The sequence below is a fragment of the Macrotis lagotis genome, chromosome 3 (genome assembly GCF_037893015.1).
Source record: "Macrotis lagotis isolate mMagLag1 chromosome 3, bilby.v1.9.chrom.fasta, whole genome shotgun sequence".
Taxonomy (NCBI): domain Eukaryota; kingdom Metazoa; phylum Chordata; class Mammalia; order Peramelemorphia; family Peramelidae; genus Macrotis; species Macrotis lagotis.
In genome coordinates, this window is record NC_133660.1 from 228,665,141 (window position 1) to 228,908,933 (window position 243,793).

Consider the following 243,793-nt stretch of genomic DNA (forward strand, 5'->3'; position numbering starts at 1 on the left):
ATATGCATGTACATATGGATGAAAATAAATTAATAAAAAAAAGAGTATGTAGGACTGGAGGGAACAAAAGAATAGGATTGGATATTAGGACTTGAGAGTCATCTGACTAGAGATGATCACTGAACATTCAGGAACTGAGGAGATTAGAGAGTAAAAAGGACAGGGCCTAAGAAAGAACCCTGAGAAACACCCACACATAAGAGGCAGTACAAAGATAGTGATCATGGGGAGTCTGAAAAGAATCAGGTCAGATAAGAAGAAAACTACGACAAAGTAGTGTCCTGTCAAAGGATATGAATAGGCAGTTTTCAGATGAAGAAATCATATAAAAATGCTATAAATCACACACCTATGAGATTGGCTAATATAACAAAAAAGGAAAATGATAAATGTTGGAGGGGATGGAGGAAAACCGGGGCATTAATACACTGCTGGTGGAGTTGTAAACTGATCCAATGGTTCTATATTGGAATGAAGCTGAAAGAGATGTAAAACTATGTATACCCTTTAACCTCAGTTATGTACTCTGATTGATCATTTGGTAATAAATTTTAAGTTCATCTGTTTATAGAGGGGTTTACCTCTTGTCCAGATGTCTGCTTGAGTATTTACAGACATTTAGTTATAATTTATACTATCATTTATTTTAAAAGCATTAAATGTAAATATTATTTATATTTAACTATGTGTTACTATTATTATTTTATAATTCAATATATCTGTTTTGTGTTGCACAGAAGTACTAAAATGTGTTCATCTAGCTGACAATCTTAGGCTATTTTTTTTTTAGGTTTTTGCAAGGCAAATGGGGTTAAGTGGCTTGCCCAAGGCCACACAGCTAGGTAATTATTAAGTGTCTGAGACCGAATTTGAACCCAGGTTCAGGAGTGCTTTATCCACTGCACCACCTAGCCGTCCCTCTAGCTGACAATCTTACCTGGGGCTTTTGGGGTAAGGGTTTATATTAGGTGCAACCTGAAAAAAATCATGCTAGGGCTCATTTTCCTATTAGATCTTATTTTGAGAGGAAATACAGTGATCTGAGAATGTTTGTAGATAAGTTTCAAATTTATCTAATTGTCCACAAAGTTATCATGAAAAACTGTACTTTAGGTCTCCAGCATTCCTCTGATCTACCTGTCTAGTAACCCTATCCAAAAAAGCTCCAGGGTAAATCAGCCATGATTTGTTTCTGAGGGACCCCTGCTGCCTTAGAGTGATCACATCCTTTAGTAAAGCATTCTATAATTTTACAAGGAATCCAAGTCAAACTCACTGACTCAGAAGCAAAAGTGGGCACTCATCTTTTCATCAGAATTTCTTCGGGATTACCAATCAAGCCCATTCTATTGTATTCAATTCGCCTAACATTTACTTAGGTGACTATGATACAGCAGGATAGTGTGAGGGATGCCCAGGATGCAATCCTTCTCTTTAAAAAGCTTACAATTTATAGGGGGATTAGAGATAGCACAATTACAAGTCATAGGAGAGGTCACAAAACACTCTAAAGATTCACTGAAGAAAAAAGCTCACTACCAGCTGGGAGATCTAGGACATCTTCGAGGAAGTAGTAGCATCTGACATATGACATGAAAAAGGGGAAAGATATCTAAAGAGAGAAAGAGGGGCTCAAAGATTCTCATTTAAATATGGAGGACAATATGGGCAAAATCATAAGGAAAGTAAAGAACTGTAAATAAATCACACATTTGGCCAAGACTAGAATTAATGAAGAACCTTAAAATAAGGCAGCCAAGATAAACTGAAGACAGCCTGTAGAAGCTTTTGAAAGCCTGTCTTAAGCAAAGCTGTAATGACATTATGTTCACAATGTCTTAAAAATATGAATTTAAGGGGGCAGCTAGGTGGAGCAGTGGATATAACACTGACCCTGGAGTCAGGAGGACCCAAGTTCAAATCTGGCCTCAGACACTTAGTAATTGCCTAGCTGTGTGACTGTGGGCAAGTCACTCTTAACCCCATTGCCTTAAATAAATAAAATTTTTAAAAATATTAATTTGAGAGTTGCATGGAACATACGTTAGAGATGTGAGAGACTGAAGTCAGGGAGGTCTATGAAGAGGCAATTACAATAGTATAGACAGGAGAAAATACTGAACCCTTTGTAAGGTTGTAAGTAACCTTTTCAGTAAAGAGCAGGAGACAGGCTAGGGATGAGGAAGTCAAAAAGACAATAAGTTGAATATGGGGAGGGAGGGAAGATGGAAGAATTAGTTTGATTCTGAGGTTGTAAACCTAGGTGATTGGAACACTAGTTTAATCCTGACAGGAATAGGGAAATTTGAAGGAGAAGTAGGTTCAGGGAATGGTGAAGGTGGAGGAATGCTAATTTCTGCTCAGGACATGTTGGATCTGGCATACCATTGTTGAGTCATTTCAAGTTGTGTCTCTCTATGACCCCATTTATGGTTTTCTTGAGAAGGATACTGGAATGGTTTGAAATTTCCTTCTCTAGCTTACTTTACGGATGAGGAACTGAGGCAAATAAGGTTAAATGACTTGACCAGGTTCATACAACTTGTAAGCATCTTAAGTAGTATTTGAATTCCGGCCCTCCTGACTCCATATCAGATATTCTATCCACTGTGCCCTCCAGCTGCTCCTTGGGATGTGCCTATGGAATGCTCAGGTGGAGATGTATCCAGTAGGCAATTGGTATATGGTGATGGAGTTAAAGATAGAGATTATTAACTAGATATATAGACTTGGGAATCATTTGCATGAGATCTTATGAGATAACCAAGAGGGAATATAGAAGGAGGAGATGAGCTGGTTTAGGATGGAGCTTTAGGGGGGGACCCCCACTGGAGATGTACAATGTTCTACTGAAGGCATGGCAAAACAGACAGGAAGAGAACCTGCAGAAAAAAACAATGTCTGGGAAGTCGGGGAGGAAAGAGGATCCAAGAGGAAAAGGCTGGGTTGACATTGTCAAAGATCATTAGAATGAGGGTCTAGAAAGGCTATGATCTTCAGTAGCTATGCATCAGCATCCTTGTAGAGAGCAGTTCATCAGAGCAGAGGGGCAAAGAAAGAAGACTCGAGTAAGCAGGAGAGTTGATGATAAACTACAGTGTTCAAATTCTTTCATAATTTCAACTCACCAGGCCAAGATGAATTATATCCCAGATACTAAAGAAATTGTGGCTCACCTCAGAACATTTGTCACTTTTTCTTTTTTCCCCTCACTTCTCATATACAAGTTGCCACATCCTGTGGATTCTACTCATACTAATCCTACTAAATCCCTTTTCTCCTTCCATAGCTCCTATTACTTTTATTTGTGCCTGTTAGACATATAAGTATTAGATGCAAGAGCAGGACAGAATTTGGGTGTGACCTGTTATTCCCAAAACAATCAGTCATCAAGCAAGTGGCAGGCTTTGAATGAAGCCTGGGGTTATAGAGACTAAAATGAAACCATCTCTGCCTTCAAGGAGTTTACATTCTATAAGGGTCTATAAAATAAATCCAGAGAAACTGAGGAGGGGAGGCACTAACAGGTAGAGGGAGTAAATTGGGAAATCCATCATGAAGGAGGAAAAATGTGAGTTAAATTTTGAAGAAAACTTGGAATTCTGAGAGGGAAAGGTGAGGAAAAGAGGGTATTCTAGACATGAGATCTGAGAAAGGGAACAGGTCAAATGAACAAAGGCCCAAGAACAGGAGACAACATCACAGGTGACAAGAAGTAAGAAGGCCAGTTCAGCTAGACCTCAAGATTGCAGGAAAGGGAAAGATTTAAAGGCAGAGACATGGAAAGGGAGGTGGAGTCTGGTTGTCAAATGGAGTTTATATTTGCCCCAGGAGGTAATAGGAAACCACCAGAACATACTGAGTTGGGAGTGAAATAGATTTATGTTTTTGAAATATTGTTTTGGAAGCTGCTTGGAGGACAGAGTCCCAAAACAGGATGATGGCCCCCAAATCCCCTGGTAAAGTTATGGTCTTGCTTCTTCCCTTTTCCTCCTAGCATGATCCAAATGGCTGTGACATACAAAGGTATCCCAAGAAACCTCTTCTCAATCACAAATCTTATTTTCTAGAGGCAAGAATACACGGTCCTGTTAGGCAGAAATCATATCTTTCCCATGTCATTTTAAACAGCACATACTATAGCACGTCCAACAAAAGAGCTCAAAAATATTTGGCTGATATTTATATACTTGCCAAACAAGACATAAATGAAATACCTTCAACTTATGAGAAGGACTTTCTGTCTCTGGGATCTCCTGGACACTCTGGACAAACACCTGGAGAACTCCAAGGTGGTGCCATCATTTGATCAGAGTCTCCCAGTGAGACTCTCTTAAATTCCATTCTATTTAGGCAAGACACAGTAGTTTGGCTCTAGGGGCTGGGGAGCTTCTCTAACAATCCATAAAACCTACTTCTGGGGAACAAACAGGACTTGTTATCATCTTGGGCAAGTATCAAGGATTTCATGTTTTGGAATTAAAAAATGAGAATTTAAGTCAAAGTCAATAGCCTGGAAACAGGCAGAATCAGATGAACTTGGTGCCATCTCTAAGGTCCTTATCAAGGCTGCCACTGTATTCTCCCAGATCTTTTTTCTTTTTTTTTTTCATTCTCCCAGATCTTAATGATGCAGAGAATCATGGGCTTAGGGAATATTGAAATTAATTGGAAACAAATTTTGTAAATCTTTTGTTTGCGCTGTTAAAAAAAATCTTCACTCTTTCTCTATCACTCTCTTAAAACACTCCATCTTGACTTCCAGTCTGACCTTGGCCACATTCTCATTGGTTAAGGCAAGCTAGACTACACAGGCACTGAAACATCATCCTGAAACCACCCAGGCCAGAATCCCAGACCCTTGACCCCTCCCCAAAAAGGCAAACTCTCCAATGTGGGAGTTGGGCAACTCTTCCCTTGAATCTTGAGGGGGGATTGAGGAGATTCTGGCAGAGGCTCTGCCTCTTTTTACTTTCAGATTTTTGCTCGATCTTGCAGCTGCACTGTCAAGATTAAATTAGCAATCCACATGGTTTTCTTTAATCTCTCTTTAACTTCTCTATCACTTTGTGTTGTAACTACTTCTCAATAAATATTTTCCTGGGTCAAGTAGTGATTCTTCACAGGAAAACACTGAATCCCATTGCTACATTTAGGACACTCAAAAAAGGCAGAAGACCTTATAATGGTTGGAAAGTGTCCACAGTTGGTCCTGAATATAAAGCATAGAGGACAAGATAGACCCCAAACCAAAACCTTAAGCTTTAACTCACAGTCAGAGAACAAACAAACAACACCAAAATTACCAAGAAGAAAAGAATCTCCAATTTTTCAGAGCCTCAAGATGGGAAAAGCAGAGAAGAAATAGAGAATCGACCCAAGAGTAGGTAAGATGTGAAGAGCATAAAATGGAGGGCTTAGCAACTAGTAGGGGACAATATAAAAACTCTAATTAAGATGAGTGTTATGCAGGCATAAAAATGCAAGAGAGTATCTGAAACTGAAAGCAGGAACTGAGACCAAAGGAAGGGGGTTCTAAGGAAGAAAAAAGTATTTTGAACCAGGCAAGTAGCCTTTGGACAGATTTCCCTTTTTACACTTACAAAGAAGCTTCTAAGTCTGAGCAGTCAGTCACTTTAGTTTATTCACACCTTCTGTGAAGCTAGCCATCAACACAAACAGCAGAACCACACAACTGCAATTTAGAATGGGTCTTCAGGAATGCTACTTCACCAGTTAATCCTACCCCTTCCAGTGGATTGGTGAGTAAAAAGACTGTGTAAACCAAATGTGAGCCACATTAGGAAAGAGCAGAACTCAACCCAGCTGGTTATGTTCCACACAGTCAAAAGCAGGGGGAAAGGTTGAAAAGAAAGAGGTAGAAAATGTCTTTTCCACTATGAAAAGGGGACAGACTGGATATGGAAGGTGAAGGACATTCCTCTTGCTTATGGTACAGTTGTTAGCATTGCCCCTTGATCAAGCCTTGTTCAAGGAGGATACCTATTGGAGGATTCAGAATTTGCTTGATTATCTGGATTATAAAACAAACCTCTGATTAAAAAAGAAAGAAAGAAAGAAAGAAAGAAAGAAAGAAAGAAAGAAAGAAAGAAAAAGGTGTGATCTTCTCTTAACACCGCCCTGCTAAGAGCAACAGGGAAGGTATCAGCTTTCTCGGAGACATGTTTATTAGAAAGTTGACCTCCCCAAAGGTACAAAGATTCAAGATACTGAAGAAGGAAAAAAACACCTTAGCTTAGCGTCAGAGCCATGGGCTGACCCCGGTCCCTGGAATGCAAAAGCTTAAGAAGATGAGCCCACCCAAGCCCCCTGACCTCTAGCCTTCAAGAAAGTCTAGAGCTCATGATGAAAGATATCCTGGGAAATTCATGTACAAAACTGAAACGATCTTGCTTTGGGTCATTCTGGTTTGGCTCGGAGCTTGGTGATGGTTGCCATAAACAGCTATTCTCCTGAGACTGCAAAGTCCCAGGACACTCCGTGAAGGTCAGAGCAGCTAGAGCCAAATAGTTCAGCAAAGGCTACTTGACCCATTTAGACAGGGGGCCTGTAGACTCCATTATGGGATCCCAGATAGCTTCGTGTCTATGGAATGAAAAGGGCATCTATCTCTACTCCCCTCTACCTCCTTCTCTGTTAACATTTTTTGGGGTAAAATCCCTTAAACATGCCCTTTTCTTAGCAGATACCAATTCATTTCAAATTTAAAAATAAGTTGCCAATCACCTTTTGAGAATGTATTCATTGGCAATGGAGAAGAACAAAGGAAAAGAAGTGCCCCTTCCTCCAGCAGCAGAATTTAGCAGCAGACCACCTCCGTACCCCTCCTCCACCCCAACCAGACCCAGGGCTGCAGGCAGAGGAGCATTCTGCAGATGGCCTTCTCCCTCCTCCCTCCCTTTCCCAACTCCCCAGCCTTCCCCCCACTGCTTTGTAACCAAAATGTCATTTACCCCTACAGGGATGCCTAAAGACAAGAGGACCCCCTATGCCAGTCACTGGGCATCTAGCCTACTCCCAGGCTGCTAGTACAGTGCCAGCAGCAGGGCACTGCGCCCCGAGTCAGTCCTTCCTTTGTCTGCTTTAAAGACCCTTGGAATGGAGAGAAGAAGGGTCTGACTGTACAGCCCCTCCCCCCTTGCCTGAGCAGACACGGAGCACGGTCACCGAGGGTGCTCTGGAATATAGGGCATCGACTTGTTTTGGGGGACCCTCACAACCCTTTCATTTGTCCCTCGACACCTCTTCGGGTCCCTTCCCTTCTCGGCAGAATTAAGGAGTTGGGATCTGTGCTCCAGGAAAGATGGTGGGGAGGAAAAAGGGATGCCTTAAAGAAAGGTGAACTTGGAGGGCAGGGAGGATGTGTTGTTAAAGGGAATGGTTCTCGGGGAGCATAAGAGGGGGCACTTGGAGGGTGGAAGCCTTCTCTGGGGAAGGCGTGCCATGGGCTTTTGGGGGGATGAATGCCTAAGGGGCAGCCTTGCCAGAGGGAAGCCTGTTATCTGCACCTTGGTGGAAGTGCCGGCAGGGACATGCCTTTGTGTCGGGCTGTTGTCAGGGGGCCTCTACCCGAGGAAGGGGGTGGGGAGGTCTGGAAATCATTTTCAAGGAGGCTTTTGGCAGGGAACACACTGTAAGGGGGTGGGGGTGGGGGGTCCCTAGTTAGCTGGAAGAATCCACTGCTGCCCTTGTTTGCAGGAGAAGAGGGCCGGTTTGGGGGGGAGTCTGGTGGGTGAAGGTTTGTGGGTGACCCATGTTGGAAGGCAGAAGGCACTGGTGGGGAGGCAGGAAGGTGGAGGGCAGGACTGGCAGTCAAGAGCTAAGGGTGGAGAGCTTGGAGGGCTCTGGCGGGGCACGGTCCGGGAGGCGCTGGTTTGGGGGCATTCTCACGATGGGCTCTCAGGGAGAATTTGGGGGGAAGGGGGGTGTCCTGGGGAGTACAGAGTGGCTCTTCTCCGGGGGAGAGGGGGGCAGAAGCGGCATTCCGGGGAGGTGATGGAGGGGGCAAGGGGGGCGCTGCCCGGGAAAGGGAGCAGTCTGCGGGCACAACCCTTGGAGCCTTGTCTGGGGAGGGGGCGCCGCCCGGGAGGGGGCACAATAGGGGTACTCTGCGGGAAGACGGCAGTTCGGGGTCACAACGGTGGGGCGCTCTGGGGGAGGGGTGGCCTGAAGGTGGTGTCAGAGGGAGGCGGGGGGGCGCTGCCCGGGGAGGGGGCGCCGCCGGGGAGGGGGCGCTGCCCGGGGAGGGGGCGCCGCCGGGGAGGGGGCACTGCCCGGGGAGGGGGCGCTGGCCGGGGAGGGGGCGCTGCCCGGGGAGGGGGCGCCGCCGGGGAGGGGGCGCCGCCGGGGAGGGGGCGCCTCCCGGGACTGGGGGTTTCGGGGTCGGGGGCGCCGCCCGGGACGGGGGGTTCGGGGTCGGGGGCGCCGCCCGGGACGGGGGGTTTCGGGGTCGGGGGCGCCGCCCGGGACGGGGGTTTCGGGGTCGGGGGCGCCCTCGGGGGCCGGGCGGTACCTGACGAAGGACGATCCTCCGCTCGGGGCCCGGGCCCGCGGGCGGCCCAGCGAGCGCGACAGAGACGGGTCCATGCCGCGGGGCCTGGCCGGAGCCGCGGAGCGCGGCCGCTGCAGGGCGCTCAGGCCGGGGCCGGGGCCGGGGCGGGGGCCGGGGCGGGGGCCGGAGCCGGGTCCATCCTGGCGGCGGGGGAGGGGAGGGAGGCGGGGCCGCGCGGAGGCCGCGCCGCCCCTAGGGCGGGGCCCCTTGTGGCTGCGGGGGCGGGGCCGGGCGGGCCATACCACTCGGAGGAGGGCGAGGGGGAGCGTCGCGAGAACCGCCCGGTCCGCGGGGGCGCGGGCCTGGCCGCGGGGCCCCGGCCGCGGAAGAAGGAGAAGGGCTACGTGGCCTTGAGATGGGGCCGGGGGCTCCGAGTGGAGAAGAAGCCGGGCACGGAGAAGACGGGGTCAGTGGCCGCCGGCCCCCCCTCCCGGGCACATGCGTGCTCCCTAGAGAACAGCTGTGGGCGCCGCCACGCCTCTCCGGACCGGCCCTCCCCGCCCCAGCAGTTCCTGGGAGAGTCTTGCGGGCTCCCCTCCCCCGCACGCACACCCCCTCCCTGCCTTGGGCCGGTCGCCCACTCCGGGCTCTGCCTGGAGACAAACCCCTGGGACGCCCCCTTGCATCCCGCCGGGATTGGTGCGATCCCCCCTCCCGCCCTCCCTCCGCACTCCCCCATTGGCGTGGGCTTGCGGCTCCGATCAATCAATCACCAATACTCGGACGAATCTGTGACAGCTGGGATGCGGCTCTTGCCTTCCGCAGGCCGGTCCAGGCCTCCCCGGGCCGCCGCCGCCGCTCGGGTCCGGCTCCCCCCACCCCCCCGGGGCAGGCAGCGCCTGGAAGACCCTCCTGGAGCCTTTCCCAGGACTGCGGCTGAGGCCCGGGGCAGAGAAGGCCCCGGGCTCTAAGGGGAGTCCCTTAGGGAGAGCTTACAGGGCAGGGGCCAACTGCACAGATTTGCCATTTGCACCCCCTAAACCGTCCTGCCAGGAATGGGGGGGTGACAGTGTCAGGGCGGGCCATCTCGCTCCTTCATTCATTCATTCATGCATTCATTCATGCCTTCAGTCAACACTCAAGTGCCCATCATGTCAGAGAACTCCTAGGGAGTAGAGAGTCCCTGAGCTCAAGAACTTTGTCTACAAGATTGACCATTCTGGGGTCCTAGAGGCCCGCATGGCTTTGATTGCCCTTGTAAGCAAGTCATCGCTGGCAACATGCTACAGCCTATTGAGATTTTTGATACATATATACATCTATCTATCTATCTATCTATCTATCTATCTATCTATCTACAAATTTTCTCTACATCTTAGGCCAAGGGCAATCACTCTTTTCAATTTTGTTAAGTGTCATTTCTACTACTTCCCAAAACAGAGTAGAAACAATCAAGAGTTCCTATAGTTATTTAGTGCTTTTAAGATTTGCAGGGGCGGCTAGGTGGCATAGTGGATAAAGTGGAGTCAGGAGTACTTGGGTTCAAATCAGATCTCAGACATTTAATAATTTACCCCATTTGCCTTGCAAAAAACAAAAAACAAAAAAAAGATCATCTAGCCCAAACCCCTTATCTGAACAGGAATCCACTCTACAACACTCTGGATAAGTGTTCATTCAGTCCTTGCTTAAATTCTTAAATGAGAGGAAACATTGGAAGGCAGGCTATTACATTCTGGAATAACTCTTAGATTCTGGAATAACTCTTAATTGTTTGGATTTTTTTTTTTTGCTTCACATGGAACCTAAATTTTCAACTGATAAAGAAGTCTATTAGTCTTTACCAGACTCCCAGAGAGGAGCAAGATTAAAAAACCCCTGATTTTTGTTTATTCCTAATAATCCCTTATGTTTATTTACTCTAATTCAAAATGGCCTATTCAAGTCCTTCAAGATAGTTTTGGATTTTGATTCTGTCATTCAGTAATGTGAGTTATCTCTCAGCTTTCTGTCATTTGTAAATTTGATAAACATTTTTATCAGTGACTTGGATAAATTCCTTCTCAATCTCTTACTAGTTCATTATTCACATCATACTTCTCTGTGGATCATTCAGAAAGCTTTTTCCTGGGTCCTCTTCAATATATATTGCCTGACTTAGTCACCTCATCAGTTCTAATGAATTTAATATCTTTGTGCAGATAATTTCTAAATCTGTATGTCCAACCCTAGTCTTTCTCTTGAGCATGAGTCATATAATGAAAAACAACATGGTGTGTAGTGGATAGAACACTAGAGTTGGAGCCAGAAATGCCTGTTTTCAAATCATGCCTCAGATACTAGAAATGTTGATTCTTGGCAAGCTATTTTATCTTTGTAGGGTGTCAGTGACCTTCCAGGGGCCCTTCCAGATTTAAATCTATATTCCTAGGATACTCAAATTCCTATCAGGCAGTTTCTAAGTATCTTCCATTCAACATGCCCAAAGTCATCTTTCCCTCCAAAACCCACTTCACTTACAAACTTCCCTACTTTTGTGAAGAATACTACCATCCCTGGGGTGGCTAAGTGGCACTGTGGATAAAGCACCGGCCCTGGAGTCAGGAGTACCTGGGTTCAAATCCGGTCTCAAACACTTAATAATTACCTACCTGTGTGGCCTTGGGCAAGTCACTTAAGCCCATTTTTGCCTTGCAAAAACCTAAAAAAAAAAAAAAAAAAAAAGAATACTACCATCCCTTCAGTCACTCAGGCTTGCAATCAATCTTGACATTTTCCTCAATTTCTCACTTTGCCTGCAGTCTGATGAGGCCCTATTGCCTTCAGGGTCAACCATAATAAACTCCTATATATCTTTTTTTTTAAATTTAATTATTTTGAATTTTACAATTTTTCCCCTAACCTCACTTCCCTCCTCCCCCCCACACACAGAAGGCAGTCTGTTAGTCTTTACGTTGTTTCCATGGTATACATTGATCTAAGTTGAATGTGATGAGAGAGAAATCATATCCTTAAGGAAAAAAAAGCATAAAAAAATAGCAAAATTACATAATAAGATAACAGGTTTTTTAAAAATTAAAAGTAATATGGGGGCAGCTAGGTGGCGTAATGGATAAAGCAATGGCCCTGGAGTCAGGAGTACCTGGGTTCAAATCCGGTCTCAGACACTTAATAATTACCTAGCTGTGTGGCCTTGGGCAAGCCACTTAAGCCTGTTTGTCTTGCAAAAACCTAAAAAAAAAAAATTAATAAAAATTAAAAGTAATCTTTTGAATTTGATCTTGGTTCAAACTCCACAATTCTTTCTCTGGATACAGATGGTATTCTCCATTGCAGACAGCCCCAAATTGTCCCTGATTATTGCACTGATGGAATGAGCAAGTCCATCAAGGTTGATCATTACCCCCATGTTGCTGTTAGGGTGTACAATGTTTTTCTGGTTCTGCTCATCTCACTCAGCATCAGTTCATGCAAATCCTTCCAGGCTTCCCTGAATTCCCACAGAACAACAGTTTGCATTACATACAAATACCAGTTTACTAAGCCATTCCCCAACTGATGGACATTCACTCAATTTCCAATTCTTTGCCACCACAAACAGGGCTGCTATGGATATTTTTATACAAGTGTTGTTTTTATCCTTTTTCATAATCTCTTCAGGGTATAGACCCAGTAGTACTATTGCTGGATCAAAGGATATGCATATTTTTGTTGCTCTCCAGAAAGGTTCCACCAAAAATGTAATAGTGGACCAGATTTCCCATATCCCTTCCAACATTGATCATTGTCCTTTCTGGTCATATTGGCCAGTCTGAGAGGTGTGAGGTGGTACCTTAATTTGCATTTTTCCAATAAGTAGTGATTTAGAGTAATTTTTCATATGACTATGGATCACTTTGATTTCCTTATCTGTAAATTGCCTTTGCTTATCCTTTGACCTTTTGTCAGTTGGGGAATGGCTTGGGTTTTTTGTTTGTTTGTTTGTTTTGTTTTAGATTTTTGCAAAGCAATGGGGTTAAGTGGCTTGCCCAAGGCCACACAGCTAGGTAATTATTAAGTGTCTGAGGCTGGATTTGAATTTAGGTACTCTTGATTCCAAGGCCAGTGCTCTATCCACTGCACCACCTAGCCACCAATTTGATACAGTCTGAATTCAGCTAATTGTGCTATTATTTAGGCCAGAATTGTCACACTCTTAGACCTGCAGATCACTCAGTGAAACTAGAAGGGCAGCTTCAACTAAATTAAAATGTAGTTGGAAAACATTTTAACAAAATAAAACAATTTATGGTTTTATTGGTCAATATGTAGTCCACAGTGATATCACTGAATTTTAATCCTATTTCATCTTTTCCGGAAGAGAAATATGAGACTTTGTTAAATGTTCTAAGAAAATCTAGGTAGCCTATCCACAGCATACCATGTTTCTATTCTAGTAGGAAACTGTTTAAAAAAAGAAAATGAGGTTAGTTTGATAGAATCCATTCTTGATGGCTGTACCCTGACTCTAGATGTTCAACAACCATCCCTTTAACAATATATTCTAGAATTTTGTCAACAATTGAAGTCACACTCTCTCCCCCTCATCAGAATTTTTTTTATGTCTTCATTCTTGAGAGTTTTTCATGCTTCCTGGGCTGGCATCATCATTTCTTTGAATCATTTGAGATCTGCTACTCCCAAAATCTAGGTTGTATCTTCAATTGACTTTCCTCTCATCTATCATAGATTCAAAGATAGAGTGTTCTCTTAAGGTCACCATCATTTCCACTTCAGCAGTTTCTTCTTGGTGAGAACTAGATCCTTAATCTAAGTCATTGATAAATATATTGGTATAGGACTGATATCAGAATGGAATTTCTCATTAATTCAATTGCCTTTTGAAGGATAAAAAGTATGAAGGTAAGTCAAGAAATTATTAGCTTCTCTCCCTTGAGCACAGTTATCAAATAATTGAAAGCACCATTATGAACATAACTGCCTCCATGAATAAAACAAAAAACAGACCTAAGAGAAGCAAGCAAGTTGGGGGCTACAGATAGTCTTGGCAATGGAATTATGGTAGTGGTATGTAAATCTGCTTCTCTGACCCAGGGAATATCTCAAGAACTCTGGAGATGGAAGCAGTGGAAGTGACAGAGTAGAGAAGCTCTACAGGGGGAACCAGGTGACCATGCAGAAGAGGGAACAATTGCAGAAGTCAGAGGAAGGAGTAAGAAATCCTAGTGCATCCTGGATAGAAGTGAGAGAGTTCCTGGATAACATCATTCTTGAACCAAGCAGTGGAGTTCTCTCAGACTTAACATGACCTCCAAATGAGTGACATAATGTGGGGAAGCAAACTCTGACCTTGTCCTCCGTTACTATTGTGAATTAAGGGACTTTGCAGGTTGGGGTGAGAAATAAATTGACTTTCTAACCACCCCAATTCCTTGCTTTGGGAAATGGGTTCAATTACATTTACTCCCAATAAAATTCAATTCAATAAGGCGGTTATGTGCTGAAAGACAATAATTGAAAAAAATCAAAAGTTTTACATTATATGTATATATAATTAAATATACAAATTAATTTCTAGGAGGAAGACACAAGTCTACCAGGAAGGACTCTTATTTCATAATATAATAGGGACCCCAAAGGAAACAATGGAAGAATAGGGTAGAGCTAGAGGCATAGCGCCAGATGGCCATATATCATGAACCTTAAGTCAAATCAAGTTAACAATTTAAGAGCTTCCAAGGTACTGAGTACTATGCTAAGGGGAAGGAAAACAAAAACAGCCCTAATCCTCAAGGAGTATACATTCTAATGAAAACAGCATGTAAATAACTAGGTAGATACAGGGATATACAAAGGAGGATATAAGGCAATGTGACAAGGCTGTCACTAGGGAAATATCATTTATCTCTCTCTTTGCAAGGGTCTGCCCTCAAAAAACACAGTAATACTATTTGTGAAATAATACAACAAAAATAAGATTAAATGTATTATACCAAAATAAGGTCAAAATGGATACAGGATTTAGACAAAAAGGGTGATGATATGGACCAATTAAGAGATCAAGAAATACTCTCTATTGGATCTATGGAAAGGGGAGAAATTTATTATCTACAAGAAACAGAACATTATAAACTTCAAAATAGATGATTTTGACTATATTAAAAAGTTGCACTAATAAACCCAATGTAGCCAAGATTAGAAGGAAAACAAAGCTAGGAAACAATTTTCATAGCTAGATAAAGGACTCATTTCTAAATTTCTAAAATATATAGAGAACTGAATCAAATTTATAAGATTACAAGCCATTCTCCATTTGATAAATGGTCAACGGTTATGAACAGGCAGTTTTCAGATGAAGAAATTAAAGCTATATATAGTCATATGAAAAATGCTCCTTATCATTGATTAGAGAAATGCAAGTTAAAACAACTATGAGGTATCCTGTCACATTTATCAGATTGGCTAAGATGACAAAAAGGAAAAATGATCAATGCTGGAGAGGATGTGGGAAAATTGGAACATAAATGCACTGCTGGTGGTGAGAAATCTGGAACCATGCCCAAAGAGTAATAAACCTGATCATACCCTGTGATCTGGCTACACCAATACTAGGCCTATATTTCTAAGAAATCATAAGCAGGAAAAGTCTCACATGTTCAGAAAAATAAGATTAAAAGATTTTAAGATCTTCTGAAAGAAAAGGTAATGGGGACTCCAGAGAATCTATTTTGATGATCTCAAGGAAAGTTCCTCAAGACCCTCTGTCTTCTAGGAATGAAATCATTTTGTTTAATTAAAGTTAGTATTCTCTTGGCCACAGCAGAAATACATATATCAAATTAATTCATTTCAACACCAAATCTTCAATCCTTTGTTATTCTTAACTGCCTTGGAGAGTAGTTCTTATGGAGAGCACTTTTCATTCCTAACATCTTGTAGAAAGTTTTTCAACAAGCAAGTAGCCAAAAAGTATTAAGATCTTACTATGTGCCAGACTGCCAAGTTGAGGGAACTGTATCATCAATTCTCAGGGAATCCAAATGCAAAAAGATAGGCCCCTGAGGAGCTTACATTCTAATGAGAGAAGACAACACATAAAAAAAGAACAGGGGGCTGTTAGGTGGTGTAGTGGATAGAGCACCAGTCCTGGAGTGAGGAGGACCTGAGTTCAAATCCAACCTCAGACACTTAATAATTGCTTAGCTGTGTGACCTTGGGCAAGTCACTTAACCCTATTACCTTAAATTTAAAAAAAAGAATTAAATTCTCACAAAAACCCAGACAACAGAAAATGGAGCACAAGGAGGAGAAAGAGGCAAGAAGGTAAAGTCTGGAGAGTCAGAAGCACAAGGAGGGAGATAAAGTGTGACTGACCTGGGTCTATTCTCAAAATGGTGACTCCTGGAAATTCATAAATGAGAAAAGGGGATCAGCATAGTGGGGGGAAGTTTCAGGGTGAGAAAACAGTTGAGTTACAGTGAAGTCCAAAGAAGCATAATTGGTCAGTTGAATCTAAGAAACATTTGTTAAATACCTAATGTGTCTAAGATTGTGCTAAGTAATGAGGCAGATATACAGTGTAGATAAAAAATAAACTTCTTGATGCTCACAGTCTAATAAGGAAATACGGCATATAAAACTATGATACTCAGCTTATATTAGTGACTGCTATCCTGACCATCAGACAGGATCAGGAATCTGCCATATCATAAATGTATGCCCCTTCCACCCTGGGCTTCTACCTCTTGATCAGGTACAGAAAATTCAATCTATAGTATCATGACTATTTTGGTCAGATATATATCACCTCCTGCCCTCACAATGTCCTTCAACATATAAAAGATCTTTCAAATGCCTCAAAATTCCAATTCCTCAACCTGCCCCATTCTCATGACCTACTCCTCTACTCCACCTCAACTATTCACAAATATGGTCACACCCTTTATCTTTTCATCATTCACAAGTGTTCCACTTTCAAGATCAAGAAGTCAGAAGTTCTTTAACCAATCACAAATTCCTATCATTCCATCTCTCCTTATGCATCAACTCTTCCCAGAGCTGTTTTTGGGTGCTAACCAGGACCTACAGTCATTCCACACCTTAGTGTTTTAACTCCATAACTTAGGAGTTACACTCCACAACTAATTTGTCTCTCCCATCTCAATCTTAGTGAACCAATTTAATTCAACACTCTACTCTGCTCTTAAATCCCTCGTTCCCTAATCTTATTGCCTCTCATAATGAACCAAACCCCTATAATGACTGCTTCTGCTATTTTTCTCTATTCCTGCTTATATTCTGCTAAATGAAGTTGGATAAAGTCCCACAGACATATTAACTGCATTCATTTCAAATGTATAGTCTCTCATCTCAAGTGGGTTTTTACTGCAGCAAAACAATTCTTTACTCCTCTATAATTGATTCTGTATCTCACCCTCTTCAATGGCTGATCCAAATCTCTTCTAACTTCAAGCCTACAGCAATATCCCTTTACTCCTCAGCTAAGGACCTTACCTCATATTTTACTGAAAAAAAAGAAAGTTTTTCTGTTGAAAACTCTCTGATCTCCATTCTACTTCACCTCACAATCTTCTAATATTATCCCCCACTATTTCCTCCTTTATTCTAGTCTCTGGTGAAAAGGTGGCTTTTCTCACCAAGACCAACCCTTTTATATGTGAACTCTTCATATGCCCATCCAACTTCTCGATCAGATTTCTCTTATTATCATTCTTTCCATTCTTCAGTCTCTATCGACTGATTTCTTCCTTATTGCCTACAATTATCTTACCAGCCCCAAGCTTCTCCCAGACACAAAAATAAACTTCTCTAGATTTACCATCTCTACTATGGTCCTATGGTTCCCTTTTGCAACCAAAATCCTTGAAAAAGACATTGGCTGGCAGTGTTTCTACATCCTCTCCTCTCTTTCATCTCACAGGCCAGTTTCCCATCTTATCCCTCAATTGAAACTGTTCTCTGTAAAGTTATCCAGTTATTTCTACACCCAAAGGGCAACAAAACTGTGCATACCCTTTGATCCAGCAATACCACTACTGGGTCTATACACTCAAGAGATGAGGAAAAAGGGTAAAAACATCACTTGTATAAAAATATTCATAGCATCCCTGTTTGTGGTGGCAAAGAATTGGAAATCAAGTAAATGTCCTTCAGTAGGGGAATGGCTTAGCAAACTGGTCTATGTATGTCATGGAACACTATTGTTCTATTAGAAACTAGGAAGGATGGGAATTCAGGGAAGCCTGGAGGGATTTGCATGAACTGATGCTGAGTGAGATGAGCAGAACCAGAAAAACACTGTACCCTAACAACAACATGGGAGTGACGATCAACCTTGATGGACTCACTCATTCCATCAGTGCAACAATCAGAGAAAATGTGAGGCTCTCTGCAATGGAGAATACCATCTGTATCCAGAGAAATGACCGTGGAGTATGAACAAAGACCAAGGACTATTACCTTTAATTTAGGAAAAAGAAAACTGATATCTTATTGTCTGATCTTGTTATCTCTTATACTTTATGTTTCTTCCTTAAGGATATGATTTCTCTCTCATCACATTCAATTTGGATCAATGTATACCATGGAAACAATGTAAAGACTGGCAGATTGCCTTCTGTGGGGGGGGGGGGAGTAAGATTGGGGGAAAACTTGTAAAACTCAAAATAAATAAAATCTTTAAAAAATAAAATAAAATAAAGTTATCCAGTCATTTCTTAGCACCCCAAATCCAATGGTCATTCTTCAATCTTCATTCTCCTAGACTTTTCTGATGAACTTGACACTTGACCACTTACTCTTCCCGAATATGCTCTTTATTTTCAAGACACTGCTCTCTCCTCATTTTCTTCCTTCCTATCTCATCCTCCTTTTCAGTTTGTTTTGCTGACTTAGGTACATTCACTAATTAAGTATACCCCCAGTTCTCTGTTATGGGTCTTTATTTTTTCTCTATACTCTTTTTTTTAGGTTTTTTTTTTTTTGCAAGGCAAATGGGGTTAAGTGGCTTGCCCAAGGCCACACAGCTAGGTAATTATTAAGTGTCTGAGACCGGATTTGAACCCAGGTACTCCTGACTCCAGGACCGGTGCTTTATCCACTGCGCCACCTAGCCGCCCTTCTCTCTATACTCTTACAGAAATTTATACTGCGGGGTGGGGGTGGGGGAGTCAATATGCATTGTATGAATTTATACAAAGGTAATACAAAGTAGTTTGGGGAGGGAATGGAGCTATGGTTCCAAGAATGGCTTCATGAAGTTTTGAGCTGAGCCTTGAATGAAACCAGAGAATTCAAAGGAGTGGAGAAGTACATTTCAGGCATGGTGAACTGCCAGATCAAGGGCACAAAGATGAGATGGAGCATAATAGGCATGGAACAGTGAAGAATAGGCCAATATGGTTGCATTGCAGAGTGTGGGGAAGGGAATGCGGTATAAGAAGATTGGGAAGCTAAAAAGAGTCAAGTTGTCAAGAACTTTTCATTTCAGGAGAATTTATGTTTGATCCTCAAAGCAATAGGGAGTCACTGGAGTTTGTTGAGCTGGGGAGTGACATGATCAGACTCATACACAGGGAAAAGTCAATTTGATTGCTCTGCAGAAGAGAGACTTAAAGCACTTAAGGCAGGGAGATGAAAGGGGAGACTCTTGTAATAGTCTAAGCAAGAGAGGGGGCAGTTGGGTGGCACAGAAGATAGAGCACTGGCCTGGAATCAGGAGGACCTGAATTCAACTCTAGCTTCAAATAATTACTTAGTTGTGTGACCTTGGGCAAGTCACATTGCCTTGCAAAAAAAAATTAGAATAAGCAAGAGGTAACTGGCAGCTTGAGTTAGTGTTGTGACTATGAGTAGAAATCAAGGGACATGTGTGAGATATGTTATGGAGATAAAAATGACAAAACAGAGTATCTGACTAGATAAGGGGTAAGGGTTATCAACCTGGGTAACTACAAGAATGGTGGGGCCCTAGATGATAATAGGGAAGTTTGGAAAAGGAATGAATATGAAAAGGAAGATGATAAATTCTGTTTTAGACATATAGTTTGAAAAGCCTCCAATTTGGAATTATTTTTTTCAGTTTGAAATTTTAGTAGGCAGTTGATGATTTATGACTAGAATAGAGAAGAGATATTAGGAATAGACATATAAATCTGAGAGTCTCCTACATAGAAATAAACCTTGTGAGATATTTATTTTTCTATTCTCAAAATGCCAGCTGTAAGGGCTTAACAAATGTTTTTTGATTTGACCAATTAACTTGTAGTCCTGTCTTCACTGAACCATCATTTTAATCTCTCTTTGCCCATTTGATGGATGTTAAGGTAGTATCTTAACCTTGGAAGCTTTAACTTTTTCTTACAGATGTATCTTCTACTGAGAATAATCTTTTCATTGTCTTTGACCACTTATCTATTATGGAACAAATCTTAACATTATATATATGTAAGAGATCTGTATATACTGGAAGTCAGTCATTTTTCAGAAATATCAATTGCAAAGATTATCTACAAATCTGTTTCCTTATTATTCTAAATGTACTATTTCCATTTGGCCCAAAAAAATTATTTTGTCTCATAATTTCTTTTACTTAATGAATACCTTAAGAATTTTCCACCAACGTTCCACTTTAATATATATATATATATATCTGTGTGACCTTGGGCAAGTCACTTGATCCCCATTGCCTTAAATAAATAAAATTTATTTAAAAAGAGAAAAAAATTTATAAACATTAAGAAGACACTACTATTATTTGAAGGGTTGCCCATGGAAAAGATTTGTCCATAAAGGGACTAACTTGTAGCAATTATTGGGATCAGGGAGAAATTGGAAGGTGCAAAGAAGCAAATAAAGATTTGATACAAAGAAAAATTTTTTCTAACAGCTAAAGCTATCCCAAAGTGCCTCTAGAGATAATTAGCTCCCTATCAATGGAGGAGTCTAAATAGAAATAGCATAACCAATTATCAGAAATATCATAGAAGATATTTTTCCTTAGCTTGGGATTGGGGTAGAAATGCTTTGCAAATTCCTTCTGCTCTGTGATTTGGGAATTCTATGATTCTAATCTCTTTGTTGCTAATTATCATCTGTGTCATCTTAGGGAAATTAATTTCTCTAAATTTTAGTTTTCTCATTTGTCTTTCTTCAGAAGATTTTTTGAAAATTCAGTGAATGGATAAAACATTAATTTAGAGCTAGAAGGGACCCTAAAGACTATTGAACCCTACCCCTTTATTTTACAGATGAGGTGGATATGAAAATTCAGAAAGGGGAAATAATGATGCTCAAGGTCCCATGAGTAGTGTGAGTGACAGGTATAGGATTTGAACTCAGGTTCTCTGTTTGCAGAGGCAGCACCATTTCTCTAATATTAAGGGAGATAACTGTAATTATACACTGATTTATTAACGCTGCTATTAATTTCAGAAGAAGAAAGGAATTAGGAAGATGGAGGTGGGAATTAATTGGACTGGATTGGACTGGGCTAAGTTGAGAACTCTGATAGAAATGGCTTAGGAAGACATAAAGAGCCCAGTACCTGGATTATTGTAATAACCTCCTCATTGGTCTCTCTGCCTCCATCCAGTCTTTTCCTTCTATTCATCCTTTGCACTGCTGCCAAACTGGATCCCAAAAGAAGTCCTTAGTGTTCTAGGATCAAATGCAAACTTTTGTCTCTTATAATCCCTCTACAGTTTTATTTCCTATTATTCTCTTTGGGGCATTTTATCATCCAACCAAACTCGTCTCCTTGCTGTTCTGCTACAAAACATTCCATCTGCCATTTCTATACTTTCGTACAAGTTGTTCTCATGCTCAGATTATTCTCTTTTCTTATTTTTTCCACTTAAAGTCCCTAGTTTCCTTCAAAGTTCTGTACAAGTCTTGTCTCCTATAGGAAGGTGATCCTGTTACTCTCCGATGTAATTCCCATTCCTGCTTCCTTTACCTTCAAATTATTTGGAATATATTTGTATGATTTTCAACATACATATTGTTTTAAATAAAGGCAAATTTCTTGAGCACAGGGATTGTTTCATTTTTTTTCTTTTATTTCTGGCATCCCATAGTATCTGGTTATCCAAATGTTTAACACATCTGCTTGTACTGAATTACTGAATTTAATGTTCAGGTTCCTGATATTTATTAGACATCGAAAGGAGCCAGAGCTAATTGAAGCTCAGTTCATGCCCCTCAGGGAGAGATGGATAGAAAAGAAGAGATGGGGGCGGCTAGGTGGCATAGTGGATAAAGCACTGGCCCTGGAGTCAGGAGTACCTGGGTTCAAATCCGGACTCAGACACCTAATAATTACCAGCTGTGTGGCCTTGGGCAAGCCACTTAACCCCGGTTGCCTTGCAAAAACCTACAAAAAGAAAAAAAAGAGAGAGATGGAAAGACTGGTTAGGAGGCTGTTGCAAAAGTCTACCTAAGGGGTAATGAATACCTGACCTAGGGTGATAACTGTGGGAATGCAGAGAAGACTTTTGTAATTAACCCAAAGCAAATTCAATTATCTCAATCATCTTGCCCCTCAATATATTAGAAAATTCTGTCTCTTTGCTGGTGGAACTGTGAACTGATCCAACTATTCTGGAGAGAAATTTGGAACTATGTCTAGAGGGCTATATACAACTGTCATAGTCTTTTTTCCAATAATAATACTACTACTAGGTCTGTATCCCAAAGAGATCATAAAAAAGCGGAAAAGGAACCACATGTACAAAAATATTTATAGCAGCTCTTTTTGTGGTGGCAAAAAATTAGAAATCAAGGGATGCTCATCAGTTGGGGAATGGCTGAATAAGTTGTGGGTATATGAATGTAATGGAATAATATTATTCTGAGTGGGCAGATTTCAGATCATTCTGAAAAGACTTACTTGGACTGATACTGTGAGTGTAGTGAGTAGAACCCGAGAACATTGTATATAGTTAACAGTAACTTTGTGTTATGATCAGAGACAACTCTAAAAGACTTGTGATGGAAAATGCCATCCACATTCAGAGAGAGAAACTTGGAGTCTGAATGTAGATCGAAACATACCACTTTTACTTTTTAAAAATTTTTTTGTTTTTTCTTTTGTATGGTTTTTTTTCCCTTTTGCTCTGATTCTTCTTTCACAATATGATTAATATGGAAACATGTTTAACATAACCATAAATTTCACTTAAAATCATGGTAGACAATCATTTAACAAATCATAAACTTAAAAAAAATTCTGCTTCTTAGAAACAGATAGCTAGGGGCAGCTTGGTGGTGTAGTGGATAGAGCACCGGCCCTGGAGTCAGGAGAACCTGGGTTCAAATCCGATCTCAGACACTTAATAATTACCTAGCTGTGTGACCTTTGACAAGTCACTGAACCCCATTGTCTTTTTTTTTTATTTTTAGGTTTTTGCAAGGCAAACTGGGTTCAATGGCTTGCCCAAGGCCACACAGCTAGGTAATTATTAAGTGTCTGAGACCGGATTTGAACCCAGGTACTCCTGACTCCAAAGCCGGTGCTCTATCCACTACACCACCTAGCCGCCTCTTAACCCCATTGTCTTGCAAAAACTTAAAAAAAAAAATGAGGCAGAAACAAATAGCTAGAGAAAAAAACTTTTACATTATTTCTCTAATAAAGGTATATCCAAGATATATAAGGAACAAATTCAAATATACAATAATAAGAATTGTCCGCCAAGAGATAAATAATCAAAGAAATTGAACATTTTTCAAAGTAAAATATTTCAATATTATATATTTAAATATTTACATATTTTTAAATAGTTAATATTTAATTTAATATCTAATAATAAATAAATATATTTAAATATTTAAATAAATATAAACTATTCAAAGGAAAATAAATAAAACAATTATATGGAAAAATTCTCTAAATCAATAATAATCATAGAAATACTGATTAAAACAACTCTGAGGTTCTACTTCACATATATCAAATTAGCAAAGGTGATGAAGAAGGAAAATGATAAACACTGGTCTGTGGGAAAACAGGCACCCTCAAGCATTATTGGTAATGAATCAGTGGTCCAGCCATTCTGGAAAGCAATTTGGAACTATGTAACAAAAAGAGAAAAAGATTCTATATGTACAAAAATATGCTTAGCAATTCTTTTTGTAGTAACAAAAAAACAAGAAATTAAGAGGGGGCCCACCTACTAGAGAATGATTAAACAAATTATAAAATATAAATGCGATGAAATATCATTAGAGAGTAAGAAATTATATGGACAGATTCAGAGAAGCCTGGCAAAACATATTTGAATAGGATCTATAGCAAAGTGAACAGAACTAGAAGATACATTTATACAAAAATCACCAACATTATTAAAAAAAACAACTTTGAAAGACTAGAACTCTGATCAATACCATGACTAGTTATGACTCCAGAAAACTGGATATCACACATGCTACCCACCTTTAGATAGAGATGTAATGAATGATTCAAGGTGTAAAATAAGATTTACCATTTTAGACATGACCAGTTAGGGAATTTTCTTTACCTAACTAGGCATATTTTTATTAGGATTTTCTGCCTTTTTACTCTTTCCTGTTTCTGTTTTATTTACCTTTTGTGTTCTATATGCTCCTAGAGAACAGACATTCCCTGAGTGTGAATTTGTCTCTTCTTTAGACACTCCCCTTTTCTTTCTCCTACTAGTCAGTCTCTGATTACATGATATTCATGTCTCAAAAGGAATAATCCCTTCACAAGACTGGAACTTGGACAAAGCACAAGCACAGTCAAACTTCATTCCAATTTAATAAAAAAATACTCCCTGAAATGGAGAATGAACATCTAGAAGCCTAGACTTATCTTTGAAGAAATATATTATGTTAGAAATAAAAATAAAATACTCATATCTTTTGACAAAGTAAATTCATTGTTATACATATGAGCCAAGATTATTTAAGATTAAAAAAAAAGTCCTGTATACATGAAAATATTTCTGGTACTACTTTTGGTAGTAATAGGAACTGGAAACAGTGTAGACATCATGGAGAACAACCAAACAAATTATAGAATATGGAATATTTTATGGAATATTAATGCCCTGTAGGAAACAACTATGAAGAGTATAGTGAAACTTCATACTACAAAACAACCATGGAGGGTGGCTAGGTGATGCAGTGGATAAAGCACTGGCCCTGGAGTCAGGAGTACCTGGGTTCAAATCTGGTCTCAAACACTTAATAATTACCTAGCTGTGTGGCCTTGGGCAAGCCACTTAACCCCATTTGCCTTGCAAAAAAAACCTAAAAACAAACAAACAAAAAAACCCACCAAACAACCATGGAAAGAGGAAAGGGCCTTACTTGTATAAAAATCCAGCAACTCTTTTTTGTAGTAGCAAAGAACTAGATACTAAGAGGGTTACCATCAGTTGGGGGATGGTTGAACACATTACAACATATGAATATACTGGAATACTATTGGACCATAAAATATTATGAAAGAGATGATTTCAATGAAACTTGGGAAGACTTGGATTGATGCAGCATGAAATGAGCAGAAAAAAATTCTAAAATAACTACCCTATATAACCAGGAAAGGTAAGAGGGTGAGATGAGAAAGGAAAGCATTTCAGGCTTAGGGAATAATCAGTTAAAAGATAAAGAATACAGTGTAAGGAAAAGCAAGTAGACCACTGAATCTTCTTCTTGTTGTTTGTCCATTTTTGAAGGGAGAGATGCCATGATATGCAAATAAATTGGATTTAAGTGAGCGAGAACTGTGCAAAGTTCCCAGCCTCACTTTTTCCTGAGCCATCTGGGCCCAGTCACCAGATATGAATCAGGATGACTAGAGATGGCCCTCAGACCACTGGATCTTAGAGTGCATGGAAAGGAATAAAATATAAGATTAGAGAGATAGTAAAGATCAGGTTGTGAAGGGATTTAAATCCTAGACACAGAACTTTATATTTAATTGTGGAGGTAATATGGAACCAATGTAGTTTATTGATAGTTTATTTATAGGGAGGTGATGTGGTTAGATTTTAGGAAAATCATTTTGGCAGGTGAGTTGAGAATAGATTGGAGGAGAGACTTGAGACAAGTAGAATAATTAGAAAACTAATTTAATTGTCTAGGAGAGAGATGATGAGGATTTGTAGTAGAGTGGTGACTGTGTGAATGGAAAAAATGGGACTTTTAAGACAAATGGTGAAGGTAGAAACAATATTTGACAATTGATTGGATTGGTAGGATGAATGTAAGTAAGCAGATAAGAATGACAATGAAGTTGAGAGCCTGGATAGATCATTGAATAATTAGAGCAGAGGTTAAAATCAAGGTCTAACAATTCATTCAAAAGAAAATGCCTATTATATAGATTATAATATGAAATTGTATGGGCTAGCCATTTAGCTACCTCATCTGCATTAAAAATATACATATACATATATACAGACCATTCATTCATATATAAACTCTACAACCAATATATCCACACTACACATATAGACATGCAACACTCATATACACATATGACATGTGTACTATACACATTATACATTTATATACACTAAACTCATGTTTAGTTTATGTACATGTATGATGTCTATATATTTTATGTTATTATGTTTAAGTGTAGCATGTGCACATATTTATGCATATTAACTCTCTATGTATATGTCTATATATGTATGTGAATATTTCTATATATGTGCGTGAATATCTCCTCCAAAAAGATAAATAACATGTAAGCAATTATTTGAAGTACATGTATGTATGTATGTATGAAGATTGTATAAATATATTCACTTGTATTCATGTATGTTTGTGTTCATGTAGATACATATTTGTACATAATTATTTACATGTTGTTTCCTTCCTTGAGAGCAGAACTATCTTTTGCATTCCCTGTGTCCTCAATGCTTAGCATAGGGCCTGGCATGTATTAGGTGGTTAATAAGGGCTGATTGTCGGGCTGACTAGCAGCGCAGACATACAATTATCTGAACTCAGAACCCAAAAGGAAGAAAGGGAGCAGGCACCACTGAATGTAGGAAACTGTCCAATATTTTCAATAATTATAAGTTGTTCTCTGTTACCCAAAATCCATCTTTTTTAGAGTTGAATATTCTTACAGCCATGCTTATGAAGCTGCCAACCATGGTACGCCATTATCTCAAAAGAATCAAGACTGGAGGCAATCCAAAGCATAGAGAGTTCTGTGATGGGGCTAAATGGATCCCAACATAGTTTAACAGTGATGACTCTGGTCAAAAAGTGCCATAAGGGATAACATCCAAGATGTCTATGATCAGCCAAGGATAAGAGGTAGGGAAAACAAACAGCATGCAGCCTTAGACTAGCACCTGTAATGTTATTTAAAAAAAAAAGCAAACAAACGCCAAACCTTAGAGAAAGTCTTCCTTCTCTGGAGGATTTATGAGAGATCACAAAAAAGAGGAGTCTGAGATAGATGGTCCATTCTGAGCCTCCGGGGCAAGTAAATCAATGAGAGCACAGATGTATATGAAAGAGAACTTTTCCAGGAGGCCTTAAGACTTGACTTCCCAGTTCCCAGTTAGATGTTCCTTATTACCTCCTCAATGATCTAAGTTATTTTTTTGAATAAAAAATGCATTAGAGGAGGCTAGGTGGCATAGTGGATAAAGCCCTGGCCTTGGAGTCAGGAGTACCTAGGTTCAAATCTGGTCTCAGACACTTAATAATTACCTAGCTGTGTGGCCTTGGGCAAGCCATTTAACCCCATTTGCCTTCCAAAAACCTTAAAAAAATGCATTCACAAAACAACCAACAAAGTCCCAAATTATGCAGTAAATTAGCATATCAAAGTCCAAGTCTGGAGTAATTCTTACTGGATTTTCTCTACAATCCATGGTGTAATTTAGCTTCCAGTCAATCTTTAAGCATTTATTATGTACCAGTTACTAAACCCAGAACTTGGGATCTAAGAAAGGCAAAAGACAGTCCCTTTTCTTTAGGTGGAAGAGTGGACGAGTGATGATGGTCCTGGAGTCAGGAAGACTTCCCTTCCCAAGTTCAAAATTAATCTCAGACTCTTACTAGCTGTATGACCTGGGCAAGTCACTTAACCCTATTAGCTTCAGGTTCCTCCTCTGTACAATGTTCTGGTATCTCTGCTAAGAAAACACCATTGGGGTCATGAAGAGTTGTACAGGACTGAGATAACTCAAAAACAACAAATTATTTAGAGGTAGCAGTATGGCACGGTGAATGATGTAGAGGATCTAGAGTCAATTAGACCTGAATTCAAATTTTGCCTCAGACACTTTTATAGATATGTGACCCTGGAGAAGCCGTTAACCTACCTCAGTTTCTTTACCTGTAAAATGGAGTTAACAGTATCACTTATTTCTCAGGATTGTGAAGGTAAAACAATATTTGTTAAAATGCCATATAAATGTTAATTATTATTTTTAAGGAGCACAAAGCCAAAAAGGGGAGACAACATTAAATAACCTTTAGCCAAGTCTTGACTCCTAGTATTCTCCCCCAGTTACTATTGTATTTATTTTATATATGGGGACCCACTGCAACCTTAGGCCCCAGAACTCTATGTATACTAGCTTTTGCATGAGGTGTGGTACTCTTCTTCAGATTTAGACTCAAGAATAATAAGTAGCATTTATATAGCACCTTAAGGTTTGACAAAGCCTTCTTTGGAGGATAGAGGATCAGTCCTTTCTGCATTCCTGAAGTCCCAGCACAAGGATTTATCATAATTTTAGGGACCCTTCTCATTTTAATCCTGAGTCACACTTTTTCTCTTCCAGAGCACAAATCTAATTAGTTGCCAAACCTTGACTCTTAGCTATTGGATTGAGCTATTGCCCAATATTTCTCCTATATAAAAGCCATTTATTTTTCATGCTTCTTGAAAGGATTTGGTTCTTTATCACTGTCTTCTAAACCCTCCCTAATCTCATTATTCCATTGAAACTGCTCTCTCCAAAGTTATCAATAATCTTTAATTGCTACATTCTCAATGGCCTTTTCTTCAGTCTTCATCCTTCTTGGTCTCTCTATCTGACATTTGATTATCCTGGTTCTGACCTTCATGAGTTTGGCTCTTCCCACAAAGGATCTTTGTATTTATCAGTTATGCCAAGACCTCTAAAAAGCATGAGAATCTTCCCCCTCTAGGATGTGGATGCCACCCAGTGACCATTGATTTGTTATTAGAAGTAGCAATTCCAGCTAGGTTTTTCTGACAATCCATTCTCCTGGTACTCCTTCAACCTGATGGTTTCTTCTCAATCTACTTTGCTCTAGCTTCAGCCAGGCCATAGGGGTGGTTAGGTGATACAGTGCATAAGATAGTGGACCTAGATACAAGAAAACCTTGGTTCAAGTCTTAACCTCAAGTACTATGTGATGGCAAGTCACTTAACCCTGTTTGCCTCAGTTTCCTCAGTTGTAAAATAAGCTGGAGAAGGAAATGGTAAATTGTTCCTGCATCTTTGCCCAGAAAACCTAAGTCACAAAAAATGTTCATTTACTATGGGTATCCTCCAAAGCTCTGCCCTGGGTCCTCTTTTCTTTCCATATTATCTCCTTTGGTAATGTCTTTAGTTCCCTCAGATTCAGTATCATTGAGATTTCCAGATATGTATATTTATTCCTAATCTTTTTTTAAATTTTATTTTAAGGCAATGGGGTTAAGTGACTTGCCCAAGGTCATACAGCTAGGCAATTATTAAGTGTCTGAGGCTGGATCTGAACTCAGATCCTCCTGACTCCAGGGCTGGTGCTCTATCCATTGCGTCTGCCTTACTCCTAATCTTTCAAAGTCCAGTCTCACATCACTACCTGGGCTATTGGTCATTTCAAACTGGATGTCCTATAGATATTTCAAATGCATATCACCAAAAACAGACATTCTTATCTTTGTATCCCCAAATTCACTCCTAATCTGAACATTCATTCCTATTACTGTTGATGAAGTAGGGCACAGGAAATGACCATGTTGACCCTGAAGGAAAGACTAGTGTGTGGAACACCACCCATGTACAATGGGTACTGTCTTAGCCACTCTTTGGAGGGCCATCCCTATGGCATGCATATTGGAGAATACCTGGAGGCAGGTGCTAAACCACAAGGTCTTCCTCCTTCTTTCCTCTCTTCTTCTTTGCAGGATGGCCACTTTCTCTCTCTAAGCTAGAACCACATCTCCACTATGCATCTGGAGAGGGCCAGACTCACTTGGCCCCAGGCAGCCTGCTCTCTGTTTTTCCTTTCTCTCTCTCCCTCAGGTCCTCCTACCTTGATCTTCATTATTTGACTTGTCTTCAAGCAGTTCACTGTCTCTCCAGGAAAAAAATTTAATCTGAGAATTTAGCAGGCTTGTAAAATAAAAAATTTTGAGCTTTTCTACCTTTAGAGCTAGTCGTGAATTTTTCACTTTCTTTTGATCTCTCATCTTTAAGCACCATTGAGGGCACCTCTACTTGATCACCCAAGTTCACATCCTGGCTTTCATTCTTCCCTCTCCACTCTCATTCTTCCCAAATAGCTAATCCATTGGCAAAACATGTTCCTGCCTCTAAAAGACTGCTTCCATACATCCCTACTCACACAACTGCCACATGGTGCTGTCTCTTATCCCTCACACTTGGACTGCTTAAAATAGTTTTCTTTTTAACATAGATGCCCCAAGTTTCTTCACACAAAACTTAGTCTGACCATTTTAATCCCCACCCCCTTCCTAGAGCAAAACACAACTCTGAAGGTAGATTTGCAGCAGTTTCACTGGTTAAAAGCTGTTTTCTTTTTTCTGCTCTTCTATTCTTTCCTAGTATGTTCTAGAGAATATGCCTAGTGTATTTGATAAACAAGTCTAGATTGGTTTATTCAGGCCTGGGCAGGAAAAACCAGGAGATTGGAGATCACTTGGAGAGGGGTGGCCTAGCACAAAAACCCCCTGGAGGAAGGGATGGGGGAAAAGACACATTCCTTGGTGGAGGGAAGAGGAGGAAAAAGGGGAGGGCAGGTCCTGCAGGCCCAACTGGAAGCAGTTTCTCTTCTTCCAGGTCTACTTTATATGGGGCCTTTGATTTCTTCCCTCAGGCTTGGAAGTCAAGTTTATTTTTTTGGGGGAGTTTTTGAGTCAGAGTGATATTTTGAGTCTGATATTACTGCCTTCTTTCCCGAGGGAGTGGAAGGGTTTTACTCCAGGACAGCCACTCTTCTTCCCACCCTTCTCTTCTTGGCCTTACCTCCACCACCTGGGTTCAGTAGAGGATAAGGGCTAGAAGCAACCTCATTCTTGTGGATTCATATAATTACCCCCAACATACTAGGTTTATTCCCCCTTCTCCTGCCCTGTCTTAATTTCCACTTCCTTTCTGGAATATCCCTAACCCAAATCTCCATGAAGTCCTCCTACCACATCTTCATAGTCACAAAATCTTCTCCCCAGGGGGGCTGCTAAGGTAAAATTCCACAGTTCAAGACCCATTCTCAAATAATCTGTGACTCTTTTTAAAGTATTTCTAGGTGATGTGGAGTATAGAGTGCTGGACCTGGAGTCAAGAAGACTCATGTTCTTGAGTTCAAATCTGACCTTAGACACGTACTAGTTGTCTAACTGTAGAAGGAGAACTATCCGTCTAGTTTTTAATATTAAGGAAATGTTATTTGAGCTTGTCTGAGGTTTTCTGAGGGCTCCCTGGACTGGGGGGGGGGGGACGACAGGCTAATCAGATGTAAATTACTTCCTATTGTTCAATGTAACTCCATAATAAAATGTAAATTGACCAAGGGCAATCTCAGCTCATCCCTCTATCCCTCCTCCAGTTTCCAGTCTACCTCAGGCACATAGAAAGGATAGGATCCCCTTTTTTACCCTGACTCTTCTCTGCCCAGGAAGTGGACAAGATTTATAAAAGTCTGGCCTGGATTCACCTTCTAAGTCCAGCCAGTTCTTTTAGATGCTTTCCTCAGATACTTCCCCCCCTAGACCTTTGTTATTCACCCAGTTTATTGTCTCTCCATGAAAAAGTTTAATCCATGAACTTTGCAGGTTTGTAAAATAAAATGCTGAGCTTTTCCAGCTCCAGGGCTGCTTATGAGTTTTTTTTGCTTCAAAAGAACGCTCATCTTTATAACAGCACTTCCGATTTCTCCAGCATCATGAACTTGAGCAAGTCACAGTACCCTATTTATCTCAGTTTCCTCATCTGGTAAAATGAGTTAGAGAAGGAAACAGTAAAACCTTCCATTCTCTTGGCCAAGAAAACCCCAAATGGAGTCATGAAGAATCAGTCAGGAATGAAAAACTGAACAAAAAGAATTCCTTCCAACACATTCTGAGAAATCATCCTCTTAAAATACTAGGAAGCCCTTATTGGTGCCTTCATTTCTTGTATTTATCTTTCCAACCACATGCAAAGATAGTTTTTAACCATTATTTTTTGGTAAGATTTTGAATTTCACAGTTTTCTCCTTTCCTCCCGTCCCTCCTGCCTCCCCCTGACAGAGCAATCTAATATAGGTTATAACATGCATATCTATGTTAAACATATTGTCATATTAATCATGTAGTAAAAGAAATAAAGAACAAAAAAAAAACCATGAGAGGAAAAAATACCATAAAAAATAAAAAAAATATTTAAAATTGAAAATAGTAAGTAAACTTTGGTCTGCATTCAGACCCCATAATTTCTTCTCTGGATGTGGATGGTATTTTCCATCACAAGTCCTATAAAATTGTCTTTGATTATTTTATTGTTGAGATGAGCAATCCATCAGAGTTGTTCTTCACACAATATTGCTGTTAATGTGTATAATGTTATTCTGGTTCTACTCACTTCATTCAGTATCAATTCATGCAAGCCTTCCCAGACTTTTCGGGAGTCCCACACCTCATGCTTTCTTACAGATCAATAGCACTCCAAATGTATTCATATACCACAATTTCTTCAGCCATTTCTCAATTGATGGGCATAATGATGCTGATCAAGAATTTCCATTTCTGGGGGTGGCTAGGTGGCACAGTAGATAAAGCACCGGCCCTGGAGTCAGGAGTTACCTGGGTTCAAATCCAGTCTCAGACACTTAATAATTACTTAGCTGTGTGGCCTTGGGCAAGCCACTTAACTCCATTTGCCTTGCAAAAACATAAAAAAAAAGAATTTCCATTTCTTTGCCTCTATGAAAAGTGCCGCTATAAATATTTTGCACATTTGGGATTTTTAAAAAATCTTTTCTTGTGTTCTCTTTAGGATACAGACCTAGTGGAATTGTTGGATCAGAGGGTATTGCCCTTTGGGCACAGTTTTACTGCCCTTTGGGAGTATTTTCAATTTGCTCTCCAGAATGCTTGGATCAATTCACTTTATCTACCAAGGATGTATTAGTGTCCCAGTTTTCCCACATCCCCTCCAATTTTATTTCTTTAAATCTTGGTTTCATTCTACCTCTCCAAGTATATTACACATTACTCCTCTTCATTCATTCTACCATCAAACCAAACTGGCCTTCTTGCAGACTCCTATCTTCATGCCTTTGTCACCTATCTTCTACCTTTCAAGTTTCCTAAGCTTCCTTCCAAGTTCAGCTTACATGCCATTTCCTATAAGAATTCTCCTACATCTCCCAGAAATTATCTTGTATTTATCTTATATATGGATAATCTATTTCCCTTAAAAAACTAAAAATTCTTTGAGGCAACTGATGGTCTAGTAGACATAGCTCTGGGCTTAGAGTCAACAAGTGTTGGGTTCAAACCTAGCCTCAGATACTACTACCTGGGCAAGTTAATTAACTTTTTTGACTCCAGTTTCCTCAATTATAAAATGAAGATAATGATAGCATGCACCTTGAAGGGTTTTTGTGAGGATCAAATGAAATATTTGTAAAAGTGCTTAGCACAGGGTCTAGCAACTATCCAGCCCCCCATACAAAGACGGTTTCGTTTTTGTCTTTGTATTTTTTGTGGCAGTGGCTGACACATGGAAGCTGCTGAACAAATGCTCCTTGGTTTGTTGATCTAATTCTAGTAAAATGAACAAGTAGCCCAGTGAAGTCACTTAATTGGCTGCTGAGCCTGAAGGGTCATCGCACCCTTTGGCTCATTCTCTTCTTTTTCTTTGGAAGCTTTAGTGTTCTTGAGGTGTGGGAAGGGTTACTGTCCTTCCTTTGACCTGGTCCACCAAGAAAGAGGATCTCAGTAAGCAGTAGTAATGGGATAATCAGAAGGAAGTGAGTCAATACTGGAGAGAATGTATGTACTAATGATGATATGCTACTAAATTCTGTTGTCATCATTTGTAATGCCCACCACACTTTTTTGTGTTTAGCATTTCCTTTTCTGCATAGGAATTCAAGATGCTTCATATCCAATTCTTTTCTGTACCTTGGAATCATTTTTAACTTCCTTTAAAAAAACAATCCCTAGGATAGGCCAAAATCAGAATTGTTTCCAGAATAGCCAAAATAAAGGTGACAAGTCAATGACTAAGAATAGATGAATTTTCCTGCTTTGTTGAGAAGTCAGGCATCCCTAGAAATGAATGAAGCCAGGGGCGGCTAGGTGGCGTAGGGGATAAAGCACCCACCTTGGAGTCAGGAGTAACTGGGTTCAAATCTGGTCTGAGACGCTTAATAATTACCTAGCTGTGTGGCCTTGGACAAGCCACTAAACTCCATTTGCCTTGCAAAAAAAAAAAACCTTAAAAAAAAGAAATGAATGAAGCCTGGTTGTAGTTGCCTTGAACCACCCATGTTAGAAAAAGGGAAGAGACTCAACTTTCTTTGTTTAATCTCAGAGATAGTTTACTGCCTTGAATGTAGTATTGATGACAAAGTGTGGTCTGGTTTCAGTTTTGAGAATGTGTGATGGAATTCACAAAGGACTGACTCTTGATTCAGAAGTATTTAGGGACAAAAAAAAGTTTATCACATATTACTGTGGTTGGCAGAAGCTAAATGAGAGTTATTTTCACTCTGAGAGTAAAGGCAGTTGGAAGGAACTGATCCCCTGAGGGTGATGTGGGGAGTTATGAGAATATGATGCAGGCAGTTATGGATATGAGATTTGTAATTGGAAACAGATTTTCTAATCCTTTAATAGTATTAAATTTTATAAAGATGTTATTCACTCCTGTAATGTAAATTGAATCCTATTGTTCCGTTGTTTTTTTGTAAAATTTGTAAGGTCTCCTTATTCCCAACCTCCAGTTTCCAACTTTTTACCTGGTTTTCAGTCAAATAAAGGGGGAGGGATTTGCCTTTTGCCCACAGTCTCCTGACTCTTCTATACCCAGAGAATGGGCAAGACTAAAAAATCTGCCTTAAACTCCCCTCAATCGAGTCTATTTCTCACTGTTTCTGTTTCTCTCTCTCTGTCTCTCTCTGTCTCTCTCTCTTTCTCTCTCTCTCTCTCTCTCTCTCTCTCTCTCTCTCTCTCTCTCTCTCTCTCTCTCCCCCAACAAATCTTGCCTACTCTTTTATTATTCTGAGTAGCTTACTAGGTGCTTGCTGCTTCTCCAGGAGGAGAAAGGTAGCTTAAATTTGGGACTAGACCAATTAGAGGAACCATCAGGAAATAAGATCAGGTTTAAAGAGGGGTAAAGAGGGGGAGCAGGGCAGGTATAAGTGCTGGGAAAGCTAAGGGAGGAGTTAGGAGAAGGGGCTGAGGTAATTCCCACTATCTCAGTATTTCTTGTGGGAGAGACCTAAGGATGTTTGGGAAAGGAGCTAATTACCTCTCAGTATCTCTTCCTGTAGGAGAGCCCTTACTATATAGTTTCCAGGTAGCACACAATTTAATTATCTAGAAAACAATGGGATGGGAATTAGATGCCCATAGGATATGCAAGACTAATGCAAATAGAAATAATATTTGGCCTAACATTTCTCTCTAATATTTTCTCTACTTCAGTATGACTTTATGAAATACTTGTTGAATTGAATTCCTCCAACCTCCAGTAAGAATTCCCTTTATTGTCTCTCCCCCTTTTTTTTTTGCAAGGCAAATGGCGTTAAGTGGCTTGCCCAAGGCCACACAGCTAGGTAATTATTAAGTGTCTGAGGTTGGATTTGAACCCAGGTACTCCTGACTCCAGAGCCAGTGCTTTATCCATTGTGCCACCTAGCTGCCCCTGAGTTTTTTTTTCTCTTTAGACCAGAATCCTCTGGATTTTTGTTATGGTATTCTTTTGGGAATGCCTTTCAGGAGGTGACTGACTGGTGAATTGTCCCTATTTTTACTTCTCCTTTTGCCCTTAAAAGATCTGAGCAGTTTTCATTTCTTGAAATGATTTCTTGAAATATGATATTCTGGGTTTTTTTGAGGTAGGCTGCCAAGGCAATCTAGCTGGTTAGTAGGTTGGTTGATTGATTGACTCTTGTTCTTCATTATCAAAGAAGACCAAAATGATATCACTATGTTAGAGATAAATTACTGTGTACAACTGTGGCTGATCAGATCAATGTGAACTCAGAATGCTCTACCACAGGCTGGACACAAATAGTCCATGTGAACACCTGAGGTATTTTCTCTAAACATATGCATCTTACGTTTCCTCTGAGCTGCTTCAATTCTGCATTATTCATAGGGCATAGAACTCTCTTTGATGGAGGCATGCCATGCTGGACAATCCTGTGCCAGTATCTCCCTGCTGAACAATCAGTTCTAAAGTTAAGAGAGAAAATTACTGTATTGCTTCTTCTGAACCCTTTGTGAGCACTTGGCCTGTATGCATTTTCCATAGTTTTGGGGGGAGAAGTATACATTGACATTCTAACAACATGGTCAGCCCATCATAGTTGTGCTCTCTGTAGTAATGTTGAAATGCTAAGCAGTTTAACTTGAGAAAGGACCTCAGTGAATGGTATCTTCTCCTGCCAGGTGATCTTCAGAATCATCCTAAAACAGTTTAAATAGAAGCAATTCAGTTTCCTGGCATGGTTCTAGTAGACTTTACAGGTTTCATAGGCATAGAACAATAAGGTCAACACAACGGCTCTGTAGACCCTCAGTTTAGTAGTCAGTTTAATACCTATTCTCTCCCATACTTTCTTTCAGAGCCTCCCAAATAGTGAGCTAGCTCTGGCAATGTGTGTCAATCTTATTATCACTGTGTACCTTACTGGAAAGGACACTGCCAAAGTAAATGAACGTATCCATAGTATTCAAAATTTCTCCATTTGCTGTAACTGATGGTTCCACATATGGATGGGGTGGTGCTGGCTGATGGAGCACCTGGGTTTTCTTGGTGTTAATTGTTATACCAAAATTAGCACAATCAACAGAGAACTGATCCATACTTTGTTGCATCTCAGCTTCAGAAGAGGCATTGAGTGCACAATCATCTGCAAACAGAAGATCCTACACCAACACTCCCTCCACTTTGGTCTAGGCTTGGAGCCTTTTCAAGTTGAAGAATTTATCATCAGGGCAGTAGCTGACCTTGATGCCATGTTCATCCTTGGTGAAGATATTTGATAACATGGCTGAAAACATCAGGCTAAAAAGCATGGGAACAAGGACACAGTCTTGTTTCACTCCATCAGTGACTGGGAAATCTCAAGAGCATCGTCCACCATCCAGAACCTCAGGCATGCACATCATCATGGAACTGATGTATAATACTGATGAACTTTTCTGGGCAACCACATTATTTATTTATTTATTTATTTTAGGTTTTTGCAAGGCAAATGGGGTTAAGTGACTTACCAAAGGTCAAACAGCTAGGTAATTATGGTGTCTGAGGTCAAATTTGAACTCAGGTCCTCCTGACTCCATGGCCAGTGCTCTATCCAATGCGTCACCTAGCCACCCCTCCTTTATCATATTCTTAAGTCAGAACACATAATCAACAAAAACAAAAAAATATAAAATCAAGCCCTGATTCTGAGTGTTTGCTGATTTCTGAGGTATAAATACTCACAATGAAAATTTAACAATCAGTTCTTTCTTGGTCCTAGCATATCCTTGCTTATAGCATATGCATACATTTCAAATGCTTAATATAGATTTTATTTTTATAGGGAAATTGTCTGTCACCTCTTTGTTTAAAAGCCCTGTCAGATGTACTTAAAATATTAAGTTCTATAATAATACAAAATCGAATCCATTGTGATTGTAATGAACACAGTTGGTACCCCCACAGAGAAAAAATTAGAAAAATATTTCCTGCTCTTCATTAAAGAAGTGGAGAACTAAAGATGTGTAATGCTACATATATAATGTCTGACACAGCTGTTAATGAGTTGGTTGGTGTTTGCAGAATTCTTTTTTAAAATCTTTATTACAATGATAGTTTCACTAGATTGGGAAAAGCCTAGGTATTTTTGGAAATTAATATGATGCAAAAACAAAAAATATAGATATAACTCCTTAAAATTTCCCTTACAGTTTTTATTCTTTTCTTTCCACCTTCCCGTCCTTGATCCCCACTTCAACAAGCTTTAGTCTAGAATCTGCTTCTCACCGTGGAGGGATGGGATTTTGTATAGACCTAGTCTGAGAGATCACAGCAATTATAGGATTTTGAGGCAGAAGGGAACTAAGAGATCATCATAGTTTTAACCTTCATTTTACAATTGAGGAAACTAAGATTCAAGACATACTATAAGAAAACTATATAATAAACCTGGTCCTCTGATTCTCAAACCAGAGCTCTTTATACTTTGCCTTAAAAGAGGACAATAAACCCTGGACAGGATTGACTCTCTGGAGACTAGAACAGGAAAAGAAAGGGAGTCAGATGAAAGGGAGGTGTAGGAAGCTAGTGATAATATCTCATGTTTATATATAGTGCTTTAAGGATTACAGACTGCTCCACATACATGATCTCATTTGATCTAAGAAAAGAAAGGCTAATTCTCAGTGTGTTTACAAATAAGACAAGGACTAACAGAATTTGTCAAGGATGCATATATTGAGCATCCAATTATGTATCGGGTCTGGTTCTATAGACAGAAATGGAATGGTTTTTGTCCTCAGAATAGCAATATTCTAAACAGGGAGACAATGGGAGAGTATTCAAGGGTAGTGTTGTGTTTGAGTTGCCAAGGACACATAAACACTGGAAAGAAATGCCTGCTGGTTCAGGTGGATGGCCAGGCCAGAGTTTTCTCCCTCCTTGATCCTCAGGGAGCTACACAGAACTGAGGGGTTCAGACTTTAAATAACAAGCTAATCTTTTTGTTCTAAGGGAAAAACCATGTAGCATCCCTGATGAGGGGCATGGCATGAGAGGATTGCAGGACTCTTGAGGGTCACTTAGGAACATCTGGGGAGATTTGCTGAACTCACCCAGATGGAGCATATCAAAGAATGGTGATTCTTTTTCACTCCTGTCTCTCCTTTCTGGAGAATGTATCTGTTTCTGAAATTTACTCCTCTCTCTTTTTAAAATTTATATCCAGCATAAAATTAAGCAAATGATGCAAATTTGTGAAACCAGGATATGATTCTGCTATTTGGTAAATATCATAACTGTCTCAGTTCTGTGTTAAAGAAAGAAATATCAGTACTGTTAGTTATCCTAGAAGAAGAATGACTTGTAATCTATCTTGTAAAGCCATAAAGAGACATATATTTGTTGGGGGTTATTCATTTGAACATGGCTGGACATTGAAATAATTTACTTGATATGTTACAATTGAAGTTAATTTGGCAACTTTAAAATGAATTCATTTTGTTGTACCAGAGTCCATCTTCTTATAAAAAGTATTCTGCTATATTAATTCCTTAGCCGAACCTCTTCCTCCTAATGGAGGAATGAATAATGTCAAGTATAAAAATTTGGGTCTAATTTTCTCTTTGTATCTGAGTTTCCCATATATGTATGTATATATATATATATATATATATATATATATATATATATATATATATATATATAGTGTGAAAAAACATCAACTTTTTTCTTCAAGAAACAAAAGGCTTGTCTATTTGTCCTCTTGTTGCCACAAGATAGTACTGCCATGCTCAGAAGTCCTGAGTTAGGAGGGAGCATTCCTCCTAACCTAATGGAATTGCTGATAGCTCCTTCCTTTTCCTAAAAGAGATGACATGAAGTAAACATCCTGAGTTGAGGGACACTCCCCTGACAGAACTATAAGTGCTAGAGCAGTTTTATCAGTTCTGATTGGTTCATGTTCTCTGATTTTATGGTCCTTTGTTTCAATCCTATAAATATGTTTCTCCAAAATTCCACCTTGCATCCAGCTTCTATTCTAACTGGGTCCCCATGCATGTATATTCATAAGCCTAGAGAACAAATAAACACAAGCCTAGAGAGCAAATGAACATAAGCCTAGAGAATTTAAGACCAAACTCGTTAAGGAAGGCAATATCAACATGACAACTGGCCAGTTGTAAATTCTTGGGCTAAAGGTCCCAAATTACATTTTTTAATAATAGAGACATAAAGTTTGAGCTAACTTTCATTTAAATTTGTGAGAGATTAAGCTTTTAGGACATTTTTAGTGGAAAAGAGAGTTTCTACAAGTGACCTGAGCTGGAGAAGAACTGCTCTGAGATCACACTTGAACCCCAGGACTCAGATATTTCCAGAAGAACAGATCTAGAAGAACAAATCTAGGAATTTTTAGTTTGTTGCTTACTTTTTCCCTTTGTACTGTTTATCTGTAAGGTCTTCTTATTAAAGGGGTTATTTTCAAAGTCCATCTTTCCCTTCCCCCCTCATATTGTCTAACCTTGTAAGTTCCATAATTGCAAATCCTTAATGAAATGTTGTTTGTCATCTAATTAGTGATTCATTGAAGAGGCCACACCTCTCAAGAATCAAATAGAAGAATGTGAGAAATGATTATCAATAACCAATATCTTGGAGCGATGTGGAATTCCCTCCATACTTATAAAGCCCTACTTTGTAGCTGGATCCTGGGATTGAACTGGCGGTCAGCGACAAGGTGAGCCAGCACCTGTCCCAGTCCCTACCTCTCCGTGCCCCTTCAATTCTCTTAGCTGAGTGTCCTACCTGCCTGAAGCATTTACTTTGAAAAAAATTAGAGCCTTCAAAGCAGACCTGAATCACCTGGGTACCCCAGGTAGGGATAATGGAATAGGACCCTCGTTCTACTTTTCTTGGTTTTTGGAAATGGGGCCATGATTAAGAGGGTCAGCAAGGAGCATTCTTATTTTGCTGCTAGAGGTGAAATTCTTGGACCAGCACAAAACAGACCAGAGTGAAAGCATTTGACAAGAATATTTTCATTAATCAAGAACAAAAATAAGAGGTTGAAAGGCAGTAAGATACCATTGTAATTCTGATCATAAATGCTGCCTACTAGTGATCCAGTGTTATTTTCATGATCCTTTGAGCAGCTTTCAGGAAATCAGTCTTTGGGTTCTGGGGGAGGATGGTTGAAGGTCTGAGAGGAAAGGTCATACTGATGATTAGTCTATTGAAAGACAGTTTTGGATATGTCATATGTCACTTTGTCATCAAATATCACATACTAGTACTTTGCCCCAGTTGCCCAAGATGCCTCACTGACAGGGGAGGGGAAGTCATACTCAAAGGCCAATGACTCATGCAACATCCAGACTACTACTAAAAAGTCCTGTTTCCTTACCAAATCAGGCCACAGGGTGAAATGGTTCTGGAAAAGCAGTGAAAAGGAAGTCTTTGTACATTATACTCCTCAGTATAATAAACATAATGTGCAAGTCATGCCATCATTAACTTGGTTGGAAAGGTCCTCTTTGAATATAAATATATAAATATAAATATAAAGATAAAGATAAAGATAACTATTATTCTTCAGAAGGACATACTCATAATGAGATTGCCTTGACTTTTCTTATTTTGATCAGACCTGCAAATTGATATACTAACACAGAGTCTGACAGTGAAAAGGATCTCTAGAAACTAAATTATTATTAAATTTATTATACATATCATTGGTTCTTGTCCATTATCAAAGAAGACTAAAATGACATCACTATGTTTGTGATAATTTGCAGTGTGTCCCACTGTGGTTGATCAGACCAATATGAGCTAGGAATGCTCTACCACAGGTAGAGCACAAATAGTCCACGTGAACACTTGGCATGGGTACTCTAAACTTATGTGTGTCACATTACCTTTGAGCTGCATCAATTCTGCCTTCCTCAGAGAGTGCAACCCCCTCACTGATGAGGGTATGCCATGCTGGGTGGTCCTGTGCCAGTGTCCCATGCTGTATAATCAATTCTAAAGTTCTTCAGTGAAACCTTCAGGGTGTCTTGGTATCGCTTCTTCTGACCCCTTTGTGAGCACTTGCCCTGTGTGAGTTCTCCATAGAATAGTTTTTTTGGCAAGTGTACGTCTGGCATTCTAACTGAGTCCAACCCATCATAGTTGCATTCTCTGTAGTAATGTTGGAATATTTGAGAAAGGACCCCTCAGTGTCTGAAATCTTCTCCTGCTAGGTGATCTTCAGAATCTTCCTAAGACAATTTAAATGGAAGTGATTTAGTTTTTCTGTATAGTGCTGGTAGGTCAGCACAATGGCTCTATAGATCTTCAGTTTGGTAGTTAGTCTAATACATCTTTTCTCCCATACTTTCTTTTGGAGCCTCCCAAATAATGAGCTAGCTTATTGTCAATATGTACTTCCATGGAAAGGACACTGCCAAAGTAAGTGAACTTGTCATCAGTACTCAAAACTTCTCCATTTGCTATAATTGCTGGCTGATGGAGCACTTGTGTTTTCTTGGTGCTAATTGTTAGACCATTAATCAATTGTTAAATTGTTAGTTTTTAGTGATTGCAGGTAAGATTCTTTTTTTTTTTTTTTTTTAGGTTTTTGTAAGGCAAATGGGGTTAAGTGGCTTGCCCAAGGCCACACAGCTAGGTAATTATTAAGTGTCTGAAACTGGATTTGAACCCAGGTACTCCTGACTCCAGGGCTGATGCTTTATCCACTACGACACCTAGCCACCCCTTGCAGGTAAGATTCTTGCCAGAGTCCTCAATAGGCTGATTCTTCACCTGATAGAGATGGTCAACTCCTTGAGGGCCAGTGTGGCTTCAGAAAGGTACAGGAAGAGTTGATATAATATTTCCTGCCCGACAACTCCAGAAATAGAACAGAGGTCTGCTTACAACATTTATAGATCTGACTAAGGCCTTTGATACCATCAGTCATAAGGGTTTATGGAAAGTTATGTCAAAATTTGTTTGCCTGGAGTTCATCAGTACTATATGTCATTTTCATGATGGCGTGCTTGCCTGGGTTCTAGATAGTGGCCAATGCTTTTGAAATTTCCTAGTCACCAATGGAGTGAAAAAGGATGTGTCCTTGCTTCCATACTTTTTTAGCATGATATTTTCAGCCATCACTGAGGATGAACATGGCCTCGAGGTCAGCTTTAGTACTGATGACAAATTTTTTTCTTTTTTTAGGGATTTTGCAAGGCAATGGGGTTAAGTGGCTTGCCCAAGGCCACACAGCTAGGTAATTAAGTGTCTCAGGTCAGAATTGAACTCAGGTACTTCTGACTCCAGGGCCGGTGCTCTATCCACTGTGCCACCTAGCTGCCCTGGCAAATTCTCAACTTGAAAAGTCTACAAGCCAAGATGGAAGGAGTGTTACTGCAGGGGTCTTCTGTTTGCAGATGATTGTGTACTCAATGCAGCCACTGAAGCTAAGATGCAACAGAGTATGGATCGATTCTTTGCTGCTTGTGCTAATTTTGGTCTAACAATTAATATATATATATATATATATATATATATATATAATTAATCAATATAAAAATCATCACTCTTGACAGACCCTACTTAACCTTGCAAGGAATTTAATCTAGTGTGGGGGTTCATTGCTCAGGAAATGATAGTCTAAAGCTATTGGTGCTCTATGGTATAGAAATATTTTTCCTATCCAAAATTTAATTAGCCCTTCATTTTAATAAAGCCCATCTTCAAAATTTTATAGAGCACATGTGAGTATTCAGCCCAAAGGAATATAAATTTTGATCACTGAAATCATAAAAGATATCTTGGGATTTACAGGCTAGATTTCTTTCTTAAGAATCAAGCTAGGGGCGGCTAGGTGGTTCAGTGGATAGAGCACCGGCCCTGGAGTCAGGAGTACCTGGGTTCAAATCCGACCTCAGACACTTATATCTAATTCCCTTATATATCATAGCATCATCTCCCTGATGTCATGGTCTTCTTTGAGAATAGGGAACAAATAATTACAACAGTCTCATATCTCCAGCACCTAACTTAATTCTGGAAACATAGTAAATGCTTAAGAAATGGCTGTTAAGTCTTTAAAGTTATCTTTTCCTTTATCTATCTATCTATCTATCTATCTATCTATCTATCTATCTATCTATTTACTTATCTATCTATCTATCTATCTATCTATCTATCTATCTATCTATCATCTATTTATTTATGGCAATGGGGTTAAGAGTGACTTGCCCAAGTTCAAGCTAGGCAGTTAAGTGTCTGAAGTTTGATTTGAACACAGGACCTCCTGACTCCAGGGCCGGTGCTCTATCCACTGCACCACCTAACTGCCCCCTAAAGCTGTTTTTCTAAGAGAAATGTAGTTAATAATTGAATTATTACCCTCTACTAATATAAAGTTGAAATGGGTACGGGATTTAGACATAAAAAGGTGATAGTATAAGCCAATTAAGAGAAGAAGGAATAGTTTGATCTGTCAATTCTATGGAAAAGGGAGCAGTTTATGACCAAAGAAGAGATAAAGAACATTTTGACAGAATTGATCATTTCAATTACATTAAATTGAAAAGTTATTGCATAAACAAAACCAATGAAGCCAAGATTAAAAGGAAAGCATTGGGGCGGGTAGGAGTAGCTGAGTTCAGATCCTACCTCAGACACTTAATAATTACCTAGCTATGTGGCCTTGGGCAAGCCACTTAATCCCATTGCCTTGTAAAAACTAAAAAAAAAAAAAAAAAAAAAAGGAAAGCATTAAATTGGGAAACAGTTTTTATAACTAGTGTTTCTGATAAAGGCCTCACTTCTAAATATATAGAGAATTGAGTCAAATTTATAAGAAAATAGTCATTCCCTAATTGATAAATGGTCAAAGGATATGGAAAGGCAATTCTCAGATGAAGAAATTAAAACTATATAGTCATATGAAAAATTGTTCTAAATCATTATTGAATAGGGGAATGCAAATTAAAACAACTCACTTATCAGATTGGTCAATATGACCAAAATGGAAAATCATCATTGTTGTAGGGGATGTAGAAAAACTTGAACATTAATGCATTGTTGATAGAATTGTGAACTGATCCAAACTTTCTGGAGAGTGACTTAGAATTATGTCCAAACTGTGCATATCCTTTGATCCAGCAATACCATTACTGGGTCTGTATCTCAAAGAGATCACAAAAAAAAGGGTAATGAATCCACATATACAAAAATACTCATGGCAGTTCTTTTCATGGTGGCAAAAAATTAGAAATTGAGGGGATGGCCATCAATTGGGGAATGGCTGAGCAAGTTGTGGTATATATATGTGATGGAACATTATTGTTCTTTCAGGAATCATGAGGGAAGGGATTTCAGAAAAGACTGGAAGGATTTACAAGAACTAATGCTGAGTGAAATGAGCAGAACCAGAGGAACATTATACACATTAACAAAAACATGATCAATTATGATGGACTTGTTCATTCCAGTAGTACAATAATCAAAGACAATTCTAAAAGGCTTGTGATGGAGAATGCTATCCATATCCAGAGAGGGAATTGTGGAGTTTAAATGCAGATCAAAGCTTACTATTTTCAATTTTAAAAAGTTGTTTTATATATCTTTTTTCTCTATATTTTTTTCCTCTTCTGTTTGGATTTGATTCTTCTTTCACAAGTATGAATCTATGTTTAGCTTAATTATACTTGTTGAGTCTATCTTAGATTGCTTTCTTTCAGGAGGAGAGAAGGGAGGGGAGGGAGACAAATGTAAAACTCAAAACCTTGCAAAAAAAATTAATGGTGAAAACTAGTGTTGTGTGTTGTTGAAAAAACAAGTAAATAAAAAAAATACAAGCAGAGGAAAAGTATTGCATTATTGACCTCTGTCTAATTATATAAATACAGCAGAGAAAAAGACAGTGAGGGAGAATGAGGCAGAGATAAAGAGAGAAACTGAGACAGAGGTACAGAGAGATACAGAGTGACAGAGATTTCAAAACTGCAATATATATTTGCCAAGGCAATTTTAATGGCAAGGTTCAAGGTCTTTTTTTCCTTCAAAAATACAATAGGCACTTTTGAAATATAAAATCTAATTGAAGTTACTTTAGCAATTGAAGTTTAAAAATAATTAAATAGGATACAAAAAACAATTCCCCTTCTGTTATTGAATAGGAACTGAAATTACTTGTAAGCTGTTGAAATTCAGTTAAAGATTTCAGACAACTTTCTCTGCTGCCAGATTATCTTTTTGCAGTTGAAACCACCAAGTGCATAAAGCATCAGGTCTGAACAGACACAGGGACCTGCCTGAATTCTCATTACAGAGAGAATTATGGATCCAGATCTTTCTAGGCAATACAAGTCAGTAATTTTGGTGAGGGGAGACTGTCGCTATGTAGCATTTTGTCCATTTTCCCTTTTCATTGTCTTGCCTTGACTGGTTCGAAAAGAAAACAAATTCTTAACCTGGGGTCTCTAAACTTTAAAAAAATTATAGCTATATTTCAATAAAATTGATTTAATTTGTAGTCCTATGTATTTTATGAAATAATGAAAAAAGTAAATAATGAAAACATTCTGATAAAGGGTCTGTAGTCTTCACTAGGGGTTCATGATATCAAAAAACTCCTTGAATTAGATGTTTAGATATGAGGGAAGGGCCAGAGAATAGGCCTGAAGCTGAACTTTAAGGGAGTGACTAATATTAACTACATAAGGGTGAGGACCAGGAAGAGGGAGTGACCAACTCCTAATCCACCCAGCAACTACACATAACATAATCATAATACTGCTGGAGAAGTGTAAAGAAAAATATGTACAAAATTAATACAATGTTATTTGGAGGGAAGGGAGCAGACGTCACTCCTCTCCCCCTAAGTGGTGAAGAGTATGAGGTGGGTTTATTGTAGAAGGTAGTCCTTGAGTTTTGTATGTATATATATATATCCATATACACACATGGGTATATCTATTTATCTATATAGATATGTGTATATATACACATATTATATATATCTCTCTATATATCTATCTATACAGACCCACACAAATAAAAATAGGAGATATATAGGCATAGGTTGAGGGAGATAGAGTACCACATGCAAGGAACAGTCAGTCTGGCTAGACCACAGAGTATGGGAAAGGAATAGTGGATAACAAATTTGGAAAGGTTACCAAGTTGTGAGGGCTTAAAAAGTCCTACTGGGGGGTTATATTTAATCCTAAAGGTCATAGGGAGCCAATGGTATTTACTGAGTGGGACAATGACATGTTCAGTCTTATGTTTTAGGAAAAATCATTTTAGCAGTTGGGTGAGGGATGGATTAGAGTGGGGAGAGACTGGAGGCAAAATAGACTTTCTAATTAGAAGGTAATAGTCCAGATAAGAAGTAATAGAGGGTTGCATTGGCAGGATGGCAGCTGTCTGAAAAGAGAGAGACAAGGGGACAAATAAGAGAAATATTGAGGAAATAAAAATAAGATTTGGCAAAGGATTAGGTATGTTGGATGAGTAAGAGTGAGAAGTCAAGAATGACACATCTTCTTTGTACTGTACTTTCTCAGGTAGTATCTGTTTAAATTTGGGGTGACTATGTAGTCTTTTAAGAATAGAAAACTCTGGTGCAACTAGGTGGTCCTATGGATAGAACTCCGGCCCTGAATTCACCTGAGTTCACCACTGGTCCCAGTCATTTACTAGTTATGTAACTCTGAACAAGTCACTTAACCTTGACTGACTCCCCCCCAAAAATAAATAGGTAGCTGATGATGCTATCAATACACATAGGAAAATTGGGAAGAGGAAAGGTTTTGGGGAAAAGAAAATGAGCTCTATTTTGGACATGCTGAGTTTGAAATATCTACAGAATATCCAGCTTGAAATAGAGTTATGAGCTTGGGAGAGAGAGGACTATAGAAACAAATGAGGATTTACCTGCTTAGAGATGAAAACTGAACCCACCCACAGGAGCTCATGAAGCCACCAAATGAGAGTATATATAGAGAAAGAGGACTAAATACAGAACTTCGGATAGGAAATTGATGATGATCCAACAAAGAAGACTGAGGAGTGGTCAAACAGCTAAGAGGAGAATCAAGACAAGAGAAGGGTCTTGGGTATCTCAATTGACCTAGTTTGTTGTAATGGTCATTCCATTGTGCCTTCTCAGCATTGGCACTCCTGGTTTTGTGCCAACTTCCAGCTATGTGGGGCTCAAGGTTAAAGTGCCTGATATTGATTAAAAGATAATGAAGAATCTCCTTATTGGCTATAGAGCTAGAAGAACTGATAGCACCTGTTCCTCCATTTCTCTTCCTTCCCAACTGGGAATCATGTTAGGCCTGTTTTAAGCTGGTTTCCAAGAGCAGGAGCCAGGTAAAGAGGAGTGTGTCTTGATGCAGAAAGATTGATGGACTAGTTCAGCATCACATAGCTAGTAATTTGTGCTGGGGATCACAACCAGGTCCCTTAATCTAAAATCTCATCTACTTTCTATTGTACTTTCACAGGTAGTATCTGCTTTAACTTTGGGGCCACTATGTAGTCTTTCAAAAATAGAAAAAACTGGTGCAGCTAGGTGGGACAATGGATAGCACACTGGCCCTGCAATGATGACACCTGAATTTATCTCTGGACTCACTCACTTACTAGCTGTGTGACTCTGAGCAAGTCACTTAACCCTAACTCCAAAAAACCAAACAACTATTCTTTGGTTTGGTCCACCCATGCCCCTCTGCAAGTTTTAGTGTCAGGAGTCCCATAGTTTGTAAAGCAATTTAAGGAACTAGAAGTATAGGAGTCCTTGACTGCTTCACTTCCTGTATCTTCAGGGATAGAACTTAGGAACCATCACACTGACTATTGAAGTACTTTTTCCTTTCTCAATATAGTTCCTTCCATGGGAACTTCATTTCCTGTTTTTAGGGATGCTCTGAAAGAAGGATTGGACTCAAAAAGGTTGGGCTTGGATCAGTCTTTCATTATTGGTAAATAACAAATTACATTCTCTTATGGGGGAATAACTTCTAAAGTAGATTTCCTAATATTGTTAAGATCTTTACTTAGTTATGGAATGTAGCATATGTGGTGAATGTACCCTAAAAATATGCAAGAAGGGGGTTAATTGGTGATCTCAGCCTCCCTGGACCTGGTAGGCAGGCTTTTGAGGGTGCCTGGTATAGTAGTTCTGGTGACTATTCTATCCTGATTTCCTAACCAGGTACCACTTTTGCAGAAATGAGGATTAGAAGTTAGTTTAGTTGACAGCACAGATAGTCCTGGATTGGGTATTAAATTGACATCATTTATTTTTTAAATTAATTTTGGTGGAAGTTGGATGTGGACTGAGGAAAAATGTGAATCTCAACCTTGGATCAACAGAGACACCCCAGAACACTGACTTATAAGATATATGTGAAGAAGACAAGGGCTTTGATGGAATAGCCATCTTTGTGGCTTATTAAAACTGTAAGAAAATTATTTGTATAACAAAACATGGGAATTGAAAGGACAATGAAAGTCGCATTAGGAAAAAATACAACTGGAGATTAAAATAATGTGGGAAAGCAGGAAGAAGTAAAAGGAAATTACTCACACTAACCCAGATAGGACTCAGGGCTGGAAACATGCTGTGGAAAGGAGTAAGAAGAATCTCACAGTAATTTCCTGAGAGGTTCTTTTGAGCATTACCAAAATGGTGAGGTAGTGAGGTAAGTTAAGACTTAAAAGAGAGTCCATTGCTAAACAAATACTCAACAAAGTAAGAAGACAGAGAGAAAATTCCCTTGTATACCAAAATATTCAGAGAAGCACTTTTTTTGTGGTAGTAAAAAACTGAAATTAAGGTAGGAAGAATGACTGAATAAAATGTAGTATAAAATGAATGCAATGGAATGTTGTTCTTCCCCAAAACCCTTTCTGGATTCTACCAGAAAATATGAAGAATATAAATTCAGGGAATCATGAAGACATTAATTGATGCAAAATGAAGTAAGCACAACCATGAAGAAATACATGAGTACAACAAAGTAAATGGAAAGAATAATATGATATGGAATGACACATAATTATGATGATCAGTCTCGATCTTGTAGAACAGCTAAAATAATGCACCCTCCTTTCTTCTTTGGGAAAGTAGGAGACTATTGTATTTCTGTCAAACATAGGTTCTTTTTTCCCTTTCTTTTAGACATCTGTTTCAAAGAATGGTTTACTGGATAGGAGAGCAGGGAAGGATAATTTAACATGAATGTAAAGTTACAACAAAGAAGTATATTAAAAATAAATACAGATTAATGAAATGTGTTGAATAAATTTCTACCTCTGGATAGTCTCTGAAAAAATAACAAATGGCTTTTAAAGGAGCATTAATACTAGTTCCCAGGCATATAGCCTGCAAAATTTAGATTTAAAAAGAATGTTTATCTGAAGAAACAAAGAATAATGAGGTTTGAAGAGGAGCTGTAGGCAACTTTGGGATGGAGTGAGTTTATGGAGAATTAGATGCAGAATGGTGTTGTGCATTTATGAAGGTGAAATGTTAGTGACTGAGATGATGAATGGCAGAGGGAAACTACAGCTATGCAGATAGAGGTGGAATTAAAACAACTGAAGATGGGAACAGCTGGCTTTCATGAATTGTGGCAAAAGCAGACCCTCTCTCAGTGACAACTGAAGAGTCAAGATGCAGCCTGGAGTTATTCTAGGAGAAACTCAAGAAAATCTTTCCTGAGGGAACAGATCTGAAGGAACAGATCAAGCAGCAGCTTGAGGTGGTCTTCCCTCTGATGTCTTTGGAGCACAAGTTTTCTTTCCTTTCCCCCCTGGTTATTTGTCACCATTTCTTCACTGATACAGAAGACTGAGGGAGGCTGAGATCACCAATTAACCCCCTTCTTACCTATTTTTAGGGTACATTCACCACATACTACATTCCATTATTAGAGTAAAGATCTTAACAATGTTAGGAAATCCCCTCTTTTTGTTTTATAAAGGGTTAGGCATGATTTTATTGCATGAATTTTTCTATTGGTTATATTTTGTTGACATGATTCAGTCAAATAATTCATTAGTGATTTGTGATTGAATCTGCTGTGGATGAGGGCTGAGACTATATTTCCTTTACCTTACAATATACAGGAATAAAAGGAATTACAGTTCCCTTAAAATGAAGCTGAGCATAGTATGGGTGTATGAAAAGCTAACACTATGAGTACCACAGGGAACACTCCTGATGTTCTTCCCAGTTTTACTGTCTCAGATACACTTAATACCTTGGGTTTCATACTTTCTCAGAGACTAGTCTGATCAATGAAGTATTAGCACCATTCCTCTGATCCCAAACTATTGCATTTATCTGTTCCCTATACCCTGTGCAATGGGACTGTCCCAGAGGGATCATCTCCTCTTGTCTTTTTTAAAAATTTATTTAAGGAGCAATGGGGTTGAGTGACTTGCCTGAGGTCACACAGCTAGGCAATTATTAAGTGTATGAGGGCAAATTTGAACTCAGATGCTCCCGACTCCAGGGCTGGTGCTCTATCCACTGTGCCACCTAGCTGCTCCAGGGATCATCTCCTGAACATGCTGATAGGTAGCACCAGCAATCTCTTCAACTACTATCCCCTTTTCTCTCTACTATATTGTCAGCCATCTGGCTTTTTGTTTCAAGCCACTGTGTCCAAAGTTCTAGCTTCAAATTTCACTGTAGGAGCTGATACTCCAATTTAAGGTCACATGAGGGAAAGATATCAAAACCTATATGAAGTCTGGAACGAACATTCTCCCTTCACAGGGATGAAGAGTGAGAGATGGAGAGAAGGCTCCTCAGTCTCTGGGTTCCTTTGGCTTCCAGCTCTGGGAGAAAAGATGCGTGGTGTGACATTCTCTCTTCAGGCCATAAAGGGAGAAAATAACTCTGGGAAGAAGCCAACATGAGAGGAGTTGGCATTCTTCCTAAAGTCCATTTTCCCAGTTTGCTAAGCTAGAGAACTTGGGGAATTTCCCCCCAGGAGAGACTTTAGATTCTCTTTTGATTGAGCTGAGATACCACCTTCTGAATGAGAATTCCTTTAATCTGTATTGTTCCATATATGTTTTCCTATGTATACTTTTTCTGATTCCATTTTTTATAAGAAAGATTTTATTTATTTTGAGTTTTACAATTTTCCCCCCATTCTATTTTCCCTCCCCCCACCCCCCACAGAAGGCATTCTGTATTTACATTGGTTCCATTGTTATACTTTGATCTCAGTTGAATGTGATGACAGAGAAATCATCTCCTTAAGGAAGAAAAATAAAGTATGAGATAGTAAAATTACATAATAATATATATTTTTTTCTAATTTGACAGTAATAGTCTTTGCTCTTTGTTCAAAGTACATAATTTTTTCTCTGGATACAGACAGTATCCTCCATTGCAGATAGCCCCAAATTATCCCAGGTTGTTGCACTTAAGGAATGAACAAGTCCATCAAGGTTGATCTGATTCTGTTTTGCTATTGACTGGATATTTTTTTTTCCCATTTGTTCATTATGAAACTGGTATTTGGTGGGGAGTCAAGCCTTAAGATAAAGCTCAGGATCCTCCTTTCACCATGAATGGTGACCAGAGTTTAATCTGAATCTGAAAATACATCTCTTAAGCTAATAATATTTAAGGGAGCAGATAAATATAATCCTAGTCTGGAATCCCTCCCTCTGAGGAGAGCAGAGTTAGGACCTATGGTAGGAATTAAAATTTCCCTTGGAGGGACAGTTTTTGCTACTGGAGCACTGAGACCTGTCATCAAGGGTTTTCAGTTGGTCAGAACCACTATTTTTATGGTGAAGATAAAATCTTGGACTATGTGGCTTTAGAAATGATATGGCATTGTGCCTTTGTGCTAATAGGTTTCCTTCTTATAGGGCAAAAGGGATCATTTCCCCTCTTTCAACTTTTCACCTTGGAGGAAGGGAGCTCTATTGGTTTACAGGAAAATAAGGCTATGGGTCGATGGTGGTGAAGGGGAAACAAACATGCATTTATTGATCTTCTACTATGTATAAGTCAAAGTGATAATTAAGCATGTTACATGTATCTCATTGATTCTCAAAATAACCCTGGAAGATGATCTCTATTTTGTAGTTAAGGACATTGAGGCAGACAGAAGAGGTTAAGTGACTTGCTTAGGGTCACACAGCTAGTAATTGTCTAAGAACTTTTGAACTAAGATCTTCCTGATTCCAGGTCCAGTGCTCTCTCTACTCTGCTGCCTAAATCAAGGAGGGCAGCAATTATTTTAGGAGGCTTTCACTGAAGGAGTCAATGAATAAAACAGAGAGACAGGGTTTTACATTCTTATAGTTTTGAAGACTAGTCCTCCATAAGCTGTATAATATTGAAGGAGAGAGAGTGAAGACAATATATAGAAGGGCTGTGTGGGTCCATATTGAATGTCTTTTTCCCTTTTCTTAATGGATATAACTTTTAAAAAAATTTTTGCAAGGCAATAGGGTTAACAAACTTCCTCAGGCCACACAGTTAGGCAATTATTAAGTGTCTGAGATCACATTTGAACTCAAGACCTTCTAACTCCAGGGCTGGTACTCTATCCACTGTACCCCACTTAGTGGATATGTTGACCTTCTTTTGAACATTTTCTACAAGGATTCTTTGTCAGAACTTATAGTTTAGCAGTCCAAGATTTTGGTCACAAAGAACCCCAGATGAAAATAACTATGTCATACCTACAGGGCCTTCCTCCCTCAGTTAATAAAATCACAGAAAATAAGGAGCAGTTAAGAAATAAGGTGCAAGTTTGATAATGAAACACAAACATGTCTACCCAGACCCCCCACTGTAAAAACGACAACAAAAATTAAAGTCTGATTAAATTGGTGTGGGAGTGGGGAAGGGACTTGATGTCAGACTACCTAACTCCTGACTCCCTGGATGATGCCTCTTAGTCCAATCTGCCTTATCATGGCAGTTATGCATGCCTTCTGGGGCCTCCTCTCTAGAATTTTCTTTGAAGAATTAGATAGATGAGCCCATGATAAACCAGGGTTAGCTCAGAACTCCCTGGTCTAGTTCTCCTTCACTTCCATCTTTAGCTGTCTTTTTTATGTTCCTTTCCCCCAGTAGAACATAAACTATTCAAAGGCACGGATTGTTTGTCTTTTTGCTTGTATTTGTAGTCATAGTGCTTGGCAGTCCCAAGTACACAGTGAGCATTTTAATAATTGCTCTATTATCTCTCTCTCTTTATTTGGGCATTGGTTGGCTGAAGACTGACCAGGCCATTACAAAACTAGCCCTGCCACTCCTGGAGGAAGTAGGCAGTTCTAGGGAGTAGACTTTAGAGTTAGGGGGCACTTCTGTGCCTCTACTAGAGGTCAGCAGGGCAGGTTAATCATTTGCCAAGAATGCAATTCAGAGGGTTCAGAAAATCTCTCTGAACCTTCTAGAGTTCTAGGCCAGTTTTGTGAGCGATCCTGAGCTGTTCAATGCCCTACTCCCCATTGTCCACTAATATCCTCAACTGCACTGTCCATATGTCAGTGGACAGCATCTTCCTCCTTGTCCTGGTTATTTCCCTTATCAAGCATGATCTCTCCCTACATTGTACTACACTAGCTCCTAATATCCACACATTACCAATGTAAGACTTCCAACTCTGAATTGTATGTGAGCAAAGTAAAATTTAATGTCTTTTGGGCTAAGTAGTCATTAAAATGTTTGGTCTGAGAATTCTGGAAATGAATTAGTTCAAGTTAAGCAAAGGTAATATGAAAAAATCAGAGTTGGTCAAGTTGTAAGTTCTTGGAAGAAAAGTTGCTATCTTGGTATCAAGAAATAGTAAGTAGGGGCAGCCAGGTGACACAGTGGATAGAGCTCCAGTCCTGGAGTCAGGAAGACCTGAGTTTAAATCCAGCCTCAGACACTTAATAATTGCCTAGTTGTGTGACCTTGGGCAAGTCACTTAACCCCATTGCCCTAAACAATTTTTTTAAAAAAAGAAGTAGTAAATAATAAAGCTCAAGGATATGTTACCATTGAACTGAGTTTTATTTATCAACAAAGTCTGATGTGACACAAAGAACAAAGAGAATTTTTAATTAATTTTCTGAATTATGATATGAAATTACAGTCTTCTTTACAGGAACTTTTATAAAACCTAAGGATTATAAAAGCACAGCTAAGGGTTTTCATTACAGAATCTTCACAGTTGCTTATGATATGGAAAGATAGACACTTTGCACAATGTGAACTATTACATGTCAGGACATTTCTTTCCCAACTGTTGAATATAGGAATGTGTGAACCTAAACTAGCAGGTCCTGCAAGCTTCATATTAAGAGTGATGCTGCTGGGTGCTGTTGCCCCAGAGAGCAGGAGGTGGACTTTGGGGTACTTCTGCAGATGATGGGAAGCACTGGGGGGAGGTACTTGACATGCTGCTTGAACGTAGGTCTGAAGCTGTGCTGTGTCCTTCATCTAGCAGAAGGCGGCTGAGTTAGAAAGGGCTGATCCCTTTCTCCTCCTGCAACTGCTCCCAGAGGGGATACCTGGCCTGCCAATCCATTTCATCTGCTGGGAGAAGCACTAGCTTATATAATTACAAGGAAAACTTGGGCTCTTCTCCACAAATGCCAATCTCTGAGTCTCACAAAGAGCAAAAACATGGCTTGGGGTTACACCCCACAGAAACAAGACCATAGAGAGCAAATGACTAACTTTTGAGCACAGATGGTGTTCCTCAAATTACCAAGGCTCTCAGAAGGCCCCATGTGGCCAGCTCTCAGTGAGGGCTGGGTTAGGACAGGATTTCAGCAGCACACAGTCTTGTCTCTTCATCTTGTAACAGGGTCTCCTCAGGTCTGATCAGAGTGATCACTGACCTTAGGATGGCTAGGGCAATTCGGACAAAAATGCGCAGAAGGAGGAAAGCAAAAGGAACGATGATCTGCATGAGGTGGAAGATGGTAGTACTGAATTCACTCAGGAAGCACGTAGAAGAGAAGGCCACAAGGCTAACGCAGGGGTAGAGGGCGAGTTTGGCAAACATGAAAGCATGTTCCTTCCCCCCATACCTGGCAAATGGGTGCAGAGTCTCCTGTTCATTCAATAAGGCTGTGCTCCAAATAGCAAACTGGAAGATGCCAGCAAAAAATGTGATGACACAGCTGACCCGGATGCTCTCAATTTCATTGTGGGACTGCTGGGCAAACTCTGTGGTCTGTTGATAAGCAAGAGGGAGCCCACCAATGAAGGCCAAGGAAAATGTGTTCAGCAGGCCCATAAACTGGGTTGTCTTTCTCACATGAAGAAAGAGGGAGTGGTGGACAAACCACAGGAGACCAATTGTTACAAAAGAGCCAAAATAGGCCAGGAAGTTTGGTCCATATTCTCTCAGTGCTTCAACAAGGCTACCATGAAATTTTTCTTTAACTTCTTTGGCGTCAGGAACATTGTCCTCACTGTGGACATTTAAAAATAAAATGGTCATTTTCTATAAAATAGTCCCATCACATCAGCTTAGAGGCAGCCTGGGCTTCCAGAGTGGACTGATACTGATCCAGGATCCTATGGCACAGATGAGTTCAGCCTCTTTCCTCTCTCTTGTTCTGATCACAGACATCACTGACCTATGGCCCTGTCTGTATCTAGGTGTTCCTCCAGCCTTGCTGTTGCTAGGTAGTTTAGCTCTTTGTTTGATGGTCATCAGTAACCTTCTTTCTACCTCCACAGTCCTATGATACACTCAGTTTGAAATTGGCTACATGATTCTTATTAATGATCCTAAATGAGATTTTAAGTCAAATGTCTTCCCATGTGCTGGCCCAAAACTCCACAGCCCATTTGACTAACTGCAAGCCCTCTGCTTCAAAATCTCCTTTTCCATTCCAGAAAACTCAGTAACATTTTGTCATTTATATTAGGAAAATGTCCAAAAGACTAGCGGGAGAAGACTGTCAATCTAGGAGAGGGCTGGACTACAAAAGCTCTGAAGTTTTTGAGATTCTCTAAGTCTGCTTTTATACAACAATGCTGACTTTCCCAAGGGCGTAACAAATTAAAGATGAACAGATTCATTAGTGATGTTTGTTTAGCTAAGGTTTAATGATAGGCTATCAGTAATTACTGATCTATGCAGTTTGTCTGGGTTTCACAAGAATGTGTATTGCTTTACCAGTTTTGCTTTTTATATGTGGATACCAAGATTACTGATATCATCCTCTAAGTATAACTAAAGTATAGGGTTAAGTCCAAACCATGTGACCAGGGTAACCAAGACCCCCCATATTATCTTTGCTTAGGAACCAGCTATCATGTATAAGAATATAAACATCACTCTATATTTACACACACTTGAGAGTTATGTCAGATAGGAGAAAACCTTACCAAATGTCCAGGATGAGGAGGGTTGCTACAATAGCATACACACCATCAGTGAAAGCCTCCACTCGCTCCTTACTTAAGGGTTCATGGATGTTAAAAGTAAAAAACTCTAAGCTCTGAGGTTGCTCCTCTAGTTTAGTACCTGTCAATGCACAAAGCAGAGATCAGTCCAAGCTGTGGGACTATGAGCCCCCACCTCCACCTCACAACAAAGTAGAGTCCTATCTCACCCCACTGAGACTTTGTATACAAAGTTTATCACCTCTCTGCCTTCCAATGTCCAGATGTGAAATAAATAAATCCTAGGACTTGGGTTACCCTTAACTCATGGACAAAAATCACTTACATTAATACAATGTTTTGAGATGGACAATGTGAGTTTTTTTTAACAACAATCCTGTGGCATAGGTAGTAAAATATTATTTCTATTTTACAAATGAAGAAATTTAGGTCCATCATTACTAACTGATGGTTGGGCTGTTGGAGTTAGGATTTGAAACAAGACCTGTCTTTGTCCAGTCTTTTTCTTCTTTGCTAGACTATCTTTGCCCTCCATTGGCAAGGAATTATTCTCTGATTTGAGGAGCAGAAAAATTGAATATGTGTGGTAGCAGTTAAATGAGCTAGATTTTGGCCCAGGGCTATATGCAACAGTATGCTGGAAAAAAGCTGAACAAACCAGCTCTCAGGATGGGGATGGGGATGGGGGAGATGCTACATTTTTGACACACTTTTCAAACTTATATGCATTGTTAATGTTTTCTCCAAGACTTTAAGTCTAGACTATCAAGGAACAAGAAAACAACTCCTGATTTTGAGTGTAATTTCCAAAGTGTAAAACCAGCACAACCCTGGCTGTCCTTAGCATGCCCTTGCTAAGTGATTGACAGCACTTTTTCATAAAAGTGATGTCAAAAAGGTGCCCTGCTCCTCTCAGTGTATGTATCTGCTTGGGATATATCTCAATGAACAACATTTCACAGAGATCTGACATGTAAAGTATTTTGTAACATCAAATTATTAAATAAATGTGAATTATTATATAAAGAAAGGACAATTGAGCCCCAGAGAGTCCTAGGGTTCACACCCAAGAACTCAGGTCTCAGTATAGGGTTCTTCTGGAGCCAATAAAATGTGGGGTGTATAACATTGCACTGTGGGAGAAAAGGCCTGGACTTTGAACTTCTGCTCACAAAGTAGTTGTAAGAATCAAGTTAGATGAGAGATGCAAGTGCTAGCAAAGTATGTCACAAACGTAAAAGTGGGGCAATTGAGGTATAGGGAGAAGAGCAAAGGATATATAGTAAAAAGACCTGGGTTTGAGTCCCTGCTCCACCACAGCCTGAATCAGTTTCCTGATCTGCAAAATGGGGATGATAATCCCTATCTTCCTTCTTTTCAGTGCTGCTCAGATAGTCCAATGAAATAACTTGAAGAAAGCACTTTATAAACTTAACAGTGCTACAGAAACATTCATTGTTAATATTAATATTATCATCGTTTCCACAGGAGCACCTTGCCACAATCAAAAACAAGGGCTTGGTTGCAAAGAACATACATTTCAAATAGTGTCTATTACATTGAAACATAGGTTACTTACCAACAAGTTTGTCTCTGCACCACATGATGAATTTATTGATGTAAGGGAGGAAGATGACAAGGCCAAGAAGAAGGTAAGACTGGAAGAGTAAATAAAAACATTAGCTTCATGTTTTCATTTCTGACAATGTTTTAACATAGTATTTGTGCCTTAATTCAACCCTGTTACACAATCCCGTTGTTAGCCAAACACAGATGATATTTAAAGCACAGAATTTAAAGCTCCCAATGAATCAGTGTGAAGTACAAATATGTATTGCCTAGGGACTGTTTGGGTAGGATTCAGCTGAGTATAGATTTGAGAGGAATCATGCTATTCAGATTCATTCCTCAGTTACTCTGATGGTTAAAAAAAGTAAGATGAGGGGTGGCTAGGTGGCGCAGTGGATAAAGCACTGGCCCTGGAGTCAGGAGTACCTGGGTTCAAATCCTGTCTCAGACACTTAATAATTACCTAGCTGTGTGGCCTTGGGCAAGCCACTTAACCCCAGTGCCTAAAAAAACCTAAAAAAAAAAAGTGAGACGAGCTTGAGGGGATCCTCCATGTTTTTCATAGTATAGGGTTTCCTACAATAATGGAATGACTGGGTTGAAGGGGGTCTTAGAGACCATCAAGTCCAAATTGTTTTTTGGGGAAAGTGCTCCTTTAAGTTATGTGCTATCTACTAATACTGATCTTTGAAGAATTGTGGAGGCCTGTAGGATCATATTCTCCTTCTTATTGTTGGGTAAGGCATCATTGAGTGGTAGAAATAGTGTCAGCCAAACTGACTCATGATCTCCCTGAATTAAAAAAATTAGATAAGTATTTGTACCTTCTTAATGTAATACAAACAAAAACCAAGATGATCTTTGGGGTGGAATATCTTGGAGAAGTTTCAAACATATCACTGAAAAAAATATTTTTGCTTTTCTGAAAAAGAGAAGGAAGATGTCCTTTATAAGTTGTAGATTTCAATAAATTGATTTGCCATTAATTTACTGAGTGACATGGGAGTAAGTCACTTTCCCTTTCTAGATATATTTTCTCCTCTATCAAAAGCAAGTTGGTCTCTAAGATCTCCCTCTTCAATTTCTGACACATTATGATTCTATTTAATAAATGTTTGCTATATATCTATGTGCAAAACATCACTGGGCAGGTGGGATACAGACACAAATTAAACAGTTGCTGCCTTCAAAGAGCTTATATTTTATTGGGGGAAAAGGTTACTAATAATTTCTGAAACTGTGAGGGAGATTAAAAATGCTTTGTCTGAGAACTGGGGTTTGAATTGAATCTTGAAAGACGCTAGAGATTTAAGAAGTGGAGATGAGAAAGCAGGCCATTTCAGGAATGGGGGAAAGCCTATTTTTTGCAAAGGTAACAGAAAACAGCTGAAAGACATCTGTCTAGACTGATAAATGTACTTCAAAATGGAAAAGTAGAGAAAAGATAGAATGAACAAAACTTGGTAAAGGACTAGTTGAAAGAAGGGAAAATGAAAAGTCAAAAAAGACTCAGGTGGTGAACCTATGTAAATAAAAAGATAATAGTGCTCTTAAGAGAAATAGGTAAGTATGGAGAATGGGCTGAGTGTAAGGTCTAGCTAGATAGAGAAATCCAGGAGGGAGTTAATTTGCAAGGTGGGAAGGAGTTTGGAGGAGAGATTATGATTGGATATGTAGATTATAAAACTTCAGCCCTAGAAGAGACCTCAGAGGTCATTTAGTTCAAAGTAAACTTGAAAAACAATTTCTTCTACAACATATTCAACGAGATCAGGCAGTATCTGCTTGAAGACATATCATGAAGTTTAAGCTATTAACTTTTGGGAAAACTCATTCAACTTCTGGACAATCCTCATTGTTAGTAAGTCTTTCTTTACACCGAATTAATTTTGCTTCTTTGTCACTTCTCTCTACTTACTTGATCCTAATTCTAAGCAGAATAATTCTATTCTCTTTTCCAAATGATTAGATATCTTCACATAATTAAAGATGGCCATTCCCAAGTCTGATCTTCTCTAGGTTTTTCATCCAATCTTCATATATTGTGAACTAAGAGTACTTCACCTTGGCATTTCTTTGGACAGAATGTCTATACCTTATCTGTTGTATAGATCTATGTGGAAGGTCTCATATGTTTTTTTTTTTTAGGTTTTTGCAAGGCAAATGGGGTTAAGTGGCTTGCCCAAGGCCACACAGCTAGGTAATTATTAAGTGTCTGAGACCGGATTTGAACCCAGGTACTCCTGACTCCAGGGCCAGCGCTTTATCCACTATGCCACCTAGTCACCCCTGGAAGGTCTCATATGAAAACCACCATATAATTATGGTCTTCATTATTTCTTGCCTGGTCTACTGCAATATTTCTTGATTTGTCTTCCTGTCTCAAATCATTCTCTTATTCAAGTTGCAAAGTGATATTTCTAAAGAATATGTTTGATTACATCATTTGTTTGCCCAATAAACTCAAGTGGTTTTCTAAGACTCCTTACTTTGCATCAAAACTAAATTCAAATGCTACCTCTTATTGTGAAGCCTTTTTTAGTCCCCTCAATTTTGCCTTTCAAGGCAAAAATGTTGCCCAATATTACATTAGTGTTCTTGGCTGCCTTCTGATACTTCTAAAAGCCCCCAAATCTTTCTAGATGAATTACCTAGTCATCATTTTTAAATTTTTTTTTGTTTTTTTTCTAGTCATCATTTTATATTTAAGAAGTTGATTTTTGGGGGCAGCTAGGTGGCGCTGCGGATAGAGCACTGGCCCTGGAGTCAGGAGTACCTGAGTTCAAATCTGACCTCAGACACTTAAAAAAAATTACCTAGCTGTGTGGCCTTGGGCCCCATTGCCTTGCAAAAAACATAAAAAAAAAAATACAAAAAAAAAAGAAGTTGATTTTTAAAACTCAACCATAAGATATTGTATCTATTCCTAGAGAGGTAGAAAAATGCTAAATTCAGATTTTCTTTCTGGATGGGAATGCAAGTCATACTGGATGTTTTGGGGAAAGTTTTCAAAGTCCTATGTTATGTCATAGTGAACCCCCAAATAATATATGATTAAACGTTTTGGGGGCTCACCTTGGGTCTTTCATATTTTTGTGCTGAGGTTTTCTGCACTAGTGCTGGTTGAGCAATTATAGAGTCCAGTAGGCTTAGTCACCCATATTTTATATTTGAAAATTAATAGCCATACTGTATTTTGCTTGATTTCACAGCTATAATTGTTATCACATTTCATTTTTTTTAAATTTTATTTATTTAAGGCAATGAGGTTAAGTGACTTGCCCAAGGTCACACAGCTAGGCATTTATTAAGTGTCTGAGGCCATATTTGAACTCAGGTCCTCCTGACTCCAGGGCCAGTGCTCTATTCACTGTGTCACCTAGCTGTCCTGGTTATCACATTTCTTGCTTTCTCAGTGGGGGGAGGGAGAAAATTTGGAATTTAAAATGTTAAAAAAAAGTGCCAAAGTAAATATATAATAAATTTTTTTAGTTTTTTTTTTTTTTGCAAGGCAAATGGGGTTAAGTGGCTTGCCCAAGGCCACACAGCTAGGTAATTATTAAGTGTCTGAGCCCGGATTTGAACCCAGGTACTCCTGACTCCAAGGCCAGTGCTTTATCCACTGCGCTATCTAGCCACCCCTATAATAAATTTTTAAAAAGAAATTGTTAAAAAAAGGAAAACTAATAGCCATTATCACTGCTTAGTGATTATATTATTACTGAATAGAAATAATATAACATAAATTTGACTATGGTCTTGTATTTATTATAATCTTCATGTAACTCTGCTATAATGTATAGTAAATGAACTTACAGACATATGTTTCCACCAACTGTTGAGTTCAATTCTTCTGTTGTGGTACATTGAAGTGGCCCTGGGTTCTCAAAGGCCACACAGGAGAACACATGATCTAGAAAACCTTCTACCAAGCTTTCTCAGGATCAGCCCAGCTAACTGAAGAGAAGCTCATCCTCAACAGATTAGCCTGTTGAAATGGTTACCATGCCAACTCATAAAATAAAGAAAAATGTCCTGTGTGGTCCCCTTTGGCTTCTGAAGGGATGGTAGATGGAAAAGAAAGCACAGTGCACTAAGAATCACAGTCATTTTGATCTTTAAACACTAACTTCACTGTTGGTTCTCTCTATGTGGAGTCCTTGTCCAGGGACCTATGAGTAGACATACTACTAAAAGAACTGAATTGTATTAATCTTGATATTCTTGCTATTGATAAAATCAGATCACAAAAAGAAGTTGCAGCTAAATGGGTAAAGGGGTCCTAGCTTCTCTTTGGAGACATGAATAAAGGATCGTCAGAGTGAATATAATCATGTGCCCAGAGGAGGCAGGAAACATCATCAATGGAGATATTGCATCTTGTATTGCAGCTCATGAAAAGCATGCATAAGAATATAGTGGGCATAATTGTAGCTTATTAACCAACATCTGTTTCAGAAGATAAGGAGGTAGAGAAATTCTATGAAGAATTCAAATTAAATCAATGTATACTTTGGTGACTTCATGCAAAGGTGGGTAAAGAGAAGAACAATAAGAAATATGTTGGGAAAATAAGGTTCAGGAGTATTACTGAAACCCTATGCCTATATATCATGAAAACTTTTCTAAAAAAAGGGTAGGGAAATATTTTTTTTATAGTGGGCACTAAATGATAAAACAAAAACTGAAATTTTTTACATTTTAGAAGAAAATGCCTGATAGGGGAATCATTCCCAATTCAACTATTTGTGTTTGAACAGATTATCAACTTCTTAGTGCAAAGATAAAAATTAATACAAAGGTAGAAGAATAAAAAATGAGGAAATAATATGGCATTACAATTAACACTGATTTATGAAAATGAAAAATAGGTGGATAGGATTGACACAAATTATAACCATTTTCTCAAAAAAGTTTAACATAAATCTATTTCAATAACAAAAAAGTCTGGAAATGCTTAGCACTGAAATATTTCATATTGCTAAGAAGAGATACATGGTAGCTAAGGGTAATACTGGTTTGTTAAATCAGAGAAGATGATAGAAGATTATGAGTGATATCTCACTAAACTAATGAGAAGTAGAAAACAAATTTAAAGGAAGCTTGGAGAAAGACTCAAGTGTCAGAGGATACTGAAGAGGGAAACTATAATGATAATGTCAAACATGAAAAATGGAAAATATCTGTAAAGGCTTTCACAGGATTTTTTTCCCCCATTATCAAGGACTACATTTGGCCTCTGGCATTACAAGTCTAGATGCACTGCATGTGGAAGTTGAAAGAGCACTGGAAAAAACTAAGGAAGAGTAGATGACTATTTGAAGACTATTTCTTTGTGCAGAAGGCAACATGGTTTTAAGGATGCTCAATGATTAATGATTTAATGATTCTCAAGAAAAGTGAAAGAAAGAAATCCAGAGACATGGAAAAATTATTTTTACCCCAACAAAAACTACTTATTCATATTCCTAATTTCTCATCTCTCTAAACTTTTATAAAAATACTTTACAAATCTATCATGCACATTATTGATGAAGACATGCAAAAAAGGTTTTCACAAGACAGTTTACAGTAGATTCTACTCCACAGGACAAAATATCACTTTTAAAGGCCTTCTACCAAGATGTCTCCCAAATGTGTCAAAACTATACAAAATTACTTGAAAAACATAAAAGAAAAACCTTTTGATACCCTTATTATTAATATGAAATAAAATTTAAAACAGAGATGTTTGCTCACCAAATATATTTGGTACTGTCATGAAAGAGTTCAGGAGATAGTCCAAATTGAAGAGAGATTTCTTAAGGATGTTGAGGTCTTCCAGATATTCTATTTGTGGATAACACTATGCATTAAGCCTCAGAACACTGCAGAGTCTCTTAAATAGGATCCATAATCATTCAAAAGAGTTCAAGTGGATGAAAAAACTGCTACTGTCCAGACTATAATCTATAGTTGGATGGGTAACAACACATATAGACTACCCATCAATTGATATATGAATGAAACATTTCAAATAGTCAATGAATGAGACTCAGAAATGAAAAGGAAGAGAATATGATGGATTATTTTTAGTAAATTGTGTAGCTCTCTTTTAATGACTCCAAACTTCTTTTTGAAATAAAGGCCTATCTTTTTTCCAACACCAATATCATTCCAGTGATAATCTATGGCTGCAAGTTATGGGAAGACTGTCTTTAAAGAAATGAAACTGAGGGTTGCTCACCTGAAGAGCAATGGAGAGATGCATTGTGCATCTAACTGGGTTACAACCCAGTATAAATGAGTAATTGAATAGGTGTATCAGTAAAAATGATGCCATCAGAGAAATGTATGAATGGAAGAAAGATGGGTTGGATAAAGAATGATACTAAGGAATTGTGGATGTGCTCCTTTGGTGTACATGCAGTATTAAAAGAAATATGAGGTTTTAGCATATCAGATCTTTTTCTCTCTTCACATAACAATAGCAAACCATTGGGAAGATAGAATGAGCAGGTATTAATCAAAGGAATAGCCACATGAACGAAATTACAGATCCAATTAAGTATTAAAGTAAGTAATTTGCCCAGATGAGAATAACAAGACTATGGGTTGTGGTCATTGCAGCAGGATTGTTGGCAGTCAGTTCTGCCTGTCTTCCTCTGCGTTTTCTAGTGTTTTTAAAATTTGTTTGTTTTTTGTTTGCTGCAGATTTCTCTGAGTCTCAGGATAATTGCCTGCCTGGCTGCAAGTCAATGGGGAGAATAATGAGTTAGAAAGGGGAATGGGAAAATGTGACTTTCTTCTTCAGTCTCTAAAATATTTAGAGGGATCTGCTGACCATAGGGGTGGTGCTATGTTGCAATCTGATGCAAGGAAAAGGAGAATAGAATTCAGCTGTTCTAATTCATTTAGGAATAGGATATCATAGGTTGAGACCTCAAGTCTAGAATCTTCATAGGAAGGCATTTGTATATAGGTTGGGGATATGGATCTGATTGAGAAAAGTACTAATTAGTTTTTAGTATTGATTAGCACAGAGGCCTCTAAGAGTTCAGAGTAGGAAAAAAAAGTAAAAAATAAAACATACTCTGATATATAGACTGTAGGTTCTGGAAGGACATATTTCAAAGAATCCAAAGAATGGACTGATAGGATTGAATAGGCCCCAAGAAGGATGGGAAGTTTTTGAGAAAAAAATTAGTCAATAAACTAGGATGGAAGTAGTAGGAGCTAATATTTATAATGAACCTTAAGATTTTCAAAGCACTTACATATATTGTTTGTTTGATCTTCACAAAATCTCTGTGAGGTAGGTTCTATCATTACCTCCATTTTGCATGAGGAAACTAAGGCATAGATCGATTAAGTAACTTGTCTTGATTGAGGCAGGATTTGGACTCAAATCTTTGTTGAGAACATTACCTAGTCTGCTTTAGGGCAAAATTCTAGAAGAAAGGGAAAATTTCTGAGTACTAAGAAGCAATCAATGATTACTAAAACTAGCACATAAAGGGAGGTATATCTTAGCAAATTACATTGATATAAAAATAAAAGATCTCAATTATTTTTAGTAGTCTAGCATGGTTTCTTCAAGAACAAGTCAGGCTGGGCTAACCTAATTATTTTTTGACAAAGAATGCAGTAGATGTGAAAATCATTTGACAAGATCATGTTATACTGTGAACAAGATGGAGAGATATGGACTACATAATGATATGGGTAAGTGAGTTTGGAGCTAGTGGAATTATTGGAGGCAAAGAGCAATCATTAAGGGGTCAAGTTCTCTAGTTTAATGACTAAGGGATCTATCTGTGTCCTGAGTTAGTCAACACATTTACCGGTATCTGAAGAAATACCACATACAGCTTTAGAGCTGAAAGGGTCCCTAAAGCTCATTTAGTTTAACTCCCTTATTTTACCAAGAGAGAAATTAACTTGCCCAAGGTCATACCAGTAAAAAGTGGCAGAGCTGCGATCAAAGAAATAGGAGGTTTTAGCATATCAGATCTTTTTCTCCCTTCACATAACAATAGCAGACCATTGGGAAGATAGAATGAGCAGATATTAATCAAAAGAATAGCTACATGAACAAAATTACAGATCCAATTAAGTATTAATTTGATTCCCTTTGATCCCTAATTAAGGTTTTTTCCACTGTACCAGCAATAGAAACATTTCCAAGTTTACAGATGACATAATCTGGGAGAAACAGCTAATATAACAGTTTATATGAAAAAGGCTTTTAATGGATTGTTAGCTTAATATCAAATGAAATAACATATACAAAGCACTTTGTTGATCATAAAGTACTCTATGAAAGCTAACTCAGTATTATTATTGATATGTTGACAGTGTGATTTGGTAGTTCAAAATAGGCTGCATTGGGGTGAAGGATTTCTTTCTTTCTTTCTTTCTTTTTTTAGGTTTTTGCAAGGCAAATGGGGTTAAGTGGCTTGCCCAAGGCCACACAGCTAGGTAATTATTAAGTATCTGAGACCAGATTTGAACTCAGGTACTCCTGACTCCAGGGCTAGTGCTCTATCCACTGGGCCACCTAGCCACCTGGGGGTGAAGGATTTCAATTCCTGTATACCCTGCCCTCATCAGATTACACATGGAGCACTGTGTTCTGATCTGGGCTTTGGGTTCAAGAAAGGAATTATGGAATCATGAGATCCTTAGGCTGGAACAGATCTTGGGGTCATCTAGTTCAACCTGTGCATGAAAAAGCAATTCCTCTATCATCAGTCTGCTGGTGAATGAATGGTCATTGAGTCTCTGCTTAAAGATGTCAGATGAGGGTGAACCTACTACCTCCCAGAAGTCCACTCTACTTAAAAAAACTCTCCTAGATAGCAAATTTTTCCTGACTTCAAGCCCATTTGTCTCCACAATTTCCACTTTTGGGGCATCCAGGAAAAAGGTGAATAGATTGGAGAGAACTAGAGTATTAGAATTAGAGAGTACTAGATCCATGTCAGGATCAGTTAGAACAATGAGGATGTTTAGCCTAGAAAACCAGACTTGGGAGTGACAGAATAGGAATCTTGATATATTATAAAGGCTAGTTTGTTCTATTTGAACCCAGAAGGCAGTAATCAAAGCAATGGGGGAAATTGTAAAGTGGTAGATTTAGGCTTGATAACAATCAATAGAATGTAAGCTCCTGGAAGGTAAGGGATTTTTTGTTTTTAATCTCTGTATCCCCAGTGATCAGAATATTGTCTTTCTCAAAGTAGGTATTTAATAGATATCTGTGGAACTGAAATTAATTAGACCCTAAAGGGTAATGGGCAGTGAACTCCCTTTAACAAGTGGTCTTTAGAGTGTGGATTCTTGGTCAGGTAAAGGTAGGACTAGAAGTTACTGAGCTCTTTTGCAACTCTGAGTCAGTGATTCTGTGAAAGAATAACTTTATCTAATTTTATAAATAACATATTCAAGAAAAATCCAACTGAGAAGTTCAAATCATTCACTATGGGGTTTAGACTTTATATCAAACCTGCTTACCTTTAAATTTTTTTTTTAAGTTTTTAAGTGTAATTAAATACCTCTTCTTTTAAAAGACATACTTCTAAATCCCATCTGATATAAAACCATTGCTAGGGGAATGGTATCATTAGGATTTTATGTTAATGACTTGTGTTTTCATGGTGTGGTTAGTCTCACTGAAGCAGTCTGCAACCCTGCTGTCTTAAGAGACAATCTTTGGGAGTTTCTGTGGTTTACAAATTCATCTCTTTGTAGCCAACCTAATGATAAGTTTCCTTAAACTTAACTAGGCACTTTTTAAGATATAGTCTGTTGGTAGGCCCATATTTGAAAACATTCCATATTGGTAGGTCCTGCCTGAGCTTGTGCTCTATTAGCATAAGCCTTTAAGAACCCAGGGGCACCTTCACACAGTGATTTTGGTGGAGGGTGAGGAACTTACCACAGGGAAAAAGAAAAGGGAGAAGATGGCTGCAAAAAAGCACAGAGCTGGTCCTCTGAGTATAATATTTAAGATATGCTGCTTGTAGAAGGCCTTGTTCTCTGACTGCTGGATCTGGTGATTCAGTAAGTATGGGTAGTGGAACCCATAGATCACAATTGCTGCCTGGGAGGAAGGAGCAGAAATCAATGTCAGACAATGTGATTGGCATGCACCAGAAGCAGTATTACACACGAAGTGAGAAAAGGAAAGATGGTAGGTGTTGCTCTGGTTCCTTGGACATGAAGCTGTAAAGAAAAATATTGTCTTCTGAGAGATCAACAGTAATTTTTTCCTTCTTTTTAGTTTTTGCAAGGCAATGAGTTAAGTGATTTGCCCAAGATCACCCCAGCTAGGTAATTATTAAGTGTCTGAAGTCAAATTTGAACTCAGGTCCTCCTGACTTCAGGGCCGGTGCTCTATCCACTGCACCACCTAGCTGCCCCCAATGAACAGTATTGTTGAAGCGATTGATGAGAAGGTGGCCTGGATGGGGTTTTTGATATTCTAGCTCTGCAATGACTACTAAGTTAGTAAAACTTTGAATTCAGGCTATCCAGCAACAGGATTTTTTTTTTTTGTCTAAGGACCAGTATAGCCAAGTCTGGGAAGATTCATCACCAGAATACTGGTGGATGGAATTTTTTTGGCCAAATCAAGTCATAAAGTCATGAGCTAAACTACAGAGGGGTTGCAATCTATGGTAATGGAAGGAATGCTCACTCATACTGCTAAGTTTTTGAAATATTGAAGAAAATGGGAATGTTATCTTTTAAAAACAAACCATGGGGGTGGCTAGGTGGCGCAGTGGATAAAGCACCAGCCCTGGAGTCAGGAGTACCTGGGTTTAAATCCAGTCTCAGACACTTAATAATTGCCTAGCTGTGTGGCCTTGGGCAAGCCACTTAACCCCATTTGCCTTGCAAAAAAAAAGTATAAAAAAAGTATAAAAAACCATGATTTTATTTTTTAAATGATTTATTAAAAGCTTAATTTTTAAAAATTTTTAATATTTTATTTTCCCCAGATACATGTAAAAACAGTTTTAATATTGATTTTCAAAAAATTGAGTTCCAAATTCTCTTCCTTCCTTCCTCCCCCGACCCCCACTGAGAGAAAAACAATTCTAGAGCCTATAACATGCAAAATATTTCCATAACAGTTATGTTGTAAAAGAAAATATAGACCAAAAAAATCCCACCAAAACCCTTAAGAAATACAAAGTCAAAAAGTATACATCATTCTGTGTTCAGACAGAACACATCAGTTCTTTCTCTGGGGATGGATAACATTTTTCAACGTATGTCCTTCTGAATTATCTTGGATCATTGTATTGGTGTTCATTTTACAATATTCTTTTTTTTAATTTAAGGCAATGGGATTAAGTGACTTGACCAAGGTCACACAGCTTAATTATTAAGTGTCTGAGGCTGTATTTGAACTCAGGTTCTCCTGACTCCAGGGCTGGTGCTCTATCCACTGTGCCACCTAGCTGCCCCCATTTTACAATATTCTTACTACTGCATACATAGTACATTTTACAGCAGAATTGTATTCCATCATAATCATATACCACAATTTCAGCCTTTCCCCAATTGATATGGATCCCCTCAATTTCCAATTCTTTGTCACTAGAAGAGTGTTATAAATATTTTTGTAAAAATAGATTCTTTTTTTGTTTTCTCCATCTCTTTTGCAATATAGATCTAGTGATGGTATTGCTAAGTCAAAGGGAAGGCATGGTTTTATAGCCCTTTGGGCTTAGTTCCAAATTGCTCTACAGAATGACTGAAGTTCAAAACTCTACTAACAAAGCACTTTCCTATCTCCCCTCCAATATTTGTCATTTTTCTTTTCAGTTCTATCTATTAGCACATCTACTAGGTATAAAGTAGTACCTGATTATTCTTTAATTTTACATTTCTCTAATCAATGTGAGTTGGAGCATTTTTTCATATGGCTACTGACAGCTTTGATTTCTTCATCTGAAAATTGTTCATATTTTTTGACCACTTCTCAATTGGGCTCTTATTTTTACAAACTTTATTCGGTTCTCTATATGTCGGAGAAATGAGACCTTTATAAGTGAAACTACGTCCAAAATTATGTAAGCTTAATATTAAACATTCCAGGACTTCTAAGCTCTGGGGAAATAAAAAAAAAGGCAGAAGACAACTCCTGCCCTCAAGGAGCTCAGTTTGCTTAGGAGATATAGGCAAACAAATGCATACAAATAAATTATATACCACAATAGAACTCATTAAATTTAACTTGTAACTTATATTTAAATTAATTTCAATAAACTATTAAGTTTTAGATACTAATTTAAGTCTCAATCAGGTTTTTGTCTATTCATTCCCATTCATTTTTTCTTCTTATATGGTTATATAGTATTCTGTAATATTTTGGTTCTTTGGGGTCCTTTTTTTTTTGGCTTAGCATTAATTTTAAAGGTCTTCCCTTAGGTTTTTGCAAGGCAATGGGGTCAAGTGGCTTGCAAGGTGATTTTGGGACAAAATTATTTGGTCAAAGAGCATGATGATTTTTCAACTTTTTATTGAAATGGGATGCAGTAAACATTCCACAAGTTTGCAATGCTACCAGAAATGAATGACTTAACCTGTCTTTCCCAAATTTCACTAGCACTCACAGTCTAACTGATTTTTTTTTTAGGTTTTTTTTGCAAGGCAAATGGGGTTAAGTGGCTTGTCCAAGGCCACACAGCTAGGTAATTATTAAGTGTCTGAGATCGGATTTGAACCCAGGTACTCCTGACTCCAAGGCCGGTGCTTTATCCACTACACCACCTAGCTGCCCCGGCAATGAAATTTAAAAGCTGCTTTTAGTACTTCTATTCCTTCAGCCAGCACTCATATTATGCTCTGTTATCTCCCTGAAATCATAATTTGCCCTGGAGCCTGGGGTGATGTGAAGAAAATGAGAAAAAAATACAGAGCTTCTAATGATCACTATACTCTTTCCCTTTTCTCATTAGGAAAACACTGGGCTTGACCAGGATGAACTCAGCTCAGGACAAAATCATACCGGATGCACAGGGGCTCCTTTTACACTTAGCCATTGCCTTTGAGGCCGAGAACTTGGGAGGGCATTATTGGCAGCTGAGTGGTCTGACCTCAGAACACTAGCATGAGAGCTGAGGTCAGAATGGCAGCAAGGAGGGCCCTGGGGCAAGGACAGTTGATTGGGAATTCTCCTTGTTCTTCCCCAAAGTTCTGTGGTTATGGGGGGGAGGGGCTTCTGGTTACAGAGGCTGGAATAGTAGCAATGAAATACTTTGCCTTGCATTTCTGCTATGTTAAATATACTATTTAGATAGAGAAAGTTTATTGACTGCTTACAGGGTTACTGACTGAGAAGGTAAAATTCTAGATGTAGATACACTTAGATAATTTTTTTTCATACAAGTCACATTTCATCATGTCCTAATCAGATTCAGAATCTGGCAAGTGTGGTTTGGTTACCATACCAGCCAGACCATATGATGGTGGAAGCTTCCACCTTTGTATCGTAGGCTATGTGAAATCACTTTGCTGGTGGCTTTGGTGCCCCTTGGTGGACCAATTAAATATTACACTCTCTAGTTTCATACACCCAAGTCAATGTAGGTTGTCATTGCCCACAGTAGGTAGCATCTCAAGAGACATACATGCATTCCACCCTAACATTACAAAAAACCAACTGAATTAGCATCTACTTAACAAAAATCATTAGTTAAAATAGGAAATAACCAGATGTCTTGGGAGTTTTTTGCCTCACTAACTATAGAAAATAATTTCAGTAACTGTCATTTTCACTAAATCCAACTTATTCTTATATAAATACTAACAATCTCTGCAACTATTTGGGTCATCTTTTATTTCAATCATTATGATTTAATAATTGTGTTTAGACATATGGATTTATGGTTTTATTTCTTGTGGGCAAATGTCCCAATATTTAATGTTTTTATTATTGTAAATGGGTTTTTATGATTTCTTTATCTTTATTACTAGTAGATAAGAAGCTAAAATTTTTTCTATGTTGATTTTTTTTCCTTGCAAACTTGCTGAATTCTTTTATTGACTCCATTAATTTATGGGTTGAGATAGTTGGAGTTAGATAAACCATCAGATCATCTGTAAATAATATTTTGATCCCTTCATTGATAATGTCATTAATATTCCCTTTCCCTACTCCATCTTATTACAATTTCTAGTAATAAATGAAGTGAAGGTGGGCATCATTGGACTGTACCTGTATTAAATTGTGAATGCCTGTTTCTCCATTACATTTGACACTGAGTATTGGCTTGAAATAGATACTTTTGATTGTGTTGAAGAAACATATCTCTATACCTACTCTTTTAAATTTTATTTTTAAAATCATGAACGACTGACTGTTGGCTTTCATTACGAATTTTTCCTTTATCTGTCATTTTATGAACTATAATTTTTGTCTGTACATTGTATTATATTGTTAATTTTTCAGATGTTAAAGAAATCTTTTATACACCCATCATAAATCCTGTTTGGTTATGATGAATAACTTTTAAAATTAGATAATGAGATGCTACTATGACAACTACTACTATAATATATAAAAATAAATGATATAATACCAATAAAATTAGTATTTCTCTAATGTTAATTGATATATTTTTTCTATTTCTTCATTTATATTCTTAAGTCATGCCATTTAAAAATTTAAAATAAATAACATATTTGTTTCATAAAGGTATTAGATAGTTTTCCCAAATTTTTCTATGGATTATATTCCATATTTTTCTATGTCTATGAATAATCTCTGCAATGTAGGAATAGATATTTGTTTTGTTTTTTTTTTACATATGAATCTGTCTAGGACACATTTTTTGGTTGAGGAACTGTTTAATGACCAGTCTTATTTTGTTCTCTGAAACTGATCTATTTAAATTTATACCTTCTAATCATATCAGTTTGGGAAATTTATATTTTTCAAAAATCATATTTTTCCTTTAAATTCTCTAGTTTATTATATATCAACTCAAATATTCTTTCATTTTCTATTTTGTTTATTTCTGTTCCCGTTTTGGTTAATGTTTTCCTATAAACAACATATTTACTGATTTTGTTTATGTCTTCTCTAATTGTTTTAATAGTAAACTTAAAGCTATTGATATTCATATTTTTGCTAAAAATAATAACTTGTGTTTTCTACAATTTTCTTCTTCTTGGTGTTGTCCTGTGGGAGTGAAATCTAGCTTAGCCTTCTATAACTATTTCAACTATTTTTTTAACTAAATCATTTTACTAAATACAAGACATAGTTCTGTTATTTAATTTTAATTCATATTTCCCTGAAGTTTAACCTCCTTTCAAATATACAGAGAGAAATATTATTCTTGGAATTGTCAGTTACTTTCACTTTCGTTAATGTTTTTCTTGTTTGTAAAACACATTTTTATAAGTAAATATGAATATAAAGGGGATTCCTTACCTTTTTTGTATTAAAAAATAAATCAAATTTTTAGCTGAGCTCTAATTTATTTTTGATTTTCCCCTCCTTACTAAATGAAGTTTTGGGAGTCATTGCTACTATACCAGGTATACCTTTATTGGGAATGGGCCCTAATCCCAGAGACCCTTTCTTGGTCCCAGTCAGAATATATTTCAATGAAGTTAAGGGCCCTGAGGATGAATCATTAGGTATTCTTTACTACAATAACTACATTATATAGGAATTGTCATATATTAATAGACTGAATAATAATGCATATAAGCTAATGTGGTGGCAGTAGTAATATATTTCATCATCCTCTTTGCTAAGCATAAAATTCTACAATCTCAGAGCTTAAAATAATTTTTGGACAGAACCTTGCCCAACCTAGTCTTAAAGCATGAATCTCCTCTACAGTATCACTGACACATGGTTTATCTGGTCTCTACTAAAGCTTAGAATCAAGGAACTTACTACATACTGAGGCAGTTGGTTCAACATAGAGCCAGTTCTGATTATTATAAAGTTAGAACAAAAAGGGAGGCAAGGTGAAGAAGTCTGAGCTCAAGGAAACAATCTAGATAAGCAAGACCGAGTAGCAAACAAATGAATTCAGAATTCTAAGTCTTGACAAACCTAAGAATACTGACTACTAGATAGATTTATTATTTGACAAACTAGTAAGAAAACTGGAAAGCAGTTTGGCAGAAATTAGGTTTAATCTAGCACATTACACTATGTACCTATTCTCTGCTTGCTTCTTTTTGGTCCCTTTAAATCAACACTCAGTCTTTAGCACCTGACTTTTACCAGAAAGGGGTCTATATTGATGGTGGTAGTGGGGTTATTAAAAGAAAAGAGTAAAGTAAAAAAAAATCATTGATAAAACTTATTTTTTTTAAAAGAAATTATTTGAATGAACTATACCTGACTGAGGCCAATGGCGATAACACAAATGCAAAACAGAAAAATACCCAGAGGTACATCTGGAAAGGAGGCCATTAAAGAAAACTGCAAAGGAAAGTTCAAAAGTTAAGCATATCACTGAGGCACCAAAATGTTATAAAATTAGAAGCTAACACCACTATTTCACTTTGAACTTCAAATACCTCTGTAACAAAATGCAAAAACAGAAGGAAACACCAAAGAATATCTAATTCCAGTCAATAGTCTTTGCACCTGAGCATCAGAGGAAAATTAAAGCTATAGGTCTAAGGTACATATATCTGAGAAGTATAGGCCTAAGTCACATATATCTGAGAAGGAAGAAAGGTCAGAAAGATGGGGAAAAAAATTAGGAGAGGGAGAGAGAGAAGGGGAGAGAATGGGAACTAAGAAAATGGGGAAGAGGGGGAAGTAAGAAGAGAAGAAAAGAAGAGCAAGTGAGAAATAAGAAGGAAAAAGATAGGTGAGAAATGACTGTAGTAGAGTTAACAGAAGACCTGTAATTAGCCCTAAGGACTAAAACAGGGCCCTAATGGCATGATTGCTTTTCTACAATGGATTTAGCTCACCCCTTTATTCTAGGAAGGCTTATTTCAAATTGATAAGTATCCATCTTTAAAAAGTTTTGGAAGATTTAGAAACCCAAGGATGTTTTAGACCATGGATATTTTACAGGTTAGATATTTATCCATGAATGTGGGTTATCTATTAAAAAATAACACTTGTTTATTCTTTTTTCTTTACAACCAAGCTTTTTTTTAGCAAGGCAAACGGGGTTAAGTGGCTTGCCCAAGGCCACACGGCTAGGTAATTATTAAGTGTCTGAGACTGGGTTTGAACCCAGGTACTCCTGACTCCAGGGCCGGTGCTTTATCCACTTTGCCACCTAGCCGTCCCCCCAACCAAGCTTTTAATGAAAAGATCATTAAATAGCAGTTTCTCATCACTGTACATTAAGATTGCACAATTTTGAATGGAGATCATAATTTCTTAATTTCTCTTATATTTGGGAAGCACAAATTCTAATGGCTTTGATCTGAATTCCAAAATCTGGAGGGAAATGGGTCAAGTGTGTGGCCCAGGACAGTGGCTGGTTCAGGAGTACAGTCCTGGAGCCCTCTCTTTTCCCCTCTGGGTTGTTTCTGTATTCTTTGCTAATAAAGTAATTTAAACTAAATTATTAAAAAATTTAAAAAAACAGAACCGTTCTTCTATTTGAATATTTTCTTATATGTTAAAATAATTCAAAACATTTAAAAATCCACTGAATTATTCTTGCATATTTATATAAATGATACATGGTACCACAGTAACGTTTTAAAAATATTTTTTATTTAAGGCATTGGGGTTAAATGACTTGCCCAAGGTCATGTAGCATCTGAGGCTGCATTTGAATTCAGGTCCTCCTGACTCCAGGGTTGGTGCTCTATCCACTGTGCCACCTAGTTGCCCCCAGTACCACAATAACTTAAAGTTCATTGAAGATCTTTATTTAATAATTCAATATTCCAATGAAGCAGGTAATAGGTATCGCTGTTGATTTGCAGATCATAGATTTTCAGAATTGGAAGAGACTTTAGAAGTCACTTAATCTAACTATCAATGCAGCACAATCTATAACATCCTTGTCAAGTATTTATCTAACTTCTGTACAATTTCAATCACAGTGAGCTCAGTACCTTTTGAGGCAGCACAAACCATTGTAGGATGTCTTTAAATGTGAGGAAGTTCTTTCTAATACTGACCTATAAGCTGCCTCCTGGTAATATAAACCTAGCCCTAGTTCTCCTCTCTGGGGTCAAAGGAAACAAATTTAATCCCTCTTTCAGATAAATGCCTTTCCAATATACATTTTCTTGACCTCTTCCCCCTTTCTCCCCTCAATCTTCTTTTTTCTTTATGCTGAACTCCAGAGTATGTTGTGTTTCACAGTTTGGCACATGTCTCAGGTGTGAGAGATTTGTTTCAGATTTCCTGAAGGCAGGACTTGGGTCTACTTTTCTTTCTCCTCCAGAGCAGAGAAAAAAGGCAAAATTAAGCGATTGATGATTTGTGGTTGACACCAAGGAGGATATGAAATTAACTCACCGTGTATGGCAAGAAAGTAATAATCATCATACAGGCCTGTAAAAGAAAAAATGTCATTAACCTGCATAATCAAAGTAATATTCTGGTCATCCCCATCAGTATTTCTCTTTCCAGCTATAATGTATTTAAAAATAATGATAATAATGATAATGATAATGATAATAATAATAATAATAATAATACTAATGATGATGATGATGATGATGATGATGATGATATTTGTCCTTCATTCTTGAAGAAGCCCATAATGGGAGATCAATGATCTCAGAAAAGTCCATTTTGAGGTGAGGGTAGGGCAGAGGAAACCAAGCTGGATCCTTTTTCTTTTTCTTTTTCTTTTATTTCTTTTAGGTTTTTGCAAGGCAAATGGGGTTAAGTGCCTTGCCCAAGGCCACACAGCTAGGTAATTATTAAGTGTCTGAGACCGGATTTGAACCTAGGTACTCCTGACTCCAGGGCAGGTGCTTTATCCACTGTGCCACCTAGCTGCCCCTAGATCCTTTTTTTTCAAGTACCCAAGGATCTCTCCTCCTTCCTTCTCAGTGTTCTAGAGATCTTATCCTCAATAATTTTATCAATGACCTGGATAAAGATATAGATGGTCTGTTTAATACATTTTTAGATGTATCAAAGCAAATATATTTCACATGATAAATTCAAGAATAAAAACCCTAAAATATCTGGACAGGTTAATATAATGGGCTAACAAGATGCAATTTAGTAAAAATGAATGTTGTCTTACACTTGAGATAAAATAAACTTCAAAAGTATAAGATGGGAGAAGTATTGCTAAATAAAAGAATTGGAATAACACAATAGTATGGAAAATTTGATTTAGGGTTTTACTGGACTGTAAATTCAATAGCAATCAATCAATCATATCATTCCCCAAAAAAGTGAATATAATCTTAGATTGCAATCAGAGAGGCATATTTTCTAGAACTAGAGATGTGATAATTCCACTGACCTCTGACTTTTGACTCAGGTCTAGACATCATAATTTAGGAAGTACAAGAATAATCAAAGAAGGGCAGTGAGGAAGAAGGCAAATTATGGAATGGTAATAAATAGTAGTTGAAAAAAAACAGGGAAAGGATTTGATTTGGTGGGGATTACTCTAATCCCTCTCTATTTCAAGTTTGATTTAAAAAGAAATAATAGGAGTTTGGCATGCTATAGACGATTGTAACAGTTACAGTTGACTTATCTCAATTGCAACTACAGAATTTTGTCTTCTTAGCTATCTTACATCAAACTGTCCAGCTTTATTATTTGATTGTTTTCTCAACATGCTTTGACATGTCTGGAGCTAATTGGTCAAATAATACCAAAAAAGTAGAAATAAAGAATTCTCCAAGACAAAACAAATTTTAATCTATTTTAGATCAGGGTCAAAACTAAGTTAATTATCCTGGGACATGAGGAGAGGAATTATACATCTCAACTTCACCTCTGTGAGAATCAAATTTTAAGTTCAAGTTATTTCTAAAAAGGACAAGAAAACTCACCAGGTTTAGCAAGGCCAAAGTATCATCTATCATTCCAATTACCTGGAATAGTCTAGGAAAAATGAAATAAAAAAGAGGAAACCAAAGAAATATAGTTAATAATAAATGCAATCTCATATTTAATTTTATAATTTGCTAACAACTGTTAATGAGCACCAGAGAATATTTGGATAGCTCTAAAAAAACAAACTCCCTTATGACCATACAACTCTTCAACAAATTAAGGTACTTTTTACTATCATGTCCTTTTCAGAGAATTGGTGTGATATTTACCTGCTGCTAGTAATTAAACCTAACAATAATCCTATGAGGTGGTGTAGGTATCAGTTTGATCACTTTACAGATGAGGAAAAAGAAGCCCAGAGAGTAAGTGCCTTGTCACAGAGTCAGTAGCAGCCACACCTAAAACCTCAGTCACCTGATTGTAGAGGCCAAAGAATCTAGGTGGTGACTGGGATTCCTAGAGGTCAGATAGCTATTGTTGATAGTGAGAATTAGTCAGAAGGGGCTACCACACCAACATTTCTGAAGTTTGTTGTTGTAGTAACTAAATAAAAATAAAACTAAATGTTATTTCTTGCCCAAGACTCCTCACTTCAGATTTCTAGGGCACTGAAGTACTGCTTTAGGATTCTCTTTGGGGCAGACAACACAACACCACTATAATGGGCTCTTCTCATTTGACAGATGCTCAAGTCAGGAAGCTCCAGTGTAAGTTTGCTATATATTGTAGAGCTTGGTGGCTAGTTCATAGTACCATTATTCTAAGTTGGAAGGGACCTCAGATGTAGTAAAATTTCTGATGTTACAGATGAAGAAACTGAGGCACAGAAAAATTACTTACCCTTGGTAGCAAGTTGAAGAACTATGATTTGAACCCATATACTTTGACTCTAAATCTAGCATTCTACACAGTCTAAGAGAGAAAATATAGAAATGAAAAATCCAGGGGTTGTAGACCAAACTGGAGAGGTTGGTGGAGTAAGGAGGTGCCTCTCCTTAGAGAGACTGCTGGGGTGGGGAAAATCAAGAATAACTGGGTTCTCAGAGGCTAGAGGCAAATTATGGAAAATAACAGTGATGATGGAGCAGCAAGAAGTATGTGAGAGAGACAACTTGCAGTAGGGGATTAAGGCAATTAAAGAGATATCAGGCATCTGGGTTCTTATCTAGAATTATGGGTCCTGGTCAAGGAACATTTATGTAGGAAAGTTAGATCTAGGGCTCCCAGGTTCATCCTATTAGGTTTGTGTAAAAGGTATTATTGTCTCCCAGGATTGTCTAAAATTCAACATCATAACCCAATTGACTCTGGTTCCTAAAATTAGCATAGTCTAGTCAGCATTCCCTCACATGATCTGGCCTTTTGTTCCTAAAACTGGGTTGTAACTAAACTGGCACCTATGATTGATTGGCGAAGAAGATATATGGCACAAAATGAATTTGCATGAGACATCTTTCCATACAAAAGTATTCTACTACTGACGCCCATTTGGCCTGAGTGGCTAAATTTCATCCCTGAGGTTCTCATCTTTTGTCTTGTGAATTGATTTCCTAAGGCTGACTATTTATACATCTGAGGAATTCAGTTTTGCAGAGGAAAACTTTGATTTGTAAATATTTTTAGAACATGATAGAAATCTTAGAAAATGCATGTAGATTCCTATTTTCATTTTGAAATTTCATTATACTTCCAGAGGTGTCTTTATTAAAACAAACAGATCCTACGCAGCCTTTAAAAAGACTTAAGAAGGCATATTTATAAACTTGTATAAATTTGTACTATATATATATATATATATATATACATACACACAATTATTTATAACTGAAACATTAATATTTCATAAATCAAGTGCCAAATTGAAACTACTATCCTACGAACTGATGATAATAACAGTCTTCAAAAATAAAGTCTTTTGGGAGTAGGGGTGAGGGAACTGAGCAATCTAGGCTAGAACTAATGCAATAGATGACAAAATCTGGACAAAAAAAAGATCCTGACAGGTGATCTGGTCTGAATCTAAGATGAAATTTAATGTATATACTTAAGTTTAAAAAAATGAACTTCAAAAGTAAAGAATGAAAGTGATAGGGGTGTGGTGCAGTGGATAAAGCACCGGCCCTGGAGTCAGGAGTACCTGGGCTCAAATCCGGTCTCAGACACTTAATAATTACCTAGCTGTGTGGCCTTGGGCAAGCCACTTAACCCCGTTTGCCTTGCAAAAATCTTAAAAAAGGATGAAAGTGATAAGTTAGATATTAGTTTGTCTAAAAAGGTTTCATGAACTGCAAACTTATTATGAGATGATAGTATGATATGCAAACCAAAGAGCAAATGTGAACTTGAACATCATTGAGAGACACAGTTTAACAAATAAAGTGTTGATGGTCCCCACCAAGTCTGCTGTGGTTAGATCACAAATGCAGTACCGAGTTCAGTTTGTGGACACTCTGATTTAGGAAGGGCATTCCCAAGTTGGAAGGCATTCAGAAGCCAACTAGGATGGTGATGGTCTTTAAGTCTATGCCATATGAGAATTAGAAGCAAGAAATGAAAATACTTAGCATAGAGAAAGACTTCTTTTGAAGCATTCGAAAGACTGCCATCAGGAAGCAGGAATTACATTTAGTGTATTTGGTTCCAGTGGGTAGGTAGAATCAGGAATAATCAATAGAAATTGTAATTAGGTAAATTTGGGTTTGAGGTCAGAAAAAAAACTTATTAGGATGGAATGAGATTTTAAAATAAAATTTATTTAAGGCAATGGGGTTAAGTGATTTGCCCAAGGTCATACAGGCAATTATTAAATGTCTGAGGCCAAATCTGAACTCAGGTCCTACTGACTCTTGGGCAGGTGCTCTATCCACTGTGCCATTTAGCTATTGCCTGACCTTTTTTGAATGAGATTTTTTTTTTTAGGTTTTTGCAAGGCAAACGGGGTTAAGTGGCTTGCCCAAGGCCACACAGCTAGGTAATTATTAAGTGTCTGAGACCGGCTTTGAGCCCAGGTACTCCTGACTCCAGGGCTGGTGCTTTATCCACTATGCCACCTAGCCGCCCCTTGAATGAGATTTCTTGATAGATAGTGGGGTTCCATTCTCCTTGGGAGGTTTTCAAGCAGAGATTGGAAAACTACTTGTTGGCTATTTGGTAGAAGGGATTAGTTTTGGGGTCTGGCTTGGCCTAAATACTTCTTAAATGCAATGGTTCTGTGAAGTTCTTCAGAATTTAAGGAAACTGCTAGGGGAAAAAAAAGGTAAAGGAAAATCACTGCTACCCATTCATCAAGAAGTTAGAAGGAAAATAATTTAGTATGAACAACTAAAATGATTTTAAAATATCCCAAGTTTAGTAAGGGGGCAGAAAAAAAGGAAAAAACTATTTTGGTCTGAATGTAAAAAAAGTCTACTGCCAATACATAGATTTTCCTGGGTGTTGAGAATTTCCCTTGTGAGGGATGTTTCCTTGTTACTTATGAAAATAACTTACCTTTGATAATCTATTAAACAAGGCAAAAATCCTGGGTTTTACTTTTCCCATATAAATAGGAAATATGGAAGTGGCTTCCATGTTTCATTATATCCTGCTCCTTATCTGGAATGATGCCAGACCATTGTGGGATTGCAATGGTTAAAGAAAATGACAGTTCTTAGCACAGTGCCTGCCATATAATAAGTGTTTAATAAATGCTTAATGACCAACAGTACTGTGAAGGATTGGGATAAGTTATTCTTACTCTTGGGAGCTGTGTGATGAAGGCAGACATCTCTTTATTAGTAAACCATAATAAGTTTACTGTTACATTCTCTCCGTGATGCAGAAAAAAGGTATATAGTAATTTATATTCAAGTAAACTTGAATTATTAGTCATAAAGGTTCTAGGGTATATTTACTGACTTAATTTCCATGGTAGCTGCAAAGAAATGACTTAATGTAGCAAGTTAGCAAAATGTGCTTGGCCTTTTAGATTTGGGACATTTTAAAAACACTTCCCATTTTGCATACCTTATATGTGCTGCCCAAGCCACAGTTACTATTAAAAATGTCATCAGGTAAACTGCAATTTTAGTTGCTAGAAGTTTTTGTATACTTTTGTCAAACCGCTGAAATGAAAGACAGTATTATCAGTAGAAGAATCTGGCATGCATCTGGTACTTACTAATCTATAAATGACATAATTCTTCAATCATCCATTGTGTGGCAACACAATCCATTTTCTAAGAATGAGAGTAGCAGGACAACTGACTGAAGATGCATTTTATTCCATCTCCACATTAACCTGAACCCTTTGGTTTCCTTTCAATCCCTATTACTCCAGATTCTATGGCCCATGTCCCAGCTCATCTGCACCTTTTTCAAGAAGTGTTTTTAGTTCATTTTCTAGCATTCTAAAGTATACCATCATATCATCTGCAAAGAGTGGGTTTTGCTTCCTCATTATCTCTTCTAATTCCTTCAACTGCTTTTTCTTTTCCTATTGCTAAAGCTAACATTTATTTTCCTCTCTTTTTATATTTAATTATTCATTCATTCACTTATTTTTCCAATTACCCATGTAATGGTAGTTTTCAACAATCTTTTTTTACATTTTTCTCCCTCCTCCCCCTGATAGAAAGCAATGGCTCTTTATCTATAGCCATGCTAAACGCAGATTCATATTATTCATATTGTGAAAGAAGAATCACATCCAAATAGAAGAGAAAAAAATTAGAGAGAAAAAATGACATAATTCATAAGACAACTTTTCTTTTAAAAATTAAAGATAGCAAACTCTGGTCTGTATTTAAACTCCACAGTTCTTTCTTTCTCTGTATATAGATGGCATTCTCCCATTACAAGTAAAGCTAAGATTTCTAATACAATATTGAATAACAGTGGCATTAATGGACATCCTTTTATTGGAAATGCTGCTAGTGTATCCCCATTACATAAATTGCTTGTTGATGGTTTTAGATAAATGCCACTTACCATTTTAAGGAAAACTCTTTATTCCTATGCTCTCTAGTGTTTTTTCAACAGGTGCTATAATTTGTCAAAGGTTTTTTTCAGCATCTACTGAAATAATCATATGATTTCTCTTAAATTTTATTATTGATATGGACAAATATACTGTTTTCCTAAAACTGAACCATCTCTGCATACCTGATATAAATCCAATTTAATTAGGGCATATTATCCTAATGATAATTTCTGGTAATCTCTGCTTAAAATTTAAAATTTTTGTATCAATATTCATTAGGGAGATTTTTCTTTGTTTTGGCTGTTCCTGATTTAGGTATGAGCACCATGTTGGTGTCATAAAAGAAATTTGACAGGATGACTACTTCACCTATTTTTTCAAATAGTTTATATAGAATTAGAGTTAATTGTTCTTTGAATGTTTGGTAGAATTCACTCATAAATCCATTTGATCCTGGAGATTTTTACTTAGGGAATTTATTGATAGCTTCTTCAATTTCTTTTTCTGAACTGGGGTAATTTAATTATTTATTTTCTTCTTCTATTGATCTGGGCAATATATTCATCCATTTCACTTACATTGTCAGATTTGTTGACATGCAGTTGGGCAAAGTAGTTCTGAATTATTACTTTAATTTTCTTCTCATTGGTGGTGAATTCACCCTTTTCATCTTTGATACTGTATTTGGTTTTCTTCTTTCTTTTTTTTTTAACTCAGATTAACCAAAGTTTATATATTTTAATTTTTTTCATAAAACAATAATTTATTAATTCAAAAATTTTCTTTAAATTTTATTAATTTCTCCTTTGATTTTAAGAATTTCCAATTTGGTTTTAATTGGTATTTTTTAATTTGCTCTTTTACTAGCTTTTTTAGTTGAATGTCCAATCATTGATCTCTTTCTCTATTTTATTCATATAAGCGCTTAGGGGATATAAAATTTCTCCTAATAACTGCTTTGGCTGCATTCCACAAGTTTTGGTATGATGTCTCATCATTGTTGTTTTCTTGGATAAAATTTCTGATTATTTCTATAATTTGTTGCTTCATACTCATTGTTTAAAAATTAGATTATTTAGTTTCCAATAATTTTTAGTTGATCTTTCCATGAAATTTTTATTGCATCATCATCTAATATTTCTGCTTTTCTGCATTTGAGTGTAAGATTTTTATGCTCTAATACATGGTCAATTTTTATGTAGGCCAATTGCAACTTTTTTTTTTTTTGCAAGGCAAATGGGGTTAAGTGGCTTGCCCAAGGCCACACAGCTAGGTAATTATTAAGTGTCTGAGACTGTATTTGAACCCAGGTACTCCTGACTGGCCGGTGCTTTATCCACTACGCCACCTAGCTGCCCCAAACTGCATCTTTTTCAAAGGACAGGAAGATAAATAATAGAAAAAAATCACCCAAATCTTTCTTCTTCAAAATTATGTAATTTATGATTAAAAAACCAAACCCATACACTAAACACTATGTTTATGGTTTTTCATTGCTTTTCCTGATCCTGGTTCTAGGCCTTAGAGAGTAGATTCTCAGGAAAGGAGAAATGAATTAAATTGAATTTGCAAGCTTGATGCTTTGTCTTTAAAGAACAGATAGCTAGATACTCAGCTATATGAAATAAGTTGGAAAGAGGAAAGGGGTAAACTTTATTCTTAAATGGGTTCTTTGGAATCCATAGTTAAACTCTAAATTTAATTTCATCCAATAGTTGCCTCTTCCTCTGGCAGCAAACTTGCTAAGAGCCATGCCAAGTAGTCAAATTGGTGGATTCAGTTCATTTCTCCTGCCTTTTTTCTAAAATAAGTGAGATTAAGGGGTGAAATAACCTCAAACTGAGTTAAAGGAGGAAAAAAAATCTTGTTTGTTCAGAACAATAAATGATCATCAGGCCCTGGGAAACTGAGAGATGACTGTATAACAGAAACAAACTTTCCTTAAAATAAGATGTAAGATACTGGGGTCACCACCATTACATTATTAGGCAATCCTGTGTATTAAACCAGATTAGCCTAATTCAGTTAAATAATGACTCAGTTCTGCTCACTGCTTGAGAAAATAAATTATATTCCATAGAACCTGTCCTGAGTAAAATGAACCAAACTTTAGTAGCTTTATGTATGTAGAGAGAAATAAAAAGCATTTTCCCTTCCTATGTCTTACCCCTCCCAGAGAGTCACTTTAGGCAACAATTCTTTTTAAAAAGAAAATAAAAAGAGGAAGATGAGAAATGCAAGACTGGTCAATTAGTTAAAAAAAAAAGTCTTGAAATTCCACACCCATGGACCTCTCAGTTCTGCAAAGAAGGGTGGGGATATTTCCTTACATTTCTTCTTTGAGGCCTTGCTTGTTCTTTGTAATTTTGCCACATTCACTTTGATTATTTTGTGGTTTTTTTCCATTAGCATTGTTGAAGTCATTGTGTATACTATTTTCTTGTCTGTGCTTAATTCATTCTCTATCAGTTCAAGTCTTTTCATGCTTCTCTGTATTCATCACCTTTGTCACTTCTTTTCGGACAGTAATATTCCATTACATTTATGTGTTACTATTTCTTTAGCTATTTCTCAATAATGGGCATCTACTTTGTTTCCAATTCTTTGCTACCACAAAAAGATATTTCTATGCTATATAAAAATATCATTATGTATAGTTATAATCTAAAATACATTTTTAAAAATAAAAATGCTGATTAGGTTAACAGAAAGTGTTTGAAATCTTATCACCCAAGTTTCAAAAAATAGAAGAAAGTAGTTGCATTTCTATGAATGTTTTTCTAAACTCTAACTTCCAACTACAAATGGAGATACTACCTAGATAATTTCTAATTATGGATATTTCTTTTATTCAACTAGTTTAAAACAATGAAGCTATAGTCTTTGTAAAGAGTTGCGAAGATGGTCTGAATCACTTTTCACATTACCTTCCAATTTTATGATTTTTTAACTCAATTAAAAAAATATCAATCTTTGGTGTTAGAATCAGGCAGAATCTGCATGCTAATGCCTATGACTAGGTTAAGTGGAATTAACTTTTATCTCCTTATTATAAATCTATAAAGGTCCATTTTATCATTTCAGTAACATATACTCTATGTATTTTTAATATTTCAGTTATTGTAATTTGTCCCTGTGGGTGGACAGTTCCTCCATGGCACAGTTTATAATCCTTCTATATGCCTTAGTAGTTGGTCTTTTAGAGTAGTTGAGGTCTAAAAATTCATTATTTTGAACCTACTCTTGTGATGAACTTTGCAGTGCTCAGACAATGGGCACATAGTCCATTATCTGAAGCATCTTTAGCCAAAGTTGGCTGTCTGCTGGCATTCTCCTGAGAATACAAGGTCACCTTCCCATCATGATGAGGCACTGAAGTATAATTTTTAAAAAATTTGTGAGTAGGCTTTTAGTAGAGAATTGCCATGTTATTCCCACAAAGGTTCAGGGAACATCATCTGGATAGAAGGAATGTCTTATAATATTTTCTGTAATATAATTTCAAGAGAAGAATTGAGTGTCTTATTGCTGTGAAATATAGACTCCAAAAGGATTCCCACCTCACTTCAGAAATGCCTGAAAAAAAATGAGTCTTGCAAAGAGCTATTCTTTTAAAATCAAATTTAAACAAATGTTTACACAGGAATTCCTCATACTTGAGACCTTTATCAGAACAGTAATCCCTAGGATTGACCAGGATTGTACCCCCTTAAGATATAGGCACCAAGTAGCATGACTTTTATTCTATCCAATTTGTTCCACTGCATTCCTGTGAGTGACAGTCAGTGGCCCTAGATAGATTAGTAAATGTTAGTGGAAGCCGAGTTATTGTGTACTTAGACTTTGTTAATATTAAATCAAATAGATCATCTGAGGATCATCTAGAATAGTGGTCTGGGACTAGATTCTGAATACATCCAGTCTAAATGGGTCAGTAATTTCAGCTTTATTGATTGCTCAGGGACACAATCATGTACAGAGATACTGCTATCTCAGATACCATATGTGAAAGGCATTAAATACAAAAATCATATGGAAAAAGAAATCAGTATTAAAATCTTACTATGGTTTTGAATCTTGGGTGTTAAGGCATCAAATGCTTTCTGGTGATTCAAAGCAGCACTTTTGTAGCAAATGAAATGAAACTTTAAATTTTTCAGTTTTCTACTTACAATAGGCACTTAATATTTTCTCCAATGAACTCTATAAATGGGACTTTTACTAACCATAAAATGAGTTGTAGCTGCAAAGCAATAAACAGACTAGAGCATAAACATTCAAATGAGCTTCTGTCTTCCAAGCTTAGGAGGCAATAAGCTTTTCCCATGGATGCTGCTACAGTTCCCAGTGTCTGGAACTCTTCTTTTGAACTTCTTTCAGAGCCAAAAGCACAAGATGACATTTTATTTTATGCTCACTTTAAAAAACACCCAAGCTGGTATCACCTACTTTAGCCAATGATCTTAGCTCTGAATGACATTTTTAGTGGTTTGTAAAAATTAAATTCACCCTTGGGGACCAATCAGATTCTAAAGAAAATTCTCAAAGTGGAGTTTAAAAATGTTCTGAGCACTAGCAGCAGCAACACAACCGGCCCCCCTGGCCCCCCCCACCAGGATCACTTTCTTTGTGAATGTTTGGTGTTCTGTTAAAAATTAATTCTAAGACTCTGTTATAACTTCTATATGCTTCCTAAATTCCAGTGCTTGCTGAACTTGTTCTTCCCTGCTAAAGCTGGCCTTCTTACTATCCTCACAGCACACCTGGCATGCACCATTCCTGCCTTGGGTCTTTTGTATCATCACCTCACCCTCTCTCTCTCTCCTTGCTGACTTAAGGGTCTTTTTCATATTTCTTTATAGAACCTTTCCATGGCCTCTCCAGGTCATACTTGATATTTCTCTCCTTTAAATCTCTACTGCCCTTCAGATGCCACAAGTTTGGCATTTGTTTTTTATGTGTGTCAAGCTTTACTCCTTAACTGAACTGTAAATTCTTTGGAAGTCAATGATAATGTCTTGTTCATCTCTAGCCACCAAGAGACTGAATTTTCAGCTGTGGATGTGGTGAGTTAATAGATCTGATTAACTAGAATATTCACTGACTAAATATGATTCTACCAGAACAGTATTTACCAAATCCAAAGGACAACAATATGTTTTCTAATTAAGCCCTAAAAAAGAATTGACTGCTTTCTTAATATAGCTCAGTGGGGAATGAAACATTTCTTAAGGCTAGTGGTTGTAACAGCAGCAAAGGAATAAATAATTCCTGTGTCTCTAGTTCTGTATGGATTGTGTAGAATACCTGGTCCGGGTAGATTTTCGTGTGGGCCACAGGCAGGATCTGCAATAGGAAAGAAACAACATAAGATGAGTAACAGAATATTTGTGCTGAGAACCAAAGGTTTCTCCTCTCTTAAATTGCATATAGTCAGTCTAGACAAGCATGGGAAAGAAGGCATTTGGTTGGGGTATGGGGACAGGGAGGGGGATGGGGCTAAGGGAAGGTGTGTACCGGGAGGGGGCAGGGAGGGGTTGGGGCTAAGGGAAGGTGCTTACTGGGGGGGGGAGGGGTACCGGGATGCGGGGGGGATAGGGGCTAAAGAAAGGTAGACCAAGAGCACATACATACCATAACAGTGGCGATGATAGAAAGCAGGGCATCACTGAAGCTGAGCATTCGGTGGGAAGACTGGGTGTTTTCACAGGCATTCCCCTCTCCCGGGTCTGTTGAAAGCTCCATCTGTACATCTGCATCTTCCTCTGGGGTCCCTATTCCAGCCATGGGGCCAGTAGCTCCCTAGTTAGCTGGAAACCACCCTAGTCTGGCAGCTGTTGAGCATGCCCAGAGAACAAGGAACTTCAGAGTCCAGATTCCACTTCTCCAGGTTTTAGCAGTCTCTGAGAAGGAAAAACAAGAGAGGCGGGGTGGAGGAAGAAGGGTTAGGGGTCAGGCCAGGGAGGTGGGCTGATCACCCTCAGCTCTAGCCCCACCTGGGGAGGTATCCCTCAGCAGCATGAAAACAAAGGGCCTTTCCTTGACTGCCCCAATCTCATTTGATATTTAATAAATGGGTAATATGTGCTAAGGACTGCTTTCAAACCACTTTATAATCGAATAAAAGTAAAAGATATCTAAATAAGGAACTGATAAATAAAAGCAATAAGAAATTTTCAGATTGATTTTAATGGGGGGGGGGGGGTTGGTCAGAAAAGCTTTTGAGGAGGAATGGCACCTGAGTTGGGTCTGGAAGAGAGGTCAAGACATCAGCTGAGACCGGGGGTGGGGGGGTGGGGATGTGGCTGGAAAGGTAGGCTGGAGTCAGAAGGTAGGGAGTGTTTTACTGCCAGAATAAAGGGTTTATGCTTGATTTGGTAGGCAAGGGGGAGCAACTTAGGTTAAGTAGAAAAGTGTTTACACAGCAGTGTAAAGACAGATCTGAGGAGAGGAGACTGGAGACAGACAAGTTAAGGTGTAGAATAATACAGGTAGGTTGTAATGAGGACTCCCTTAGGGTGTCAGTGAAGACAATGGATGTGATATGATGTGTATGTGTGATTCCAATCTTCCCTTGTCACAAAGTAAAAATAGGTGAGTAAAACTGATCCTGCAACCATGCCTGCAATTTATACCACACTCTCAATTTGTAGTTTTCTACCTCTGGTTGAGAAAAAAGTTGCTTCATCACTTCTCCCTTTGGGGCCAGACTTGTCATTATGTATATTGTTCATATGGTGCAGATTATTTTGCTATCTCAGTTCTAAAGTCTTTTCTCTAAACTCCTATTTATCATCTTATAACACATTATATTCTATTACACTGATATATGTGCATTTTGTTCACCCATTCCCCAGTGATGGGTACTCAATTGTCTCTAGAATTTTGTTGCCCACCAAAATGCTGCTATGAATATTTTGGCATATGTGGAGAATTTCTATCTTTGAAATCTTTTAATGGGATTGTTGAGTCAAAGGGTATGAACAGTTCAGAGAATTTTCTTAAGTCATTGCAAATTATTTTCTAGAGCAGCTAGATTAGGTCAGAAGTAAGAGATAATGCAGAAGTCAAAATAATCCACTGTAGATGGGGGATAAAATAAAATGAAATATCAGAGTGGACTCCCACTCTGATGAGCCTGTGAGACTTGAAGTTGGTGTTATCACCAAAATCAGCAGGGAAGTTAAGCAGAGGGGATTTTTGGGTACAATTAGTTCAGTTTTCAGTATGTCTAGCAATAAGTCCAGAATTTAGATCTGGAACTCAGGAAAGGTTAGACTGGGAGTTAGGAGACCTGGGTTCTAGGTCTAGCTTTGTGACTGGCCCTGCATGTCTTTGGATGTCATTTCCTGTGTCTTATCCTGTTTCAAAATAAGAAGGTATGATTGGCTAAGATTATTTCTATTTCTAATATTATATGAAACTATAAATCAGGCTAACTTTTGTCCTTCAAATGATTAACTTTAGCTTTCTTAGCAGATAATATTCTGAAGATGTACTATAAAACTAGTTTCTGCATTCTTTTGGCATAGGATGGGGGAAAAATCAGCAATGTAATCAAAGAGAATTGTGATATATATAGGTGCATTTTGAATTCCTAATCATACAAGCTTTAGGAGTTGGAGAGCTTCCCAGACACTGTCAGCAAAATATTAGGTGTTAAGGGCAGAGCTTTGCTATGGATTCCACAGTATGACCTAAGGTGATTCTGATTCCATTCCTCAATCTCAGGCTACAATCAGGTTGCAAATCAAGTCTACTGAACTGGTAAATGGCTGGACCAAGATTACCTTTTTCATTTCTTCTACAGAATGCTATCTTATCAAGAAGGGGAAGGAAAAATATGGTGTAACAGGCACCAAGGGTAATGCAAATACAAATCTAGACTCAGAGAAGCCAAGTCAAAAAAATTCCATCAGAAATAGATGAAGTCTTTCCAAATGTCACACCATTCACTCACCTGGACACACTAGCTCATTTTAAGGGTGTTGGATAGCAGCTCTGCTTCACCTTCTGCTATAGATCAGTTTTTCTTCCTTATGAGTTGGTAACGAGTCTGTTGGAGGCTGACATTTGGGTAGGGCTAACTAGCACAAGTTTAAAAACATTTTGGGCATAACAAACCATGTGAAACTACATACTAGGATATCTTTTGGCTTGCAGTAAGATAATGATCAGGATTAATGAAAACCCTACTTTTCTGCATGGCAAAGTTTAAGAAAAGCAGCTAGCTTTCTTACCTCGATAGGGACTAGTTTAGAGATTGAGAATCTTACTGCCTATTATTTTCTGAACAGTAGGAGATGATAGATTTCCTGCTATCAGTGAACTGGTAATTCATTTTCAGCCTTTTAAACTATAACCTTTCAAGTTTCCTGGAAAAGTGTGCTGGTCTACCCTGGGAGACAAACAATGGGATCAAGGTGTGAATCAGAATTTCTGGTACTGTTTCCCTTCTAGAGAATCAGTCAGGTCTTTGGGCTAGGTCTGTAACATACCACTAGACCACCCAAATGGGTATTTCAATGTTTTTTTTTTTTTGCAAGGCAAATGGGATTAAGTGGCTTGCCCAAGGCCACACAGCTAGGTAATTATTAAGTGTCTGAGGGCATTACTCCTGACTCCAGGACCGGTACTCTATCCACTGGGCCACCTAGCCACCCCTCAATGTTTTTTTAATTATAAAAATATTTTGTTTGCTTTCCAATTATATGCAATAGTATTTCTACCAATAATTTTTTTGGTAAGGTTTTGAATTTTACAATTTCCCCCCCATCCTCCCTTCCCTCTCCCCCAAAGAAGGAAATCTGGTAATCTTTACATTGTTTCCATGATATACACTGATCAAAATTGAATGTGTTCAGAAAGAAAAAAAACATATCTTTGAGTAAGAAATAAAATATTAGAGATAGTAAAATTACGTAGTGCATAGGAAAATTTTTTAAAAAATTGAAGGTAATAATCTTTGTTCTTTGTTTAAACCCCTATAATTCCTTCTCTGGATATAGATGGTATTTTCTATCACAGATCCTCCCAAATTATCCCTGATTATTGCATTGATGGAGTGAGCATGTCCATCAAGGTTGATTATCACCCCCTTGTTGCTGTTAGGGTGTACAAGTTCTTCTGGCTGTACTCACTTCACTCAGCATCAATTCATGCAAATCCTTCCAGGCTTCTCTGAAATCCCATCTCTCCTTAATTCTAATAGAATAATAGTGTTCCATAACATACATATACCACAATTTGTTCAGCCATGCTCCAATTGATGTACATTTCCTTGATATCCAATTCTTTGCCAATACAAACAGAGCTGCTATATTTTTGTACAAGTGATGTTTTTACCCCTTTTCATCATCTCTTCAGGGTACAGACCTAGTCCTGGTATTGCTGGATCGAAGGGTATACACATTTTATTGCCCTTTGGGAATAATTCCAAACTGCTCTCCAGGGGTAGTTCAAAGCTGGTGACTGGATGCCACTTCAAATTTCAAGTCCATACTTATATCCATGAAGAAAGAACAAGAAACTGTTAAAAATTTTCTTTGTTTTGACACAACCTTACTTTCTATTGTCTCTTACATCTTTTCTTTCTCTCTCTCCAATAGGAGTTAAATGACTTGCCCAGAATTACAATTACAGTAAGCATTAAGTGTTTGAGATGGATCTGAATTCAGGTCCTCCTGAATCATCTAGCTGCTCCCTTTCATCCATCTTTTCCATGAAAACCAGAGTTACTCCTTGAGTAACACTGAATAAAATGAGTAACTGATCCTCAGTCTCTTAATATATTCTCCAAGTAGAAGATGGATACTTTAATTTTGGGAGGTTTATTTGTCAGGGATGTTTCGGGGAGGGAAGAGTAGGGCAGGAATGCAACCTCATGCCCAGATTACTGGTACAGTGCAGTTTCTGGAGAGAGTCAACAGGTGGCACTGTGACCTTGCAGCTGGTTCCATATACATTCTGCTCCCTTGTCCATCCTCCAGCAACATCCCTGGCAACCCAGTGAGTAGTATCAAAAAAAGAGGGAATAGAGGTTTGGAGAGGTATTCCATGTAATCCAGAATTCATGTTGAACATTCTAGAATCTGGAGATTTCTGGGCAGAGGAGTGAGCATGCTTAGGTCTGTGTTCTTTTGGTAGCTGTGAGAGGAAAAAGACTAGAGAAAGGTTCACACAGGTAGGAGAATCAGAAGAAGCAGTCACAAAAGCCACGGGTTGGAAGACCATTAGAAGAGAAGGGGTTCTTTTATAGTGTACAAAACTGCAGATGTCAAGAAGTGTAAGAACTGAGAAAAGACTATCAGATTTAGCAGTTAAGGAGCTCCAGACTACAAAACAAGATATGGAGGCAGAAACAGACCTCAAAGAGAAAAAGCTTTCTACCAAGTTCTGTTCCAGAGACTCACAAAATTGCAAGTTGGCCAAAAAACCAAGTCATAAAATGTTTAGTTTTAATTTAGTAGGAATCCCCCAGTTTTAAGCATTGGGCACCTTTTGAAGAACAGGTCAAAACTTCGACAATAAAATAACTCTATTAATGAATCCTCTGATGTACTTCAATGGTTGTGATATAAAAAAAGCAAAGGCTTTTCAACTTAATGGTAAAGGATTTTGGTAAAAGGATCTTTTGTTGTTGTTTTGCAATTTTTGGCTTTTGTTTAAAATTTTTGTTTTGAACTTGACAAAAATCAACAAAAATTTCCTCAGAAAAAGAACAGAATATTGTTTTTGAAACCATGAATTTCATTATGTACAATTTAAAAAATACATATTATGTATAGAACTTGATTTAGCACATTATTTCTTTTTTTTTAAGATTTTTTTTGCAAGGCAATGGGGTCAAGTGACTTGCCCAAGGCCACATGGCTAGGTAATTATTAAGTGTCTGTGGTCGGATTTAGACTCAGGTACTCCTGACTCCAGGGCTGTACTCTATCCACTGCGCCACCTAGCTGCCCCTAGCACATTATTACCAAAGCTATATCCTGTTTGTGTCCTAGGAATCTCCTTTAGATCTCTTTTTCCACTGATGATCCCTCCCCTTTTTCACCCTCTTCCATGACCCATCCCTTCTTGTAATAAGCTGAAGCAAACTGTATCCATACATTAACCATTTCTGAAAATGTATCTCAGTCGGCATCTCTCATCTAACACCTCAGAAGCAATATTTCTGAAGGTCTTCTGCCATTCTTTATATACAAAAGACATGATCTTACCACTGCCTCCATAGCTAAGCAGAGAACAATGACCAGGGAACCATATTTTTGAGACACTGAACTCATCCAGTAAAAAAAGGCAATGGAAGCCATGCAATATGATTGTGAATTGAAGCAACTCATTATTTTGAATCAAACCCCCCCCCCCCATTAATTTAATATTTACTAGGGATATAATACAAAACCTAGCAGATTCCTGTACTCAAGTTATTTACATTCTAATATTGAGACAAAACTTAGAGGAGGGTACAACTACAAGGTCTGCTAATCTAAAGGGCAAAATGGCAGGATGGATGGCAAGAAGAAGGCTTAACTGTTGTCTTAAGAAGTCAAAACTGGTCATATGGAAGAGGGAAAAGGTTTATTTTATATAGCAGCAAGAAACAGCTGAAATCAACGAGGGCAAGGAATTGGGTAATCACTTTCCAGCAGACTTTTCTCAACAAAAGTAAATGACTGTTCCAGTAATAAAAACATGGCTGGGGGCATTTTCTACAGCTGTCTCCACTACTGACCACCTGGCTTCCTTTAAGTCCCAAATAAAATCCCACCTCCTAGAGGAAGCCTTCCCTAACCCTTCCTAATTCCAGTAGCTTCACTCAGTTAATTATTATCTACTTTTCCTGCCTACATACAGGTTTGCTTTGGGATGTATTTTTTTTTTTTTTGCATGAAGTCTTCCCCTTTAGATTTTAAGTTCTTTGAGGGCAGGGCTTGTCTTCAGGCATAGTGCCTGGCAAGCAATAGATAGGACTTAATAAAGGGGACTAGAGCATCTGCTGCTGTTGTTGATGGTTTTCCTTGTTCTTGAAGAAGACCAGGACATCAGGGAGGAGATGCCATGACAAGCACACAAAGTGGATTTGAGTGAGAGGGCTCTGTGCTCAGTCACCAGCCTCATTTTTCCTGCTCCAGAGCCATCTGAGCCCAGTGGCCAAGATATGGATCAGGACCACTGGAGATGGCCCTGGATGCCAGACTTTGTCTGAGGTCGAATTTGAACTCAGGTTCTCCTGACTCCAGGGCTGATGCTCTACACCCCTGTGCCACCTTAGCTGCCGGAGAGCAGCAGCAAATGGTAAAGTGGACAGACCACTAGACCTGGAGTCAGGAGTTCAAATTTGGCCTCAGACACATCCCCCGTTTGCTTCAGTTTCCTCATCTGTGAAAATCAAATAGAGGCGGAAATGGCAAACCGCTGCAAAGAAAACCTCAAAGGGGGGTCAGGAAGCCTCGGACACGGATAAACAACAAATGCTTTAATTACCAACTCATTTAAATATATAAATAAATATACAAATAATATATAAATATAAACATATATACAAATATATAAATATATAAACACAAATGTATATAAATATGTAAATGTACACATATATAAATATACATAAACATAAATATATGTAAACACATAAATATACACACATAAATATATAAACATATAAATATATTTATAAATGCATACATATATGTATAAATATATAAATGCAAATAAATATGACTATATACAACTATATAAATATATCTATACAAGTGTATAAATACATACACATACATGTGTATCTATATATTACACACACACACACACACGAGATCTGTGCGGCTTTTGCAAGGCACTTGACACTTTATCCTCGCGAGGACCCTTTCTGTGGGACTTTGCTTTCCCCGTGACGTGCACAGACCGTTGTCATTAGTGACTGTGGGGGAGGCTCCCCAAGAGGCGGAGCCCCGACAGCGGGCCAGGCAAGCCAAGGAGGCCCGCGGGTCCCGCGCGACGCTCCGCGGGCCTCGGGCCGCCGGCCGGAGGTTCCCCGCGCGCTCCGCGGGCCTTCGCGGCGCCCTCTGACACACGGCCCGCCCGCTCCCCGCCCACTTCAGGGCTGAAGCCCGGGGCAGCTTCCTCTCTCCGGGCCCGGCCCACCCGCCCCGAAAGTTAAAGCGTCTTTACCTCAGAGAGGCCCCGGAGCCCGCAGCCAGACGCCGTCGTCCCGAACGCCGCGCTCCAGGAGCCACGGCGCATGCGCCTCCTTCCGGGGGCCGAGGGGGGACGCCGTGACGCAGAGGGCAAGGGGCGGCGTGGGCGGGGCCGGGGCGCGCGGCGTGACTCGTCCCTGACGCGCTACGTTCGCGCCGACGTCGGCGCGCTGGGCGGAAGATGGCGGTCCGGTGGGCGGTTGGCTGTTGAGCCGCGGCGGAGGTGCCGCGGAGCGGGTCGCGCGGGCCGGGCGGGGACGCCTCTGGCTCGCGGCCGGCCTCCCGGCCGCCTCCTCGCACTTCCCCGTCGGCCGGCGGAGCCCCCGGCCGGGGCCGGTCCGGCCGCCGGGCGCCGCCGCCATGTCCCTGCTGCAGTCGGCGCTGGACTTCCTGGCCGGTCCGGGGTCCCTGGGTGGGGCCGCCAGCCGCGACCACACCGACTTCGTGGGGCAGACGGTGGAGCTGGGCGACCTGAGGCTGCGGATCAAGCGGGTCATCGCGGAGGGTGAGGCGGGCCGGGCGGCAGGGCTGGGCCGCTGGGGGGGTGGGGGGGTGCCGGGTGCTCGCCCGCCTCCGCGAGGAAGACCTCGGCCTCGGGGGGTGCCGGGGGAGGAGGGGACATCCGGAGCCTGGGGGGCGCTGGCGTTGGGGGCAAAGGGGGCGAGGAGCGGCAGCACCCCTGCGGCAGGCCCTTGGACTCCCGATCTCCCTTTGCCCCCGTTCTTCATCTCTGACATGGGCTGGACCTCAGGCTCTGTCCTGGGCCCCCCAGCGTCCGGCTCACGCCGAGAACGAGGAAGTCTGGACTTGAAGTTTGACTGGGAGCTTCTTTGGTTATTGATCTGAGGATTCCAGGAAGATGACACTTGCTCCGGCCCGCCGAGTGTGTGTGTCTGTGATCTAAACTGCGAGTGCTCCATTTCTAGGCGCTCTTGAGATGCATTTTGTGACATTGGGGCACGCCGACTTGTGATTCCAAGGGAGCAAGAGGAACAGAACGGACGGAGCTAGATTGTTGTAGCCGGACTAAAGGTTCTCCAATCTAGTCAGACAGATCTGTAAACCTGTATTCCGAAAAGCACCCCTGACATCATCTGGTCATCTATTCAGCTGTCTTTTTTTTTCTCTTTAATTTAAATTTATTTTTATTAAGGATATTATTTGAGTTTTACATTTTCCCCCCAATCTTGCTTCCCCCCCCACAGAAAGCACTCTGTCAGTCTTTACTTTGTCTTTTTTTTCTTTTTAAGATTTTATTTATTTTGAGTTTTACAATTTTCCCCTAATCTTACTCCCCCCCCACAGAAGGCAATTTGCCAGTCTTTACATTGTTTCCATGGTATACACTGATCCAAATTGAATGTGACGAGAGAGAAATTATATCCTTTTCTTTTTTAGATTTTTCAAGGCAATGGGGTTAAGTGGCTTGCCCAAGGCCACACAGCTAGGTCATTATTAAGTGTCTGAGGTCAGATTTGAACTTAGGTACTCCTGACTCCAAGGCTGGTGCTCTATCCACTATGCCACCTAGCCACCCCAAGAAATTATATCCTCAAGGAAAAAAACATAAAGTTTAAGAGATAGCAAGATCAGACAATAAGATATCATTTTATTTTTCTAAATTTAGGGTAATAGTCCTTGGTCTTTGTTCAAACTCCACAGTTCTTTCTCTGGATACAGATGGTATTCTCCATTGCAGATACCCTGAGTGCTGCACTGATAGAATGAACGAGGCCATCAAAGTTTATCATCGCTCCCATGTTGCTGTTAGGGTGTACAGTGTTTTTCTGGTTCTGCTCACCTCACTCAGCATCATATTCAACTGTCTTTTGTGCTCATTCTATTACAGACTACAAATCATCCTCCTTTTAAGAATAATATGGTTTCATATATTTTGGACATTGTTTTATGTTTTCTTCAGACCTTGTAAGGGCTGTGTTGGTATCATTTTCACCAGCTGAGGAATTTCTGTGACATTGAACTCCTGGGAGTGAATGCATTTGGACCTGGAGCACCCAGCACTAGCATGGGGAATTAATAGCGCTGGAAAAAAGATAAAGGGACTGTAGCAAACCTAGAATGTAATTAGGTAGAATAGTAGACTCTGGCCTTTGTTTTACCTATAATATCAAAGCAAGTATAAGAAATAGGTAAACAGAGAGTCCCCATTTGCTCCTCTTTTGTTTGATTGGGGGGTGGGGGATAGGGAAGGATATGGTTGTCTGCTCAATCTGTTCTAGGCATTGTAATAGGCATTTTTAGAGGAATGAATGGGGTGAGGTTCTGGCCAGAAAGTAGCTACATTAATTCCTTCCGGTAAAACTGCTAGAAGAAAGAAATTTTATTCGATAGAAAGTAATTTAATGATTTAGTATTTTTAAGATTGCTTTGATCTCAGAGTTACCTTAGCTCTTAGGAGATATTTAGAGGTCTTCAGTTATTATAGTTTTAGATATTCATCAGGAACTTTCCTATTCTATATAAGACTCGGTTCAAGTTGTGAGAAATTCATTCATTACACCTTAAGTGCAGTAGGGCACAAAGGCAAAAGAGAAATAGTTCCTATCTCCAGGGAGCTTACATTCTATGGTTGTGGGGAGACAATATGTATTTATATATGTAAGTATATATAAAATATGTAGTTATATATAAAATAAGATAAACAAAATTTTTGGGAAGAATTGTAATTATGAGCAACCAGAGTTGGGAGGGGAAGAGAAGTACCAGGTTGGAGTCCGATTGTGGGTGATACTAGGTCATTTATTCATTTGATAAGTCTTACTAAGGGTCTTCTCTGGGCCTGGCATTCTGTCTCCCACTGGCTGTCCTCCATGCCTGGAATTCACTCCTTCTTTCAGAAACTTTTCTCCATTTTCTCAATGCTCGTGCCCTCTCTAAGATCACTTTAAATTTGTTTTTTCCATTAGATTGTAAGATCCTTAGGGCACAGATTATTTTTGCCTTTCTTTGTATCCTCAGTTCTTACCACTATGCATGTTGTGTTGTTATTGTTGTTGAATCATTCAGGCATGTCTGGCTCTTTGTGCCAGCCTTGGCCATGGGGTTTCCCTTGGCAAAGATCCTGCAGTGGTATGCCCTCTCTTTCTCCAGTGGATTAAGGCGAACAGAGGCTAATGACTTAACTAGGGTCACATAGCTAGTGAGTATGTGAGGCTGGATTTCTATTCAAGTCTTTCCTGACTTCAGACCCCGAGCTTTGTCCACTGAGCCACTTAATTAGTTGCCTCCAACTCTGCATTATACAAAGGAGGGGCTTAATAAATGCTTTTGACTTAACTGGACTAGTGACTAGATCAAGGTAACTTTTGGAAGATTAATTTGTTGACATTGTATAGGATTGTTAGGAGAGGGGAGGATCTGGTTGTAGGGCAATTAGTTAGAATGTTATTGTAGGCCACTTTTTAGAATGTTTTTATTTATTTGTTTTCTTATTTATTTATGTTTTTTCCATCCACATGCCCATGTATTTTTTAAGTTACAAAATTTCCTCCTACCCTCCTTTTCCACCTCCCTCTCCTTAGCAGTGAAGAGTCAGGTTGTACATACATATATAGTAAGGCACTTTTAAGGATTTTGAACTACAATGATAGCAATGAGAAGGAAAGGAAGGGATAAAATGGGAGATTTTTCCAAGGAAGAAATTGCAGGATTTAGAAATGATGCACTATTAACAGAAATAGGGAAGTCAGGAGGGAGAGTTTGTTTGAGAAAGATAATAAATTTAGTTTTCAGATGGAAATAGCTGTTTAGTTTTGTAAATAAAGAATTGGAATTTGGGGAAGAGGCCATCATTGTTGGAGCCAGAGATTTGGCATTTTCATTCTTGTGTTGTTCTCTGGGCCTTACCCCAAAGTAATTGCTAATTATTTGTTTACTGAAATGAATTTACCTAGCTGCAGTGGATAAAGCCATGAGAGTGATTGAGGTCTATGTTCCTCTCAAGTCCCTCTCCAAAGGTACCCTTTATTGGACATTCCCTCCTTAGCAACCCAAATAGAATAACTCTAGTTCTTAGGAATTACAGGTCCTAGTTTAAGTCCCAGAGCCTCTTCTAACTATCAATATGGTGGAGGGAGGGCAAGTCATTTCACCTCCTCTGGGCTTCAGTTTACTTATCTGTAAAATAATGTTGGACCTGATAGATTATAAGGTCTTTTTCAGCTCTAAATCTGGTTTTATGGTAATTATTCAAAATGGGGATGAGCTCCAAACACAAAGAGCTATAATATACAGTATTTTATGATAAATGTAGAGACTTGTGAATTTGAGTTGTTATTGAGATCTGAAAGGCAAGTTTGTTATTGATAGAGGAGGAATGGTGAGGAATAGGTAGGGAAGGCTTCATGTGAGAAATTGTTTAAAAACTAGATACGAAATTAATTTGAGAAGAGAAAGGACATTCTAGCCATAAATGAATAAAGTGTGAGCAAAAGCAATGAGGTTGAAAAATGCAAGGAATGTTCAGGAGACTGAAGAATTAGTTTTGCTAAAATAAAGAAGAGAATGTAGAAAGGAGTAGTTGTGTATAAGGAAGGTTAGTCGTGGTGTATAATTTTCCCTTAAATAAAAGGTAAAAGACTTGGGAGGGAGGGTGAGGGGGGGTGGAGGGAGAAAGAGAGAGAGAGTTTGTGTGTGTATGTGTGTATGTGTATAAATGAAAATTAAAAACATTGATGGGGTGTAGTTGGGTAGTAAATAAGGCCTGGACGACAGTGTTGGTAATGGGAATAGATTGGAAAGAACAGATATAGGAGATGATTTAAAGGATAAATAGATAGGATATGGTAACTAGAATAGGGATGATAAGATTTATCATAATGGGGAGATTGTATCAGAGGTCTTGATATATAAAAAATAATAAAGTTAGAAGTAGAAAAAGTTTAGAGTAAAGATAAAAAAACTGTTCTTGGTCATGAAGTTCATAGAATAGAGATGATGATTTAGTCCAATATCTTCATTCTAAAATGAGGAATTTGGGGATGAGAGATATGAAGCTATTTGCCCAAAGTTCTTATACCTAATATATACATATATGTGTAAGTGGATCTCAGATTATTTGACTGGGACATCATGTGAAAATAGCTTATAGACAGTTTGGAGATAAAGGTCTGGAACTCAAATAAGAGATAAGATAGATTTGAGTCAGCTACATGGAGGGAGAACTTTAAGCCCTGAAAATGCCTTTGCTTGTAGGGGAGGAAAGTATGGAGAGAAAAAAAAAAGAAGAAAGAAGAGGCCTAAGGGAGGAGGGTGCGATCAGCCTGACCACAAGCAGTGGAAGTCAGGGAGCTGCCATGACCTTCATGTGACAGCTTTTGCTTTAGGATCCTCAAGAGGGGATATATGTTTGGAGAGATGCTGTTTTGTATTACTAATATTTTCGTTCTTCACCTACATTTGGTGTGATGACAAAATTTTATGATCAGATATCATCAAGTAATTAATTCTGAATGAATCTTTGTAAAAGCAGCTCTGAAGATCTACAACCTAAATATGGGCAGCCATGTAACAAGGACATGTGCTTCCTTGTACTCTAGACAAACCAGGACCCAAAAGGTCCACCCAGTTTCCTCAGATACATTTTTAAGCCTTCTTTGGACCTCCTGTTAACAGTCTGCAAATTGTGATCTCTGCTTGAATGGTCACATTCAGCTTTGAGGAACGTAATTGTGCAGAAAACATGGATAGCTAATGTCCCAACTTCTATGGACAAAGTACTGAACTGGGTGTTAGGGAATAAAACTTGAGGGAGGGGGTGTGGGGGCATGTTTTACAGCTGTATACCTAGATTACTGACTGGGGAAAAAGGGGAAAAGAAACAATGAGAGAATATTAAAGTGTTAAAAAGAAATGGAGAGAGATCATTGGACTGTGGAGATCAGGGGAGACTTCACAGAGGGACTGGAATCTGGGCTGAGCCTTGAAGGAACCTAAGAAGTCTCAGAGACTGAGGCCTAGAAGAAAGTGTATTCTCAAGGAGAGGGATGACTTCTGAATACAAATGTAAGTGAGAGATGGAATATTCAAACAATAATGCTAATAATGTTGATTTGTTTGGAAAGTAGGTGAAAGGGGGAAAAAAGTGAGATAAAACTGGAAAGGTAGATGTGCAAACTAAAGAGTTTGTATTTTCCATAAAATTGTAGGGTTTCAGTAAGGCTTTTTGAGTAGGGAATATAATTATTAGACTTTTACCTTAGGAAAATTGAAGAGGAAAAAACTGCAAGAGAGAAATAATGAGCACCTGAATTAGAGGAGGACAAGGAAAACTTTGGCCTTTAATAGTTTGTTCATTTTGCTTAGCTGAAATATTTCTTAAACATCTCTCATGTCTAGTCAGTTATGCCAGACTTTATTTAATTTATTTATTTACTTATTTATTCACTCATTCATTCATTCATTTTTAGGTCTTTTTCAAGACAAATAGGTTTAAGTGGCTTGCCCAAGGCCACACAGCTAGGTAATTATTAAGTGTCTGAGACCGTATCTGAACTCAGGTACTCCTGACTCCAGGGTTGGTGCTTTATCCACTGTGCCACCTAGCCGCCTCTGTGCTAGACTTTAGATAAAGCACAGATTCTGCTCTCATTTACAGTTTATAGTACTACATGGACACAAATAACAAATTTAAAATACCACCTAAGGAGTGTGTGGAAAAAAAAGTATAAATACAGATTGCTGTTGAGACTGCTCCCTTTATAATTTTGGTCTGGTGATGCTGATGTTTGTCCTTCATTCTTGAAGAAGACCATGACATCAGGGGAGTGATAGATAACCTGACACCTTAAAAAAAAAGCTTATTGATACATTTTTTTCACATCATAAGATTTCTGAATATATTCTCATCTGCCAACCTGGATTTGAATGAGGGGATACATGAGTAATCAGTATCTAGGAGCGATCTCTGATAGACAGATATTCTGAATCCTTGTGTATGGTAATGGTTTGGACTATGATACTGCTTCTCCTATGTGTGGCTGATTCCAAGTTATTTATTAAAAGCAAGTAAATAACATACATACACAAAATAATAACATTTTTTTGCTTGAGGCAGGCTGGACAGGTTCTTAGTATCCTTTTGCCTCCTTTCTCTCAGTAGCCATTTATGACAGGAGTCAGTATGCATTATCCATTAGTCAAAGAGTATGCCCCCAGGAGCTTATGTGCTAGTTGGTTAGAGGCCTAGCCTATGGAATGATTAGGGTACAAGTGTCAAGTTTATCAGCCTTTTTTCAGGCCTGTCTTACCCTATCAAGCAATATCTGACCCATTAAAACTACTCTTACTTTTTTTGAAACTTAGGATCCTGAAAACCTTGATAATAATGTCATCTCCTTTGCTAGCTCTTCCTCTTCCATCCACTCCCTAAATGCAGACACTTCTCATTTCTTATCACTGAACACTGTCATCTTGTAACTCTCACCCACTCTCATAGTTTTAGTTATTAGCTTTTCTTTGATTTCCAAGGCTATATTTTTACCCTTGATTGTTTTTCTAAATTCCAGTTAACATTTTCATCCTCATAGATATTTCCCACTTAGCTGACTCCATGTTCATGTCATCAGTCTTAATAATTTTTTTCCCTTGCAATGATTTCTTTTAAATATTATTGTTATCCCTCTAGTTTAGGGTCCTTCCCCTCTCATACTTTGACAACTTCATTATTCTTGTAACTGACCTTCCTGCCTCACATCTTTTCCTTCAGTTTATCCACCAATCAGTAAGTACTAATTGTGTACTCCAGACTCTGGAAACACATATACTAAGAAAGAAACACTCTGCACTCAAGTATGTTATCCTAGCTCCCCACTCCTAATCCTTCTCAGGGGCTAATTTAAGACCTACCTTCTACATACGATCTTCCCAGACCAGTCTCACATGTGTATAAATTCATGGCATTATTGTTAATTTAGTTGACTGTTACCTTGTGACATTTCATTAATACTTCATTTAATTCTCCATTTATTATTAAATTTTTCATGTATTTGTCTGGTCTCCCTAAGAAGAGCTGCAGGTTCATTTAATTCCCTGAAGGAACACTGGAGCTGGAGTCAGGAGGACCTGAGCTCAAAGCTTTATTTGGTTAATGTCTAGTTGCCTAACCTTGGTTAAGGTCTCTCATCTGTGTGTACCTCTATTTCCTTATTTGTAAAATGAGGTTATACTAAATCAGAGGTATTTTAATTTTCTGTATGTCATGGGATCCCTTTGGCAGTTTGGTGACATCTGTGGACCTCTTTCTTAGAATGATGTTTTTTTTCCACACTCATAAATTTCAGTTAGAGCCATTTTGTTCATGTCCAGTGAAATTCCTGGACCCTTTCTCAGTATATTTTTAAATGCATAAAATAAAATGCATAGGAACACAGAGTAATCTAAATTTTAATGTAAATAAAGGTGTTCCCCCCCCCCCAAGTTCTTAGACCCTCTGAAATCTGTCCATGGATGGGGGTGGGGGGTGGGGTGTCCAAAGACCTCAAGTTAAAGGGACTGGATGATCTCTAAAGTCTCTTCTAGCTCACTGGAATTAACTAGCTGAAATTTTTGGTACTGTCCAAAATCACCAGGTTGTCTTAAATTTCTTTGTATCTCTTATATATAATAGATATTAATAAATATTAGTTGATCAGTTGACACTAATGTGTGTGATTTAGTTAATATACTCTTTATTGTTCAAAGTTCAGCGAGGGCAAGATCAATATGGACCACAGTGGTTAGAAATATTTCCTGAATGGGATAAGGTATGATTTGAGAATAACTCTCAAATAATGTAACTGAACAGTGTGTATACGAGATTCGCTATAGTTCAGGAGAGAGCATCTGACTCATTTCTTCTAACAGGAGACAATTTTATTTGAATAAAACAACTATTGTCACTAAAAAAAAAGCTTATTGGGGCGGTTAGGTGGTGCAGTGGATAGAGCACCGGCCCTGGAGTCAGGAGTACCTGAGTTCAAATCTGGCCTCCAACACTTAATTACCTTGTGTGGCCTTGGGCAAGCCACTTAACCCCATTGCCTTGCAAAAAAAAAAAACTTTAAAAAAAAGCTTATTGATACATTTTTTCACATCATAAGATTTCTGAATATATCCTCATCTGCCAAGCAAGCCTTCCCTTATTACAAAGAACTTTTTGGTTTAAATTTTGTTTTTTTAGTTATTCCCCAACCACCCTCTTCTCCCAGTAGAAACTAAAAACCTTTTGAACAAATATGCATTGTTTAGCAAACCAATTACCACATTGGCCATATTTGAGAATATGTTTCATTCTGCATATTGAGTCCTCATTCATCAGTAAGTGGGTACTATTTGCTATAAATGGTCCTGTAGAATAGAATCATGGCTGAAGTTAATCAGAGTTCAGAAATCTTTAGAAATTGTTTTTAGATTGTTTCTTTTACAACAAAGATTTTTAAAAATTTTTATCAGAATCAAACCCCCCACATGTTGAAAATGAATAACTATTCTGTATCCATAGGCCTCCTTCTTTCCAGAGTAAGAAGGAAGTGGCATTTTCTCAATCTCTTGTTCTCTTGTTCATTATAATTACACACTATTCAGTTTTTCTTTTTATTCTTTCCACTTTTATTATAAACTCTTTTCTTGGTTCTACTTGCTTTTACTTTCAGTTCTTCATATGTCTTCTCTATGCTGTCAGTGTGAATACAAGTAATGGGATAATAGATTTAAAACTGTAATCAGCAACAATCATGTATTAAGCTCCTTCTCTGGTACCTTGTTGACTTCTGGGACTACAAAGGCCAAAACTAAGGCAGTCTTTGCCCTCAAGGAATTGATATTATACTTGAGGGGGTGGGAGAAGGAGAGTAAGACTTTCTCATAGATAAGTAAATACTGGATATGTTCAAAATAAATACATGATGATTTTGGAGGGACTAATAACAAGGTTAGGCAGGATAGACCATTTTCTTTTTCAGTTCCTTTGTTTTTTTTTTTTAATTTATTTATTTATTTTCGAATTTTGCAATTTCCCCCCCCTAATCCCCCCCCCCCCCACAGAAGTCAGTCTGATAGTCTTTACATTGTTTCCATGCTGTACAGTGATCTAAGTTGAATGTGTTGAGAGAAAAATCATATCCTTAAGGAAAAAAAAATAGCAAGACAACAGGTTTTTTTTAAAAGATTAAAAGTAATAGTCTTTAGTCTTTGTTCAGAAAAGATCATTTTGAAGGAGAAGGTACTTGAGCTGAACTTTGAAGAATAGGGAAGCATTTGAGTTCCAGGGGGCAACTTGTGCAAAAGCAGAAACCAGGGAATGAGATGGGCAGGGCAGGTAGCTGACTTCTGTAGCTGGTGGGGGGAGTAGTGTCTAGGGTGTAAGTCAACTTGGAAGGCTAGACTGGAGCAAGGCTGTAAAATGTGAAGACAGGACTAGCCATTGAACCATAAATGAGGAGTGTTATGCCTTGCTTTAAGCACAGTGTAATAAATGCCTATTGAATGATTTGGAATCAGAAGACCTTGGTTCAAATCCCAACATTGCTCTTATGACCTGTGTAAACTTGGACTAGTTAATTAAGGTCCAAATTTAGGAGCTGACCTGAAGAAAAGAATTACCTCTTCTGGTTCTACTTTAGAAGTTATCCTAACAAATCTCAAAATATATTCAGGTACTGGTTTCCACAGTCAAATCCTATATAGACTTGAAAGTCTCTTCAGCCTTAAATCTCTGATCCTAAGAGACATTGTATTGGGGGTCTTGAGGTTTGAAATGGGGGTGTGAAGAGAATTTTAATTATTAAAGCCTCCCTGGATGGCAGGAACTGAACTATTCCTATTACTTGATGATAGGACAAGATTTATTATCTCTTATCTATTGGAATGTTAAGGAACATTTATTTTGCTTTCAGTATTTAATCCATGGATTTAATTGACCTTATTTAAATACCAGTTATGATTTGACTAGGGAAGGAGGCAGGAAGTCCCAAAGTACTGAAGGTCATTAGTTATTTTCTTGGAGTTTTACATTCTTTTCCTTTCCATACTATGGGATTGATATTAAAGGGTGTCTCAAAGGTTGCTGAGTATGGTTGGACATGATCTCAAATTCCTGGCCATAATCCATTTCCCTGCTTCCCTTTCATATTTGTATTAAATGTTACATTTTTTGGTGGGGGGTAAGGCAGTGGGGTTTAGTGACTTGCCCAAGGGTACACAGCTAGGTAATTATTTTTTTTAAATTTATTTTTATTAAAGATGTTATTTGAGTTTTACAATTTTCTCCCCAATCTTACTTCCCTCTCCCAACCCCCCCATGGAAAGCAATCTGTCAGTCTTTACTTTGTTTCCATGTTGTACCTTGATCCAAATTGAGTGTGATGAGAGAGAAATCATATCCTTAAAGAAGAGACAAGAAGTCTTAAGAGGTAACAAGATCAGACAATAAGATATCTGTTTTTTTTTCTAAATTAAAGGGAATAGTCCTTGAACTTTGTTCAAACTCCACATCTCCTTATCTGGATACAGATGGCACTCTCCTTTGCAGACAGCCCCAAATTGTTCCCTATTGTTTCACTGATGGAACGAGCGAGTCCTTCAAGGTCCGTCATCACTCCCATGTTGTTGGGGTATGCAGTGTTTTACTGGTTCTGCTCATCTCACTCAGCATCAGTTCATGCAAATCCCTCTAGGCTTCCCTGAAATCCCATCCCTCCTGGTTTCTAATAGAACAATAGTGTTCCATGACATACATATACCACAGTTTGCTAAACCATTCCCCAGTTGAAGGACATTTACTTGATTTCCAATTCTTTGCCACCACAAACAGGGCTGCTATAAATATTTTTGTACAAGTGATGTTTTTACCCTTTTTTATCATCTTTTCAGGATATAGACCCAGTAGTGGTATTTCTGGGTCAAAGGGTATGCACATTTTTGTTGCCCTTTGGGCGTAGTTCCAAATAGCTCTCCAGAAAGGTCGGATGAGTTCACAGCTCCACCAACAGTGTAATAGTGTCCCAGATTTCCCCACAACCCTTCCAACAATGATCATTATACTTTCTGGTCATATTGGCCAATCTGAGAGGTGTGAGGTGGTACCTCAGAGAAGCTTTAATTTGCATTTCTCTAATAGTTAATGATTTAGAGCAATTTTTCATATGACTATGGATTGCTTTGATCTCCTCATCTGTAAATTGCCTTTGCATATCCTTTGACCATTTGTCAATTGAGGAATGGCTTTTTGTTTTAAAAATATGACTCAGTTCTCTGTATATTTTAAAAATGAGTCCTTTGTCAGAATCATTAGTTGTAAAGATTGTTTGCCAATTTACTATATTTCTTTTATCTTGGTTACAGTGGTTTTATCTGTACAAAAGCTTTTTAATTTAATGTAATCGAAATCATCTAATTGGTTTTTGGTGATGTTCTCCAACTCTTCCTTAGTCATAAACTGCTCCCCTTTCCATAGATATGACAGGTAAACTAGTCCTTGATCTTCTAATTTGCTTATACTATTGTTTTTTATGTCTAAGTCCTGTAACCATTTGGATCTTATCTTGGTAAAGGGTGTTAGGTGTTGGTCTAAGTTTCTTCCATACTAACTTCCAATCATCCCAGCACTTTTTATCAAAGAGGGAGTTTTTATCCCAATAGCTGGACTCTTTGGATTTATCAAACAGCAGCTTACTATAATCATCTCCTGCTTTTATACCTAGTCTGGTCCACCACTCTGTTTCTTAGCCAATACCAACAGTTTTGATGACTGATGCTTTATAATATAATTTTAGATCAGGTAGGGCTAAGCCACCTTCTTTTGCACTTTTTTCATTAAGCTTCTGGCAGTTTTGACTTTTTATTTCTCCATATGAATATACTTACAATTTTTTTCTAACTCATTAAAGTAATTTTTTTGGAATTTTGATTGGTAGGGCACTAAACAGATAGTTTAGTTTGGTAGAATTGTCATTTTTATTATATTAGCTCTACCTATCCATGAGCAGTTGATATTTGCCCAGTTATTTAAATCTGATTTAATTTGTGTGAGAAGTGTTTTATAATTGTTTTCAAAAAGATTCTGAGTCTGTCTTGGCAAATAGACTCCCAAGTATTTTATATTGTCTGAGGTTACTTTCAGTGGGATTTCTCTTTCTAGCTCTTCCTGCTGTATCTTGCTAGACATAAATAGAAAAGTTGAGGATTTATGAGGGTTTATTTTATAACCTGCAACTTTGCTAAAATTGCTAATTGTTTCCAGTAGTTTTTTGGATGATTTCTTGGGATTCTCTAGGTAGACCATCATGTCGTTTGCAAAGAGTGAGAGTTCTTTCTCTTCCTTCCCAATTGCATATGACTTTTATTGCATTGTGATCTGAGAAAGATGTATTCACTATTTCTGCCTTTCTGCAGTTGATTATTAGGTTTTTATGTCCTAGTACATGGTCAATTTTTGTATAAGGTCCATGTACTGCAGAGAAAAAGGTATATTCTTTTCTTTTTGGGTTTTTTTTTAGGTTTTTGTAAGGCAAATGGGGTTAAAGTGACTTGCCCAAGGCCACACGGCTAGGTAATTACTAAGTGTCTGAGACAGGATTTGAACCCAGGTACTCCTGACTCCACATCCAGTGCTTTATCCATTGCACCACCTAGCTGCCCCCTGGTATATTCCTTTCTATCCCCATTCAGTTTCCTCCATTAGTCTACCATGTCTAATTTTTTTTAACCATCTATTTACCTCTTTAACTTCTTTCTTGTTTATTTTATGATTCGATTTATCTAGATCTGAGAGTGGGAGGTTGAGGTCTCCCACTAGTATAGTTTTGCTGTCTTCCTGCAGTTCTTTCAGCTTCTCCTCTAAGAATTTGGATGCTATCCCACTGGTTGCATATATATTCAGTATTGAAATAACTTTATTGTCTATGGTACCTTTTAGGAGGATAAAGTTTCCTTCCTTATCTCTTTTAATGCTATCTATTTTTGCTGCTGCTTTGTCTGAGATAAGGATTGCTACCCCTGCTTTTTTTTTACTTCAGCTGAAACAAAATATATTTTGCTCCAACCGTTTACCTTTACTCTATCTGTATCTCTCTGCTTTAAATGAGTTTCTTGTAAGCAGCATATTGTAGGATTCTGGTTTTTAATCCACTCTGCTATTCGCTTACTTTTTTTTTTAAGGTTTTTGCAAGGCAAATGGGGTTAAGTGGCTTGCCCAAGGCCACACGGCTAGGTAATTATTAAGTGTCTGAGACCGGATTTGAACCCAGGTACTCCTGACTCCAGGGCCGGTGCTTTATCCACTACGCCACCTAGCCGCCCCTTATTCGCTTACTTTTTAAGGGAAAGTTCATCCCATTTATGTTCAAAGTTATGATTACTAATTTTTTATTGCCCTCCGTGCTATCTTCCCTCTGTTTGTGTTTTTCTCCCTTCCCCCCTTATCCATATTCCCCCGTATTTTGTTTCTGAATACCACCCCCTTCAGTGTGTTTGTCCTCCTATATGACCCCCTCCCCTTTCTTTCCCTTTTCCCTTCCCTTCCTTTTGTTGGTTCCCCTTTTTTTCCCCACTCCCCTTCCCTTTCTCCATCCACCCTCCCCTTTCCCCCTTTTAATACTTGAAAGGTTAGATGTTTTATAAGTTAACTGAGTATGTGTAGGTTGACTTTAAGCCAAGTCTGATGAGAAGAAGATTCAGGTGTTTCTCATCTGCTCCCTTCTTCCCCTCTATTACCATAGGTATTTTGTACCTCTTAGTGTATCGAGATTTACCCCATTCATTTCTCCTCCCTCCTCCCCAGCTAGGTAATTATTAAGAGTCTGAAGTCAGATTTGAACTCAAGTTCTCCTGATTCCAGGGCCGGTGCTCTCTTCACTGTGCCACCTAGCTGCCCCTAAATGGTACATTTTAATAAATCCTAGTCAAACAATATTTAGCTGGTTAAGTTGATTAAAAGAAACAGTAAGCATCTGGAACCAGTCAATGATTTTAGATTATCTGTAACATTTCCATTTAAGTGAATCTATCCCTTTTTGGTATATCCCAATTCAGCTTCTTTCTCAGAGGCCCAGAGATGAAACATTATCTCGTACAGAAAACAACAGATAGACTAATTTGTCTTTAAAAAAAAAATCAAACATTTTTTAAGATCTGAAGACAACCCCGTTTGCCTTGGAAAAAAAAAGTAAAGAAAACAAAGCAGGGGCGGCTAGGTGGCGTAGTGGATAAAGCACCGGCCCTGGAGTCAGGAGTACCTGGGTTCAAATCCGGTCTCAGACACTTAATAATTACATAGCTGTGTGGCCTTGGGCAAGCCACTTAACCCCGTTTGCCTTGCAAAAAAAAAGTAAAGAAGGATCTGAAGACAAAAGTAAAATAATTTTTTGCCTCTTAGGGATATACATTTTATAGTTGTGACAGCATGTACATATATAGTAACTGAAACTTAAATACAAAATATATACTATTGTCTCAAATAATTGGAGCACCAATTTCATTTCTATATATGTGCAGACTTACAAATAATTATATATAAATAAAATTGGTTCTCCAGTTATTTATTATCTATATATTTTTACATATTTCTCAAATTACATTTTATGGACTGCTTGTTTTATACTTCTGGTTCAAAGCATTACTAAACAGTGAGGTGGTTTGAGTCAAGGAAGTTACTGTGTGGAATATTGACTGGAAAGGGAGCTTACAAGAAGAGCAATTATGAGTAAAGTTCCCTTTCAAAGTCTGTTTGAAGGTTACTGGTAATGTTTTCTGTATCTTTTTATGGACTAATGTGAGTTTTTCCTTCTGCATTTTCTGTGGATTGAAATAAAAATAATCTTCTCCCTCATATTTATAAGAGTTAGAAAATCTTGTTGCCCATATTTGTGGAAACCAGTGCCTGAATATGTTTTGAGATTTCTTAATATAACTTCTAGAGAATAACCAGAAGAGTTAATTCTTTTATTCAGGTCAGCTCCTAAATTCCAATCTGGTCCATGTGAACACAGGGTTCATTGTGAATCCCAGAGAATATTAGTGTTCTCCACACTGAAATTATATTGTACTTATGTCACATGTATTTTACATTTACTCATTTATATACATGTTATTTATTCTCAGTAGAAAATAAGCTGCTTGAGGGCAGGAATTGTTTCATTTTTGTCTTAAGTATTCCTAGCGCTTAGCACAATCACTAGGATATATCAGGTGATTCATAAATTATTTTTGTTTTATCAGTGTTTGGCAGTGTTATCCTTAGTAAACACTTAAAAAAATTGAACATTTATGAATCTATTTTTTTGAATTCTTGGTTCATAATTTTATCAGGTCAGAATTTTGCCTGGTTGGTATGAGGGTGCAGAATTGTTCATCATGCAACAATAGTAGTCTTGCTGGCTCCCTGCTTTATTTTGTTTGTGAAATGATGACCCTGTAGTTAACTGCAAAGAAAATTTCCCTGAGATTGCATTGTTGGTGGAAGTAGACTGTAAATTTTTGTCTTGAAAAGATTAATGCATTGCATGATACTTCTTTTCATTGATTCCCCCCCCTTCCAGAGCAATTACGTTTTTATTTTCTTAAAATTTTTTAATTAGACTTGTCAGTATAACAACTTGATCATTGAATTGTAGAATTTAATCCAAATGAGACCTTAGAAATTCTCTAATCCAACTCTTTCATTTTACAGAGAAGAAGTCTGAGGCTAGAGAGGAAAAGGGGTAGGATCACACAGCTAATCTGTGTCAGAACTGAGACTAGAACCCAATGAGCCATGAGCCATCTTTTTTTTTTTTTAATGGAGTTTTAAAAGGTGTTTTAAATTTCTTTTTTGGTTTTGCTGTTTTAATGAGAATTAGGCTGTGTGATTTATGGAAGTTGTATATAAGTAATTGAGGAGTCTTCAAATAAATTTTTTTTGAGAATAATCTATTTTTCATTTTCTTTAGACCTTACAATTGCTAGAGGGGAATAGGATGGAGGTGTCCCCCCTATGTAAATCAGAAACCAGATTATAAGAGGCGATAATAACTTCCTAAGTAAGAATCTTGACAAACCAGAAAAAGAGGGTAGAATCATGGGGCAGGGATTTAGAATTGATAATGTAGAGATCAAGTAAGCCCATTTTATAAGTGGTAAAAATGAAGCCTGAGAAATTAAAAACTTGTATAAGGTTACATAGATAGCAACAGAGTCAGAATTTGATCCCAGATCCTTTGATTTCAAATCCATTGCTCTCTCCATTAAATAACAGATGGCCATGGCCAGTCTGGGGCACTGTTAATTTTTTTTCCAAGATTTGCTAGTATGTTTTATAAAACCAGGGTTTGAGAATTCCTTTGCTGTATCCAAGGGAACAAGAGTTTACTGACTGAACTGTGAGTTGTGAACATTAGTAACTACTGTAAAAGTGATATTTGAACTAGAAAAGAAAGAAAAATGACTAATAGATAATTAGTTAATTGAGCCAGATCAACTACATCTTTGAGTCGTGAAAGAACTGGCAGATGTGATTGCTAAGGTACAATCTGTGGGTGAGGACTGAAAGACTCTAGAGAATAGAAGTACCATGAAATTGGAGAAAGGCCAGTTTTCTCCTGCTGATTTTCAAAGAAAGGAAGAGGGTAGTGTTTGCCAATTACAAGTCAGTGAGCTGGGTTTTGATTCCTGGTAAGAGTCTTAGTATTTACTTAAGAGGTTGTTAGTCAACTTCTAGAAAAGGAAGTGATAATCACAAAGAACCACCATTGTTTGAGCAAGAACTGGCTCTGCCAGCCTAGCTTTATTTCCCCTTTTCACAAGAATAGTAAGTTATTAAATTAAAGCTCTAGATATAATTACCTTTATTTTTGAAAAGTATTTTTCAGTTTTTCATGCTACTTTTTGATAATGGTGAAAAATAAGCTACATAATAATGCAGTTAAGTAGATTGGAAAATTGTTGAATAAACTCAGAGTACTCATTAATGCACTAGTAGTCACCTTGGAAGGAGGCATCTTGTGGAGGCTTCAGGGATCAGTTTTTAGTCTTTTGTTATTTGATCATTTTTATCAATAATTTGAAGAAGTCATAAGTGGTATCCTAATCAGATTTACGGACTTGAAACTTTGAGGGATTGCTAATGTGTATTGGATGACAACAATTCAGAAAGGTCTTGTTGAATTAGCACCATGTACTAATAAATCCAATAGGGTGCAATCTATAGGAATAAAGTCATATTTGAGTTTAAAAAGTTGATTAAAGACATATACAGTGGAGAACTATGGTTAGCAGAATATTTAAAAAGAATTTGGAGTTTTAGTGGGCAGCAGGTTCCATATGAATCAGGAGTATTATATGATGGACAATTATTGACAACTTGGGTAACATTGAGAGCTTATTTTTCAGGTGTAAGGAGCTAATAATTTTCCCTGTAGTCAGAGCACATCTGCAATACTGTGTTCTTTTTTGAATACCACCATTTAAGAGGATTTAAGAGTATTTAAAATTATTAAGAGTATTTAGAGGACAATCATAATACCATCTGAGAATGATTTACATAAATTTGAGATGTTTAACCTTGCGAAAAGAAGTCTTAAATGGGGAAGGACATGATAAGTGGTTAAATGTCTCTTTCATCTAGAAGGGGATAGAGACATGTTGTTTAAGGTGTCTTAAAAAGCAGAACGAGGAGCAGTAGGTGAAAGGTTCAGAGAGGTAGATTTAGACTTGATGTCAAGAAAAACAACCTAAAAATAAGTTGTCCTAAAGCATTCTCTTCTGTAGTAATGAGTTCTTCCTCATTGTGGTTCTCACAGATATTGAATAGGTCACTTTTTGGATATGTTGTAGTGTGTTTTTTATTTTTTGCTTGGTGTGATGGTGGTACGGGTTGGAGTAGAGGCCTGCTGAGTTCCATTCCAACTCAGAAATTCTGTAATTCTGTGACATCCTTCCAATTAGGATGTTGAAAATCTCTTATTAATTTTTGATATAAGTAAAACTGAGAAAATTTGAATAATCTGTATGTAATCTTTTGTATTTTAGAACCAATACTTATTCTGCTTTTCATTTTTGTTTTTTGAATACTTATTTTAGAATTTTGGACTTAAAATTCTAGGTGACAAATTCTGATATCTCTATAGCTCAAAATGTCTGCATTCTTGTTTATTGCAATCAATAAGTATTTATTAATTGCTTATGTGAAGTGCTGTGTACAGGGGATGAAGATTAAAAGATTAAAAAAAATGAAAGAACACCCTTCACCCCCAAAGAGCTTAAGTTTTGTAGAAGCAGAGCAGATATAATATTCATACCACAGTATAGTGTTTTCCCTTCAAACAGACCATGACATCAGAGAAGTGATGCCATGACAAGCACATGAATTGGATTTAAATGAGGGGGTGCTGTGCTAAATCACCAACCTCTTTCTCCTTTGGAGAACTAGTGGTCAGATTTGAATCAAGATGACTGGAGATGTCCCTGGAAGTGAGACAATTGGGATGAAGTGACTTGCCCAAGATCATACAACTAGTTAGTGTCAGGTGTGTGAGGTTGGATTCAAACTCCTGTCCTGACTCCCAAGGCCAGTGCTCTATCCACTGTACCATCATATAAAGAAGATAAAATATAAAGAAATAAAAACTTGTTAAATGTGAGGTAGTTTGGGAAGGAAGGTGCTTGTAATTGGGATGAAGCAAGGCTTCATGTATAAAATACTGTTTTGAAGGAGATGGATTCTGAAATGAAAAGGTTAGGGAAAGTGTATCCCAAGCAGGTGAGAGGATGAAATCAAATGTTCCATATGAGGGACAGAGAAAAGGTCAGTTCAGGAAGGCTGGAAGACAGATCATGACCAGGACTGGGAAAGTCTTAAAGAGTTAAACAAGATTTACATTTTGTTCTAGGAAGTTCTGGAATTTATTGAGTAGAGGAGTGACAAGATCAGATCTTTGCTTATGGAACAATCACTTTGGGTGTAGTGGGTGTAGTAAGATGAATGGGAATAGTGAGGGAACTGAGGTCATGGGAGGGGGAAGAAAAGAAAAAAGAAGTCTAGACCAGAACACATCTGGGGATGTGTCATAATCATGTTTATGGGGTACATTACAAAATCATAATTATTCAGCCTCAACTGGAACGGTACTGCAGCAGTTCTTTTATTCCTTCTTAATTGATTCCTTTTCCCAATTCCCAGTGAAGCTCAATCTTCTGGCTTCCCATATCTATTCAACCTGTTCCTCCTCCAGCTGAGGACCATGCTTCTTCTTTTACTGAGAAAATTGAGGCTGTTTGAGGTTAGCTTGCTCATCTGCAGCTCTCTTTATTTCAACAACAAAACACCCCTTGACATTATTTCCCACTCTCTACTTCTTTTTTGTGACTCGGACGGAAAGGTAGCCTTTCTTGTCAAGGTAGTGTGATCACTACCATCCTCTTCACATGATTACAACCTCAATGACCTCCTATCTTTCTCTAATATTTAACTTCTCCCTATCTACTGGTTTGGTCTTTACTGCTTTCAAACTGCCCAAGTCGGCTATGACTTATTAAACCTTCACTAGCCTGTATTTTAAACCCTTTGCAGTTAGACTTATGACCTAGTTATCTCTCATAAGTTACCATTGTATTCTTACTGTCCAAATGGAAGAACTTGTCTTAGTCCTTATCTTCCTCTACCAGTTTGCTACATTTGACAATGTTGACCATTCTCTTCCTGGATCCCTTATTCTTTTCTTCTTCTTCTTCTTCTTCTTCTTCTTCTTCTTCTTCTTCTTTTTTAATAAAGTAGGAAACGTTATTATAATAAAGGGTAGGCCCCTCTGGCAGAGAGACATTGTCTTTCAAAGCAGAGTATTTAAGAACAAGTAGGTTTGGCAAACTGCTACTCTCTTTCTACTTATAGCCCTCTCCTTGGCTCCTTTATACAGGTTCTGCCCCCACTAGCTACTCTAGGTTCTGTTCCACGTGATTTCTTGCTCTTGTGTCTGTCTCTTTCTTTTTCTTCTTCTGTTATACTGCTCACACGGGTTTAACCACCTTTTCTATGTCCAAATAACTCCCAAGTTTATATGGACAGCAGCCAGTTTCTGTCTCTCTTTTGAACCTCAGTCCTTTGTCACCAAGTGTCTCTTGGTCATTTCAGGCTGGATCTCCTAGACACATCTCAAACTCAGTAGTAACAAAACAACTTAGGCATCTCTTCCCCAAACCCTTCCTTCTCACAGACTTCTGGTTTTGTTCAAGACATTCCATTCTTGTAGTCTCTTGGTTTGAATTTTGATATCATCTTGGAATCCTCCTTCCATTCACACATCTAAGCAGTTGTCAGGTCTTGCCATTTCCTCCACAGTATCTTAAATCCAATCCCTTCTCTCTCCTCACATAATCCTCACCTCAGTGTAATCAGTCAACAAGCCCTTAGGAAGAAGCATTTACCTGCCAGGCCTTGTGCTTCAGATTAAAGTACAAAGAATGAAACAATATGTGCTCCTGAGGAACTTCTGTTCTACTGAGGAAAATACCTTCCTGAGGGGAGGGAGACACCAAGGAAGGGCAAAGAGCAAGGAAGTGTGAGAGAGCCTTGGGTGCAGATCAGAAGGTTTGGATGGTGTGAATGTACTTGTTGATCTACTTTCAGTAAAGACTGGTTTGTTTAATAGCAAACCTGAAAAGCCTTATTTAGCCAATCAGCAAATTCTTATGGAATTTCAGTTTTACTGAAAAAATTTTGATAGAATTTCATTGCTGGGAAAAATAGGAAAGCAAATGTTCCTAAATGATTTTGTAGCAACCATTCCTTCTGTATAGAGCATCAATCATCAATCAGTTTTATTATGGAGGAACATGAAGGAACCTGGTGGAGTTGAACTTTTTTATTATATTTTAATTTTTGTAGTTTTTTTTTCCCAGGATGGGTCTTTAGCTCTATCTGTTCCCAAACTTGTGGTCTCTTTTTCAACCAAGTAGCTTTTATGAAGTGCCTGCTGTGTGCCAGGTGCTTTCCTGAACACTGAGTGCAAAGAAATACACAATCTTTGCTTTCAAGAAGCTCATGGACTCATGGGGAAGACAACATGCAAACAGGTTATAGACTTGATAAGCTGTGGTGTCTCTAGGGAGATTTTGGAGGACCTGGTCCCAACCTCCAATCAGGCCAGAGGGGAAAGAGGATAGATAATCTCATCTCTCATGCATTATGGGTAATTATAAACTGTAAAGGTGGTCCTAGTAACTTCTTCAAAATGGTTTTCTTTAAATTTCCTGTGTGGTAGGTATCTGAAATAATGCATAAAGCTTTGGAGTGTATTTGTGGTCCCTTACCATCATTTTGGTTTTGTCAGGTTCATTCATAAGTTTCAGAGCTGTGACTGAACAAAAGTCTAGTCTTCCCTGATGTTTTAGACAGTGAAGCTTTGCCAACTTAATTAGTAACTTTGAAAATAGATCTAACTTTATTTCTGTTTTAATTTTTCAGGTGGGTTTGCTTTTGTATATGAAGCTCAAGATCTTGGAAGTGGTAAAGATTATGCTTTAAAGGTAAAAGTGATTTGTAAAATTAAACATTAAATTGAAAACTTTTGGAATATTTACAATATTTACAATTTTTTCCTCAAATGAAAGATATTGGTGATAAGGAAAATACTTGATATTTCTGTCTTCCCTTCTTTGTCATGTGTCACACTTGAATTTCTCCCTTTTTTTTGTGATTTCCAGGATAGCCTCTGAAAGCTAATCACTTTTCTATTTTTTTTGTTTGCTTTTTTTTGTTTTTAGTTTTTGCAAGGGTTAAGTGGCTTGCCCAAGGCCACACAGCTAGGTAATTATTAAGTGTCTGAGGCTGGATTTGAACTCAGGTATTCCTGACTCCAGGGCCAGTGCTCTATCTATTGTACCACCTAGCTGCCCCAGCTAATCACTTTTAAAGCATACTTGAAGCAGGTGTGTCATGGGTGTTATGGGGAAAGATCTTTGACCAGCTTACTCACTGGTTATTGAAACCAGGCTTCATGTTCTTTCCTTTTTTTGATTTTTAACTCTAAAAGAAAATTTATAATTCCTCACAGATTTTTGTTCTTCTAAAAGGTTTCAAAAGACATAGGGCAGGAGAGTGGAAAGAGTCTGTGCCTAGAAGCTGCGAAGCTAGCTCAATTTTTAGCCTTAATTGTTTTGTGATTTGGGGTGGGTCACTCCCACTTTCTGAGCTGTAGTTTCCCTAAATGTAAGAAGAAAAAGTTGTATCTCTAAGATACTCCTAGTTTTAGCCTTAGGGTTTCTTGATATGTTATATACCACCCAAGCATTTTCTACTTTGGGAGGAGCTGCTTCTTTGTTGGAGATCTGTATATTTTATGAATAACTGCATAAGGGAACCAACCTATTTTGTAATTTTTGTTTGGGCATTTGCAATTTAAATGATGTTCTTGTTCTTCAGTCACATCTGACTATACTTGATCTCATTTTGGGTATTCTTGACAGAGTTACTGGAGGGGTTTGTGGTTTTCTTCTCTAACTTATTTTGCGGATAAGGAAACTGAGGCAAACAAGGTGATGTTAGGAAGATTTCTTTCAGTTCTAATCTGGCCCCTGACTACTAGCTGTGGTATCTGGGATGAGTCATTTAACTGTTTGCCTCAGTTTCCTCATTTGTAAAATGTGCTGGAGAATGAAATGACAAACTGCTTCAGTATCTGCCAAGAAAATCCCAAATGGGGTCATGAAATGTTGGACATGACTAAAAAAAGACTAAACAATAAAAAATTTAAATGTAGTCACTGTTGGTTTTGGTCCTTGTCCGGTAGCATTCTAGTGAATACTTTAAGAGGTTCCTCTCTGTCTTCTCCTCCTCCACCCCTGCCACCCTTTGTCTTCTGCTTTCTTAGTTTTCCATCATCAGTAAAGGTTTGTTTTCAAATATCTGTTTGTTTCTAATTAGAACAAAAAGCCTATACTTTAAAAAGACTTAAGTCTTTTTTCTTAAGGTAAATTGCATTTATTCCTTAAGATATTTATATGTACTTATAATTTAAGCATGTTACCCTTCAGAGATGAAATATTAATTTTTAATCTATTCCTTTTTGTATTATTTTATGCTACAGAGGCTGCTGTCCAATGAAGAGGAAAAGAACAAAGCAATTATTCAAGAGGTTTGTTTTATGGTATCCTTTTTCTGAAGACTTTGAATATAGAATCACTTTATATTTTAAGAGTCACAAAATGACAATTAATAGACCAGAACAGGCCTGCTTTTCATCGGGTAGCCGACTTAAAACAGACATGCCAGGGGCGGCTAGGTGGCGCAGTGGGATAGAGCACTGGCCCTGGAGTCAGGAGTACCTGGGTTCAAATCCGGCCTTAGACACTTAATAATTACCTAGCTGTGTGGTCTTGGGCAAGCCACTTAGCCCCATTTGCTTTGCAAAAACATTAAAAAAAAAAGAATTTCTTTCCCCTTGAGACTTCGATTCATATTGAAATAGTTTGCAGCATCATAAAGAGAGTCATTTTGTATGCTGATGTTTATATCTTACTACTAGGCAGATGTCAGATTCTGGCTCTTGGCAACCCTTTTGAATATTATATATTTGCCAATGAAAACTGGGGAGTAAGTATCTTGTCTTCTCATCTTTCTCAGGATTAGGTACCAAGTAGCCCCTGACTGCCCCTGACCTGATGCTAGAGATCTGAGTCTGAAAGGTTTGGTTGCTTTCTCTTGGGAGAAACATTGATCCTTGAAGAAGCAGCATTATGTGGGAGCTGTAGGAGACTGGCTCTCTGGGGAACTTCTGGAAGAATATTGTCTTTGGGTAGAGAGTTAGGTAAGGGGCAGCTCCCCCAGGAGACCATGTATGCCACTCTCATGTTTCTCTCATTCAAAGTTAGTTGCTATGTTGTATGCTGCTCTGGCTGCTGTGCTTGCTTGCCATTGCTTAGCTTATCTGCTATATTTTGTGGATTTTCTTATTTGCTAAATAATTATCACTGCTCTTTCCTCCAAAGCAGTGCTGAAAGCCTCTCATTTTCATGAAGTCTTAGCTAAGTAGATGAGGTATTGTTTTCTTTTTGTGTCTAGTGCTGAGCACAGTGTATTACACAGCAGTAGGGGGAAAAATGTAGCATAGTGGAAAAAGCCCTGACTTTGGAATCAAGGAACTGAATTCCTATCCTGTCTCTCCCACTTATCTTTGTGACCTCAATTTTCCTCTTCTGTAAAATGAGAGGGTTGAACTAGATCACTCCAAGGATTCAGTGGCTCTAAATCTATGATCCCATGATTCTCTTTTTCAGTTGAAATTTTATTTTTCCAGTTATATACAATAGTAGTTTTTCAACACTTATCCATTTGCAAATTTATGAGTTCCACATTTTTCTACCACCCTCCCTTCCCTCCCCTCCTCCCCCCCCAGGTGGCAAACAGTCTAATAAAAGCTGTGCATATGCAATAATGTTTAACATATTTCCAATTAGTCATGAAAAGAGGAATTAGAACTAAGGAGAAAGAAGAAAACTGTGGGAAAGAAAGGAAAAATGTCAAAGAAGTTTTAAAAAGTGAACATAGTATGCTTTGCTCTGCATTCAGAATCCATATTGGCATTGTCCATAGCAAGTCTTTTAGTGACCCTATGATTCTATGTTGCCAAGTAAGTGTGTCCATTTGGAAGAGTGGACAGTTTGGACATTTTCACACCCAACCTCAGTTTCTGCCTCTAAAAAATGAGGCAGTTGAATTTGTTTCTTACACCCCTACATCCAATCCTCATTCTCTGGGCAAGTATTTGTTAAGCACCTATTTTATGTTGAGCCATTTACCTTGGACTCTGAAAGAGGCATAAAATTTAGATACGACACAGACCCTGTTTGCATGGAGTTTACAGGAGTAGTCATAGTTGATCATAGCATCCAATAAGCAATGTGATGTGAGGCCCAAAGGAGGAAGAAGAGAACACTATTTATTTGGGCAAAAGATTAAGGCATTTGGTCTAAGCTTTGTGTAATTTTGTATATTGTCTTGACTTTGGATTAAACTGTTGTGTTGGTGGGCAGTACTTCTCTTCTTTCTAATATCCTTACTCATTCTTTGGGGTCTGCTACATTGTATACTACTTTAGCCCCAACAATAGTTAATGGAATAGTAATTTTAGTTGAAGATGATGACTGACCACAGATGTTTGAGTACTCATCTTTTTCCTTTCTCTTTTAACCTCTACCCTTCTATGTCCTGGCTCTTCATTTGCTGCTTGCTTTTCCCCACTTTTCTCTTTCTGTTAAAATTGTAAAATACTAATACTCATGGTTACATCTATATTGAAGTATGTTTTTGTTTAAAAGCTTCTTATTGGACTGTTGTATAGATTATTTGAGATGAATACTGTTTGCTCTTTAACAAATTGACTTCAGAAGAAACTTTCTGGACATCCTAATATTGTCCAGTTCTGCTCAGCTGCATCAATAGGAAAAGAAGAATCTGATACTGGACAAGCTGAGTTTCTTCTGCTCACTGAACTCTGCAGAGGTAAGAATTTCCTTTGTGGTATCTATGTTTGTGATATTTTTATTTTATTTTATTTTTTGCAGTTGTAAAATACACGTGGACATTTTCAATGCCCACCCTCTCCTCTTACAGAATACTTAAGTAGGAAAAGGCAACTTTGGTTTGAACCTAGATTCCCATTTTCTACTGGAAAATACTTCTTTGTTGGTCTGCAGTTATTATAGAATGTGTATGGAAACATGGTTCTCTCCAGAGTTAGTATGCTTGCTTCTACCATAACAGCCACAGAGACAAGTCTCTCTTCCGACTGAGGTTCTTTTATCTTGGTTTCTTAGTGCTCATTTTCTGCTTTTTGTGAAATATTTCTAAAATAAAATTTTAAACATTAATTAAATGTTTATTGAGCAGTGTCTAGGCAATACAATTGCTCATTAGGTGCTCTGGGATTGCAGATGAGATGTATACCCATAAAACCTATGAGGTATTGTGTTAAGGTCTGGCTATATCGAGCTCATGGACTGCATTGCAGAGGTAAAACAAATAAGTGTGAAGTCTGGGGCTTGTCGAGCCATTAGCACTATCCTAGCATGCCAGATGTCAATCTTTGATGATTTGTCCCTGAGGAATGTGATTTATCAGGGTGGGGTGGACCAGAATTGTGAATGCTTATAAAGTTCTGTTTGCGTGTGAGAGTTTAGACTTGTTCTCTTTCTGTAAGACTTAAATGTGGACAAAAGTGTATGTGTTTGGGGTGGGGGTGGTGGTACTGGAAGTAGATAGAAGAAGGGAGACCCAGGAGGGACCAGAAAGAACTCTGTTTGAAACTTTTTCTTCCTTCTATATTTCTCCATCTCTGTCCATTGTCCATCATTTTCATTCACTAATCCTTCAGAAATCTTCCTCAAACACAAATAACTAAATTTAGTAGATAGATCATAGAATCATAGATCTAGAGGGCCTCTGGTCCCAGCAGGATGTGTTTTGGCTACCTTTTCACCCTATGCCTCATCTTTTTGTCCCATTGCATTTTTTTTAAAAATTCTCTGGAAAGCATCTTTTATGCCTATTTTATACTTGATTCTGAATCACTTTAATAAATATTAAGCAGTTACTATGTGCAAAACATTTTTTTTCGGGGAATTTTTACTTAGATAAGAACTTACTAGGAGATTTTTTTTTAATTTTCTAGAATATCTAGGAAAAAAATATATGTGAAAGAGTTCTATAACCTTGGTATATATACTTGTATCATATCTAAATTTTTAAAATAAGAGGTCATCAATTTATAATACATTTTATAGAATTGCCATATAATTTTTATTTATAAAACAGTTATATATGAGAAGCAGATTGTTATAATTTGTCCACTTTTGTTATCCTTACCTATAATGAAGATACAGAATGCATGTTAGTATTGGAAAAGATATTTTGAATTAATTAGAAAAACAATTATGAAGATAAAACAATTCTTAAATTTTATAAAAAAATCAGAAAATGAAGAGTTTTCAACTTTTTCATGGTTAATCCTCTTAATATAGGGAGTTTGTGGAATTTCCTACTTAGAAGTAGTATTTAAACACCAGATAATCCATCTTTGAGTAGGAACCTCCCTATAGTATTACTGAAGACCTACCTGATTAGTCTTGTTTGAAGTTAGTTTTTCCATTTATTTAATGACATGCTAAAGGCTTTTCTGCATATAGTGAAAACTGTTCTCACATTTCCAAGTAGACACATTTTGAATGTGAACTGTCCACACACAGATATTTTCCTATGCCCACTCCAGATGTCACAAATGCCTTTTTCAGGCTATTCTTATTTTTCATCTTTGTTTTGAAATGTATCCCCTTCCTCTACCCTGATCCAGTAACTATCCAGTGAGGTAAAAAAATATTTCAGTAAAACTAATTAGTATACATCATATGAATTTGGCTGTGTATGTAGTATTCCACTTCCATATCCTTTAATTGTGCAAAGAAGGGGGAGGGAGATGCATTTCCCTTTACTTTCTTCTTTCTTCTTTCAGCTCAAGCTTTTTGGTCATTATAATAACTACATTCAGATTCATTTTGGGAGGGAATTTTTTCCTTTTACAAATGTCTTTTAAATTGTGAACCTTTCTCTACATTTTGTGTCTTTTTTCCTAATATATTTTCCACTGTATTTTATTTTTGCTGTTTTTAACTATTCTTGAGAATATTTCCTTTTAACTCTTTGTAAAATCTCATCATTCTGCTTATCCTTAAAGTTAGAGGGCCCTTGGATTTCAACTTATCATGCTCCAAGAAGGGAAGGGACTCTTATGATTACATGGCTGGTTAGTACTAGATCCAAATTCCTTCCAGCTAGTGGACTGTTTTGAGGGAGGTAGCTAGAGCATCTACAATTCAAACTCTGATCATGGCAAAGAAAAACAAACTCCAGCATATTTGGGATCAGCTTTCTGTGCTAATAGTAGGAATCTTTGACAGGAATTTTCTTAAGTCATATGCAACCAATGTAATTTGGTAAGATGTGATAGATTATGTTATATATATTATATTTTTCAATTTCTGAAGAATTGATTTACAGCAGTGCTTCGTAAAAAGAACTGATTATATTCATTTCCATCCAGCCTCTGTGGCTCTGACTTCTTTTCTCCTAGAATTGTTTTCAGGCAGTTTTAATTGACCCTTTTTCATTCAGGAGTAGATGTATTAGAAGATTGTATTAGGGTCAGTTAATTTCTTGGGCTGTTTGTGTGTGTGTGTGTGTGTGTGTATATATATGTCTTTATAATTAACAGTTGTCAGGAGAGTTATTTTATGGGCAACATAATATGTTCAACCTTCTGGTAAGCCTGAGATGCATTATAAATTGGAAATGTCTGAGAACTCCTGAATCACAACAGTTCTCTAGAAAATTTGCTTATGTATTAGATGCCATTATGTGATTCTCATTCTCCTAAGGGGCACAAATGCCTCCTTTAGGGGTTCTATGCTATCTAGTCTCATTGTTAGATGTAGAATCCTGTTCAGAATAGTGTCATTATGCACGTTATCTACATTTTTTTATTATTTCTTTTAATGTTTATGCAGTTACTGAACACTTAAAACAAATCCATAGTTCTGTTCTATGCATTTGAATTCTGTCTCCTTTGAAGGTCACTGGAGCTGCCATAAATCCAAGGGGAAAGCGTTTATCCCTTTGTTCGCCTATAAATGTTGGTGCTATCTGAACCCAGTTATTTCACTGCTTTCCCCAATTAGACAGCTTAGATTTTGGTTTTTCGTTGCCCTCTTTTGTGAATATCTTAAAGGAGATTAAAATAATGTTTTGTTTTTTTCCCCAATCTTATCTATGGAAATAGATTTAATATTTTTTTATTCAGTATATTTTTAGCATATTTAGTATATTTTTTTATTTATTTAATGCAGTGGGATTAAATAAGTGGCTTGCCCAAGGTCACATGGCTAGGTAATTATTAAGTGTCTGAGGCTGGATTTGAACTCAGGTACACCTGACTCCCAAGGCCAGTGTTCTATCCACTGCGCCACCTAGCTGCCCCATTTAGTATTATTATTTTTTTTTTAGATTTTTTCAAGGCAATGGGGTTAAGTGGCTTGCCCAAGGCCACATGGCTAGGTAATTATTAAGTGTCTGAGGTTGGATTTGAACCCAGGTACTCCTGACTCCAAGGTTGGTGCTCTATCCACTGCGCCACCTAGCCACCCCAATTTAGTATTTTTTAAAGAAAGATTTTATTTATTTTGAGGTTTTACAATCCCCCCCCCCCCCATTCTTGCTTCCCTCACCCCACCCCCACAGAAGACAGTCTGTTAATCTTTACATTGTTTCCATGGTATACATTGATCAGTTAAATGTGATGAGAGAGTAATCATATCCTTAAGGAAGAAAAATAAAGTATGAGAGATCTCAAAATTACATAATAAGATAATGGTTTTTTTCTAAATTGAAGGTAATAGTCTTTGGTCTTTTTTCGAACTCTACAATTCTTTCTCTGGATCCAGATGATATTCTCCATCGCAGATATCCCAAAATTGTGTCTGATTGTTGCACTGATGGAATGAGTGAGTCCATCAAGGTTGATCATCAGCCCCATGTTGCTTTTAGGATGTACAATGTTTCTCTGGTTCTGCTCACTGCGCTCAGCTATTTAGTATTTAAAATTTTTTTTCTTTTGACTTTTTATCATTTTTAATTTAAAATATATCCCTCATTCCGATGGGCCATCCCTGAGTTTATCATTTTGTAGGATTGTTCACCTTTTTTGTAAAGCCAAATGTTTGTGCATCTTCCTCATTCTTGTTCCTTTATATGCTTATGTTTTCTTTCCTAGCCCATAAGAGTAATTTTTTGCAGTTGGAGGAAGAAATAGGAAAACTGAAAGCCATCAGTAATCTACAAACTGATTAATCAGTGCTTTACAATGCAAAATAATATGCCATGGTTCTATACCTGTATCCCAAAGAAATTGGGTGGGCTTCATGATTGGGGAGAAGAGATCCAGAACTAAGATTTATGCTTTCTTTATAGCTACATTATCCTGTAATGTGATAAAGTAGTTCACAAAATATTTTATGTTGTTAAACTTTGTCCAGAATTCATAGCCCCAGGAACTTGAAAGTGCCCTGTCTGGGATGATTCTTGCTCTTTGGAAAGGGTCCAAGGCACTAAGCTATAAATAAAAGCTCAAAACTTTGAATACGTTTTGAATAACTGGGTAATTGAGTTATATTGATTCATTAAATATGGTATAGCATAATAATTTACAAGAATAAATCCATGTCACTGTGGTTTGTCTACTGGAACAGTGCTTTTCTTGAGATATCAGTCTAAATGGTACTGATTAGGGATGACCCAAGGATGCAATGCATAGGTTTTTTTTTTTTTTTTAGCTTTTTACAAGGCAAACAGGGTTAAGTGGCTTGCCCAAGGCCACACAGCTAGGTAATTATTAAGTGTCTGAGACCGGATTTGAACCCAGGTACTCCTAACTCCAGGGCTGGTGCTTTATCTACTATACCACCTAGCTGCCCTCGGACCATAGTTAATGTAGAAAAAGGTTTTGTCTTTTTTTCCTTGGCTCACCTATGGCTCAACTCCCAATTTAGTAGCAGCCTTAAAATTAGTTCAGTTTTTGCGATTGAGGAAAATGCCCACTTTATGTCCATTTTTGTTCACTTGATCTTTTGAGGTCATGGAATAATTACAAGTCATACTACTAAAAATACTGTATTTTTGTTGTTAATTTTCTAATATGCCTGTTAAAAACAATAGGATCATAGGTTTCAGATTTAGAAGGGACCTTGGGGGCCATTTAGTCCAACCTTATTTTATGAATAGGGAGCCTGAGGTCAAGAAATGTTAAATGACCTTCCAAGGTTATTATTTTTTAATGACAAAACAATGGAGTCAAATGACTTGTCCAAGGTCATACAGCTAGATAAATTATTACATGTCTGAGTCCAGATTTGAACTCAGGGCTCCCTGATTCCAGGTCCACCTGATTCCAGGGCCAGTACTCTGTGCCTCCTAGCTGTCCCTATGACCTTCCAAGGTTACACAGAACCATCAGAGGATGGGTTTGGACCATTAGAGCATGATGGCATGTGAATTTATGGAACAGAGGACAAGCATTGTACATCTGAAATCTGATCCTTTGACTTAAAAGGCCTATAGAGTTCTTTCCTTCTATTAGTTGTTTCTGTTGTATATGACTTGTTGTGACCTCATTTAGGATCTTCTTGGCAAAGATTCTGGAGTGATTTGTCATTTCATTTTCCAGTTCATTTTGGCAGATGAGGAAACCGAGACAGATAATGTTAATTGACTTGTCCATGCATACACAGCTAGTTGAAGTTACAAAGAAGAGTCTTACTGACTTCAGGCCTGGCATCATGTCTACTCTGCCACCTAGCAGCCTCCTTGGTGCCAATAATCACAACTCACAATTCATTTTTATAATGCCCTTTCTTATAACTCTGTGAACTTGGTCCTTTGGAGGTACTAAGCTTTCCCTTACAATTATTAGCCCTTATAAATGATACTAGAACTACAGTCCTGTGCCTACCTTCCCAGTATGCTGTGCTGCTTCTGTATCTGAGTGTTTAAGCTTAGGTATTTAGCTACATATCTGTGCCTGATTTTCATAGTGAAATGCTTATTTTTCTGGAAATTGAACCCATCCATTGCTTCCCATTCAAATGATGGGTACTCTTGTTCAGGACCTAATTGCTTCATACCCGAATATTTCAGTAGCTTCCTCTGGCATCTCCATGTCTCAAGTCTTTGCTAATTTCCTTTTCCTTTTTGTGAGGTCACTGGTGGAGCAGTGGCCAGTGTGCTGGGCTGGGAATCAGGAACTCCAGGTCAGTTCAGGCTCTGTTCCCTTTGGGTCTCTTACAGCCTCCCCTCCATCTGCACATTCACTGCCTCCCTGAGCCATATGCTAAAGGACAGCCTTTGTTTGGTATCGAAGACCCTTCATATCTTGGTTAAAGCTGTTTTTGCAGGCTTATTGCTTATTTCTTCCTAAGCTGACCTGTCCATTTTGGTGTTCTTCAGACTTGACATTCCATCTCCTATTTCCATTTCTTGGCATAAACTGTCCTCTGTGACTGGAACAAACTCTTTTTGCCTTTGTGCCTTAGAATTCTTAATGTTCTTCAAAATTCAACTCAACTAATCCTTTCAACATGAGATCTTTCCTGATGACCTGAGCTGTGTCTCCCTTTCCATCCCATCACCTTTTATTATATATGTTATGTCTGTTTATTTAGATGTAAATATGTCTTCCTCAGGACAATATAAGTTTCTGTAAGGCAGAGATTGTCACATATTTCTTTTTATATCCTTGTTTAATTGTTAATTGTTTAGTTCTACTAAAGGCAGATTGAAGGACTAATTAAAGATCTCTCTTGAACTGTGTCCATCACTGTCTCATCTCTTCCTATCAACTGACCTTTCTGACCACTAAATTTAAAAAATAGCCTTTTTAAAACCAGTCACATCATTGAAAATGTGTAGAGAGAGAGACATATATAAAAATGAACTTAGACATTTAACTGTTACTCTCTTAGAGGGTATGAGGGGAGGGAGAAGGAAGAGGAAATGCAGTATTAGCATTATTCTAGATCCTCTTTAAAAATGAACTGTAGTTTTTTTAAATCAGTCTAGAAAATAGGCTTTCTTAGAATGCTAGTCATTTTGATTGCTGACATGACTAGAAGCAGTAGCATGTTTGCTTACACAATACTTTCATAGAGTAGGGAATAATAGTTGTCTAAAATGCTGACCTTGAAGACTAGCAGCAGTAGCATTTTTGGTTACAAAATGCTTTTCATCTATGTTATCTTGGATGCTTTTCACATTGAGCCTTGTAAGTTGTATGAGTTGTATTTTCTTAATTTTATAGATAATAGCTTAAGATTCAGTGCAATAAAATAACTTAATTATAACTTACAAGTAGGAAGTGGTTTTGCTGGGAGTCAGATTTGGGCCTTGTTGACTTTTCTCTTTCTACTAGTCAGCATGGTGCTGTTGTCTCAGCTAGGGTTATAAATTGAACTTCTGGAACTAGCTGTGTTATATATTTTGTATCCTTCCAAAGGGCTGAACTTAGTTGAACTTAAACATTGCAGGTGCTCAAAGAAGTTGCTTTTTATTTACCTAGCTCTTTTTCTCTGAGAAGCAATACTGACTTTTTGCTGTCATAAGTACTCATGGGAGATCATTTTTAGCATTCTGGAACTCCTTTAAGAAAGAAGAAGCAGTTTTAGCCAGTTTGATTATAGAGGTTTTGTAGTTCACTAATAGATTCCTTTCTTAATGAACTTTATACTTGACATATTGTATCCTAACCTTGTTGAAATTGAAACCCAGAATAGAACTGAAAAAGATAAGCTAGTTCTGCTGCCACATTTGTAGATAAGGAAGGTGAAACTGAGAGATTGTGACTTGTTTATGATTGTACACTGAGCTATAGGGTGTTGATCTAATGCATTTCTTTTTTTCTTTTTTGGTTTTTATGGGACAGTGGGGTTAAGTGACTTATCCAAGGTTACACAGTTAGCATCAAGTGTTTGAGTCTGGATTTGAACTCAGGTCCTCCTAACTCCAGGATTTGCGCTCCATCTTCTGTGCCACCTGAAGCTAGGTGAGGTTGTGACTTGCAGGACCTAGTTCTAATGTAGCTTATGTAGATACATTTTAGTTAGATTAGTATCAATAAGTTGTTACAGCATATAGTTGAGTTACCTTTAAAAAATATTCTGAGGTAATGTCTACCCCTCTGCATATTCTGTGTGGTTCTATCACTTGCTTAGTTTGTTCTCTATGCATTTTTCCTTTTGTCTCTGTAAATACTCATAAGCTTTAAGACTCAGCTTAAATACTACTTCCACTGATTCTTACAAGTATTATTGTTTCTTCCTATCATGTATCTTATTTATGGATAATGTTGTATTGGTGTGAATATGAGAGTGTGTGTGTGTGTGTGTGTGTGTGTGTGTGTGTGTGTGTAGCCATACTCTCCTACACTAGATTGTGAGCTCTATGAGGGCAGGGACCACATCTTATTAAAACTTTGTATTACTCCCAGGGCTTAGCATTGATATTACTTACAAAGAGGTATTTAAATAAATATTGAAGTTGTTTGGGTAGAGCTGTTGGGACTGTAAAATAGAAAGGGAGCCAATAAATTATAGCAGGCATTTTCATTTTCTAGAAAACAATTATGGGATTCCCGTTTGCATAGTGATGTAAATTAAATTGACTGTTTTTTGTAATAGGGCAACTGGTGGAATTTTTAAAGAAAGTTGAATCCAAGGGCCCTCTCTCCTGTGACACGGTTTTGAAGATATTTTATCAGACATGCAGAGCAGTACAACATATGCATAAACAGAAGCCCCCTATAATCCATCGGGATCTCAAGGTACATGCAGCATTTTAAAATCAGAGATGCTAAAGATTGTTATTAAGGGAGATTATTATTTCTCTATGGATTTTTGAAATAAAGTTAAATATTTCTAGTGGTACTTTATTCATATTCAAGGTATTGGAGAATGAAGGATTACACAGAAATAAATTTGCCACATAACAAGCTTATTCTTTGAAATTCTGAAATTAATTTGGTTTTTAACCATTTTTAATATGGTTCTAAAGAATATTACATGTGTTCTGATTTCATTCTTCAATGACTCTTTTGAATGTAATGTAAACTTTTTTTTGATTATTCTGGGTCAAAATTTATAAACTTTTTGTTTTTGCAATAGCAAGGCAGTAAATCCTTTCTTTGGCTTATGAGCAGCATAGAACTATTTGTATCTTGAGTTAAATGGTCCTGTCCTACAAGGGGCACAGTGGATAGAGTACTGGCCTTGGAGTCAGAGGAAGAGAGTTCAAATTCATCTTCAGACACTTACTAGCATGTAATCTTGGGCAAATCATACAACCCTGATTACCTGCATCCAGGGCCATATCCAGTTATCCTGATTTTCATATCTGATCACTGGACCCAGGGGCTTCTGGAGGAGAAAGTGAGACTGGTGACTTAGCACAGCCCTCCTCACTCAAATCCAATTCATGTGCTTGTCATGGCATCACCTCCCTGATGGCATGGTCTTCAAGAATGAAGGACAAGCATCCTGCCTTACATCTATAGTTCCTTGAGCTGATCTGAATCCCAGTACAGCCACTTCCTAGTTGTAAGTTACAATGATGTTACTTTATTGCACTGAATCTTGGATGAAGAACCTCTTGTCATATGGGTCACATTCCACTTGTAATCGAAGAGAACTGCTTATTGCCCTGCTAAGTGACCTGCTTTGCCCACAGTCCCAGTCAAAAGGGAAAGGGAAGGAACTCAAACCCTCACTTCTCAGTTCAACCTGACTCTGTAAGCCCTTGGGAGGAGGGCTCTTTTGAGTCTCTGTATTTCTATTCCCAGTTCCCAGGACAGTGACTAGGATATGGAGAGCACTTAACAAATACTTGTTGAGGGGCGGCTAGGTGGTGCAGTGGATAATGCACCAGCCCTGGAGTCAGGAGTACCTGGGTTCAAATCAGGTCTCAGACACTTAATAATTACCTAGCTGTGTGGCCTTGGGCAAGCTACTTAACCCCATTTGCCTTGCAAAAACTTAAGAACAAAACAAAACAAAAAAAAACCAAATGCTTGTTGATTGATGGGATTGTTGATCAGTCATGCCTGCTCTACTCTTTAGTTTCCTGTCTGATCTTTGAGCTGCTATTTGTTTTCTTTGAAACTCTTTCCCATCTGCTTTCTTCCTGGTGGAGCAGGCAGGTCTCTGCCAAAGCAGAGAGATGGACTGAAGGTCTGCCTACTTAGGGTCCTGTGATTTCTTTGGACTTCTCTCCCTCTCTTTTTCTTGCTGGGATTCCAGCTTCTCTGTCTGCCTTCCTTTGTACTGGTATGCTTTCTTTTTTTGTTTTTTACTGTTTTAGAACCAAGGAATCTTACCATTCCTCATCAATATCACTTTGCTCTGGATCATTTCAAAACTCCAAGGCATTTGAACTGCTCCAATTATCTCTGCTAAAACTTTATTCTTCTTAATCACCTTTTTACCAGCAAGCACTCATTCTCCATTTCTCAATTTTGTTTTTTTTAAAATGAGTATTCAGGTCCTCAGTTGCTTTAAGACAGTTCTATAAAGAAATGCTCTATTTTAGAATGGGAAATTGGGAGAGTCTTCTGTTTAGTGAAAAATTTTAACAACTTGCCTATAAAGACCATTTTGGAGATACTATCACCTGTTTGGTTGGTAGTGAGGGATACTAGGGGGCAGGACTACTGTATACACCATGAAAGGAATCTGGAAGCAGGCTGATGTTTGCCTTTGTGAAGACCTGTATTCTCTTCTAGATCCTCCGAGATTGTGTCTTTAAATAGGCCTGGGGTGTGCAAAATGTGACCAAGTTTTTCCTCTGTTTTTATATTTCTACATTTGAAAACATTTTTGTTGTGAGGAAGGTACAAAATGCTTTACATTTAGTATTATACATTTTAGCTAGAATCTGACATGTGTTTGCATACTTTAATTTTTTTGTGTTCCTCTCCAAAGTTCATGATAGATGTGACTGCTGGCTAAGTGGACAGCAGTAAAATAGTCACTTCCAAAATAATTTTGGTGACTGACTTTTCATCTTAAGCTAGCTTTTTAACCTTTTTTAAATGGAATAGAAAGCATTTGAGGAAGAGCCATGTGGAAGGGATTTTAGATGAATTTTACAGAATTATATTTCACATTCCTCTAAATTTGTATAGTGATCAGATGTGGCTATCTCCTAGATCACCTAAGATCCTTGTAGAACATTGGGTTTCCTCCTCTACCTCTGGGGATTTTCTAACCAGATGCTTAGATGAAGTCATATCTTTGTTCCAGTTTTCTCCTGGCAAGGAGTTTTTCTTTTGTCTTCCCTTCCCTTATAGTGTAATATCAGATCTGCCCTTCTTTTCCCTCTTTCCTCGCTCAGCATAGAGAAGCTCTCAGATTATTTAGGTTCGTTCCCCCTTTGCTTGGGAGGAGGGGTCTCCTTCCTTCCTGTTGCTCCCTGGTTTCTTAGTCTATCATCTTGTTTTCCACTGGGGGGGGGGGAGAGAGAGAGGAGAGAGTTTTTTTGAGGGGGGGCATAATCTAAAAATTGGGAAGGAAGCAACTCTTGTTTTAGGGAGAGGGAAGTTTTTAGTGTCATCATAAAAAGTTGCTCTAGATTATCTGTTTTCAAAATCTAAGGCCCATTTGACATTTGGATCGATTTTTTTTTGTTCCTCTTGGGTAAAAGAAATGAAATTTAATTAAATTCTAGCATTCCAACTTATTGTCTTCCCCTCCTCCCCCGACTCTTTTCTCTGTTATGACATGGTTTCATGTCCCATCTTATAGCTTCACAGCTATAGTTGTGTTGTGGGTGGCCAGGCTTCTCCCTTGTACACTTTGAGGCAGCAGAGCTGGTTCAACGTCAGATCAGATTTTCTGTCAGTGACTTTCCAAATTTTTCTCTAAATGGTAGCTATTAGTTTGTGCTCTTCTTGGTCAACAAATTGATCTAAAGTAGGACTCTCTGAGGGGATTGAGGCAAATGTGGCTTCACAGATAGCAGCATTATAGCATGATTTACATTTTTTCAGTTATTTATGTTCCAATTTCATAAGAACTTAAGATATTTATAAAAATTTACAGGTTGAAAATATGCTGATTAGTAACCAAGGAACAATTAAACTGTGTGATTTTGGCAGTGCTACAACCATGTCACATTATCCTGATTACAACTGGACCGCTCAGAAGAGAGCAATGGTTGAAGAAGAGGTAAGAAATTTTAATTGCATGTTAAAAAATTATTTGTGACAGTTTTTTATTGTTTTAGTTGCCCATTTCACTCCAACAGTGACTTAAACAATTTCATATAGAATTAACCCAAATATGACTATAAAATTAAAGGACTGCCTTTTTAATGACTCTAACAGATGATTGTAAATGTCTAGAAAGGATATGTGATCATAGAGAGCGAATTCATTAAGAATAGGTCACACCAGACTAAAAATTATTTCTTGTTTTGATGGTGTTATTAAACTGGTAGATAATGAGAGCTGAAGATACGGTTTACCTGATTTTTAGCATTCTTTCAGACTATTAAAATTAGATGAATTTGGAACCAGTTGACTGAATAGTAGTTGTTCATTATATGATATTTGTGTAGGAGAAAGACTAGCACATTGTCTCTGTGACCTGTGCTGGGCTTGATACTGTTAAACATTTTTATCAGTGGTATAGATAAAAGCCTAGGAGGCTTACCTAATAGATTTGTAGATGACTCAAAGCTAAGAGGGATAACATGTTGGATGACAGAACCAAAGTTAAGAACCAAAAAGATCATGACAGGTTAGAACATTAACCTGAAGTGAATAAAATAAGTTGATTTCAAAAAATTGACTTTGAAGTACAAGAATGGGAGGAAGTATGACTGGAAAACAATTTGATTAAGATTTGGATGTTTCTTTGAGCAATAGGGGCAGTATGAGGCAGTATGAGACAGTAGTGTAAGAGAACAAAAGGTAATTTGAGTTCCTTAAGAGAAGCAGCCAGCCCAGAAATAAGGACAGAAAGGCAATGGAGTCCCAGAGGGACTCGGAATGAAATAGGCTGCCATGCACCTCCACATGGAGAGACAATGGATTCAGTGCAGACTTTGGGACATGCCCAATGTGGGAATCCGTTTTGCTTGACTAAACAGGTTTGTATCAAGTTTTTTTGCTTTTGTTTTTTCCTGGGAGGGGGGTAGGGGGAGGAGGTAGAGATAGCTGGGAGAGAATTTAGTCCTGAAAATAAAATAAAATTGAGTGTATTCTTTTTGAAAACATTCTAAACTCAAGACAGAAATCGTGCTTCAGAATGCAATAAAACTTTTAAGATGGGATTTACAGGAAAAATAAGGGTTTCCAGATATGAATTGTGAAGATTCAACAGAAAGTATTAACAGATAGTTTTAGACTCCATCTGATTACTTAAAGGTCTAAAGAAGAATGATTGTGTGACTCCATTTTTTTTTAGTTTTTTTTTTTTCCAAGGCAAATGGGGCTAAGTAGCTTGCCGAAGGCCACACAGCTAGGTAATTATTAAGTGTCTGAGACCAGATTTGAACCCAGGTACTCCTGACTCCAGGGTTGGTGCTTTATCCACTGTGCCACCTAGCTGCCCTGACTCCATATTTTTAATAGCTAAAACTTATTCTCATTGCACTTCTCCTCCTGCCTGCCCACTTACTTTTTCTGATCATACATATCTTTGATAATGTCATTTGTAGCACCTGTTATGTACCAGTCATCATTTATAATATACTACAGTTGGCTTATGTCTACCATGTAGCTTATTACCCTTTGAATTCTTTGTAATTATCTTTTTTCTCTCTGATCATGGGATACCATAATTTTCTTGAGAAATTAAAAAATATTTTTATGCTAGTTATATGCAAAAGTTTTTTAACATTCATTTTTAAAAATTTTGAGTTCCACATATGAAATTTTTGAATTTCACATCCTCTCCTTTTCCCCATCCTACTCCCCTAGACCCATTGAGAAGCCAAATAGTTATTAAAGGTTGTACATGCACAGTCATACAAAACATATTTCCATATTAGTCATGTTGAGAAAGAAACCCAAAGAAAAATAGGAAAGGTTTTTTCAAAAAAGCATGCTTTGGTTAACATTCAGACTTTATCAGTTCTTTCTCTAGAGGTCGGTAGCATTTTTCTTCATGAATCCTTTGAAATTGGATCCTTGTATTTCCTAGCTAACGCTATCTTTCTTAATATCTTCTTTCTGTTATTTATCTTCATTTTATCTTTTCTATATCTTGTTTGTGCATTATTGTTTGCATGTTGTATCTCTAGTTAAATTGTGATTTTTTTTTTTGAGAGCAGCCAGGGTTTTTTTTCTTTGTGTTTTTTTAACCTTTCTTTGGCTCTGAAGTATTTGGCACAGTGCCTACATATAGGTGGAGTTCAATAATTTATTTGTTCATTTATTGATTACCTCAGCTATTGATTTCATAGTGATAATGTTGTTTTATAATAGTAGAATCTTAGATCAATGAGTGGTTTTATATTATTGCAAGGCCCGCACATTGTAAATGCAGTCTAGCTTGAACTCTTCCAAATGCCTGTGTTTCTCCTTATTTTACTGATTTGTGACTCTTGTACTAATAGTTACCTGAATTAGGAAATTGATAAATTTATAAAGGACTCCCTTCATCTACTGTATAAAATCTGAAAGGCTTTAACTACTCTAGATCCTCTACCATTTGCTTTGGACCAGTTTTCAATTTTCTGGGTTATGATTACATAAAATTTTCTTTATTTTCTAGAACTAAAAGAGGATATATGGCCTCACAGGTGGTAGTTAAGAATGAAGTCTGTTTCCTTTTTTGGGGGGGGGTGCTATTAATGTGTCATCTAATTGGATTAGCATTGCTTGTGGCTGTTTTTTCTGTTACTTGACATCTAGAACTGTACCATTGTTGGAGAGATCTGAGATAGGTAACTTAACATATAAGGTGTACATGTAATATGAATAAATTTTACCTACTAAAACTACCATTATTATTGAAGGCTTTATTTTGTCTTATTCATTTAAAATTTCAAGACTACTGAACAAAAGAACAAGCAGGTATTATATTCTCAGTCAGTGCAATGATATGGCCACATGTCATAAACTACAAACCATATAAAATTGACATTTAAAAAAAAGTTTAAATATACTTTAAATATATTATTAGATCCCTACAACATTCTTGGAAGGGTAATTAGTATAATCTTTAATACATAGTGCTTTTTTTTAAGTTTTTGAAAGGCAACAGGGTTAAGTGGCTTGCCCAAGGCCACATACCTAGGTAATTATTAAGTGTCAGAGGTCAGATTTGAACTTGGGTACTCCTGACTCCAGGGCCGGTGTTCTACCCACTGCACCACCTAGCTGCCCCATACATAGTGCTTTTAGATAAAGAAACAGGCTCTGAGAACTTAACTGACCCAGAAAGCCATATTTGTTTGAAAGTTTTTGAAGGCCTCTAGGTGATGTACTGGATAGAGTGTTGGGCCTGGAGTCAGGAAGACTTGAGTTCAAAGGCATATGCTATTTTTATGACACTGGCAAGTCACCTGACCCTGTTTGCCTCAGTTTCCTCATCTGTAATATTGATTGGAGAACGAAATGGCAAACCATTCCAGCATCTTTGCCAAGAAAACCTCAAATGAGGTTATAAGACAGACAAGACTGAAACAATTCAACTACAAAAATTTGAAGACAAGTTTTTTCTTACGAATTTTAAAGTAGAACATCATTGCTTTAAAATTTTTCTTCATAGATTGTATGCAACCTGAATCTTTTTTCCATTTTGAGGGACTTTAAAGTTACTAAGGTTTTGTTATACTTGTTAGTAATTTAACAAGTGTTAATTTTAATTTATTTTAATTGAGAGTTTGAAATGAATTGCCAAAAATGCACTTTTTGACTTGCTTCTAAATTTCATTTGTTATCTTTTCCCTCAAATACCAGTGGTTTATTTAAAAAAATTTTTTTTAAATTTATTTAATGCAGTGGGGTTAAGTGACTTGTCCAAGGTCACCCAGCTAGGCAATTATTAAGTGTCTGAGGCTGGATTTGAACTCAGGGGTCTTCCTGACTCCAGGACTGGAGCTCTATCCACTATGCCACCTAAATGCCCCACAGTGGTTTATTTTTAAAACATTTCTTGTTAATAATGTAAAGCCCAGATTTGGTCATTGAAGAGGGGGTCCTCTACTCCTACTTTGAGAGTTTGGCAATTGCCTGTTTTCTCTTGCCCTCTCTTCCAGTAAAGACCTTGAAGCATAATAAAGGGAGTGCTGGTTTTGGAGGTAGGAGCCACATTCCAGGCTGAGCTCAGACACTTGTTAGTTTTGTGATGCTAGGCCAAGTATTGCAACTCTGGAACTCAGATTCTTTATTTGTAAAATGATGATGATGTCAACACTGACTTCTTGTTAAGAGAGCTAGTGATATAAAACGTCAGCTATGATCATTATTGAGGTCAGTGTGTCTTTGGATCAAAGAATGAGCTCATTTCTAAGTATAAGGAGTGTTACAAATTGTCAATATATATATATATATTCACTAAATTCCTTAGTAGCCATAAGTATTTAAGTTAACTTTATGGGGCAAAACTATATGTTGATCTCCTTTGATTTAAAAAAAATTAGGATTTAATACAGCAGACACACTGAGAGAGAAATAATTGTGATTTGTGAAAGGATTCTTTACTCTGGAAGAGGATTTGCTAGAGAATTCCTTTAATCAGGAAGCTATCTCAATGTACTTATAGCACTGTAGGCCTGAGGTTCATAGATGCAAATTCAAACAAAATAATGCTTGAGTGTTTATACATTTAGTTTTAGTGTTTATTTTTATTATAAACTTAGGTGAAATAAAATGAATTATTGTAAAGATTGATGACCCTGTAGTGAAAATTAAAGTCCAACCCTTAAAATGAATAAAGAAAGATCTGGGTTAATTGAAAAAAATTAGAAATTTCTTAGGCTAAGATTCTGTTACTGTGTTAGGGTCATTTTTTAAGAAATTAAGATGTTATTTGAGTAATCTTACCTTTGGAGAATGAAATGTTTGAATTTGTCCATAGATCACAAGGAATACAACACCGATGTACAGGACACCAGAAATAATAGACTTATACTCAAATTTTCCAATTGGTGAAAAGCAAGATATCTGGGTAAGAACTGCTATTTCTTCATATGAAAGGGTGTTTAGAAGGTAGCACTGGAATTGTTTTGATGTTTGTGTTGCCATAATATTTGAAATATTATAAAGCAGCTATTTGTTTTCCTGTTTCCATGTGACTACACAAATGAGGATGTGATTTGGATTTGTATCCCAAAGTCCTGCTGCTCTGCTTTTATCTTTAGGATCTGCTATCTCTGATTGGTAGGAGATCCATCAACTGATTATGACCAAGGCACAGTGCTGGGGCTGGGACATATATGTCAGCACCATCAGACCCTTAAGGATCATTGCACATCATAAGTTTTGAACACTATAATGTTCTACAAATCATAATTTGGATACCATGAGATTTTTAGGACCAACAACAGAAATGGAATTTGACCTTATTTTTGGTTTCTGTGTAACATAGTATATACACACATACACACTCTCATTGAATGCTGAATTTTAATGAAAAAATAATTTGCAAATGAAGTTTCCATAGCATTCTTCCAGTTAACTAAATCAAGACAAGGAGTTCTAACAATTCTTTTCATCATTTTGCACATGTCTGGGTGGATTCTAGTTCTATTCCTTAAAAATTGTCTTTATCGTTTATTGTTAAGGCTTTTGGTTGCAATTAGCATCTATGACAAGGGCCTCTGCCAGCTTGAGGACTTGACTGAGCTTTTCAGTGAAAATATTCTTTTCACAGATGCTTCTTTTGGAATACATTCTTACTGAGGTCAGACCTAGGTTAGTTTGGCTCTAAACTCAGTTTTATATATACGACAGCTTGTGGAATAGAGACTTGTTATCCAGTGTTCCCATGACAGCCTCTCTTATCATGTAGAAATGACTTTATGATTTTGGCTTTGAGAATCATGATCATGGTAAATTTTCCAAGGCCATAGTCATGTACCTTAAAATACAGAAGCACAGGAAAGTCATTCTTACGTTTTAGGAGTAACTTATCATCAGCATCTCTCTATTCCCATCTATGTTATGAACAAAAGGTAGTCTTCAAGCAGAAAATGTTCAGATGTTGCATCAAGTTCAGTTACCCTCAACTTTGGAAGTTAGGGATCCTTAAATAGAAAAGAAAATGGAGTCCCCATAATTTGCCTGCTATTTGTTAATGCTGAAAGACACTAGGGTGTAGTGGAAATAGCTCTTGGCCTGGAGTGACAGAGCCTGAGATTTGAATTTTAGCTCTGACATTATCTCTTTGGGAAATCAGATAGGTACTCAAACTTGACAGGCTGAGACTTTTAAATAGTTCAATTAGGAAATTTCCCAACTAGTACTTTAGTAGGCACATTAGATTTAGCTTTATAATTATATTTGACCCTAATTCAAAAGGAAAGTATTTTATTGAATTGTGATTACCACCTACAAAGATTACCTGAAAGAAATGGGTGATGATAGATAACATATGCTAGAGCAATTTATGCAGTCAGAAAAAAATATGGTGAATTAGTGATTCACATCCTTTTTTCTAGACTGTTATTTGAATAGGCCTAGTTTACTAACTGTACTTTAGCTTCTGTGCACTAGTGATCTTCTCTCTGTTTCCCCCAATTTTTGAATAGGCCTTGGGCTGTATCCTATACCTGTTGTGCTTCAGGCAACATCCTTTTGAAGATGGAGCAAAACTTCGGATAGTTAATGGAAAATACTCAATTCCACCAAATGACACAAGATACACAGTTTTTCATGATCTCATTCGTAAGTTGAAAGTCTGAATTTGCAATAGATAGCTTTTAAACAGTTGGGAGGGACTCCAGTGAAAGGGCATTTGTCAGGTTGGTTAAAGCTTTATGGGCATTGTTTGGAAGTCACAAGTTTTCTGAAGCTGTGGTCCAAGGAGTTGGGAACCTTTGTTATCCCAGGAACACGGACTTTTTTTTGTACTTTTTGGCATAAAAAGGGTTGTGAGATGAAGGAAGTAGTAGAAGAAATAGCTACAGGTCAGGCAGTAAGGTTATAGGAGAGCACAGAATGGCTACTTTGAACCTTTCTGGTATCAATTTCAAATGAAAAATCCATAGAACTATAGTGGGTGACTAATAGTTCTAACAATGAGTATAGTAGCTCATTTCAGCCCTCTCCTGGGTGTGTCAGATTGCTCCCTCATGATTTCATAGTGTGGGTGAAACCCTTAAGACCAGAACCATTCCTTAAAGGATGAGAAAGGTTTCAATAGATGAAGACTGGGGAGGGAGTAGGCAGAGCAGGACATGGATAAACAGTGTAAATGTTCAACCCCGTGACATAACAGAATGACCTTGTGAATATTTGAGTAGTTGGGTTGGGCTGGAGTATAGATTGTAAGTAGAGTATTAGACTTTTAACCCTGGAAACAAGCAAAAAAATGATCTTTTACAGTATCCTTGCCTTATAATCCTCTACTTAAAAACCTCCAGTGATGAGAAACTCTCCAAAAGTAGTTTGTTCTACTGATGAATAGCTACAATTGTTAATCATTTATTTTTTGATTGGGCTGAAATTTGCCTAACTCCAGACCCTATTCTTTTCCCTTTCATTGTATCTTGAGACCCTATGGGACCTAGTAGAGTGTATTTTATCCATCTTCCCCAAGTACTTTTAAGTACTTGAAAGTTCTTCTAAAGTACTCCTAAAGACTCATAAAGTCTTTTATTTTTCAGCATAAACATTTCCGTTTCCTGAACCTGTTACTCTGTTTCTCATTCTGACTTTGTCCTTTGGACACACTTTAGTTTCCCAGTACTCTTTCTTTTTTTTTTTAAGGTGTTTTTTTTTGCAAAGTATTGGGGTTAAGTTGCTTGCCCAAGGCCACACTGCTAGGTAATTATTAAGTGTCTGAGGCCAGATTTGAACTCAGGTACTACTGACTCCAGGGCCAGTGCTCTACCCACTGTGCTACCCACTACGCTACCTAGCTGCCCTGTCAGTACTCTTAAATAGTCATTGAGAAATGATAGAGATGCAGTTTAACCCAAAATTCATTAAAAGTATCCAATACTTAAAATAGCTAGTTGAAGAATTCATTCCCATATTATGTGGGGGCCTTAAAAACAGAAAGACAGAGAAATGTCAACATTAAGATTCAAATTGTCACTTTTAAAGGGTATATAGAGGAAAATTTCTTTTAGTTGTATAATTGAAATCTGTGCAGAAGGCCACAAATGCTCTAAATAATTCCCATTTAGTTTTGTGGATGTTTAGCACTAGACATTTGGAACAGTTTTTACAAAATAAGTTTAGCTACAATTGCAACCTTCTAAGTCTTACAATCTATGAGATTGAAAAAAGTCTGTTGAGGGCATAAGAGTCTGTCAAAGGGTAATAGAGTTAAATAAACTTAGGTAGAATGGGATCAAATTGTGGATAAGCTTGAATGCTGGGCCAAGGAGGAGGCTTCGTTTTATTTGGGAGGCAAGAGGAAGCCAGTGAAGGCTTTTTAGTAAAGAAGTTTCTCATTTGGATCTTTGTATAATAAAGTATAGTTAGCCATGTTGTGAGGAATGTGTTAGAAAGGGGAGAGAGTGAAGGCAAGGATATCAGTTATTACAATAACTAAGACAAGAAGCAAATAGGCCTGAATTAATGTGGTGGCTTTGTGAGGGCAGGGAAAGGTTCAGTCATTTATGCAGATCTTTCCCACTCCTGAAAAATATTCATCACATCTTACCCTCCACCCCTCACTGGAACTTTTCTTTTCAGAATACAAGTATTTTCATGAAGCCTTTCATTTTACTCCCAACTCAGTGACCTTTTCCTTATTAGATTTCTTAAAATGTTTTGCCTGAACTTCTTATTACAATCTGCTTTTTATCATACTTATTCATATATTTTTCTTATATCCTTTAGAGATTAATTCCTGGTAGATTGGGATTGAGTTTTTTTTTCTTCCTTTTGCCAGTACTTAACATAGGATTCTGCTTGTTGTAGGTGTTTATTCCTTTTGCCAGTACTTAACACAGGATCCTGCCTATTGTAGATGTTTAATAATAAGTGAAGTGATAAATAAGAGAACTATTTTGAGAGGTACAGAAAACTGCCTTTAATTGATTGGCTATTATGGGAAGGGAAGGACAATAGGAAATGAGTCATGAATGTCTCCAGGGTTTTCTGAGAAAATTGTGGAGCCTTCAAGATTTATAGGAAAGTTAGGTGAGGGGACCTTGTATAATCAATAAGAAAGGAGCTGGAATTCCACTCAGGAGTTAATTTAGTGTAAGGAACAATTCAGCCGATTGGGGCTAGTACAGATTCCAAAGTATCTGAACCATCCAGCCTGCACATTCAAGGCATTTCTTTGATCAAATGATATCTTTTGAAAGTCTGAAGTCATCATCATAACCTGATAATGATTCATTACTATAATTTCTCAGAGCAGCACAAGCTGAGGAGTCATTTACATGCATAGATGCTCTAGGTCTTCATATTTACTTTGGAACATGAAGGGGGTAACTATTTTATTCTTTATGTTGATGGTGGAGACTGAGAGGCTAAACTTTTTTTTCTATAAATTTGAGGGGACACTTTCTTTCTCTGTAATTGTTCTCTCCTCTGCCTGACTCATTTTGCTATATTTGTGCTCACCAGCCTAGCTATTATCAATCAAAATTATGTTGAAAATTAATGGGTGAGAGGAGAATCAGCAACTTGTTTATCTGCTTATAGACTTTTTGGAAACACTTGGCACTTCGATCCAGAGCAACTTCAGTTAGCAGCCTGTAATTGGAACTTTTCCTAATCCTTTGACTTTAAAGAAGCCAAACAGTAGGGATTTTTTTGGTCTGTCCTGCTCTGCTAGATATCCTGGCTTTTGCTTCAGGTCATATATGGACTGAAAGGGAATCGAGCTGAGCAAGCTGGCAGTTCCCATTGGCACTATTTTCCACTGCCTTGTTAGTTCTGCTTTTTCTGTCAACTTGGCCTTTTAAAATTTAGAGTAGAAAAATAGGGAAGAAAGGTTGAAAGTTGTCTTTTCTGTGACTCCATGTGGATGAAGAGGTTTAGCTGGGGGCACTATTGGCCTAGAAAGGTTGTGGCATCATCTTCAGTCAGTAATTCTTTAGATTCTTAGTTCTGAAATGATTTAAGTGTGCTTTTGTGTGAAGGCAGGAGGATGAACTTGACTTCTCTGAGTTTAATGAGTAAATTTGCTGATTTGGAGTTTATTTTTGTTGTTGAACTAGTAACAGGGATCTATTAGGAAATAATTTCTGATATGTAGAAAGTATGTAGCTTTTATTTACTAGTTGTAGGTGAGATTTTTGTTGTGATTATATGTGATTATATTATATGTCACTTAGCAGCACAAATTCTTTTAGGGCTTTTCTCTAAACATTTCATTGAGAGGAGACCATGTATGGGGAGGGGTTTGTTGTAGGGAGGGATGGGAGTGAAAAGAGTGTGATGTACTTGGTCTGTTTTCTCTGATTCTTTCTTACCCTCCCCTTCCCACCAACAAACCCCAAAGTAACAATATATCACAAATTCTCCATAATGTATATGCAAATGCATATTTTCTGATATGACTCCTTATTTTTTTAACTTAAAAAAATTTTTTTATTAAAGATTTTATTTGAGTTTTACAATTCCCCCCCATCTTACTCCCCCCCCCCCCCCCATGGAAAGCAATCTGTTAGTCTTTACTTTGTTTCCATATTGTACATTGATCCAAATTGAGTGTGATGGGAGAGAAATCTGATATGACTTCTTATTTAAGGGGAAAAGTCTCTAGTTCAGTATCTTTGAGGAGCATGCATTGTTTCTAATTTTAATTCTTTGATTAAGCCTTTAAAAAAAATTGAATGAGGAATCTAGGTGGATAGCAAGCTAGACTTGGCCTCAAGAAGAAAGACCTGAGTTCAAAATAGGCTTTATCCACCTTCTAGCAATATGATCTTTACTTAATTTCTCCTGGTATCACTTTTCTTATCTGCAAAATGGGAATAATAGCAGCACCTGTCCAGGGTTGTTGTGGTGTTATGAGGATAAAATGAGGATAAAATGTACAAGACTTTGTAAATTGTAAAGGTTTATGTCAGTGTTGTTGCTGCTGCTGCTACCACCACCACTACCACCACCACCTGAAATGTTTTCAATTTTAACAGGTTTTATTGTCTTGATAGCATCTGCATTGCCATTGATCTATCTATATTTCCTAAATTGCTTTTAAGTGAATATAAATGCTGTTCTGTATGAGATCTATCTTCTGAATACATATGCAGGTTCAAGATTTTTCTCTTGAATGTAAATTATCTATTGTCATGCTAGATGCATGATCAGAATTTACACTGTAGCTTTGTTGGGTTGATAATAATCTAGCTTCATTCTATCTATTGTGATAATTTTCAGGATTGATGTAACTAAAGCAAATTTATTTCTTTTAAGGCTCCACATTGAAGGTGAACCCAGAAGAAAGGTTGTCAATCACAGAACTCGTGAATCAGTTACAGGAGATAGCAGCTGCTAGAAATGTGAATCCAAAGTCACCTATCACAGAGGTAAAGGAAAGAGGTTTTACACTGTTTTATTTAGTGATTTCTCTTAAAATAGCAACAGAAATTCAGAGTACTGCTTAAATTTATATAGGCAACTTCCTAAATAAGAAGACCACTTTCATACCAATTCACCTACCCCATCTAGCCTACCACTATACAGTGTCAGTCTCTCATTCTTGACTGTTGCCTTTTATTCTTGGAATTCGTATAGAGTGGGGAAAGGAGAGGTAGTAAAAAACAACCAAAAAACTAATCCTGTTCTGGAAAGCTAGGAAAGTTAGTTCCATGCCTTGGAAAATGATGAGGTGCCATGGGGTGGGGATGACTAGCCTGTAACTAGCCTGTTATCTATTACCTGAGGTGCCTTTTAGTGGTAGAAACACACAGGGTACTTGCCCATTTGCCTCTTAAATTTTTTTTTTTTGGCAAGGCAATGGGGTTAAGTGATTTGCCCAAGATCATACAGCTATGTAAATATTATGTCTGAGGCTGGATTTGAACTGAGGTCCTCCTGACTCCAGAGCCGGTACTCTTTCCACTGTACCATCTAACTACCTCCTCGTGACTTTTTAAAAAGGTTCCATATGCAGAGGTGAACCTGGCCCTTATCCCTTAGTAAAAGTTTGGTTTAGTCTTACAGAAGCCTTGATAAAACTAGACCTTGATCTGCACACTGTGATGATGGAGTCAGTGAGGATTGGAGTAAGCCCTGGTAGGCTCCTTGAACCACTTTGGTTTAGGACTCCTAAGGCTGAGCTTTGAAGAGCTAGGCCTAACATGGTGGAGTGATTGGAAGTTCTCTGGTTCCCTCATTGCTTTGTGCCTTTAGGATTAATGAGAATAGGATACATCATGATGGTGCTTTTGTGCTTTCTAAGGCTCTTAGGGGGCTAGTCCATTTGATCAATCTCTTATCCATCCAAAGAAACTTGTTCACCCTATGTGCATAAACCCTGAGTTTTTCTTGTGATCTCGTGGCTCAGTGGATAGACTGTCAGGAAGACTTGAGTTCTGATTTGGCTCCAGACACTTAGTAATTTTGTAACTCTAAATAAATCATTTAACCTCTATCTACCTCAGTTTCCTCAACTATAAAATGGGGATAATAATGACATTTATCTTACAGGGTTGTTGTGAGAATCAAATGAGAACATATTTGAAAAACACTTGTCACAGTCCCTAGCCTGTAGTAAATACTATATATACATCCTTGTTTCCTTCTCTATTGCCTCCCCTCCATTGCTCTTCCAAATTTCTGTTTTCTAATTCACTAGAGACCTACTCTTTTTCAGGAGTATCTTGATTTATCAGAAGGAAAGATCTGTGACAACTGTAACTGTTGCTCCTGAAAGAATCATCCTAGCAAATGTGATGGGTTTCTGTCAGACTCTGGATTTGATCCTGAGTCTTGTTTTTGCTTTTTTGTTTTTTGGAGCTCACATGATTGGAACCTTAGTGATTTGGGTAGGTTTCCTGTTGATGAATGTGAGTTGCCTTTATGAAAACAATGGAAACAGCAATAGACTATATTCCTGTGAATAGAGTATATTCCTCAGCTGTCTAGTCTTCTGAGTATCATCAGCATGTTCATCTGGTGTAGTGAGCCTGTATTTGATTAGGCAGATGCTGATTAACTGCATCTTGAATTTTCATGATATTTCATCTTTCAATGCCCTTTCCAATGACAGTTCCACAACATATCATCCCTTTAATTCAGGATTCACTAGTTCATAGGCTTAAGACTCAAAGAAATGTCAGAGGCCATTTAGTCAAATCTCCTTATTGTACTGGGGAAGGAGACAGGCTCAGATGGGTGTAGAGGTTCAGCCATGGTCAATGACAGAGCCAAGTTCTGAACACCCAAATTATGATTTCAAAGTCAGTCCTCTTGTATGTAGGTGAAGAAAGTGAAGCTCTGAAGATTTTTCTGTACTGATATGATTACTGAGCAGTCCTAGAACCTATGTGTTTGGGTTCTGGTCTGGGGCCCTTGGTTCCCAGCCTTTTATGGCTTACATCATTACCTCATACTTTTCTTCTGAAAGGCTTAAGGTTGAGAACAAGCTTGAGATTCAGATTCTCTTTAGTGATTCTTCATTCCCTTTCCTTGCTTGTCCAGTTCCATGTGTCAAACTTAATAAAATGATTATTTTGTCTTAATGAGTCTCTAGGATGGTGGAATTGGAAGGGAAGAGATTCTTTAGCCCAAGAGTTCTTACATTTTTTTTTGTCATGCTATTACCACCACCACCCCCACCCCCAGCAATAGATAAAGCCTTTTGTCTCCTCCTAATGGTACTGTTAAATGCATACAATAAATTACCAATTATAGTAAAAGTTATGGAAATATTATAAACAGTGATTAACCTCCTCGTTATAAACCCCTGATATAGTTTGATGCCCTCATTTTTCATATGAGAAGATTAAGCCTCCCTAAGGTGAAATTGAAACATTTCAAAAAGTGCTGTTCAGATAATTATTAATCATTAGGAAACAAAACTAAGATATATAGAAAAAGAAATAATCAAATAGATTAATATTAGGATTCCATTTTGTGATTTGTTTTGCAATGAACTAAAGGTATTTGTTGCCTTTATAATTAATAAAATAAACTTCATGAGTAAGAACAATTAGCAGGTTTTTTTTTCTCAAGGATAATTGTTTAAATCTTCTGTCTTATTCAGAGGTTTGTTATGGCATGCAGATCTGGTTTCCTGGGATGAAATGTAAGACTTGTGCAATTCAGCTACCATGAAATACAAGATCAGATTAACATTTTTGAACTATTATTCTTCTCTAATTTGGACATTCAATAATGGAACATAACTACGAAGACAAAACTCAAATATAGGATATTTGTTTGCTTTAAATAACAGCTTGCTCTGTTATGAGTATATTATGATTTAGTTATGAGTATATTATAGTTTAGTTATAAATAATATAATATTCTATATAGTTATATGTAATATGCTCTGTTATGAGTATAATATAGTTTGTGCTTCCAAAAAATACACGTCACATTTATCTGTGTGATTTTTTCTGATATAAATTTGGTAAAATGAACTTGATTTGTGACAAGTTTGACAGATTTTGGTGCCATCTCCCCCCCAAAACAAACAAAAATCCCCAACAATACCAGAGTAAGATTTAAAGTCCTTAGATTGTCACTTTAACTTATTTCCACAAATACCCCCAGTTCCTTCATATGATGTACATATGACCATATGATCTTAATGCTCTTCACCATTTTTGTTGCTGTAGAACTTCTCAGTGCCCTTCCTGAAATGTGATATCCAGAACAGTCCAGTCCAGCAGGTATAATTTGACTGAGACTGAGGCCTGTGGTACCGACTGTCTTCTTGAGTCGATATACTTCCAGCCACATGATTTCCATGTTGATATCACATTTATTTTTGAACCCTTATGGAAGATGTTACATTTATCCTTATTTGATTTGATTTTGGCAGCTCATTGGATCAGTGGGTAGTTTCTGGGGCCCAAAGCTAGGAGACCCAAGCTCTATTGGAGTCTCTGACACTTAGAAGCCATGTGGCTGAGCAAAGCACTTCACCTCTGACTGCCTCATTGAGGAAGGAAGAGAAATAATAGCAATCCCTAGGCTTGTGGTAAGGTTGGAAGGGGAAACAAGCCTTCATATGGTGCCAACTCTTGTACTAAGCATTTCCATAGAAACTCTTATGACAATCCTGTGAAATGAGACTATCATCTCCATTTTACAGTTGAATGAAGAAACTGATGCAGAGGACAAGTGACTTGTGTAGGGGTATACAACTATTTGAATTCAGATATTCCAGTACTCTAGCTGTTGCTAGCTGCCTCTAAAGGATTGTATAAATGCTTGCTATTGGTCATCCACTACTTCAGCTTTGTGGTTTGCTTGCCACCCATACCTTATCACATAATTTTACAAAATAATAAGTAGCATAAAAGCAAAAAGACCTGGGGCACTCCATTGGAGATCTCCCCTCAAGGTGATATTGAACCATTAATGATTATTTTTTTGGGGGGTCCAGTCATCTGATCATTCCAGATCTATATACTTGTCTTATTCTGTAACTTTTGATGCCAGGCATTGTCAAATCCTTTGCTAAATCTTAAATAAACTCTTTTGTTCAATTGAATTTCAAATTATTCTTCCTGGTCTACCCCAGACCCAAGGGTGCCTGGTTCATTATTGTTTATTTTCTCCTCTTTTTAACCTAAGGAGCTTTTTTGTAGCCGGTATTGGTTATTGCTTCTTTACAGTTTGTTTCCAGCAAACAACAACAGATTGGATTCTGATGCAGTTTAAGGTATCATCTATTGGAATTTGCTGCTTAAGATTTTATCCATAACACCTAACAACAACATACAGTTGCATGTTTATCTCTGAGATAAACACACACACACACACACACACACACACCCTTCCATTTTGTGAATTACTCTGGCAGGTTTATAACCTACATTCTATAACCAAATATCCATTATATCCCACACTTTTTTTTAAGTTTGAAGTTCTTGCCAAGTTCCTATTCTGGGGATTGTAGTCCAGTCATAAAACCACTCATAAAATATCAGTGATGATATTAGACAAATGGTCATCTGGCTAGCCATGGAGAACTCATTAACTTATGAGGTTTTACTTTTGGCCAATTCCAGGCAAATAGAAATCCAGATGAATTGTGGAATTCTCTTGTTCTCAGGGTATCCTTTTAAATTTTATGTCACTGAATTCTTAGAAAAACAGATCCTGAAACAAAATGTCTTTGCTTGGGTGCTATGTTATAGACCTATTTTCTTCTCATGGGCAAGAAGATGTACAATCTGTGAAATGATTAACTGGATAGGGTGATGTTTATAGTGATAATATGTCCTTTGGCTTTAAATATTTTTTCCCGTTATATTCAAACACAATTTTTTGTCTTTTCTTTTGAATTCCTAATTTCCTTATTCCCTTATCTTTTTCCTTCCCTGGGAAGACAAACAATTTGATACATGTGCATGTCATGCAAAATATATTTCCATATTAGTCTTAGAAAACCGTGATTGAAAATAAGACCTAAGAAAAATAAAGTTGAAAACAATTTACTTTGACTCCCATCAGTTCTTTTGTCCAAAGGACTTATGGAATTTTCTTGAATCATTGTATTGCTAAGTCATTCACAGTAGATCATTGTATAATTTTGCCATTACTGTGTGATATTATCCTTGTTTTGCTTACTTCACTTTGTTGTATCAGTTCACAATACTCTTTCCAGATTTTTCTGAACTCATTTTTCTGAACTCACCTGAACTGTGAACTGCTCATCATTTTTTATAACAATTGTATTCCTTGCAGTCATAAACTACAACTCTTTCAGCTCTTTCTCAGTGGATGGGCATTCCCCCCTTCAATTTCCAATTCTTTGCTACTGCAAAAGATTTCCTATACATCCTTTTTAACCTGTGCATCTTTTTCTGTTTTTAAAATCTCTTTGGGATATAGACCTAGTAGTGGTATTGCTAGGCCAAAGGTAGGCACAATTTTATTGCCTTCTGGGCTACAGTTCCAAATTGATCTCTAGAATGGTTGGATCACTTCCCAGTTGGAAACTTGTTTTTGAAGAAAGGATTTTTTTTTTGGTAACAGTATTATTATTTCTAGTTACTGCCATTATTGTAGCACTTTAAGCTTAAGTGAGGGTTTCATTTATGTGATGACACTATATATATATATATATATATCTATATCTATCTATATATATATGTATCTATATATCTTTTATGTTGAATTAAGTATGCAGATTCAAATTTATAAACATGATAGTCCAATAATTCATTATATTTAACTTAATATCTTCAGGTTTCATAAGGCTGGAATGGACTTAAGAGGTGTTAGATTGTGTTATAAACACTATGGAAAGTATGGTTCTGAATTGTTTTTCCATCGTAAATAATCATTATTTAATTTGGGAGTCAGTAGTCAGCATTTATTAAATGCCTTCTATGGCCAGTGCCAGTGCCCCAAGCATTCCCCAACAGTCTGATGGACCTTGAGAAGAGTTTGCTGCTTTATTCTCTAGTCCTCCCATCAGATAACTGGAGAGAGACCCCTGGGGTGCTGAGGGGGAATAGAGGATCACAGCTGTCTTGATCTCCAAGATGAGGAGATTTCAGGTCATGAGCACCTGACAAGGGCTGATGAGACATGAAGTTTTATGTTTGCTTTATGTAGCAGAGCTCCTAGAATGGGGAAAAATCTAATGAGTCTGACAGGGCAGCTGTGTGGCCTGTGGTGGGCCCTGGGGAGCTGGCTGGTGCCTGTATTGGCCACAGCTAGTAGTTCGTTCTTTTGGGGGACCTGATTTGCCATGGAAGACTACAAAATGCACATGAATGGGCTGACAGGATTCACTTTATAGAGATTAGTTTTATAGTCGACTTTGCTAAAGGCATTTATTTATTTCCATCTTGGTACTTCCAACTTTACAGTGTGAGAAAATGTACAATAAGCAAATTTTATTGGCTAATTTTTGTTAATGCATTGAAATTCATGAAAAAAAGCCTATTGAAAAAGTATGTGATTATAATAAATATGACAGTTTTAACTCTTTACAGCTTCTGGAACACAATGGCGGTTATGGAAATAACATGCAGCCCAGAGGCTCTCTGAATTCAGTGCCCCAAGTCACAAAGTCTGTGGGACAGCTCAGCAGTGTTTACAGTGGAGGTAGGTGTTCACATTGTAGCTCTGGACTCTGCCTTCATTCCATCCATGCCAGGTGCTGAAGAGTAACTTTGTTGTCTTGGTGAGCAGGGAATTCTCTATTAAAGACAAGTTTGGTAGCATCCTGATCAAGAGTCCTTTTGGTAAAGTGCAGTCATTCTAATTTTAATATTGTTTTCCTGGTTGTTTAACTTCAGAATTTCTATACTTAAATATGATTTTGGTGGAGAAGATCCTCTCAGTTTTAAATGAAAATCTTTAAGATAGGGCTATGCCAAATATACCTTTGCTCAATACATCCTTTCTTTACAATATAAATTCATTGTAATCATTATAGTAAAAATAACTAACATCTTTCCTGTTTTATACCAGGCCCTGCCCTAAATGCTTTAAAAGTATTATCTCAGTTTTTTTACAACCACCCCAGGAGGTAGGGTGCTCTTATTTTACAAATGAGAAAACTGAGTTAGACCTGGGTTAAATGATTTGCCCAGATTCACCAGCTCTTCACTGTGTGGGGTCAGTGGGATCTAGGATCACATCTTCCGTTCTGAGGTCCAGCACCACACAACTGCTTTCATATTGTTAAGTACCACATGAGATTTTGTGACTTGCTCGTAGAAGATCCTTTAGAAATGTCTGGTGAATGAATGATCAGTTAAGAGTATGATATTCTCACTGTTGATGGGTACCCTCATATTGATGAATGAATGACTAAATTAAGAGCATGGCATTGAAATATTTTTCAGTAGACCAACGATGTATTATTATCTTCTTGCCATGAAATTTTCTTTTTATTAATGTGAATGATAGTTTAATATGCTGAATCATCTTTGAACAGAAAACTACATGGTCTTTCTGATCAAACAAAAATGTCCCCAGGTCCATAAGCGATAGTTCATGTCTTGTAGGCAAATCTTCTCACGAATAATGACTAAATGACACTTGGTTTGCTATTAATTAAATTATAAAAATTATGCTGTTGAGTCTTGAGATATTTTTTAACTCCTTTTCTTATTAATCTACTTCCTCATTACCTTCAAATCCTGAGTGATCAGGAACAGGCATCCATTTAATGTCTATGCCATAAATATGTGTGTCACACTTAGCAGAGTCTTTTCTGTGCTTGTTTTCCAGTCTTTTTTTCTTTTGATTTTTATCCCAATTCATAATATCTTATTATGTCTGTAGAGGAGCAGCTTAATGATGTTTTGATTCTGGACTTGTTCGGTACTTTACAAACAGGATGTATTTCTGCCCTTTGATTTGTCTGTTACCTTGGAAGTCTTATAAACCACATTTAGGACTTGGCAGTTACTTCAGTCATTCCTTATAGCTCATGCATCCTGCTTTACTCTCATGGTCAAACTTCTGCTTAAATTTCCTTCTTAAAATGTGGTATCTAGAATTGAAGTTTTTGGTCTGCTATTTACTCTTATTACATTTGTTTTCCACTAAAGCTCCAAACTTTTTCATTATAGGTTAAGTAGTCAACACCCCTCCTATTTTTGTGTAGTTGATTTTCTTGAATACTGCTTTATGATTATACTTTTCTCTACATCACATTTCAGATTAATAAAGATTCTGTTTATGGTTTTGAATTTTCACATCTTTTTCATCTGGATTCTTCCATCTAACTAGTTAGTTCCTCTTAGTTTTTTGTTATCTACAAATTTGATAAGCATCCCACCTGTAGTAAAATTACCAAAAATACATGGCGAAGGAAAAATTTTTTGAGTATTCTGCTGCATCATTCTCTTGGTATTTATGTAATTTCATTAATGATACCAATTTTGGTACAATGCTTTAGCTACTTTTAAATCTCCCTGACTATAAGTCTTCATGAACTTCATGAACATGCCACTTGTGATAAAGAAATAAGCCAACATTAAATTATAGAATCTGAGTGAATAGATTATCTGGTGCAACTTTCCAAGTAATATATAATTCCATGACTCTATCATGAGAAATTTTGACATATACTTTACTGAAGTTAGTAGCATTTTATATGTGAAATTCCCTGACTCAGGTAAGTCTTCTTGACTCTTTAAATTCATTGCTGAGTCTATTATGCCTTTTCTTTGACTATGGTTTTGACTTTTGGAAGCCAGAGAAGTGATCAAACTTAATGTTAGCCAGGGATTATCTTTGAAGGAGAAGCCAATTATTGGAATAGAATTTATATCTATATTATAAAGAATCTCCAAAATGTTTTTAAATTTCTACATAATAAAGTTTTTGATTTTATTTCTGCATAAAATATTATTGATATCAGATAAGTCAGTAATAAATTATACAGTCTGATTGATTGGGATATTTCTTGGTATAACTTAGCTATTTTTTAAAATTATATTTTATAAAACCATCAGACATTTATTTTTACCTCTTTCTTCCTTCTAGTAGGGAAAGGAAAAAAAAACAACAACCCTGTAATCAACCCACAGTTTTGCAAAAAACAAATTGTGTTCACTTGAGGAAATACTTAATCTTTTGAGCCTAATTTCCATCATTTATACAGATAAGGAAATTGAAATAGATGACTTCCAAGATTCTTTCCTGCTCCAGAGCTTTAGTTTTTGACTACTTCATACTTTTAAAAGGAATAGCAAACAGTAGATAACAGAAACAAGTTCACAGTTTTGGTACAATCTTTTTTCTGTATCATTTTATTATAAAAATGCTTGTCTATTTTTTGTTGAGGTCAGAATAAAGTTTTTTTTATTTAAAAAATTCTTAAATTTGTGATCTTAATTATACTTTAGAAATCTGGAGATAATCCTGGATGAGTGATAATCAGGATTGAGTGATTTGGCCAAGGTCATACAGCTGGTAAGAGTCAAGTATATGAGGCACAGTGTTTATAGAACTGGCCTTTGAATCAGGACAGGAGTTTGAATTCAACCTCTGACACTTACTAGCTGTATGACCTTGGGCAAATTTACTTAACCCTGATTGCCTCGCATCCAGGGCCATCTCCACTCATTCTAATTCATATCTGGCCACTGGACCTAGATGACTCTAGAGGAGAAAGTGAGGCTGGTGACTTAGCACAGTAACCCCTTCACTCAAATCCAGTTCATGTGCTTGTCATGGCATTTACCTCCTTGATGTCGTGGTCTTCTTCAAAAATGAGAAGGACAAACATTAGAAAATTTAAACTTGCTGAGTGAAAGCAGAGATTATAGAAACAATAACATCACATCAAAGATAAAGAAAAAATAGTCATCAAAATATATGGTAAGCATTCAAAGCAGTACTTGTGATCAAAATGCCTCTGTCAATAAAAAAGATAATATTTCACAAATAGACCCTTATAAAGAAACAGACATAAACCAGTGAATATAGAAGAGAAATAATATAGATTTCCATAGTGTAATTGAGATGACAAATCTTAAGAATTTTTTAAATTAAAAAAATTAACTTTTTCCTCTGGCCTTAACAAAAAAAAGAGCACTTTTATACATAAAAATGGTACAAAAAAAAGATTGTACAAAACTGAAATTCTGTTTCTGTTATCTACTACTTGCTTTTCCTTTTAAGGTACAATAAATTCAGATTGTTCTTTTCAGAACTGCTTTCATTGCACGAGTTATTTTTTTAAAAACCTGGTAAAATTGATAAATTATCTTATAAAGCTAGTAGATTTTATAAAAAATAATAAATCCAGTTTATCAGAATTGGATATGAGAAAGCAAAAGACAAAAAAGACAAAAGAAAAAATCATCAGATTACTCTATATATAGCTCTGATATAATTCAGAATTTAAAAGAAACGTGATTATGTCAAAAATAAAGTGCTCATATACATAAAAAATAGCATTATGACCATGTAAAATTTGAAATTGGGATGCAAGTGAAATTTAATACTAGGAAAACAGCCACTCTATCAAATCTTTCCTAGCCATAGGCACACCATGCTGCCTCCATTTCTGCTAATGTCCTCACCTTCTAATCCTTCCCCAGAACCTTTGGCTCCATCTCTGGGATAAAGTGAGCTTTCTGCTTATCTTGAGCAGAAACTAGGTTTTCTCCCTCACTTTCCAGCTATCTGCACAATTCTGCTCATTTCCTTTCTATATCTTTGTAGCTCCCCTTTTGTGTTTTCTTCCCTTACTAGAATATTAGTTTTTAAAGGCAAGGAATGACTTTGTATCCCTGGCCTTGTGCTAAGTGCCTACCATGTAGTAAGGGTTTATTAAATGCTCTGTTTATATCTTAATAGCAAGAGAAAAATAAAGACCATATTATTAGATATAGAAAAAACCTTTGATAAAATAAAGCACTCAATTATGTTAAAAATGAAACTGAAACTTTACATGCAGTTAGGAAAACACTTGAAATAGTCACTTTAAAAACAAGTCACTCCAACTTAATATAATTTTAGAAATCTTAGTAATAACTTTAAGGTGTAAGATGAAAGGAAATAGTGCCAATTAAAAATTTAAATTTTTGCAAATGCCAGGATTTGCATGTCTAGAAAAGCCAATCATTAAAAAAAAAAGGAGGGAATACATTACTGTAGTTAAGTAGGAATATTTGTAGAAATCTTTATTTATCATCACCAAAAATTTTGAGAAATTGATAAATATCCTTTATAATAACAGGATTTTATATGCAAAGACATTTCTTTTTTTCCATTATATAAATATTTCATTTATTTTCCAGTTACATGGAAATGGTAGATTTTTGTCAATCATTTTCTTCACAAGGTTTTGAGTTTTTAATTTTTTTCTCCCTCTCTCCCTTCTCCCCCCCCCAACAGAAGGCATTCTGATTTAATCTTTATATTTGCATCCATGATATGCATAGATCAAAATTGACTATGTTGTGAGAGTAGAAACAGCGCCAAAAAGAAGGAAACATTAGTGATGGCAAAATTACATAATACATAAGACAACTTTAAAAATTGAAGATAATAAGTTTAGTCTTTGTTTAAATTCCACTGTTCCTTCTCTGGATACAAATGCACAAAGACAATTCAAATAATTTTCTGAGAATTTAAAGAACTATAGAAATGGGAGGATTTCTCTTATACATGGTTAAGTCAAAAAAATATTTTATTTCATTTTATTTATTTTTTATTTTCATCCATTTGTACATGCATATTACCAAGTTACAAATTTCCCTCCACCTTTCCTTCCCCCTCCCCTCAGTAGGGAACAGTCAGGTTAAGCATTTTATGTACATATTTGTTAAACATATTTACAAATTAGTAATTTTCGGCATGAGGAATTAGGATTAAGGAAAGAGATATATAAGGGATAATTTTTATAAAGTATTCTTCAGATTTGGTAGGGGTGGTTTTTTGTTTGTTTGTTTTTTCTGTGTGTTTTGTTTTGGTTGATTTTCTTCCTCTGGTTGGAGATTGTAAAGACTAATACAGGTGTCCTAGCTCTCTGGGACTGTCTAGAGGAGTTACTTCCATTAAGGTTTTTCATCTCATAATGTTGATGTGTACAGTGTTCTCTTGGCTCTACTCCCTTCACTTAGCATCAGATCCTGTAAGTCATTTCATGCTTCTCTAGAGTCTGACTATTTATGATTTCTTATAGAACTAATATTCTATAGTATTCATGTACCACAACTTCTTTAACTATTCCCCAATTGATGGGCATCCCCTCAATTTCCAATTCTTTGCCACTACAAAAAGAACTGCTTTGAATATTTTGGAACATGTAGGACGTTTCCCATTTTTTTACAATTTCTTCTAGATATAGTCCTAGAATTGGAATTTCTGGGTCAAAGGGTATGAACAGTTTTATTGCTCATTGGGTGTAGTTCCATCAATGCATCAATGCCCTAATTCTCCCACAGCCTCTCCAACATTGATCATCTTCCCCTTTTCTCATCTGGGTTAGTCTAGTAGGTGTGAGATGATACCTCATTGTTGTTTTAATTTGCATTTTTCTATAATCAATAGTGATTTGGAGCATTTTTTCATATGATTATATATAGCTTTAATTTCTTCATTTGAAAACTGTCTGTTCCTTTGACCATTTATCAATTGGGGATCTTATCTAAATTTAAGCAAATATTTTAAATGGCATTACTTACCAATCTGATATGTAGATTTAATGCAGAAGCACTCAAGCACCAATAAATAATTTCTTAGACTAATATAAAAAATTAATATGGAAAAGTAGACAAAATTATCAAGAATTAAGAATAAGAATGTAAACTAAGAAGGCCTGATCAGCACTCACATCTCAGAATGTTATATGAATAATTATTTAATCATTATAAATGATTAATAATATTCCAATAATTTTAATAATTATAAATGCCATAATTGCTTATTTAAGCATAACAACTGATAACAAGATAGATAATGGAACACAAGAGAGAATCCCAGAGTAGAATCCCATAAATATAGACGATAATGATTGATGTATCCACAGTCAAAAGAACCATTGGGAAGTGGAATCTATTAGTAAAAACTGCTGGGAAAACTTGATGTCTGCATGACAAAAAATGGATTTAATTATACATTTCATGCCATCTTCATGACCACAATAAGTTCGAACTGTAATAGAGAACTATTATTTTTTAAATCACAAAAATGCTGAAGGGGTGACTAGGTGGCACAGTGGACAGAGTACCGGCCCTGGAGTCAGGAATACCTGAGTTCAAATACAGCCTCAGACACTTAATAATTACCAAGCTGTGTGGCCTTGGGCAAGCCACTTAACCCCATTTGCCTTGCAAAAAGCCTATAAAAAGGAAAAAGGAAGATATATTTTTGTCTCTGCTAAGGAGATAAAGGATATTTTTGTCAGCAAACTATTTGAAAAAAATAAGTAACAAAATTGATGGTCTTGGTTATATAAAACAATTCACAAAACAGAAGTCATTGTCTCTAAAACGAAAACATGTTGTAGGCAAAAATTGGTTGAAGTGAATATCAAATAAGGTTCTGACATCCAGAATCTATGAAGTTGCTACATTGCTGCGATATTAATGATATACAAGTGCACAAATTCATGATTAATTAGCCATGAAAAGATGTTTAAGCATCTTAGTAATTATAGAACAATTATAGAAATAGGATCACCTCTTTCACCTACTAGAATAGTAAAATATAGTGGTGAATTTATGGATACTATAAGAGGACTCTTCAGCTGGGTTGGATGTTTGAAGAGCAGTTTGGCAATGTGGAGTAAAAGTCACAAATCACAAAGCTAAGTCAAAAGGACCAAAGTTTTAGAATGGTCTTCAGAGCTTTCCTTTTATTCATGAGGCAAAATGACTTTTCCAAAATCCTAGAAATAGTAAGTCACCATCTTACTTATTCAGATTCAGGTCTTTAACTCTGGTCTAACACTTGCTTGTGTACCACCTCTCAAATGTACTTTTAAAGTCACAGTACCAATGATGTAAGGTTTGTAATGTGATGAAATGGGCACTGAGAAGAGGAGGTGGTTGGTTCACTGTCATCTGAATCTTTCTTGTCACCTATACTGTAGAGGGTTTATTTTTCTATGCATCATTTGAATCAATGAGTCTGTGAGATCTCTTCCAATTTTGAGATTCTTTAATTTTTATTCATAAGGATTCTGAGATAGTTAAATGCTGTTAAAAGGCATTTCCTTTTATAAAATCACCTTGAATCTGTGTTTAAGGGGATAGGCTAGCTTCAGTGGAGAAATACTCCCAATTAGTGCTGCCTTATGTTAGCATTCTGTACCAGTATATCAACTCTCAGTGGGTTGATAAAATGACGTTAAAGTTATCCACTTACTGCCTTTTTGGGAGTGTTCAGATTTTAGGAAGATTTGCTACTCATTTAATATCCTTGCTAACTGAGAAATAATTGAAAAACAGTATCTATTAACAATCATGTTTCTACTTTCTAGCTTTGTCAAGTGAGGTTTGACAACTTGAATTTAAAATTTTTTGCCAACAACTAAATGTAGACATTCATTTTTGAATCTTTCTGAAACAAAAAAATGGGTAAAGAGGTGGCATTGGTTCTATAAGATACTAATTCCTATCTTTAAGAGAACAGACTAAAATGAGGGCCCTTAGAAATCTCTAGAAATTTTTGTTTTTGTTTTAGTTTTTGCAAGGCAATGGGGTTAAGTGGCTTGCCCAAGGCCACACAGCTAGGTAATCATTAAGTGTCTGAGGCTGGATTTGAACTCAGGTACTCCTGACTCCAGGGCTGGTGCTCTATCCACTGCACCCACCTAGCTGCCCCCTCTAGAAGTTTCTTAAAGGATTTAGGGCAAGGGTTCAGATAGCACCGAGCATATTTGGTGGAGCACTTGTTGGAGCTTGGAGAGTGAGGAAGATGTTCTGGTGGCCATTGAGACCCCTCTGTTTCATGGCTGGAGTAACACGACAGTTTGGAATATGTGCGTGTGTGTGCACACATGCATGTGTACACACATATACACACATGCATGTACACATACATGTATGTATAATTATATAAAAAGGATGAGATAACCGTATCATTTGGGATAGGATTATACCTCTGATAATTATATTCTCTGTTGTCTTCTTTACTTTTAGGCATGACAGTTGCAGAGTGTGATCAAACCTATAGCGGTTTCTTTGACATACTTAGAGGTGGAACAGAACGATTTTTTACTAACATCAAAGATACTTCTTCCAAAGTTATCCAGTCTGTTGCTAAGTAAGTATGCTAGTACTGAAACTAAGATAATCAAGCTAAATTTTTATAAAATGATAATGAATCACTCTGAAATACTGACTTTTGTGTATATTTTCATACCTATTGGTAGCATATTTTGAATTTAAGTTTGACCTTTTAGGGTAGGGATTGTCTTTTATGTCATGGACCCCTTTGGCAGTCTGGTGACATTTATGGATGGACCCTAGGATTTCTAGAATAAAATGTAAAATAATAATAATGATAATCACAGTAATCATAGCAGTAGTAGTAGTAGTAATAATAATAATAATAATTATTATTATTATTATCATCATCATCATCATCATCTAAGGAAATGCTAAAATTCCATTTAGTGATTAGTGAAAATAAAGATATAACCCCCCCTTCAAGTTCTGCTACCTTAGCACAACCCCTGATTTCCATAAATTATTTTAGAGTATGAGGGCCTTGTCATTTCTTCAGTCCAACCCTCTGATAAGGGATCAGCATTGTAAGCTAGTCCTTTAAGCTGTGGCAGTTATGGAGCAAATGTCTGCATGTGTTTTGGGGAAAGGAAGTACATTATGATGGGGATTGGAGTCCGGGCTTGGAATGGCTAGAAGATACAAGCTGATTGTGAAGATCTAAAATCTGAAGATTTTATAAATATTTTCCTTTGGCTAAGAATTTTATATCCTAGCCTTTCTTTCTTCCTTGTTCCATCATTTTTTATTACCTTTTGCTTTTGCTTTTTCTCTTGAATTTATTTATACATAGGGAGTAGTTAAAAGCTCAGTAGTTAGAATAGCATCAACTTTGCACTGGGGCTCTGTAAGACAGCCTCATGTAGTGGAGAAAGTTGTGGCCTAGAAGTCTGAAAACCTGTGGGCTCTGTGATCTTGACCAAATGACAGACTTTTAACCTCAATTTCACATTACAACCACAACAGGGTTGTGGTGACAAAAGTGTCTTGTAAGTCTTACAGTGCCAGAGAAATGGGAATTATTATTGATTCTCCTACCACCTTCATGATAATATCAAATCAAGTTTAATGATAACCTTTTATTTTTGACCAAGAGCTTTTCCTGCGAATGGCTTGTGGTGTACATCATTTCTTCATATTATTCACATTTTGCAGATGTTGAACATTAGGCATAGACTGGACAAGAGACTGATTCAGTGTCTCCAGCTTTTAAATATAGAGCAAAACTAAACCTATGTCTCTACTAAAAACAAAGTCAGGAAAGGTGACTTCCCAGACTGATCTGTGAGTCTTCTTACTTCAGTGGACAAGAACTTGTTGGGTCAGCCTTTTACCTAGCCTCCCTTCAGTGTAACTACAGCTTGGTTGTTCATGTGCTTTGAGTGTTGAGGTGACTTTGGGAATAAAGATGGAGGTTTAGTGGCCTTATGATTCACACATTTTGCTGCTTGTTAGAAGTTTTGCTGTGCTTTTTTTTTTTTTAAGGTTTTTAGGTTTTTTTGCAAGGCAAATGAGGTTAAGTGGCTTGCCCAAGGCCACACGGCTAGGTAATTATTAAGTGTCTGAGACCAGATTTGAACCCAGGTACTCCTGATTCCAGGGCCGGTGCTCTATTCACTGCACCACCTAGCTGCCCCTGCTGTGCTGTTTTTAATAAAGAATTTTGTTTGCAGCTTACAGAAAAAAAGGAAAATTTCAGAAGTATCCTCTCTTAGGATTCAGACTGTGTTAACTTTTTCTAGTGAAATGTAATTGTTTTGTTAGTGACTAGAATGGGGGAAATATTCAAACAATTTTTGTTGATGTGAAAATATTTAAGCAATATTTATTTAATTGTCAGGAAACTCACTAGTTACTACATAGAAAGGTAGGAAAACAATTGATTTCCATAAAGTACTTTTTGCTTGCCACTTAATTTTTATACATTAGTACTGCTTAGTATTTTTTTCAAATAATTTCTTAAAAATAATTATTGTGATATGTCTGAGTATTTTGGTATTATTCATTACAGGGGCTTGAGGCCCCTTTATTTATGAAAATGTGCCTGCTTTGGGGACACATACAATTTTATACAATTTCAGGGATCATTTTTCAAAAATGGCAAAGTACACTCATTGAAAGAAAGGAATCAAACCTAGTGATTTTTAGGTCATTTAAGAAATAAAGCTTATAAATAGGTTTTATATTTTCGCTTTGATCAAAATTATGTATGAAAACTTTTGTCTTTCTTTATCCTTCTTTCTGAAAATATTTCTACTAGGTTCTAGCCAGATGCAGATGCCTTGCCCTTTGACTTCAGAGATCTCAGGAACCAGAGATTCATGCGTTGAGAGAAGCCAGTGCTTCTCATTCAGACCTGTCTAAGGGTGTTAGTGTGTATATATTTGAGTAGGCAGGTTTTACTTCCATTATGTGATATGCCAACTCTTAATTGAGCAGGCATATTTGTGCCCTCCTCACTTCTTTCACATATTAAAGAATGTATAGGTGTACTACTTTATAAAATAATATTTCAGTCTTTACAAAATTTTTTTTTTTATTTATGAAAAAAACCTTGTACTTTTGGGAGAAGGATTATAAAGAAATGAGAAATCTTGAGAGAATGAACTGCACCTAAACATATGATAATATAAAATAATCAATGTGATCATTACAGATTATCCTTATCCTTTTTACAAAGTGGGAACTAGAAAGAAATAAAATACCATGACTGTTTATTTGGCTTAGCCTTTCTCTAAATTGATCTGAATTAGTGAATTTTTACTATTTTTTGTAAAATTATTGGTTAATATTTCTGGAGCCAAGTGTGCAGTGCAGACCCCCATGATTTATTTCTCTGCAAATAATTGATAAATTGAACAGGAATGGAATTTTGGTTCTTATATTTCTAAAGAGTTTAAAAAGAAACTATTTTGAAGCATTAATTGTTCTATTCATCTATGGAGTTGGAGTAGGTCTGGTTATGTTGACCTGATGACTTCCATGAAGCATTGTGGTGTCTGGGATTTCCCTTATTAGTATCTCATATTTTGGAGGTGGCACTGCCACATGTGGCTCAGGGAACTGAAGAATAATGGAAGTGACTCATTTTTACTTGTTGCTCCTAAAGACCTCAACTTGTTGGAGTTCACTGATCTCTGTATGACCTGCAGGCATCTTTTATAGATGCACTACTGCTTCCTTTGCCCAACTCTGTGGATGTTTCGTTCCTGAATGGGTTCTGATAGTTTGAGGGAGGTCATTGGAATAACATTGTTAATTCCTTTACAACTCATATCAGAGTTGATGTGAAGATGTTTATTAGTGGGGGAGAAATTGGATTGGTTACATGGCCTTTGAGGTCTGGTGTGTATCATCCCATAGGGTGGTTGTGGGGGGGGGGGGGAATCAGATTGTAGTTTTGTAGCTGCTGTATACCATTTGTTACCATTACCCATTTACAGTTTTTTTCTGCCTTGTTTTCACTGCTTTTTCTTTTGTATGTATTTTTTTTTTTATCATTTTGTACCTCACCTGTTTACAGCCCCAGGTAAAATATGCATGCTGTTGTTACTAATTTGTGTGCTTTATGCAAAGCAGTGTTCTTTGAAAATTTTCTACTTTTATCTTCCTAGGCTTAGCCATGGGTGATAGAAATATAATTCTTTAAAAATCTTAAATGACTTATTGTTTAATTGCAAAGAACTGCCAGCATGCCACCTTTTTGTAATCAGTTTCTTTGTGTTCTTAATGTTTGCCCAGCATGTTTCTGGGTATTGGATGACACTTTTCTCTAAAAGACTTAGCTAGTGTTTTTTACCTGCCTCCGATTTAACATCCCTTTTTCTAATCAGCTTCATGAAAGAAACCAAGAATTGACAATGTTGCCTTTATGTGAAGAAAAATGACAATAATTTGCCCTATAAGCTTCAAATTTATTTTCTAAAATTTATGTCGAGTGAAGAAAATTAATTATGGAAAGAGATTAATCACTTACAGGTACAGTTTTCCGTTTAAATTGCACATATGCCAACCTGCATCTTAGGCAAATATGATTGACTGGAGAACTTTGACTGGCATCTTTCCTAGTGGTGATGGTTTGTGCCAAGTTGTTTCCATTCCCATTCTTTCCCTTTTGTGACCATCAGCATGTATTTGTGATCTAGCTAATTGTTGGTGGAGAACTTGGTTTTTCTCTGAAGCTAATTGACTTGTGAACATTGAACCAGTGATGTCTTGGCTTTATTTATCAACTTCAATTAATTGAACTAAATGTATTTAACTCTTGATTATGCTTGTGTCCTTATCCGTGATAACAAAAACTTTACCAGGCATGATTCCTGTGTCATAAGCTACAGGAATGGATTTGTTCTTATTGCTGCCATTTGACTCAAATCCTTATTGAGAGTATGTGGAAGTGTAAGACCTGGAAATATCATGGAATGGGAACAGAATAATCCCATTTATTTTATGAAATTTTTTTGTCATCTCAGAGAGGGGCATTTAGACTTAGCATTTGATATGGTCAAGAATACTTTTTATTTTTACTGTGGACTATGTGCTTTCTTGTTTCACCCCATGATCAGTTTATTCCCTGTTTTCCTTCCCCCCATCTCTTCTCTTTCTCCTCAGGTCAATGTTTACTTCTACTCTCCTGTACATAATTCTTTCTAACCTTAGATGTGTAGACAGTAATTCCTGTGAATGAATGCCAGACTCTTAGAGCCCCAGACAAAGCCAGCCAAAACTGTTGTCTCTTGTTTCTTCTCCCTAATTAGGGGAAGTCCCAGAAGACTGGGTTTGTGTGTTGGGAGTAGAAAGGTAATGGTAAAAGCTTTTTTACACAGTTCTTAAGTCTTACAGAGTAGTTTATACATGTCATCTCATTTGATCTTCACTGTTATTATCCCCATTTTAGAGAAAAGGAAACTGAGGTTGAACCTGTTGCACCCAAATGAGAAATGTTCATGTTTGTCAGAATATGGTCTTTATATGTTTTTCTGCATTTATACTTAGCCTGTGATTAAATCAGCTTTATAAAGTTATTCATAATCTGATTTGCCAAATGTTTTCTCAAGATAGTTAACCATATTTGGATGATTACATCCCTTGCTGTGACCCTCTACCTTAACTATTCAGCCCAGTGGAGCTTGGGAGGCAGTTGGAGGTTACTTTGCCTAGGAAGTAGCTTCATTTACAGAGAACAAACTGATTCAGATTCGGACAAACCTTACCATCTTCAAAGGGAAAATTATGGGGCATGTTTGAAACGTTTCATGACTCAAAAGTTCCTTGTGTCTGGGTGTGTCTCTGTGTGTGTGTGTGTGTGTGTGTGTGTGTCTGTGTATCTGTATGTCTATATGTGTTGCTCTTTGCTAGAAATCACAGCTTTGGGAAGCCACTGATCAGCTGCAAAAACCCATACAAACTTCTGTATTCTGGGTTCAGAAGTATGTATAGGACACTCAAAAGCTAACCACATTTGCTTTTTTGACAATGTTGTCTAAGGCTTGAGAGATTTTAGGACTTTTGTATTCTGATCTGGTCAAGACACATTTGGATTATTGTGTTCAGTTCTGTATTTTAGGAAGAATGTTAAATAGGTTGGCAGACTCCTAGAGGATGATGACCAGGATGCACCAGGTTCCAAGATCATGCCATAGGTGGATTCATTTACAGGAAGTAGGGCTGTTTAAGCCTGGAGAAGAGAAAACCCTCAGGGAGGGACAAGATAGAGATATGTATGTACTTAAAGACTTTCATATGGAAGGGCCATTATATTTGTTTTGCTTGATTCCTGAGGACTAATATGGGATTTCCAATGTGCCCAATTGAGTCTTGATATCCGAAAGTTTCCTAATAATTCAGGCTGTCCTAAAATGAAACAGACTTCTTTGGAGAAAAGGGTTTCCTCTCTTTGAAGTACTTAGGGAAATGCTTGTTAAGGTGTATTGTAGCGGAGGTTCTTGTTTAGGGGTCTCATGGACAACCTGATCTTGGAGGTTCATTCGAATGTTGAGATTTGTTGATGTGTCAATTAAAAAAATTGAATTACGGATCATATATAACTTTGAACTGACCTTAGCTCATTTAGTGACCCATCCTCACCATGTAGTAAATAGTCCTTATTCTTTTCATTGAGATTCTATTCCTTTTCATCATTGGAATTATTGCTTTGGTTTGCACAAAAAAGTAGTTAGCTACTGGGTTTCAGACTCAATAGGATACATCCCTGTCCTGATTGATTGTGGTTAAATAAGGTCTAACAAGATAGTGCTAAACATGTGTGGAGCCCAAGACTTAAGTGAATAAGTCCAATTCTCACTCTAGCCTTGTCCTTGCTTTGAGCTATTCCTCAGCCATCTGCTCTTGTCTCCCCTTTGTTTTTCAACTTTTTAACCTCTTTTCCTCCAATTCAATTCTGTTGCTGTCAGCCATATTCTACTTTCTAGCATTTCTCTACCTGTCTGTCATCATAGTCTTGCCTCTGTGTCTTTGTGGCTACCCACTGTCTAACAGATAACCTCCATTATATGACTCTAGCACATCCAAACCCTTTCCTTTCATTCATCCTTATTTGCCTGGAGAATTAGGCATTTTCCTGACTCTTGTGTTAATGTTCATTTTCTCTCCTATCACTCATGGTTCCACAGTATTTTCTTTTTTTCTTTTTTTGGTAAGCTTTATGTAGTCACTGCTATGCTGACTCTTGACTTTAAAAAAAATTTGGATAGCAACATATACAAACCATGATTATTTTTAGAACCCTCAACTTGAGAAAACTCCAGTTTAAGATGTTTCTTAATGTAAGTATAAAATTTTATTAAGTAACTAGTTAATCTTTTCTCTTTTAATTTCAGTTATGCTAAAGGAGATTTGGATATTTCATACATCACATCCAGAATTGCTGGTATGTTTGCTAAAGATTCATGGTTATTATATCATAGCATAATCACCACCTTCATCTTTACCCTTCTCAAATATTGGCTAACAATTATTTTTTGAAACATACTGCTAGTTGATAAAAAAAAAAAAAGACAGGGCGTCTGAACACCAAACAATACTTCTTATTCTCTTTGGGGATTTGTGCAGTGAGCATGGGATGTGGTGAATCTTTAGGAAGTTGACCTCTTGGTTCCTTCAGTCTTTGGTGTCATCTGAGTTTATGTGATATCAGGTATAGGTAGAGTCTTCCTAGAAACCCCTGTCACCAGTAGGGATCTTTACACAATATTGAGTCTGTGTTTAGGAATAAATATTTGATATCAATTGTTTGTCATACTAATTGGGCTCTGGGGAAACCATTATTGGGATATTTGAGATTTGGGTAACCCAATAAAAATTTTAGAAAAGTTTTTGCCAAGTCTCTCAAGTTCTCCTGTATTTTCTGTACATCTCCCACTATCACTTAATACCTTTTCTATTCCTGGGAACTTCTTATGCTTCCTAAGACCTCATTGTAGCACCTTGGAGTAGTGATGCTTTTCTCAGCTGATGAGCACAAGAACCAGTTTGACCTCATCCCACTCTACCATTCTAATAAAGTCTCTTGGAATGAAAGTATTTGAAGTTAAAAAACTTATCTCTCCATCTCACTCACTTTCTCTATCTTTCAGTTGCAACCGACTTTTAGAATTGGATGATTCTATCCAAATTTCTTACAGAGGAGGAACCTGAGACCTAGATGAGATGGGTAATGACTTGCTCAAAGTCACCCAGTCTTAATATAGGAAGGTATTAAAGGAAGGGCACATTCAAGAAGTGCTGGGAAAGTGTTAGAACTGGAACTTAGCTTTGCTTCTTACTCCATGTGACAGCAGAGGGAGGCTGGGATTAAATAGAATGGGAGCCTGGACATGATGTCAATGATATGACTCATGCATCTGTGACCTAGAATGTAGGAGATAGTGGAGAACATAGAGGAGTCTGCTAGAGCATGTGATTAAACAATTGACACCATGTACTGCTAAAGTTGGACTGTCCTTTCATGGGGGGTCTCTCTTGATTCTAGTTTAGATGGATGCCCTTGAGAAAATATGAATATTTAAGATCCACAAACAAAAACCATATTTTTTTTCCTAGTAGCTTCAATTTTCTTTTTCATCTTTTCCCTGTTTCATAGTTAATGACCATGTGAGCACATAGCTGAATGGTCTTTTTGGTGTTTCCCCCTCTTCTCTGAGCTCCTCTAATGTCAACAGTAATATACTCAGCCATGCCTCATCCTGGGGACTTAAAGGAGCCAGAGAAGCAGTGGGTCCCTGATTGCTAACACAGGGCTCCTGTGTCTCAGGCTGAGGAAAGGCCGGCAGTGGATAGGCTGTCTCTCTCCCATCCACATCTTTTGTCATAACTGCTTGTTTTGCAACAGGACAGGTTTGCCCTTTCAGGTTTTGTCATTCTCTAGCTGACTCTGTGCTCAACCACCAGGTCTTGGAATAGTTTTTCATCAGGAGTATCGAATCTGTGTGTGAATGCCTGACATGGTAATCCTCTTGTTTCAGTGATGTCATTTCCAGCAGAAGGTGTCGAATCAGCTCTCAAAAATAACATTGAAGATGTGCGGTTGTTTTTAGACTCTAAGCATCCTGGACATTATGCTGTTTACAATCTCTCTCCAAGAACATACAGGCCTTCCAGATTTCACAATCGGGTAAATGACAGATTTTGCTTGTTATTTTCACTTCAGCCTTGATGCAGGTTGGAGTATACATTGATAAAGAAATAGTTTTGTCTTAGAAGTAACCCTCAGGGGGGCAGCTAGGTGGTGTAGTGGATAGAGCACCGGCCCTGGTTCAAGAGGACCTGAGTGCAAATTTGGCCTCAGACACTTAATAGTTACCTAGCTGTGTGGCTTTAGGCAAGCCACTTAACCCCATTGCCTTACAAAAAAACCCAAAACAAACCCTAAAAAAAAGAGAAGTAACCCTTAATTCGATTTTTTCTGTATGCTTTTCCCACTGTGACCAGTAAAGGATAGCTTTCACCTTAACTTTAACTTTGAAATTCAGAAGACAGACATGTCAACAGGAAAAATAATGTGTGAGAGGCTTATTCAGGGTTGAGAGACCAGGAAAGGCTGGAATAGAGAAATTGTGTCTCCTCTTTGTGCTTGGTCTGTTCAGTCTTAGGAGTGGAGAGAGTTATCTGAACTATTTAGCATGTAGGGAGGAGACTTTGCCCTGGCATATGATGTATGCAAGGGAATTCTTTTCTTCATGTTCTTTTTAATCTCTTCTCTTATCTTCTTCTAGTCTCCCTCATTGTTCCTTTATTTATTTCAGTTCAAGTTTACCAAGTATTTATTGAATAGACCTAGCATTCTCACTTCCCTTTTTTTATTCTGCATCACTTCATATGTCCTCCTTTTTTACTTTGTATTCTTCATATTCACCAATTTTTTAAAGATGTTCAGTGTATAGATTTAAGATTAAGAAAATTCAGTTTGATCTACAAACTTACAGTAAAAAAGGATTGATTTATGTTGAATTTTTTTCTACAATGCATTTCCCTCAACTCTAAATAGATATAATTCATTGAATAGTCACCATTCTTTTTTTAATTTAATATTTATTCTCATTTTGTACAATTAATGTTATTTTTACATTAGTAAAATATTCTTATTTAAGAGTAAATGCGATACCCCCTCCTCCCATAAATATAGACTTGCTTCAGTGATAAAGGGGAGAGAAAAAAAATTAAAAAAAATAATAGTAATAATTGTAGGTATGGCCAGGTGGTGCAATGGACGGAGCACCAGCCCTGGAGTCACGAGCACCTGAGCCCACATCTGGCCCCATACACCCCACAATCACCCAGCCGTGTGATATGCAAGCCACCCAAACCCCACTGCCCTGCAGAAACCAAAAAAGAAAAAAGAAAAAAAGACCCAAAATAAAATAAAATAGTAATAATAGTAGGGGTGGCTGGGTGGTGGACAGAGCATTGGCCCTTGAGCTAGGAGCACCCGGGTCCCAATCCGACCTCAAACACCCAACGATCACCCTGCTATGTGGCCCCAGGCAGGCCACCCAGCCCCATTTGCCCTGCACCCCCCAAAATAATAATATTAAAAAATGTGCTTCAGTCTTTGTCCTAACACCAACAACTCTGTCGTGCGTGGATCACATTCTTTATGATTAGTCCATGGCAAAAGTTACTTCCATATTTTTCCAATGTTGCCATTGCTGATCGCAACTCCCTCCTTTGGTATTTCTCCACTACCGTGTACTATATTTTCTCTCTCCTTTCACTCTGACTCTGCTGTAGGGTAGCTGAGTGGTGCAGCAGACAGATCCCTGGCCCTGGGGCCAAGAAGCCCTGAGCCCCCTTACCACCCCTTAGGCCCAGAATCCACCTGGCCCTATGGTCCTGGGCAGGCCATCCAATCCCAGCCCCTTGCAATAAGTAAAAAAGAAAATGTGTTATATCTGACCACTCTCCCCCCATGGTCCATCCTCTCCTCCATCACTCACATCCCCCCTTCCCCCTATCGCCCCCTCTCCTTACTCTGAATGCCTTTTACCCCATTGAGTATATATGCTGTTTCCTCTCCTAGCCACCTCTAATGAGAGCGAAGTTTCCCTCATTCCCCCTTGCTTCCCCCCCTTCCATATCATTTCAATAGCTCATTATAATAAAGAAAAGTCTTATTATATGAAATATCTTGGCCTATTCCCCCTCTCCTTTTTCTTTCTCCCATTACATTTCCCTTTTTTTCTATTAACTCCATTTTTACACCATATTTTATCTTCGAATTCAGCTTTCTCCTGTGCTTCAACTATAAAAGCTCCTTCTACCTGCTCTATTAACTGAGAAGATTCATATGAGTATTATCAGTGTCATTTTTCTATACAGGAATACATGCAGTTCATCATCATTAAGTCCCTCATATTTTCCCCTTCTCCTCCAATCTCTATGCTTCACCCGAGTCCTGTATCTGAAGATCAAACCTTCTGTTCAGCTCTGGCCATTCCAACAGGAACATTTGAAATTCCCCTGGTTCATTGAAAGTCCATCTTTTTCCCTGGAAGAGGACATTCAGCCTTGCTGGGTAGTTGATTCTCGGTTGCATTCCAAGCTCTTTTGCCTTCCGGTATATTCTATTCCAAGCCCTACGAGCTTCCAATGTAGTTGTTGCTAAGTCCTGTGTGATCCTGACTGCAGCTCCACGATATTTGAATTGTGTCCTTCTGGCTGCTTGTAATATTTTCTCTTTGACTTGGGAGTTATGGAACTTGGTTATAATATTCCTGGGGGTTGGTTTTTTGGGATCTCTTTCTCGGGGGGATCGGTGGATTCTCTCCATTTCTATTTTGCCCTCTGCTTCTAGAATATCAGGGCACTTTTCCTGTAGTAATTCTTTGAAAATGATGTCAAGGCTCTTTTCCTGATCATGACTTTCAGGTATTCCAATAATTTTCAAATTATCTTTCCTAAGTCTGTTTTCCATATCAGTTGTTTTTTCAATGAGATATTTTACATTTTCTTCTAATTTTTCATTTTTTTGGTTTTGAAGTATTGATTCCTGATTTCTGTTAAATTCATCAATCTCCCTGAATTCTATTCTTTGTCTGAAGGATTTGTTCTCCTCAGAGAGTTTTCTTATCTCTTTTTTCCATCTGGCCAATTTTGCTTTTTAAAGCATTCTTCTCCTCAATAACTTTTTGAACTGTTCTATCCATTTGACCTAAGCTGGTTTTTAGCATGCTATTTTCTTCAGCATTTTTTTGGATTTCCTTGACTAAGCTGCTGACTTCATTTTCATGTTTTTCCTACATTTCTCTCATTTCTTTTCCCAGTTTTTCTTTTCTCATTTGATTTTCAAAGTCTTTTTTAATCTCTGTCATAGCCTGAGCCCAGTTTCTGTTTTTCTTGGAGTCTTTAGATGCAGGAGCTTGTGCTTCCTCATCTTCAGACTGAGTATTTTGATCCTTCTTGGGCTCATTTGCAAAATATTTCTCAATTGTGTTCCTCTTTTTTTCTCTGCTTGCTCATTTTTCCCAGCCTGCACCTGTTTTGGGGTGCTTCCTGATCTTTTGGGACACTCCCACAAGGGTCTCAGTGTGTGAGGCTCTGTCCTCCCTCCTGGTCTGTGAATGACCATATGCGCCCCCCTCTGCCACGGGGCTGAGGTGGGGGGGGGGCTGCTGCTCTTCTGGGGGGGGGCTAGACTGCAATCAGGATCTGAATGTGGTCAGAGCCCTAGAGTCCTGTTCCTGGGGCTGAGGACAGAGCTCTGCAGTCTCTTTTTACTTCCCTCCCTCAGCTCAATGGGCTCATGCCCTGGGGGCTCCTGCTTACTGGCTCCGCCTGCTTCTGTTTCAGGGCCTGGGCTGCTGAAAGACCAAGCTGCTGGCTCTGTGCCCTGAGGGCTGGGCTCCATGTGCTCTCTCTGGCAGAGGTCCCCTGCAGGAGGCTGAAGTTCTTTGCCTCTGTCGGGCCACCCCTCCGATCCCGGGGAGCAGAGCCTTTCTGCTCTTTTCCAGGTTACCTTGAGTAGGAGAACTGCCTCACTGGGTCCCTCTGTGGGTTCTGTCTCTAGAAAGTTTAGTTAGAGTCCTTAGCTTATGAGTTTTATCAGAGAGCGCCTAAGACTGGATCCTTTATTGTCGCCATCTTGGCTCCGCCCTAGTCACCATTCTTTATGAAGCACCAATATGCCATTGCATTTTCTACATTATGGCTTAGTTAACTTCCTCAGTTGTTGGGCTCATACTTTTTGCTTTTCTCTTTCCTTTTACTCTCTCTCAGCTAAGGAAACTGAAGCCATCCAATATGTGTTATTCCTTCTTCTCTTCAACTAAAAAATCCTGTGACATCTCCCATTCTCTGCTCCTTTTCCCCCCAGTCTTTTGACAGTGAAATAGACCTTCTCTTTTCCAGGCTAACTCTTCTACTTGTGATCTTTATCCTTGGTCGTCTTTTTAAAATCTTCACCTCCATGTACCCCATTTGATACTGTCTCCTTGGAACTTCAATTTTACATCACCATATGTCCTAGAGACTCAACATGTACAAAATTGAACTTACCATTTTGACCCCAAATCCACCCCTTTTCAAACTTCTATTTCTGTCTGAAGTACTGCCGTACTTTGAGTCTTCCAGCTTGGTAATCTTGTCCTTACCCAGGACCGATCACTCTCACTTATCTCACAGAGCTACTGCCTTGATTCAGGTTCTCATCATTTCTTTCCTACATTATTGTACCTCCTAATTAGACTCTCTGGCTTGTGACTCTGTTTCCTCATCTCAGTCTACCCTTCAGATTGATATAAAAATAATTTTCCTTAAATACAGATATGACCATCTAAACTCTTCTACTTAGTGAAGTCTAACAGCTTTCTGTGGCTTTTCACATCAGCTCCTTAGTTTCAGTTTTTTAGCCTTTCATAATCTTGCTTCAAGCTCTCCTTCTGACTTTATTGCCTATTGCTCCCCCTCCCATACTCTGAGGTCCAATCTCTGTCCTCACACATGACATGTTTCCCATCTCCACACTTTCACACTGGTTCTCTTCCCATGCCTAGCTTTATAGAATCAGCTTTATAGAATCCCATCTCAAGGTTTTATTTCCATGAAGCTTTTCTTTATTCCCTTTCACCCGCGACAAATCAGGTGTGTGTCTGAACATTGATTTGAGAGCCAGGTTGAAGAGATATCCCACGAACACTTAGATGTCATGAAAGCACCAACACTTAATGTCGTGAAAACAGTCTCTTGACTTTATTGTTGAATATCTAAACTTATATAACAAAACTCATCTTGAACATGACAAGTTAGACAAAACCCAGCTACATAGTTTTCCCTGGTTAAATTTTCGATATTTATCCTTGAAGTCTGTAGACTTCCTTATCAGAAAGTTTCCCATACGCCTGTAGCTCTGCAGATGTTTAGATCAGGGTTCATTGGTGAGCCAACTAAACCATTAATGAGCAAGAATACATGCTTATCCTTGGTTACCTTAGTTCCAGGGACATCTGTGTCCTCAGTCCTACGGAAGCTGGCCCTCAACAATTACCTCAATTACTCATGTCCTGCTTTTCAAACTACTTTTTTATTTATATGCTATTGTTGTATATGTCTTTATTACTATCCCAATTACAATGTAAACACCTTAGGACTAGGGATCCTTGCATTTGTGTGGCTTATATGTATGTATGTCCTCATTCTCTTGCACAGTTTCTAGTATGTTTTTGGCTGTAGTTTAGTCATTTTTAGTTATGTCCATTTCTTTGTGAACCCCTTTGGGATTTTCTTGACAAAGATCCTGAAGTATTTTGCATTTCCTTCTCCAGCTCATTTTATAAATAGGAAACTGAGGCAAATAGTTAAGTGACTTGTTCTGGGTCATGTAACCAGGAAGTGTCTGAAGCCAAATTTAAATTCAGGAAGATGAGTCTTTTGATCTTGATTCAGTGCTCTGTCCACTGAACATCAGTTTCCTCCTAGTTATATTAGATGCTTAATAATTGAATTTTTTTTAGCCATTTATTATGACTATGGATATTTTTGTACTAGTGGGTCTTCTTTTTAGGGCAGGAATTCTTGAGGACTTGGAACTTGTCTTTTAAATACTTTGATACCTGTATTTCAGTATTAATGGTTTCCTTTGTAATAAGCATTTTATACATTTAAAAATAATTCTGATGGGGCGGCTAGGTGGCATAGTGGATAAAGCACCAGCCTTGGAGTCATGAGTACCTGGGTTCAAATCCGGTCTCAGACACTTAATAATTACCTAGCTGTGTGGCCTTGGGCAAGCCGCTTAACCCCATTTGCCTTGCAAAAACCTAAAAAAAAAATAATTCTGAGAAAGCAACTATAGGCTTTGTAGGGACCAATAGGGGCCATGGCATACTAAAATCATTAAGAACTCCTACTGTTGGGTATAACTCTCCTTAAACTGTAAACCTCAGTTGGAATTGTTGGGTCAGAGCATCTGGATAATTCTTTTTACTATTTGATTCAAAATTGTTTCCCCAAACAGTTGAACAAATTCAAGAAATTTTATTAACAGTGAATCAGCTTGTCTGCTTTCCCACTTTCCCTATCAGTATTAAATTTTCTCCTCTTAAATTTTTTATGGCATGCAGATTTTCTTTTAAATACATTGTTTTCATATTTGCAAAAATTGATAATAGGGAAAATTAAAAATGACAGAAGATGGAATGACTTTGATGTGAAAAAACTTGTGATCACTCTTAACTGAGTCTTTTTCAAAATTTCCCCTATAGGTTTCAGAATGTGGCTGGCCAGCAAGACGTGCCCCAAGCCTTCAGAACCTTTATAACATCTGCAGGAATATGCATTTATGGCTAAAACAAGATCACAAAAATGTTAGCATTGTGCACTGCATTGTAAGTAATTTTTCCTCCAGTCTGTTTCTGGTTGCACAGAGTTAGTCTGATCCAGCATATTATGGAAGAATGATCAAATGACCTTTCCTTTGAGGAATTTTAGAAAAGGCACATTTCCTTGTGAACAGTAGACTGTGTTTCAGCCTGGTTTTAGACTTGAGTGTGGAGTAGAAGCTGGCCACTTTTGTTGATATAATATCCATGAAGTAAATAAAGAGATGCTTAGTAACTGCAGAAATGTGCCGATTCTTTTTTAAGACTTTCAGTAGTCATTTACCATGAAGTGGTTGTTTAATCACCATTTGTAAAAACCTTGAAAATTATTGGAAGTAGATGCTTCCAAAGTAGTATTTGTGTTGTATTTTTCCCTGGAGAAGGTCCAGAAAATTTCTGACTTTAAAATAATAGCTCAACAAATTAGGAAATTAAGTGGGCATTAGGAGAGGGGAAATGTAGGGTGGCTAGGTGGTGCAGTGGATAGAGCACTGGCCCTGGAGTCAGGAGGACCTGAGTTCAAATCTGGCCTCAGACCCTTAATAATTACCTAGCCCTGTGGCCTTGGGCAAGCCACTTAACCCCATTGCCTTGAAAAAACTAAAAAAAAAAGAAAGAAAGAAAAGGAGTGGGAAATGTGATCCTAAACCCTGGCAAAAGTCCTCAGCAAAGACCTTGGCTGACACAAAGCAGACCATCTCTTTAATGTTCATTATAATTGTAATGGTTTTGTCTGCATCTGTTTGCATTTATCCCCATACATAAAGTGTATTTACATGTATATTGTTGCCAGAATTTTTATGCCAACTTCATCTATATTTGTTATATTTTTATTTATCTCATTATTTTGCAATACAAAGACCAAATAATTATCTCTAGAGGGCCAAATAATTACCCAATAATTATCTCTAGTTTCACTGTACTCAATGAAAGAAAAGTGCTAAAAGGATTGCTTTAACTCTTCTCCCATGAGCACATTAGTATTATACGGATTAGTTAATTTTCAACTTAGAATTTTTTTTTCAACTTAGAATTTTCAACTTAGAAGGCAGAGGAGAGTCTTATGCTGAAGGGACAAATAGGGCAGAACAGAAGGAAAATAGGAAGGTAGTAGGAAGTCCTAGGACTAAGGAAGTAAAATTTCCCCAAAATAACTAAAGAAAAGAGACTAAAGTAGATCTTTCTCCTTTCCCCCCCAGTGCAGCCACACAAACTCTGTGTTTTAAGTGATGTCAGAGGGCCATGTGAGTTCTGGGCTTAAGCTCACAGAAGGTTAGAACTTCTGTATTACCTGAGTTTATACATGCATTAAGAATACCACATAGGGATTGAGTCTGTGAACCCTTTTGACTGTTGAACACTGTATCAAGATTTTGACATGTTCTTAAAGCTTCAGAAGTCTCAATGCAATTCAGCCTCTGTAAATGTTTATAATTGATGGTTTTGTGGTCATCAAAGAACACTTTTTGTTTTTCATAGTACATAATAAAACTGCTCCTTTAAAGTACTGATTTTATAATAAGCTGAAGCTAGAATCAACAGATTTTAGTCTATTTCTTTTAATATTTGTGTTAAAACAATGGATGAAAATTTTTAGATTTCAGTAAAAAAGATTAAGTGATAATTTTTTAGGAATAAAAATTGAAAGCTGTCTTTCAGATATTTGTAGGTCTATAGTAGATAAAGGTAGGAATCGCATAGAACACAGAAATGAATGGGGAACCTTGAGTGGTATTTGGAATTGGTTGAGAAAATTCCATTTCTTTTAATTGACATGACATGGAAATCAGTAAAGGGATATAGTAAAATGGATTTGGAGCCATTCCAGATCATTTCTTTCTTGCTTTTGCTATATGAGAATTAATTATTTAGATCACATTGTTTTCTTCTATAATGTGAATAATTGAGTTGGCAATATAAATACAATATTTTTAATAATTTATTTTAGGATGGAAGAGCAGCATCAGCTGTTGTTGTTTGCTCATTTTTATGTTTCTGTCGTCTTTTCACCACTGCTGAGGCTGCAGTTTATATGTTTAGTATGAAGCGCTGTCCACCTGGCATCTGGCCATCTCATAAAAGGTACAGTTCCACTTTGCTTCATCATTCAGTTCCTTCAATGCTGGGGTACCACAAATGCTCAAGGATTTCTTCATAACATTTTTTTCACAATAAATGTAAAATGTTTGCATAATATGATTAATTATATTAGTCCAGTCATGATTTTACATTAGTGTACTTTATTCTAAAAGTGCATTTAAAATCTTGAAAACAATAATTTGAGAATTAAGTTTTTAGTCTTGTTTCAGAGTATCATTCTTTCCTGTGTGTGAAGTCCTTAAACTAATCAGATAAAAGAAACTCCGCTGTCACATAATATGATAGAGATTATTATATGTTCAACTTCTAGTTTGTATCAAGTAGGAGTTTATAGTCATGGTTGCATGACCATTTCAAAAAAAGTTTAATGCAAAGCTAGTTATTTACTTCACTCATTTACTCATTCACCTTTCCTCATCATTCCTGGGGACTCTCAGACTTAGCTGTTGTTACTAGTGTTGAGCAGTTAAGAATTTAATGACATTATCTTTAATTCTCAAATTCACTGGTGAAAACATTAAGTAGCAAAATCTCTTAACCCTTGTGAGACATAGTACTTGTTTATCCCTCTATATGTGGATGATCTTCTAGTCTATTGGGTACACCTAAGGATTGTCCATTCTATTTCAGTTGTACTGAAATTTGGGGTTGTGGAAAGTTTAGTGGGTCTTATATCCCTTGCCTGGGGTGAGTGAGATCCTATACTGCTTCGATCTCTGTAGCCTTGATCACTTTTCTGAGCTCTAGGCCAACATCTCTCCTTACTTACAAAGCCTTGCTGTTATCAGATTCTACTGGCACATTGGGCTCAACATGTCTAAAGCTCATCATCTTTCCCCCAAAACCTGTACCCCGACTTCATTGTTTCTCTCTGGTTATATTTTTATCTATATTCATAATACTAGATACTATTTTTTATTTATTTTCAAGCAATTGTTTGATACTGTATTTTGTGGTAAAATGCATACAAACTATTTTTTTTAGCTTTTAATACTATTTTATATTTTTCTTTAATTACATATCAAGAAAATTTTTAACACTCATTTTTACAAGATTTTGAATTCAACTTTTTCTTTTTTTAATTCCTCTCCTGAAAATGGTAGGCATTTTGATATAATTTATACATGTAAAATCTTATTTTCATATTAGTCTCAGTTGTGGAAGAAGAAACAAATCAATAGGGAAAAAACCCACAAGTAAGATAAAGTAATTAAAAAAAATATGGTTTGATCTGAATTCAGAGTCCATTAGTTTTTTTATCTGGATACAAATCACATTTTCTGTCATGAGTCCTTTGTACTTATCATTGTGTTACTGATTCATTCTTAGTTGATCATCACTCAGTATTGTTGATACTGTGTATGTTATTTTCCTGGTTCTGCTCATTTTAGTTTGTTTCAGTTTGTAAATTTTTTCCAGATTTCTCTGAAATCTGTCTGCTTGTCATTTCTTGTTGCACAATAGTATTCTATTACATTCATATACCTCAGCTTGTTCAGTCATTTCCCAATTAATGGATATTCCCTCAATTTTTCATTCTTGGCCACCACAAAAAAGAACTGCTATAAATGTTTTTGTATGAATAGGTTCTTTTCCTTTTTTATTTTTCTTTTCAGGATACAGACCTAATAGTGGTATTGCTGGATAAAAAGGTATGCATAGCTTTATAACCTTTTCAGCATAGTTTGAAATTGCTCTCCAGAATGGATGAATCATTTCACAACATCAGCAGTGCATTAGTGTCCCAATTTTCCCACATCCCATTTAGTATTTATCATTTCTCTTTTCTGTAATATTAGCTAATCTGATAGGTGTGAAGTGGTTCCTCAGAGTTATTAATTTGCATTTCTTTGGTCAAAAGTGATTTAGAGCTCCTCTTCATATGTTTATTGATAGCTTTGATTTCTTCATCTAGACCTGCCTGTTCATATCCTTTGTACATTTCAGTTAGGAAATGCTGTTTACTTTCTTTTAGTCATTCTTCTTTGCTTATTATATCCTGGTATCACTAACTTCTCTCCCAGGTATCATAGAATCCTAGATTTAGGAACTGAAATGAGGTCTTCTAGTCCAGGGATGTCAAACACCAATAGAAATATGTGCTCTCCAAGCACATATTGACTTAGAAAATCACATATTGACATTATCTCTATTTATTTTAATTTATTTTTGTATATTTCCCAGTCACCTTTTAATCTGATTTAGCTGCACTTGTTGGTCCCACAGGGCCTGCAATCTATGTGTTTGGCATCTTTGATCTAGTCCAGTCCCTTCATTCTCCAGATGATATGGCAACTCAGCATGTTTAAGTGATTTACTAGAGTACCAGGTCCAACCCCAAGCCCTCTGATGCCTAGTCCAAGTCTCTCTACCATGTAACCTGGCTTCGTCACTGTATTCAGATAGCTCTTGCCAGAGACACTTAATGATGTCCTAATAAAATCCAGTGACCTTTCTTGTCCTCATCCTCCTGGTGTCTTCTGCTGTCTGAACACTGCTGACTACCTTCCTATCCTTGATGCTGACCTTCATCACCACCAACTTAAGTTATTGTAATAGCATCTTAACTTGTCCTTCTGCTTCTATATCCTTTTTCTTTCAGTTGGTTTGATCATGATTAAGATTGATCTTATGCACAGTTCTAGATATGTTATTCCCATACTCACATTATACTTATTGATTCCCTGTTTTCTGCTAAAATTCATACTCCTTAACCTGACATTTAAAGCCCTCCATAATCTGATGCCACTTTTTCCAATTTTGTTATTTTATTCTCTAATGCCAAGCACTTAAATAGTGTGCAGATCTGACCCACCAGCAACTAAGAGCCCCAGGGGACTCAGAATACCAACTGGAAAGGTTAAAAAGAGATGCACAGATGAAGGCAGTAGGGCTCTGTTATGATTAGGAGAGGTCCAAGTAGATATTTGAGGAGATTCAAAGAGAGAGAGTATTGGGGAAAACTTTATGGTGGTAGTGATATTTGAACTCAGCCTTGAAAAGAGAGGGGGGAGTATAGTGAGGGATGGAGGATGGGAGCAGTATGGTTAGTTCCTTCCCTATAACAACCCTGTGAGATAAGTAGAACAAGTTATATTTCTGCTTTACAAGTAAGGAAGGTAAGGTCCAGATAAATTCTAGAAAAAAGATGTTTGCCAGTGCTTGAAACACTTCACTCTTTCCCCAATGGCATCAATTAAAGATAAAATTTTTTTTTCAAAATCATCTTTTAAAAATCTAGTTTAAAGAGTATACTCTTATAATTTTAAGGGATGATTACTAATTTTTTTCTATCCTGTCATTTATAGTGAGCACTGAAATTTTTGACTTGAGTAATTATGGCAGCAACAGAGTCTGAGAGTATAACTATTACTGTTCTCACTTTCCCACTCTCCCCTATACCCCACCCACACATATTTTTCACTATATTATGGACTTTGGAGAAGATCTCCAAATCTTAGCCTGCAAGAGCTCCTTTGTTTGCCCAGCATTAGAAGTCAAGCATTTTTCCCTTTAATCCTGCTGGGTTTCCTATTGTTGTAGTTGTATGTCTATATTCTTTAATTCATTTTTCTTGGAAATGAAAAAATTAATTAGCTACATCCCAGGCAACTTTTTTTTTTTAGTTTTTTTAAGTTTTTGCAAGGCAATGGGATTTAAGTGGCTTGCCCAAGGCCACACAGGCTAATTAAGTGTCTGAGGCTGGATTTGGACTCAGGTACTCCTGACTCCAGGGCCGGAGCTCTGTCCACTGCGCCACCTAGGTGCCCCCCCCAGCAACTTTTTTTTTAGGTTTGTTTGTTTGTTTGGTTTTTTTTGCAAGGCAATGGGGTTAAGTGGCTTGCCCAAGCAAAAAATGCTGAATATATCAAGCCTTGGCTGGCTCAAAAAATCCCATCTTTATCAGTCCTGCTTTGAATTTATAAAACGAAGCTATATGGTCTACTGAAAAAAAACTTGATTCAAATCTCTGCCTTATTGAGGGACCTTGAGAAAATAATTTACCTCAGTTTCCTTGTCTGTAAAATTTGGAAGTTGCACTAGTTGGTCTCTTGGACATCTTCTAACCTTAGATTTATTATTTTATTGCCTTGTAATTATTTTGTTGACTTTCTAGTTTTTTTATACCCTTTAAAAATTTTAATTTTATTCATGATATTTGATCACTTGCAATAAATGATTTTGTTCATCTAAGAATTAATTTAAAAGCTTGCCTATTAAGACAATGGGGTTAAATGATTTGACCAAGGCCTCACAGTTAGGCAATTTTTTTAAATGTCTGAGGCTGCATTTGAACCCAAGTCCTCCTGACTCCATGACCGATACTCTATTCACTGTGCCACATAGCTGTCCTTCTCTTTGTGATTGTACAGACCTGTTCATTAAAAAAAATTGTGGTCAATTCATTTGCAAGCTCTGTGATCTCTTTAAAATAAAGTCTCCCTATTGGTGCAGATCACAACTCATATGTTAGAGATACAAAGAGTCAAAAAAAAAGTCTTTGCCCTTGGAGAGCTAAAGGAGGAGACAACAACTTAACAAATATGGACAAATGAATGATATACAATAAATACGAAATTATTCAGCAAAAGGAAAATGCAGGAATTGTGAGGGATTGGGAAAGACCTCCTGTAGAACTGGAATTTTAGCTGAGATTTAGAGGAATTCATCCAGTGAAGCCAAGAGGTAGAGATGAGGAAGGTGAGTATTCCAGACCTGGGGGACAGGCACAGATGTCAGCCTGGAGCTGAGAGTTTGAGTCTGATTCAAGAGTGCTGAGGTGAGGGGTGGCTAGGTGGCGCAGTGGATAGAGCACTGGCCCTGGAGTCAGGAGTACCTGAGTTTAAATCCGGTCTCGGACACTTACTAATTACCTAGCTGTGTGGCCTTGGGCAAGCCATGTAACCCCATTGCCTTGCAAAAAATAAAAAAAAAAAAAAGTACTGAGGTGGGGTGGAAAGGTAAGATGTAAAAAAGCTAGAAAGGTCAGGAGGAGTGTATGGCTAGGTTAATAAGGACTTTGAACACTAGACAGGATTTTGTATTTGGTTTTTGAGATGAGAGAATCTCTGAAATTTATTGAGTAGCAGATGACATTGTTAGACTTATGCTTTAAGAAAATCACTTTGGTGGCTGAATGGAGGATGAAGGCTAGATTGGAGTGGGAAGAGTTTTGAAGCAGGAAACCGACCATGCTCTTAGAATAGTTTGGTTGTGAGGTGATTAGAGCCTGGAGCAAAGTGGTAACAGTGTCACAGGAGACCAAGGGAGGGTATTTGAAGAGGTGGGATTGACAGGCCTTGAGGGAAGAAGGAGAGAGCTGACTTTAAGCCATTTTGGTTAGGTGATCCTGGGCCAGTCACTTTACTGTCTCAGTGCTCTGGGAAGTCTAGGAAGATCAGAAGTTGGAGAGCAGTGACTGTTCTGTATTAGTAGAGGGTGTTTTTCATCAGTTTCATAGCAGCTGAATCAGGGCTGCTGTCACCTATGTTTAGGAACCTTTGAAACTTTTGCCCCATGTTTTGAATGTGTTCTAGCCTTTTCCCTAATCAGTTCTTGGTTCTACTCATTGTTCATCTGTACTGGGTGTGAAAATTTCGAAAGCACACGTACATTTACACTCATTCCACATTCCTTAAAAACTAGGGAGTATAAATATATATATTTATGAACACTTTCAGATTGTTGTTGATTTTAATTATAATAGCCAGTCTTCATATAACATTTCACAATTTGCCAAGTGCTTTTTTCTGTATTCTCTTATTTGATCACAATCACTGTGAGGTAGGTACTGTTTTGTCTGCATTTTATAGGTGAAGAAACCAACATTGAAAGGTTAAGTGACATGTAGAATCACACAGCTAGACTTTGAGACAGGCTTCCAGCCCACCTCTTCCTGGTTCCAAGGTCATTGATCAGAATGTCATCTGAGGCAAAAGAGGAGCCCTGTCAAAGCAGAAATAGCAATGTCTTAACTTTCCTTTCATCTGAGACATTTCAGGTGATTTGATTAGCCTGATGAACCTCATTCTTCATAAAAATATTTCTAATTTATGAATAGCCAAGGGAGATGTTTCCTGAACTCTTGAAGGACTCATTATCTTTGTTTCTTTTGTATTTAATACATGCTGGCCAGGTGTTATTAGCTAATTCTTCATATATTTGCATTATTTTCTCAGACTGTAAGGTCCTACAAGACAGGGGCCATAACTATATCCCCTAAAATGCCAAGATTATAGCAGCTTCTTTGTGAATATTGGTTGATTGATGCCTGTAGCTTCTCAGTTAGTTCACTTCTAGTGTGAAAGCATTCTCTTAATCTTTATCTCTCTTCCTCTATCACTAGAGGGCTAGTGCCTGTGTGGCTGTCTGTGTGCCTGTGTCTCCTCCACGTGCTTCCCAGATTGTCCGTCTAGGACTAACATTGTTTCTGGTTGTAGAGTTGGTTTTGTTGCCTCATAGGCTCTGTCTCTGAATCAGTTGGATTGGGTTTTTTTTTTCTTGTTTGAAATGATGACATTTGAAATGAGATGAACTTTATTATAGCTTTCTTAAAGTATCTGTTTTAATGAATCTTTGAGCTAAATTAATATGTTATAGTGAGCTGCCTCATAGGCTCGTTTCTGAATCAATTGGGTGTTTTTTTCTTGTTTGAAATGATGACATTTGAAATGATGATGAACTTTATTTGAGCTAAATCAATATGTTGTAGCGAGCAGCCACCTTGCACTGTAAACTTTGTATCCTTGGTCTACTAAGTTGACTCTGTGTTTGGTGCTCTTTGGTTTTATAGGTATATAGAGTACATGTGTGACATGATGGCAGAAGAGCCCATTATTCCTCATAGCAAACCAATCCTTATTAAAGCAGTTGTGATGACACCAGTACCCTTGTTCAGCAAGCAGAGAAATGGCTGTAGACCCTTTTGTGAAGTCTATGTGGGAGATGAACGAGTGACTACTACATCTCAGGAGTATGATAAAATGAAGTAAGTTCAGAAGAGTACATCCTTTATTAACATTTATGAGTTGGTATTTCTGTGCTGGAGGACCTGTCAGTTTGTTATTAGAATTAGTTCTGTGTCTGATAGTCATTGATCATTTGTAAGATGATCAGACTTTATTTTGGTGTAGTGTATCTGAATAAACAAAACCCCCTAGGATTTGAAGGTATAGTTATGCAAGGTGAAATAAAATTAGAAATTAGTCAGGCATTAGAAAATTCAGAGACTGTAAACTATTTTTACGATTTTTATTGTCTACTTAAATTTTGCTGAAAACAATTTATTGTAGATAAAAGAAAATATTTCTGGAAATTTTTCTCCCCAAAAGACCAAAATCTGTCAGTTAAGAAAATTTGTGACTTTATGAATTTTTCATTTTAGAAAAATCTTAATATCTTTAGGAAATGCATTTCTTATGTCTTTGAGTATAATTTTTTTGGTTAGATTATAAATTTGGCTTCAAGATGGGGATCTTCAGTATAACAGATATCTCTTTTTAAATAAAACACAATTATGTAAACAATTATCTCTATTTCTTTTATTTAGGGATTTTAAAATTGAGGATGGAAAAGCAGTAATTCCGTTGGGCATAACAGTCCAAGGTGATGTACTTATTGTAATTTATCATGCAAGATCAACACTAGGAGGAAGGTTGCAAGCAAAGGTAATAACTTAAGAGACCTTATCTTTTCCACCACTTGCCATATGTTAATCACTCCCTTTTTCTATTAGCAGCAGCTAGTTCTTCTAAAAGAATTTAATTGTATCATTATATGAGTTCTAAATACCTGGGCTACTCAATATTGTTATCTGTTGTTTTTCAATCATATTCAACACTTTGATGCCATTTGGAGTTTTCTTGGCAAAGATACTGAAGTGAGTAATTTGTGATTTCCTTCTCCAGCTCATTTTACAGAAGAGGAAACTGAGGCAAACAGTTACTGTTTGTGACCAGGGTCACATAGCTAGTCAGCGTCTGAGGCCGGAATTCAAATTTAGGAAGATGAGTCTTTCTGACTCTAGGCCCAGCACTCTCTCCATTGTGCCAAATGTTATTTGAAGCATAAAAAGAAGTAGATAAACATATAGTTGGGGATACCAGAGACAACTAAATGAAGTAATTTGAGAACACTGAGAATTCAATTTGAGAATTCTTTCTTTAGTGCCTTCTTTGTGCCAGACACTGTGTAACACACTGAGGGTGCCAAGATACACCTCGTGTGTGCAGCTTAGTAAATACAAGGCCGTTAGTTTAGAAAGAGGAGGCTCCAAGAATTGGGGAGGTGATAGGGGGATCAGCTTCACTGGGATCCTGATACCTAAAGTAAGCCCTGAAAGAACCTAAGAGTTCTAATGGTGAGGACAGTGAAAAAAAGAGTGCAGCTAAAGCTTTTGCAGACACAGAGAGACAAACTCTTTGGAGAGCAGGTAGAGGACTCTTTGATGTAAACAGAGAGTGTATAAAGAGACAGAATAGGAAATAAATCTTAAAGGTAGTTTGGGGGCCTGATTGTGGAGACTTGTGATGGTAAGGGGGTAGAGTTTATATTTTAGCCTATGTGCACTAGGGAACCATTGAAATTTTTGAATAGCGGATGATCATTTTTCTCTCACAGAATACTAATTTGTCAGGTTTTTACAAAATAAATGATTTGAAGGAGGGGAGTAATTTCAGGTAGGAAGAAATTAAAATGTTAATGTAATAGTCTAGGTTAGAGAGGATGGGGCCTAAATGAGGGTGATGGCCATATAAAAATAACAGCAATAGTAATAGTGTTTATATAGTATTTTAAGGTTTGTAGAGTGCTTCATGGATATTTTTTCTTTTAAGCCTCACAACTCTTGAGACACAGGATCTTTTTTTTTTGCCCTCATTTTACAAATGAAGAAAGATTAAGTAAGTGGCTTGTGTAGGGTCACTTAGCTATTGTTTGAGGTTGAATTTGTTATATAATGTTTTATTTGTTTTCCAATTATAGACAATAGTGGTTGCTACCTATCATTTTTTGGTAAGGTTTTGAATTTTACAATTTCCCTCTCCCTTCCCCCCCATAGAATTAATCTGATAAATCAGAATCAATCTGATAGTGTTTCCATGCTATGTATTGATCAAATTTGAATGTGTTGAAAGAAAAAAACATATCCTTGAGGAAGAAAGAAAATATTAGGGAAAGTAAAATTATGTTGTACATAAAACAATTTATTTAAAATAATTGAAAGTAATAATCTTAGTTTAAACTCCATAGTTCTTTCTCAGATCCCCTAAAATTGTCCCTGATTATTGTACTGATGGAATGAGCAAGTCCATCAAGGTTGATCATCACCCCATGTTCTTGTTGTTAGTATGTACAATATTATTCTGGTTCTGCTCATCTCTCTCAGAATCAATTCATGCAAGTCTTTCCAGGCTTCTCTGAAATTCCATCCCTCCTGATTTCTAATAGAATAATAGTGTTCCATCACATTCATATACCACAATTTGTTCAGCCATTCCCCAATTGATGGGCATACTCTTGATTTCCAATTCTTTGCCACCACAAACAGCTGCTATGAATATTTTTGTACAAGTGATGTTTTTACCCTTTTTCATGATCTCTTCAGGGTATAGACCCAGTAGTGGTGTATTGCTAGATCAAAGGGTATGCACATTTTTATTGCTCTTTGGGCATAATTCCAAATTGCTCTCAAATATGAACTTAGGCCCTTCTGATTCCAAGGTTCTATCCACTGTGCCACCTAGTTGCTCCTCTGTGCTCTCTTACTTGGATATCTCAACTTCTCTGAGTTTAATTATCATTCCAATGATGATGATTCATGGATTGAACTTTCTAGCCTTTTCTTTTATCTTGTGTTCTAGACTCAACATTATCAACTGCTTTATGTACATTTCCAATTTGATGTCTGGTTGGCATTACATACTCCAAATGACTACAGCAGAACTTATTATCTTTTTATTTCTCTTCTTCTCTTCTGAACTTCTTAACTGTCAAATTTGCTGCCATTCTTCCAGTCAACTTAGTGTCATCTTGGACTCCTTACTCAAACTCCTCATCACAAAATATGTCATTTTGATCTTCATAGTGTCTAACCCTTCACTTAGCTCTCACTCATACTCTCATCACCTGGCACTGACTTCCTAATTCATTTGCCCTGCTTTTCTCCCTCACTGTCACCTTTTAATCTCTTTGATTTTCCTCAAGACTTAGATCAAAACCTATTTGCCCTACTTTCTTTTTCTTAGCTCCTAATATGGCCTTACCCTCTTAGAGTGACTGCCTTCAGTCTGTTTTCTATAAATATGATATCTATTTTGTTTTTTACAGGTTGGTTCCTACATTAGAATGTGAGTGTCCCAGGGTAGGCACTAAGTTCTAAACATTTATTCAGTATGTACTACGTGCTTGTAGGTGCAAAGAGAGGTAAAGGACAGTTCTTGCCCTACAGGAGTTCACATTCTAATGGGCAGACAGATAGGCTATATATAAGCAGGATAAATAGGAGGTTTTATGAGAAAAGAGCTTTGTAATTCTTAAAGCACTATAGAATTGTTAGTTACTGATCTAGTAAATCCTATGTACTTAAGTTAACACCATTTAGTAATCTGAATTTGGAATTGATCCATTAGTCTTTGGCCTTTCATTTAATACTAGTCAAGTCTGAGATTTTTAAATGTAAAAAACTCCTAGGTACTTGAATATTTGGCTCATTTCTGCAGCTTCAAGTATCCTGGAATAAAATTCTCCTCATTTTCTGATAGACTTTTGTGGAATTAGGCTTAGTCTCACTAAAAGTATTTGTAATTATTGGTGATAATCATTGATAGAAGTAATCATCCAAACTTGTGAGTCATTTCAGTTGATCTAGCTGTTGTTACAGCCTTTTTTTTTTTAATTTAAAATTTTAAATGAATAAAAACTTCTGTAACAAATCTGCATAATCAAGAACAACTGAATAATTATGAGTCCTTGGCTCAGAACATTTTATGGTTGGCCAACTTCAGAACACGATCCTGGAGTCAGGAGGACCTGAGTTCAAATCCAGTCGCAAACCCATATCAGTTACCTAGCTGTGTGACCGTGGGCAAGTTGCTTAGCCCCATTGCTTTGCAAAAACTGCCCCCCCATAAGAAAATGCTGATACTAGTATTAGTAATATAGAGGTTGACCTAGTGGCTTGAGGGCCAGGCCCGTAGCCAGGAAGATATAATTTGAAACCCAGCTTCTGGCAATTATTATCTCTGACCAAGACAATTAACTCTTTCTTTGAGCCTTAGATGCCTCATCTCCAAAATGAGAGTAACATTTCTATTTCCTTCCTTGTAAGGTAGTTTTGAGGCTTGAATAAGATCTCTAACACTTTAACATGCTGTTGTCAGTGTTGTTTTTTTTTTAATTCCTCTGTATCCTGGTCATCAATGTATGTCAGCATTATAATCATTTGGAGTTAGCAAATATTATTCATTTCGTATTTGCTCTTCTTTGGGTATTTCTTCCAGAGCTAGTGAGTTAAAATCAATATAGTTTTGTAGAATCCAAGATCAGTAATAAACTCATTAACAAATTTCATTTCAGTTTAGTTAGAGTAGTTAGAGGAGCTGACAATGGTAATGGAGTAGGTGGTCCTTAAGCAACATGGCAATAGCCCCACTATCATGGGGTAGAAATAGAGAATGACCAGTGACTCCCTAAAGGGTGTAAATCCTGAGAACTCTGGAAACCCTTAGAGAATAGGGAATGAACCAATGATTTGCTCAAATTACTGGTCACTGATTGAGTGACCCACCAGTTCACATATTTGAAATGTTTATTCTCCTTATACTTTCTGCATGTGTCCCCTGTGTGCCTGGGAGCAAATGTAGTATTTGCATTTCTCATGAGACTATGCTGTGAGAATTGTCCCATTTGGGTTAAGTTTATCTTCACAAAGTCCTTTGCCTTTTAAACACGCACAGTTAAAGATTATAAGTAAATTTTAATTGCGTGTTAGGAAAAAATCAATTAATTTTTAAAGTTAAATAGTGTTAATGAAAGTATTCTTTAGCTTGCACATTGTCCACTGTTAAAATATTTTCACTGCAGTACCATAGCAGAGAAGGAAAATGGAGGGAGGCTTGTTAGACTGAAAGTATGGTACTTTTATTTGGTTTATAATCTCTTTATTTGTCTTTCCCAGATGGCTTCAATGAAGATGTTTCAGATTCAGTTCCACACAGGCTTTGTACCCCGAAATGCTACAACTGTGAAATTTGCCAAGTAGGTTAAAGTTGGACACTGGATTTGGGGGAGAACTTGTTCTTGTTGGGGTTAGGTAGACTACCTTGCTAAGGATGGAGCAAATATTTGAAAATATTGTGTAAATGAAATTAAAAGTTCCAATGTAAAAGTTGTAAAAATAGCAGTAACATAACAATTAAAGGGAACCACACATTGTTGAGTTTGATTCAGTATGGGGGTTAAAGAAAGTCTAGGTATCATTGACAAAACAAGATGGATGCAATCTGCGTTGCAGTTTATGGAAAATAATTGTCATCATTGGCCTTCACTGATAGTTGAGCACTTCTTGTGCCAATTTTTTCTTCAGTTTTTACCAGACTACTCAAATTCTTTACTTTCTACTACTCAATGTTGTAGCTGGTTTAATGTTTTTGATTTATTTTTATACCATATTTCTCAATCTTTATATTAACTATTTTTTATCCCTTCTTTTTTTATTACACTTACCCTTTTCATCTATTTTTTTTTAATCTGATGTTTCCTTTGTCTCTTTATCTTTTAAAATTTCTTCCTTTTCTTTTAGAGTTATCTCTATTGCCTTGGCAGGCGATACTCATTTGTGTTTTTTTTTAACTTTGTATAAATAACCCACCCTGCACTTATCACTTGTAATGTCAAAGCTCATGTCATTGCCCTCTTTGGTCATCTTTGAATAACATCTTAGATTGATGCCTTAGATGACCTGAGAGTTGGAAAATTTTCCTTTGTTCTAGTGTGCACAAATCAGAAGAGAGAACTACTCTGACTGTAATAATAGAGACTGAACTAGATAGACAGGATTAGGGAGTTTGATAACTCCTCACATTCACATAGTGCTGAAAAACTCCCAGAGTGTTTTGCATGTATTTTATTTGTATAATTAGGAAGTGGGAACAGGCAATGAAGAAATGAAGAATTTGGATAAAATGAACTGCCATCAAAAAAAGCTGCCAGACAAAACTGAATTTCAGCATAAGGACTGGGTACATTTTGGATTAAAGTTATTGATGAATCAGTTGATTCATTGAGGGATTTTTAAATTACCCCATACCAATAGAATTATAATTATAATCCAAGAAAATTTCATTCTTTTTATTCAATAGCATATATTTAAATGTGGGATCTACAGGTGGAAATTTTACCTAGTTTATCCTGGTCTATATTTTATATATTTAAATTGCTAGGTACTAATTTTGTGCAAAGATTTGTGCTAAATATTTAGGATCCAAACATGATAGTCCTTCAAGTTACTGTTATCCATATATAGTATCAAAATTATCAGGCATGAAGCTTAATCATGGATTCAAATCCTCACTTTCTCACTTCCTAGCTCTGAAATCTTGAGCAAGTTTCAGCTTCTCTGAGTCCCAGTTTCTTCATTAATAAAATGGAGATGCCTATTGCATCAACTTCAACACAGTTAAGAAACTGAAATGAAATTCTGTACGTAAAACATTTTATCCCTCAAGTGCTGTATGTGATTGCTGATGAACTTTCATTGTTGTTATTTGCTGAATAACCCTCCTTTATGCCCTGAATTCAGAAGATGCTTGAGTGACATTTACAGTGATGTAAAGTACTCTTGACCACCATTTTTTGGCATTTATATAGAAAATATGCCTACCTGAGTAAATAAAAATCTAGTTGCTGCCATTCTGCTATAACTTTCTAAATAAGACACCTACTCTCATTCTTATTATTGCAATGACGGAAAGGTCTCTAACAAACACTCCTATAAGGACTTGTTTGTAGATATTAAACTGTCTTCTTCCAGAAGGTACTCACTTCTTCATGAGGTAGTGCCTATAGACCAGCCTATTTTTAGTTCAATATCCTGGACATATCATGTCTTAAAACAATATTCCCAGGTAACTAAGAGCTACTACTTTAAGATGGTGCTTGTTATAACTTGGTGATTGTCATATAAAATGAAGAATTAGGGCTAGTTGATTTTGAAGGTTCCTTTATTTTTGTCATTCTAAGCCTGATTCTCTGCTTTGATTCCTGTTCCAACCAGTGGGAGAGTGTAAGGAACAGTAAGTGCCTCTGGATTGCTAAATGTTAAAGCTCATGTTGGGACCCATTGATGAGTACATCCTGCTCATAAGACTTTCATTTTTCCCTCATCATCTCTGTGGGCTAAGGACAACTCCTGCCCACCTTTGCAGCTCAGAGGTTCAGGGCTGGGGAAGGGGTTTCTATGGGGGCTGTAGGAGGAGGAGGAGATGGAAGGGAAAGATAGTCTTCACCTCTCTCTCTCTCTCTCTCTCTCTCTCTCTCTCTCTCTCTCTCTCTCTTTCTTTTTCCTTTTTCTGTCTATCCTTTTACTTTGTTCCTTTCTGTATTCTTTGATCTCTCCTTCTGTCTCTTCTTCCTAATTTATAAATCAACCTTAAGCATTTCATAATATGGTCTATGAGCCTTATACAAAAAACTTGTTAACTCTCCACTCATGAATTATCCACTTTGGGGTGGTTCATAAGGATAAATCAGCGGCCTTTATTTCTTGATGTGTAAAAAATGAAGGATGAATATTAGAGACTCCTTCATGGCCCTTCTAGCTTTGACATTTTGCATGTATTCTCACTTTAGAATTGCTATTGATTCTATTGCTTATTCTGCCAAAATTTATCGGCATCATTACAATCTCTGGTTCTCTTTAAGATAATATCTTATATTTTTATGGTTTTCAACACTTTGACATAAATATTGCTCAGAAGTAACTAGCAAGAGAGATCTTTGAAATGAAAAGTATGGTAAAAGTATGAATTGAGCAGATCTTCCTATATTCAGGCTTTGCTGTGGTGGCAAGATTATGTTTTTCCATTTCATCAGAATGTCAGGAATTGAGTTGGGAGGCAGGGAAAGAGTAGAAGGAACAAAGTTGTCAGCTTTCCAGCTTCTCCCAAGTCAAATGTTTATTACTGAGCTTCATTATTTTTCTTGAGATAAGATGAATTTCCACAAAAACATTCCAAAGGCAAGGGATTTGACCATTCAGTTTTGTGTTACTCTTATACAGGTTCCTGAAAACTGATTTAGATTATCGACAGTTAACTGACTATAAAACTAAAAATGAACATTTCAAAGTTGAGCCTTTGATGAATATTCCCCAGATGGTTGGTAAAATGTTCAGACTAGTAAATATGCTAAGAATATTTGTCCAGGGGGGACAGAGCCAAGATGGTGGAGTGAAGGCAGCATTTCCTAGAAACTCCTTCCCCCCAAACCTCCAAAAGCCAACAAATTATGACTAGCCAAAATTTAGAGGGGCAGAAGCCACAGAATGATTGAGTGGTACATTTTCCTAGTCCAAGCTAACCTAGAAATTCCAAGGGAAAGGTGTGTTTCACCAGGACCGGAGGGTTGAAAAAAAAGCTGTGGCTGCAGTGCAGCCTAGCCCAGTGCAAGCATCACCAGCAACAGCTTGAAGGGGCTGTGAGAGAACTCTACTACACCATAATGAGTGTAGAGTGAGGAGCACTGGCTTCAGAACCTGCAGCGAAATGGGAGAAACCAGCTTGCACCTCCAGAGCACAGCCCACAGACGGTAATGGGATCAGGGGATACTGCAGAAATCTCTCTGCTCTCCCTGGGGCAGGACTCTGCTGTTTGCCCACACTCAGATCCAGGTTGCAGTTTGGCTGTCCATACTAAGATAGCAGGGCCCCTCCTCACAGCTCCAGGGCAGAGGGTAGTGCTGTGGTCATCTACATGTCAAAGCACAGGCAGAGAGCATAAGACCTTGGAGGAATAAAGGTCCCAGTTGAGTGTCCCAAAAAAACTCCCCAAAGCATGTGTCCCAGTAATATTCAAAAGCTCTCAGTAAGCATCCCCAAACCAGGCACAGGCTGGAGAAAAGAGTAAACAGAAAAAAAGAGGAATACCATTGAGAAATTCTTTGTCTATGATCCCAAGAATCCTCAATTTGAAGATGAGGAAGTACAAGCTCCTGTATCTAAAGACTCCATGAAAAATGGAAGCTGGGATTAGGCTATGACAGAGATCAAAAAAGATTTTGAAAATCAAGTAATTGAGATAGAAGAAAAATTTGGAAAAAGAAATGAGAGAGATGCAGGAAAAACATGAAAAAGAAGTTAGCAGCTTAGTCAAGGAGATCCAAAAGAATGCTGAAGAAAATAACATGTTAAAAACCCAGCATAGGTCAAATGGAAAAAAGTTCAAAAAGTTATTAGGAGAATAATGCTTTAAAAAGCAGAATTGGCCAGATGGAAAAGGAGATAGGAAAACTCTGAGGAAAACAAATCCTTCAGATGTAGAATGGAGATAAAGAAAGCTAATGACTTTACGAGAAATCAAGACACAATACGTTAACACCAGAAGGACGAAAAATTAGAAGAAAATGTGAACCATCTTATTGAAAAAACAGCTGATCTAGAAAACAGATTCAGGAAAGATAATTTAAAAGTTACCTGAAAGCCCTGATGAGGAAAAGAGCCTTGACCTCATTTTTAAAGAAATCCTACAGGAAAGTTGCCCCTCTAGAAGAAGAGGGCAAAATAGAAATTGAGAGAATACACCATCTCCCCTGGAATGAGATAAAAAAACGCCCGAGGAATAACAGCCAAATTCCAGAACACCCAAGTCAAAGAGAAAATATTTCAAGCAACCAGAAGGACACAATTCAAATATTGTGGAATTGCAGTTAGGATCACACAGGACTTGAGTAGGAACTACGTTAAGGACTTAAAGGGCTTAGAATATAACATTCCAAAAGACAAAAGAGCTTGTAATGCAACCAAGAATCAACTACCCAGCAAAACTGAACATCCTTTTCCAGGGGAAAAGATGGACTTTCAATGAACCAGGGGCATTTCAAATGTTCCTGTTGAAACGACCAGAGCTGAACAGAAAGTTTGATCTTCAAATACAGGACTCAGGTGAAGCATAGAGAGTGGAGGAGAATATGAGGACTTGATGATGAACTGCATGTATTTCTGCATACAAAAATGATGCTGATGATACTCATTTGAAACTTCTCATTTGATAGAGCAGGTAGAAGGAGTTTTTTATAGATGAAGCACAGGACAGAGCTGAATTTGAAGATATATTGTAAGGATGGAGTCAATGGCTAAAAGGGAAATGCACTGGGAATAAGGGAAAGAAGAGGTGGAATAGGCTAAGATTTCGTATAAAAGATATATATATATATATATATATATATATATATATATATATAACAATGAGCTTTTGCAATGATAATGGAAGGGGGAGGGGGGGAGGAGAAATGAGGGAACCTTCACTCTCAGAAATGGCTCAGAAAGGAGAAGGGGGGGAAGGAGAGGATACGGGTGATAGAGTAGAGGGTAGATGATAGGAGAGAATAGTCAGATATAACACATTTCCTTTTTTACTTCTTGCAAGGGGCTGGGATTAGGTGGCCTGTCTGGAACTACGGGACTAGGTGGTTGCTGGGTCTCAGCGGTGGTATGTAGACTCCGGGCCTCTTGACCTCAGGGCTGGTGATCAGTCTGTTGTGCTGCTCAGCCACCCTAAAGTACATTTTATTGTTTTGTTTTGTTTTGTTTTGCAAGGCAAACGGGGTTAAGTGGCTTGCCCAAGGCCACACAGCTAGGTAATTATTAAGTGTCTGAGATCGGATTTGAACCCAAGTACTCCTGACTCCAAGGCTGGTGCTTTATCCACTACGCCACCTAGCTGCCCCCTAAAGTAAATTTTAGAAGAGGGACAGAGTGAAAGGAGAGAGAAAAATATAATATGTGGTAGTGGGGAAGAATGGATGGAGGGAATTACAATCAGCAATCACAGCAGTGCAAAAATATGGAAGTGGGGGCGGCTAGGTGGTGCAGTGGATAGAGCACTGGCCCTGGAGTCAGGAGTACCTGGGTTCAAATCTGGACTCAGATACTTAATAATTACTGAGCCACGTGACCTTGGACAAACCACTTAACCCCATTTGCCTTGCAAAACCCTAAAAAAACATGGAAGTAACTTTTATGATGGATTTATCCACCAGAGACAGAGCTGATGATATCAGGACACAGAATGAAACATGAATTTTTTTTCTTTTTATTTCTCATGAGGGTCTATTGTTTTTTGAGGGGAGGGGGTATTATGTTTACTCTTAAACAAGAATATTTTTAGTAATGTATTTAAAAAAACCATCACTTGGACAAAAATATTCATAGCAGCTCTGTGGTGGCAAAGAATTGGAAATTAATGTAAATGTCCTTCAATTGGGGAATTGCTTAACAAAATGTGGTATATGTATGGTATGGAACACTACTGTTCTATTAGAAACCAGGAGGGATGGGAATTCAGGGAAGCCTGGAGGGATTTGCATGAACTGAATGCTGAGCGAAATGAGCAGAACCAGAAAAACACTGTGCACCCTAGCAGCAACATGGGGGTGATGACCAATCTTGATGGACTTGCTCATTCCTTAGTGCAACAATCAGGCACAATACTTTATTTTTCTTCCTTAAGGATATAATTTCTCTCTCATCACCTTCAACTTAGATCAATGTATACCATGGAAACAATATAAAGACTAACAGACTGCCTTCTGTGGGGGGTGGGGGGAGGGAAGCAAGATTAGAAAAAAAATTGTAAAAAATTCAAAATAAAAGAAAAAGAATATTCATCCAGAGTTCTAGACTTTGAGTCTGAAGGTCAGCATTTGAATTCTGATTTTGCTATATTCATCATTGTGAGGACAGGGGCAGATCTACTCAGTTTCTACATTTGTAAAACGTGTATAATAATTGTTGCAGTACATAACCTTATGGGGGTGTTGTAAGCATTGAATAAGAAACATATTTTGCAAACTTAGAGAACCATATAAATGTCAGCCATTATTTATATTTTCTCCCCACAATGGTAGAGGTCCTCAAACATATTCAAACCATGTGCCTGGACATATCTGCCATGGAGATATTGTCATTCCTCCCCTGTTGGAAGTAACTTAGAATTTCCTTAGGAAATGTCTGAATTAGATGGAGAAAGCAGTGGAAGGAACAAAGAGGCACCTCACTGCTGAGCAGAGAAAATCTGAAACAATTCATTTCAATTATAACAAGAATAGCAAACCTATCTAGTGTGCCAGAGAGACTGAACAGCTGATACTCTGCTCTGAGGAAGTAGCCTATATCTCAACACTTCGGCAACTATATCTCAACAGATACGTTTTCTCCCTAGAATATGGTACTGCTTCAGACCCTTTATTTTGTTTGTAGAGTTACACATATTTTTGAAAAAGTTTGACTATACAGGTAGAAATTCTAACTTTTTATGTCATGGACTGCATTGACTGGTAATTCAGCCTCTAGATCCCTTATCAGAATCATGTTTTTAAATGTATAAAATATGTAGGATTCAAATGAAATCATTTACATTGTATTTTTTTAAGCCAGGGTAAGAATACTTGATCTAAATGGAGAGAATGTCATTCAGGATAAGTGTTTCTCTCTTGTTTGGAACACACATTCTTGATTTAAATTTTTTTTTATTGAGTTTAAATGTGATATAATGATGTTGGTAAATTTCTTAAAGTTAATTATGATTGTGTGCTTGTTATCTTAATTGTCTTTAGGTATGATCTAGATGCATGTGATATTCAAGAGAAATACCCTGATTTATTTCAAGTGAATCTTGAGGTAGAAGTGGAACCTAGAGACAGACCAAGTCTTGAGACTCCACCGTGGGAAAACTTAAATATGAAGGGGCTGAATCCAAAAATTTTGTTCTCCAGTCGAGAGGAGCAGCAAGACATTTTGTCTAAATTTGGTAAAACTATTATTTGAATTGATGAAATTTGTACTTTTATTTTCTTACATACTCAGAGAAATTGTATATTTGAATGCTTATCTCTTGACAAAGTTAGCTGTGATTATTAACTTACTGCACTGTCAGTTGGGTTTTTATTTTTATTTTTTAATGAGGAAACCTCCAGAGTATAATTTGGGCTTTATTGTTCACTGTGTTTTTCCACTTACTGGTTTACCCCTTGCACATATTATGTAATGTTGTCCATTTTAAGGTTTTCAAATCCCTACCTGCCTTCAGACTGTCTAGATGAGAACAAATATTATGTTATTTTGAAATTAGTCAGGCTTAAACCCATTCCAGGGGTCAGTCTATTTCTAGATAGTCCAGCAACTTTCTGAATAGGTCCTTGAGTGGTCTTACTAGGTCTTGCATCTAAGAAGAGGTAACAGTTAAGTCAGGAATTTTCTTTTATGTGTGACTGTTTTATTCTCTCCTTTACAGTAACCACAAGGGGACTTAGCATTGCCACTTGTTTTGACTGCCTGATTTTTCTATAACTACATCTGCTGGGGATGATAAGCTTTTTGTATTTTGTTCCATTCTTCCTAATTTATTTTTTGAATAGGTTTATGACGTATTCAAAACTGATTTGAGAAAAAAAATCTTATGTTTTCATGTTAAAAAAGTGGGAAAATAGTATCCAATAATATCCATAGTTAATTTCAGAACACTCCATTAAAATTAAATAATATTTTATATGTTCTGATATAGCTTTTAAGACAGCATAACTTTTTTAGATATATAGAAAACTTTTTAGAAGTAGAAAATAATTATACAAATCATTATTCAGATTTTATTTTCATATCAGTCACTGTCAGCCATTGAAACCTGTGAGGTAGAGGAAGAGGGAGAAGGGGGAGGTGAATAGGTTTCTTATCTCCTCTTGTTTCAAGTGATTGCCATTAAACATTCTGATGCCAAGTGATTTGGAAGTTATTTCCATGTTGCATTATTTTTATTCAAGTATCCACTGAGCAAGAGTGACCATGTTCATTTTTTCTATTTGAAGAAATCCAAATTATTGGTAATGTCAGCTCCTTTTTACAAAGTCTTAAAAAGAAAAAAGTTGTTATAGTCTATAAGACAGGTTAGGAAAAAATAGGGCATTTATATGAGCTTACCGACTAATTTTCACATTCGTGATTTAAGATTTTTTTTTCCTTTTTTCTATTCAGTAAGCATTTATTAAGGTACCTATATTTAAAGTTCTCTTATGAAGAATAATTATGTACGTGTTATTTAGAGAGGTGTGTGTGTGTGTGTGTGTGTGTGTGTGTGTGTGTGTGTTCAGTCAAAGGAGTGCTTATTTTATGAAATGATATTCCTGAAAAGCTTTTACACTGAGTCATATTTTAAGTACACAAAGGAAGCTTATGGTAAAGGAATCCTGTGGTGATTTTGTTGATAAGAGTAGGGGACTTTTTTTTTTTAAGGAAGTACCACTTCATTTCTTCTAATAAATCATGATATTAATTTATTAGATTTACTTAAAACTGCTGGTTCCTGTTGGGAAAACCCTAGTTGAATTGAAGCCTTATTAAGTTTTTATAATTCTGTCATGCTAAGTAGTTTCCCATTATAGGTGCCTATTATAGATACATGCTGCCATAACAGGTCCTGCTGAAATATATAAGGTATGATAAATGGGTATTCTTTGGAGAACTTGAAGTCTAATGTATTGATTTGCATTTGTTTGGCATTTCACAAATAATAGGTAAACCTGAGCTTCCTAGACAGCCTGGATCCACAGCCCAGTATGAGGCGGAAGCCTCCCAGCAGTCTCCTGAAAGTGTGCCCACAGAATCAGACTCTCCACAGAGTAACAGCACTGAGACAAATAACTTTTTTCATACATTGGACTGGCAAGGTATGGGATGTAATGAGGAGCCTCTGGTAGTGCTGGGTTGATCTGACTTTATAAAATTTTGAGAATTGATATACCAGATTAAGTCACCAGCTCAGAATGTCTGACACTGTACTAAGGTCTCTGATGTAGAGCGTAATATCCCTGTTTGTTTTTGTCTGTTTGTGACATTGCCTCAGATGGGTAAATATAATTACAATGCTCCTTTTTTTTAATTAAAATTTTTTTTCAATCAAGACTTTTCTCCTTACTCCTATCTCTCTTTTTTATTGTTCCTTCCCCCCCCCCCGGTTTTTGATAGAAGTTACGTGACTTGCCCAAGGTCACACAGCTAGTAAGTATCAAGTGTCTGATGTTGGATTTGGTCTCAGGTCCTCCTGATTCCAAGAATGGTGCTCTACCCAGTGCACCATCTAGCTGTCCTGATTCCTGTTTCTTAAGGGGGGGGGGGGACAAATTGCTTGAAATAAAGAAAAAAATCACACAAAATTAGATTTTCATATTGGCCTTTTCTAAAATGTGCGTCTTATTCTACTGTATATTAAATAGTACCATCTCTCTTTTCAGGAGGGTAGATAGCATTCTTTATCACTCCTCACAGTATAGATTGTTGTTTTGATCTGAATTCTTAAATCCTTTATAATTGCTCATTTTTACAGTGTGGTTCTACTCACTTAACTCATCCTAAATCCATAAAAATCTTTTCAAGTTTCTCTGAAACCATTACCTTCCCATGTCATTATTTGTTCAAACCCCCCCCCCCCCCCAGTTGATGGGCAACCCCTTTGTTTCCATTTTTTTTCTACTACAAGAGCTGCTATATATTTTTTTTTTCTGAATGGGACTTTTTCCTTTTTATGGTCTGTAGTAGAGGCATTATTGCATCAAAGGGTGTTCATTAAAGTGACTATTGGGGCTTAATTCAAAATTGCCTCTAGAATGGCTCGGCTAGCGTACTGTCCCATCAGTGGTGTATCATTGTGACTGTTTATGTGCAGCCCCTTCAACATTTTCCATTTTACCTTTTTTTTTGTCAACTTCGTATGAAATGGAACCTCAGAATTGCTTTAATTTGCATTTTTCTTATTATTAGTGATTTGGACCATTTTTTTTAGATAAAATTGATTTCTTTTTCAGAACTGGCTCTTTTATAGCTTTTATTCATTGACTGAAGAATGGTTCTTATTGTTGGAAATTTGAATCAGTTCTTTATATATCTTGGAAATGAAACTTTGTCAGAGAAACTTGCTTTAAAGATATTTTTCTCAATTAACTGTTTTCATTCTTATCTTAGTTCTGTCTGGATTTGTTTGCATAAAAACTTTTATAATTAAAAAAATCATCCATTTTATGTATCTTCTTTGATCTACTCTCTTACTTTGTCATGAACTTTTCATAGATTTGATAGATAATTTATTATTTGTTATTCTAACTTGTTTATGTGACATTTTATGTCAAGATCATGTATAATTGCTCCATGGTTGTCTATTCCTCATCCTGGAACTATATCATAGTCATTCTTACTTCTTTACCCTGGCTTTTCTCTTCTCATCTGGAATGCATCCCTCCCTTCTTCCAGCTCTCCAGATATTCCATCTTCTGACAGCTATTTCTTCAAGACTCAGTTTGAATTCCCTTTCCTTCATGAAGCCTTCCTGTTATTTCCAGGTTTCTGTAACCCTTGTTAATCTTTCTCTTCTGACCTTCTTTAACATATTAGTACAAGATACTGTTAATGCCAGCAATATTTATTATATTTCAGTTAATTGTCTTGCATCATTTATTTGCTATATTATGCATGGTAAATCTTGTCCATCCATCTAGAGTGTTAGCTTCCTTCAGGTAAAGATCATTACTTCTGTAATTTCTGCCAGGAATGTAATATTTACCTGTTTTTTAGTTAATGTGTGTGTGTGTGTGTGTGTGTGTGTGTGCACGCGTGCGCACGCCAAAGAAAGCATGTTATAATAATGAAAATTTTATTTCTCTAAGCATTTGAACTTTAGTTGGTTTATGAATCTCTGTTTTCTCTTATCCCTCTTGTTCCTTACTCCTACCACCCCATCCCAATTTTGCAGAAGGAAAAGTATCAGAATCTGGAATAGAAAATAACTTTCTTAAAGAAAACCATGATGTCCTGAATGAAGACAGGGATGGAAGTGAGTTGTCTGATGAAGAAACTTCTGCTTTCCCTAGTGAAAGCAAAGTAATTACTTTTGAAGAAGAAAAATCTGGTGCCCTTGAAAAAGCAGAAGACGAAAATTTGCTCTTTGATACAGAATATGAACACTCAGCCCAGCTGCAAGAGCTACAACATGAAGACAGTGTTGATTTGCTAGGCCTGGACTCTGAAGCTGGTCTAGAGCAAAGCCATGCTGCCAAAGAAATTCAGACTTCTTCTAGCAATGCTGATTTGTTAAGCAATTTGTTTGTTGCCAGTGTGGCTGTTTCAGAAGAGCCTATGGGGGACTTGCTTGGGTCAGGGACAGATTTCTTTTTCAGTAGCCCTCCTCTTTCTTCTGATAATGCACAGAATATTTCACAAAATGTTGCTCACTCTTCAGCTGGTAAGTCCTTTTGTAATAATGTTCTAATTGTCAGTTTCTGGTTAGAATGAATAAGTATCAAGTGAATTTTTCTTACTCTTTTTTTTCTTGCTTTGTTCATGAATCTAAGACTTGGAAAAAGGAAGGCAATCATAGGGTTTATAGATAGATGAATTTTATATTTGAAGGTCCATCTACTCACTGAGGTGTGATGGAGAAGCCGCCTTCAAGAAGTTTGGTACTGAATAGAATTGGAAATCAATGACTTGGTAATGTGCATGTGGCAAACTTGAAAAGGAATATTGAGATTGTCTGTGCTGAAGAGATTAAGGAGGTAGAAACAGCTGTGAAATGTGTGGATTTGAATGACTTCGTGCAAGCTTCTGAATTACAAGGCATCTCATGGAATCAAAGTACTTTAGAGCTAAAGGGTCCTAATCATCATCTGGTTTCCTGTGCTCATTATTTTGGATAAAATGTGAAGTAACTTGCCTCTGGTCACAACCAGCAACTAAGTCTCCAGTTGTAGTTAGATAAATCCTTTTCCACTGTCTCTTCCCAGAGAACTTTGAAGAAGGTAAGTCTTCTTTGTAAAGTTAAGGAAGAGATGAATAGAGATCGATTTGCCTTGCAGTTTTCAACATAGTGGTCTTCTGATTAACTGATAAATGGGGTGAGAACCCATCCTGCCATACCTTCAGGTTGTCCAATTATGGTATACTTAGAAACTAGCCTTGAAAAATGTTATCAACCACATTACTAGTGCATTTTGTGATGCTCTTTTTCTGGAAATCTTCCTGATCACACTATATTGCAGTCCCAGACTGAGAATTAGCCTTGGCTTTGTGACTCCTTCACTACTGTAGAGGTTGCTAGGAAGTAAATTTCTTTTAGATGATTTTTTTTCCCCAATGACTTCCATTGCACAGGAGATCTTTTCTTTAGGAGAGGTTAAATTTTGGACAAGATCTCAGGGGTGCAGGTTAAAATGTTTTTCTGCAGTTTCTCAATACCATGACCTCTTCTCTCTCAAAATATTCCTTTGTTAACTGCCTCACCTTGCCCCCCAAATACTAGGAATCCAAAAGCCTGGGGGGAAAGTCTGTATTCCTTATTTGTAACTTTCAGGAGAAAATCTAGTTCATTTCTCTTCTCGTTTTGTCCAGAGGTTTACAAAGGCTGATAATAATAATAGAGTTAAGGTAAGGCTAACATTATCAGCAGGAAGTGTTGCCATCTAACACACATAATATTTCACTAAGTAATTCCTTGTATTTGAGCCATTGTTTTGTTCATTGATTTAATGTCCTACTTGGTAATTTTGTACATTCATTTGAAATAATTTTAAATTAATTTCCTCAAAATAAAGGACAGTTCTTTAGAGTGGCATATGTATGTAGCATTTCCCTCTGAACTACCAATATTTTGCCTTTTAAAATCCTAATTTTTACCTTTTTATAAAAATGAAGAGATAAAGCAAGGACTATCCTATTATAGAAATATGTAAATTCAAATTGGAAATTGAAATATTATCAAGAATCTTTTGTAATTTCAAATTTAGAAATGCCAGGATCTTGTTTTATATAATATAAGAATTTAATGAAAAAACATTCCTGATAATGTAGACATTTACTTTTATAACAGAACACAACCTTTTGAGATTTTTTTAAGTCTCAGGTGTTCTAATCTTTAATTTTACCTATTGTTATTATGTGATCTAACTGAATAAATTGAAAGAACTCTAAATAACCTCGAACAGATGGCAGTGGAATAACCTGAAACAAATAGCTCTTCTTTAACTCCTGTCAAATATGAGATTCTAATGTCCCCAGCAGTTACAAAATAAACTGACTAAATGCTTAGATGTAGTAGCTTACTTTATAATTGAATACTGTAATTATAATTTCCTAGAAGCCTTTTTTTCCCCACTACTACACCAGTGCTCTTAATTTAGTTAATTAATATTAGCATACAGATTTTTCTGTACCAGTATGTAAAATCTGTATGGTGTTTCTGAGGTTTTTCTTTAATCTGGCTTTGTCTATAGGAGGCCTCTAGGATAGAGGGATGACCAAAAATTAATGTGAAGGGAGTAGCTTCCAAGGGAAAAGAACCATGTGCATGAATTGATTGAATTTCAATAGAAATTTTTTGTTTATTGGTATAATTGTTTTTTTGGGGGGTTTCATCATCAATTAAAATAATTTTTTTTTGCCTTTATAAACCCCCTGGGAAGAAGGACAGTAGTGCTGCCATAATGATAAAGCATTTCCTTAAAATATTTCTTGTAGGATTTCATCCCACCTCCAATTAAGTGTTAGGTTAAAGTAAAAACTCTACTGTTGGTAAATTCTAACAGTTCATATTATTTTGGCTACCATTTTCCTTAGCTGATCCATTTGATCCATTCACGATGTCATCCAGTTCAGAAACTCAGAGTCATTCCAATCCTGATCTGTTTGAAGATTTTCTTAATCCCAGTTCTGCACCAGCCTCATCCAATATGTTTCCTTCTACACACAGCGCACCTCCTCCTTCTTCTAGTTCTGACTTCTTACATTTAGGTGAGTGAGCCTTGATTCTTGTTTTGTAGATTTTGATCTTGCTTTAGTGGAGACTATGGTCTGATTAAAAAATTTACTTCTTACTTTTAGATTGTTTCTTATTGTGTACTATTTATTATACGAAGTCTATATTGTTAGGTGTAGAAAGAACCATACCTCTTGTGAAAATGTCAGCTAAAAACTACCCCAATTCATAGAACTTTAATATATATACCAATTTCTATTCATTTTGTAATATTAGTTTCCTGATGATATCTCTATGGGGTGTGTGTGTGTGTGTGTGTGTGTGTGTGTTTGTGATCTGAAAATAATGTATTGGCTATAAATGAAATTGCCTTTTATGTTAGTATGTTTTATGTCATTTTTTGACTTGTGATTTCTATTGTAAGAAAAACCCCTTCCATATTATGATATATCTGATTCCTGATTGCTTGTGTTTCTCCTCAGTTTTCAATCTTTGATTCAATTGGCAAAGCTTGTGCACATTTGGGTTTGGGACCCTAGGATACTTTCTTCTTTTTTTTTTTTAGAAAGATTTTATTTGTTTTGAATTTTGCAATTTTCCCCTCCATTCTTGCTTCCCTTCCCCCACCCCCCACAGGAGGCATTCTGTTAGTCTTTACATTGTTTCCATGATCTACATTGATCTCAGTTGAATGTGATGAGAGAGAAATCATATCCTTAAGGAAGAAAAATAAAGTATGAGATTGCAAAATTATATAATAGGATAACTTTTTTTTTATAATTTGAAGGTAATAGTCTTTGATCTTTGTGCAAACTCCATAATTCTTTCTCAGGATACAGATGGTATTCTCCATTGCAGATAGCTCAGAATTGTCCCTGGTTGTTGCACTGATGGAATGAGCAAGTCCATCAAGGTTGATGATCACCCCCATGTTCCTGTTAGGGTAATACAATATTTTCTGGTTCTGCTCATCTCACTCAGCATCAGTTCGTGCAAATCCTTCTAGGCTTCCCTGAATTTCCATCCCTCCTGGTTTCTATTTTTTACCCTTTTTCATCATCTCCTGTGATACAATAATAGTCTCCTCAATTGTGATTGCCTTGCTGTTGTTACCTAATCTAATTTAGTGGGTGTGTGTTTCTGCTGTTACTCAGATACTAAGTATTCTGGTGTTCTGATTACATCATTTTGAAATGTACTTTAGTGCTTTGGGCCTAAAAGAGTGGCCTAAATTGCATCTGAACTGGATTTGAAACATTTCACAGGTTAACATCTGATAAAAAGCTTAGGAGATCTAAATAGATTTTTTGATTGTTGAGAATAATTTGTGGTAACTTCTCATTGCAGGAAAATTATGGGAGAATTTAGTAATAGTTAAGGAGCAGTGGTGTCTCTTCCCCCCCCCCCCCCCATCCTTCCTGTGCAATAGAGTATGCTTTCTTTGGAAGAAATCTTAGAAGTCATCTTGCCTTTTTTGTTTAAGGCATGAATTTTTTTCTACAACATCTTTGACCTGGTGATCATTCATGTCTGAACTGTGTTATTAATGAGAAGCTCACAATTTTATAACATGGCCCCATTTACTTTTTTGGATCGATCTTTTATTAATTAAAACTACTGCCATTTATATGATGTTTTAAGATTTAAATGGCACTTTAACATATTTTATTTGATCCTTATAATACGTTTATGGAATAGGACCTCTACATAATAGCACTCTCACATTATAGGTAAAGAAGCAGGCTTATACTTACCCATATTTTCATGGCTAATAAATATCAGAGATAGGAACTAAACCTAGATCTCTTTTCTCCAATTCTATCATTCTTTCTATTATTATCACTTGCCCCCTTTTAGAAAGTTTTTTCTCATTTTGAGCTCTCTGTAAATTGGTGCTTATAAAGGGACCTCAATAAGCAGAAAAAGAAATAGATATTCTCATTCATCTTTTTTCACCTCGCAAAACCTCTTTTGGATTTTATCCTTGCCCAGAAGTATTCTAGCTTCTGACTTCTTCACTCAAATGAAATTTCTTTGTTTAAAATATACAATGTTCTAAAGGCCGGATCACAAGACCTCTTATTAATCTTCATCATTCTTCTCTGTACCATTTGAAATTGTGACCCTTCTGGATACTCATTCCTTTTTTGGTTTTCATAACTGCTCTCTGTCTTGGTTCTCCTAACTCCTTGATTACTAGCTGTTCTGATCTGCTGGGTCATCATGAATATTTTGCCCCACTGTGGTGATATATCTAAGGCTTCCATAGAGGACCCTCTTATCTCTGTGTGCTTGGTGACCTGGTCACAAATGTCACCCAAACCTATATATATTCATCTGTAGTGCCTTTCATGAGCTCCAGCCCAACATCACTACCTGTTAGACATTTCAAACTTTATATTACATAGATATCACAAACTCAACATGTCCAAAACAGAACTTAGTATCTTTTCCCCAAAAACCACCATAATCTTAATATTCCTGAACTCCTCACCTTTACTCCACAAAGCTAGATAATTTCTCAGTCTTCTTGTCTTTTAACTCCTCAGTGTCACTAGCATCGTACCTTTCTCTCTCTTCACAGCACTACCTCCCTATTTCAAACTGTGATCACCTCCTATAAACTATTACTCCTGACTAGTCTCCATACCTGAGGTTTCTAAACCCTTTCCCAAATCTTTCTCCACATAGCTTCCAAAGTGATAATCCTCAAACTTAGGTGTGACTATCACTCCCTTTCTCTATCACCTCTAGGATTTTCTGTTAAGCATTTTAAAGTCCTTCGCAATTTTGCTTCTAATAGATGATAATCAGGATCATACTACAAATATTTGCCTTCTTGACTTTGTTTCTAGTTTGTCAGATTCCTTGAAAGCTCTGTGACTTTATAGCCTCTTCTTGTCCTCACAATCTAGTTTAACAAACACTAAGTATTTGTCAGTGGGAATGCAATGCTTTGTGCATGGTCCTTGGGATAAAGAGTTGGCTCCTGATGTTTTTGAATAAACAGTCTGCAAGGGGAGAGGAAATATAAAAGAATAATTATAATGTAGAATAGGATATGATTTTCAGGGCATAATAACACAGATGACATATTTCTTTTATTTAGGGAGACATGGAAAATTGCTAAATATTTTCATCAGACCAACATCTCCTAGCAGCCACCTCAATTCTTGAACTCTGAGCTGTTGGGCCCACCCTGCAATACTGTAAATTAGCTTCTGTGTTTGAGGAGAGTGAGTGACTGTTAGGTTAGGTGACCTTTGGTGGAAAGGTAAGAGTAAATGGCGACCTACGGTTAGCATTCTCAGGTCTGTTGTGATACAGTGGAAAGAGGACTGGACTTATGCATGAGGTCTAGGTAGGGCCTAGTTTTCAGTCTCTTACTAGATATCTGATCTTTGTTCAGATCACTTTACTTCTGCCTAACTGTCCTTATTTCTGGAAAGGAGACCTTTCTATTAGGGCTAATATAAGAAAAGCGCTTGTAAATCTTAAAAGTCTAAAGAAATAAGGTTTTTTTTTTTTTAATGTTTATTCCTCTCACATTATTTATCTTCCATTTAATGAGATGATAGGTTAAAAATGGAATTTTGCTGTCATTAGGTGAAGATTCCAAAAAGTGCTGCCTGGCAGTTGTTTTTGCCAAGACTAGAGATAGATTTATTCTAGGTAATAAATAATGACAAGGGCGCATTGGCTTGTTTATAAACACAAAGTGTTTGGTTGAGAGACACAGATACTGTAGAGTGGAACTGAAGAGCTGTCTGTCACACTTGACTGATATCAGAACCTTTAAGAGGATTTCTCAGTCCAGAGATACTGAAAAGAAAGGATTGAGAAGTGACAGTTCTCTGTTGACATTTTAGAACTTTGTGTTAAACTGATTCAAAGTTTCTTAGTACCTGAATTGGATGCTAGAACGGAAGCTGTTTTGAATTAGTGTCCTCAGAGAATAGTTTTGCCCCCCTTCAAATATTCCTTAGAAATAATGTTTAGGGAAAATACTAAGAGAAGAAACCCAAATCAGATATTCTATGTATATGTGATCATGCACCATTTATCCTGTTCATTTTAAATAATAACCCTCACTTTTTTCATTTTAAAGATTTTATTTTTTCTTTGAGTTTTACAATTTTTCCCCTAATCTTACTTCCCTCCCCCCACAGAAGGCAATTTGCCAGTTTTTACATTGTTTCTATGGTATACAGTGATCCAAATCGAATGATAAGAGAGAAATCTTATCCTTAAGAAGAAAAATAAAGTATAAGAGATAGCACGATTACATAATATCAGGTTTTTTTCCCTAAATTAAAGATAACATTCCTTTGTCTTTGTTCAAACTCCACAAATCTTTCTCTGGATACAGATGGTATTCTCCATCACAGATAGCCCCAAATTGTCCCTGATTACTGCATTGATGGAATGAGCAAGTCCATCAAGGTTGAACATCACCCCCATGTTGCTGATAGGGTGTACAATGTTTTTCTGGTTCTTCCCATCTCACTCAGCATCATTTCATGCAGGTCCCTCCAGGCTTCTCTGAATTCCCATCCCTTCTGGTTTCTAATAGAACAATAGTGTTCCATGACATACATATACCAAGTTTGTTAAGCCATTCCCCAATTGAAGGACATTTACTTGATTTCCAATTCTTTACCACCACAAACAGGGCTGCTATAAATATTTTTGTACAAGTAATGTTTTTACCCTTTTTCATTATCTCTTCAGGGTACAGACCCAGTGGTGGTATTACTGGATCAAAGGGTATGCTCATTTTTATTGCCCTTTGGGCATAGTTCCAAACTGCTCTCCAGAAAGGCTGGATGAGTTCACAGCTCTACTAACAATGTATTAGTGTAAGCTTTTCCCACATCCTTTCCAACATTGATTATTGTCCTTTCTGGTCATATTGACCAGTCTGACAGGTGTGAGGTGGTACCTCAGCAATGCTTTAATTTGCATTTCTCTAATAAGTAATGATTCAGAGCAGTTTTTCATATGACTATGGATTGCTTTGATCTCCTCATCTGTAAATTGCCTTTGCATATCTTTTGGCCATTTGTCAATTGGGGAATGGCTTGTTTTTTTTTAAATTTGACTCAGTTCTCTGTATATTTTAGAAATGAGTCCTTTGTCAGAAATACCAGTTGTAAAAATTGTTTCCTAGCTTACTACATTTCTTTTGATCTTGGTTACAGTGGTTTTGTCTGTGCAAAAAGCCTTTTAATTTGATGTAATCAAAATCATCTAGTTTGGTGATGTTTTCCATCTCTTCCTTGGTCATAAACTGCTTCCCTTTCCATAGATCTGACAGGTAAACTACTCCTTGATCTTCTGGTTTGCTTTTAATATTGTTTTTTTAAGTCCAAATCCTGTAACCATTTGGATCTTATCTTGGTAGAGGGTGTGAGGTGTTGGTCTAATCTAAGTTTCTTCCTTATTAACTTCCAATTTTCACAGCAATTTTTATCGAAGAGAGAGTGTTTATACCAATAGCTGAACTCTTTGATAACCCTCACTTTCATTGGAACTTTCTTCCCAGGAAATTTGCCCACAGAGCAGCCTACCAAGATGACTACTTCTGCCAGCCACCCTGATCTCTTGGGAGGATGGGACTCCTGGACTGAGTCTTCTGGGATTGGCAACGTACCGTCACCACAGCCTGTCAGATCTGCTTGTGAAGGTATAGGACTTAACAGATGTTCCATTAGCGAAGAAAGGAAAGGCACTGCTTTATTGCAACAGTGATCTGAGGATAGCTACAGATTGACACCAGAAATGGAGGATGACTTATAATTTCTACTTTAATAGTCACATACATGCTGTTTCTTCCATTAGACTGAACTCTATGTGTGTGTCTATGAGTGTGTTATTTCTTTGTATCTCTAGAGCTTCTTATAATCTATACATAGTAGACACTTAATAAACTTAATAAATGCTTTTTAACTTTTTTATTGAATCTTAAATATTTCCTCCATTCCATAGGCTCAGCCTTTTCTTCAGGAAACCAGTCAGGTGTTAGCTCTGGCTCATCTGTCAGCCAACCTAAATCTCAGAACTTTGATCCCTTTGCTGATCTTGGTAACCTCAGTTCAAATATTCAAGGTAATGTGTGAAATTCATTCATTCATTTATTCATTTATTCATTTTTTAGTTTTTGCAAAGTAATGGGGTTAAGTGGCTTGCCCAAGGCCACACAGCTAGGTAATTATTAAGTGTCTGATGTCGGATTTGAACTCAGGTACTCCGGATTCCAGGGCTCTGGTGCTCTATCCACTGTGCCACCTAGCCACCAGTGGGTGAAATTTATGCAAACAAAGCAAGAACTTTTGTTTAAAGTGTTAATGTTTATTGGAATTATTTCTTTTTTCAAAATGACTGTAAAAGCTTACACAATATAGCTTAAGTATGTGTGAATCCAAGTATTTTTATTACTATTGTGTTTTAAACCTTTCTGTTCTAGCCATTGATAGGTAAATAAATTTAAGCATTCTGCAAATCAAGACTCCTATAAAACATCTAGTTTTTATTAGTGTTTCCTATAAATTCCTCCAAAAGTAGCATGTATGGAGTTCTTTGGGTGAGGTAAGAAGGAATTTGCAAAGCTTAGCTGATGAGTTGGGGCAGTACCTAGACATCTTCGCAATTAATCACTAACTCTGTAGGCTGATGCTTTGTGCAAAAAGGAGCTTCTCTTTCACTAGGAGTCAGAGAGCTGAGAAAGTTTGGCTTGAAATAGGTTTCTAAAATTTGAAAAAAGACTGAACCCACTATTAGGGTTTTTAGAACTTATGTTTGAACTGGAGGCTGGTATAGGAGAATTCTAGGATAGATTTGTTTGTCTTAAACACTGATATTGATGATGTATCTGAGTAGTAATTTTTAACCTAGTTCAGAGCTGAATTTTTCTTAATGTACTTTTTTTTTTTAAGATTTTTCAAGGCAATGGGGTTAAGTGGCTTGCTCAAGGCCACATGGCTAGGTAATTATTAAGTGTCTGAGGTCAGATTTGAACCCAGGTACTCCTGACTCCAAGGCCGGTGCTCTATTCACTGTGCCACCTAGCCACCCCGTTAATGTACTTCTTAAGATACTTTTTTTCTGCTAAGATTTAAAATTAATTTCTTACTCTCTATGATAATTTATGGTTCTTTTAATGAGAACTTTTCAATTTTGATGTTCTGATCATTTGACAGTTATTAATTGTGCATCTACTTTGTGGGAGGCACTACTCCAGAGCAACCTTGTAGAATTCTAGTATACCGCATGTTCTATAGTTTGTACCTTTCTGAAATAGGAATTAAAATTTTTAAACATACTATTCTTTTTTTCCCCTCTGTCCTCCTTATGTGACTTCTTTCTCTTCTCTTATTTTCATGTTGTTTTGCCCTTTTAATGTTTCCTTTTTCTCTCTCATTCCTCACCTGGTTATAATTCTGGGAGCTTCAGCTGGGGCTGAAAGCTGGAACTGAGATTCTGCTGCTCTACTCCTTAGATCAGAGCCAGGCAACCACTTACTGCTTTTGGGCTTGCTCTTTGCTCAGTACTCAGCCACGGGCTTTTGACCATTCTTCTCTCTGGAACATTGGCCCAGGAACAAGTCCCTTTCTCAGTCTGCTCTGGCTCTTTGACAAAGATCTGGTAGTAAGCAGCTATTCTGCACACTTCATAAGTTTCAGTTCCTCTATGCTGGATTTGGGATCCTTACCTTTGTGCAAAGTCTTTTCCAGGTCTGAAATATTCCAGGTGGCTTTTCTTGGCTAGATCCCATTCCTAGTCCACATACTTCTCTATATGGCTCCCTAGGCACCCCCCACCCCCACCCCAGTTTCCCAGTTGGGACTCAGTCTGGTGCAGGAAATTCAAGGAAGATGAACCTTGAGAAAAGGTTGTTGAATTTAGTAATGAGAATTTTATTGATGACCTTTAAAAAGTTCCCACAGTTTGATTTGATCTCTTCTTCCTTTAGTTTCCTTACTGTTCTATATTTCTTATTGTCATTTTAGTATTCATCGTGGTTACTTGGGGATAAGAGAACAGACTAGTAAATTCTGGGGTGCTATGAGAAACCCAAAGAGAGAGAAATGAGAATATTATGGTTGTACATGGAAGAGGGACTAAACTTGTCCGACTTGACCTCAGGAGACAGAATTAGAACCAGTGGGTAGACGTTGACCTACTTAGAGAGTTGGCCATCTCCATAGAGACAATTTAGGTTCATTATGAGAAAATTATGCCAGATTAACTTTGCTTTGTTTTTAGACATGCTTGCTAGGCACTAGAACTAGAGTTTTTTTTTTAAGTGGATGCTGAGTATATTGATTTTACCTTGTCATTTGACAAGTCTCTTGTAATCTTTGTGGGCAAGATGGACACAGGCAAAGTGGTGGAGCAGTTAAGTGAGTTCAGGACTAAGTGATTGGTTCGATCCAAAGTTTGTATATTAATGTATCAGTATTAGTTTGAAGATGTCTCTTTTTATTTTACTTTCTTAATTTTAATTATTTTATTTAAAAAATTTTTCCCCCAGTACATGCAAGTTCCAGCATTTACTTCCAAATTGAGTTCCATATTCTCTCCCTTTCTCCCACCCCACTCCCCCATTGAAAACATATCCCTTCCCCCAAAGAAAGAAAACTCAAGAAAAATAAAGTGACGGGGGGGGAGGTATGCTTCAGTCTGTATTTAGATACCATAAACTCTGTCTTTGGGATGGATAGCATTCTTTATCATAAGTCCAAAAGAAAAATTGCTTCAACACTTTTTCCCATGGTTGCTATTGCTAGCTGTATTTCCTTCCATTCTATTCCTTCCTACCCCCATTCATTCTATTCTTTCTCCTTTCACCCTGTCCCTCCTCAAAAGTGTGTTGTATCTGCCTACACTCTCCAATGATCTTTTCTATTGCTTACACCCCCTCTCCTTTCCCCCATCCCCTTTCTCCCATCCCTTTCCTATTTCTTCAGGGTAAAATAGGTTTCTATACTTTTGAAGTGTGTATGTTATTCCCTCTCTGAACCATTTCTGATGAGAGTGAAGGTTCACTCGCTTACTCTTCACCTTTCCCCCTTCCACTTCATTGCAAAAGCTTTTTCTTGCCTCTTTCATATGAAATAACTTCCTCCATTCTGCCTCTCCTTTCCCTTTCTCCCCCCATTAACTCCATCTTTTTAATATATTATACCTTCATTTTCAGCTTCCTCTGTGCTTTGTCTATATATGCTCCTTCTAACTGCCCTAATAAATGAGAACGTTCATATGAGTTATCAGTATCTTCCCATTCAGGAATATAAGCTGTTCTATAATTAAATGCCTCATAATTTACCCTTCCTGTCCACCCTTGTTAGGTTTCTCCTGAGTACTGTACTTGAAGATCAAACTTTCTGTTCAGCTCTAGTCATTTCATTAGGAAAGTTCAAAAGTCTCACATTCATTGAATGTCCATTGTTTCTCCTGAAAGAGGATGCTTCGTTTTACTGGGTAGTTCATTCTTGGTCCAAACTCTTTTTGAAGACATGTCTCTTGGGAAATAAATACCTATGGTTTTGTGTGACTTTGTTATGTTCAACATTTTTATCAGGTCTTGGATGAAGGCACAGAGAACATGCTTATTAAATTTCTGCTCGGAGATATAGCTAACATTTTGGACAGAATTTGGCATCTAAAAGATCTCAAGGAGCTGAGACTTTGTTACTATGTTTGAATGTAGCTGTGTTGGAGTGGCTGAATAAGATTTGTGGGAAAGATTGAGTTTTTTTTTTAACTGCAGGGGAATAGGACAACAGAAGATATGCAGTAAGAGCAGTAAGTATCTTTGAATGTGAAAGGACAGCAGAAGGAAGGATGAGGGACATTAGAAGACAGGAATAAAGAAGCTGGAAATGTCTTGTAGTTCTTACTTTCTACCTTATCTTTAGTGGTCCTTAACAAAGATATTTTCTCTGACTTCTCTTTGCATGTTTTTCCTATTTGAAAATCCTGTTTCCTACCCTGATGGTTAGTGAAGTTGTGGGAAACATTGGCTCCAAAGGCAGCCGTTTTTCTCCTCAGTTTCTCAGCCCACCTCAGTTCCTACTTACCTGAGGTCAGGCTGACCCAGCCTTATGTCATTGTGATTTGCTTTTTAGGAAATATTCTCCGGAGCTCCCTAATGAGGCCTGTAGTTTCTTGCCATGCAGGCAGACTGGTTGGTTATAAGTAGGGAGATTAGGTGATCTCATTCAGACATGTACTCCAAAGCTCAGCTGTAATCCAGAACATTCCTGTCAATGTTAGTGATGCTTTGTATATAGCAAGGGCTGAGGTTCTGATGGACATTTACCTGGATAAACTTTTACTCATTGTTGAGGTTTCACTCTTCTTAGCATGCAAAACAGCCCCTTTTGCCTTTTGCTTCTGTGCAATTCTTGTCAATTTAGTCAGCATACATCCAAGGAATTAAAACTGGAAAGGATCCCAAAGATCATCTATTTCATTTTACTGATGAGAAAACTGAGTCAAAAAAACACTTAAATAAAAGTGAAGTATATAGATTTGTAATGTTCTTTTATGTATAGCACATATCTTCAGTGCTTTTTTCCAAAGTGACCCTGGGAAAAGTAGTATTATTACCTCCATTTTACCGAGGAGAAAATAGAGGCCACCACTGCTCTTGTAGGTCCAGTTTTCTCAGAAGAGGGAATCTTGATGTAACATAATCATAGAGCAAACTTTTCAGGGATGGACTTTGACTCTCTTTTTTATCCTGACGTTAATGTAATTGTCTAATCATGGTCTTAAACATTCATTTCCTGAGAAAAAACTTGTCATCCAAACCTCAAACCCAGCATTATAACTAATCATTTCTGTGCCTAAGGCCATTAAGAGTCACAGACAACAGAGAATTTGGGGGAGAGTGGGGGGGATGGGAAAGGAACTTGATTTATTTTGCTTTCATTATCATGGGGGGATATGAAACCCTTGAATTTAGTGGGCAGGTAGAATTGTGATTATAAACTTGAGCTGATATTTTAGTGTTATTTGCCCTTGGTTTAACTCTTTACTCCAGATTGGGAGGCTGGACCTTATAGACTGTCCTAACATTATGTGAACATTTTAGCATCATATATACATATCAGTTGTCTGGTAATTTAGTGTTGTAACCTTGAAAATTCAAAGTATCCTAGTTGTGGTCTAACACAGTATATTTTCTGTTAGGAATCCTTTATTAGTATTTTTTCCAATTCTATGGAAAGGTAATTTTCAACATTCATTTTTGTAAGATTGTTGAGTTCCAAATTTTTCTCCCTTCTCGGAACTCTTCCCTTCTCCTTTCCCAAGACAATCTGATATAGGTCATAGATGCACTAACATGTTAAACACATTGTTTGCAATTCTTTAATAGACTATAGGAGAAATGGAGACTTCTAATGTCTTTGAGTTATGTTAACAGTGTTCTCTGTATCCAGAGCATTGTGAATAATTGAAAGCTAAGTGTATTGATTTTCACTCTAAAAATGTATTTCACTCCAAAAATGTATTGCTCTGCCATTGTTTTCACTGATTTTTCAGACAATGACGTCAGAAGTAGTATTAATTTTCCAAGAAAACCACCCTGTTCTTTCAGGTTCTTCTTGTGGATTTTCTCCTGGTGGATTTGCCTCAAAAGCAACTCAGTCTTCAAAAAGTGGGAGCCCGTGGCAGACAAGACCCTCAAACTATGCTCCATCATGGCCTTCCCAGGCAAAATCACAACAAACCAAATCCAGTCCACAGATGAAACCTAATTATTCTGTGAACTTCAGTGTTATTGGAGGACGAGAAGAAAGGGGCATTAGAGCTCCTAGTTTTGGTAAGTCATAGTTGTTTTTAGTATACGAATTTTCTTAAACCTGAGTTTAGAAGAGAAGCAATGAAATGTGAAACAAGTATTAGTTTTCAATGACTTGGACTCCATTTTGATGAACTTACATGGGAATGTAGGGGAGAAATAAATCCAAATTAACTTGAGGTCTACTTTCTTTTTTTAATTTATTTTTTTCTTATTGATATTTTTCCAATTATATGTTACAAAAATTTTTCAATTTTCATTCACATATATATTTATAAGTTATATTATTTTCTTCCACCTTCCCTTCCTACTGCCCCCTTAGAGGTACAGTCTACTGATTGTTGTTAATATATCTTTGTGTTTAATATGTTTACATATTAGTTATTTTCTGTATGATGAATTAGGACTGAGGGAAAAGAAAGAAAAAATGGGATAGGAGATAAAAGCATAAGAAAAAATTTCTAAAATGTGAACATAGTGTTAATCAGATTCTATAGTTTGTTTTTTTGTTTGTTTTCTTTGCCTGGATGTGGGTGGTGTTATCCATAACAGGTCTCCCAGGGTTGTCCTAGCTCTCTAAATTGCTGTGAGGAGCTACATCCATGAGATCTATTTTTTTTTCATATAATAAGATTTTTCTTTATTACAATGAGCTATTGCAATGATATGGAAGGGGGGAAGGCAAGGGGGAATGAGGGAATCTTAGCTCTCTTCAGAGGTGGCTAGGAGAGGAAACAGCATATATACTCAATGGGGTATAGACATCTGGAATAAGAAGGAGAGAAGGGGGACAGGGGGAAGGGGGGGGGATGTTAGTGATGGAGGAGAGGATGGACCATGGGGGTAGAGTGGTCAGATATAACACATTTTCTTTTTTACTTCTTGCAAGCGGCTGGGATTGTATGGTCTGTCCGGGACCATAGGGCCAGGTGGACACTGGGCCTAAGGGGTGGTATGTGGACTCGGGGCCTCTTGGCCCCAGGGCCGTGGATCTGTCTGCTGTGCCACTCAGCTACCCTACAGCAGAGTCAGAGTGAAAGGAGAGAGAAAATATAGTATATGGTAGTGGAGAAGTATGAATGGAGGGAGTTGCAATCAGCAAAGACAACGGTGGAAAAATATGGAAGTAACTTTTGTGATGGACTTATCATAAAGAATGTGATCCACCCATGACAGAGCTGGTGGTGTTGGAACTATTTTTTTGGGGGGGGGTTGCAGGGCAAATGGGGCTGGGTGGTCTGCCTGGGGCCACACAGCTGGGTGATTGTTGGGTGTCTGAGGCTGGATTTGGACCAGGTGCTCCTGGCTCAAGGGCCAGTCCTCTGTCCACCACCTGGCTGCCCCTACTATTATTAGTAGTATTTTATTTTACTTTGTTTTTTTTGTTGTTTGTTTTTGTTTTTTGTTTTTTGCAGGGCAATGGGGTTGGTGTGGTTTGCACAGGGTTACACAGCTGGGTGATTGTTGGGTGTCTGGGTCTGGATTTGGGCTCGGGTGCTCCTAGCTCCAGGGCCAGTGCTCCATCCACTACGCCATCTGGTCATACCAGGGCTGGGGGACTGGGGCTCCCAGGGGCCATTGTTTCTGGCTCTGGGTCCCTTCTGGAGTCAGACCTTGATCCTCTGTAGCTGAGGAGGGAGTAGGATCCCAGAGGGGCAGAGGGTCTTCCCCTTTCTCTTCCAGGGCTGGAGGCTGGTTTCTGGGGATTTACAAAGGGGGAATGTCCCATTGGGATTACCAAAGCCCAAGCCCTTTGCTCAGGGCAGAGACTGGGGGAGCACCAGCCTCCTCTCTCTGAGAGTTTCTGTTCCATGAGATCTATTTTCAATCAAAAGGTATTTATGGTTCTAGTGTTTTAGTTAGATAAAGGAGACATTTGTAGAATTTTGTCTCAGGAATTCAGAATTCAGCTTTAATTTGCTGAACTAACGTGTTGATTTGGGAACCTCAGTCAGATCCCTAAATTTTCTCTTATTTTGCAATATACCAACAAAATTTAATCTGAGGTTTAGATTTAGGAGACTTCAAGGGAAATGACCTACAGTATTACTTTTTTACTGAGGTACTGTTTTTTTTTTTCACTTGACTTAGATAGTAGATGGAGATGATGTATAGTGTTATGGATAGAAAGGAAATCCTTTGGGCTTGTTACTACAGCTGGATGGTTGGTAAATAAGAAAAAAGGCTAGATATGACAATTAATATTGTATTTTTACATTCTCTCTGGTCCTGACAGACAGATAAGTATATTCATTACCTGGAGCAACAGGTAGTTGTTTTGAATAAGCCATATTAAAGTGTCAGGTATTTTAATTCTTTTGGTCCTAAAGTATCTTTGAGCTGGTAATCATTCCTTTTTTTTTTTTCTTTTTTAAGGCAATAGGGTTAAGTGACTTGCCCAAAGTCACACAGCTAGGTAATTTTAAGTGTCTGAGGCCATATTTGAACTCCTGTCCTCCTGACTCTAGGGCCAGTGCTCTAGCCACTGTGCCACCTAGTTGTTCCTGGAAATCATTCTTGAATCCATTGGTGGAGGTGGGGAAGGAAATAGCTTGAACAGAGTTAGAATGTTAAATTGATTAAATGGTGCATATTGAGCTGTATCTAAGGATTCTGTGAAATAATGCCACTTCCCTATGGGGAATTATTTGGCCATTTTGAAGGAAAAAAACCCAAAATTTATGCTGGAAAGTGTGCTTTTGTTGTCCTAGACTAGTGATTATATATACTTTTGATTGTCTAAAAACTACACCAATTGCAGAAAACTAGATATTTGTTGGACTTCTTATTAAAAGCATGTGTCTTAATAATCGTTGTTCTGGAGCATCTAGAGCATTTTAGTGCAGTAGATTTTCCTGGAGTCAGGAAAATTAAAATTTGATCTCAGATACTGTAATAACCTTTTGCAAGTCACCCTGTTTGCCTTAGTTCCTTATTTGCAAAATGGGTATACACTGGAAAAGAAATGACAAAGTATTCCAGTATCTTTGGCAGGCAAATTGCATGCACAAAGTCCATAGAATCATGTAGAGCTGACAGAATGAATACTGAACAATAAACAAGTATATTGTTCAGGTTATGCTTCCTCTTTACAAATATGTTTGTATCAACTCACCAGATTGTCAGCTTTTCAGAGACAAGCATGATTTTCCTTTTTTGTGTAACATGCTTTTTAGAAGATGGCTGGCTATTCCAGAGTTTAAGAAGTAATTGTGGGGCGGCTAGGTGGTGCAGTGGATAGAGCACTGGCCCTGGAGTCAGGAGGACCTGAGTTCAAATTTGGCCTCAGACACTTCATAATTGCCTAGCTGTGTGGCCTTGGGCAAGTCACTTAACCCCCATTGCCTTAAATAAATTTTTTTTAAAAAGTAGTAATTGCATTGAGTTGCATCCTTCTCTTTCCCTCCTTAACCTTCCTTCTATTGACTCTTTTCTTCCTCCTTTTCCCTTTTTGTGTGTATGTGTGTGTGTGTGTGTGTGTTTTGTTTTTTTAAAAAGGTAGTTTTTCATGTGGGAAAATATAATTTTAAGAAGGGTTACACAATTGATTAACTTAAAAAAAAATTTTATCTTCTGTCTTAGCTCAAAAGCCAAAAGTTTCAGAAAATGATTTTGAAGATCTGTTACCCAATCAAGGATTTTCATCTAAATCTGATAAAAAAGGACCAAAGACAATTGCTGAAATGAGAAAGCAAGAGTTGTCTAAAGATATGGATCCTCTCAAATTAAAGGTTTGACCATTTAAGTCCATTTCTGGCATGGGGTATGGTATTAAAAAATTTTATTACAGGATGTCATATAAGCTGTAAGATATATATATACAACAAAGCCACATTTATTTAGGTTTTTATGAGGCAGTGGGGTTAAACGACTTGTCTAAGGTCTCACAGCTAGTAAGTATGAAGTATCTGAGGCTGGATTTGAGCTCAGGTCCTCCTGCTTCTAGAACCAGTGCTCTATCCACTGCACCACCAAAATTACTTTTAAAGGATTTTATTTATGGGTTGAAAGATGGTTTATATAATCTAGATTACGTCATAAGTAGTAAAGAAGATGCTTTTCTTAGATGTTACCCTGTAGAGCTCTATACAAGACAATGCTCCATTAATTTAGATATAAGCCACAGCTAAAATAATTATGTTTTGTTTTGTATTATCAAGCAAAAGTCTAAAAACTTTGACCAAGTTATGCTTAGAAGATACTCCTATCCCCTGGAATTCTGGATGGAGCTTAATGCACCTTTAGCAGCATAGGTAGGGATCTTGAAAAATCCCATAACTCTACTTTAGGCTTCAAGAATAGAAGTATAGAAATTTAATGAGGGTAGTAGGACCTCTGGACAGGCAATGTTTGGAGGCTTGTGGAAGGAGATTGACAAACTAGAATGGTGAAGAGGCATGAAATGATCATTTTAAGTACAAATGAGGGTGATGGAAATTTTTTGTCAGGAGAAGATGAGAATAAGGAGAAAATTCACTTCAACAATAGATATCAACTGCCTGGTATTATTCAAGACTTTTTTCCTGGTGATGTTCATACAAAGAAAAAATGACAATCTCTGCTTGTACAGGAAGGAGCTTAAATTCTCGCAGCTATCTTCAGCTATTTAAAAAGTTGTCTTTGAGAAAAAAACAAAATAATTCTTTGTAGCTCTAGAGAAAAGAATGGCAACTAACAGATTGACATTATATAAGGAAGCAAGTTACAATTCAGTCAATGAAAGAAATTTCTATAAAACCAAGCCAGTCCCACAGTGGTAAGGCTGCCTTGTCAGGAAGTGGCTCAAGTAGAAACTAGGTGCTGATTTGTCAACAATAGCATTTTTCCTTGATTTTTTCGTTTTACCAAGGATGTTCTAAAAAGGATTGTTACATTAAATTACAAATGAGACTAGAGTCCCACCATAGTTTTTCTTTTAGCTCAGAATTTTCAGTGACTATTTTAGAGAAATAAAATACTTTCATACTCTGAATTTAGTATAAATAATAGCTAACCTGCATGTGACATTTTTCATTTAACCCTTTCAATTGACCCTATGAAGTAGGCTCTTGTTATTCCCATTTACAGAAAAGGAATTATGAGAGGTAGATACCTATGATATGTCCACATTTCAGCAAACATTAAATACTTTTGATATGAAGTGAACTGTGTTGGACTGTGTTGATATGGAGATATAGCACTTCTTTTCAGGAAACTTATATTTTAATGGGAGGAGGCCAGAGCTTGTACACATAGGAGTAGAATATGATAAGTGCAAAAGAGAGAACTAGGTGGTAATATGAAAAATGTGAAGAACTATGAATTTCATCAGTGTTGGCTCAAGAAAGGCTTTGTCAAGGGACTGGCTCATGACTTGTACTTTAGAAGAAGATGATTTCAGATGATGATCTGGCCTGAATAGAGGCATGAGAGGACTGAAGGGAGCAGGGAGCAACTAATAATGTAGTTTGATAGAATTTAGAACACCTGAAGAGAAATGGGAATAAAATAAACCTGTTAAATTAGGTGGAGGTCATTGAATAGTAGGTTAAAGAGTTTGTATTTTATCCGTTTTACGGCTAAGGAAGTAAAACGGTTAAATTATACACCGATTTGTCCTAAATAATAATAATAGAAACTGTTAGGTAATATATATGTATTGATGTTACACATACATAGATAATACATAGAGTTGACAAAGTGCTTTACATAATCCCATCTGAATTTTATTATTTTGTTAATTGTTATAATGTGGTAATTTGGTAATATTTGGTAATTGTGTGAAGGATGAGAACCTAGAGTCAGTTAGGGAGGATATTTTAGTAGAAGCCCAGGCAAGAGGTGGTGGACCAAACCTTGGGTGTTGGAAGTGTGAAAGAAAGGAAAGATAGATATAGGAACTTCCTCTAAAAGAGAATTTATAGGCCTGTCCAATGCTTGGACGCAGAGGACAAAAGAGGAAGAGAAATCAAATTGACTCTCAGGTTTGGGGCCTGAGTTACTGGAATGGTAGTGTTGCCATTACCAAAAACAGGTAATTGATAAGATCTTAGGGGAAAGATGGTGAAATTATTTATATTAAGTATAAGGTACATTTAGGTGACAGTCAGGCAAAGACAAATAACAGGCAGTTATAATTATTGGGTCTAGAGAATAGGAGAAAGGGTGGGTGTAAGGTCATCTGGTAGAAATGATCATTGGAGGCCTTCTCTTTCATTTTACAAGTGAGGAAATTGAGGCACAGAGAGACTAAATGACCTGCCTATGGTCACACACTCTCAGGCCCTTTAACTTCAAATCTAGTCCTCTTCCACTGAAGTAATTCTGTTGAAACCACTGAAAACACATCTACTTGAGAGTGAGGATAGAATAGGGAGAGAAGAGAATGTTAAAAATAGGCTCTCAAGAGATGTACCCATACTTAAGGGGCAAGAAGAAAAAAACTAATAAGACTAACTAATGAATTTTTACTGTTACTGGTGATAGAAAATGATTTTAGCTCTCCAAATTTACAAGATTTCTTTTGGAGAGTAAAAACACTTAATACACAACTCTATTTCTTATAATTAAATTCAGTAAAAATTTTAAGACATCTGTATTTTCTATGTATCTATTTCCATAAAATACCCAACTTAAGCAATGATTACTATTCCTTGGGGCCAAGATACTGAATGAGACTAGTAAAAAGAGACTGATAACAAGGGGCTGCAGAAATCCTCAGACCACCCACTTTCATTTCAGGAATATTTATCGAGTATCTACTGTTTGCAAGACTGTGCTGGGCATTGAAGAGACAGACAGATATGACACAGACCCTGTTCTCATGGAGCTCACAATCTAATGAAGGAAAAGAGATACGTACATAAATAACTATGGTACAAAGGAGAGTGGGTTAATTGTAAAAGAGAGGTCCAGACAGAGAAATTTGAGAAGGGAGAGAACACTATGAGCATAGGGGCAAATTAAGAAAGGGCTTTGGGGAAGAAAGATGGCATTTGAGTTAGACTTTGAAGGAAGGAGTGGGGTGAACTGGGGACACCCTTTTTAGATGGAGCTGGAGAATGAGAGCCCATCAGGAAGACAGCCAGAGTCTGGAGACGAGAAAGGGCAGAGCAGCCAGTTTGGAGAAGATAACATAGGGAGGGTAAGGTAGATCTGGATTGTGAAAACCTGCATTGCTGTGGCATATGTTTGGTTTGGTAGACAATGCAGTGTTTCTGAAAATGTTGGGGGTAAGAGGGGTGAAATGATCAGAGAAATTCATTAAGAGCATATTCAGGTAATGGCCAGAGAGCAGAGGGAATGGTGAAAATGGGTCCTGTTATTAGCCTAAGTTTACAGATGAAGAAACTGAGGCAGATAAAAGTGCCTACTCTGTGATACACTGCCGGTATGAGTCTGAGGGTGGTTTTGAACTCTGGTCTTCCTGACTCCAGGTCCAGTACTCTATCCACTGTACCCTGCAACTGCCTCTAGAGATGGAGTAGCTTTGGAGGCACCTAGGGTACAGTGATATAGGTCATTAAACTTGTATTCCAAGAAGAGACCTGGGTTCAGTTTCTGCCTCAGATGCTTACTGTGTGACCCTGGGCAAGTCACCTAACTTCTCTGTGCTCTCATGATCAGAGGGTAGACATCAGAAAGCAAGCTTTAGTGATAGATGAGGTGACCATATGAGGGCTTAAACTTGGACAATGACTTTCGAAGGGAGGGGACAGATGGGAAAACTCTGAACCGTGAAAATAGAAGCTACAGATCTTGGTGATTAGACTTGGAGATTGAGGAAATGGCAAGAGTCAAAGAGAATTCATGGACTTGTGAGTCTGAGAGACTGAGAGGATGGAAATGTTTTCAGGAAAATCTGTTTGGAAGCAAGAGTAGTGTTGAGAGTAGTTTTGGAACTCGAACTGAATTTCTTCCGGTTCAGAAGGAATAGTGGCATGGTAGTGCAAAGAGCATTGTGCTGGGAGTCAGGAGACCCAAATTCAAATTAGGCCTTGACTTTTGCCAGTTTACCTTTCCTCTCTGAGTCAGTTCCTTATTCATAAAATGGAGATTATAATGCTTGTGATATTTGATTGGTGGAGGGTTGTTTTGGAGAAAATTATTTGTTAATCTTCACTCTTTATATAAATGTGTTTTCTTGTTGTACATATGACTTCACAGCCTATCTGGAAAGGCTCTTAAGAAATCATTGAATTTGAATTTGAGGTGGATAGCAGATCCCAGATATGAAGTCCAGCAGGCAAGCTGCAATTCTGAAGAGAGCTATTGGGTAGAATGGTGGGGGTAATGATTGGGGGTGGGTGGGGTGGTGGTAACCATTAAGGGAAAGAATATAGAGAGAAAAAGAAAAATGATCTAAGAAAGGAATTAGGGATGCATTCATGTTTAAAGATTGGAAGAGACTGAGGAATGATCAAAGAGAGATGAGGCCAACCAAGGGAGCAGAGCATACAGCAACCAAGAGAGGGTGGGCTGTTGAGTTGATATTGTGGAAAATGAAAGTGGGTCCAGTTCTCTAAACCTCAGCTACATGATCTATCAAATAAGGGTTTGTAGGGAATGACTTAGAACTAGTAAGAAGCTTTTTTTCTTTGATAAAATGATTCTCCTTCAGGTTGCCAAGGGTCAGTAATATATGGGAATCAGAGTGTTCTCTTTGGATATTTAGCAGGAAACAAAGAGTGATGGGGGGGGGGGGTTCAGTGACTACTTTCTTCCTGTCTATGGGCAGGTACTAGGGATACAAAAACATTGTGAAAACTGGTTCTTGCCTTCAGAGGGAGTATTGTATTTGACCCAGTAATTATATGGAAGATAATTTGGGGAAGGGAAGAACACTAACCAAGAAGATCAAGAGAGGCTTGCCTTAGACTAGAACCTTGAAAGAAGCTTAAGAATTTAGGAGACTGAAGTGATTAAGGAACACATTCCAAGCCTTTGCAAAGGAAGAAAAGGGAGAGATAGAATGTCAAACCGAAGAAGTTAATTAAATTTAAAGAAACTGGAATAGAAAATGCTTGAAGAAAGGAATTTGAAATAAACCTGAAAAGTTAGACTTGAACCACATTTTGAAGTCTTTTAATGCTAAACTAAGGAATTTATATTTCCTTTAAGAGGCAGTAAGGAGTCACTTAAGGTTCTTGAGCAGGGCCATGACATGGTCATATTTCAGGATGACTGGAGATGGCCCTGGATATGAGACAGAGATAAATGACTTGCCTAAAGTCACTCAGCTAATTTAGTGTCTTAGGTCAGATTTGAACTTAGGTCAGCACTCTACCCACTGTGCCATCTAGTTGTCCCCTTGGTCAGTAGTATCAGATGTGGAGAGGTCAAGAAGGATGAAGGGTGACTTAACAATCAAGAGATTGTTGATTACTTTGAAAAGACCAGTTTAAGTTGAGCAATGAGGACAGAAGCTAGATTGCAAGGGATTACAAAGTAAGGGTGAGGAGGAGAAAAAGTAGAAGATAGAGTCTTCCCTCCACTCCCCCTCCCTGGAGTTAGACTGTGAAAGGAATCTCCATGCTGGGAATTGCCTGGGCATGCCCTGGTCACTTCCGCTTAGTCTTGACTCTGGGCTGTTCCACTTGTGCCCCTTCAGGCCCCCTTTTCTGATTAGCGAATGCCTCCCTGGAGCCTCCATTTCAGGAAGATCCCAGGTCAGCCATGCTCACTTGTAACGTGATTCTACCCTCATTAGAGTGTAAGCTCCTTGAGGGCAGGGAGTGTCTTTACTCTTACTTAAATTTATTTGGAAGTGTTTAATAAATGCTTTTACTAGTCTGATGATATTTTGTGGAAAAGAGAAAGATTTTTAAGAATTAGGGAGAACCTAGGATGTTTGTAGACTGCAGAGAAGACATGAATGGATGCAGAGAGATTGAAGTTGATTGAGACTAAGATGGAGGGGGAGAATGGAGGAAAGATGATTTAAAGGCAGACTTCTTGGAAGAGACAATGGAAGGCATGGAGGGCAGGCAATAGGAAAAGGAAAACAGTGATGAAGAATAGACTGAAAAAGATGAGGAAATTCATGTTGGATGGTCTACTCAGTAAAACTTGAGACTAGGAGGGTTTAGCTCATTTAATTGGGTGAAGAAATCAGACTTCAGTAAAATGAGTCATTTTAATAAGATGAAATTTAATAGGTGCAGATAAAAATCTTGCTCTTTATCATTTATTACAAAGATCCTCTCTCCTTTTCCTTTTAGGGATTAGGAATAGAGTTCTCTTCCCCCCCCCCCCCCAAAGGGGGAGTCATTGAAACATTTTTGCACAGAAGAAAACAGAAAGCCGAAAGGAATCAAAGCAAGGCAGCATTGAAAGTTACATGTTGAATTTATATTATGCTTTAAAAGAAAAGCAAGCTTTTGCTTAACAAGAGATTTGCAGTTTCACATGAAACTTCTGTTTATGGAAACACCTTATTTGATGTTTAATTCACAGTTTAAAAAATAATAAAACAGAAGTCAGTCTCATAAATACAGAAATAGAAAAATTATGGCTAATCACTAGTTCATGTGAGAAAAAACCCAGAATATTTTAGTAGACAACAAATTTAGTATGACTTAACAGTATGATCACTAATAATAATATGACATTAGACTGCATTAATAGAAATATGGTGTCTAGAGTAAGAAACATGATAGTCCTGTTGACCTCTGAGTTTCTTAGATTCATGTAGAGTATTATCTCCAGTTTGAGAAGAATCACTAAAAACCTGAAGTATATCCAGAGAATGCTAACCAGATAATGAAAATGTTTAAAACCATGCCATAAAGAATTATGTTGAATAAACTGAGAATTTTTATTTCTCTTGGAGAGAAAAAAGACAGGGTGGGAGGGGCAGGATGGGAGGCATGATCGTTACTTTTCACTGTTTAATGAGTTGCAATGTAGAACAGGATTTAAGTTTGGTGTATTTGAATCTGTATTGAAGAATTAGGACTACAATGGGTAGAAATTATAGAGAGACAGGTTTAGTTATAGCTGCTCAGAAGTGAAATGGGCTACTTTATCAAGATGGTGAGTATTATTATTAGTACATTCCCCATTACTGGCACTGAATGGGCACATTTAGTGATTAAAAACAAAGTCAAATCATGTGTTATTAAAGTAGTCATTTGACTGTATGAAGATTTAGGGCCCTCCTATCTCATTTTGTGGTTCAGGGTAGTGGCAAAAGCCAACAGAACAGGGTCAATAGAGCCTAGAAGAAAGGAGCAGAAGCTCTTTCTGACAACCAACAGGCAATTTCGATTTAGGTAGTTTTTGAACCTTAGTAAAAAAGATTATTCATTATAATCTATAACTATTTTCAGGATCAAATCTGATAATGGAAAATGAGGCCTGGATTCCAGTCTTGGAATCACCTATTTATGTGACCTTGGTGTGTGTGTGTGTGTATACACATACTAGATGATTTTATAAGTCTTTGCTAGCTCCAACATTTTGTATTTCAACTACATTCAAGTTGATTAGAGGCTGTTATTTTGAATGGTGGTTCTTTTTGTCTTCAAGGAGTATCAAAATCTTATTAACCTAGGACTAATTAATTCCTGTAGGTCAGTTGGAATAAGTGGAAAATTTCAATTCCACTGTATTTAAATATAAACAAACTAGGTCAAAAAGTGTTTTCTAGTAGTTTAAAACACTGGTTTTGATGTAGAGATGAGTAATTATAGCATCAGTTGTTTATAAATCCATAGTTCCTGTACTGTTTGAAGAGACATCTCAAATTATTATTTTTGCAAAGTCTTGATATTTTTACTTGAATTGAAACAGTTCTAGAACTCTTGTTTACATTATTAATGTAGTAAATCTTGTTTATTTTAGCTAATTCTAAGATAAAAGTTGTTTGGTCTAGACCTGTTAATGGCCATAATTTTTTTCCTCTTTAAAATTGTGGATAGAGGTCTGACAAAAGACTGTAAGCTACAAAAGATAAGCACATAGTCATTGGTGGAAAGAGTTTTCACACAAAAAATTTTGTGAATGAATTGAACATTTTGGAGTGTGTAGATATGCAGAATAAATTTCTTTTTCTATACCTTCTCAGCTTCTTGATTGGATTGAAGGAAAAGAGAGAAATATAAGAGCACTAATTTCCACACTGCACATGGTGCTTTGGGAAGGAGAAAGCAGGTGGAAGCCAGTAGGCATGGCAGACCTGGTGACTCCTGAGCAGGTGAAGAAGTACTATAGAAAAGCTGTGCTGGTGGTGCATCCAGACAAGGTGAGCTATCCAGGGCACCTATGGAATTTTTCCTCTCCCTTCTCTTTCCTCTTCCTCTCTCTGTCTTCTTTTGCCATACATTATGAAGTCAGCATATGAGGACTTGGAAAAGCTTTTCAGCCAAGTGCAGGCACTTCAATCATTTCTGCAGGCACTAAGCAGAATAATTTTAATTTTTTTTTAAAATCAACATTAAAGTATAAGCTTTTTTTCAGTATTTTATAACATCTAATTATGGATCCTTGAGCTCTATCAAATAACTCATTTTCTTCTAAGGCTATTTTGTAATCAAATATTGTACTATATCAAATGCAATGTTACCAGGCAGTCTTAACATTTAACTAAAAAATTTGAATCTTAGTCTTTTGTGTGCTCTGTTCTGTAAATCATTTGTCATGTGCTGGTGGAGAAATGTTGACTTTTAAAAGTCTGTGCTTCATGGGTATGCCACTGTTGTTACTGAAGAGCAGGGATGGGAGGATGAGGGTGGTTCTAGTTAAGGATGGGTTAGATGAAATCATAATGTACTTACTATTGTGATTGCCATGTCATCTGGATGTCTCTGGGGTGACTTATGAGGGGGTGGAAAGGAAGGGGAAACAATGAAGGTTCTTTATGTTGCCCCTATTTAGATTTATTAGTACCTTGCTTTGAGATAATTGGCCAGGACTAATTGTTCAGTTGTTTTCCTTGTCTTTCTTGTTTATCTCATCATTGTATGTTCAAATTTGCAATCAGGAGAAGGCCCCTGTGCTGAATGACTAGGTAGGGAGAGAGTATACCTTTCTTGTGGTCTGAGATACTGCAGGCAGACTGCCCAGCTTAGCTCCTCTAGGGTAATTCAGTCAAGGCATGATCATTTAGCCCACAGATTTATTAAGGACAGAGTCTCTCAGATGGGGCAGAATTCGGTCTCAGGTATTAGCTTTCTAGGGTCATTGTGAGGATCAATGAGAGAGTCACCTCTGACTATAGCTGAGGATGTGAAGCCACAGCTGTGGGGCACCATGATTAAATTATACCTGCTGACAGTGGCCAGTATTACAGTACCTTTGTCTTTGTGAACTACACTGCTGAGTTTATTACCTGCACATTGAACCCTAGGAGAATTGAGAAAGAATTTATGTACCTGAAGAAACTAGTTGACCCTGATGGTTGTTTCCTGATGAGAAACTTCATAATCCCAGACCAGGGTTAGACTTTGCCATTGTTAAAGCCCATTCACCTCAAGAACAAATACCTTGAGATATTTTTACCAGCTGAGATTTGGAAGAGAGGTAAAAGAACAGACTGTTCAGGATGTCTTTGTCTGTGATGGTACAGCTTTTCTGATTTACAAATCCACCCTTTGTAGCTCTTTGGCCCTGGAGCTCCCATCTGCAATTTCTACTCTGCTTTGTGGGCATTTGGTGAGGGACCAATACTAAACTACTGCCAGTTGTGCTTGGTGGCTCTGGTTAGTGTTTGAGAGGTTGGGGTGGGGACCAGAGGGAAGGCCAGGTAAGACTCACTGAGAGGCCTCCAGTTTCTGATGTCTGTCTGTTCTTTCTTCCCAGGCCGCCGGGCAGCCATATGAGCAGTATGCCAAAATGATCTTCATGGAATTAAATGATGCCTGGTCAGAGTTTGAAAATCAGGGATCTAAATCCCTTTTTTAAAAACCTCAGTTTTGGGGAATGTTCAAAATGCATTGGCAGCAGAATGGCGTCTGAAGGTGTTGTTTGTTGGACTTAAAGTTCCTAGGATTTAAGAGAGAGTTTCTCAAGCTCGTCCTCAAGTTTGAAATTCTACTCTTGTAGATGGGGTGTATTGTAAAACGTAAATCAGCCAAGGCCTCTTGCCATGTCACAATCATAGCCCAGAAGGAACCTGTTTTCCCACTCAGTTTGATTATGAAACACACATAAATCTAATGACGTCCTCGTTTGGGGTGCAGTGGTGTAAGAAGAGCGAACCATTCATTCCAAAGCCACCGATAGTGGTTGGTTTTTGTCCAAAAGGAAGATAGCTCTGACTTGTGCTTCTCTTATATTTCCCTAGTTTGTGATCGGAGTTTGCTGTTTAGTGCCTCTCACCTCAGTCCAAGCTCTTTAGTGCAATGAGAAACAGTGAATTTGCTAAGCACAGCATTGTTACCCGAATCTATAGAAGGTGTACATTTACATCTGTATTTTGTGTAATCATCCTGATAATCACTTTTGTATATAATTAAAATGTTTTCTGATGATAACCTGCATTCCTTATAATGAATTGGCAGCCGCTAAGCCAACATTCTTGGTTATGGAAAGCAAAGAACCAAGTTGTTTGCAAGTCACATTTCATGACTCTGGACGGTGGTTGTATGTCACATGGAGAAACACTGGCATTTTTAATATAAGTGATTGCATGTTAAAAATCTTGTGTTATTTATGAAGAACTTTTTGGACATTAAACTGTATTGCCAGAGTTTATTTTCCCAGCTCATGGCACCTGTAACTTCTGATTCTCTACTCCTCCCCATGTTCCCTCTAGTGGAATAGTGTACATTCCATTGGTTTTATAAATATGCTGATAGAAAAGAAGATTGTCCTACTCATTTCTGAATTTGATCTTGAAATGTGAGCACAATATTGTTTACCATGCTTATTTTTATTTCTGTTCTGAAGTCAGCAAATGTGATCTCATTTGCAGTTTGTTAGGATAAAAATTTGCTGTTCTTTTATCCTATGTCTGGTCAGCTCTTGACTGTATTGAATGATCCATACATTTTATTGTCAGAATGTCTTAATTAGCAATGATTTCTATACCTTGGCAGATGGCTGTTCACCTTGAGTCCACATATCTTAGACACAAGAATTAACTCACTCTCTTAAGTATAAGGACCATATTCATGTCTGATTTGTAACAAGAAGGGACTTTAACAGGGACAAAGAATTGCTTACAGCCTGGGTTGCTGCTGGGTTTGGTTGACACATACACTCATGGTCCATTCTTTTTGAAAAAGCAGGAGGGGGAGGGGATATAAGGCCTACAATAAAAAGGGGGGGGGGAGAAGAAGAGGAAAGCTATCTTTTACAATGGATACTAACTCTTTCCAGTTTAGCAGTGATTTCCTTTGAGAAGCCTTTCAGTTCCCCAACCTCCTCCTACCTGATCTGCTTGTGCCAATTCTAGCTATACCAGTAGCTAACTGCAGTGTCTGGGGTGAGAGATCCCAGAATGAAACATCAGAAAAACAAAACAAAACATTAACTTCCTTCTGTTAAATGGCATTATATGAAGTAGCTTCTGCCTAGAGTGTTCTTAGCTTCCAGGACTAGGAACATGACAAAGAAAGGCAGGGTTAGGAAAACATTCTTGATTTTTCAATTTATGGTTCATGTGAGTTTTTTGTTGAACACTTAATTGGAATGGTTGGGGGGTGGGGGGGCTATTACTATTGTTTTCATCTTCCCAGATTACTAATCTCATTTGACTTCCTGGTGAGCTCTGTTTTTGAGACTAGAGAGTAGAATGCCATCTGTCTGGACTATTCATAATTCATAATTCTTTCTGTCATCATATGGCCCTTTTTTAGCTCCTCAAAAGCCCCAAGTGTAGTATTCAGGGAGAGTATAAAGCCAAATTTAGTTATGAAGTTTTAGGAGACTGCAGTGTATCAGTTTTTGATCAAGAAAGAGTGGTCTCCTGAATAACTTAGAAACCAGCACCAAACACTAAGAATTGTACTTAGTAAGGGAGCTGAAATACAATGAGCAGTGTGTAGGAACACTTGAGTAGGTCTCTTAGAGTCTGCCAACAGAGGTGCTAAATGAAAAGAACATAAAGGGAACAATGCAAAAAGGGAGGCTGCATTTGATGCCTTTGTAGGAGGGGAAGGGGCTTTCTTCTGTCCATGCAGATTAGGAGGAAAGATGAACTGTTCACTGTAGACTGTTTTAAGATGTTACCAATGACCTTTGAACTGCTAAGTCTTGTTTCCACAAAGAACAGGGACTTTGGGAAATAGTTGAGAATTGTTAGTAAGCAGAGAGAAGTCATCTCTTTTTTAACAAAGAAAAGGATATTAAGTTGTCTTAGTAAAATTAATGGTAAAAATAATGAGTGAATAATCTTAAGTAGGCTGAAATTTGTAATATTGTAATCATGTAGATGTTATGATTCAGTGGTCATTCATTGGTGCTGCTGCTGAGTTCTTTCTGCAGAGTAGATCCCTTTGCATTGGGCTAACATTGCAATGGAAGGCAGAGGGGAAATTTGCCTTTCTGTCCTAGTACCTAAGTCATTCCCAGATGGGCAGGTGGGTAGCTGCTGCTCATTTTACCAGCATTTAATCTTAGTCTCAAAAGAGTACTTTTTTGACTGGGCCATAGCAAAATGTATCTTGTCCCTTCTCCACCCACCTCAGGAAAGTCTCTAATCTGGGGCTTTCTCTACTTCAGGGAAGTTGCTGCTACCAGGAGGAACCTGCAGGAGGCAAAGGGTCTGAATCTTTGTGGTGCCAGGTAAAATCACCTGGATCCAGGCCCCTCCCCGTCCCAGGACACAACCCTCTTTTTTTTTTTTTTTTTTTTTTTTTTTTTAGGTTTTTGCAAGGCAAATAGGGTTAAGTGGCTTGCCCAAGGCCACACAGCTAGGTAATTATTAAGTGTCTGAGACCGGATTTGAACCCAGGTACTCCTGACTCCAAGGCTGATGCTTTATCCACTATGCCACCTAGCTGCCCCCACAACCCTCTTGATTACCAAGAAAGGGTAATGTAGGGAAAGAATTTAGAAGAAGAGGGGTGAGGTTGTTAGAAAATAGGTGTGAGGAGCTTTTGATAAAAAGTTGGAATAAAAAGTACTATTACCATCAGTTATTATTCATTAGGAAATTGAGTCTTTTTTTTTCCACCCCAGTGATATAGGAACACTGGTGTATTCAAGGAAGACAAAATATGCAAGATTAAGTTACAGGAAGGCCCTGGACTATGAACTTTGGCAGGTTTTTCAGGGGGTGGGGTGGAAGGTTGAGCTGTGTTTATTTGAACACTTTTGAGTAGACTTAAAAGCTTGACAATAAATTGAAATTTTAAATAGTAAATGAAAAATGATGGGGATGTTATTTTACTAAATTTACAGCTAGATCATTGTAGATAATTTGATTTAATTTCATTTAATTAAATAAGCACTGTATCAGAGTTCAATTGATTGTAATAATTTACCCCAAATACACAGGCATGGGGTGGAGTTCAGAGAGAGAATGAATCTTTGTTGAATGGGAACAAAATGATAGAAATATTTGAAGGCACTTTGGTTTCCTACTCTCAAACAGCAGAGGAGTAAACACCCTGAAGCTAAGGGCTTTAAAACTTAATTTTTATCTCTTAAGAAGTGGATGCATATTTAAGATCACCAACCAGGAAGAGAGAGCCCTGAGGATAGCAACAATCTAAAGATAGATAAAGAAATATTAGGGAATTAATGAATTCAACATGAAAGTTTTAAGGATCAAAATTTTCTTAATGATAAAGATGGTGAAAAGGGACTTGAAGGGAATTCTGAGAAATTCCCATGAAATCATCTCTTCTCCTACTTTATCTTTAATTCACAGTGAGAATTCATTCACTGGTCTACAGGAGATAAGTATCTTGGGCATTAGCTTACAGACACTTTGAATCATGAAGGAATATGTAACCCTCAAAACTCATGGCCATAGCTCCAGATCCTGAAAAGGGAAAAGTCCCAGAGCTGCTGAGATTTGGTCACCAATGCATTTCTCAAAGCTTTGTCAGATATTGGGAAAGGAAGAGGGGATTTTTTTTTTTCCAGCTAGTAGCAGTGGGGTCCAACCAAAGAAAAACAAATTATTTGACATTAACATGGCAAAACTATTCATAAAAACTCCCCTTGTCTACTGAACCCTCTTCTAAGTCTGTTTCAGAAATATGGGGTCTCTTCTGTGCAAAAACCACATGTATCATTGGCCACATAGCAAATTTGACAAACCTATTCATTGATAGAGTGAGCTGATCAACAAAACCTTAACCAGATGAACCGGGATTTTAGGACAGTAGTTTTCTCAGTTTTCAGAATGATTCAACATGTTGTGTTGGAATGTATTGGTACCATGTGAAAAGCGAAAGCAGTTAACTGAATAGTAAAAATTGTTAGTATTGTTCATTAATAATGACTTCATACCTTTCCATTAACTGCTTCAGAGAACACCTTTGTGATTTAGCAGAGGGTTGGTGGAAGCTTAGACCTGAAGAAGTAGTGACTTGCCCAGGGTCACAACTGAGTGAGTTGGTTGGTGACAGAATTGAAGACTGGAGTCCACTCCAGTGTCTCAGTAAGGGAAGGGCCCTAATTGCTTTTGACCACTGTTTATAGAGCTTGGAATTAGAATCTGGTTACTGGAATGCTGGTCTGAGTTTCAGATGGTTGACATACACTCACATTCTTTTATAGATATGGTTACCTTGCCCGTTCCCTTTTAAAGGTATGTTTCTTGACCTCAGGGCTTGTTCCCTGAGCATTGGTTTTTATATATATCAAGTATGGGGAAAGCTGATTCAGATTTCCACAGATATCTTCAGGAAACATTAGGATGTTATGTCCATTAAGAACAACAAAAAGTTGTATTTTGAACAGTGCCTTTGTCATTATTTCTAGATTTGCTTTTAAAACACAGGTCAAAATAGGTGTATTCTGCAAGAGACAAATCATAAAATTTGATCCTCTTCCAAGACAACTCCATGCTCAGCACAGATACCTCAGTCTCTATACATTTATGTTTGTTTAAGTTTAAAGGATAAATGTTTACGAATCTCAGAAATTTTTCTAGGTAAAATTTTCCTTCTTTCAGCTTAGTAGCTCAGAACCATACCTGTTCCTAAGGACCAAAAGGAGGGGTTTTTTTTGCGTGTGTGTGTGTGTGTGTGTACACATGCATGCATGTGCATGGGTCATGTGTGATGCTCCTAGTATTAAGTTAGTCATAAATAGAAATGACCGCTTTCCAATTGTGCTCAACCCTGAAACCTCATGATGGTGAGGATAAATTGCCACTTTGGTTCTTTATTTTAGTGATCTAGAGTTATCTCTAGATTTGTGTTAATAATAAGGTTACTGTTCTGGGGACAATAAGTTTCCTCTGGTCAGTATGGGTTATACTGGGGATATTTTCCCTTCCTTAGCCATGTTCCAAGTACAAGAGTTGGGTTGGGGTAGACCAGGTCCCGTCAGACCTAGGGAGAGTAAATATGCCTCTTCTTGCTTTATAGGAAACCCGGCTTCATTGGCCCTCTAGCCCTGTGGGAGTCTAGGAGGGGAAAGTGTAACTTTTCATTAGGACTAGGTGCCAAATCCCTTATATAGTAGGGAATGACTTCTGAGACTTAGACCAGCTCATACCCCAAAACAGAAATTGGGAATGGATCAGAAGTTGGCATCTGAGCATCCTGGAACTGCTCTGTCAGTGACTTGAGGATGACTGAGATTAGGAGCAGCACTATCCTGTGGGATGAGGGCAAAGGACAGTGGTTTTTTTTTTTTTTTGTTTTTTTTTTTTACAGAAGGAATAGAAGTAGGAAGTCCTCAGGAAGCTGGGACCTCAACCATACTTGAATTTTCAGAATTATAGGTGGTGAAGCAAGTTCAAAGCAGAAGGACATTTTCTTTATTTCTTCCCACTGGAAGAAAAGGGAAGGATGCTAGTCTTTTTGTTTAATCCATAGTTTTCCAGTCAAGTTCACCAGCCTCAGCTCAGGGTTTTTGCTGCATCAGCATTTTACCTGCTTTTTCCAGGAACCATTTGTGACTATTGCTAGGGAGTTGGTTCTAACCAATAAAGGAACCTTGAACCTTTTAATTTACTAACTGCTGCTTGTGTTGTCTGTCATTTCTTCTGAATGAATCAGGCTAATGTGTTTCACTAACTTTCTTTTATTAGTTACTTGAATTATTGATTCCAGATTGATTACTTTAGTGGTCAAATGCTGTCTTAAAGATCCAAAGTTCATTCCAGTATTTCCTGATATGTTTGCAAACCACCTTCCAACCAGGACTGATAGATCCATACCTGTTTTGGATTGTTCTTGCCCAGTATAGGCCTTTTTAGACCTCTGTTGTTAGAAACCAGCACTGCCAGTTGGTCAGTGTTTGGGTAATGAAAGATAACTTTTGTGTATAAGCTTATTAAACTGTCTAAGAATTTGCATATATTCTTCATCCAAAATGTGATTTATTTATATTAAATGTGATCTCAAATGGGAGCCAGAGGCATTATGGACATTTTGGATAAACTTACATTCAATTGAATGTCTACACCTCAGTCTATATGAGTATGGGCTGATATTGTTGGAAAATATTAATGTGATAATGGTTTCATGTGGTGGCCAGTTTCTCTAGCTGTGAGTATTTTGATGGGTGGGTATAAAGATGGGGCCTTGTCTCATAGTCTGATCATCTTTCATCAGGAATTGCTCTGTACTAAATTTGCTATTGTCAAGAAAAGTATAAATATGTATGTATATAAAAATGAAAAACATGAACAAAAGATGAATAATCTATTAGGATTCTTGGCACAAAATGTCCTTAAATAAAAGATTTTGCTTTGAAGTGTCTTAAGATTGATCAATTGAAATACTTAGCTCTCAAACTTTCCTTAAAACAAAAACTTCCAGCTGCAAATAACTAGCCCTATGGAGAACCCTAACTTCCGATCTTTCTTCACCACCTTTAATTTACTTCTCTGCAGTGCTCAAAAAATGTCCACCCACCGAATGTGCTTTTTAGGTAAGTGTAACCTCCCACTAGGAAACACTCTGATATGCCATCTGATGATGCTAATGGGGTGGTTTGACCTTGAAACCAAAACATTTCTTAGGGGGAGAACAGATGATGGGATGGGGTGGACACTAGGAAGAGACAACAGTAAAGGGAGGTTAGAAATTGAGATAATGAAAAAAAAATTTCAGACTGCTGAGGAGACACAAAAGGTCATCCAAGTATACCTATTGTTGATCAAGCAGTAATTTTTGGGGGCCAAGATTTATGGCCACCTCCAAGAGAATTATGGTAAATTTTACTATTTTAGCCACATGTTCAGCGACTTTATATAGAGAGCTTCAGAAAAGTGCTACCAAAGTGAATAAACAATATGTTCGAGTGAGAATTGAGCCCAGTTTTGCTGGTTCTCAGCCTATTTTGCCACACAGTCTCTCATGGTTCTTTGTGGGGTAGATAATTCTAAGCATACCAGCTTAAGATGAGCTTGGTTTTATGTGTTTCTTTTGTGAAAGGAGGATTCTCATTTTATAGATTTAAAAAAAAACCTGAGGCATAGGGAAATAAAGTGACTTGCCAAGCTTCAGTCACAGATGAACCCTCACTGCATGAGCCAGTCCCTAATTGACTAATATTCCACTCACCAGCCTTTTTTTCCAAAACTTTTCATCTCCAAACTCCTTTGGTTGACCTTCCACTCCCTCCTTCCCTTATCCTCTCAGCCAAGGGGCCTTCACCAAGAACTTGTCTTCTCCCTTCCTCTTCCTCCTCTGTTTATATCACCCTACCTTCTGCCAGTGCCTCCACCCTTTGTCTCACGTGATGAGGTGGCGCATCATTTTTACCAAGACAGCTTCCCTCTACAAAGATATGTGAGGATTGTCCTCTCTAATATCCCACTTGCAGACAATCTAAACAGATCCTTGCCTTTTAATTCCTCCCCAATAAATCCTCCCTTCATCCATTTCCCACTAACTCTCATACCGTAACTCTGTTCCTCATGGCCAGACTCCTCAAGAATGCCAGCTTCCATAGATTCCTTCCTTCTGTCTTTTTTTACCTCAGTCTGCCTGATTTCATCATTAAACCATATCTGCCCTCTCCAACGTTGCCAGTGATCTCAATGACTAAATCTCAGTGCCTTTTTTTCAGTCCTTGCCTTTCTTTCCTTTGACACTGCTGAGGATCCTGTGAATTTGGCCTTGGAGGTATCAGCCAGACTAAATAAGACAGTCCCTGTTCTCATGGTGCTCTAATAAGGCTATAAGACACAAACATGATGTATCATATTGTTTGATAAGCATATTGTAAAGTTCTGTGTAAGGCCTGGAAGAAGTTCTTCATCGACCAAGAAGTTCTAGGAAGGAGTTGATTTTTGCACCTGGATTTTAAAGGGGATATGGGCTGTGAGTTCCAAGAGTAAGGAAGTCTTGGGGGCATGTTCCTTTATATAGTCCAGTTGGACTATGGCATAAAGTGCTTGGAGGAGACTATAACAGAAGAAAAATGTCTTAGCCCCATTTGATGCAAGAAGAAGCTGAGATGGAGGGGAAGTGACTTGTCTAGGATCACACAATGTGAGAAGACTGTTTCTTCTGTCTTCAGATCCAGTGTACAGACCAGAGACTAAATATCTTAAAATCCTGACATTTTAAGGCTAGGAAGGACTTCAAAGGTTATCTGATCCAACTCCTTCATTTTAAAGATGAAATTATTCCCATAAAGAAGAAATAATTTGTCTATAGTCATTCAATGAGTCTGTAGCAGAGCAGAAGCTCAAATCCACATTTTAAGCCCTAACCTACCTTACTGCCTTTATGTATGGAAGAGCAGACACAAAAATGAGAATATGGTAGATGAAAGTCCACTTCCTCCCTCTTCGCTCTCTGCTCATCTTGGACCTGGCTTTTAATCTCTTCTCAGGAACCCCATAGTGCAATTTGGGGGGGGGATCATAATCTTCCTTGATAGAAATTCAACAAGCCAATATCTCAGCCAAACTACTCACTTTCCCACATTAGCATGAAGATAGTTGGACTTTATATCCTTAGGATCCAAGGTTGACTGGTGACTGAAAGCTGTGGGATGACTATGTAACAGAAGAGTAGGTCCCGGGCCTAAGCCATTGACCAGTGCTTCCTGAAACCAATGATAAGGTGTTACCCGATGGTGGTTTTTAGATGAGGTCTGGGACCTGATGTGGGAAACAGTTGAGTGAGATTTCAGTCTCGGTGGTCTCCCTCTGAAGAGTAGTGTGAAGGTAGACAGTCTTGGAGACTTGACCCTGATTTCTTATATGCCTTTTGGTAAGTAAGTCACCTCTTTCTGAGCCTCATGTTTTTTTTTTCTTTTGGCAAGGCAGTGGGGTTAAGTGACTTGCCCAGGGTCACACAGCTAGAGTCAAATATCTGAAGTCACATTTGAACTCAGATCCTCCCAACTCCAGGGCTGGTACTCTCTCCATTGCTCCCCATCTACCTGCCCCTTCTTATGTAAAAAAAGAATCCGATTGTTCTGTGGCATGGTGAATAGAGAGCAGGTCCTGGGGTAAAACCTTTAATATTTACCTACTGTGTGATCCTGACTTATCCTCTCCATGCTCTAGAAAACTCTATTGGTGGTTTTTTCCTAGCAGAGAAAATGCTGACCTCCCATCAGCACGTTTCCTGATCTGGGAATTCCTTAATGCCACATCATTACAAGTCCAGCCCCTTGCCTCTCTCTCTTAGGATCATAGATTTAGAGAGAAAAGAGACTGTGGAGAGCATTGCATCCATCCTCATTTTACATTTGAGATAGTAAGTGACTTGCCCAAATCCCTGCCCCATCTCATAGACTTAGAGTAAAAACTGTTTGTGAAAGCATTTTCCAAGGTCTTGCACCCTGTATAATACTCAGAGGTTAGAAACTCTTTATTACAATGGATATTTTTACATATGTGAGACATTTCTTGAATTCTCTACATTTCTTAAAATTGTAAACATAGCAGGCATTTATGGAAACTGTTGGCAGTGCCACATTTTCTGTAGTTTGTGTTGACAGCGACCATTCAAATCATTTCCAGGCTTCCCACAGTCATGACTTTCAGGACTGCAAGAACACAACATCTCAGCACCGGAGGGGACCCTTAGTCTGACCCATACCGGAATCCATTCTGCAGTGTACCAAAAAGCACCTGGTTTTTCTCAGATACTTCAAGGAAGGGGAAACCACCTCCAAAGGCACTGGAATTCTGATTCTGCAATGATTTCATCAGAATCAAGTTTTTCTTCTTTTTCAAAAAGAATGAAGCATGTGCTAGCCCATGGGCTAGACTCCCAGGATACAGGCAGAAGGAATAAAACTCTGTGTCTAATGAACTACTCCAAGGGGGAAGTCAACAACTCCATGTAAATATCATTGTATACTACATATAAAAACATGTTAATATATAAATGTCTAGATGATGTTACATAATATGTAATTATGGCATATAATTATGTAATCTATAATGTTATATAACTATATAATGCTATGATATGTACTATCATCTATAATAAATATAAAGTTTATATTTTCTCTGTGTGTTTGTATTCTTCAGACTGTAAGCTTCTTGAGGTCAGAGATTACTTTTGGCACAGTGACTAGTACATAAAAGATGCCCAACAAATAAATATTTGTAAACTTAGGAGAGACAGCATTAACAGCTGGCACAGTGGATAGAGCACTGGCCCTAGAATCAGGAGGACCTGAGTTCAAATTCAGCTATAGACACTGAATAATTGCTTGGACAAGTCACTTAACCCCATTGCCTTGCAAAAACTAAAAAACACAGAACAATTGATGGGGATTAGAAAAAGCAAAAGATGATATCTGAAATACATCTTTAAAAGAGGGGTTTTTAGAGTTAAAAGAGTATTCCAGACATGGGTGATAGTACAAAGACATAGGTAGGAACTGAAGTGTTATGAGGAGCAGAGATGATTATAAATGCCTACACATGGCCTTTGTTTGGGGTCCTCTCCTCTATTTTCCCAAGATAATGAGCTCCCTGAGGCTAAAGTCCCATCTGTTATTTTTATGTTTCCTCCACAGCACCAAGGCTGGTTGGGAAGGATATTAGTAAATCCAGTTCATTGATTGATCCCATAAAGCAGCAGAATTTACGTTGGAAATGTTTAGAAAAGTCAGTGTGGTGATTAAAAATAAGTCCCTATTTTTGGACTGGAAAGTACACTCTTGGAGTATCTGTTTTCAGTACTAA

At 37.5% G+C, this 243,793-nt stretch overlaps 3 protein-coding genes across 7 annotated transcripts in view; 1 reads left to right on the plus strand and 2 right to left on the minus strand.

Moving 5' to 3' along the window:
* Window positions 1-8,692, minus strand: part of DNAAF9 (dynein axonemal assembly factor 9) — a 168,810-nt gene extending 160,118 nt beyond the window's left edge. Inside the window, exon 1 of one of the 2 annotated variants that reach the window (XM_074230098.1) lies at window positions 8,534-8,692. In XM_074230098.1, coding sequence (XP_074086199.1) covers window positions 8,534-8,607 — 74 coding nt within the window. In that variant the 5' untranslated portion in view covers window positions 8,608-8,692. The remainder of the gene's footprint in view (window positions 1-8,533) is intronic. The other variant, XM_074230097.1, reaches the window with a different exon arrangement.
* Window positions 8,693-51,903: 43,211 nt separating this feature from the next.
* Window positions 51,904-96,881, minus strand: TMEM175 (transmembrane protein 175). 2 transcript variants are annotated; one of them, XM_074230103.1, is made up of 11 exons: window positions 96,778-96,881; window positions 89,239-89,507; window positions 88,912-88,950; window positions 82,650-82,747; window positions 78,641-78,692; window positions 77,133-77,168; window positions 75,027-75,110; window positions 68,586-68,750; window positions 58,677-58,755; window positions 57,080-57,218; window positions 51,904-56,154 (listed from the first exon to the last, which is right to left on the minus strand). In XM_074230103.1, the coding sequence occupies exons 2-11, from the start codon at window positions 89,389-89,391 to the stop codon at window positions 55,491-55,493; spliced, it is 1,509 nt and encodes a 502-aa protein (XP_074086204.1). In that variant the 5' UTR covers window positions 89,392-89,507; window positions 96,778-96,881; the 3' UTR covers window positions 51,904-55,490. The 2 variants fall into 2 exon arrangements, with proteins under 2 accessions (XP_074086204.1, XP_074086205.1); XM_074230104.1 differs by lacking the exons at window positions 82,650-82,747; window positions 96,778-96,881 and having other exon boundaries at window positions 89,239-89,285.
* A 210-nt stretch (window positions 96,882-97,091) lies between these two features.
* On the plus strand, window positions 97,092-242,944 carry GAK (cyclin G associated kinase). Of its 3 annotated transcripts, none has more exons than XM_074230101.1 (28): window positions 97,092-97,308; window positions 119,233-119,294; window positions 120,854-120,913; window positions 123,153-123,267; window positions 132,039-132,181; window positions 135,453-135,578; window positions 140,442-140,531; window positions 142,114-142,249; window positions 146,912-147,024; window positions 153,622-153,733; window positions 162,244-162,367; window positions 169,170-169,219; window positions 170,814-170,962; window positions 177,546-177,668; window positions 179,611-179,744; window positions 186,556-186,750; window positions 187,312-187,429; window positions 191,938-192,017; window positions 199,591-199,784; window positions 201,541-201,693; window positions 203,769-204,257; window positions 206,627-206,800; window positions 212,311-212,451; window positions 212,754-212,873; window positions 218,374-218,598; window positions 222,160-222,308; window positions 230,624-230,800; window positions 242,615-242,944. In XM_074230101.1, the coding sequence occupies exons 1-28, from the start codon at window positions 97,164-97,166 to the stop codon at window positions 242,684-242,686; spliced, it is 3,969 nt and encodes a 1,322-aa protein (XP_074086202.1). In that variant the 5' UTR covers window positions 97,092-97,163; the 3' UTR covers window positions 242,687-242,944. The 3 variants fall into 3 exon arrangements, with proteins under 3 accessions (XP_074086202.1, XP_074086201.1, XP_074086203.1); XM_074230100.1 differs by lacking the exon at window positions 242,615-242,944 and adding an exon at window positions 232,357-239,386 and having other exon boundaries at window positions 97,093-97,308; XM_074230102.1 differs by lacking the exons at window positions 230,624-230,800; window positions 242,615-242,944 and adding an exon at window positions 225,298-226,837 and having other exon boundaries at window positions 97,093-97,308.
* Window positions 242,945-243,793: the final 849 nt, after the last annotated feature.

What these genes read in the sequence shown, in the direction of transcription:
- GAK (XM_074230100.1), top strand. Translation starts at nt 97,164, where the DNA reads ATGTCCCTGCTGCAGTCGGCGCTGGACTTCCTGGCCGGTCCGGGGTCC. An exon ending in AGACATTTTGTCTAAATTTG is followed by an intron (nt 199,785 to 201,540) that starts GTAAAACTATTA and finishes CACAAATAATAG; the next exon opens with GTAAACCTGAGCTTCCTAGA. An exon ending in CATTAGAGCTCCTAGTTTTG is followed by an intron (nt 218,599 to 222,159) that starts GTAAGTCATAGT and finishes CTTCTGTCTTAG; the next exon opens with CTCAAAAGCCAAAAGTTTCA.
- TMEM175 (XM_074230103.1), bottom strand. Translation starts at nt 89,391, where the DNA reads ATGGCTGGAATAGGGACCCCAGAGGAAGATGCAGATGTACAGATGGAG. An exon ending in CTATCATCGCCACTGTTATG is followed by an intron (nt 88,951 to 89,238) that starts GTATGTATGTGC and finishes TTCCTATTGCAG; the next exon opens with ATCCTGCCTGTGGCCCACAC. An exon ending in TCGCCATTGGCCTCAGTCAG is followed by an intron (nt 68,751 to 75,026) that starts GTATAGTTCATT and finishes CCTTCCTCCCAG; the next exon opens with GCAGCAATTGTGATCTATGG.